The sequence below is a fragment of the Callithrix jacchus genome, chromosome 12, assembly GCF_049354715.1.
Source record: "Callithrix jacchus isolate 240 chromosome 12, calJac240_pri, whole genome shotgun sequence".
NCBI classification, from domain to species: Eukaryota; Metazoa; Chordata; class Mammalia; order Primates; family Cebidae; genus Callithrix; species Callithrix jacchus.
Window position 1 is genome coordinate 45,652,506 of NC_133513.1, and position 242,290 is coordinate 45,894,795.

The window sequence follows — 242,290 nt, forward strand, 5'->3', positions numbered from 1 at the left end:
CTCTGTGCTGTATCCCTAAGATTCCCACTACTTTACTCACTGACAAAGGATAATGTAAGACTAATTTTATTAAAATAATTTGGGAATTGTTCGGGGCCCAGACATCGCTCACTACAAAGTGTGATTGAAGGAATAAGGTAGAAATCAGACACAAAATCTTCAGCAGGGCTCTCAGAACTCGGAGTCCCAAACTAGAGGTTTCAGAGACCTGGGGCCATGCCCCCTGGCCACATGGGCATCTGACAACGAGCACAGGTTTTACATTCCCACCCCACCAATGTTGGAAGGCAGCTGTGCCTCATTGCTGCTGTCCTCCTGGGCCACCAAAGGTCAAAGCACACATCCATAGCCACAGGGAGTCAATCTCTTGGGGATCCCAGCTTCAGCAACATTAGCCTCAAGAGAAAAGTAGGCTGTGCAATCAGCCAAGTACAAGGAAGGGAACAAAGGTGTCCACATTGGGAAGGGAACAGTAATACTGTCTATTGTAGATGACAAGCTCCGTATGCAGAAAATCCTATGGAATCCATAAAAGCACTATCAGAACTAACAAAAAAAAAAAAGATATGTTAGTCTGTGTTTATGCCACTAATAGAGACATAACAAAGACCGGGTAACTTATAAACAAAAGGAGGTTTGGCCAGGCATGGTGGCTCACACCTGTAATCCCCACACTTTGGGAGGCCAAGGCGGGCAGATCATGAGGTCAGGAGACTGAGATCATCCTGGCTAACATGGTGAAACCTCATCTCTACTTAAAAACATATATATATATATAAATTAGCTGCGCATAGTGGCATGTGCCTGTAGTCCCAGATACTCAGGAGGCTGAGGCAAGAGAATCGCTGGAACCCGGGAGGCAGAGGTTGCAGTGAGCCAAGATTACACCACTACAGTCCAGCCTGGATGACAGAGCAAGACTCCATCTCAAAAAAAAATAGAAAGAGAGGAAAGAAAGAGAGAGAGAAACAAAGAAACAAAGAAAGACCCAGAGGTTTAATGGACTCACAGTTGCATGTAGCTGGGGTGACCTCACAATCATGACAGAAGGTGAAAGGCATGTCTTATGTGGTGGCTGGCAAGAGAGAGAATGAGCAGGGGAACTCCCCTTTATGAAACGATCAGATCTCATGAGACTTATTCACTACCTCAAGAACAACATGGGAAAGACCCACCCCCATGATTCAACTACCTTCCACTGAATACCCCCCATAACATGTGGGAATTATGGAAGCTACAGTTCAAACTGAGATTTGGGTGAGGACACAGCCTAACCATATCATTCCACCTCTGACCCCTCCCAAATCTCATGTCCTCACATTTCAAAACCAATCATGCCTTCCTAGCAGTCCCCCAAAGTCTTATTTCAGCATTAACCCAAAAGTTCAGTTCAAAGTCTCATTTGAGACAAGGCAAGTCTCTTCTCCCTATAAGCCTGTAAAATCAGAAGCAAGTTAGTTACTTCCTAGATACAATGGGGTTACAGGTGGGCAAATAAACCCACTCCAAATGGGAGAAACTGGCAAAAACACAGGAGCCACAGGCCCCATGCAAGTCCAAAACCCAATAGAGCAGTCATTAAAGCTTAAAGTTCCAAAATGATCTCCTTTGACTCCATGTCTCACATCCAGGTCATGTTGATGCAAGAGGTAGGTTTCCATGGCCTTGGGCAGCTCTGCCCCTGTGGCTTTGCAGGGTACAGCCCCTCTCCTTGCTGCTTTCACAGGCTGATATTGAGTGTCTGCGACTTCTCCAATTGCATGGTGTAGGTTGTGGGTGGATCTACCATTCTGGGGTCTGGAGGACAATGGCCCTCTTGTCACAGCTCCACTAGGTGGTGCTCCAGTAGGGACTCTGTATGAGGGCTCCACTCCACATTTCCCTTCTGCACTGCCCTCGCAGAGGTTTTCCATGAGGGTCCCATCCCTGCAGCAAACCTTTCTCTGAACATCCAGGTGTTTCCATACATCCTCTAAAATCTAGGCATAAGTTCACAATCCTTAATTCTTAGCTTCTGGGCACCTGCAGGCTCAACACCACGTGGAAGCTGCCAAGGCTTGAGGTTTGCACCATTTGAAGCCATGCCGTGAGCTGTACCTTGGGCTCTTTTAGCCACAGCTGGAGCAGCTGGGACAGAGGGTACCAAGTCTCTGGGCTGCACACAGCACAGGGGCCCTAGACCCAACCCAGGAAACCATTATTCCCTCCTACACCTCTGGCCTGTGAAGGGAAGGATTGCCTTGAAGTTCTCTGGCATGTCCTGGAGACATTTTTCCCATTGTCTTGGTGATTAAAATTGGTCTCCTTGTTATTTATGCAAATTTCTGCTGCTGGCTTGAATTTTTCCCCAGAAAATGAGGTTTTCTTTTCTATCACATTATGAGCCTGCAAATTTTTAAACTTTTATGCTCTGATTTTTCTTGAACACTTTCCTGCTTCTAAATTTCTTCTACCAGATATTCTGGATCATCTCTTTCAAATTCAAAGTTCCACAGATCTTTAGGGCAGGGTAAATGCTGCCAATCTCTTTGCATTCCAGTTCCCAAGAAGTTCCTCATCTCCATCTCTGAGACCACCTCAACTTGGACCTTATTGTCCATATCACTATCAGCATTTTGATCAAAGCCATTCAACAAGTCTCTAGGAAGTTCCAAACTTCCCCACATCTTCCTGTCTTCTGAGCTCTCCAAATCTCTAGGAAGTTCCAAACTTTCCCACATTTTCCTATCTTCTTCTGAACCCTCCAAACTGTTCCAAGCTCTGCCTGTTACTCAGTTCCAAAGTTGCTTCCACATTTTCAGATATCTTTCAGCAGCACCCTATTCTCAGTACCAATTTACTATATTAATCTGATTTCATGCTGCTGATTAAGACATACCCAAAACTGGGTAATTTATATTAATGGACTCACAGCTCCACATGCGTGGTGAAGCCTCACAATTGTGGTGGAAGGCAAAAGGCACATCTTACGTGGTGGCAGACAAGAGAGAGAATGATCAAGGAAATTCCCCTTTATAAAACCATCAAATCTTGTGAGACTTATTCACTACCATGAAAACAGCACAGAAAAAAAACCCCACCCCCATGATTCAATTACCTCCCACTGGGTCTCTCCCACAACACATGGGAATTATGGGAGCTACAATTCAAGATAAGATTTGGATGGGGACACAGCCAAACCATATCATAACCACAGCGAGTCTCAGAATACAGGATCAATATATGAAAATCAATTGCACTTTTATGTATAAACAAGATATTAAGAATATAATTCCTTGTGCAATAGCATCAGAAAATTAAAATACTATTTGGCAAAAGGAGTGTAAGATTTATACAGTGAAAATTACAAAACATTGCTGAGGGAAATCAAAAACATCTAAATAATTGAAAAGACACTTCACATTCATGGATTGAAAAATTCAATGTTGCCAAGATGACTACTCTCTCCAAACTGAATAGATTCCATGCAATTCCTATCAAAATTCCAGCATACATTTTTGCAGAACTTGACAAAATGATCCTAAAATTTATATTGAATTTTTAAGGCCATGAATAGCTAAATAAATTTTGCAAAAGAAGAGCAAATTTGTAGGCCTTTAACTTCCTAACTTCAAAACTTACTGTAAAGCTATAATACAATTATGAAGACAATGTGGTCTGGCATGAGAAAAGATATATGGATCCAGAGAACAGAACTGACCATCCAGAAAATAAATTACTTTATTTACAGTCAATTTACTTTCAACAAAAGTGCTAAGAGGGCTCCTTGGGTAAAGGATAGCCCTTTTAACCAATGGTGGTGAGACAATTTAGTATCCACATGCAAGAAGATGAGCTTTAACCCTCATCGCATGCCATAAACAAAAATTAACTCAGAATGGATCACAGACGTACACATAAGAGCTGAAACAATACAACTTTTTGAAGATGGCAGGAGAAAACCCTCAGGGCCTTGGGCAAGGCAAAAATTTCTTAGATATAACACCAAAGGCAAAACTCAACACCATTTCACATGCAGCACAATGGCTATAATAAAAAGGACAGTAACAAATGTTGTCAAGAATGTGGAAAAATGGGAACACTTATACATTGCTACTAGGGACATAAAATGGTGAGGCCACCTTGAAAAACAGTTTGGCAGTTTCTTAACAAGTTAAACATAAATTTTTCATATAATCCAGCAAGTTGCACTCTTAGGTATCTACCCAAGAGAAATGAAAATAGAGTGAAATGGCCTCGTTTTCTGGGGTGCCACCTGAAGTTCTTTGTCTCACAGCTGAGAAAATCAAGGACACGTACACACCAAGGGTGCGGTTAGAGCAGAAGTTTAATAAGGCGAAGAAAGAGAAAGCTCTCTGCCACAGAGAGGGGTCCTGAAAAAGTGTTGCTATTTATCATCGTTGAATACAGAGGCTTTTAAAAGAAACCAGTGAGGGTTGCATGTCTCATTTGCATAATGCATGAATTTCTGGTAGCCCCACCCCATCCTCCTAGTGCACATGTAGGTCCTTATCTTGAGTTACTCCACATTACTTTGTTCCCCTTACTGTGCACATGTCAGGGGATGGAATTTTCCATTGCAGGCATGTCTAGGCAAGTCTCCTGTGTAGACTTTCTTATCTGCAAGACTGTGGGCATGTCTCAGGCAAGCCCCACTGTGCAAGGTCCCTTATTTCTGTGCCTGCAGGCAGTTCTTCTGTTTGAAAGAACTCAACCCAGGACCCCCCTAAACTGCCTGCCTGACAGGTTTCTTCCTTCTTCCTCTCTCAATATGTCCAAAGACTTATAAATAAATGTTGCTAGCAGTATTCATAATTGCCAAAATTTAGAAACAATGTAAATGTCTATAAACTGGTGAATGAATAGACAATATAAGGTAAGCCCATATAATGGGATATTATTCAACAATAAAAATAAATTATGAGAGTCATACTATGATTTTGGTGAACTTCAAAATCATTATGCTAAATGGAAGAAAGCAGACACAAGAGAATGTATCTGATATGATTTTATTTATATGAAAAGTCCAGAAAAAGCAAATAAATTGAGCGAGAAAGTAGACTAACGATGCTTGGCTTAATCAGGAGGGGGCAGAGGTTAATGAAAATATTCTAATATTCTAAATGGCAAAGGTTGCACACTTGGTAAACTTACTAAAAAAAAAATTTTTTTTTTTTTGAGACAGCCCTAACACTTCATCACCCAGGCTGGAGTGCAGTGGTGTGATCATGGCTCACTGCAGCCCTGTCCTCCTGGGCTCAAGTGATCCTCCCACCTCAGGCTCTCTAATAGCTGAGACCACAGGTGTGTGCTACCATGCTCAACTAATTTTTCTATTATAAGAAATATTTTAATTGTATACTTGGAATAGATAAATTATATATGTAAAACGTGCTTCAATAAAGTAATGACTCTTTAAAAAAAAAAAAAACAGTAAAATGAGACCACACAGCTTTTAAAAACTAAGCTACTTTAAAAAAAGGTTTGCCTAGGCATGGAAGGTCACACCTGTAATCTCAGTACTTTGGGAGGCCAAAGCGGGTGGGTTACCTGTGGTCAGGAGTACGAGACCAGCCTGGCCAACAAGATAAAACCCTGTCTCTACTAAAAATACAAAAAAAAAAAAAAATTAGCAAGGTGTGGTGGCAGGCAGCTGTAATCCCAACTACTCAGAAGGCTGAGGCAGGAGAATTGCTTGAATCTGGGAGGCAGAGGTTGGAGGGAGCCAAGATTGCACTACTGCACTCAAGCCTGGGTGACAGAGTGAGACTCTGTCTCAAAGAAATAAAATAAAAATTTTGAAAATGGTTGATCTTCTCATCAGTGAGCGTTGAGTGGGCATGGGGATGGGGTGGCTTACAGGGCCTGACAACTTATGGGAAGATGTGTCTTCAAAAGTAATTTATGATGCGTAGTGCAAAGGACTGAGGGAAACTGAGCAAAATTCTTTTGACTGTTGGGAATACTCAGAAGAGGGAGTGAGACAGCACAGACAACATGGAATGAAAGAAGCGAAGAAGAGTGTTCCTACATTGCCTGCCCTCAGGCAGAAAGAGGATAAAGAGCAGCTTCCTTGCCAGACCAAATCCCTGTGCATAGAGCCCGACCTGGCCAGCATAAGTCTCTGCTCTGCCCTCCAGCCTGGCAGAGAGCCAGACAGTGAATGTACACGGTGCATAAGCACTTGCTTTTGATGTTCTGAGCTTGCCACAGGGCAAAAGGTGTGGGGGCTCGGGGAGGGCAATATTCAGAAGAAAAGAAAAAAAATCCCATTTTCTCAGGCAGAGAAAAATAATCACTGGTTACATAACATTGTTTGCAGTTAGAAGTTATTAGAAAAGTGATGGTAAAGTGTGGTTACAGAAAATTAAATATTGACAAAAAGAGAAAAATAGTTGTGGGAAAAACTTTACTTCTCTGTACAAAGAAGTCAATACTTGCTTGGATTTAACACAGTTGCTTGCTTTAGGATTCCTTTTCCTGTCCTAAATCTTGCGTGCAGTCTTGTGTGTCTGTTCCTTAAGGAAGGAAGCTCTGACCGGTCCTGCTGCTGAGAGCTGGGCAACTGGACCCTAGTAGGCTTTCCTCATTCACCCCAAACCAGAGTATCACTGGCTTAGAGTTAAGGAAACCATAAATCAGTGTTATAATTAAAGGCTGGGGTCTCCTTCCGTGGCTCAAAACCAGTGAGGAGAATTCGATGGCCTATTCTCTCTCTCTCTGTCCTTTCTTTTTCTTTGAGATGGAGTCTCACCTTTGCCCCGGGATCTATTCTGGTTTCCAACACTATAGAGCCATGCTATAAAAATCTGTCCAATGCAATCTGCATTCTGTCACACCATGCACTAAGGTCCAGTTGATATACTAAGAATTGACATCCCACAGCAAACAGCCTTCACGCAGCAGGATGCTAGAAAGGACTTGTCAGTCCATAAAGATTTCTTTTAGGGCACACCTATTCAGGATGGTATAGATGGAACTGATGACTAATAAGAAAATATTACAACAAGAGCACAGAGAAGGGTTGACATAAGTAAGGATGAATCTCCCCAGGCTTCCATGCTAAGGGAATAAACTATTCAAGTTTGGGAAATATATTTTGTCCCTGACAGTGAATGGATCCTGATGCATAAGGTAATGTGTTCCCAACCCCAATTACCACAACAAAAAAAAGGAGTAAAACAATAATGCAGTAGTACTAGTTCTGAGGTCAGGGAGATAGGCCATTTGCTGTGTCTTTGCATAAATGACTAAAAATTTTTTGAAACATCATCCCATGATGACAAAGACCACTCATTAAGGCTGTGGCAAGGGAGATTAATTATTGGATGCCTATATGCCAGATGCTTTACAAATGTTACCTGGGCAATAGCAATGACCCTATTAGTAAACACACACACAGACATGCACACACACTTTTCTGATTATAAGAGCATAGTTTCACCATTTTAAAAAAAAACAGATGTACAAAAAGATAAAAAATAAAATGACCCCTAATTCAGCCACCATTAAGATGTTATTCTTTTATATAGGTGTTTACAAGCATGTATGTATTGATATTGTACAACATTCATGGCTTTGTAATTTCACTTTTGTTCCCAGTTATGTGAATATTTTAAATAAATATTCTTACAATGTAAATATTTTGAGTAAATATTCCCCAATAGCATAAGCTGTGGCATCATCTTGTCATATAAATAATTTAATCATTCTCATACTGTCAGACATTTTTTTCTCAATGTTCCACTCTTTTAAAGTTATTTGCACATAAAGGTACATGAGCAGCATGTCATTTCTGTTTTGCATCTCTTTGACTAACAGCCAAAATCATTAATTTGTTCTGTGATATTGGCCCTTTGTACTTCGGTGGTTTTGTTCTTTGACTTCAATAATGCTTCTTGTAATATTCATAAACAATTCTAGGTCCATGGTCTCCTTTGGTTTCTCCTTGAATCTGCTTCCCTTCCCTCAGCTGAAATTCTCTTTAGAAGAATAGTAGTCAGAACAATGGCCAGGGTTCTGAGCGCCCAGGTCTGCCCCACGGTCTTTCCCAAACACCTCCTGTGAGCTCTCTCTAGTCCTGAATCTTTGAACATGGTGGAGGCAGCCTCTGGCAGCAGGGAGTTTATAGAGTGTCTGTGTTTGCAGCTCTGTATCACTCTGGAACACAATTTAAGAAACCACTTACATTAACAATCCATCACAGATCCTATTTTGTTTCTCATTGCAATTCACATTTGCATTTGACTTACTATAAATGTAAAACCTCAGCGAAAACTTGTTGTGAAAATTTTCTAAATTCCTGATAATTCAGAAAACGTTGAATTTCTGAAGGTTGATACGTGCTTAAAAAGGTCTCGGGTTAGACCAGCCTGGCCAACATGGTGAAACCCCGTCTCTACTAAAAAAACAAAAATTAGCTGGGCATGGTGGCACGCACCTGTAATCCCACCTACTCAAGAGGCTGAGGCAGGAGAATCACTTCAACCCGGGAGCAGAGGATGCAGTGAGCCAAGATCATACCACTGCACTCCAGCCTGCCTGGGTGACAGAGTGAGACTCTGTTTCAAAATAAAATTTAAAAAAACAAAAAACAAAATAAAATAAAATAAAATAAAATAGGTCTCGGGTTGAACTTATCATTACCTCTACAGATTATGTGATAGTGGCCTATTTTTATTTAGCTGTGATTAAAAAGAAATCTTAACACACATGAACATTTGTCAAGGAAGAATGGTTTTGGAAGCAAGTTCACTTGTGGTCTCAAATGTCTCCTTCCTGCCCACTGGCTCTCTTACAGTGCTTTGTTTGGGATCCCTCTTGTTGTGTTGCAATTTGATCTCTTCAATTGCAGGGCCTCTGTCTTACCCATCTCCTGCCACAAGATCTAAACCAGGGCTGTGGCCAGGAATGGTGGCTCACGCCTATAATCCCAGCACTTTGGGAGGCCGAGCCGGGTGGATGATGAGGTCAGGAGATCGAGACCATCCTGGTCAACAAGGTGAAACTCCGTCCCTACTGAAAATACAAAAATTAGCTGGGCATGGTGGTGCGCGCCTGTAGTCCCAGCTACTCAGGAGGCTGAGGCAGGAGAATTGCTTGAACCCAGAAGGCGGAGGTTGTGGTGAGCTGAGATCGTGCCATTGCACTCCAGTCTGGGTAACAACAGCAAAACTCTGTCTCAAAAAAAAACAGGGCTGTGCACAAAACAGGCATTTCAACCATGTTTCTTGTGGGGAATATTTACCTTTCACTTTAGTAGACTGACATTTGAGATATACTTTTGCTTCAGAAAGGATTTGTTCTGCAATCACTTAAAATATTACCAAAGAGGGATTATTCATACTCAAAATGGATGTCTGAATGAATACGAATATATGTGAGGATTAATGGATTGTTTTGAGATCTGGAAAATAGTATATTTTTAAGGTTGAGCAACCAGAGAAGTGACTATAAGGAACTGTTTCTTCCTCTCTGATTTTTGCAGAAAAGATACTAATTTGAAGGCTGTGTGTATGGGTTGGGGGGGTGAGAGGATTAATCAATGAGGAAAAGGCTCCTCTGGATGACTTAGATTCCTCCTTAGTGACTCCTTGGCAAGAAATGGTGGGAAACCAGCAACAATAGGAATGAAACTGGAGGTCATTATGTGAAATAAGCCGCCACACACAGGAAGAAAAATGTTGCACATTCTCACTCATGTGGAAGATAAAAAAGAAATGATCTTACAGAGGTAGAGAGTATAATAGTGGTTACCAAAGGCTGGAAAGGGTGGTGGGGAGGCAGGGATAAAGAGGAGATAGTTAATGGGTATAAAAATACAGTTAGAAGGAGTAAGACCTAGTGTTCAGCAGCACAGTATGGTGACTATAGTTAATAATCTACTGTATATTTCAAAATAACCAGAAGAGTAGATTTGAAATATTCCTAGCACAAAGAAATGATAAATATTTGAGGTAATGGATATCTCAATTACACAGATTTATTACAATATATGCTTGTATTAAAATAATACAGGTATTTCATTAATATGTATATTATGTATCCACAAAAATTTAAAAGAAAAATTTAAATAGAGAGAAACTGAAAATGTCAAGTAGAACATATTAGATTTGATCTATCCAAGAGAATGGGATGGAAGGAAAAGCCTGGACATGAATGTTAAAGGTAGACTTCAGAAAGGGAGATCTTATGGTTTGAGATTCTAAAAGGGACAGTGGCCTTAGGATAGTTGAGAGCCCTCAAAATTAAATTCTAAGAACCTAAGGTAGAAAGCAGAGTATTTAATATCTTATGTGGCCAACGAGGCAGTTTGTTCTTGAATAAGATAATAAAAAAAAAAACAGGTTTTCAAGGGAAATGAAGGCATGCAACCAAACAAGAATAAACATAATTTAGAATCCAAGATGAGAATAGTGCAAGGGAGCTAAAGCCCAGAATGAAATAAAACTGAAGAGGAAACATCAAAGGAGACTGGTAGGTAGGTTCAAAGGAAGACAATAAATAGGAAATAAAAGGGAAGGGCTCAGCACTGCAGTGGATGGGATGCTTAAAAATCCCTTAGGGTTCCTAAGCTCCATGAGGCAGTACCTGTATCACTGTTACCTTTGTACACCCAGCAGCCAGCACAAAGAGTAACCCAGGTAAGACATCCCACCAAACTTACTTAAACCAAGTTAACACAGGAAGAAGTCAATTCTTTAACTCCTAATTGTCTTGTCTGTAGAGACAAAATATTTTCAGAACAGAAAATGTGCAATCAGCATAAATGAAGAGGCTGAAATTGCTACACTTGATGACAAAATTAAAAGGGACTTTTTTTTTAGTATAAAGAAGTTATTTGCTAATGATAGATGCAGAAGGCAGATATGGGAGACTCTTCAACCGGCCTGTGTACTGGGAGAACTGGGTGAAGCCATGGGAATTTCACACCTTGGGCAGGAGGGAGGAGGCTGGACTCTTTGGCTCCCAAGTTGGGTTGGCCTGGGATCAATCTGTGAGGTGGGAATCTCTTAGCAGAATCCCGCCCCTCGCTTTGCTGAAATTTTATTTTTTCCTTTTTGCCCAATGAATTCCATTCCCCACACAATTCAATGTGTCCATGTGCCTAAATTTTCCTGGTCCTGACACAAGAACCCAGATTTAGCTGACCTCAGAAGCAAAATTCTGCAACACTAACATCTCAGATGGCCTTAAAGTGCATACAGGTGTCTTAACAGGTAACAAATGCCATTATCAAACTTATGATTAAAATTTCCCTCCTTTTCCAGAATTCATGTAAGCCTTTTGGATTAATAACATATCACTACATCAACTTTTTTGTAGCTTATTATATATCATAACTATACATGTGACTCAACTGGAAAACTGAAAAACAATATACTCCTCATTCCTTTTGTTCCTAAAAATTATGTAAAATTTCACTAAACACCTTTCTTGCCTCAAGCTATTTTGTATATATACTGCTTAAAAACAATAAAACAAAATAATTAAAACTATGTTTTCTTCCTTGTACAGCATTCTAAATCCAAGGTGTTAATGTTTCTTTAAATATCCATTCATCATTATCCAAATATTCTAAGATAAAGCAGATATTTTATCACAATGGAAACTGAAGTACTAGTTCACTTAGCAAATCTGTGAAGACACAATAACAAAATACTAATCAACTCCTACTCAATCAGGGCTTGGGGTGTGGGGATGTGTGTGAAGAAGGCAGCACGTAAAATAAAGTATCAGAATTGGGAAAAAAAAAATTAAGCAAATGAACAGTATCTTAGATCTTTGTGGGAAAAAAGATACTAAAGAAAAAGTAAACATGGGAGTCAATGTTGAGAAAGACAAGAGAACTTTTATAATTATGAACTTTATTTACTATGCCAACATTTTCAGGAGAGACTTTACATCTGTTTTATAGAATTCATTTTACAGGCAAATTCTAATATACAGTTTGTACTCTGAACTGACTTTTAAAATCAATGGGAAAAACAATATTGCAGACATTATTTTTGCTCTTTGTTAGTAATGACTTAGAGACCTTAAATTCTTAGGGTCAGTGTTATTTTGTTAAGTAAATGCTTTAGCAAGGAGAAAGTGGGTAAACTTATTCCCAACAAGATTAAAATATATATCTTCAGTTAATGACAAAGCTGTAGACTGGCGCCCACCATCAGAATCATTTATCCAAAAGAATTCTTTCAAATTGCGGCAGCAACAAACTTAAAGGGAGATGTGAAAGATCATTAGAAAATAGAATTCAAGCATCAGAATTTATAAAGTAACAAGGTCATCATCTCCAAGGAAGAACATCAGGATCACATCTATAATTAATTTTCAAATGTGTGCATAAGCATGCAAACATAACCAATGTTTCATAAATATAGGAAATATAGCCAAACTAATTTAAAAACACAAAAACTACTGTGTAAGATGGAAAGTAAACTGAAATGGTGCTGCAGTCTTACTGACCTTAATTGCAAGCCTATTTGGTGATTTCAAAGTACATCCCCAGTGCCCTCGAGGCCAGGAAACCAGTATGACAACCCTGCTCAGAAACCAAGAGTGCACCTCAGTGTCTGTAACACCATTTATGCTACGGGAACATTTGAAAGTGACAGCTGTAGACGGGTCACGCTCTGTGATGCACTGAGAAAAAGTAAGTAAAATACTTATTGGGACAATGGAACATTCAATGAAAACTTAGTGCTTTAATGGGAAAAGTGACATGCTGGGAATATATTTCTGTGAACAGCTGTACTGTTATCTTCAAACAGCAACAATTACAAATTTATTTCAATGAACAAAGCCACACCCAAGAGGAGGCATTTTGATATTTTCGATATTTCAGGCACAACTTCAAGCAATTAAGCTCATTTAAAGTGCAAATCTGATAATTTCTTTCATATTCAGATTTTTACTTGTTAAAGTAAATTCCCTAGTATCTATATAAATACAATGAACAGTAGCCTATATGCCTGAAAATATTGCACAAATGAGACTCCAAAAAAAAAAATGCTAGATGATCTCAGTTATTAGAAACAGTCTAAATGGCATAACTCTAATCCTTTGTTTAATGCCTTAAAATCATCAGCACCTGTACCAATAAACTCCTTAGGCCAAACTTTTCTTTTAAAAATTTGATATGCATCCCATTAATAGCCAAATATCTAATTCTACATATTCTACTAATTTCCTCTTTCACAAATGTGAAACTTAACCGACTCCATACAATTTCTTCCTCAGTACTTATGATGCATACACTCTATCTTCACTGATATCACTATAACTAAGAAACAATAAATGGTTTTGAGTTCCTATGGAGGAGGATTTGGCACAGAGTTGACTTACATTAATAGAAATAAGAAACACAGATCAAGCCAAATCTAAGATGATCTTTGATTATTCATTAAAGTCACATCCTTGCTTCCATTTTGGACTTAACATTTACTAAGGAGCTGATAGATAAGCATGAATATTCTTGCAGTTTTTAAGGAAAACTGCAGGCAAATATTTTATGTCATGCAAGCATCCTAGATTTGTTTTCTCTTACTATATTACGCTTCATAAATATACCGATGAGCCTATCTTCTAAAAGATTAAGACTCAACAAAGGTACAGAGAAGTAGAGCTAATTGGTTAACATTTCTGCAAATCCATCAGGGAAGGAAAAAATAGAGAAAAATGGAGTAAATACATGGAAGAAAAAATGGAGAAAAATTAATTATTGGAGTCAACATTTTTACGTAATGGACAACAAAGACATTTCCCTCAGACTAGGGGGTTTAAAAATTAAGAATTTTCCCTTACGGATAAGGCCAACTCGTAAATAATGTTTCATAAGGGTCTAAACCAAATTCTACAAAAACAAAAACCACTAAGTCTGGTACATTTTACTTTAGGGAAATATAGTATGAGTCACATATTTGCAATATGTGAGAACAGTTTTCTTTCTCCTTCAAAAAGATAGACCATGTATGCCCACTTACAACTGCAGCCCATTATGGGTCATCTCCATGAACAAGTAAGTGCTTTGCTGATTTGCCTGACTCTAACAGTATCTGGACTATGTAAACAATGTTTGGAACTTCACTGCTTCTCCATCAGAAGTGCTGGCATATGAGTGTATAATAACAGATTTGTTTTGCTCACCTGTTACCAAATCCAAGAATTGTTTCCATCCAGTGAATGGCAAATTCATCTAATAGGTAAGGGAATAATGGGTCAAAACAGTAGCAAACACTTCTTTCAAATTTCTACTAAAAGACTTGCTGTTGCTTTTCTATAAAGGGACAATTTCATCAACATACATCTTTTAAAGGAATCTCTAGAAAATTTCAGTGACTTTTTGGCCGTAATCCTGTTTGATACATTTTTGGTCAGCCAGCTGTTCAAAACAAACCTTTTCCTTGTAAGGTTACCTATCTGAAAGATACTAATTCATTTAAAGCAGCTGCAGGTGAACAATCTAAAGATGACATGATTTGGGAGAAGAGGAGGGCAGATTTACTGAACTGACAAGTGGCCAAAGCATGATTAGGTTTGTGCACGTGGTCACGTGGAGGTTCCACACCTACCTTTTACAGAGCATTAAAATAAATAAGAATGCTGTCTTTGAAATACCTTCCAGTGCCTTTTTAATAAAACAAAATTCCCATCTTCAATTCTGTTTTCTTCTCAAATCTACCTTCAAAAAATTGTCTTTCAAAATACACCACAGACGAGGCAAGCGGATCATCTAAGGTCAGGAGTTCGAGATCAGCAACAAGGTGAAATCCCATGTCTACTAAAAAAACAAAAAAATTAGCCAGGCATGGTGGTGCATGCTTTGTAGTCCTAGTTACTCGGGAGGCTGAGGCAGGAGAATCGCTGGAACCTGTGAGGCAGAGGTTGCAGTGAGCTGAGACTGTGCCACTGCACTCCAGTCTAGGCAATGGAGCAAAACTCCATCTCAAAAAACAAACAAAAAACCAAAAACCACAGAAAAGGGAAACCTAGGAAATTCAGAAGGGAAAAAAGTATTATGAACTCAGCTTTCTCAAGATAGTCTTAAATGTGTTATTTTTCTCAAAATACTTTACCTTGTTTTGCTTTAGAAAATAGTTTAAAATCCCTATATATGGGATATTTATATCCCATCAAAGTTTTGTGCAAATATTTCAAGTCCATTATTTCAGTCTTCAGATAGTAGCAGAAAATCAATAAATATAAATATTACAATTAAAGACATAATTTAAAATATATGCTGTGGAAACTTAAAATGGCTATCATGGATCCATAAGCCTATAGGGTTCAAAACTGAATTACCAGCAAAACTCTAGCACCAACATAAGTTACAAATGAATACATCTCTAGGTACAGGTTTCAAGATGTATCTCAAGCTCTCCTAAATTTACCCAGTAACAAATACAAACATAAATGGTATGTGTGTGTATATGTGCATGTGCGTTTGTGCACGTACATGTGCATGTGGTTGTAAAACAAGATGCTAAGCAATATATAACTGGTTTATATGTAATAAGAAGCATTTTCAGCCTGGGGAAATCTGTCTGGGAAATGAATAAATAGTAACATTAGCTTGCTGACCCTGGCAAGGAAAAACAAAACTTATAGACTTTCCATTAAAAGCCTAATCTCCTTTATTCATCACAAAGCTTTTGCACAGACCTTTTAAATATACAAAACACTGGCCAGAACTCTGCTTACAGATTATCATCTTCCATTATCACCATATCTTTAGTTAAAATAGTAGCCATATTCACAGGAGAGACAAGTGAAAAGGGGTCAGGTTCTGACCACCAAAATAAATACAGACCTTAACAGGACTAAACCAGCAAAGCACACTTCTTGCCTGCTCAGTGAAATATGAATTTTCTGACGTGGAAAGGGATGGATAACATGATTTGGGCCTTTGGCAGGCCTCTGAAATGGGTAAGCAAACCTTTGTGTTTACCTGAGATAATTATGCTCAAATAGCATGTACTTCAACCAGGATATAAAATGGAAGAGCCAAACTAGTAGAAGCTTCTACATTTTAATTTAAGATTTGCAGGCTTTAAATGGAACCTCCACCATGGTAGCAAGCTGCACATAAAGCTATTACAGAACAGATTGTTTTTAAGGAACAAATTAGCAGGTGATGGCTATGTACTTAATGTATCTTTGGTTTAGGAAGACGAGAATATCGATTAGAGGCCAAACAATCCCCAGAATGCAAATTACCATTTGGATTCTGCATGATTTCTTTTCGTTGCGTTAGTGGCCTTGGGATGCTTGTCTTGGCCTGGAAACTTTGAGGCTCTAGTTGGGGGTTGCTTGGTTGTTTTTGTTTGAAAGAGCCTGAGGGGGGTCGGAGCTTAGATGCTTTCAGATTCTGATTATTTGAAAGATTTGTTTGACTAGATGTTGGCTGAAGTTTTGCTGAATTACATGTTGTGATTATTGGTGACTTTTTACAAGCGGGAGTCCTACTTGGAGATGATTCAGAAACTGGAGGCGGTACCAAAGAACTCAGTATGGATGGCTTTAAAAGCTGCAAGGACTTGGGCTGAGGCATATAGCCCACTGATGGAGACTGATTTCTTCCAACTCTCTTAGCCTGGTCTACCGTACTTGACTGGGGAGGTGTCTGAAGAGAAGTGGGTATAAACTGCATGTCACTAATTTGATTATTTGCCAAATGATAAGGCTCTTGAGCATTTACAGTCATGTTTAAGTTTGCTTCAGAAGGTGTACTCTTAGCCGCATCCATTAATTGTGGGCTTGATGAAAAAGACTGGTCTTCCGAACCATGGTTGCTTTCTTGTTGCAAGATGTGTGTAAAGCTTTCTTCCAGATGTGCAACGCCCTGATGTGTTTCTTGGATTGAGGATTCACTGTGGGCCTCGATATGCTGTGGCTTTATTAGTTTTCCCTGGGTGTGGTCTGTGGGTCTGGGAAGGCTGCTGGAAGGCTGTAGTACTTGAGGCTGTTAAAATTAAAAACAACATTAGCAACAAGTTATCTTAGAAATTCCACCCAGATTTAATATACATACCAATTAAGCTGTGTTGGTAATTATTATGGCTTTAATATGGAAAACATGTAGAGTTTCTTTTAATTAAAAAATGAACTGCAATATTCAAGCAAATTAGACACAAACGAGAGTGATAATGCAAACAAAAAATGATACAGGCAGTAAACACTGAACAAGATCCAAAATTAAATGAGAAAAAAACATTAAAGTACTAATTTATTATAGAAAAATTCCTGCCATAATAGATTCATTGGGTATTTTAAACATTAGAGCTTGGCAGAATGATTCCACAGTTTTTGGTTTAACCTCCCCAAAGCATTCAGATGTTAACTGTGACCTTCAGAATATTACTCATATTAAAGTTTTAAAAAAAAGTTGTACACCACCTTAACAAGTGTTGTATTTCTGTCAAGAATGAAAAGCACCAGCCGATAGACAATATTTAGAATACTACATTCTCAGTTTATGTAAAATTCTATTTATTTAACAAATATAGGTCAATACATTTAGCTAATGCTAACCTATTTTTAATATTCTTGTTAAAAAGTTTCCAGATAAAATGTTTCAGAGTTCATTTGTTCTGTCTCACTGCTATTATGGCTGACGTGAAAAAATAGATCTACCCTGACTAAAAGTAAACATTCACTTACTTAAATTTAGAATAATCAGCCTTTTAAATGATGGCTCAGAGTAAAACAAATTTGAAGTTGCCTCTAACTGGAACTAAAGCACAGAAGCCTATGACGACAAAATTCTTACGGTCTATATGCCTCACATGTACTTCCCTGAAGCTCACTGTGTAGTGGTTTAAAAAAAAAAAAAAAAATTAGAGGAACAGGGCAATTTCCACGATTTTGGGGTATCCAGTAAAAAACACAAATCTTAAAGTTATCTTTCAATGGCCCAAACAGTTAAAGTATATGGGGCAGGGCCTACTGGGCCTGTCCTGATACAGGAGTATTTGCTACATATGCCTAATCTCTCTCTCTCTCCCCCCTCTCCCCAGCCCTCCCCCTTCTTTCTCCCCCTCCCCATCTCTCCCCCTCTCCACTCTCTCTCTCTTTCTCTAAATAGTGTGGGCTAAAAGTCAGAGTTTGGCAAAAGGCTTTACACCGTGAATGTCAAAAGACTATTTCTTACTAGTAACTTTTTTTTATTTGCTAATCCACAAATAAATCTACATAGTATTGATAATTTCCCCATTATAAGTGGCAGATCTATTTATACTGCATCATTTGTGTTTTTTCACTTCTTTCACCTCCCTGACCAGCACTGGACAATGGCTGCCCAGGATCAGCAGCCAGCAATTAGACTATGGCTGGACTGCGAGTGACTGAGGGCAAGGCTCATCAACTCATGGAGGATGGTTGGCTATGATGGCATATGGCTGACTTGCTATTAAAAAGAAATGAAGACAGTGACTATTCAAAATTTGAAATATGTCACATCAAATCATATTGCAGAATGTTTGAAATAAATAATCCATCTCAACTGCTGTCTCAAGCTAAGTATCTCAGACTTTAAAGTCACTGGATATTTTCACAGTATATCAACACAAAAATGAATAGACTGTCCCGCAAAATGGAAGATAATAAAATCACCATATAATTAACTCAACAGATTCTCCCTGGGGTTCCCTAGATAAAAATGACTATGGCAAAGTGATCAAAAACCTTGAAAGATCAGTGAAAAAATAGAGCAGGACCATATTAAGCAAACCAAAATCTACCAAAGGGAATAAAAAGTAAAAAAGTAATCAGGAAGGAGGCACCATCAATTGGTTGAACAGAGATTTCCCTTTTCACCTTCAAACATGGTAAGATATTCTAGTTCCAAGTTAAAAATCTGAAAGCAATTTGAGACTTTTGAAAATACCAGTGATAATTTAAAAATGGACTTTATTATAATATGTCTAGTGCCAGGAACAACAAAGGTATAAATGTGCTATCAGTGGAAAGCATAAATAGAGATGATTTTTCAGTTAAGACAGGTAGTTAACTGGTTATTCAGATAACCAACTTCCAGAATTGCCCAGGTAAGGGCCATTGTGAACTATAAATTTGTACTATTTTGTACTCACCACTTCTACTGTTTTGATTACTCATAGTACCCAACTGACCACTGCTTAGAGAAACAAATGGAAATACAGCAGAGTCAAAAAGACATGCTACTTGTATTAAAAGCAATAAAACTTCATATCAAATATTAATGAATTAGAAAAGTTTTTAAAGAATAACAAAATGCTGAGTCAACTGAGAGGAATGTAACAGTTATATAAATAAATGTCTAAACTACTAGTTAGACATCTACACTACTAATTAATTACTTTAAATCAGTGGTTTCCATATGCTAAACAATATAAATTTTGTGTTTTTATTAAAAATTAATTTTGGTGGCATGATATAATTTCCCTATTCCAAAATCAATGTCTTATTTATTTGGTAACTATAGTTTGGAAAATTAGTTCCACTACTGTAAAACAAAGTCTACTTCATGAGGAATAAGAAACACCTATATAATGTGAGGAACAAGGAAGCAACTTGCTCCTGATATGTGGAAGACTACATGGAAATGGTTATCCACTAAGGGCTGGATTGACGCTAATTACACTTACCAGCAAGTTGAACAAGCTACCTCTTAATCACTAACAAGAAAAGCAGAGATGTGTTTTGATGGCTTGTTGCCACAGTTTCCCCAAATTCTAAACAATCAACTATTTTAATATAAATGCAAGATGTTAATTCATCTTGTTCACATCCACTACTGCTTCTATGGCCATTAAAAAGACATCCTCACAGACATTTTTAGAATGTAAATATAAAAAGATCTCTCATCCTCTTGAATGATAAGACAAATAGGAATGAATATAAAAGACTATAAACTTTTTTTTTTTTTTTTTGAGACAGAGTCTTATTCTGTTGCCAGGCTGGAGAGCAGTGGCGTGATCTTGGCTCACTGCAAACTCTGCCTCCCGGGTTCCCATATTCCTCTGCCTCAGCCTCCCAAGTAGCCAGGACTACAGGTTCGCACCACCATGCCTGGCTAATTTTTTTTATTTTTAGTTGAGATGGGGTTTTACCATGTTGGCCAGGATGGTCTCAATCTCCTGACCTCGTGATCCACCCGCCTCAGCCTCCCAAAGTGCTGGGATTACAGGTGTGGGCCACCGGACCTGGCCCATTTTTTAAATGTTTATTATGTATCATGTACTGTAATAGAAGGGAGAAAATCTGGAGCTGAAAAAAACTTTGTTCCTGTGTTTGAGGAGCTCAGTGAGGGAGACGATAAGGTAAAGGAGTGATGAGGCCATGTCTCAAGCATAACCACATACAGGAACAAAAAGAAAACATGCCTGCCTGGAGAGGTCACAGAAGGCATTCCTGAACGGCAAAAAATCTGCCCTGAGTTTTAATAGGGTAAATAGGAGTTCAACAAGCAAACAAGAAGAGAAGAATATTCTGTGTAATGAGCTGGTACAAGCCAAACACAGAGGTAAAAAAAGAAAACGGCATGATCCGGTCTCTTCGAATTACAGACTGAATTTGAAAGGACACTGCAAAAGCATAGCTAAGGGCCAGCTCCTAAGGTAAGGGACTTGTGTCAGGCTAAGTAGCTGTGACTTTGTATTGTAGATGATGGGAGATGTGGATGAATTTTAAGCAGAGGAATCCCAATACCCAATGTCTGTGTTTTAGAATGATCACTCCACAGTGGAACAGTGAGGAATGTAACCAGAGGGGATGAAACTGTCAGAAAAGCCATACAGTAAGCTATTTAGCAAAAATCTCTAAGATCTTAAGGTGGGACAGGCAAGATGAGTACTGGCTTGTATCCAAAAAAGGCCTCTGGGGAGCTGTCTACCAATCCATGGATTTCATAGCCTCAGCAGCCCACGAAACCTAGAGGACAAAAGGAATCCCCCCACTACTGGGGGGACTTCAGGAAAGATCCCATATCTTAACTACTCCCTATAGCCACAAATGAGTAAAACTTTAATCCTGAAACTTGTGCAGGGGTTGGTTACTGAAGCATCAAAATGAGGACCTATTCCCAGGCTTACAGAGCTAAGTGCCTCTAACTGAACTCAGCAACTTCAAGTCTTACTTCAGTTAGATACATAAACTTCAGCGCACCATTCTGATAATTCTCAAAGAGTTCCATGTGTCAAGGTCAAGAATGTCAGCAACAGGCACTACTGGGTGGTTGTGCAAAGGCTTCATAGACATCTTTAATGTTAATCATAAATGTCTATTTTAGGCTGCTTTACAAAGATAACCAGAGACTGGGAGCGCCTTACAGGCATGTACCATGTACCATTATTCATTATAGTTGGTATTTCTAATATTGGGCACAAAGTAGGGATGAAATACATATTTGCTAGATAAATGAATAAGTGAATATTAGCAGTTTATTCAAGAATTACTTATTTGGCCAAAAATTATCAAAGTGATACTTTTTTATTAGGCCAATGATGAAGCACTAATAAATAAAAACTAGTTTAAAAAATAAACACTGACGAAAAACAAATCTAACAGAAAAAACCTATTGTTCCCTCTAAATAAGTTTGTGGTTAGCTTAATGATTCATGTTTGGAAGGACAGCAGGAAATACTGACTGCATGTTAAACACAGGTACCTCTCATAATGACCTTTTAAAAGCTTAGCCGCCAAATGTTTTCTATCTGAAGACTAGAAATAGGTTGGGAAAAGTGTCTTAACAAGCATTCAGCTATTTTCTGTTTCAAATTCTAATAATTAAATATGATTATATAAGTAAAACATTTAGCATAGGACTTCTAGCACATACTATGTGCTCAATAAATTTCATCTATGATTATTAAAGGATATAAGAATGATGAGTTCAAGCCATAGCTCTTTTGTAACTGGGTCTTCAAAACAAAAGCAAGTTATTTGGCAATATAATAAACTAGAATATGAGGTTTCTAGGCTTCAAATACATAGTTCAATAATGTCAATATTATCTAAATGTTTTGAATCTGCATAAAGTATATTTGATATGACACAGAAGTCAAGGATTTTTAACTGCCTTCCTGGAGATAATAACCAGAGCAAAGACATGCAAGTTTGGAGAGAACTTTACAATGGCTCTACAAAGGAGGGAGTACAAACAGCATTGAATCATTTAGCTTTTAGAATCAGACTGATCTCAGTTTGAATTCTGGATCTATCACTTATAGATCTATCTGGCTCTACCACTGATAGGTGAGATAGTGGGTAAATATAATCCCACTATCTTAAAATGGAATTTCATAATTCACAAAATGAGGATAGTATCAGTATATATACTTCATAGAATTGTTGCAAATAATAACCAGTGACAGTACAATGCCTGATACATAAATACCTGAGAAATGTTATACTCTGGGCTCTTAGAGAGCAGTGTTCCCTTCTTTCCAATGGTATAGATCCAAACTCTTGAGTCTGCATGCATGATCTCTAGTTATCATGAGACCCCTACATAAAAAATATTGTTCTTGTAAAGTGGGGTTAAAAAAAGTTAACATGTTCAAATTCAAACATTTTGGCAAATGAAAGCCAGAATTTGGACCATCAGATAATTTCTTAAACTGCAGCCCTAAAATTTAACATTCTGTGCTATCTGGTTAATTCTGATGAGTTCACAGGCTTTCAGAATATGCAATATAACCAGATGATTATTTTAATATATTTAAAACACTATAGGCAGATGCAACACCAATATTAAGGAACTAGCTTTACTGGATAATGTCCTATTTCTTTTTCTTTTTTTTTTTCTTTCTTTTTTTTTTTTTTTTTGACACGGAGTTTCGCGCTTGTTACCCAGGCTGGAGTGCAATGGCGCAATCTCGGCTCACCACAACCTCCACCTCCTGGGTTCAGGCAATTCTCCTGCCTCAGCCTCCCGAGTAGCTGGGATTACAGGCATGCGCAACCATGCCCAGCTAATTTTTTGTATTTTTAGTAGAGACGGGGTTTCACCATGTTAACCAGGATGGTCTCGATCTCCTGACCTCGTGATCCACCCGCCTTGGCCTCCCAAAGTGCTGGGATTACAGGCTTGAGCCACCGTGCCCAGCCCCTATTTCCTTCTTAGATGATCTTGCCTACACAGGATAACTTTCAGACACTAAACTCAAGCCACACTGTGGAGCAGTATTTCTGTAAAGAGGTGATTCCACAGTGACCCACTGCAGGAAACATAATGAACATGTAAAAAGGCAAAGTAGCATCCATCAATGAACAAAACAGTTCACCTTTAATGTTTTACAACACTTCAAAGATCTACAGCATTAGCATACATATGGAAAAGCATTCATTCCAGTTTTCATAAGCAGTCTGATTCTAGGGTTATTAGTAAAAGATGGCAGCTAAAACATCAACTCCTGATTGAGTAAAAATATGTCAAAGTGTACAAAGAAAGCAGGAAATGTTCTAAAGTGTAGTAATGCTACTGCATAACAGACAAGATTTACCTAATTTTTTTTCCTTGGTACATACAAATTTATTGTTGTTATTAAATACATTTTAACTATAAAAAAGAAAGTGAAAATAGAGCCATCTGTAACATGCCTGTACATTCATGCAGGCTCTGACATGCATCATGCAAACTGGAAAAAAAAAAAAAAACAACCAAAAAGTGGTTATGAGGAAGGTGGTAGGAAAAAATCTGAAATTGTACTGTACCACGCTTTGTCAGAGAAGTAATGGACTAACTTCTCAACTCCTTGCCAATGGCATAATGGGAGAGCAGAGACAAGAAAAAGACAGGACAATGGCATCAGAGACCACACACAACACCAAGGATTGCCATGACTGGGTGGCAGCCACAAGTATTTGCTTTGCTATTGTTGTGTTTTCCTAGGCATTATTCATTATTTCATTTAATGTATTTGTGCATAATAAAAACACTTAATAGATTCATACTTTCTTATTAAAGTAATTTGCAAGTTAGTACAAATGCTCATAATCACAGAAAGGCATGTGCACAACTTCTCACACTTAAGAGGGATCACTTGAAAACTCTTACCAAATAAAATGTTGAAAATAGTCTGGTAAACTTTAATATTCATACTCCAAAGACCTAAAAAGGTTTAGTCCCACGTAACCCCTTATGAAGAGGTAGAAATTAAATTTTAAATAATTTCAAGCTTCTGTAAATTATAAAATTAAATAAGATTCAGGATGTGTTAGTTTAGCTTTATTATTGTCACTGCATTCAAGACCAGTAAAGGTATAATCTGATCTTAACCTATGATGCAAATTATAAGTGAGGTTCTGCACATCAGTACAGACATGAAAGACTTAACTGTATCCCTAATACTGTATTACAACTAGATTTTAAAGACTTTTGCTTTAGAGATCACAAGAAGCCAATCACAGCTTCCAGTGCTTTTCGGGAATCAGGAATGCTCTTATTCTTCTGTATCTCACTATTACCTCAGAATGGTGCCTCTAGACCTCAGAAAATTTAGAGGATGGCAGATTGATAATATAAATTGTTTATAAATACTTTTGGAAATAAAGAGTTCAATGGCTTTTCTAAGTTGATGACCAGTTAACGTTTTATTTTTTTAAGTATCAAAGTGATTAAGAGGAATTTAATAATAGAGGCACAATCATTGTGAGATGATTATTTTTGTGTGTCTATATCTCAAAGACACAGAATCTATTAGCATCTACCTCTCAGATGATGCACAGTAGTTCAGGGGAAAAAAATCTAAATCGAATCATAATAGTACAATTCCACTGATGTGACCAATAGACACAGTATATTTATCCAGAGTACAAGAATACTGCAAGCATTACAGTACAGAAACAAAGACTGGCTAAAAAAAATAAATCCCACAAGCTGCAAAGCAGATTGTAATAAAAGGCTTTATAGAGAAAACACTAATTGTTGCATTTCTCATAATTGCAAGAAACTAAACCATGCCTGTATTTGTGGAAGGCCTATTGGACCATGAGTTAGATGCATATTTCTAGTCAATTAACCAATGACTATACTAGATAGTCCCTAATTTCAAGGACTAAGTACCACATTCTATGTTAACTATACTTAAATTAAATATGAGCATACACAAAATTGAATTAGTAAAGTGTTTTCACTGAGTTACTCTAGTTTGCATTCCATTCAAAAATATTTTATTTTTATGAAAAGTCATCCCAGAGCTAATTTCTAAGGAGGCTGAAGCTATTCTTATGTATAACATTGATTAAGTCACACATTGGAGTCAATCAGATTGAGCCTTGTTAATTTATACCTTACAAGCATATCTGACAATTCGACAATTGTCAAATACACATTTGACACATCAAGTGCCCTTAGAAAGTGCATACCCTTTGATTAAGTGATATGCTTCTAGGAATCTATCTAAGAAAAGAGAGACACTGACATTGATTTATACACAAAGATAAACTGCTTAGCAATATTCCTCTCTGTAACTAGAAACAACATTAACGCCCAATAGTAGAAAAAAAATTCATTTAGAAATATTTGCCATGTTAAAATGTGTGTATATATATAAAATACTACGTGAAAAAAGCACAACAATTGAAAATATATAATTCAACTTTAAAACATAAAATTTAGAAGACTGAAAGAAAATATACCAAAATGTTTCTTCTAATTCCTCCATAATGAGTTACTACATTACTATTATAAATAGGACAAATGTACATTTTGAAGGTGTATTTACAAAAAATATTTAAAGTTCAGACTCTGGAAATAGAATGGAATTTAATTCTGGTTTGTTCACTTAGCCTGAGCAAATTACTACCTCATTTGCTGATTTATTTATGATTTGCATTTTCCTTATTATAAAATTGGAATAATAGCTCTGACTCTGAGTTATTGTGAGAATCAAATAATTAAAATGAAATACCTAGAAAAGCATTTAAGACATTAAAAATCTTAATAAGTATTCAATTAACATTAGTCTTTTCCCCTTTCTTAAAATGTATGGCTAAATTAAAAAATATATACATAAGAGTTTCCTATAGAAATATTTGTGAAAGTGTAATTTTTAAGTAGCTCTTAGAAAGATTATCCAGATGTATGAATTTCAGGAGAACAGTTCTCCAGCCAAACGGACTAAAAGAATAAGGCTAGTGAATTATTAAAGTGAGACAGTGCAGTTGAGGTAAATGGCAAAAGTGGGCATTCAGTGAAATCATTTTGGCTGAACTGCGGAAAAGCTGATTCTGTTACAAAGAGTTCATCAGCCATTTAAGCCATTCTGTTAATATTCAACAACAAAATTTTTTTCCCGCCATAGACAATTCTTAGGAGGCACCACTTAAAAACAGTATTTCTGCAAAAAAAGCTTTACTATGATTATACACACAAAATCTATGCACATCAAATTATCTAAACTTCTTAGCCTTCATATTTAAAGTCAGTATATTAAAACCTAAATGCTCAGATTTATATGGGCAAAATAGATCAATGCTTTTCTAACTGCAGGTTGCTACGAGCATTTAAAAAAATAGAATAGGGAGAAAAAATGACAGTATCTTATGTTTTAAGAAAAAGTATTGTCTATGAATCTTTTATCTGAATTTTAAATACACATACACATGTGAATCAGGTTGTAAATATATTCTTTCAGTAAATACATACTGGGCTATCATGTAAAATAAATTTATAATCACTGCATATCAAAAATGTTTGTGAAACACCCCCTGAAATTTGTTAGAAGGAAGAGGATGTAAGACAATATAAACTTGTCATTCTTAATGTAATTCTGGTGGACACAACTACTAACTACTATAATATAATCTTAGAATAATCAAGCAACACTACATCAAGAAGCTGTCAGGGTATTACGACAAATATAGATGCATTTAAGTTATTGTTGTTGTTTTAAAAACCACTTTTTCCCTTCCCATTAAGTCACTGCATATGGAAGGTAAAGATAAATAGGACTTCTAAATTTCTCAAACAAGGTACTAAAGAGCAAATTTTAAAAGCTCAGTCAGACACAAAAAGAAATAGATATTATTTCAAAACATACTTTTTGAAAAGTCAAGTATTATTCCTGTAAGTACATGCTCTGGCAAGAAATGTTCTTTGGAATTACCAGTAAGGCTTTCTACTTGTCAAAAGCCATTATTTTTATTAAAATTTCCTACTCTGAGGTAGGTTATTTATCATTCCCAATTTTACACAGTTGAGAAATTAGAGTAGAAAGACTACACCAATGCCAGTTAAGTGAATCTGTACAAAAGCTCAAGTCCCTACTAACAGGGAAAGACCTCTATATGTCTAAATGTAGATATTTTCTGCTAACCTAGAGAAAACTTAATGTGAAATAAAAAAGTAAGTATCATGAAGTAGAGGCTAGTAATATACTTAAGAAATGTAAGTCAAAATTTCCTGAGAAAGAAAAATAATAAAGACCAGAACCTTCCATTTACTTCTATTTTCCTATATTCTTAAACTTGGTATGAACATTGCTGGCCAGTACAGCTTTCTAGAGTGACGAGGGCTAACTATTCCCTGTGAACATTAATTATCTCACTCTGCGTATTTGGAATAAACTATATTTTCACACTAGAAGGTCTACTATACTCCTGTAACTTAAAAACAACCGATTACCCTTACTGAAGACTCACAGCCAAGATTTACCTTGCCTCTCCATTTAGAAGATAAAGGCAGTTGACTCAAGTTGATGTTCAAGAAGTTATCAAAGAACTTTTTAATGAAACATAATGGAGAAATCTCTCAACTATCTTCCATTACTTAAGCACAATTAACCTCTTCAAACATGAGTACTAGGACCCACATAATAACTAAATGTGGAGACAAGTATCACTGACTACAAGTTTATTGCAGGAAAAGATCTATTCCAAAACCCTCTGGAAAACCACTACATTTTTTCTAATAATTTTGTGCCTTTCTCCTCTGTATTTTATCACTAAAAAAAAAAAGCCCTTTATTAGTAAACTGCTTTAGCTATTCTCAGGGTGAATTCAAAATAGAGTAGAAGTTTAGAGCATTATTTCCCCTGTAAAGGAACCTTTCAAGCTCATTGACAGTTATTAAAAGGCTGTGAACAAGCCCACTGGTCATTACTTCCCACCAATAGGGTCCTATAGTCTCAAAGATCAAGTCCTAGGCCCAGTTCTTTTAGATGCATAGGCTGTGAGAACCTACTCAGGAACAGACTCATATATATATATTCCTAGATGACAAATATATCCAAACTGTGGAGAACCAAACCTTTCTTTTCGTTAATCTGAAGACGTAGAGAAAGAAGGTTTGATCTAGAGAAGTTAAAAAAAAAAAAGGCAGATCTTACCAGTAATGTAGAAATTGTAGGATAGTACTGCTTCACAGTTGGAAACAAAAAGGAAAGCTCTGGACCCAAGAAAGGTGAAGAAGCACTTGAAATGCAGTCATTGACTCAAGGAAAAGCCAAGAAAATTCTAAAGCTATATAAATAAACTAATGAAATGGGTGTTTCTGAGAAACATGTTTTTAAAAATAAAGCTAAAATTCTATTTGTAATACAGAATACTTAACCCCAAACTTCAATTCCGTATTATAGCTAGCTAAGGAGAAGGAGAAAGGAAGAGGAAAATGGTGAGACCAAAGGAATCGGGCTACAAGGGGGCTTGAGTAAGTATAAAAGTGGGTGTGCTAATCTGAGGGGAAATCTCAAACCATGCCTAAGAACACATTATAATTTGATATATCTGTCCTTTAAAATTCCAGATGAATTCACTAGCAATTTAGTATAATTCTTTTTGTGCTAGGATTATTTAAATAGAGGAGAAAAGAAAGCAACTTACTTGCGGACCAGAGGAGTAAAAAGGAGGAGTTACTGAGGCGGTGGGAGACAGAAAAGGAAGAGGACAAAAAACTCCTTTTTCCACTGCTTCCACTAAAGAAACGAACTTGCTACTAAATAACATCACATAAAAGCCTATACAAACTATTTTTCTTTAAAACAAAAGTACAAAAGGGAAGGAGAAGTATAGCGGCAAAAAATAAACTTCACGCCTTCTCTGGAATTCATGTTGACACATCATAATTTTGGCTAATTCCAAAATTAAGATTTTCTTTAAACAAATAAAATTGCTAATTACTTTAAATTTCCTCCTTTTATACCAAAATGGATAATAAAAAAATTGACTGAATCACAAATCTGAATAATCCTTGGAGAAGGCATAAAAGTATCTCTGATTGACTATATTTGTATTTCTTTTTAATTAATAATAGCTTTTTATGGGTGACTTTTCAAAAAAGATAAAATATAACCAACTTACCAGGCATACTTAAGTACATAAAACAAAATAACCCCCGTTTTAGAAAGGAGAGTTAACGTAAACAAAAATTTTAAGGTCAAACAATAACTAAATCATTAGAAATGTTAGTAAACCATGCATATTCCAAAGCCATTTCTTCTGTGCTGTAAAGCTGATAAATTACAAAAACATCTTAGTTGTTTTAAATCACTTTTAGATAAAACAATTAGAAATATCTTTATTTTAGATGACAGTGAAATGCAATCCAAACCCTTAATTAGGAAATATTTAAAGAAATGTGCAATGGTCTAGTAAGCCTGCTCCCTACACATTATGCATCTGTCCATCATACTACTGTGTATCGTATGTACATTTTTTAAAGCAATTAGATAACACAATAATTTTTATTCACATATTTCAAATTTTTGAAAATGCATTAAAGACAGATGCATGTCAGTAGGTCTAGGGTCACTGGCAATAGGTTTAAACAGTATTAGAATGAAATTAACTTCAGACAGCTTCCATTAAGGCTCTAAGTGGAGGTCTGTTTACATGCAGTCAAAGGAAGTGTTAAGAGAGGAGACCATAAAGTGCTGCTTTAGCAGATGCCTGCAGAGCACTCAGGATAGGAAAGGAGGTGCTGGGGAGGAACAGGTCATGCATAAGGGAAATACCATGAAGGGGAAGCCAGAGCAGGATAGGAGTGAGAGACACAGACTCACTCTGTCTGCGGTGCGGTGGAACAGTCCGTGGGATCCCCTGGAAGGAGCCCTGCCAAGGAGAGAAGGAGGGAGCAGAATACCCACCCTGTGCAGAGAGAGATGGGGTAGGGAGGTATAATAAAAAAGGGAACCAAAAAATAGAGAAACCAAAGTCACTTTGTTTTACTTTTAAAATAACACAGAGCAATAGTGTTAACAAGAAGACAGTTTTCATTTTTTAAAATACAGGCAGCTCAAATTGCTAAAAATACATCATAATCCAAACAGTTATTTTAATAATTTTTTAAAAATTATTTTCCTCTATATTTGTAGTACAATGTAAAAAGTAATATATTCTTTCTGGTATACATTATATTTACCATTATATGTCTCATTAAAGTAGCAGATTCCAGTCTTTTGCAGAAAAGGAAGGAATTTAAAGGGAGGGATAGACTTCAGGTGTTAAACACATAGAAAATGTATCAATTTATGAATCAGGCAATACCAAAAAAAATTACCATACAAAAAATTTTATTTCAGCCAGGTATGGTGGCTCACACCTGTAATCCCAGCACTTTGAGAGGCTGAGGAGGGTGAATCACAAGGTCAGGAGTTCAAAAACAGCCTGGACAATATGGTGAAACCCTGTCTCTACTAAAAATACAAAAATTAGCCAGGTGGAATGGTGGGCACCTGTAATCCCAGCTACTCAGGAGACTGATGCAGGAGAATCAGTTGAAACTGGGAGGCGGAGGTTGCAGTGAAGCCAAGAACCCCCACTGGACTCCAGTCTGGGCTACAGGGCAAGACTCCATCCCACTAAAAAAATTTTTTTAAAATTTCTTCTTACATCACAGGTTTTCAGAAGATTAAAGAATGTTAGCAAAAGGTAGCAAAACCAACACAACATTTAAAAAGATTTAGGATGTTGTAAGAGTAAGTACTATATAAAGAATGTGACATGCAGGCCACAGGTTACGTGTGCATGCTTTTTAATTTGAAGAACGTGTGGCTTTTTAGCTTTACTTATTTTAATCACAGATTATCATAACTAGGATACTTTTGAAATGTCATTTACTTCAATTTCCTCACTTTACAGATAAAACTTTCTTCAAGAAAGTAACTGTTCAATGTCATACAAAGGGAACCATATTGGGTCTTATGTCCCTAGCCTCCTCACTGACTGAAACATATGCACAAATAAAACTACTGAAACACTCTTAAAATATCGTCGAGGAAAATGAGCCTATAAATCATCATATCCAGTTAAATCTGCAAAAGAAATTACGTATATGTTTTAGACCAATTAATCCAATATAAAAAATGTTGTATTAAAAATAACTGATATAGTTTATCAGTGTTTTCAGATCTTATGAATGGTTTCAAATGAAAAATTTTTTCTCACTTTCGGTATCAACATTCTTTGACTCAGGTATAATTAGATACTTCTTTAAATTTAAGGCTGATCCCACATTGTTCAATATAAAGCAGAAACAAAAAAGATTCATTTTCTATGTTGATGAAGGAAAAAAACACCTACAAAAACTAAATTAACAATCTTCAGAATATTCTAGTAAATACAAATATTATCTTTTGAAATTTTGCTAATTTAGCAAAAACAGCTTAGAAAATATTATTAATTAGGGTGATGAACCCAGATGCTCTCCACAGATACTACGACCTGCTGTTCTGCTGTTTGTAAAATGTTTTGGTTCAAAGGCTTTTTACTAAACAAATTCTCAACCAAATCCTCCCCATGCGTTTTGCAGAACCAAGGTTCTACCCACTGTACTACTAAGTAAAGACACTTTGAGATGTGAACTTCATAGATATGTTTAAGAAAACAGTCATAGATTCCTTCATCAAAGAGGTACGTTTACCTTTGAAGGTATGTGGAAATAGCACTGACCTTGGAGTCAGGGAAAACTGTTTTTTTCCCTTGGCTCTTTCAGAAGCCTTGTAACCTTGAGAAAATTACTGATTTTTGAGCCTCAGTTTCTTCATTTGTCAGAGGCACAGGTGGGAACAAGTTCATCTCAAAGAACCCCCTATTTCTATATTTTACTTAGTCATATCTGTCCCCATCTTCACTCCAGTCATTTTATAACTCTATTTTTAATTTTATAACTCTATTTATATGGCATTTAAAACAATCAACTTTGTATTAAATTGTCTCTCCTGCTATATAATTAATTCGTGAAATAATTTAAGTGAAAGTATCTGTCACAGTAGCTATAATTTGGCAGGAGTTTTAAAAGATATTAAATGTCCCACCTTCCATAGCCTAAAACTCCCCCAGCATAGAGCAGATACTAAGTAATTATTTACTGATTTAAGCAAAATTAAATCAATTTACTGTGTTTATCTAGAGATGCATCTGTAGCATCTGTTAATCCTGGTCACACACTACAGCCACCTAAGAAATTTTAAAAACAAAAACAATGATATCTATCTTCATTTCCTCAAGACAAACAGATCATAATCTCTGGCATAGGCCTGAGCATGAGAAGGGAAAGACAACCTTGACAAGTAAATACATAAAGAGCGCTGCCGGCTACTCCCAAGGGGCACCCATCTATTAGCTGATCAAATAGCTGTATGCCCCATCTGAGCTTATGCCCAGAAAGACAAAGAATGTGACTCATTTTGTTTCTGCCACCCAAAATGCCTCCTCCACTTCTCTACTCATCTGTTAAAATCCTATCCAGCCCCTTTAAGCTTTTTCAAACCCATTTCCTAAAAGCTTTTCCTGATCCTACGTAAATTATTATCATTCCTATTTATAAACACCCATAGCAATTGGTGGAATCTTTCTTCCTCTTTTCATTACTTTGATTTGAGTATCTTAAAAATTCTTCTACTAAATGTAACCACCCTGAGAATAATAGCTCTCTTAATTTCCTTGGTGTCAACTACTTAGCTTCTTGTCAATTTACTTAGAAATAACATACTTTGATCAGCATTTAATAGAGGGAATTCCAGTTTCAGGAAAAGATGGAGTAGAGACACACCTCTTCCTTTTCCTTTTGTCAACTACAGCTAAAAACCCTGGGCACTATATATAAAACACAATACTCTGAAAAAGTGAGACCAGCTAGGGACCTTGGGACCCAAGGAAAAAATACAGTGATTTTCTTTTTGCCTTATGTATCCTACACTGAATGGTAGAAAAGCCAGCACCTGGAAATGCCAAAAACACAACAAAATTTAAGAAAGCCTGCACTCTCTAGCCAAAGGTTCAGGAAAGAGGTAGCCTGGCAATGCAGAAAACTTGTATCCAGTAACCTGCCTAGCACCACAGAAAAACCTGAGGTCGCAGCCCCCATCCCCATCAGAAAGGGAGGACTGGGGAGTGTAGGCCTCCACCCCTGCATGGCTGTGATATTTTCTTATGTACTTCTTAAAATACATACAGAAAATATTTAAGACACTTGTAAATGAGGAAAGAAAAGGGACTTAAAGGAATATACAGTTTCTTTATGTAGTAGACTATATATAATTTAACAGCACAACTAAAAATTAATATAAAGAGATAAACTCAAAATACTATATAAATAAAAATGGAATTATTAAAAAAGTAACTAATATACAGAAAAGAAAAACAGAAATAAATAAAATGGCAGATTTATGCCCTAACATTAGCAATAATGACATTAAATATAAAGGGCTGAAATACACCCATTAAAAGACAAGATTGGTAGAGTAAATCATGACCTAACTATATGCAGACTACAGGAAATTCATTTTATGTATAAAAATATATGTATTTTAAAGTAAAAGATGAAAAAGATACACCACACAAAAAAATCCAAAGGAAATTTGGTATGCTTATATTATCAAATAAACTTCAGAGCAAAAGAATTCCCACATATAGAAAGAGATCTCACAAAACGATAAAAAGGTCAATCTACCAAGAAGGCATAGTGATCCTAACAGTACCCCAAACTGCCAAATGTATAGTACCTGAAGCAAAATCTCATAAAACTGAGAGAATAGTCAAATCTACAATTATAGTTGGGGAGTTCAATACCCCATCCCAACAACTGATAAAATAACTAGACAAGAAAATCAGCAATCATATAAAAAACTCAAAGACACTACTAACAACCAGCACCTAGTCAATATTTACAGAATATTATATCTAACAATAGCAAAAAGCTATCTTTTTAAGCATTCACCAAACATTTACCAAGACAGACCATAGTTTGGGCCATAAGACAAACCACAACAAAGTTAAAATAACTGAAATTATACAGAATGTGTTCTCTGACCACAATGGAATCAAATTAGAAATCAATAACAGAAAGATGACAAAAATATTTCCAAACACTTGGATACTAAAATTAATACCCCTAAGTAATCCATGGGTCAGAGAGGAAGTCTCAAGGAAACAAAAAACCCCACATTGAACTGAATAGAAAAGAAAATATATAATCTATAGGAAACAGTTGCAAAATAATATTTAATATGTAGGAAACAGCTGAAGTAGAGATAGAAAAAAAAATCTCATTAATAAGCTAAACTGGTATCATAAAGAGACTAGACCCACCCCCAACCAAAACAGTCTGAGCAGCACCAATTAGCCAACTTTTTCGGCTAATTCTTCCAGATACTACCTTTTGTCAGGACTCATAGTTATGAATGGCTTTCACCACATAGCTGCTTTCTGACTGAGCCTCATTCTACCTTGAATACAAGAGACCCTACAAGTTAGGAAGGAATATCATTGCCCCTATTAAGCCAAAAGAAGCTACCGAAGATGGATCTTGGTCCCTCTACAACCTTTAGAATTATGGGTCTCCTTGTAAAAGGTAGGGAGAAATAAAGGTATTTAAACCAGAGCAATTCCATCTTGAACAGGAGTTGGGTAAAATGAGGGTAAGACTAGCTGGACTACATTCCTAGGAGGTTAGGCACTCTTAGTCACGGGATGAGACAGGAGGTTGGTATAAGATAACAGTTCACAAAGACCCTGACGATAAAACATGATGTAGTAGAGCAAAAGAAAGTAACATCAGAGTGAACAGGCAACCTACAAAATGGGAGACAATTTTTGCAATCTATCCATCTGACAAAGGTGTAATATCCAGAATCTATAAGTAACTTAAATTTACAAGAAAAAAAAACATAAAAAAGTGGACAAAGGATATGAACAGACACTTCTCAAAAGAACACATTTATGCAGCAGCCAACAGACATAAAAACGTGCTCATCATCACTGGTCATTAGAGAAATGCAAATCAAAACCACATTGAGATACCATCTCATGCCAGTCAGAATGGTGTTCATTAAAAAGTCAGGAGACAACAGATGCTAGAGAGGATGTAGAGAAATAGAAACACTTTTACAGTGTTGGTGGGAGTGTAACTTAGTTCAACCATTGTGGAAGACAGTGTAGCAATTCCTCAAGGATCTAGAACTAGAAATACCATTTGACCCAGCAATCCCATTACTGGGTATATACCCAAAGAATTATAAATCACTCTACTATAAAGACACATACACATGTATTTTATTGCAGCACTGTTCACAATAGCGAAGACTTAGAACCAACCCAAATGCCCATCAATGATAGACTGGATCAAATATATATACCATGGAATACTATGCAGCCATAAAATAGGATGAGTTCATGTCCTTTGCAGGGACATGGATGAAGCTGGAAACCATCATTCTCAGCAAACTAACACAAGAACAGAAAACCAAACACTGCATATTCTCACTCATAGCTGGGAGCTGAACAATGAGAACTCATGGACACAGGGAGGGGGAACAACATACACCAGGGCCTGTTTTGGGGTGGCGGACGGGGGGCATGGGAAGAGATAGCATTAGGAGAAATACCTAACGTAGATGATGGGGTGATGGGTGCAGCAAACCACCACAGCACATTTATACCTGTGTAACAAACCTGCACATTCTGCACATGAACCCCAGAACTTCAAGTATAATTTTAAAAAACTGATCTTGTATCCTGCAACACTGTTGAATTCATTTATTCGTTCTAATTTTGTGTGTGTGTGTGTGCGTGTAAAATTCTCAGGATTTTCTACATATAAGATCATGTCAACAGCAAATAGAGATGCTTTTACTTTTTCTGTTCCAATCTGGATGGCTTTTGTTTCTTTTGCAGTTTTTCTTAATTCTGTCCATTTTTGCATTATGTCCTTTTAGCCTATTTGGTTACATAAAAGTTTAAAATTGTTATAACATTTTGTTATATGAATTTTGCAGTATAACTTTTAAAATATTTCATTTATTATCATACTTGTTAAATTATTAACATCTTTTATCATTCTTTCAGCATGTAATTTACTAATACAGTATCTTGATTTGTCATAAGATTTTTTCTTTCCTTTTCCTTTTTACAAATTCATTAGGTTATCAAATATATACCTTTAGTAACTTCATTATCAAATGATGTACTTGAAAGCAACATTTGCCAACATCTTAACAAATGCAACATCATAAATTATTTTAATAATTTTTAATCTTGAGAAAGATCTTAATGATGATATAAGTGTTGCTGGAGTTGTTACAAGTATTTTATAGGTCATGACAACATTTAGATACATTTATCATATATTATTTTGAAATATAAGTTTTAGTACAACTAGAACTAATGACTTGTAATTTTTCTTAAAATATTTACCTTTTAATACAAATCAGTTTCATGTACATCTGAATTTAATTTTAAATTTAAACTGTAGAACGTTAATGTTTCCTCTGTAATTTCCTGTAACTTATGGCAGTTGTGTAAAATATCAAATGTGTCTTTTTGATTGGTATATAATTCAAAATATTTACATATCATTCTGTCACTGTCACAAATCTTCAATTATAAAAAAAAAAACTAATTAAAAAACAAAACAAAAAAACATGATACAGTAAATAAGCTGGCCAAAACACACCACAATCAAGATGGCAATGAAAATGACTTCTGGTCAACCTTGCTGCTTATTATATGCTATCAGAATTCATTAGCATGCCTAAAGATACTCCAAAAAGCACCGTGACAGTTTACAAATGCCACTGGAATGTCTGGAAGTTACCCTACATCAGGGGTCCCCAACCCCTGGACCAAGGATGAGTACCAATCCATGGCCTATTAGCAACCTGCAACACAGGAGGAGGTGAGCAGTGGGCAAGTGAGTAAAGCTTCATCTGTATTTACAGCCACTCCCCATTGCTCAAATTATTACTTGAGCTTTGCCTCCAGTAAGATCAGCAGCAGCACTAGATTCTCATAGAAGCATGAACCTTATGGTAAACTGCACAGGTGAGAAATCTAAGTTGCTTGCTCCTTATGAGAATTGAATGCCTAATGATCTGTCATTGTCTCCCTTCATTTCCAGATGGGACCATCTAGTTGCATAAAAATAAGCTCAGGGCTCCCACTGATTCTACATTATAGTGAGTTGTACAATTATTTCATTATATATTACAACGTAATCATAATAGAAATAAAGTGCACAATAAATATAATGTAGTGAAATCATCCTGAAACCATCCATCCTCCTCCCATAACCCTCTCCCTGTCTGTGGAAAAGCTGTCTTCCACAAAACCAGTCCCTGATGCCAAAAAGATTGGGGACTGCTGCCCTATATAGTTTAAAAGGAAGAGGAACCCAAAGTTCTAGGAAATTCTCATTCCTTTCAGAAAACTTCTGAATAATCCACCCCTTGCTTAGCATATGATAGAGAAATAAGAATTAAAAATAGCCAACCAGTAGCCCTCAGGGCTCTGTCTATGGAGTAACAATTCTTTTGTTTTTTTACTTCTCTAATAAATTCACTTTCACTTTAAAAAGAGTTAGTAGAATCCTTGAAATTGAACATAGCAAAATAGAGAAAATCAAGGAAACAAAATGTTGGTTCTTTGAAAAGATCTGTAAAATTAGCAAACCGCCAGCAAGACTGACAAAGAAAAAGAGAGAAGGTAAATTACCCAAATCAGAATGAAATAAGGAATATCACTATAGACTCTTTGGCCATTAAGGTAATAAAGGAACATTGTGAACAACTTTACGGTTATAAATTTGACAACTGAGAAAAAGGCCAATTCCTCAAAACCACAAACTATCAAAATTCAACTAAGATGAAAGAAGTCATCTGAATAGGTCAATAACTATTAAAGAAGTTGAATTTATAATTTTAAAGCTCCTAAAAAAAGAAAAAAGAAATCTCCAGACCCAGATAATTTTACTGCTAAATTCTACTGAACGTTTAAAGATGAATTAACCATTAATTCTACACAATCTCTTCCATAAAGTAGAGGAGGAGAAAACACTTTCCAAAGTATTTATAAGACCAGATTTAACTTAATACAAAACCAGACAAAGATGGTACAACAAAAGAAAAATGAAGACTAAAGAGCATTAACCCCCAGAATACAGATGTAAAAATCCTTAATAAAATACTACTAACTAGAGTTCAGGAATATATAAAAAGAACTATACACATGACCAAAGGGAGTTTATTTCAGGTCTATGAGATTGATTTAGTATTAGAAAATCAATCAGTGCAATCAATAGGCTAAAGAAGAAAACTCACAGGTTTGTAGCAATTGCCAGAACAAAAGCTACAAAATCCAACTCACATTCATGATAAAAACTCTTAGCAATCTAAGAACAGATGGAAACTACTTCAACTTGATAAAAACCATCTCCCAAATATCTATAGCTAACATCTACTTAAAGGTGAAAGACTGAATGCTTTTTCCCCTTAGATTAGGAAAAAGGCAAGAATCCCCATTCTCATAATTCTTATTCAACACAGTAATGAAAGTCCAAGCCGGTGACATAATGCAAAGAAAGGAAACAAAAGATGACCAGATCAAAAAGTGAGAAACACTATTACTATTTACAGATGACATAATGGTCATCATAGAAACCCCAAACTACAGAAAAACTCTCAAAACTAGTGAGTTGAGTAAGTTCGCAAAATACAAGGTCAATATACAGAAATCAATTTTATTTCTAAGTATCAGCAATCGGTACAGGGAAAGTGAAATTTAACAAACAGTATCACTTATAACCAACCCCCTAAACATGAAAAACTTAGCAAGAAATCTAAGAAAGCTTGTAGAGAACTGTGTTCTGAAAACTGGAAAATGCTAATTAAAGAAATCAAAAAGATTTAAATTAATGGAGAGATAAACCATTTTCATTAAGTGGGAGAATCAACATGTTTACTATTTATTTAAACAGTTTATTTAAACTGTGGTACATCCATATCATGGAATAATACTCAGCAATAAAAAGTAACGAACAACTGATGCACATAACTACTTGAATGGATCTCCAGAGTGTTACACTAGTTTTAAAAAGCTAAGTTCCAAAGCTAGTTCAACACTGTATGATACCATTTATATAAAATCTGAAAATAACAAAATCATAAAGATGTAAAACAGGTTTAGTGGTTATCAGAGGCTAGGAATGGCGAGAGAAAGTGAAAATGATTATGAATGTAAAGAGGTACCACACAAGGGAATATGCTGTGGTAGTACAATAGTTCTGTACCTTAAATATGACTGTTACTACACAAGTGATAAAATGGCATAGAAGCACATGTGCGTGCATGTACACACACACACACACACACACACACGCCATCACTACTGTCACTTTCCTTGTTTTGATATTATATCACAATTATGTAAAATGTAACTGTTGTGGAAAGCTGGTTAAAAGATAAAAAAGATCTCTCTACAACTTTTGCAGCTTCCTATGAATCTTTTGTAATTACAGTACAGGCAAACTTTGGTTCTTCCAATGGATACTTTAAACGAAGTTTCAAAAACACCTTCTATAGTTCTGGTATATGGTATTGAAAAATATAGATTTAGATAACGGTAAACTTATAAACAATAAACCACTCAATTGCTATAATATCCATATTTAATTTGTTCCTATCCTTAAGAGGCAATTCTATGTTTTTGGTTATTGGTTTAACATGTATCCATGAAACAAGTTCACAGTACTAATGTTTTCTAAAAAAAAAAAAAAAAAACAGAAGAAATGACACATATAAAATAATTCTTGTGTTGTCACAAATTCTGCATGCCACACAATGTCTCAGCAACACAAATTGCTCCTGTCAACATTCAGATCATCGAAACACAGGCTGTATCAATGTCTAATATTGAGTAAACATTGAACAATTTAAAAATAACTGTATGACCAAATCATAAATATTACTTGACCAACGTATGTGTGATTTTCACTAAAAATACTTTTAGTGGCATTTTAAAATATAAGCAATAGTGAATACAAATAAAAGGCCTTGGCAAAGAAACAATTCCCTTTGGATAATACAAACACGCACACACATGGCCTTACCAAATAAATAATTCCCTTTGGAACACGAACACACACACACACACACACACACACACACACGCAAGGTCTCTCCAGAGGAAAAAAATGGACTCATTTAAATTTAAAATCAGGACATTTGATTTGGCCAGGCAAGGTGGCTCACACCTGTAGTCCCAGCACTTTGGGAGGCCGAGGTGGGTGGATCACCTGAGGTCAGGTGTTTGAGACCTGGCCAACATAGTGAAACCCCATCCGTCTCTACTAAAAATACAGAAATTAGCCAGGTGTGGTGGCATGCACCTGTGGTACCAGCTACTTGGGAGGCTTAGGTGGGAGAATCTCTTGAACTGGGAGGTGGAGGTTGCAGTGAGCCAAAATCATGCCACTGCACTCAGCCTGGGCAACAGAGCAAGATTCCATCACCAAAAAAAAACAAAAACAAAAACAAAAACCCATGACCTTTTTCCCACATAAAAATTAACCAGTAATGTTGCCCATTTCCAAATCAGGAGAGAATATGGCCTAAGAAAATGGATTTGGGGAAGATTATTCATAAGATAAATCTTTTGCCTGCATTGTGTCTTTCAGTTAGTCAGTTAGTATTCTATTCCACCTCTCAGGCAAGAAAAAAAAAAAAAAAAAAAAAACAGCGGAGTTCTTTGCTGATAAATTTCCACTGTGGTTAGAAACTAGGTAAAATCTTTCTCCTTTGGAAATTATAAACATTTGATGTGATTTTTGTGATGTAACTGATAGTTTTCTGATTTTACCTTTTCTATTTTATAAATAGATATGATGGGAAAATACCTGACTTGGTAAACCTGAATCCCAAAAACCTAATTCTAAGCACAAAGGATGGTTGATAATGTTGACCACATTCCAATGGCTAAACTTATATAAATTACATATGCATATCTTTTACATATACTGTAACATGGATTAATATTTGATTCAGTACTATAAACTAATTTCATCAGATCATTTTAGTGCATATAAAATCATCTTTTCTTGCCTCTTTGCTACATAAAAGTTAGTTCTTGGAAATATGAGAGAAAATTACCATTAGATCAAATTATGACCAGTCAGAATTTTAACTAGTGGGCACCTTTTCACACTGATACTGATTCAACAATCTGTTTATTTGTACACTCAATTTTCAGAGTAATCCAGGTCAGGTCACTAAATGACAGGCCCGGTATATCTTCTGGGTCTATCCTGTACTCCCTGCTTAGAGATTCAAGGGGATAAGTAATAAGGTAGTTGAAGGTATGAGTCCAGCAATGTTTTTTCTAATATTTTGGCTTCCCTGGTTAACTTGAGGTGTTCAAACAAATGGCCTACAAAAGGTATATATAAGATTTTACAATTTACTTAATGTGCCAAATATTCATATTTTAAATACTGATGTTAATTGCTTTTAGGACAGTATTGGAAATACACAAAAATTAATTCAGTCCAAGATAATGCTAACTTTTTTTTTTTTTGAGACGGAGTTTCACTCTTGTTACCCAGGCTGGAGTGCAATGGCACGACCTCGGCTCACTGCAACCTCTTCCTCCTGGGATCAGGCAATTCTCCTGCCTCAGCCTCCTGAGTAGCTGGGATTACAGGTACGCGCCACCATGCCCAGCTAATTTTTTTGTATTTTTAATAGAGACGGGGTTTCACCATGTTGACCAGGAGGGTCTTGATCTCTTGACCTCGTGATCCACCTGCCTTGGCCTCCCAAAGTGCTGGGATTACAGGCGTGAGCCACCACGCCCGGCCAATAATACTAATCTTTAAGAATATGCTTGTACATGGATCTGTACAATATGTTTAAAAATAGTTTTAAAAGTTTTTATGTTTAAAATGAATCTTGATTTTCTTACATAATCAACATCCTCCAGCAATATTCACAGTAACATCAACTATTTTCATGTGAATGATTAGGCAATTTCCAAATTGTTATTCTTCTTTTCTTGTTACCAATTCCTCCATTGCATCTGGGTATTTTGCCCCTCAGATAAGGAAAAATAATTGGCCCACTTTCCTCTGGAGGTATCGTTTTCTGCTCTTATAGCTCATTCTTATCTCTTTTCCCTCTTCTTTCCCCACCTAAATCTGAATTCCATCTTTTCTATTTTCCTTCATTTCTTCTGAAAATTGCTTTTATTGACTTGCCCTTTACTTATCGTTCTAGGTGGCTTTCCATATCCATGTAAGTAGATATGATTAGTTATAGGTCTGCTTTGTCCAAAATGATTATCAATTAGCTACATGTGACTAATTACATTTAAATTAATTACAACTAAACAAAATTTAAAATTCTCTTCCTTAGTCATACTAGCTACATTTTCAAGTGCTCAACAGTCATGTGCAGTTACAGGCTATCGCAATGGACAACACACAAAGTTGTATAGGAGTGTGCCACTCTACAGTAGAGCGTTCTCAATTCTGGAATATAGTTCTATGGCTGCCTTCTTTTTTTTTTTTTTTTTGAGAATCAGTCTTCCTCTGTTGCCAGGCTGGAGAAGAATGGCGCAATTTCGGCTCACTGCAACCTCTGCCTTCCAGGTTCCAGCAATTCTCCTGCCTCAGCCTCCGGAGTAGCTGGGACTACAGGCGTGTGCCACCATGCCCAGTTAATTTTTTGTTTTTTTAGTAGAGACGAGGTTTCACCATGTTGGCCAGGATGGTCTTGATCTCCTGACCTTGTGATCCACCCACCTCGGCCTCCCAAAGTGCTGAGATTACAGGCATGAGCCACCGCGTCCAGTCTGGCTGCCCTCTTTTTATAATGCAAGGCTTGGGAGAGTTTATAACACTATATTATTGCTTTCCCAAGTAGAAGATAGCTCCCTTACTCCAATAAGAAGTGCTTCACACTGGTCCTCAATGATGAAAACACTGTTCTTAAAAACTTAGACTTAAAAACGTCCTGTATTATGCCTACAGCACAGCTTAGGCAGCTCCCTATAGTAGTAGAAATCTTTGTCTTGTCCTAAATGAATAGATCTACCAGGTGACTAACAACTATTCCCTTGCTGGGTTCAAACAACTATTCCCTTGCTGGGTTCAATCTCACAAATAATACCCAAACCAAACCCAAACAGTTTTGATCTTTATCACTATAGCTCTAACACCAAAAGCATCTGTAGCATGAAAGCCAAATTTTACTACAGGCATAAAAACACTCCTAAAATTCTGAGGATCAATATATACAAAATTAATACACAAAAACAGAGTCTGAATGTATGCAGAAAATAGCATGATAAAACAGTTTCTAGGCCAGGAGGAAGAAAGAATTTGTAAGGTAAGAAAACATCACATAACAGGAATGGCCATAACAGAAATAGTTGGGAGTGGCTTCCTAGTACCACCTGAAATGATGGTGTGGGGCACAAAGAGTAGCCCTCCTGCCCTTGTATTTCCTCTTTTGTGGTGGGAAATAGCAGGGGCTTTTTTTTTTTTTTAAATATATAATCTAATGACATCAAACACTTGAATCATACAACCTAACACCATGGTCACCAAGCCAGTTTCTGATTATATGTAGTTGGTGGTAGTATAAAGCTATATAAATCTTTCAGAAAAAAAAATTGTAGTATTTCAGAAACCTTACAAAGGACCATCCATTAAATAAATTAATTCCTTAACCTGATTAAAGGTAATGCATTTCTTCATTTTGATTTAGCAGAAAACACACCAAATAATAATAGCAACCACCATTACCACTACCTATGTAGGTTAAAATGCCACATATACAACATAATTACATTTAAATAGATATGACAGATGGCACATACATATATACACACATCACCAAAAAAGGCTGGAAGACCACATATGAAATGTTAACAATGACTGTCACTGGCCTGTATGATTTAAGTACTTTAAATTTTTCTTCAGTTGTTTTGCTTCTCTATTTTCTATATTTGCTATAAAATGAATATATCATTATCTCTCAATAAAAATAGACAGGGAAGGAAAAATCCAATTTAGAGTACTTCTCTTTTAAGCATATATTTTTTGGCCTTATGTTATTTATAACATCCTTAGTATTATATTTTTTAATTCTTTTAATGACAGGTATTGAATTTTATTACTCTATTGAGAAAATTACTTACGTAATTTAATATGTCAAAAGATTTTTTCATACTCACTTTAGAGTGAACCTAACTTGGTTATAGAGAATTTTTCCTTTCCAATCTTACTGAAACTATGCCTTTTTAACCAATAATACTTTTTTCCCCAGTAATTTTAAATACAAGTATATGGTTAGGCATGGGGGATCATGTCTGTAATCCCAGCATTTGGGGAGGAGGCAACATGATCACTTGAGCCCGGAAGTGTGAGACAACTGTCTCTACAAAAATTAGCCACTCATGGTGGTATACACCTATGTTCCCAGCTACTTGGGAGGCTGAGGCAGGAGGACCACTTGAGCCCAGGAGATCAACGCTGCAGTGAACCATAATTGCACCATTGCACCCTAGACTGGATGACAGAAAAACCTTGTGTCAAAATAAATAAACAAACAAGTTGATTTTTTAAATACAAGTATGTTTCTATGGATTATCACAGTGGACTGCCAAGTCTTCTAACATGCAGTGCAGACCTGGGCACCTGTGTTTTTTCTCTCAGGGAAGTAAGTCCTTATTATGATCTCTCACTAAGATTAAGCCTCTGTCCTCCCTTCCCAGAGCTATGACCCTTTTCTCTTCTCTATTCCTTCTAGTCCTGTCACCTTCTGCCACCATTCAAAAGAAAAGTAACTAAAGTAAGACTGCTGTACACAAGTTGCGTAAACATTTGCACAAGACACTTCTTAGTCTTAGCTTCTTCACAGGCAGAAAAAGAGTGAGCTTACTATTATTTAAGCATATTGGAGGTTTATAAAGCATCTTGAGGGATGGAACTGTACCTTCTTTATATTTACAGATCCAAATTAATACAGTGCCTGGCATGAAGTAGGCACATAGATATCTGCTGAATGAGTAAGTGAATATCTGCTTTTCATCCTTTCTTCTGTTCTATTATTGTGTTTCTTCCTCTTATTTCCTGTTGATTCTCTACTTCAGAGATATTATTTGCAGCCATTAAGTGATACCAAAGTCCCATTGGACAAATCTATGAATTATATTTCAGCTAGGCTCAGTACATTCAAATTTTTGCTCTGCTGCTTTTGGCAGCAAACCACTCTCCTTCCAAGGCTCTTTAATGTGCTTTTGGGGAAAAGAACCTAGGACTTCTATTAAACAACTGTCTGCAAACAGATGAGTTTCCACAATCTTTTACATTAAAAAATATTACATCATCTCTGTTGGTGTCTTCTGCTTTTTACGATCCCAACACAACCTTCACTTTCTTCACCAAGCTCCTTGATTCTTTCAACCAGACTTTCCCATATCCTTTGAACCTTATAGACTTACACAGTACTTTATCAATGCATTGCCAGTTAAGAAGTACTTATAAACAGAGGAATCCTTATTTGTCTGTGTATTGTCTTCCCTAATTCCCCACCTCTAGTTTGAAAGCCAAATATCTGGGATGAGAAAGGATCACCAAACTTTTGTTGACTAAAAAATTCCTATCATCATATCTTATACAGAGCACACAAAAAACTACTTGCTAGATGAAACGAAACAAAACTCTTCTACCAACTTGAAAGGCTTACAGTTAAACTTTATAAACTAAATTGCTGATTACATTAGCCATTATATTTCCCTTTTCTTTTGTGTTACTACAATTCCACTGCTAAATATAAGGCAAAAAGTGTCAAGGCTGACTTGCTAGGCAATCTCTTAACAAAACAAGAAATGTCTATTACCTGGCCCCAAACAATAGGAGAATGATGACTAATGTCCATATGATAATTCTCTGGTCACACACATCCTGAACTGAGTTCTGAAGAACTCAGGTCAAATGATAAGAGTATTTTTAGCACTAAACATGTTTTGAGATATAACATTTTTGAAAAACAAGCACGGAATATATATTTACTTTCTATTTAAAAGAAACCATTCCCTAATTTTGTCTAAAACATAACTTTTATTTGTCTATATCTTCATGCCTTTATATTTCCTAATACTCTCAACATTTGAGTAATTATAATAAACGTATTTGAAAAGTTTTAACAAAAAAGGAATATGCTATATCATATATTTTCAAAGTGTCATATGCTGCTAAAGTGGAATGACTGCACTCTGGACTGTTGTTTCCTTTAAGGAAGGTAGAACTACTCTCTTATAAATACCTGCAATAAGAAGAGAGTAGACACGCAAATAAAACAAACTACAGTGTGCAGAATGGAAAAGCTATTAAATGCACATTCACTTACATAAGACACACAAGAGAAGCTTTAGGAAAGCACATAAACACCTAAGAGACAAGCAAAAATAAATTATCTACAAAAAAATTAACAGCCATGACAGATGCAAAATTATGAGCGATTACTGTAAAAAGAGGGAAATAAAACATCAAAATAGCAAATGACAGGAGAGGAGGCTAAGAGCACATGTTACTTACAGGAATTCGTCTCCAAGGTGTTTGGGTATATTTATCAGCATAAGTGCATTTTTCCTCTTTACATTTTTGGTGGCAGTTATACTGAGTTGCCTAAACAAAAATACAAATTTTTACATTGGTTTAATTCTGCATATACATACTAATGAGGTAATTGGGGCTCTTTTAGTGGGTATATAATCAAATCAACAAAAAAGTCACATGGCAAAATAGTGCTAGCTATATTTTTGAAGAAAAAAATGTTATCAACAGCAAACATTAAGGTCTATTCAGTAGCTTCTCATTCAGGGATTGGGTTTGAGAGTCAGACTGTAAGGTTGGAATTTTGAATAATCTAAATTACCCTTGGCAATCTCTTACATTGTCCATAAAAAATGCAACATATGATTTTATGAATACAACTGCAAAGTTTCAGTATTTCCCTAAACTGTCATGGTAGTACAGTCACTAAAGCTCAGTTTCTTAAATAAATGCATTTTTTAATGGGACTCTTCATGACAATGAATACCACCAGTCCACTTGTCAGGATGTCTGTTCTTACATGCAGTGTGGTGAAGCCTCTTTCATCATGTGTTGACTTTACTAGACTAAAATATTTTGAAAAGTGTCAGCCCTTTGACAAGATCCATCTGACCATTTCCGTTCACAAATGAATTCTCCACACATGATTCCATTCAAAGCACACTCATTTATATAACACAAAGTAACTTTCTCAAGTAATCATCTATTTCAAAAAAGATTATGAAATATACTGATAAAGAGAATTCCCCTTAGTGCAAAGCTAGAAAATAACCACATTATTTGTTAAACAGCCTCAATGGAGTTTGATATACTTTCTCATACGAAACTAAAAAATTCTTGATTATTACATCAGGTTAAAATGGTAAATTTCTACTTTCATAATATTTATCCATATTTGAAATTTTTAATTGCATCAGATCATTCCAATTTCTTTATACAAAATAAAATCTAAAAACAAAAATGTCTATCATAGAGACATATTTCCCATTCCTAAGAAATTAGACTGTCACTGAAACAAAATTCAATATATGCTGGGTGCAGTGGCTCACACCTGTACTCCCAGTACTTTGGGAGGCTGAGGTTGGCTGGTCAACATGGCAAAACTCTGTCTCTACAAAAAACACAAACAGAAACAGCTTGGCATGGTAGAACATGCCTGTAGTCCCAGCTACCTGGAAGGCTGAATGGGAGGATCACCTGAGCTCAGGAGGTTGAGTCTGCAGTGTGCTAAAATTACACCACTGTACTCTAGCCTGGGTGACAGAGTGAGACTCTTAACTCCAAAAAAAAAAAAAATCCCCAAAATTCAATATATAATCAAGTCAACTTAGAGTCTCTTGGAATTCACTGTAATAGGATAAACTTTTAACATATGAGGGGTATACAAGGAACAGAAAAGATCATTTGAAAACACTATCATAATAAAAGCACTTTACTTATTCCATCCTATTGCAATTCCAGAAATTCAGGTGCTCCTTACGACGGGGTTACATCTGAATAAACTCATTATATTTTTGAAAATGCACTTCTGATTTGCGATTATTTTCCAAGCATATGATAGGTTTATCAGGATATAAGTCCTCTTAAGTTGACAAGCTTACTGAATGAGTATCACTTCTGCACCATCATATAATAAAAAAAGTCCTAAGTAGGAGACTGTAATTTATTTTCTGTGGTCTACATGCTAACATACGAAAAATAATATTTGGCAAATATATGAATTTTCCAAAATTTGGAAAGTCTAGGTTCTAGTGACATGTCAATATATATAAAACAACTACCCAAATCACTTTCTCACCATCTGCCTTCTCTATTACTGACAGACTGTACAGATGCACAGCTTCTATTTGGTCCCATACTTGGGAAAATGTGTCCTAATCTCTTACCCCAAGGAGATAGATCTTAATTAGTCTGAACCAATGTGATTAATACCATTCCTCTATGCTTAGGAAGGGACAAGTAACTCAAATCTAGCCAATAAAACAGGAAAGTCTGAGGTATTTCTGAGAAAGGGTTCATTAATTTTAAAAACAGACAGACAATGGAGATAACAGACCCTTAACCTATCCTTGGGTATTATCATGTGAGAATGTGACACACAGAGCAACAGACAACTTGTGACATGAATGGACAGCCAAGAAGATTTCAAAAAAGCTGATCTGGAACTTAATCAGTAGCCAAATGACCAATAAGCAACCACAGAAATCGATGGCACCTATATAATTTCTTGTTGAGTTTACAACTGTTTTTTTTTTAAAAAAAAACAAAAACAAAAACAAAAAACTTTTAGTTAGAGACTTTTACTTGGAACTTAAAACATTATAAGATATGCACAGATTTACACTGGGTGATTTAATGCCTATGTAAGAATTACTATTCATCATGTATCCATGGACCAGGCATTAGGTAGTTTGCATATGTAGTTCTATCACAACATAATTATCATAACCCTGTATGGTCAGTACTATTTTTTTTTTTTTTTTTTTTTTGAGATAGAGTCTTGCTATGTCGCCTAGGCTGGAGTGCAGCAACATGCAATCTTGGCTCACTACAACCTCAGCCTTCTCCTACGTTCAAGTGATTCTCCTGTCTCAGTTTCCCACGTAGCTGAAATTACAGGTGTGTGTCCTCATACCCAGCTAATTTTTGTATTTTTAGTAGAGTCAGGGTTTCACCCTGTTGGCTGGGCTGGTCTCAAACTCCTGACCTCAGGTGATCTGCCTGCCTTGGCCTCCCAAAGTACTGAAATTATAGGTGGGAGCCACCGTGCCCAGCCCAGTACAACTTTTATTATCCTCAGACGGGGCTTAGTAGAGATTATAAGACTCCCTTAAGAGAGAACATGGCTCTGAAGTTTCAAAGTCAGGATCTGAACCCAGGTCTGTCTTGGTTTTTCAAGTATACTATCCTGCTAGCCCACTTAACCTGAGTTCTACTGTCTATGCGTCTCCATAAAGGAAACTCTACACTAGCAATTTCCCAAGATTATTCTGAAGATTCCATAAGAAACGTATCTTAACTATTATTTAACTATTATATTGTGGTAAAGATAAATGGGAACTCTTAGCCTTTTTGAATAAGATTTGAATAGTTAAACCTCTATGACTTTCAGTTAATTCTCAGAGCACTGTAATCTGATTTTATATCTGCATATTTTGGATTCAAGATTTTATACTGTCAATGTATTTTTATGAAAGTCTGCATCCAAACCTAGGTTGGAGTTGAATGTATATTTTTTTAAAAGGTAAAAAAGGATAGAAAGCTAGAACTGAACGGGAACTTGGAAACCACCTAGAAAAACTCTTGCATTTTGGATAAAGCACTATAGAGAGGTGATGGAAACTGACAGTGCCATTCAGCTAATGAATACTAGAGACAAGTCCTTTAATTTCTAGTCTATAATTCTTCTGATTTTTTCTATTTTAAGAAGTATAGTATAGAGATGTAAAAAAAATAAATTTAAATTAGGTGATTTTAATTCGATAATGTGAAAAACGCTGTTACTTATCTTTGTTTTCAAATGGTTTGTATCTGTTAAAACTCCCTTGGTTTGAACAAGTCACTTTCTTGAGGTCTGTAACTAAACTTTATACTATTAAAATCTTTGAATGATTTCTATTTTCTACTATAAAAAGGATGCTTGGCTACCTCAAACTGAGGCATTCACTTTACAGAGATCACTGCTTGCAATGAGTAGCAGTGAATCTTCTCCAATTCTCTAAATTTATGTTGAGAAAAACCACACTAACGTTACTCTTTACACTAACCGTAAAGAAAATTTCACAAAGATCTCCTGGCACAAAGAAACAGCTCCTCCGCAATCTGTTAACACACTAATGAGATTGTAACGTGTTTACAGAGGAAATGTCTAGCTGAATGAACCACAGCCTCCCAAGCAATCCATAGAAAAACTATGCACAGCACCTAGAAAAACAAGTGACAGGCTCCTTTATGACAAATATGATTTCTAGGTTTAATATACTGAATACAGAGAATTTCAAGGTACATACTGATAAAGATAAATGCTTTCACTTTTCTGTCTTTAGAATGCTCTTTAATATTTCTTAAATCTTTCTAAAAATTATTTTCAAGGTGAGGTAATTGTTTAGGAAAACTGGCGCAGTCTCTTCAACAGATCAATTAAAAAAAACGTTTCTAAATTAAAAAAGACTTAAGGGACATATCCAGGTGTGCATAGTCCTAGATTGGACTATGTTTAGGCAAATCAAAAGTACAGGATGCTTTTGGAACAACTGAGAAAATCTTAGTATTAGAAGACGTTATGAAATTACTATCAATTGCTTAAAGATGATAATATAATTTGAGCTATGAAGATATCTGTTCTTATTTTTTTTAAAGATACATTCTGAAGTTAAAAGAACACTTCATAAAAACTTTGCGGCATAAAAAGATTCATCTTTCATTATTTATCATATGTCCATATAAAGTAAATAAAGTAACCTTTTTTACAAATTTTTTTTTTTATGCTTTAAGTTCTGGAGTACATGTGCAGACCGTGCATGTTTGTTACATAGGTATGCACGTGCCATGGTGGTTTGCGGAATCCATTATCCCATCATCTACACTAGATATTTCTCCTAATACTATCCCTCCCCTAGCCCCTACCCCCACCCATCCCGACAGGGCCCGCTGTGTGATGTTCCCCTCCCTGTGTCCATGTGTTCTCATTTTTCAACACCCACTTATGAGTGAAAACATGTGGTGTTTGGTTTTCTGTTCTTGTGTCAGTTTGCTGAATGATGGTTTCCAGCTTTATCTGTCTCTGCAATGGACATGAACTCATCCTTTTTTATGGCTGCATAGTGTTCCATGGTATATATGTGTCATGTTTTCTTTATCCAGTCATTCACTGATGGGCATTTGGGTTCGTTCTAAGTCTTTGTTATTGTGAACAGTGCTGCAATAAACATACGTGTGTGCACGTGTCTTTATAACAATGATTTATAATCCTTTGGGGTATATACCCAGTAATGGGATTGCTGGGACAGATGGTATTTCTAGTTGTAGATCCTTGAGAAATTGCCACACCATCTTCCACAATGGGTGAACTAATTTACATTCCTACTAACAGTGTAAAAGCATTCCTACTTCTCCACATCCTCTCTAGCATCTTTTGTCTCCTGATTTTTTTAATGATCACCATTCTAACTGGCGTGATATAATATCTCATTGTGGTTTTGGTCTGCATTACTCTAATAACCAGTGATGATGAGCTTTTTTTCATGTTTGTTGGCTATATAAATGTCTTCTTTTGATAAGTGTCTCTTCATATTCTTTGCTCACTTTTTGATGGGGTTATTTCTTGTAAATTTGTTTAAGTTCTTTGTAGATTCTGGATAGCAGCACTTTGTCACATGGGTAGACTGCAAAAAATTTTTTGCCCATTCTGCTGGTTGCCAGTTCACTTTTGCTATGCAGAAGCTCTTTGGTTTAATTAGAGATAGTTTGTATATTTTGGCTTTTGTTACCATTGCTTTTGGTGTTTTAGTCATTACGTCCTTGTCCATGCCTATGTCATGAATGGTACTGCCTAGGCTTTCTTCTAGGGTTTTTATGGTGTTAGGTCTTATGTTTAAATCTTTAATCCATCTGGAGCTAATTTTTGTATAAGGTGTGAGGAAGGGATCTACTTTCCACTTTCTATATCTGGTTAGCCAGTTTTCCCAACACCATTTATTAAATAGGGAATCCTTTCCCCATTGATTGTTTTGTCAAAGATCAGATGGTTGTAGATGTGTGGTATTATTTCCGAGGCCTCTGTTCTGTTCCATTGGTCTATATCTCTGTTTTGGTACCAGAACCATGTTGTTTTGATTACTGTAACCCCATAGTATAGTTTGAAGTAGTGTGATGCCTCCAGCTTTTTTTTTTTTTTTTTTTTTTCCCTTAGGATTGTCTTGGCTACACAGACAGTTTTTTGATTCCATATGGAATTTAAGGTTTTTTTTTTTCCAATTCTGTGAAGAATGTCAATGGTAGCTTGATGGGAACAGGATTGAATCTATAAACTACTTGGGGCAGTATGGCCATTTTCACGATATTGATTCTTCCCAATCATAAGTATGGAATGTTTTTCATCTGTTTGTATCCTTATTTCCTTGAGCAGCGGTTTGTAGTTCTCCCTGAAGAGTTTTTTCACATCCCTTATTAGCTGTATGCCTAGGCATTTTATTCTCTTGGTAGCAATTGTGAATGGGAGTTCACGCATGATTTGGTTCCCTATTTGTCTGTTATTGGTGTATATTAAAATGCTTGTGATTTTTGCACACTGATTTTGTATACTGAGACTTTGCTGATGTTGCTTATCAGCTTAAGGAGATTTTGGGCTGAGATGTGGTTTTCTAAATACACAATCATGTCATCTGCAAATAGAGACAATTTGACCACCTCTTTTCCTAACTGAATACCCTTTTTTCTTTTTCTTGTTTGATGGCCCTGGCCAGAACTTCCAATACTATGCTGAATAGGAGTGATGACAGAGGGCGTCCTTGTCTTGTGCCAGTTTTCAAAGGGAATGCTTCCAGTTTTTGTCCATTCAGTATGATATTGGCTGTGGGTTTGTCATAAACAGCTTTTATTATTTTGAGATACGTTCCATCGATACCTGGTTTATCGAGAGTTTTTAGCATAAAGGGCAGTTGAATTCTGTCAAAGGCCTTCTCTGCATCTACTGAGATAATCTTGATGTTTTTGTGTTTGGTTCTGTTTATGTGTTGGATTACATTTATAGATTTGTGTATGCTGAACCAGCTTTGCATCCCAGGGATGAAGCCAACTTGATTGTGATTGATAAGCTTTTTGATGTGCTGTTGAATTCAGTTTACCAGTATTTTATTGAGGATTTTCCCATCAGTGTTCATGATACATACTGACCTAAAATTGTCTTTTTTTTGTTGTGTTTCTGCCAGGTTTTGGTATCAGGATGATGCTGGTCACACAAAATGAGTTAGGAAGTATTCCCTCTTTTTGTATTGTTTGGAATAGTTTCACAAGAAATGGTACCAACTCCTCTTTGCACCTCTGGTTGAATTTGGCTGAGAACCTGTCTGGTCCTGGAGTTTTTCTGGTTGGTAGGCTATTAATTGCTGCCACAATTTCAAACCTGGTTATTGGTCTGTTCAGGAATTCAACTTCTTCCTGGTTTAGTTATGGAAGGTGTAAGTGTCCAGGAATTTATCCAGTTCTTCTAGATTTACTGGTTTATTTGCATGGAGGTATTTATAGTATTCTCTGATGGTAGTTTGTATTTCTGTGGGATTCGTGATGATATCCCCTTTATCATTTTTTATTGCATCTTTCTGATTCTTCTCTCTTTTCATCTTTATTATTCTGGCTAACAGTCTATATATTTTGTTGATCTTTTCAAAAATCCAGCTCCTGAATTAACTGTTTTTTCACAGGGTTTTTTGTGTCTCTATCTCCTTCAGTTCTGCTCTGATCTTAGTTATTTATTGTCTTCCGCTAGCTTTTGAATTTTTTTGACCTTGCTCCTCTAGCTCTTTTCACTTTTGATGATAGGGTGTTGATATCAGATCTTTCCTTGCTTCTTATGTGGGCATTTAGTGCTATAAATTTCCTTCTAGACACTGCTTTAAAAGTGTCCCAGAGATTCTGGTATGTTGTATCTTTGTTCTCATTGGTTTCAAAGAACAGCTTTATTTCTGCCTTCATTTCGTTTTTTTATCCAGTAGTTACTCAGGAGCAGGTTGTTTAGTTTCCATGCAGTCGTGCAGTTTTGACTGAGTTTTTTAATCCTGAGTTCTAATCTGATTGCACTGTGGTCTGATAGACTGTGTTATGATTTCCACTCTTTTGCATTTGCTGAGGAATGTTACTTCCAATTATGTGGTCAATTTCAGAATAAGTGTGATGTCCTGCTGAGAAGAATGTATATTCTGTGGATTTGGGGTGGAGAGTTCTGTAGATGTCTATTAGGTCTGCTTGGTCCAGATCTGAGTTCAAGTCCTGAATATCCTTGTTCATTTTCTGTCTCATTGATCTAATACTGACAGTGGGGTGTTAAAGTCTCCCACTATTGTTGTGTGGAAGTCTAAGTCTCTTTGTAGGTCATTAAGAACGTGCTTTATGTATCTGTGTGCTCCTGTATTGGGTGCATACATATTTAGGATAGTCAGCTCGTTTCATTGATCCCTTTACCATTATGTGATGCCCTTCGCCTCTTTTGATCTTTGTTGGATTTACTTCTGTTTAAGATTGTAACTTCTGCTTTTTTTCCCTCTCCATCTGCTTGGTAAATTTCCTCCATCCGTTTGAGTCTATGTGTGTCTCTGCATGTGAGATGGGTCTCCTCAATAGAGCACACCGATGGGTCTTGATTCTTTAACCAATTTGCCAGTCTATCTTTTGATTGGGGCATTTAGCCCATTTACATTTAAGGTTAATATTGTTATATGTGAATGTGATCCACCATTTTGATGCTAGCTGGTTGTTTTGCCTGTTAGTTGATGCAGTTTCTTCATAGTGTCAGTGGTCTTTACAATTTGATATGTTTTTGCAGTGGCTGGTACTGGTTGTTCTTTTCCATGTTTAGTGCTTCCTTCAGGAGCTCTTGTAAGGCAGGCCTGGTGGTGACAAAATCTCTCAGCATTTGATTGTCTGTAAATGATTTTATTTCTCCTTTGCTTATGAAGCTTAGTTTGACTGGATATGAAATTCTCGGTTAAAAATTCTTTTAAGGTTGTTGAATACTGGCACCCACTATCTTCTGGCTTGTAGGGTTTCTTCAAGAGATCCTCTGTGTGTCTGATGGGCTTCCCTTTGTGGGTAACCCAACCTTTCTCTCTGGTTGCCCTTAGCATTTTCTCCTTCATTTCAAACCTGGTGAATCCAATGATTATGTGTCTCAGGGTTGGTCTTCTTGAGGAATACCTTTGTGGTGGTCGCTGCATTTCCTGAATTTGAATGTCGGCCTACCTTGTTAGGATGGGGAAGTTCTGAAGAGTGTTTTCCAACGAGGCTTCATTCTCTCTGTCACATTCAGGTACACCTATCAAACATAGATTAGGTCTTTTCACATAATCCCATATTTCTTGGAGGCTTTGTTCTTTTCACTCTTTTTTCTCTAATCTTGCCTTCTCACTTTATTTCATTGAGTTGATATTCAATCTCTGATATCCTTTCTTCTGATGGATTCAGCTATTGAAACTTGTGTATGCTCATGAAGTTCTCGTGCTGTGTTTTTCAGCTCCATCAAATCGTTTATGTTCTTCTCTACACCAGTTATTCTAGTTTGCATTTCATCTAACCTTTTCTCAAGGTTCTTAGCTTCCTTGCATCAAGTTAGAATATGCTCCTTTAGCTCGGAGAAGTTTGTTTTTACCCACCTTCTGAAGCCTGCTTCTATCGATTTGTCAAACTCATTCTCCATTCAGTTTTGTTCCCTTGCTGGTGAGGAGTTGTGATCCCTTGGAGGAGAAGAGGTGTTCTGATTTTTGGAATTTTCAGCCTTGTTGCACTAGTTTCTTCCCATCTTCGTGGATTTACCTACTTTTGGTTTTGAAGTTGGTGACCTTTGGATGGGGTCTCTGAGCAGATGTCCTTTCTGTTGATGTTGAAACTATTTCTGTTTGTTACTTTTCCGGCTAATAGTCAGGTCCCTCTGCTGCAGGTCTGCTGAAGTTTGCTAAAGGTCCACTTCAGATGCTGCCTGCCTGGGTATCACCAGTGAGGGCTGCAGAACAGCAAGGTTTGCTGCTTGTTCCTTCATCTGGTAGCTTTGTCCCAGAAGGGCACCTGCCAGATGCCTGCCAGAGCTCTCCTGTATGAGGTGTCTGTCAGTCCCTGCTGGGGAGGCGTCTCTCAGTCAGGATACACGGGGGTCAGGAAGTCACTTGAGGATGCAGTCTGTCCCTTAACAGAGCCTGAGTGCTGTGCTGGGAGATCCATTACTCCCTTCAGAGCTGCTTGGCAAGGACAGTTAAGTCTGCTGAAGCTGTACCCACAACCACTCCTTTTCCCAGGTGCTCTGTCCCAGGAAGGTGGGACTTTATTTATAAGTCCCTGACATGCTGCTGCCATTTTTCAGAGATGCCTGCCCAGCGAGGAGAAAACCTAGTGACACGGTCTGCCTGCAGTGGCCTTGTTGAGCTGCAGTGGGCTCCGCAAAGTCACTGTGTAAACTTTCCTGCAACTTTGCTTTACACAGGTGTGGCTAAAACCACCTAACTGGGCCTCAGATATGGCAGATGCCCCTCCTTCCACGGAGCTGAACATCCCAGGTCAAGTTCAGACTGCTGTGCTGGCTACGAGAATTTCAGTCAGTGGATCTTAGCTTGCTAGTCTTCGTGGGGTGGGATCCACGGAACCAGATCACTTGGCTCCCTGGCTTCACCCTCCTTTTTCAGGGGAATAAGCAGTACTGTCTTAAGCTGGTGTTCCAGGTGCCACTGGGGTATAAAAAGAAAATAAACTGCTGCAGCTAGCTCCGTGTCTTCCCAAACGACTGCCCAGTTTTGTGTTGGAAACCCGAGGCGTTGGTGTTATAGGCACCGGAGGGAATCTCCTGGTCTGTGGTTTGTGAAGACCATGGGAAAATCGCAGTATCTGAGCCAGAGTGCCAGAGTGCTGGGAAAAATCCCTAATGGCTTCCCTTGGCTAGGAGAGGGAGTTCTCCAGGCCCTTGTGCTTCCCAGGTGAGATGATGTCCCACCCTGCTTCAGCTTGCCCTCTTTGGGCTATGCCCACTGTCTAACCATCCCCAGTGAGATGAACCAGTTACCTTAGTTGGAAATGCAGAGATTACCGGCCTTCTGCATCACTCCCACTGAGAACTGTGCACTGGTGCTGTTCCTATGTGGCTATCTTGCCAGAAATCCCAAATCTTTGTCTTAAATTTCATTTTCTAATTTTAACATGTCAATCCTGGTATTTTTGATGAGAATAATTTTATTCTGTCTCCCCTAATCTTTTATTTTATTTTGTTTTTTGAGATAAAGTTTCGCTCTGTCACCCAGGCTGAAGTGCAGTGGCATGATCTTGGCTCACTGCAACCTCTGCCTCTTGGGTTTAAGTGATTCTCCTGTTTCAGCTTCCCAAGTACAGGGGGACTACAGGCACACACCATCACACTCAGCTAATTTTTTTTTTTTTTTATTTTTAGTAAAAAGGGGGTTTCATGATGTTGGCCAGGCTGGTCTCAAACTCCTGACCTTCAAGCACTCCACCCACCTAGCCCTCCGAAAGTGCTGGTATTACAGGCATGAACTACCACACCCAGCCTCCCCCAACCTTTTATGTTCAGCCTTATTGTGCCATTTTCCTTTAGCTAATTTTTTTATACAAAGGAAGTTACTGGATTTTGCTTTAGATCCTCAAGAAAAGTCTCTCCAAGACATAAGACCATTTGCAATTACTATTATATTTGTTATATCTGGTTTAATTTCTATTACTTTAGTTTTGCTGTTTTTAAGTTTTCCTTATTTTTCTACTTTGTCTTTTCTTTAACTTTATGTTTTGCAAAATACATTATTCCAACCTACTAATAGTTACTTTAAAGCACTTTATAAACATTATAATTTATGTAAGTATATTTTTTAAAATTAGGAATAATGTAGAATATTCATTTGTAGAAGATAAAAATTTCAGTACTTCTAACTTCCTTCAGCATTTCCTTATCATCTTCCTCAAACTTATTTAATCTGAATATTTTCCAAAATAGCAATTTAAAATTTTTAAATTGAAAAGAATCTTAATTTCAGAAAAATTAAAGATTTAAAAATGCAAACAAATCCTAACATTAGAATGATAGTAATTTACACTAGGTAAAATGGGAAGTTTTCTCCAACTAGTGACTCAGAAGTTTATACCACTGTTTCCATGTCCCCTCATTCATTTTAATCTTTATCTTCTTATTCTTGAGTTATTTTTCAATTTACCTCTCAAATATCTGAAATGCATTAACTGGGTAGCATATATGTCAAGACATTAAAGATCTGAATTTACCTTTGAATATAAACAAACACTTGTGTGGATATAAAATATGAAGTTTATAACCTATTGTCTGAATTGTATAAGACATAATATCCTGTGCTCTATATTTTTATAAAAATCGAAGCTTATAAAATTTCTTTTGTCTTTTTTCTTCTCCCTCAAAGTTGGTTGGGTTCTTGTCTTTTGCTCTGAATACAAACGCTAGGTCTTATTATTTTCCTTTTTCATTTTGTATGTGACAGGACCTCAATTTACAGTATCATGTTATTTTTATTCAGATTCATAAATTTTCTTTGTACCCTTAATCATAATATCTGATCTGTCTGCTCTACTTATTCATGAGATGGATCTCTGTGAGCTGATCCCAGAGGCTCAAAGCTCAGTATATTATACCCTTTATATTTTCAGTGAGATTAATATTTCACACTGACAAATTGCTCTGTTAGACCAAAATATGCTTTTAACTCACAACAAAGATTTCCTTTGGACTGTTGTGATTTTTAGGCCATTATTTTCTTTTTATCATGGCCTTTTATATACAAACTAAATTATAATTAAATTCAAGATATCATACAATTGTTTTCATATGATACTAATATTTGAAATTGCACAATTATTAGATTATAAAAATTTAAACAGGACTCTAGGGTATCATTCAGTATCATCCATAGGAAATAAACGTTTTCTTGGAATACCCTTCAATCTGATAGTTATGCAGCTACCTAAATCTGAATACCTAGCTAATTCTGCTCACACAGAGAGAAAATGTCCTGTTCTCAACTCATTAGTATTTGTTTTTTTAAATATATCTGAAGAAAATGTATTTACCCTTCTATCAACAAAATAAATATAAATTGGTGAATTTTAAATCCCCAAAACTGAGAGCACTGAATCATGAGATATTTCCAAACCAAATACCTAATATTTATATATTTATATACTTATATTTATATTTAGATACTTTTATTACAGTGCATATGCAATCTAAAAATAATATACAAGTACAACTTTGAGAGCCAAAAAAAAAAAAAAAAGCTAAACTCTAATTCTGGCTCCTACTTTACACATTATACTATAATACTTACAAGCTGAAGTTCTAATACTTGGATCCTTTCATCTTTTTTCTTTATTTCCTCTTTAAGTTGTTTTATTTCATTTAATAAATCTTCATTCTGAAATATTAAAAATTTTTTAGATGAGTTATTTAAAATACCATAATGAGAAGCACAAAATCAATGATGAAGACCCAGTAATGAATGATTTGGTTATTAAGGGGGAAAATCCTCTATTTAAAAAAAAAAAATCTAAGATTTCATCCAGTAATGAAGTCTGACATGTTGACAATAAGCAATAGTAGCAGCAACAGTTAGCATTCATTGAGCACTTACTAGATGTCAGAAACTAAACAGTTTCAGGTATTTAAGCATTTGATTCCACCCACACTCCTGAGGTAGGTACTGTTATCCCTTTTTTACATATTTGAAAACTGGGACATAGGCCAGAGAGTAAAAAAAAATCCACATACTAAAGAGCAACTTCAGCTGCCTGTGAAAGAAGACAAAGGGCACAAGAAGCAGAGGGAATACAATTTAAGGCACAGAGGCATTTCGTGGCTGGTTTAGAAATCAGCAAAAAAGATAAATGTGCCTGAAAGGTAACAACGAAGATTCTTTGTCCATGAGCCACTTTTTGAGGAATACCTCCTGACTCAATGAGAGAACATCTTGTCAACTGGATCTATAAGACACCTAATACAATTAAATGGAAACCTATTGTCAAGCAGGAATCCAGTTACATTCCAAACTGTTAATCATTCCCCTATAGTCAGTTCATGTTGTTTGTGTATCATTATTCAGTTATCCAAAAGAGAAAGTAGTATAAGCAAGGAAATTCAAATATATATGTGAATAATGTATCTTTCCAGAGAGAAAAATAAGTAAGCAAATAACTAGAATGTGCTGGAACTAAGCAAAGAACCTCATATTCTTTAAATACATTGGGAACAAAAACATGTATTCTCTTTAACAAAGAGATCAGAAATAGACATTTTACAAAGGCTTGAATATATCACATAAGCATCCCAAACAATGAGGAAGATCTTTAAAATATGTATAATTGAAAAAGACTTTATTACATACAAACAAATAATCTCCAGTTACATTTTAAGTTTATGAATTATAAAAATTCACAAATCAAAATGAAAAAAGATGGATTGCAAATCACAAAAGAAACATTTATAAGGATACATTTATAAGAACATATTTTTAAGTTGTGTAGCAAATACAGCTATTCAAAAGAAATGATATATATTTAATAACATATTAAGATGTCTTAATAACATTTTAAGACATCTAAACAATTATCATTAATTAAAAGCTATTGAAAATCCATGCAAATGTGACAGAGATTTATATCTCAAGTATTTTAAACAGCCTGTCCAAACATTTAAAATCATTTTTTAAGGCCTCAACAGACAAGTAGCCAGTTCTCACAAATATACATATAACTGGCAAAATGTTGTATTTAACTTGTTGAAGAAAGTATTGTTTTACAAATACTAAGTTAGTGGTGAAATACCCAATGTGATTAACCAGATTGCAGAAAAACAACAGCACATCATCAGACCTAACAGTTAACCTTTATGGACAAACATACAGCTGTATGTTTAAGAGCCATCAAAATACCTGCGCACTGATTCAGTTATCCTACTCCTAGGAATCTATGTGAAAGAAATGATCTTAAATAAGAGAAAACCTCAACAAGGTGTTATCTGAAAGTTAACAAGTTTACAACTGTCCTATAAGAGGACAACTGAAATAAAATGTAGCAACTTGATGTAACACTACCTAGCCATCATTCATGCAGTCATCAGTAGGTTCTGCAGTGTTACACAGGAAACTGACCAGAAAATGAAATCAACAATGTGCTAAGAACATTAATAGCCAGCATGTATACAGCACTTGCTGTATGGCAGGCACTGCTCTAAGGATTTTTTTCCCAACCAAAACCATTTCATTGTTTTAATTTTATTTTTAATTGACAGATAACATTGTACATATAATAAACAGTGATCAGATAAGGGCAATTAGCATATCCATCATCTCAAACATCTATCATCTCTTTGCATTGGGAACACTGATTTTATACATAAAGGTAGGCAAAGAAGTGACATCACACATCAGGAATGAGTGACTACAGTGGAGTTCCAAAGGATGAGCACAAGATTCAAAAGACAGAGGAGTGTAGTAGGCTTGGAATTTTAGTTAAAGGATTCTAAGTGTCATACAATAATACAAAGGTAAAGGCAAGCATAGTACGTCTGGAGAATTATAAGCAGTGACCCTGTTGCACAAAGATTCTAGTGAATAGTGAGAAGCAATGTGGCTAGTAAACTAGGCAAGGGCCAGATCACAAAGAGCAATGACTATCACACATGGCCGTAGCTAGGGAGTGACAGATTTGTATATGAGATGGGTTTGATAGATGTTTAGAGGATAAATTTTAACAACAGCAACAAAACTAAGCTACGCACTTATAAAGTATTGTAATAATCCAGGTAAGAGTAGGAGCCTGACCCATGAGAATGATAATATAGATGAAAAAAAAAGAGAAGAAATCAAAATTTGGAGATTTTTTTGGCAATTCACTGCATGTGAGAAAAGAACAGAGGAGCATTCAAGGGTGACACTGCATTTCTAGCTTGAGTGACATGGTGAGCTGTGCCAATAAAAGAAACGGCAAATAAAGGAAAAGTAAGTAAGAGGAATATGTGTATGAGTTTTAAATATATTGTTAGATGGGTGGTGGCAGGGTAGGGGGGGTGCATGGTGGAGCCAGAAGAGACCTTGAGGCTTCTTCAGCTCAGAATGTCAGAGCACTGTATGTTGGGGTATTGGTTTCTGAGCTCAACAATTATCAAATTTTTCATTAAATAAAATGTTTAAGACATCACACACAAAAAGACACACACACACACACACACGGGGAGTGAGAGAGAGAGAGTATGTGTTAGAAGGGTATGGGTAGAACATACAGTAGACGTGTGTCCAGTGGGCAACTGGATTACCGAGCATGAGAGTGAGGTTCAAAGAGGACTGGACTAAAGATATAAATCTAACATTTAAAGAAGAGGAGAAACCTACAGAAAAAAATGGTGAAAGGTATGAGGGATTCCAGAGAGAAGTGACACAAAAGCCAGAGGAGAAAGCTTTTTTTTTTTTTTTTTGAGACAAAGTCTTGCTCTGTTGTAATCTTGGCTCACTGCAACCTCTGCCTCCCAGGTTCAAGCGATTCTCCTGCCTCAGCCTACTAAGTAGCTGAGATTACAGGCATGTGCCACCATGCCTGGCTAACTTTTGTATTTTTAGTAGAGACGGGGTTTCACTGTGTTAGCCAGGATGGTCTTGACCTCCTGACCTCATGATCTGCCTGCCTCAGCCTCCCAAAGTGCTCGGATTACAGGCGTAAGCCAACATAACCCTCCGGGAGAAAGCTTTTAAAGCAAAGGTCATGTCAAACATCTATGGCATTGAAATAGTAGCTATTTTCATCATTCCAAGTTTTCACACTAATTGGAAAGGAGTTTAAAAGGAGTCTGAAATTAAGTGATATACAAATTTACAAATGAATAATGACAAAGTAGAGGAAGCACACTCAAGACAGATGAGAGAAGAGGAAGAGATACAGTTAGGTCCTTAGCAGCAGTAGCAGACAAGAGTTAAGAACACAGAAAAAGAACTGATTTTTCACAGCACAGTCGACACTTTTCCCCTATAACTGAAACAAAGAAGGCAGGAAGCAGAAGATATTTAACAGATGAACATAAGGCTACCTGCAGAGGTTGAGAAGCATAGCTGAGCATGGAGCTTGAGAGGGCTGTTTGGAATTGCTCATTAAAGGAAGGGGAGAGGGAGCTGTCCAGAGATAAATCAAAGGATAGATTAGAGGCATGGTAGGTCCAATGGAGACTTTAGATGCAAAAATTTAATGACACAAGACACAGTATTTGTGACATTTGAAACTGCACTGCTAAAGCATTTTGGACGAAAGGTGACATAGTTGGGGATTTGCTGATTAAAATGAAAGAGAAACCAGAATACTGAAGAAAAGAGATAGTATGACCTATTGCATCTCAGCTTAAATAAGAAAGAAACACTAGGAATAATCTTCCTGGAAGGAAATGGAGTAGCAACAAGAAGAAAATATTGTGTAACAATATGTCTATCATATAACATTAAATATTTAGATGAACTAGAAAGAAACACTGAAAAAAAAGTAAAGATACCAGTTGTGTAACAATGTTGAAATTAATATTTTTTCTTTAAAAAATAATTCTTTGGCTGGGCGTGGTGGCTCATGCCTGTAATCCCAGCATTTTGGAAGGCCCAGGTGGGTGGATTACCTGAGGACAGAAGTTAGACACCAGCCTGGACCAACATGATGAAACCCCGTCTCTACCAAAAATACAAAAAATTAGCTGGGCGAGGTGGTACACACCTGCAATCCCAGCTACTTGGGAGGCTGAGGCAGGATAATCGCTTGAACCTGGGAGGCAGAGGTTGCAGTAGGTTGAAATCACGCCACTGCACTCCAGCCTGAGTGACAGAGTAAGACTCCATCTTAGAAAAAAAAATTTTTTTTCACAAAAAGAAATTCAGGAAAAAGGTCAACTTTGCTCTTAAAATGTCACTTTTTTTTTTTTTAAACCAGGAGGTCATCAGAGATCACCTAAGTCAATGGTTCTCAACTGAGTGTTGTGAAAGAGATGGCCTGCTGTGAACTTGCTGATTTAGAGTATTATACTGAGAGCAGAATGAAAGCTCAGGGTTGGGAAATAATTTGGGAAAAGACAGGTAGTCAACAAGTTGAAAAGCCAAGATGAGAGAATAAGATTTACTACTGTACTATACTCTTTTGATTTTGATCTCTTTATATACAATCTTGTTTCAAATAAATCACTCTGCATCCTATGAGAAAATAATGCTTTTCTGACCCACTAATTTCAGGCCTGGCCATGTGAATTGTTTCGAAAGTGATATGTGCCACATCCAAGCAAAATTCACATGTGATCCTATCGAAGTTCTTTTCCCACTGGTACAATAATAACATATGCCACAATTGGGGCTGATCCTATAGTATGGATCACAGAAGGAAGAAGACACATGAAGCAGAGTCCCAGCTGATTTACAGCCAATATGTAAGTGAGACATAAATTTCATTATTATAAGCTACCACTGCTTTAAGGTTGCTACTGCTGATGACTAGCAAACACTAATTAGTGTACCCTTAAAATAGGATGGAAAAGCTAACAATAACTGACTTGGAAATATTAAATAAATCAATATCTGTGTGTGCTTAAGAAATAAATATGTGCTTAAACAGTTGCAAAATAAGAGCTTTCTTCAACTAAAACTAGGCATAATGATGAGAATGATAAAACACTTTCATAAAAATATGTCTGTATTCTGTAACAATATTTTTAAACATGAAAAAAGGTAACAATCTCATTTTCACTATATTTCTTCAATTTTGGGATTTACATATGAGAAGTATCTATAACCATTTGAACTTTTATTGGTACGCATAGTTTTAAAACTCAATTATTTATAATTATAAGCGACATATTTTCTTTTTACATCCTGTAACAGTAGTAATACAGGGAGAAATCATTATCCAACTGATAAATTCAAGTGAAAGCACCACAGAGATATCATTTCAACTTAATAAAGTAGCAAAAGTTAAGAACAAACCTGATGCTCTACGTATTAACACATTTATTATTAAATGTTTTCATTGTCATTGTATCATTATCTTAGTATTAAAAAAGAATTCTGAAAAATCCAGCATGACTGCATAGTCATACCTTATATACTTGATCACCATCTTCTGGTTCCGGACTGGATGACAATGATAGTTGAATATCATGCAATGAACCACTTCCATCATGCTGTCAGAAAGAAGAGAAGAAAAACACTAGATTAATACAATAATTATGAACATTCAGTTCAACCTGCATTTACCAAGACCTAATGCTAGCATGCTGAAGAATAAACAGGAGATAAAATTTTAGAAATCTTCTTTTCACCTACATGCACTGGTAGAAAGAAATGTGGAAGAAGAAAAAAGAGAGCTATGATAAGAATAATCTGTGGAAATAAATAACAGATACTATATAAGCAGTTGATGTTGGAAGGAAATCTTGATGTGTATGTGATGGAGTATATGTTGTTTGCTGAGAGGCGATGGCAAGGAACACCGAGCCACCCCCCAGGCAGGAAACTGCTAGAATAAGCCAGCAGTATATGCACTAATTAAACTAGCTCTCAAAACACAGGGTATTTGACTTTGTCCCCATTGCTGACTTGCAAAGAGTGTTTTTTTAGCTTATTTCTATCTTAGTAGTGAATAGGTACTATCTGCCTGTTTAGTCTATCTTTATTTTATGCAGAAACACTGAACACCTGCTTATTAAAAATAATCCCTGTTCACAAAGAATAAATACATGGGTCAGAATCTGTTCTAGGCTGTCAGCTGGGAAATGCTGCAGACCCCTGACAGTCCCACTTTGATCCCACTTTTGAACTCTATCATTGTTTCTGTTTCTTATTTCCTTGAGCGCCACCTTGGCTGGGGTCTCTATGACAGAGCTGGTCTTGGCAGGTTGAAATAGAGAACCATTAAACATCTGAGAAGTTTCCTAAAGAATTTTAAGACTCTTTCACCTAAGAAAAATGTAAAACGAAAGTCAACTGAATCTGCTTTGGTTTAGACATATTTTGAGTAAAAAAGAGCCATAAACAATAATATTAAATAACTCAATAAGGCTTAGCAAAAAAATAACTGAATTAAAAATACTACTTACATGAGGCTATATATTGCATAAGTCCATTTATATGAAGTCTGAGAAAAGGCAGAATTAATCTACAGTGTTAGAAATCAGAAGAATGATGGTAGCCTAAAGGGAAGGGGGGTTACTGACTAAGAAGGAACACTAGGGAACCTGGTAGGAAGTTGGAGATGTTCTATGTCCTGATTTTATGGCAATTAAACATACATATGAAAAGCTCAAGCTGTACATTTAAGAAGAGTATACCTTAACCACTTTACTGGATGCATATCATGCCTCAAAAAAAAAGTTGAAATATCAAGATTTTTGTTCTAAAACATTATAAAGAAAATATGATGACAATATTAAGTTCTAACCCTTGCTGAATTGGTTTAGTAATAAGAAACATGCTCAATGGTTCAGAAAGACAGCCTAAAGAAAAATGAACCCATGGAGAATATAACTTGATGATGTGCTACCTTGATCAGGACTAAGCCACTGGCCAAGGCAGCACAACTGAGGTTCAATACCTTATTTGTTCAGAGGGTTCCTTGCTGCCTCAATATACCCAGTGACTGAACCAGCAACCTTCAAGGAACACAGCATTGCAATCTTCCTCAGATATATCTTTTCTGGTTCTCCCAGACCATGAATAATGTCTATAACAGGGGAGGTGTGCATGTAGGTTATTTTCTTAATTTATTGTACTGTATACCTACTGACACAGAATCTCTAGGGATGGGGCCCAGAATTTCTAAATGTATATTTACATTTCCTAAATACATTATATTTAGAAAAGTTCAAGAGGTACTGCTGATTGACAGTCACGAGTAAGTGTTTGCCAAATTTCCAGCATAAATAAATTACTTTTCTACTGGTGATGTCAGACATTAAGACTCTGAGCTAAGAACATAGGTAACCTTCTAATGAATAGCAGTATTCTCAGAACACATTTTTAAAAATTAAGAAATGAAAGTAAAGTTAGTTTTACAGGACTCATTTCAGTAAAAAGTTTATCTCTGTTACTAACACCTAGACATGTAAAAGCATGGGCAGTCCTACCTTCAAGTATATTTGAAAAGAGAAAGACTGTAAGATGTAAATTATTTGCAAATATCTAAACATCTTCTTGTCAATTGCAATGCAGGAACCCCAAGGAATGTGAGACAACACAAGCACATACTGCTTTGCATTAGACCGGTGCACTTGTGGGAAATGTACAGCAGAGAAGAAAAAATAAAATAACAGCATTTAGGGTACAGGAAAAAAGAGAAGTCCAGCAAAACAAAAAATACCAGCGACGTCACAAAATACCAGGAACTTAGTAAAGTAACTCCATAAAGCTGTCTGTGAATTCATCAGTTCATCCCTGAGCAGCAGTTGACTGGACTTCATCCTAAACAGCACAGCAAAGACTTTGAAAAATAAACTAAGATCACTTCTCAGATCCCAGACTAGCCTCTGCAAGGTGTATACTCAGAACAGATTTGGAAAGCATGGCAAAAGTTTTGAAAATAGAGCTGGCATTAAAACCACTATCCAAAGACAACTAGCTGCAACTTGTAGCCTACACTCAACCAGACTGTTTGCCTGTTCAAAAATAAGATAAAATAAAGATTTAAAGATCAGGAATCTCATTATAATATGTTCAAATACTGAATACATAATCCAAAATTACTCAACAGCTAAACAAAGGAGAAAATGTCAATTCACAAAGGAAAAGACAATCGGAAAACATCAACACCAAAATGACACAGAAGTTAGAACCAGAAGATATTTTAACAGAGTTGCTGTTAAAATTCTCCAAAAGCAACAGTGAACTCTTGAACTACAAAGAGAAAATTTCAGCAAAAACAAAAAAACAGCCGGGCACGGTGGCTCACACCTGTAATCTCAGTACTTTGGGAGGGCAAGACAGGTGGATCACAAGGTCAGGAGTTCAAGACCAGCCTGGCCAACATGGTGAAACCCAGTTTCTATTAAAAAAAAAAAGAAGAAGAAAAAAGAAAAAAAAAAAAAGAAAACAGAATACAAAAAAAAGTAGAAACAAATGGAAATTTTAGAACTGAAAAAGTCAAAAACCAAAATTTTAAAATGCACTATAGATGTGCTAAATACTAGCATTTCAGATTACACAATAAACTTGAAGCATGATCAACAAAAATCAAATCTGAATGATGAAGAAAAAAAATACTGGTCAAAAAAAAAAAAAAGATTAGTTAAAAAAAAATTGACAGAGCCTGGTCAGGAACCTTTGGGGACAATAACAAAAGAGCTAACATTCCTGTTACTTAAGTCGCAGAAGGATAGGTATGGGCAGAAAAAAATATTTCAAGAAATGGATAAACACATCTGAAATTTGGTGAAAGACACAAACACAGAATTGAGAGGCCCAATTTAAAAGAACTAAAAATATACCAGAACATGCTCTCTGACTATAAGATAATTTAACTAGAAATCAATAACAGAAAGATAATCTTCACATACATGAAAAGGAACAACCTTAGGTCAAAGAAGTCATCTCAAGAAAAACAAAAAAAACATTGTGAATCGAAGGAAAATAACAGACACCAAATAACCAAAATTTGTGGAATGCAACTAAGGCAGAGTAATAAGAAAAAATTGTGGAATGAAATACTTTTATTAAAACAAAGGTGTCAACTCAATAGCTAGAGCAAAATAAATAGAGAGAGCAAGGAGAAACAAGATAATGAAACTGAAAATAAAAAAAACATACACACCAATAAAGCAATACTTTCTTTGAAAATCGCTAGACATCCAGCAAAACTGATAAAATGCAAAAAAGAAAGCAAAAATCAAAACATTATCAAGAATGAAAGGAGAAATATCATTACAGACATCTCAAATGCTAAGAGTAAATAAGGCAATATGAATGACTCTACACATACACATTTGACAACTTATATGAAGCAACAAAATTCCTCAAAAGCAACAAATTCTTAAAACTCACCCAAGATGAAACAGATAGCCTGTGTAAACATATGGCTATTAATGAAAATGAATTCATTGTTTAAAGCCTCCCTCTAAAAAAAAAAAAATCTGAGGCTGGATGTTTTACTGGCAAATTACTCCAAAATTTAAGAGAATAACATCAATTCTATACAATCACTTAGAGAAAAATCAAATTAAATTAAAAAGTAAAATCAATTAATGAGGCCATTAGTTTTACTTCGTTGATACTAAAAGACAGTATAAGAAGACTACAGATCAATATTCTTCATGTATAAGGATGCAAAAGTCCTTTAAAAAAATCTCACAGCTGTAATCCCAGCACGTTGGGAGGCCGAGACAGGTGGATCACTTGAAGTCAGGAGATTGAGACCAGCCTGGCCATCATGGTGAAACCCCATTTCTACTAAAAATATACACACAAAAAAACAAAAAATGAAAACAATTAGCTGGGTGTGGTGGTATATGCCTGTAGTCTCAACTGTTGGGACACCGAGGCAGGAGACCTGCTTGAACCTGAGAGGCGGAGGCTACAGTGAGCCAAGATTGCACCACTGCACTCCAGCATGGGCAACAGAGTGAGACCCCAAATCAAAAAAATAAAAAATCTGAGAATCAAAGTCAACAATATATAAAAAGGAAAATAGATCATGAGCAACTGGGATTGATATCAGGAATGCAAAGCTGGTTTAACAGTCAAAAAGCAATGTAATTCACCAAATCAAGAAATAAAAGATCTGCATAATTATCTCAATATATACAGATAAATTTCCTGGCAAAATTCAATATCCAATCATGATTTTAAAAAACTCAGAACACTAGGAATAAAAGAACTTGCTCAACCTGATAAAGTTCATTTTAAAAAAACCTGCCAGGCATGGTGGCTCATGCCTGTAACCCCAACACTTTGGATGACCAAAAGGGGCAGACTGCTTGAGCCCAAGAGTCAGTCTGGGCAACATGGTGAAACCCTGTCTCTACCAAAAATACAATAAATAAACTAGGCATGGTAGAATGCACTTGTAGCCCCAGCTAGTGAGGAGGCTGGGGTGGGAGAATCAGCTGAGCCTGGGAAGCCAAGGCTGCAGCGAGCCATGATTCTGGCACTGCACTCCAGCCTGGGTGATGGAGGAAGATCCTGTCTCCACCCTCCCCCTCCCCATCAAACAAAACAAAACAAACACCCTACCACTAACATCATATTTATTCGTGAAAGATGGAATATTCTACCCAAGACCAGCAACAAGGCGCCCACATTCAATATAATAGTGGAGTTTCTATCCGGTGCAATAAGTCAAGAAAAAGAAATAAAGGGCAAACAAATAGGAAAGGAAAAAATAAAATAATCTCATTTAGACACAGAACTTTTGGCATAGAAAGTCCCTAAAGTATCAATAATAAAACTACTAGAAATTAGAGAGGCTGACGTGGGTGGATCACATGAGGTCAGGAATTCAAGACCAGCCTGGCCAACATGGCAAAACTCCATCTCTACTAAAAATATAAAAATTAGTCAGGCATGGTGGCATGCCCCTGTAATCCCAGCTACTTGGGGGGCTGAGGTAGAAGAATTGCTTGAACCCAGGAAGGGGAGGTTATGGTGAGCTGAGATCATGTCCAGTATGGGCAACAGGATACAAAGTCAATATACAAAATCAACTATTTTATGGCAAACAACTGAAATCTGTATTTTTAAAAACTACCATTTATGAAAAAGCAAAATCCAAAAGACAAGAAAAAAAAAATCCAAAATAACAAAAGAAAAATAGGTACAAATCCAACAAAACACAGACTAATTCTGTATATTAAATATATAGGTAGATTTCTTTCACATATATGTATATATATGTGTATGTATACATGTATATGTAAAAGATTATATATGTGTATATGTGAAAGAAATCAGAGAGAACTAAATAAATGGATAGCCTCTGTTCATGAAGGAAAGATTAAATATTGTTGAGATATCAATTCAACCATAGATTCAGTATTCTCCTATCAAAATCCCAACAGAATTTATGTTTGTAGAAATAGAAAAGCTGCTTCTAAAATTTACATGGAAAGGCAAAAGAACCAAAATAGTCAAACAATTTTGAAAAGAGATGGAGGAATCACACTACTTCAAGACTTACTATAAAGCTCCAGTAATCAAGAGAAAATGATAACAGCAAAAGACAAACAGACCCACACATTTAAGGTCAAAGTCCTTTTTGACAAAATTACAAAGACAAAACACTATAGAAAGGATATTCTTTCCAACCAATGGTGCCAGGACAACTGAACATACACATATGATAAAAATATTCTTGGTCCGTAACTTACACCATACACGAAAACTCTTAAAACAGATTATAGACTTAAGTTTTAAAATTAAAACTGTAAGGCCGGTTGCCTCACCAGGACTCAAACGAACACATTCATCACTCTCCGTGCGGGATAACTGCGTCATCACCCAAGCTCATTATCTGGCCTCACCACACGGCTTCCCCGCACCCACCTCTGCATACCATACCCAAGCCCACATTCAGCACTAAATTATGCATCCAACCTCCAGGCCGTTGTTGAAAAACCCTGCAGAAAAATTTTTAAAGAAGCCCCCACCAAACCCTGCCCGGTAGCAGTCTGCCCCATACGCCCCCGGAAGGCCCACTTACCCAAGGTCCCGCCTGCCTACTGACAGCTACCTCCAGGCACTTCCTGCCTCTCAACAGCCAATGAAATTGCCCTCACTTTGTTTCCCCTACAGCCAATCAAGGCCCACTTACCCAAGGTCCCGCCTGCCTACCAATGACAGCTAGCTCCAGGCACTTCCTGCCTCTCAACAGCCAATGAAATTGCCTTCCCTTTGTTTCCCCAATAGCCAATTAATTGCCTTTCCTCCCCATAACCCCCGCCCCCAAACAGTCAGGGGCAACTTCTTTGGCCCCATCCTGGACCACAGAACCTCGCCTGGGAGCTGAATAAATTAGCTTCTCATTTACTTATACTTGCCTCAGTTTCCTCATTTTACCTCGGCAATAAACCTTACAAAAACTATAAAGTTTCTCCAAATAAACATACAAAATCTTTGTAATCTTTATTTGAGCAGATTTCTTAGACCAAAAACATGATCTATGGAAAAAATAATGGCAAAAAAAACTATAAATTTTGCTTCAAGAGCAAAACTTTTGCTCTTATACCTGTAATCCCAGCAGTTTGGGAGGTCCAGATAGGTGGATCACCTGAGGTCAGGAGTTTGAGACCATCCTGGCCAACTTCATGAAATACCATCTCTACTAAAAATACAGAAATTAGCCAGGCATGGTGGCAGGTACCTGTAATCCCAGCTGCTCTGGAGGCTGAACCAGGGAGGCGGAGGTTGCAGTGAGGCTAGATCATGCCACTGTACTCCAGCCTGGGCGACAGAGCGAGACACTGTCTCCCCAACCAAAAATAATAAATAATAATAACAAATACACACACATATATATATACACACACACATACACATAATAAAGATAGAAGACTTGGACTGGGAGAAAATATCTGCAATCATTCAAATAAAATACTAAGCATAATGCCTAACTCATAGAAAGCCTTTTTTTTAAAAGTGTTGGCTAATTTTAAAACAATAGTCACAAAAATAATGATAATGTGAAGGGCTAGGGTTATTAACTCACAATTGTACATAGCTTCCCAAAAAGCTAGTACCATTATAAAAAATATCCATTGGTCTCATCACTTACATACCTAATAAAGGAGCTATATCTAAAATATATAAAGAACTCTAAAAAATCAGTAAGAAAACCTACATTAGTGTTAATAGGCCAAAAAAAAAAGACATTTCACCAAAAAAGATATACAAATGGCAAACAGTCATATGAAAGCATGCTCAATATCATTAATCTTCACACAAATGCAAATTGAATCAACAATGAGATACCACTAAACACCTATTGAGTGGCTTTTAAAATATACTGACAATGCCAAGAGCCAGCAAGAATGCAGGACAATAGTTACACTCTTACATTGCTAGTGGAAACAGAAAATGTATAGTCACTAAGGAAAACAGTTTGGTAGTTTCCTCAAAAGTTAACTTTACACTTACCATACAACCCAGCAATCCTACTCCTAGGTATTTATCCAAGAGAAATGAAAACACATGCTCACATGAAAATCTGCAAATAAATGTTAACAGTAGCTTTTTTTGTAACTGCAAAAAAGTAGAAAGCAACATAAATACCCTTCAGCTGGTAAATGAATAAGCAAACTGGTACCATAAAGTAGAACATTAATTCTGCAATCTACAGAAACAAATTACTCATGCATAGTGTAGGATAAATGAATTTCAAGTTGCATTATGCTAAGTGAAAAAAGCCAGACTCAAAGGCTATATTTCATATTCAAAAGGCTATATAATATCCTTTTGAATATATATATGATATTTGAATATATATATGGTATATGGTAACCTTTTCACATTAGTGGTTGCCAGGAGCTAGCAGTGGGTGTAGAAATTGACTATGAAAGAAAAAAAGGAATTCTGGGAGGTGACTGTAATAGCTGCGCAACTGTCTGTTAAAGCTTATAGAACTGTACACGGAATTCATGCAGGTGGAGATCTTTGCTTGATCTGAGGGCTTGACATGGCATTTCCTGTTCTCTCACCTGTGTGGCTGCAGCTCGGGCTTTTGGCTTGACCCAGCTCAATCTAGGCTTTGGAAGAGCTACAGAAATATCTAGAAAAGACAAAAGTATTGCTGGAAAAGGCTTGGGAAGAGAGTACGTGATGCCCTTACAGCTGAAAAATCCAAATGGGAGACAGAAATCAAGAACAAGATGCAACAGAAATCTCAGAAGAAAGCAGCACTCCTAGATAATGAAAAGCCAGCTGCTGTGGTTGCTCCCATTACAACGGGGTATACAGTGAAAACCAGTAATTATGAATGGGATCAGTCAGATAAGTTTGTGAAAATCTACATTACCTTAACTGCAGTTCATCAAGTTCCCACTGAGAATGTGCAGGTGCCTTTCACAGAGAGGTCATTTGATCTTTTGGTAAAGAATCTAAGTGGGAAGAGTTACTCCATGATTGTGAACAATCTCCTGAAATCCATCTCCGTGGGAAGCATTTCAAAAAAAATCAAGACTGATACAGTTCTTATTTTATGCAGAAAGAAGTGAAAAACAGCCAGGCACGGTGGCTCGTGCCTGAAATCCCGGCACTTTGGGAGGCCAAGGCAAGCGTATCACCCAAGGTTAGGGGTTTGAGACCAGCCTGACCAATGTGGCAAAACCTTGTCTCTACTAAAAGTACAAACATTAGCCAGGTGTGGTGGCAGGTACCTGTAATCCCATTTACTGGGGAGGCCAAGGCAGGAAAATTGCTTGAATCCTGGAAGTGGAGGTTGCAGTGAGCTGAGATTGTGCCACTGCACTCCAGCCTGGGCGAGAGTGAGACTCCTTCTCAAGAAAAAAAGAAAGGAAGGAAGGAAGTGGAAAACACAGGTGGGATTACTTGGCTCAGGTTGAAAAAGAGTGCTGTTCTTACACTGCTAGTAAAGTACCTGTGACTGGGCAATTTATAAAGAAAAAGAGGTTTAATGGACTCACAGTTCCACGTGGTTGGGGATGTCTCATAATTGTGGTGGAAGGATAAGATAAGCAAAGGCTTGTCTTAACAAGGTAGCAGGCAAGAGAGCATGCGCAGGAAAATGCCCTTCATAAAACCATCAGATCTCATGAGACTTATGCATTACCATGAGAATAGCATGGGAAAAACCCTCCCCCCCATGATTCAATTACCTCCCATCGGATCCATCCCACAACACATGGGGATTATGGGAGCTACAATTCAAGATGACATTTGGGTGGGGACACAGCCAAACCTTAGCAAGTGCAAAGAAAAAGAGAAGCCCTCCTATGACACTGAAATAGATCCCAGAAAGAGACTGATGAATATTAAAGAAAATTTAGGAAGGAGATAATGATATGAAGCAAACCATTAATAAAGCCTGGGTGTAATCAAGAAAGAACATCAAAGGAGATGCAGAATTTTGAGACTTAAAAGTCCTTTTGGGAACTGTATTGTGGAAATACTGATGTTTCTAATAAGGAAATACTGGTGAGTTGCATATATAAATTTGACAGCTAACTATTTACATAGCCTTCTTCTAAGTAAAGGCAAAGAATTCTTCATTTTCTACCAGAAGATTTATTTAAATAAAATATGTTTATTAAACACTCAAAAAAATTGTGCGCCAAAAGGCTGAATTTTACTGTGTATATCTCAACAGAACTGCACTAGCTTGAACAACGCCCCCGCTCCCTGCCCTAGAAATTCATGCCTATCCAGAACCTGTGAATATGATCTTACTTGAAAATAAGCCTTTGCAATGTAATCAAGTTGAGGTCACGCTGGATTAGGGTGGTTCATACATCCAATATAGCTGATATCCTTATAAGAAGAGAAAAATTTGGATGCAAAGACACACAAGGGAGAAGGTCATATGAAGATGGAAGAAGAGACTGAAGAGATGCATCTACAAACCAAGGAATGCCAGCGATTGCTGGTAATCACTAGAAGGTAGAAAAAATGCAAGTTTCTCATCTAGAGTCTTCAGACAGAGCAAAGCCCTGATGAAAATGCCTTGATTTTGGATTTCTAGCCTCCAGAACTATGATAAAATAAAATTCTATTGCTGTAGGCCTCTAAAGTGTTTGTTATGGTAGCTCTAAAAACCTAAGATTTGATCAAAAACAGTTAAAAGCAAACCAAAAGGAAAAACACCAGATAAATTTCAACAATCACACCCACAAAAAGCTGAAATAGCAGTATTATTGTAACACAAGAAGCAAAGTAGCATTAAACTAGGAAAGTATTAATAAAGATAAACAAAGAATTCTAATTAGTAATCAGAGGACCAATCTGCCAAGAAGATGTACCAATCACAAACAGGTGTCTACCTAATAGCCTGAAAATACTAAAACAAAAATGGAAAGCATTACAAGGAGAAATTGAGACATCTGTAATTATACCAAGAGATTAACACTACTCTCAGAAACTCACAGATCAAAGGCAGAAATTTGGTAAGGATACACGATATAAATATTATAATTAACAAGCTTGATATTATAGACATACTGCTATCCAAGATACAGAAAATATCTATTCTATTCAAACAAACGGAGCCATCATAAAAACTGACCATGCCATTGGCTAGAGATTAACAAACTATGGTTCACAGGACAAATCTGGCCAGCTGCCTATTTTTACTAGAGTTAAGAATGCTTTCAGATTTTTAAATGGTTGAATTGAAATGTTTTATCTACACAATAGCCTCAATTTTATGTCTTGCCCAAAAATGCTAAAATATTTACCATGTGATTTTCTAAAGTTTTCCAAACCCTGTTCTAGCCCACAAAGAAAGTATTAACACATTCCAAAAAATTTTCAGAGAGTATATTGTTCTGATCAATTTAAAAATTAGAAATAAATTAAGTATAAGCCCCATATACCAAGTCATTATTTTTGAAAACTGAAAAAAATTGAAATAAAATAAATGCATAGGATAGCCCAAGACAACTAGGAGTTATTAATGTTTAAGTTATTCATATGCCTCCAAAATATTCTGCTCCTTTTTATTAAATCTAGCAGTCCAGATTTTAAGAGATCGAAAAAAGAAAAAGCTATTATTTCCATCAAAGCACAAGAGTCTTAAAGATTAGTAATATAACTACAACTGAATCAAATAATAACCATTCCCCCTAATAAGTCTGACACTACCAATGATTAGTACTCTCTATTCTTGACTAAAATCAAAGTGCCCAAGCCAAAATTAGGAAACATATTTGGGGGGAGGGAGATCATAAAATTGAAAACATTCTCTTTCTAAAAAATACTGAAGAAATAACTTCATGCATGCAATTTTCATGTTTTACATTATACATACTAAAGAGCTAACATTTATTGACCGGTGATGGGTACTGTTCCAAGTATTTTGCATAAATATATTTAATAAATGCATGGAAGCAAAAATACTACAGAAAATCCATAGCACCGGAACAAAAAATAAGTAATTTATAGTTAACTGACTGTCCAGGAATTCTGGGCTGCTTTACTAAGTGAAGTGTTTTTGCAGGTTCTATGGGTTCTAGTTACAATTTGTGAACTCTAAATGCAATGAGGATGCTAATACATAATCAGCATTTTATTAAAGATGGATATACCTTCTTCTATTCTGAAAGCATTAGAGAACTATTGTCAGCAAACCATCTTCCACTCTTCTTTTTTGACATAGCACAAAGGTAAACTTTTGTTCTAATATTATAATTCTTCCACATATTAACTTGCTAAAAACCCTGTAACAAACTCTACCTTACCCAGGTGCTTCTTCCATGAGTTTGCAAAAACTGATATCTTCCTGTGAGTTCCAGGGCAGCTGCAATGGACATGGACACTTGAAATGACTAATAAAAATGTTTGGCAGCACTGATCAGTCCCTACTAACAAGCATCATCAGTGATGTCAACAAAGCTGCCTTTTGTTTCAGATACACTATAACACAATCACAAGAGGCATCCTAGGAAAGGGAGCAGAGGAAGAGAGAGAGGTTTTCTTTCTTTTTTCAAAAGTTTTTTTTTTTTAAATACAAAGGTATACGCATAAACAATCACAACATATCATACAGTCTAGAATGTAAAACTAAGAACAATTTTTGAGTAATACTGTAACTCAACTGTGAAATTTAAAATCTAATAATTCAAGCTGAAGTTGAGAGGATTTTGAAAACAGACTTACAAAATCTGATTTTTAAAATAAGTGCTTTAAAGGTGAAGTGATCCTCACAGACGGTAAGCACAAAAACACTTTGAAATAAAAATCATATCTATCTGGCATCCAAATTAATTGGAATGTTGTTATACATAAATATAATCTCTATAATATTCCAAGCAAACAGTATTTACAAATTTTTTCTGCTTAAATTTTTAATTTATGGATCTGTTATGTCTGTACATATCTGAATCTGGATATCCCCTTCCTGTAGGTTTGTCACTTAAAGATATTCCTCTTAATTTCTTCTAATTTTTCTACATTTTGATTTTTTAAAAATACCTAACTTCTCAAGCCATCTGTGTTCTGCTACAGTAGAAGAAACTAATTTGTCCTATACCACTAATACATTTTCCTCAGTAACATTTGCATAAAATCTTTCTATATGCAGGTGGGTGCAATGGCACATGCCTGTAGTCCCAGCTACTTGGGAGGCCAAAGCAGAAGAATCATTTGAAGCCAGAAGTTCAGGGCTGTAGTACTTTATGATCACACCTGTCAACAGTACAGTCATTGCACTCTAGCACAGGCAACATAGTGAGACCGCGTTTTTAAAAACAAACTTAAAAACAAACAAACACACACCTCTCTGTATCCAACTGTCTTTTACTAACTACTTCAGCACATATTTCCATGTTTCCTATTCTCTTTCATTGCTCTATGCTTCTCTTTGTGTCAGTATTATATCCTGCTCTAAAGGGTTTTTTCCCCTTTCTCCTTTTCTATGTACACAAATCTTATCCCTTCGTGTTTCCAATTTTGGAGTCATTTGGATGAATTCCAAAAATAAAGCTGCTGTGATTTTGGCTGAAATTGTATTAAATCTATAAATCATAATGGGAAGAACTGTAGATACACACCATACACTCAAATTGAATTTTATACAATCTTTATACAACACACAATTTATCATACACTCAGATTGTATCTTACACAATCTTTTTGTAACAACTTAATTTGTTGCCCTTTTCAACACATCATTCCTGTAATTATTTAATACATGTATATTCTCCTAGATTATTAGCTAGCTATCTTGATTACTACTTTAATATCATGAACTAAACTAGCATTTATAATACTTAGCCTTCCTATAGAACATAAATTGTTTCTACAAAGTTTCTCAGGTTTTTGAAAATAAAGCATCAGAAATGTCTCTCAGTAAATTTATTGATAATTTAATGGTATATTGATACAGTGATAGCTGCTTTATTTACTACTGAAGTCCCAGTTCTATGACTTATTGGCCTTGGAGTCTTGAACACAGTATAGTTTATCTACTAGAACAGAGTTTTTCTTTTTGAGGGGTAGAGGACATGATCCACAATAAAAATACATTTTTGAACTCAACCAAGTACATATATACATGAATAGGTATGCATTTATGTGTGTATGTATATATTCATGTGTGTAATATAGGGAGATACACATATATCTCTCCCTAAAAACAAATTTCACAAAAAAGTATTTGTCCTTATTACATATGATGTCCTCTGATAGTTTTATACTGTTTTACTTCATTACCAAAAATTCTAGTCATGATGAAAATTCATTTTAAGACCCACTAACCAGTTTTAACTTATAGCTTTCAGAACAGTATACTGGGTACAGGTAAAAAACTGTGTAATCTTTATTTTTATCTTCATTACTACCATAATCCTTCGTACTGACGGAATAAAAATAACTAAACAAATTTAAGTATTGAAGTAAATAAAATTAGCTTTCTGGGCAGTTACGTAAAATTGTGAGCAATTAAAAACCCTTGACTTTCATGTTACTGCTGTTGCTATTATTAACTGCTAACATGCATTAACTACATCACATGTATCAGATTATGCTCATACATATATCAGCATACTATGCTTAACATTTTAGGATACTATCAGAATAGTATGCTTAAAATGTTATGATACTATGCATGATACTATCTCAGCATTTTATGGGAATTACCTCAGCATTCTTCACAACAGTCCTGAAATAAGAGATATTACAATCTCTATTATTTTTTCTAGGAAATGGCAGCACATAGAGTTTAAGTAACTTTTCCAAGATTATACAAGTAGAAAACTTTGCCTGAACCCAAAACTTGACCTTGGAACTGTCGATTCTGATTTTTTCTTTTTCCTCTTTCTTTTTTTTGTGTGTGTGTGTTTGGTGGGGGGTGGCGGGAGGACAGACTCTTACTCTGGTGCCCAGGCTGGAGTGCAATGGCATGATCTTGGCTCACTGCAACTTCTGCCTCCTGGGTTCAAGTGATCCTCCTGTCTCTGCTTCCCAAGTAGCTAGGAATACAAGCATGTGCCACCATGCCCAACTAATTTTCATAGTTTTAGTAGAGATGGGGTTTCACCATTTTGGCCAGGATGGTCTTCTGACCCCAGGTGATCCAACTGCCTTGGCCTCCCAAAGTGCTGGGATTACAGGCATGAGCCACCACACCTGGACTGATTTTTCTAAATTACATTTATTCCTATTAACTTTCATCATTGAGATGTAGAGATTCAGCATTATCCCAATTATCCCACAACTAAAAACAACTTGAATGTCTATCAACATATAAATTGATAAAAGTAAAATTGTGGTACATATATGTAGAATGGATTGCTATTCAGCAATAAAAAAGAAATGAACTACTGATACTAACAAAACACAGATGGATATTAAAAACATTAAGGTAAGTAAAAAAATTCAGAAACAAAAAGAATACACATCAATTGGTTCCATTTAGACGAAATTCTAAAAAAAGATAAAACTTTAGAACCAAAAACAGACTACTAGTTGCCTGGGCGGGGTTTGAGAGAGAACTGACTGCAAAGGGAAATGAAGGAACTTTATCAGCTACAGAAATGGTCTATACCTTTAATGTGCTAGTAATTACACAATTGCATATAATCATCAAAACAAACTGTACACTTAAAATCAGTGCAGTTTATCTGAATGTACATTCTGTCTCAATAAAGTTAATTTGTTTTTTAATTCTCCTCTTCACCTTCCTATCCCTTTCTTAACAAGCCATCAGGTGAGACACAGCAAAATAGGTCTCCACCCAAAAAGCCCAGCAGGAAGTTTCAGAGCCTAAACACGTTGAAAGAGCATGTCTATGGGGGAGGCATCTTACCAAGTATGCCACAACCCAAAAGGAGTGAAAACAGCATCCATGAGGAGTGGAGAAACAGCTTGGTATTAGAGTCAAACTTAAGTGGAAAGAATAGAGTGTATGTGCATAATCAACAGCCTGGCATGGGCTATCACAGTTGAAGCAGAGTGAAGTGCATATCCACATATAGGATCGCCTGGTGAAGGCTGCCAGAACTCTCATGTGATAAAGAGTAAAGGGCTCAATGCCAGGTTTCAGACCGAAAAATGGTAAGGAGGGCATCCATGTGTAGACTCAAGTGACGTGCAGTGTCAGAGGCCAAGCAGAGTGAGAAGCATCCACCTGGAGAGGGGGATTGGTGTGGAGTATCAGAGCCCAATGGGCTAACAAGGAGTCAGAGCTGTAGTAGTATGAGGAAAGGGTATGCAGAAGAGTGGGAATAGCCATGCTTGGGGATTCAGAATCTTAGCAGGATAAGGAGGGCACCCCCAAATATGCATAGCCCAGCAAAAGCTATCAAGCCCAAGTGGCTTGAGCAGAGTAACAATACAGGAGAAAAAAATGACAAGCTGTAGTAGGAAACTGTCTACACCCAGGAGAACTGATCAAATAAGTAAACATTTTAAGAAAAGTGGAAACCACTTTTCTCATTGACAAATAAGGGAGTTTATAAATACATAAAAAGAGAAATGCTACACTTAGACTAGAACTGAAATTATGGCTACAAACTCATAGTTTTCAATATCCATAGATATAGAAATAGAGTCACAAATATATATAAAAATACCTACGAACGCTCACACACACACTCACATACCGAGATGGCTTAAGAGCACTGATACCCCAACAGCATTAAGCACACCTAGACCCGAGATCTTAGCTTCTAAATACCATTCCCCTCTAAAAGTAACACAGGGATCTTTGAAAACAATAGCTGTTTCCAGCTCAGGATATGGAAAATACTAAATTAGCCTGGGGCATCTTTTTTTTTTCCCACTTCTAAGTTCAGGTGTACATGCGTAGGTAGGATGTACAAGTTTCTTAATAGGTAAACATGTGCCGTGGTGTTTTGCTGCACAGATCATACCATCACCCAGGTATTAAGCCCTGCACCCTCCCATCAGCCATTCTTCCTGATCCTATCTTTCCTCCCATCATGCCCCACAGGCCTTAGGGTGTGTTGTTATACCCCCATGTGTCCATGTGTACTCATCATTTAGCTCCCACTTATAAGTGAAAATATATGATGTTTGGTTTTCTATTCCTGGGTCAGTTTGCTAAGCATAATGTCTACAGCTCCATCCATGTCCCTACAAAGGACATGAACTTATTCCTTTTTATGGCTGCGTAGTATTCCATGATGTATAAGCAGCACATTTTCTTTATCCAGTCTATCACTGATGAACATTTAGGTGATTCCATGTCTTTGCTACTTTGAATAGTGCTACGATGAACATATGCATGCATGTGTCTTTATAATAGGATGACTTATATTCCTTTGGGTATATACTCAGTAAGGGGAACCCTGGTAATTAAACTAAAGAGCTTTGGGTTTATATAGCTTTGGGTATTTCTGCCTCTAGGTCTTTGAGGAATCCCAAGCCGTCTTCCACAATGGTTCAACTAATTTACACTCCCACCAATAGTGTAAAAGTGTTCCTTTTTGTTCCACAACTGTGCCAGTATCTGTTGCTTTCTGACTTTTTAATCATAGCCATTCTGACTGGTGTGATATGGTATCTCATTTTGCTTTTGATTTCCATCTCTCTAATGATCAGTGATGTTGAGTTTCTTTTCAGACATTTGTTGGCCAGATATGTCTTCTTCTGAGAAGTGTCTGTTCATGTCCTTTGCCCACTTTTTAATGGGGTTATTTTGACATTTTCCTGTAAATTTGTTTCATTTCTTTATAGATGCTACTAGATATTAGATCTTTATCAGATGGAGAGATTGCAAAAATTTTCTCCCATTCTGCAAGTCATATGTTTACTTTGTTGATAGTTTATTTTCTTGTGCAGAAGCTCTTTAATTAGATCCCATTTGTCTATTTTTGCTTTTGTGGCAACTGCTTTTGGAGTCTTCATCATGAAATCTTTGCCCATGCCTATGTCCTAAATGGTATTGCCTAGGTTTCCTTCCAGGGTTTTATATAGCTTTGGATTTTTCTTCTAGGATTTATATAGTTTTAAGTCTTTAATCCATCTTGACTTGATTTTTTGCATATGATAAAGTGTAAGAAAGGAGTCCTGTTTCAATTTTCTGCATATGCCTAGCCAGTTCTCCAAGTACCATTTACTTAAAAGGGAATCCTGGCTGGGCACGGTGGCTCATGCCTGTAATCCCAGCACTTTGGGAGGCCAAGGTGGGCAGATCACCTGAGGTCAGGAGTTCGAGACCAGCCTAGCCAACATGGTGAAACCCCATCTCTACTAAAAATACAAAAGATTAGCTGGGCATGGTGGTGGGCACCTGTAATCCCAGCTACTCAGAAGGCTGAGGAAGGAGAATTGCTTGAACCCAGGAGGCAGAGGTTGCACTGAGCTGAGGTTATGCCATTGCAATCCAGCCTGGGCAACAAGAGCAAAACTCCGTCTCAAAAAGAAAAGGGGGGGGGGATCCTTTCCCCATTGTCTGTTTTGTCAGGTTTGTCAAGATCCAATGGTTGTAGGTATGTGGTCTTATCTCTGGGTTCTCTATCCTGTTCCATTAGTCTATGTGTCTGTTCTTGTTGCAGTACCATGTTGTTTCGGTTACTGTAGCCTTGTAATACATTTTGAAGTCAGGTAATGTGATGCCTCCAGCTTTGTTCTTTTTACTTAGGATTGTCTTGGCTATTTGGGATCTTTGTGGTTTCATGTGAATTTTTAAATAGTTGTTTTCTAATTCTATGAAGAATGTCAGTGGTAGTTTCATGGGCATAGTATTGAATCCATAAATTACTTTGGGCAGTCTGGCCATTTTCACAATACTGATTCTTCCTATCCATGAGCGTGGAATGTTTTTCCATTTGTTTGTGTCCTGTCTGATTTCTTTCAGCAGTGGTTTGTAGTTCTCCTTGAAGAGGTTCTTTACTTCCCTTGGTAGCTATATTAATACCTAGGTATTTTATTCTTTTTGTGGCATTTATGAATGAAAGTTCATTCAAGATTTGGCTCTCAGCTTGCCTGTTGGTATATAGAAATGCCAGCCATTTTGCACATTGATTTTGTATCCTAAGACTTTGCTTAAGTTGCTTATCAGATTAAGAAGCTTTGGGGCTGAGATGATGGGCTTTTCTAGATATAGAATTATGTCATTTGCAAACAAAGATAATTAGACTTCTTCTCTTCCTATTTGAATACCTTTTATTTCCTTCTCTGGACTGATTGCCCTGGCCAGAATTTCCAGTACTATGTTGAAAAGGAGTGGTGGAAGAAGGCAACCTTGTCTTCTGCCGGTTTCCAAGGGGAATGCTTCCAGCTTTTGCCCTTTCAATATGATATTGACTGTAGGTCTGTCATATATGCCTCTTATTATTTTGAGGTATGTTCCTTCAATACCTAGTTTATTCAGTATTTTTAACCTGAAGGGATGTTTAATTTTATCAAGGGTCTTTTCTGCATCTATTGAGATAATCATGTGGTGGTTTTTGTATTTAGTTCTGTTTATGTGATGAATTGCATTTATTAATTTGTGTATGTCAAACCAGCCTTACATCCCAGGTATGAAGTCTACTTGATCATAGTGGATAAGCTTTTTGATGTGTCGCTGCATTAAGTTTGCCAGTATTTTGTTAAGGATTTCTGCATTGATGTTCATCAAGAATACTGTCCTGAAGTTTTCCTTTTTTTTTTTTTTTTTAATCTCTGCAGGTTTTGGTAAAAGGTAACACCTGAACAGGTTCTGAGGATTAAATGGTAGTAATGTATCAATGTTTATTTCCTGATTTTGGTGACATAATATCCTTAATTGTAGGAAATACACACAAATATTTGGGGTAATGTACTTCGGCAGACAACTTACTCTTGGTGCTTCAAGAAAAAGAAACATATTAAAAAGTAAAAAAAAGTACTTGAAAAGTTTTTCCATCAATAAGACTTCTGAAAAAACTTAATATTATAAACAAAATAGAAAACAAATTTCTTTCAACTCATAAAGGGTATACAAAATAAAAATAAAGAAGATATCTCACTTAAGCACTAAAAGCATTCCTGTTAAGATCAGGAGCAAGACAGGAACAATTCAATATTTTATTGAAGTTCCTAGCCCATGCATAAGGCAAGGAAAAGTACAAACCTTGAAAAGGAAAAACATAATTGTCATTATTGCAGCTGACATGTTACCTACATTAAAACTTTTCCCCAAAAATCTGTGGATAAATTATTATAATTAATAATTGCATCAATGTGGAATACAAACTCAATAAACACAAGTCTATGGAATTTCCATATACTAAGAATCCATTAGAAAAATGACAGCACTTAAAATAACAACACAAAACTTTCAATACAAGGAGTAAACAAAACTGTATAAGACTTTTATGGGAAAAAAGTATAAAACCGTATTTGAAAACATTTATTAAAGCTAAAGCAATGAGCCAATATATTATGTTCTTGATTACAAAGTCTAAGGATAGTAAAATGTCAATTTTCCCTGAAACTGATCTATTGGTTCAATGCTATTCCCACCACAATTCCAAAAGAGTTTTTACAGAACCCAACAAATGATTTCAACATTTTATGGAAAAACAAAGGACTATGATACGTTTGTAAAGATACTTTTGAAGAAGATAGGAAACCATGTTGATTTCACACTAAACAACAGTTAAAATGTACAATCTGACACCGGAATAGTATCACATATAATGGACATCTAGTTCATTAAAAGCACAGGCATTGTGTATCAGAGAAAAAGGAATGAACTCTTGACTGGGCACAGTGGCTCACGCCTGTAACCCTAGCACTTTAGGAGGCCGAGTCATGAAGATCGCATAAGCCCAGGAGTTCCGAACCAGTCTAGGCAACAAAGCAAGACACTGTCTCTACAAAAAATAAAAAACAAAAATAGCCCAATGTGGTGGTCTATGCCTATCTATAGTCCTATCTACTTGGGGGGACTGATTGAGCCCAGGAGGTCAGGCTGCAGTAATATGCCACTGCACCACTTGCACAGCCTAGATAACAGCAACACTGTCCCAAAAAAAAAAAAAAAAAAAAAAAAAAATGAACCCTTCATACTTTAACCCCTGAATCCACTAATCACCCAGATAAAAACAAGTGGACCTCTACCATATACCTTAAAGTAAACAAAAATCAATTCCAAGTTGTTTGAGATTTAATTGCGAAGGTCAAAATTCTTAATTTTTTTAGAAAAAAATAGAATATTTTTATGACCTCAACAAGAAAGGATTTTCAAACAAGGATTTCTAAAAGTACAAACCACAAAGAAAAAGTCTGATAAATTCAACTATATTAAAACTAAGATCTTTTGTTCATCAAAGGATATCAGAGAATGAAAAAGCAGTGTATGAAATGGAAGATAATATTTGCAGCACATATAACCAATAAAGTACTTACATCTAGAACACACAAAAATCTCTTTCTCTCATATACACAAAAGACAAAAGCAGGCAACAAACATTCCATAAACATACAAAGAGGTTCAACTTTATTAGCAGTCAGAGAAATGCAAATTAAAACCACAATTAAATGTCACTATATTCTATCCACATGACAAAAATTCAGAAGTTGGATAATATCAAGTTTGCACACATATGAAATAATAAAAAACAATATCTACTACTTAGGGGAGTAAAAAAAACAGTTTGGTTTTTTCAGAGTGAAATATTTCCTTGTTTTAGGACTCAGAAATTCCAATTCTGATTAGATACTCCAGAGGAAATTTCTCACGGTTGTACCAGGAAAATGTTCATGGCAGTACTATTTGTCAGAGTCAAAAAAAAACTGGAAACAAACAAAATGGACATCAAGAGTAAAACAGACAAAGATACTATGGTTTGTTCACAGATTGAAGCACCAATAGAGAAATGAAAATTAATGAAACAGATCTAAACATAAATGAACCTTTTTAAAAAGTTGAATGAAAGAAGTCACAGAAGAATACTCACATTATAATTTCACTTATATAAAGTTCAAAGAGACAAACCTTATATTCACAGAAATACAAACACAGATGGTAAAAATGAGAAGGAAAACTCTAGACTCTGGAAGGAAAGGTACTGTAATCAGGAAGAAGCATACAGGGAGCTTATTAAGGTCCTATTCCTTAACCTAAGTGGTTAGGGGTACAAACTCTTTCACATTCTAAGTTAAACTGAACCTCTATGTTGCATATATTTTTATTATGAATAGTTAATAAACTCTTTTTTTTGGAGTGATAAGAAAAGTGGGGGGATAGGGAAGCATGCATGCTCTGGCTTTTCTTTGGTTCTCGGCTGCCAAGTGGCAAACATTCCGTAGCCTCTTAGCTCAGTGAACCCCACTTAGGATGATGCCACTTCTAATATTCCATTACATACTATTGCCACTACCCCCAGTGCCCCTACACGCAGAGAACAAGATAATTATGTGAGAAAAAGATTACTGGTTTTATTCTCAGTGTTGGAGGGGAGAGGGAATAATGAAACTAAACATTTGCATATCACATTTGACAGTTCATAAAACACTATTATATACTCCTTTATTTTTATCACCAAAACGAGCATCCTGACGTAGACAGAACATAAATCATAGAAATCAAATATTTTGCAATGCAAATAAAATGCCAGAAAGAGGTATCATCATGCCTTTCCATCACTCCATCTTAAATTCTCCATTTCTTATTGCAAGGTCAAAACAGATGCTAAATGTGAAAATATGACAAAACAAAACAAAAAAACAATGAAAAGAAATGAGAAGGGGGAAAAGTGGATGGGTATAACTACTTTAGAAAACCTTCGTACTGTCTACTAAAGCTGAATACTTTATCTAACTTATAACTAAGCCAGTAATCTCACTTATAGGTATAAATACAATAAAAAGGCAAACATATGTTCACCAAAAGACACATACTAGAATACAGCAGCAACACTGTTCACAATAAACAACAACAAAAAGGAAACTTGTCCAAATGTCTATCAATTATAGAACAAATGAAATAAACTGTGGTATATTAACACAATGGAATATTCTACAGCAATGAGAATGATGCAAAAAACAAAGATGACTCATGAATATAATATTAAGCAAAAGAAGGCAGATAAAAAACAAGTATATCCTATAAGATTTCATTTCATTTCAAAGTTCAGATACAGATAAACTCATCTATATTTTCAGAAATCCACTGGCCACCGTGACAATGGGCAAGCAGAGGCCTCTCTGTTCTAGTAATGTTTCATTTTTGCTAGATGCTGGCTACACAGGTATTTTCAGTTTGTGAAAATTCATTATGATACACACTTATTAATCATGCCCTTTTCTGTATGTATAATATGCTTTGATAATAAGTTTTTGAAACAGGGTTTAGAGACTTAAAGAGATAAGGTAACATAAATTACCTTTTTCATCATGTCCCTATGTTCTTCATATCAGAATCAAAATTCTTATTCAAAATTTCTAAATCAAGCAATAAACTGTATAGAGGTGTTAAGCTAAAATAATCAGAAAGCTCTGAGTTTAAAATGCACTCTACATTAATATGCAACTGGCTGACCTTGCAAAACACAATTAAATTTCAGTCTTAGTTTTCTGACCATTAAAATGGAATCACTACTGCTTTCTTATCCCACAATGATGTTGTGAAAAGTAGAATGAGGTATACAAAAGAGCTGTTTAAACCATAAAGTAACCTTGATTTGAGTAAAACCACAAATAAAAAATAGATCAGAGGCCAAATATAATGGGGTTTACAATTTTTAAATTTTTGTGTGCAGTAGGAACTTTGTTCAAGTGAACTCTTAAACAGAGTAGTATTTAATAAAACAAAGATTCCTTTGCTTGGGTTTCTTTAAGGGAACACAGAATGATGGCAGAATGAGTGTTGTAGGTTACCTTCACACTCTCTTTTCCCTGTTGTCTCTCAAGGTATCTTCTAGAACACCACTGTGTATAACAGACCCTGGAGTCATAGAGATTAGAGTTAAAAAAAAAAAATCCTGGTTTTATCACTAATTAGTTTTCTGAGCCTAACCCTTTTCAACTGAGGGTGAAGCCAATATCACCTGGTTTTTGGACTAGAGATAATGTACAATGGAGAACCTAGAAAAATGCCCAAATAAACTTAACAACTTTAACATAAAATTTGGATGTGTGCAACAGCCTCCTAACTATTATGACTTAGCTCACTTCCTCTGCTATTCACTTTCTTTAAATCCCTTACAGTAATTTTTTTTTTTAAATAACAATTTGGCCAAATCACTTGTCTGGCTTACTACTACCAACAGAACAATACCCCAGCTAACTTTGTGGCACACAAGGCCCTTGACAAGCTGCCCTAAATCAATCTATCTCTTCTGCCTCTTCTCTAGCATCCTACATTTTAAAAAATTATTATTATACTTTGAGTTCTGGGATACATGTGCAGAATGTGCAGGTTTGTTACTCAGGTATACATGTGCCACGGTGGTATGCTCACCCATCAACCTGTCATCTACATTAGGTATTTCTCCTAATGCTATCCCTCCCCCAGTCCCCCAACCCCTGATAGGCCCCGGTGTGTGATATTTCCCTCTCTGTGTTCATGTGTTCTCTCACTTATGAGTAAGAATATGCAATGTTTAGTTTTCTGTTCCTGTGTTAGTTTGCTGAGAATGATGGCTTCCAGCTTCATCCATGTAACTGCAAAGGACATGAACTCATTCTATTTTAAGGCTGCATAGTATTCCATGATATATATGTGCCACATTTTCTTATCCAGTCTAGCACTGATAGGCATTTGGGTTGGTTCCAAGTCTTTGCTATTGTGAACAGTGCCTCAATAAACATACATGTGCATATGTCTTTATAGCAGAATGATTCATAATACTTTGGGTATATACCCAGTAATGGGATTGCTGGGTCAAATGGTATTTCTGGTTCTAGATTCTTGAGCAATTGCCACACTGTGTTCCACAATGGTTGAACTAATTTACAGTCCCATCAACAGTGTAAATGCATATTTCTCCACATCCTCTCCAGCATCTGTTGTTTCCTGACCTTTTAATAATCACCATTCTAACTGGTATGAGATAGTATCTCATTGTGGTTATAACTTGCATTTCTCTAATGACCAGGGTGATAGGCTTTTTTCATATGTTTGTTGGCTGCATAAATGTCTTCTTTTGAGAAGTGTCTGTTCATATACTTTGCCCACTTTTGGTGGGGTTGTTTTTTTCTTGTAAATTTGTTTAAATTCCTTGTAGAGTCTGGATATTAGCCTTTTGTCAGATGTACAGATTGCAAAAATCATCTCCCATTCTGTAGGTTGCCTGTTCACTCTGATGATAGGTTATTCTGTTGTGCAGAAGCGTTTTGGTTTAATTAGATCCCATTTGTCAGTTCTGGCTTTTGTTGTGATTGTTTTCAGTGTTTCAGTCATGAAGTCTTTGCCCATGCCTATTGTCCTGAATGGTACTGTCTAGGTTTTCTTCTAGAGTTTTCATGGTTTTAGGTTTTACATTTAAGTATTCAATCCATCTTGAGTTAATTTTTATATAAGGTGTAAGGAAGGGGTCCAGTTTCAGTTTTCTGCATATGGCTAGCCAGTTTTCCCAGCACCATTTATTAAATAAGGAATCTTTCCCCATCGCTTGTTTTTGTCAGGTTTGTTGAAGATCAGGTGATTGTAGATGTATGGTGTTATTTTTTCGGACCCTGTTCTGTTCCATTGGTCTATATATCTGTTTTGGTACCAGTGCCATACTGTTTTGGTTATTGGAACCTTGGAATATAGCTTGAAATCAGGTAGTGTGAGCATCCTACATTAACATATCCAGTTACTTAACTAATCACTGGATAAGACACATACCTTTTAAGAAACTCTTTTTTTTGTCTTCCCAGAAATAATAAGGTGTGGAGAATTAGAAATGAGAAAGACCAGGTGTGGTCGTTCATGCTTATAATCCCAGCACTTTGGGAGGCTGAGGGAGGAGAATTATGAGGTCAGGAGATAGAGACCATCCTGCCCAACATGGTGAAAGCTAGTCTCTACTAAAATACAAAAAATTAGCTGGGCACGGTGGTGCGTGCCTGTTGTCCCAACTACTCGAGAGGCTGAGGCAGGGGAATTGCTTGAAACTGGTAGGCAGAGGTTGCAGTGAACCAAGATTGTGACATTGCATTCCAGTCTAGCAACAGAGCAAGACTCCGTATCAAAAAACAAACAAACAAGAAATAAGAAAGCACAAACTTTTTTAAAAACACACAAAAAAGAAATTACATTCTCACCATCCAGGTAATACCAATACTAACACCTTAGCACATAACCCTCTGGAGAAATATACACCTGTAGATATAGATAGTTATATAATCATAATGTACATACTGCCTTATAACCTGCTTTATTCAGTCAACAATCTCCCCTTTCCATTTTAGTAAATTTCCATCTCCTCTAATATACAAGCCATATTCAAATTTCCCCGACTAATCCAAAGTGTCCTTTATAGCTGATCTGTCCAAATCAATATAAATTCAGTTTCAAATTGTGTCTATTTGTCCTTTACATTTCTTTTAATGTAGCACTGTGACCTTCCCTTACCATCTTTTTAGGACACTAAGAAGCTAAAGAGCTCTCACTAATTTTCCTACTGAATATCCAACCTTCTGAATTTGCCCTCCTCTCATTCTTTCATCACCACATAATGTATGATCCCTTAAGGTTAGCACTCTGGGAATGAATTGAAAGTCTGTGGAGGAAATGAACATTTTCCCAGTCTTACACCTTTATTCTAAGCATAATATCAGCTTTCTACTTAAGATAAATTACAACCAGCTCAGAAGGAAAAACCTTCCACTTAGTAGATGCTGAGGGTTCACTGATACCATCCAACACCATAACATAAAGCCAGCCAGTTCACAAGCCTGGCCCATGTACAGAGTCCTGAGTAAACAACTAAGAATCATTATAAACTTGAAGAAATACTCCAAAAGAAAAAGAAATCAAAATAAGCATAAAGAACAAAATGATCATTTAAAAAAAGAAAGAATGCAGGGAATCAAAGAATTCTCAACAAGAATAAACAGAAATTCTCTATTTAGGGAGCTGCAGTGGCTCCAGCCAGTTGTCCTGGCACTTGAGGAGGTGAGGCTATGAGTTCAAGGCCAACCTGAGCAACCTAAGAAGCTCTCATGATTAACAAAAAGAAATTCTCTATTTAACATAGTTCTTGAGAAAAAAAACAGTTGAATAACTTGAATAAGGAACAGTTCTTGGAAATTGCAAATACGATTGCCAAGATAAAGAGTTAAATAAAAATAGAGAACTGGAATATCAAGTTGAGAAAATATACCAGGAAACATAACCATACCCAAATAAAAAGAAAAACATGTAAGAAAAAATAAAAAGATGAAGAGATTCCATTCAGAAGTTCTAGTTTCTGATTACTAAAGATTTCAGAAAGATAACAGAGAAAACAGGTGAAAGAGAATAATCATAGAAATAACAACAAAATTTCACACTACATTAATCTCCAAAGAGCATACTAACTGCCAAAACATCAGGTGGAAAACAACCGACCAACTAAAACAAAACTGAAATCCAAGGACATCACTGTGAAACTTCAGAATGCTAGAAATAAGAGATTTTAAATATCTCAGAGATAAAAACAGGCAAAACACAATGTACAATGGACCAGAATGTAGTAGACCTTCCTACGGTTAAATGAGATCCTAGAAAAGCAATACCCTCAAATTTCTAAGGGAAAACTCTCTTCTGTGACAACCAAACTATTTCATACCAACCAAACTTATTAATATCAATCAAATGTGAGAACAGAATAGGGATTTTCAGTAATAAAGTAACTTAAAAAGTGTGCCATTCATTAATCCTCTCTTAGAAGTAAAGATATATTCCAGCAAAGTGAGAGAATAAACTAGGAAGAAAGAAGACATGCTATCCAAAGAATGCATTCAATCCCAGATTATGAAAAAAAAAAAAAAATTCCAGACTATGTCCCTCCATGACAGCTCTAGAGAAGCTTTGGACTTTAACCTGTTCCGATGAGAACAGGTGGACTGAGGTGAAGAGGGGGCCAGAAATACTATTTTTTTTTCATTAAGTCTTTAAATAGTATATGAACTTTTTTTTAAAAAACTATGTATATGGATCATATTGATTGTTTTTAATTCAGTAAAATGAGAAACAAATTTAAAGAGGCAAAGACATAAAATTTTGAACTCAGTCACCTTTTAACTTCTATTAGCATTTGGGAAACTTTAAAGATGACCTAAAAAGATGTTGCAATTTTCTTCTCATAATTTTGTTGTCATCACATAAACAAAAAATAAGGTCAATTTTATGAGTGTGTAGTACCTAAGATTTCAGAGGCCGTAATAACAGAAAAGAGCCATTATGAGATTTACAACTTTATATAAAGAACCTCAAAAAAACCAAACTTTTTAACTCTTATGGCACCAATCATTGGCTACCAATTCACCTATTACTGCCTGAATTATGCTACTTCTTTCATTATCAGAGGTGGGTTGGTCTTATTAGTTAATATTTAGTCATGGTTCATGATTCAGGGCAGTACACCCAAACGCAAAAGATGGTACATGGTATAGCTAGTACAATGATTGGTTCACAATGGATATCTGACATATTTTACCTATTTCCCACTATTACCTACCACCTCTTCCCTTTGACACTAAAACTACTAATCAAAAAATCATCTCCCCAGACCAGCCAGCAGAAAATCACTATATACTAATGCCTATTTTCTAGTTACAGTTAAACTAGGCTGTAAGCTCAATGTCTGCATAATTAAACCATAAAATCTATTCCTATCTCAAGAGAAGTCAAACATTCCCAGATGCAAAAAGATCCTCCACTTTTTTGTTCTTCAGCACAGAAAAGTTTTTTTAAAAAAGTAGTCATATATTCCCAAGACTGGAGAGTAGTACAGAAAATCCATAACTGAGTAACAGAAAACAATTTACTTGACCTTTAACAGAATATTTACATTCACCATCATTTCTAACACAGGAGCCAAATTTCACTTCAACTAGCCTTTCGTGTGCATATATCGTATGTTTGGTTTTGATGGCCACCAGGAATTACAAGACAGAAAGCAAACTGAGCAGCAAAGTCAGGCTGTTCTTTCTCAACTGTAGTATTAAGCTAATGTTGGCTACTATAAAAAGTATAAATATAGATTTAAAACCAAACGAAAGGTATCTATAACTTAAAATTAGTGTTTTAGTCCTTGGTTTTCTGCTATACATCTGACCTTGTCTATAAGTGCTAAATGCTTAAACAAAATAAGTGCTACTGAATCAGATGCCAGGTTCCAACATCAGCTTCTTTTGTGACTTTGGACAAGTGACATCATTGCTATGAGTCTAGACTTTCTCACCAAAAAAAAAAAAAAGATCTGGAGAATATTAAACTTGAAGATTCCAAACAAAAACTAAATTATATGATTATATAAGCAAAAATTGTTGTTTCTTATTTGCCACTTAGCTCAAATCAGAATAGCAGGCACTGAATACTGAATGGCTACTATGTTTCGGGAATTAGATTGGCCAATTTACAACTACTATTTCTAATTCTATCAACAACCTTACAATGTAGGTATTATGGAAATGAAGAAACAGAAGCAGAGATTGGCTTACCAAATATTATATAACTCATAAATGCCAGGGACTGTGTAATGAGACCATGATGCAATATCCCACAGGTTTTTTTCCACAAAACTTTCTATTATGTACTATTTACAAGCACTACTGTACAGAACTAAAAAGACATTAGTAACCCAAGTAACTATTTTTAAAAAGTAAATCCATTTTACAATTCAAAATATCAGAGCTGGAAATGTTCATTATGTACTCACCTGATGCAGGAGACGTTTGAGTTTGAGTAACTGAGTTTTTACAGCAGTGCAATCCTGAACCATGTGTCGAAGGGTCATCTCATCCAGTATCACTGTATTTTCTGGTACATCAACAAACATCTTCTGAGCCTGGAAAAAGGGCATCCCTCCATAGCTTTCAAAATGACCCAAAGGAGATTCTCTATAGGGAGAGCCTCTGGAAGGGCAGGGAAGAAGGTAGAGGGAAAACATATACAATATAATTTCAGAAATAAATAAATAATAAAATTATTGCAGTGATTATTACAAATCATTTACCATTATCACCAAGCCTCTGACTTGTACTCACCTCAGTCACTAAATGTGAGTACATAGTTTCCACAAAAGGCATAATCAGCTCTAGTTCATTACAACAAATATCTTCTATATCCCCCATTCTTTTGGTATTTTTCACATTAGATGAATAAACCTTCTTTAGGAACCCGGATAGTAACAAAATACTCTGGAAAGACCTCATCTGAAAAAATTAAACTTATTCTTCCTTTTCTAAGCCCGTCTCTATTAAAAATACAAAAATTAGCCAGGCCTGGTGGTACACACCTGTAATCCCAACTATTCCGGAGGCTGAGGCAGGAGAATCCCTTGAACACATGAGGCAGAGGTTGCAGTGAGCTGAGATCGCGCTGCTGCACTCCAGCCTAGATAACACTGTGAGACTCCGTCTCAACAACAAAAAAAAGACTCCAAAAATTTTTACATTTCCCTTCAGATTCATACAATAACATACATGCTGAATAAGAAAAAAATTAAAAGTAGTATGTTTCATAGGAGTAAAAATAAAATATTTTAGCCAAAAGTCATAGTTATAGCAATTTAAAAATTGATACCTTAATTCCAGTTGGTACTTAAATTGTGATGATAACTTTTTTTTTTTTTTCTTTCTAAGATGGAGTCTGACTCTGTCGCCCAGGCTGGAGTGCAATGGCACAATCTGGCTCACTGCAACCTCTGCCTCCTGGGTTCTCCAGCCTCAGCCTCCTGAATAGCTGGGCTTACAGTCACCAGGTAATTTTTGTATTTTTGTAGAGACAGGGTTTCACCATGTTGGCCAAGCTGGTCTTGAACTGCTGACCTCAGGTGATCCATCCCCCTCAGCCTCCCAAACTGCTGGGATTACGGGGGTTGCCCAGGCTGGTCTTGAACTTCTAGCAAAATGTCAATAAATAAGAGAGTAAAAAAATATTCTCTCCAATATAATGGCTATTGTAACATCAAAATTAAAGTTAAAATCATAATGTATTAAATATGGAAAAATCCCAATGTATTAAATTTCAACCATATTGAAAACATAGAAATATGGTTTCTACCAAATTTTCTAGCTTTTGACAAACATTTCCAAATCTCTGAATTCTCAAATATTCAATATGAAGTCAATTTTCACAAGATTATTTTTCTCTGAAACTACTTCTCATAAATTCTCATAAGTACTTCAGGCCTGACTTTCTTTTAACCCAAGAAAAAAATTTTTTAGAAATTTTTAAACTGTTGCTCTTGAATCCTATTTACTTTTCAACTTCTTCCCTCACCACACGTGCCTCCCTCAGAGTGTCTTCTTAATTTATACCTACTTAACTGAGATTCCAAAAGTATGCTAAACTCTCATCTCCAAACCATAACCTCTGGGGAGTCTTTGCCAGTCTTCTCCATTCTTCCCTCCGCTGCACACTTGGTCTAGATTAATTCCTCTTCATCTTAAATTAGTTAACACTACTTCAGAGAACACTTCCTTAAATCCCTTAAGGCAGTGTTTGACACTTCCAAAGCTGTTTTTATAGAGTCCTGTATACTGTGTCCCATTATAGTATTTATTACAATATATTTTTGTCTGCAATTCAGGCCAAATTATAAACTCCATGAAGGAATTAACTGTGTACTGCATCTGAGTTTTGGTTTTTTAGTTTACTTTATTCAGGGTTTTTTGCTTTTTGTTGGTTTGGTTTTTTTGGGGGGAGAAGGCAGTTTTATTTTGTACTGAATGGGTAAGGAACATGTATTTTAACCACTAGAATTTTTTTTTAAAGCTTGTATCTCCAAGATTCTAAAATTCTGTAGCTGTCACATGACAAGAGCACTGCTTTATAATTATAATCTGAATAGTTAATAATCAAGTTAAAACGTACTTCTTATTTTGCCAAGTGAGAGATAGATAAGAATCAGATATGGAATACGGACATATATTAAGCTGACATAAAGGTGATCCAAATGCATGGAACTAATACATTTAAAATGTTTTAGGAAAAGTCAACAAGTCTTGTTCACCAACTGAAACAAAGAACTGACATCTAGAAAATCCACAACAGCCCGCTCTCACCTCAAATTTAGGTTTAAACCCTATCTGACAGTAACCAGCAACTGAAAATTTTTATTATCTTTGGGCCATAGTTTCTTTAACCCTCAATGTTCTCTACTGCCCCCTGGACACATTTACATGCTTTGGGTTGCATTTCAAACCTCCACCATGAGATTCAAAATTAAACCTGTATTTACTCCTAGTACTGAAATGCTGCTTTCTTCAGAAACCGCTTCCTGATCCCCTCAATTAGATAAAACTATCATTTTTAGGATCTTTAATTTCTTTCACAGCATAAACTAAAGAATCCTATATACTTATCAACTCTAATTGGATTGTAAGTCCTTAGAAAAAAAGAGTCACATCTTATTCATTTTAATGTTACCTGCATAGATCATTTGAGTTCAAATTCAGTTGCCACTTACTAGGCTACACAACACACAGGGCAAAAGTTACTGAATCCCTCCATGCTTCATTTTCTAGTCTATAAATTGGGCATAATAACAATACTTATTTGCTTAAATTAGTATAAGATTTAAATGAGATAATATACATTAAAGTACTTGGAGTAGTACATAATATACAGTAAATATTAAATAAAAATAACTTACTATCATATTATTATCAATAGTTTCCAACCTCTTTATCTTGAAACATTTCTTCAAATAGAAGTATCAAAAGAATACTATAATGAACAATTATATACCCTTTCCTATATTTACCAACTGTTAAAATATTAACACATTTGCTTTGCATCCATGTATATGTTGCTAATCCATGTGACAGTAAGTTAAAAGTGACATAAAATCCCACTGTGAGGAACACATGAAGTTTTCTGGGGGGAAAAAATGAATTTAACTAAGAAATCTAAGAGACAAAAAGAAGCAAAGATAGAACAGAAAGTAAAAATATAACAGGGATTACTTTCAGAAAATTAAAAGGAGATTGTGAAGATAGGAGGGAGAGGGAACACAGGACAGAAAGACAATGAAGATTTTAATCTCGGAATTTGAGATTTCAGATTCTGACGTGATTATGCAGTTCCCACGTAAGAAAATAAATTTTAGAATAGGTGGTAAAATCACTTTCTAAGACTAAAGACACAAATCCAGGGGCAAATGTGTAAGAAGGGTCATAAAAAATAAGAGATGAAGGGAAAATTACTGGCCATAATATCCCACATCAAGTTGACAGGTATAAATTTGTACTTCTGCATATATTTTAACATTCATGAATTTCTAACAGAAAACTCCGGCAGTGAAAGCAACAAGAAGACTGCAAAGCTACTGTGGCATGAACACACTAAAATGCTAGCCATATGTCAGTGAAGTGAGATCTTATGTGGCCAGTCGTAGCCCAGGCAGGCAAGTTAATATGAAAAAATGAACCCTGAGAGATATGAGCAAAGGCAAAAATAATTTCAGTGGTTACAGATGCATGAGAAATGAAAACCCACTGTCTCCAATATTATTTAATATTTTTAAGTGCTGCTAATAAAATAAAAAAGAAAAAAGAACAGGATGCAGAAAAACTACAGAAAAGAATCTTGAAGAGATAACCATTACCCACTTAAACTGAATTCACATATAGTAGAAGAAGCTGATATTAAACCAAAAGGGAAAAAAAATCATTGTTGCATAATTATTTATTGCACTTTTAAAGAAATTTCTCCAAATTCTATGGCTACACATATACCTACAAACAACTTTATTTTCCCTACTTCCAACAGAACTTCTTGATTACTAAGATGTAAGATTTCATGCTATTCTAAAAGTCTGTGATTCATAGGTTAGACTGGCAAGTGCAGCGGGGTGTATGTGTGTGTGTGTGTGTGTGTGTATGTGTGTGTGTGTGTATGTCTGCATGTACACATGTGTGGGGTGAGGAGATTTTTCTTCTTCATGTCTTATGTAACCTGAGTCACAGTCTTGATTTCACAAAATCATTAGTGTTTCTTTTCTCACCATTAATAAAAACTTTATATTAAAAGTTAAATGTATATATTTTTATGTTTGTGGTAATATTTTAACACAATCCTAATCAAAATTTCAGCAAGTTATTCTGAGGATGCTGGCAAGGTGATTCTAAATGTTTTACTAGAACAGGCAAAAGACCCAGAACATCTGAAACAATATTGAAGAAGAAGAAAATTGAATGATTAACACTACTCAACTTAGAGACTTACTAAACAAAGCTACAGTAATCAAAATGACATGTGTGATATTGGCAAAAGAACCGACATATCAACTGAACACAATAAAGAGCTAAGAAATAGACCCACATATATAGAGTCCATTGATCTTTGACCAAAGAGCAAAGGTAATTCAACAGAGCATAAAAGATAGTCTTTTCAACAAATGAGACTAGAACAACTGGACATCCATAAACAAAAGAATGACTTTAAATCTTTCACAAAAATTAAGTCAAAATGGATCACAGGCATAAATGCAAAATGCCAAACTGTAACATTCCTACAAGGGAGAAAATCTAGGTGAACTTGGATTTGGCAATGAGTTTTTTTAATATAATATGAAAAGTGTAACCCATGAAAGAAAAAAATGGATGTTCGAAATGCTAAAAAATTTTAAAAATATGTCCTGCAAAAAGTACTATCAAGAGAATTAGACAAGCCACAGACTGGAAGAAATTATTTGCAAAACATACATGAAAAAGAATTGGTATCTAAAATACACAAAGAATTCTTAAAAATCAATAATAGAATAAATAACCCAATTTTAAAATGAGCAAATAGGTAGAGGCCATTATTCTAAGCGAATTAAAGCTGGAACAGAAAAATAACACATGTTCTCACTCATAAGTAGGAGCTAAACATTGTACTTATAGACAAAAAGATGGTACCGTAGACACTGGGGACTACTAGACAGGACGGAAAGAGGAGTAACAGCTCAAAAACTGTTGGGTACTATGCTCCCTACCTGGGTGATGGGATCACCTATATCCCAAACCTCAGTATCACCCAGTATGTCAATGTATATGCAATACAAACTTGCATATGTACCCACTGAATCTAAAGTAAAAGTTGAAATTATAATAAACAAAATAGGGCTGGGCACGGTGGCTCATGCCTGTAATCCCAGCACTTTGGGAGGCCAAAGTGGGCAGATCACCTGAGGTTGGGAGATCAAGATCAGCCTGACCAACATGGAGAAATCCTGTCTCTATAAAAATACAAAATTAGCTGGGCATGGTGGTGCATGCCTGTAATCCTAGCCACTCGGGAGGCTGAGGCACAAAGATCGCTTGAACCTGGGAGGTAGAGGTTGCAGTGAACCGAGATCATGCCTTTGCACTCCAGCCTAGGCAACAAGAACGAAACTCCATCTCAAAAAATAAATTAATTAAATTAAATTAAAATGAACAAAGATCTGAACAGACACATCACTAAAGAAGATATACAGATGGCAAATAAGCATGTGAGAAAATGTTCAACATCATTTATCATTAGGGAACTGCAAATTAAAACAACAATGAAATACCACTAGATACTTAATGGTTAACTATGTCCAAAGCATAGAACCAAAGGCTGATGAGGAAGAAACAGCAAAAGAAGCTCTCATTCATTGCTGGTGGAAACACAAGATGGTAAAGCAACTTTGGAAGACAGTTTGGCAGTTTCTTACCAAATTAAACATGTGCTTCCTATATGACCCAGCAATATTGCTCCTTGATATTTACCAAAATGAGGTGAAATGGACACCCATGCAAAAATCTGTATATAAATGTTTATAGCAGTTTTATTCATAATTGTTAAAACCTGGAAGCAACCAAGATATTTTTCAGTAAGTAAATGAATAAACAAACTGTAGTATATCCATACAATGGAATATTATTCAGTAATTTATTTTTTGAGACAGGGTCTCTCTCTGTTGAACAGGCTGGAGAGTGGCGTGATCTTGGCTCACTGCAACCTCAACCTCCTGGGCTCAAGTGATCCCTCTACCTCAGCCTCCTGAGTAGCCGGGACTATAGACATGTGGCACCACACTCAGCTAATTTTTTTTTTTTTTTTTTTGTCAAGACAAGGCCTCAAAATATGCCCAGCTGTTCTTGAACTCCTACGCTCAAGCTATCCTCCTGCCTTGGACTCTCAAAGTGCTGAGATTGCAGGCCTGAGCCACTGCACCTGGCCCTTTTTTTTTGTTTGTTTTTGTTTTTAATGAGACACCAACCCACAAAAGGATGTAGAGGAACTTTACACGTATTTTGCTAAGTGAAAGAAGCCAATCTGAAAAGGTTACCTACTATCTGATTACAGCTATCTGGCATTCTGGAAAAGGCCAAATTGTGGAATCAGCAAAAAGATCAGTATTTACCAGGAGTTCGGGAAAAGAAGGGAGGGATAAATAAGTGGAGCACACAGAATTTGAAGGGTAGTGAAACTATTCTGTATGATACTATAATGGTAGAGATATGGCATTATACATTTGTCAAGGCCTATAGGATCTACAAAACAGAGTGAACCCTAATACAAACTATAAGTTTTAATAAATAATATCAATAGTGACTCATCAATTACAATACCAAAATCATGCAAGATGTTAATCACAGGAAAAACTGTATGTAACAGAAGGTGAGAAAGCATATGAAAACTCTATTTTTGCTCAATTTTTCTGTAAACCCAAAGGTGCTCTAAAAAATAAAACCTATTAGTTAAAAAAAGAAAGAAAAATAAAGCATGACAAATGAAGAGAAACACTTCCAGAATGACAGAGATTTCTAAAACTCCATTCTTCCATTAAAGCACTGAGAACACTGGCAAATCTGTCAAAATCAACTTTTTCAAAACTCTAAAAATCAGCCAAATGCTTACAACAACTAAGGAGCATTTAATCAATAAACACTGCTCAATCTCAGAGAGAACAGCAAGCTCAAGGCATTTTAATTTATCCAGTAGTCACGCCCATCTCCTTAACTTTGCAGTAACTTGAGAACCAAAAGCCTTACAGCAAGCAAGGCAGATGTGAAATCCAGCAGTTACCAGGGATTGGGGGACAAAACGGGTTTCGAACTCTCCAAAAAGCACCACTCCCAAAGAACTGCTATGATTTGATCTGTCTGGCAGCTCCCTAGAAATAAGCCATTCTCAGAAGTTAATTTGAGCTGATTCAAAGCTTGTTCAGTAATTCCCTTATCCTTAGTGCACTGCTTAAAATCTCAGCGGCCTGAAATGGCGATTTCAATTGGGATAAACAAGCAGCTGAACAGAAATCATAAAATGAAAGCCTGAGGAAAGTAATGTCCACAAGAGGCTTTGAAATGCTCCAATACAGTCTTGGGAATAGAAAAGAACATCTGCATGTGTAGGCTGTGTACATGCCAAGGAAATACCAGAGAATTCCCTAATCTTCCACCTTTGGCTAACTTTGAAATTCTGAACAAGCAGGAAGTGACAGCTAAGGTAGAGCTGCAAACTACTTAAAGGGACTGCAGGTGTGCCTAGGCTGCAAACTACTATGCAAATACACAGAGCCCCCTGTGAAGGCTGACAGACTTACTAGTTCAAGAAATTCAATGAAATCTCCATCCAACCATTAGCTGACCACTAATCAAACCAAGCAAAGACTTCAAATATTTTTTTAAAGTACAGACTTTTTATAGAATCCATCTAGAAAAGTCAGTAAACAACCACACAAAAAAAATAACAACAAATACTGGCCAGGGAGAAATCTGATTTAAGTAGTTTTCACATTATTTGTATTTATCGTTTTCAATTTTTTGGAGACAAGCAAGGAATGATGGTCATATATTCCCTTAGTTAAGTGGCTAGAGCAAAGTGGGGAGAGGTAGAAAGAACTTAATGACCAAACGTGTCCCAAATTTGATGAAAAACATTAGTCTGCCTATCTAGGAGGCTCAACAAACTACAAACATGATAAACTAAAAGAGAGGTGCATTATAATTTAACTGTTGAAAGCCAAAGAAAAAGTGAAAATCCTTAATGCAGAAAAAATGGGAGGGACTCATATGGAAGACATGCTCAATAACATTAACAGCTGATTTCTCATCAGAAAGCATGGGGGTTAAAAGATTACAAGGAACACTGTCAATCAAGAAGACTACATCTGGCAAAACTATCCTTCAAAATAAAAGAGAAATTAAGACATTCCCAGATAAACAAAAACAGAGAGTTTATTGCTAATACACTTTCCCTACAAGATATAGTGAAGTAGAAGACTTGAACACCTCACTTTCAATATGGACAAAACAACTGGACAGAGATATATGAGAAAGTAGAAGATTTAAACAACATTATAAATCAACAAGTTATAAAAGACATCTATAGAATATCTAAAAAAATTAAATTAGCAATCAAAAAAACTGCCACAAAGAAAAGCCCAGGCCCAAATAACTTCACTGGTGAATTCTAGAAAACATTCACAGAAGAATTCACAAAAATCCTTCACAAACTCTTCTCAAAAGTAGAAGTGAAAGGAATACTTCCTAATTCAATCAGTGTGGTCCTGTTATCAAAACAAGGCAAAGATACCTCAAGAAAGAAAAAAAAAACTGACTACAGACCAATATTTCTTGAGAATTGATATACGCAAAATCCATACACACACACACATCTTCAATAAATATATATGCACAAAAATCTTCAACAAAATACTAACAAACTGAATCACGAAGCATACTAAAGAATTGTATAGCATGACCAACTGGAATTTAGCCAAGAAATGCAAGTTTGGTTCAACATCTGAAAGGCAGTCAATGTATTACTCCACATTAGTAGAATGCAGGGGGAAAAAAGATTACATCCATAGACACAGAAAAAGTGATTGACAAAATCCAACATCCTTTCATGATAAAAACACTCAACTATTCATGAATGAAAGGGAACTTCAAACTGATAAAAAATCTCTTTAAAAATCCACAGCTAATATCACACTTAACAGTAAAGTATTTGAAATATTTATTTTCCCCTATTATCAGAAACAAGACACAGTTATTGGCTATTCGCAGATAACATATCTTGTATATAGAAAAATCTCACAGCAGGGGTCCCCAACCCCCTAGCCAGGAACCAGTACCAGTCCATGGTCTGTTAGAAACCAGGCCGCAGAGCAGGAGGTGAGCAGTGGTCCTGCGTCCAAGCATTACCACCTGAGGACCACCTCCTGTCACATCAGCTGTAGCATTAAGATTCTCAAAGGAGCACAAACCCTATTATGAGCTGTGCATGCAAGGGACCTAGGTTGCACACCCCTTATGAGAATCTAACTAATGCATGATGATTTGAGGTGGAAGAGTTTCATTCCAATCCCCAAACCATCCCCCCGACCTCCTGTGGACAATTTGTCTTCCAGGAGACTGGTCCTTGGTGCCAAAAAGGTTGGAGACTACTGTCCTACAGGACTAAGCAAACAGAGGGTTAAATGACTCAGGTACATGAATGCTGCAGCCACTGCCACTATGCAGCAAAGCTTTTAATAAAGAGGGAAAGTGGGCCAAGGGCCAAGCCTTTTGTAAGCTCCACGTAGGAACCAGTAAACAGGAGTTGATACAGCCAAATGCCCTAAGTCTCAAAACAAAACAAACAAACCAAAAAAAAGACTTAATATTACTTCCTTTAAAAGTGACAAGAAGGAATGAGGACAAAAACCCCATCTCTAAACAGGAAAGTATTGGGTGATTGGAAAATAAGAATCTTTGGTGTAAAAATGTTACTGGGGAAGTAGTACATTTGGGAAAGACCTAGGTTTCAGTTAGGATTAGGAGAATGTAGCTGAAGAGATGAAGAATGTGTTTGCTAGAATATGAGAGAATTCCAGATAGCATATCAACAGGTGTAGAAGAAAAAGGAGGTCTGGGCATAAAAGAGGAGTGGAAGATTAGGCCAGGTAAAAAGACAGAGCAGTATTATGATGAGAACATGAGAGGATGTAGTAGTTCTCAACCACTAGTTTCCCAAACACCCCTGAGTTACGAATAGGACATGATCCTAATTAATGACATTAATAATGGGAATTAAGGGACTGAAGAAAGCGAGGCAACACTCAGGAAGTTTTAGAATGGGAAAAGGACTTTTGCACATACAATACTGAAAAGGCCCTGGGGCTAGTACACCCAAATCTTTTTAATATTAAGGCACAGAGATAAATTAATAGTTTTAAGTTAAGGGGTAAGGCTCATATAGGAGGAGGTTTCGTTTTGTACCACCCATCCCATAACTTGCTCAAGTGGATCTAGGTGTCTGAAACTCAGCACCCCAAAGCTGAGGGTTTCAATAAAATTATTAACCAGTGTACCTCAGCCCAATTGTTGGGAAGTTCTGTGCTAAGTCAAATTAGCAACCCCTAAGAATGCTGTGCATTTTTCTCTCCTCAGTAAGAATCACTCGTGTGGATTATCCATACCATAGTCCCTTAAAATACACTAAGTAGAAGGGATTTGTGATCATACGCTTTGGAAAATGGCTACATATTACACTTTTTACCACCTTTTGCAAAATCACAGTATTATATTTATAATATAAAAGCACAGTGGAGTCCACTGGTTAAAAAATGTTTATAATCTATTCATTCTCATACTCATTTGACTGGGGAACCTCTTTTACTACAACTATTGACATCCAAGGAACACAGTTTTTTTAAAATGTTGCTTAACTTTTCTGACAAATTATTTCAGGAAAAAAATAAATCCTTTATCTTATGCATACTGTTTATGTCACAATAAATTGAATTTTATTGTTTGCTTTTGCTGCAAAGAATCTTAGAATCAATTTTTTTCCCTCATTTTAGGAACTATACGACACCATGTTTTTCTTCCATTATCTTTATACTAGTTGTACTATTTGTATTGTAAATGTGCTCCAAAATGACCTCAAATCCCTGTGGAATGAGGAAAGAAAGTAAAAAGAAAAAATTAATAACTTACATAGAGTGCCTACTGTAAACTAGACACTACTCAGGCAATTTTATCCTTGATTCTCAAACACTGAGAGAAAGATATTATTAACTATGTTTTAAAGATAGTAAAGTGAAGTAGAGATGGCTTAAATAAGTTTTCTAAGATTGCAAAGCTAATCTGTGCCAGGTCAGGTTTTGATCCCAAGGTTTGAATGACTATGGAGCCTCATTACAAATAAGATCTAATCAAATTAAAGACTACCCTCTACTTTGGAGAAGACTAAACAGTACCTTCAGCACTAAACCGTACCTTCTGTTTTTAACAGTACTTGTGGATTTTTTAAATTTTAACTTACTACATGAGCAAAAGAAGACCAATCATTTGGCACTAATTTTAAATATTTAGAAAAATGATAAACTTTAAAAAGTTAACATTTAACCATTTCCAACTGAGAGCTAGAAAATCATACCATAACTTAAAGTCCAAAAAGCAGATATAAATAGAATATTTATATTTATGATAAAACTAATGAAAAAACATTTGGGCCACAAAGAACAAATTAGACCACATAAAATTTGAAGTGCTTTTTGGTGCCTCTAAAAACAAACCAGACAAAAACAGGTTTTTTGAGGGTTGTGGGAAAGGGAGAATTATAACTCAAAATCAGAGGACAGCAAATGAAATCTAAGTTAGAACAGTACTCACCTGCTCAAGTCACTTTTTCCATGGTGATGATAGTGGTCAGGGTGGCTGAGGTGGTAATGCTCCTGTCCACTCCACCTCTGGGGTGGCCTTTTCCAAAATCCTTCCTGAGGCTGCCGAATATTTCTGTCTGGTCGGTCAAAGCGGTTCATATTGTCACACTCCACTAGACAGATTCAAAAACAAAAAGACTATAAACATGTACACACTCCATAAAAGTTAACTACTTATAGCTTGATAATTAAATGCTGCTGAAAATATAAAAATAATATGCTAAAAATACCAGTCATTTATGTGAATCACAATATCAAGATTTCTAAAAGCATAACCAATTCTTCTGGTGAAAACTGAACTTATTATTATTCAAAATAAATTAAAATACTTTTATATTACAGTCATGTAAAAATTAACTGCCACACTGATTTAAAACAGGCAAATTATCCTTGAAATCAACATTATATATTTTAAACACTCATAATCAGTTTTAGGTAGTTTTGATCATACCACCAATTGGCTCTGCTTTCAGAAAGAAAACGACAGGAAACAGCAGGTTTTTAAGAGAACTCATTCCTATAAAGGGCTGCTACAATTAATTTTCACTGATTTCAAGAAGCACAAATTAACTTTTAATCACAAACAAATCATACTTTTAAAATTAAGCTCACATTTTCAGAAACTAAGATGCTTCAATCTGCCTGCACTAAGAGCTTGTTCAAAAAGTCTAAAATGCCACTGAAAACAAAGCCAGTACTTTGCAGTAACAAACAGTACACTCCCTTAAATCCAAATACCACAAAAACATGAAAAGAATTCTTTTGAAACATCCCAAGCTTCTTCACTTACCCAAATACTTTTTCCTCACATATCTGAGCACTCACTAAGAGAGTTACTTTGCACAAGGGAGACATTATGTTACCGCTGCCTACTCAGACATAGTTGCACACAAGGCACTGCTGAACAGGCCTTCCTTCCTGCTCAATTCCCAGCCCTCCCTGTGGGAAGCAAGCCCAGTTTGCCCTGTGACTTCCATCTTCACTCAGTGCTTACATAGCTACTGACTTAAGATGGTTACTAAAAATACTGCTAAACACTAACCCAAGCCACGGAACAGGAAAGATTTCTCTAGTCTGAGAACTACTACATGAGAAAGTTCAAGTACTGCATGTTAAGAATTCCTTGTAACAAAGGAGCTATACAATCAACATAATCCCCACTAAAACAAAACAAAAACTAGTTTATTTAAATTACTGTTTCACTGACCCAAAAACTTGAATTTGAAACATGACGGGTGTTTCATTACAGTATGCTGGATGAAAACAAACTCTGGCATTCCAAAAAAGAATGATGCAGTTTAAAAAGTATAGTTGTTCCATTCTCATATATACTGAATTCATTTTAATGTATTTTCTCTAAATGTATAACAACTCAAATTAATTTTCAAAAGGACAATGAAATTTTGTTTAAATTCATTAGTCACCTTGAGGAAGAAGAAATATATATTTAATTGTGTGAAAAATTTTTTTCATGTTTTAAAAGACTTATGTTTGAACTTATGTTTTTTGTTTTTTTTTTTTAAGTTCACCTACTGAAAACTTGACAAATAAAGGCATGGTGACCATTATGTCAAAAAATGTCAGAAGTAGAAAATGAGACTGCAAAAGAAAATTTAAAATAATCATGTCAAGGTTTTTCTTTTTGTTTGAGACAGGGTCTCAATCTGTCACCCAAGCTAGAGTATAGTGGCACAATCATAGCTCACTGTAACCCCAAACTCCTTCCACCTCAAGCAATTCTTCCACCTCAACCTCCAGAGCAACTAGGACTACAGGCACAAGCCACCATCTCAAGCCTGTTTTTTTAATTTTTATTTTGTTGTTATTATTGTTTTAATAGATAGGGTCTTGCTATGCTGCCCAGGCTGGCTGGTCTCAAACTCCTGGCCCCAAGGGATTCTTCTACCTTAGCCATCACATATAAATTCATAGTTGTATTATATTCATAGATTCAGTTAAGACCCAGTTAAGTATTTCTATATGGTATTAAAATGTTACTTTAGTTTGAGTAACTCTATAGAGCAAGGGGTAATCTACATTTAACTATTCTGAATTCATATATTTTCTCAATTCAGGCAAGAAAAATTCCACTCACTCCAAAGAAAGAAACATCATCAAAAAAAAAAAAAACAAAAAACAAAAAACACTCGATACTTTATTTGAATGGTAACACAGTGCACACAGAGAAAGAAGCAAGCAAACTGGGAGAACAGGCCAGGAGATGTGTTAAATATTGTGAGCAACTACAATGTAGAAACTGGTGTGGTGCTTTTGTATTTGCTAATGTAGCTTCCACATATAGACTCCAAATTGAGGAATCTTTATTGAAACTTGAACTCAAATGTAAACATAATGGCCAGTAAGCATTGGAAGCAAACATTAACCATAACCACAAAAGACTAATGTTCAAACTGAGACAAAGCGGGCTCAAACTCTAGAGAAATGACTGCTCCAAGATTCTGCAGGAAGCACCATGTTTAACTTCTCGAGGGATACATCAATCAAGTGTTTATATATTGTAAAATGGTGCTAAGAAGATAATGTAGAATAACACTGCTGAGGGTTCCTTAGAAAAGATAAAGAGTTCCCTGACAAAATAAAAGAAATAATATAGAGAAGAAAAGAGAAAACAAACAAAATTACAAGACAGAGATAAATCCAGTTGTTAGAGACTTTTTTTTTTTTTTGAGATGAAGTCTAGCTCTGTTGCCCAGACTGAAGTGCAGTGGCATGATCTCAGCTCACTGCAGCCTCTGCCTCCCCAGTTCAAGCTATTCTCCTGCCTCAGCCTCCTCAGTAACTGAGATTACAGGTGCGCATCACCACATCCAGCTAATTTTTTGTTTTTTAGTAGAGAAGGGGTTTCACCATGTTAGCCAGGTTGGTCTTGAACTTCTGACCTCAAGTGATCCACATGCCTTGGTCTCCCAAAGTGCTGTGATTACAAGAGTGAGTCACCATCCCCGACCAAGAGACTGATAAATTTAAAACAGAACAAATACAACTAAAAAAGAAAATAAGTCCCTCTGAATGTGTGTTATACCATAGGGAATGATGTGGTTTGTGGCAAACTAAAGAAAGAACTGGTAAACCTGAAGGCATCCCAATTCAAAAACCCAATGTGCTGATCACAACCATATGCAGATGCGGATGAGACTAGGCCTTAACTGAGTGGAGAACCCCTGCTAGAGAAAAATATAGGCCTTCTGAAGGAAGTCTTTAGCATGAGATAAGAAACAAAGAAGAAAAAAGTGTTACTAGCGAAAGCATTCTGAGAAAGAAGTCAAGCATCAAATTTTCTGTTTCATCCTTAAGGTCAAAAATAAATTTCTGTAAGTATTAAAGGACAACCTTACAAATGTTTAATTGATACAAACACTAAAATATCAACCTTAAACACCGCAAATGTTACCTTACACTCAGGGTCACCAAAACACTCAAGAGTAGATTTCTCTGTTGGGGATCAGAACATGATACAACAAAGCCTGACACTTCGGCAAGATGAGTACTTTGAACTGAGGAAAACTGGAAATGCCTCAAGGGCAAGGTCCTTCTGATCTTTCTATCCTCACTTCTTCCTTCTTCCTTCTCCAAAGTGAGTCACAGAAACCAGAATTCCTCTCCCCAAGGCAGGTCATAGAAACTAAAAATCCTCTCCCTCAGAGGAAGCCCTAAAACCCAGAAAGGTCACTCACTCTCTTTTCCTTTCTTCCTTAAAGACCCTCATTTCAGAGGAGTCCTGCACCATACCCAGGAGGCAGGAGTACTACAGAGAATCCAAGAAGAATCTAAACAGACAGTCCTGTTGGGTTGCCCTCCCTGCCCTCAGTCTATCACTATTAGTTCATAACCCTTTTGTCCAATCATATTTCCTATACAGCTGTCCATTCTTTATCAAGCTTAAGTATAAAGTAGAGTTTTCCCTAAGCCTTTCGGTCTTCATTTCCTAAGAATCTCGTGTCACATAAAACTTTGATTAAATAAATGTATTATACTTTTTTGTTAACCTATCATTTGTTATAGGCATGTCAGCCTATACATGAGAGATGTATCATACTTTTCTGCCCTTACATCTCTGATATGGTTTGGCTTTGTGTGCCAGCCCAAATCTCACCTTGAATTGCAATAATCCCCATGTGTCAAGGGCAGGACCAGGTGGAGATAACTGAATCACAGGGGTGATTTCCCCCATGATGTTCTTGTGACAGTGAATTCTCACGAAATCTGATCATTTTATAAGTGACTTTTCCCCCTTTGCTCAGCACTTCTCTCCTGCCATGTGAGGGACCTGTTTGCTTCCCTTTCCACCATGATTGTAAGTTTCCTGAGGCCTCCGCAGCCATGCAGGAGGTCAGTCAAAGTAAGTCAATTAAACCTCTTTCCTGTATAAATTACCCTGTCTCGGGCATGAGAACAGACTAATACAATCTCAAAAAACTTTCTTCCAATAACAGCCTCCAAATCCTAGCCCACAAATGTCCAGAAAACATTTGACCAACATTCGCTCCTCCTTTGTGCTACTACATATGCCACTTAACAGGGAAAGATTAACTGTACAAATGCATTCACCAGAGAAACACTCTCCTCATGGCTTTTTCCATATGACAAGTTGACAACTGACATTCATGAGGTCACAGCAAACTTGTAACCATATTAAAGATTTCAGTGACGTGCCACTGTTCTGTGGGCAAAATCTCCACTGAGCTCCACTGATACTGGTAAAATTAGTGGCAGTGAACCCATTCATTATGGTTCAAAATGATCAAACTTTTTTTTTTTTTTGAGACAGTGTCTCGCTCTGTCACCCAGGTTGGAGTGCAGTAACATGATCTCGGCTCATGCAACCTCTGCCTCCCAGGTTCAAGCTATTCTCCTGCCTCAGCCTCCTGAATAGCTGAGACTACAGGTGTGTGCCACCATGCCTGGCTAATTTTTTGTATTTTTAGTAGAGATGGGGTTTCACTGTGTTAGTGAGGACAGTCTCGATCTCCTGACCTCGTGATCCATCCACCTCAGCCTCCCTGGGATTACAAGAGTGAGCCACTGGGACTGGCTTTACAAGAGTGAGCCCTGGGATTACAAGAGTGAGCCACTGCGACTGGCCCCAATCTAAACCTTTACCAAACCAGCATAATATCATTAACAACCAGAAGCTATAAAGAACTAAAACCTGTAGTAGAAAGCATATTATAAGACTCCCTAAACCTCTATCAGTCCCTATAACATTCTCAACCTACCAGCCAAAAACAATGAAACGGGTGTGTACTGTCATTTGGGACCTAAGAGCCATAAAAAGAATAATTTCCTCCTTTCCTATAGTACCAAACCTAGATACTATTTTATCTTTGGTGCCTCCAAAGGCTACATATTTTAGATCCATGTTCTTACATGCTTTCTTTAATATTTCTTTACTCAAAATAGCCAATAGTTATTTGCCTTCTCCTAGAAAAATCTAAAGTACTGCTTATGTGGGATGTTCCCAAAAGTTTCCTCCTACTTTTCACAAGTCCCCATTCAAGACCCCAAAGACTAAATTTCCCTGTGATTCTACTTTTATCTAAGTACTTGGGTAACTTTCTGTTGTCTGCTAAAGATAAGGCAGGTTCTAAGATGCTTTCTCTCTACTTCCATTTAGAAAGGGCATAAAGTTTCCAAGAGAAATTGTGATAATTCTGTCAAAGTAAAATGTATTATCTAGGATGTCATTTATTCCAAGGATGTAAATCCCTCACTCCTTACTAACAGCCCTAAAAATTCCCATTAAATTTCCCAGATCATCAAGTCTCATTATTTTTCCCCTATAACTTTCCAATGGTTTATGTTTTTCCTCTGTGTTCTACAATATTTTTCTACTTGATCTTCCAAGTCACTTTCAGATTCTACAGCAGTGATGCTTTCTGTAATTTACTGAATAAACTATTCTGTTGGAAAATCTTGTCTTTTAACTCCAGAAAGAATTGTGCTGCAATTGAATCTAAGTGATTATTTCCTTGGACTACTCTAATCCTCAGGGTTCTGTCACTTTCCTTGTTCTTCCTGAGTGTTGGCTGAGATTTTCTTTTTTCTTTTTCAGCACTAGAACTCAGCTGTTTACTAGAGCATCCTAAGTAACAGCAGAAAAGGTGAAACATTCTTTATCTCTGTGAGAGAGCAGATACTGTCCTCAACTCTTCGTTCTTTCATTACAGAATTATATATGCAATGTCCTCTATCATGTGCAGAGCCTTCATCATGAACAGTATACTTCCCAGTCCCAAAGGTGTTAGGTTTGGCCATGTTACCTGTTTTGACCAACAGAATGTGCTTAGAAATAAGTGTCCTCGATGAATGAAGGTAGCTGTCAGGTTAGCTGTAGGGGTGTGAATGTCTTTCCTTTCTTTTTTTTTTTGAGACGGAGTTTCGCTCTTGTTACCCAGGCTGGAGTGCAATGGCGCCATCTCGGCTCACCGCAACCTCTGCCTCCTGGATTCAGGCCATTCTCCTGCCTCAGCTTCCTGAGTAGCTGGGATTACAGGCACGCGCCACCATGCCCAGCTAATTTTTTGTATTTTTAGTAGAGATGGGGTTTCACCATGTTGACCAGGATGGTCTCGATATCCTGACCTCGTGATCCACCTGCCTCGGCCTCCCAAAGTGCTGGGATTACAGGCGTGAGCCACCGCGCCCAGCCGTCTTTCCTTTCTTTTCTTTCTTTTTTTAAGGAAGGAGGTAGTTTAATTTTATGTGCTCCTTTCTCCCATTTTTTGGTAATCTAATTGCATTGGTTAACAAGAGCTAAGCAGATATTTACAGTATGTTCTCTAGCCAAGCCTAATTTTATTTAAACAATGTAGATGGACAACGTTGATTGAAGTAAAACGGGAACATTAAACAAACATCAGAGCCCTCACTAATAACACTGTGACTTTGCTGTCAAGTGTAGACTCCCCCCTTCAAAAAAGCTTGTGACCATTTTGAATGGCTTGTCTGGAAACTTCTGTAAATCTTATGCTTTGGTAAAATATTTTTTGTTATTCTAAAAAAAAAATGTGCTGGTTCTTAGCTAAGACTTTAAGAGACATAAATATGCATGTTTCTGCTCATCCTATTGTATTTCTGCTGTCATGAGAACAACCTGCCCCAAAATATCTCTGATCTCAAAATGAAGAAATATGTAATAGACCTAAAGCCAGTCACATGGCCTGAGCTTCCCAGCTAATCCTTAGATCCATGAATGAGAAAAATAAATGTTTATTTTGAAAGCCACTGAGATTTTGAGAATGCTATATCACATTCTGGCAGGAAAACTAAAAGCCATACCAATACAACAAATATAAGCTGGTAGTAATGCAGCAAAGCAGGCTACTAATACCCCAGTGAAGCACTAAGACAAACACCTCCCCTCTCTGAAATATTCCTTGCATTTTCCTAGCACCATGGATAAAAGGACCCCACTCACCCTTTTTACTTTATCTCTAGCCCATGGAGGCTTGTGAGACCAGCCAAATGTTGACTGACAGGAAATTCTCATATTTCTTAAGCTATCCCTCTCCCTAGAAGCATCCCTATTTCAACCTTTGCCCCCAGGGCTTTTTCATGCTGGTTTCTGGTTCTCCAACAGTCCTTAAGACAGAAAATCCTACAAGTGCTATGTCATTGGAGGCAAAAGAACCTAAGGTCTTACCCCAGCAGTTACTGGGATCTAGAGAGAAAGAAAGACTAGAATTGGGAGTAAAGTGTACAGAATGATTCATTCAGAAGGTCATCACTTTCCCAGAATTAATTTTTATAAAATATCCAATTAAGATATTATAGTGTTTTACAAGTCAGATGGTATGTTTCTGAAATACATTTCTTCTTACAATCAAAATGAGATAAAGGGAGGAAAAACTGGGTATTTGTATTCAGAAAAAAAGAAGACTCTTAATCTGCAACTGACTTTATGGTATACAATGTTATTGGATCATACATAATTGTATCTAAGACTTACAAAATCAGGTTTTAAATATTTAAGTTAGTTTTCGAAGGAACCTATTTTACATCACTTAAGACTGATTCTCAGTCTGAAAGACTCCATTAAGATTAAGAAGTCTGCAAGTAACAAATATCAAATTGGCTACAGTCAAGTAGCTTAAGTATATACCTCTGAAGGTTCAATAGTCGCAACTTACCATTTTCAAGAGGTGTATCCTCAGGCAAATCTACATCAAGCATAAGGTCATCATCCTCAAGGTCACATGATTCAAGATTATTCAAAATATCCTGTGAACAAAGCAGTAAAAAATATACTAGAATTTAGCTCTAAGAATATATATAACAATTATTTTTTAAAATATCACTATAGGATATCCTGAATTCACTCATTGTCTGCACTGTAAGAATAAAATAGATTAAATTTTTTAAAACAAAACTAGATTCAACTAGTTTAAGTAAGCTATTTATAACATCCTTCTCCCAGTCTTCCTCCTTCCTAGTATTCCTCCCCAACAGATTTTTATTTTCATATCTAAAAACTTTAAGCCCATGTTTTTAACATCTTCCCTGCTAAGATACTGAATAATAAAAAATAGTAAAGAATTGCCCTAAATTTATTCATAATTGGTATAAGAGGTAAGAGGCTGTGTTTTATTATTTCTAGAGACTGGACCACTTGCATAAATAATAAAACAAGTCTTTAACAATGTGGTTAGTCCATTTCCTTTCTTGTGCCAAACCTATCTCCTCCTACCATTAGCACCCTGTCACCTCCTTGGCTTGATTCAATTTATTCTTTTTCTATGACAGAATTAGACTTTTCTGGCCAGGCACGGTGGCTCAAGCCTGTAATCTCAGCACTTTGGGAGGCCGAGGCGAGTGGATCACGAGGTCAGGAGATCAAGACCATCCTGGTCAACATGGTGAAACCCCATCTCTACTAAAAATACAAAAAATTAGCTGGGCATGGTGGCACGTGCCTGTAGTCCCAGCTACTCAGGAGGCTGAGGCAGGAGAATTGGCTGAACCCAGGAGGCGGAGGTTGTGGTGAGCCGAGATTGCGCCATTGCACTCCAGCCTGGGTAATAAGAGCGAAACTCTGTCTCAAAAAAAAAAAGAACTAGACTTTTCTAACTAGCATATGCAGTCACTGTTGGGTTTTATTTGTAACTTTACTAGCTATTATCCCTTCTTAGAAAAGTAGCATTTTATTTTCAAAGACTGTTGTTCTGAAGGCTAAAGAACTGAATAAACAAAAACTAAGGTTAATGTAATAAATAAACTCAGTTTGACCTACAGCCCACTGGTGAGTGCTTACAATCCAAGAATGGATACAAATATAGTAAGACCTTTCCTTAGTATATATAAGTAAAAAGATCAAAAGTCCAACAAATTTTTAAAAGACTAAGACATCATGGTCATGAAAAACTCTTATTGAAGGGAAATATCTACTTCATTACAGGCAATATGAATAAAATTAAAACTGTTTCCTATGTCAGGTGTTCCATTCAAATATGTCCAATTTTTTATTGGGCCCTCCAAAGACTAAAAGTAACTAGAAAAATTATTTGAAAAACAAAATCTCTGGAAATTTTTTTTCATTTTAAAAACTCTATTGCAGAATATCTGACATGAAGTTAAACTGTACATATTTAAAGCAAACAGGAGAGAGTGCCAAGATCCTAATTAAAAGTAGCAATGGTCTGCGGCACCCACAGAGAGAACTGAAAGCAGCGAGTGAATTCAGCAGCTTCAACTGAAATATCCAGTTTCTTGTATTGGAACTGACTAGACAAACAGCTTGACCCACAGAGAATGAAGAAAGGCAGGGTGGGGCAACAGTCCACCAGAAGCAATGTGGAACCAAAGGAACCGCCACCGGCAGCCAAGGGAAGTGGTGAGTGATTGTGCAATCCAATCTGGGGAAACCACATTTTCCCAGTCTTTGCAACCAGCAGATCAGGAGATCCTCTCATAAGCCCATGTCACGAAACAGAGAGCCGTGTGGCGTTCAGGTAGAGCAGCAACTCGGGCACACACAGAGATACAGGAGTTTTGTATATTCCAGCCCCGGGATTCCTGGCAAGGCAGATTTGTCCCTACATACCACTAGGAGCAAAGCTGAATCTAAGGATCCAAGCAGTGTCATTCTTCAGGCCCCACTTCCATGGCACCTCACAAGTAAAGACCCACTGCCTTGAAATTCCAGCCAGCCAGCAGTGACAGGCTGGAGTCTGCCTGAGAAGGGCTGAGTTCCCAGGAGAGGCAGCCACAATCTCTGCCATTTGGTCAACTCAGCAGATCAGTCTGCTGTCTTGGGACAATCCAGACAGTCCGGACAAGGAAGGGTCCCCTACAACACAGCACATCTGTACTACCAAAAGGCAGCCAGACTGCTCTTTTTTTTTTTTTTTCCCAGACGGAGTCTTGCACTGTCACTCCGGCTGGAGTGCAGTGGCACGCTCCACCTTCCGGGTTCAAGCAATTGCCTCAGTGTCCCAAGTAGCTGGGACTATAGACTCATGCCACCACAACCAGCTAATTTTTGTATTTTTAGTAGAAACGGGATTTCACCATGTTGGCCAGGATGGTCTTGATCCCTTGACCTCATGATCCACCTGCCTCAGCCTCCCAAAGTGCTGGGATTACAGGCATGAGCCACCGTGCCTGGCCCAGACTGTTTAAATAAGTCCCTGATCCCATTTCTTCTGAAGGGATGAGACCACCCAATAGGTGTCTCCAGCACCTCCTACAGTGCAGTTTGGGCTGCCAATAGGTCAGTAACCCCTGGGATGGAGTTTCCCGAGGAAGGATCAGGCTGCCATCTTTGATGTTTAACAGACTTTGCTAGTGATATGTCTAGGTGAGAAAAAAAAACTGAGGCAACTAGGGTCTGAAGAGGAACCCCAGCAAACCCAGCAGCTCTTTAGAAGAGTAGCCTGACTGGTAAAAGAAAAACACACAAAAAGCAACAACAAAAACATCAACTAAAAAGATCCCACAAAAACTCCATTCAAAGGTAGGCAACCTCAAAGATCAAAGGCAGATAAGCCCACAAATATAAGAAAGAAACAACACAAAAACACTGAAAACTCAAAAAGCCAGAGTGCCTCCTCTCCTGCAAATGACCGTAACACCTCTCTAGCAAAGGTACAGAACTGGGCTGGGGATGAGAATGGCTGAACTGACAGAGTAGGCTTAGGAAGGTGGGTAAATAACAAACTTCGCTGAGCTAAGGGAGCATGTTGTAGCCCAATGCAAAGAAGCTAAGAATTATCAAATGATACAGGAAGTGACGGTCAAAACAGCCAGTTGAGAGAGGAACATAAATGACCTGATGGAGCTGAAAAGCAACATGAGAACTTCCCAATATAATCACAAGTATCAGCAGCAAAACAGACCAAGCTAAGGAAAGAATCTCAGAGCCTGAAGACTATCTTGCAAAAATAAAATCAGTTTAGAGAAAAAAGAATGAAAATAAATAAACAAAATCTCCAAGAAATATGGAATTATGTAGAGACCAAACCTATAACTAATTCAGATACCTGAAAGAGATAGGGAGAATGGAATCAACTTGGAAAACATACTTCAAGATATCATCGCGAAGAACTTCCCCCATGTAGCAAGACAAGCCAACATTCAAATTCAGAACCTGCAGCTAACCCCAATAAGATATTCCATGAGAAGAACAACTCCAAGACATATAATCATCAGATTCTCAAAGTTAAAATGTAAAAAAAAAAAAAAAAAAAAAAGTTGAGGGTAGCCAGACAGAAAGGCCAGGTCACCTACAAAGGAAAGCCAATCAGATTAATAGCAGACTTCTCAGTGGAAACCCTACAAGCCAGAAGAGACTGGGGGACAAAATTCAACATTCTTCAAGAATTTCCAATCCAGAATTTCATATCTAGCCAAACTAAGCTTCATAAGCAAAATAGAAATAAGATAAGCAAACAAATGCTGATGGAATACATCATCCCCCATTACCAAGAGCTCCTGAAAGAAATACTGAATATGGAAAAGAAAAACCATTACCAGCTACTATAAAAGCACACTGAAGTACACAGACCAGTGACACTATGTAGTTGCTTATGAAGCAACTACAGAAACAAGTCTGCAAAATAACCACCTAGCATCATAACAGGATCAAATTTACATACAACAATACTAACCTTAAATGTAAATAGGCTAAATGCCCAGTTAAAAGACACAGACTGGCAAGCTAAATAATTAGCCAAGACCCATCAATATGCTGTCTTCAAGAGATTGATCTCACATACAAAGACACACATAGGTTCAAAATAAAGGGAGGAATATTTACCAAACAAATGGAAAACAAAAAAGCAGAGGTTACAATCTTGGTTTCTGACAAAACAGACTTTAAACCAACAAAGATCAAAAAAGACAAAGAAGGGCATTACATAATGGTAAAAGATTCAATTCAACAAGAACTATCCTAAATATATATGCAGCCAATACAGGAGGACCCAGATTCAAAAAGCAAGTTTTTAAAGACCTACAAAGAGATGCAGACTTCCACAAATAATAGTGGGAGACTTTAACACCCCATTGATAATATTAGAAAGATCGAGACAGCAAATGAACAAGGATATTCAGGACCTAAACTCAGCTCTGGATCAAGTGGACCTGATAGATATATACAGAACTCTCCACCCAAAAACAACAGAAAATGCAATCTTCTCATGCCACAGGGCAGTTATTCTAAAATTGATCATGTAATCAAAAGTGAAACACTCCTTAGTAAATACAAAAGAAATGAAACCATAACAGTCTCTTGGACCATAGTGCAAACAAATTAGAACTTGAGATTGGGAGATTCACTCAAAACTACAAAACTACATAGAAATTGGACCTATTCCTGAATGATTCTTGAGAAAATAATAAAATTAAGGCAGAAATCAAGAAGTTCTTTAAAAGTAATGAGAACAAAGATAAAACATACCATCATCTCTGGGATGCAGCTAATGCAGTGTTAAGAGGGAAATTTATAGCATTAAAAGTATAGCTTTTCTACATCGAAAAGCTAGAAAGATATCAAGTTAACCTAATATCACAACTAAAAGAACTTGAGAACCAAGAGCAAACCAACCCCAAGGTGAGCAGAAAAAGAGAAACAACCAAGATTAGAGCTGAACTGAAGGAGATAGAGACACACAAATCCCTTCAAAAAAAGAAATCAATGAATCCAGGAATGTTTTTTTAAAAACATTAATAAAATAGACAACTAACTAGATTAATAAAGAAGAAAAGAGAGAAGAATCAAATAAACACAATCAGAAATAAGGGGGATATCACCACGGATCCCATAGAAAATCTAGAAGAAACAAATAAATTCCTGGACGTATACACCCTCCCAAGACTGAATAAGGAAAAACTGATTCCCTGAAGAGACCAATAACAAGTTCTAAAATTGAGCCAGTAATAAATATCCCACCAACCAAAAAAAAGCTCATGACCAGACAGAATCACATCTGAATTCTATCAGAGGTACACAAAGAAGAGCCGGTACCAGTTCTACTTAAACTATTCAAAAAAACTTAAAAAGGAGAGATTCCTCCTTAACTCATTCTTTGAGTTCACCACCATCCTGATACCAAAACCTGGCAGAGATACAACAAAAAAAGAAATCTTCAGTCCAATATCCTTGTTGAACATCAATCCAAAGATCTTCAACGAAATACTGGCAAATAGAATGCAGCAGCACATCAAAAAGCTTATCCACCATGATCAAGCTGATTTCATCCCTGGGATGCAAGGCTGGTTTAACATACACAAATCAATAAATGTAATTCATCACATAAACAGAACTAAAGACAAAAACCACATGACTATCTCAATAGATGCAGAAAAGACCCTCAATAAAATCCAACATCCCTTCATGTTAAAAACACTCAATAAACTACATATTGAAGGAACATACCTCAAAATAATAAGAGCCATATATGACAAACCCGCAGCCAATATCATATTGAAAGGGCAAAAGCTGGAAGCATTCCTCTTGAAAACTAGCAAAAGACAAAGATGCCCTCTCTCAACATTCCTATTCAGTATGGTATTGGAAGTTCTGGCCAGAGCAATCAGTCAAGAGAAAGAAATAAAAAGTATTCAAACAGGAAGAGAAGAAGTCAAATTATCTTTGTTTGCAAATGACATAATTCTATATATCTAAGAAACCCCATCATCTCAGCTCAAAAGCTTCTTAAGCTGATAAGCAACTTCAGCACAGTCTCAGGATACAAAATCACTGTGCAAAAATGGCTAGCATTCCTAAACACCAACAACATGCAAGTTGAAAGCCAAATCATTAATGAACTCCCATTCATAACTGCCACAAAAAGAATAAAATGTCTATGTATCAACACAGCTAACAAGAGAAATGAAAACCTCTTCAAAGAGAGCTACAAACCACTCAAATAAATCAAGACAGGACACAAACAAATGGAAAAACATTCCATGGTCACGGATGGAAAAAATCAATATTGTGAAAATGGCCATACTGCCCAAAGTAATTTATAGATGCAATGCTATTTCCATTAAGCTACCACTGATGTTCTTCACAAAATTAGGGGAAAAAACTATTTAAAAATTCATATGGAACCAAAAAAGACCCCAAATAGCCAAGGCAATCCTAAGGAAAAACAACAAAATATATATGCACTCAATACAGAAGCACCCAGATTCCGGTGGTATTATGCTACTTCACTTTAAACTATACTACAAGGCTACAGTAATCAAAACAGCATGGTACTGGTACAAGAATGGATACACAGACCAATGGAAGAGAATAGAGAACTCAAAAATAAGATTGCACACCTGCTGCCATCTGACCTTCAATAAACCTGACAGAAACAAGCAATGGAAAAAGAATACCCTATTTAATAAATGGTGCAGGGAGAACTGGCTAGTCATATGCAGAAAACTGAAAATGGACTTCTTCCTTACACCATACACAAAAATTAACTCAAGATGGATTAAAGACTTAAATGTAAAACCCAAAAGTATAAAAATCTGCAAGAAAATCTAGGAAATACCATTCAAGAATGGTTTTTATAGTTGTTGTTTTTTTTTTGAAATGGAGTTTCGCTCTTGTTACCCAGGCTGGAGTGCAATGGCACCACAACCTCTGCCTCCTGGGTTCAGACAATTCTCCTGCCTCAGCCTCCTGAGTAGCTGGGATTACAGGCACGTACCACCATGCCCAGCTAATTTTTTGTATTTTTAGTAGAGACGGGGTTTCAACATGTTAACCAGGATGGTCTTGATCTCTTGACCTCGTGATCCACCCGCCTCTGCCTCCCAAAGTGCTGGGATTACAGGCTTGAGCCACCGCGCCCAGCCTGGTTTTTACAGTTTTTATCATTTTGGGTTTTACATTACAAGAGTGCCAAAAGCATTTCAGCAAAAGCAAAAATTGACAATTAGGATCTAATTAAACTAAAGAGCTTCTGCACAGCAAAGGAAACTATCATCAAGGTGAACAAACAACCTACAGAATAGGAGAAACAATTTTGCAATCTATCCATCAGACAAAGGTCTAGTCACTAGACTCTACAAGGAACTTCAGCAAATTTACTAGAAAAAAGCAAAGAACCTCAGTAAAACATGGTCAAAGGACATGAACAGAGGCCAACAAACATGAAGGAAAGTTCAACTTCAATGATCATTAGAGGAATGCAAATCAAAACCAAACTAAGATACCATCTCACACCAGTCAGAATGGCTATCATTAAAAAGCCAAAAAGCAACAGATATTGGAAAGGCTGTGAAGAAAAAGTAATACTTTTTCACTGTTGGTGGAAGTATAAATTAGTTCAACGATTGTGGTAGATGGTGTGGTGATTCCTCAAAGACCTAGAGGAAGAAATGCCATTTGACCCAGCAATCCCATTACTGGGTATATACCTGAAGAAACAGAAATCATTCTATTATATAAAGATACATGCATGCATATGTTCATTGCAGCACTATTCACAGTAGCAAAGACATGGAATCAACCTAAAAGCCCATCAATGATAGAATGAATAAAGCAATCTGGTACATATACATCATGGAATACTGTGCAGCCATAAACGAGATCATGTCCTTTGCAGGGACATGGATAGAGCTGGAAGACATACTCAGCAAACTAAGGAACAGAAAACCAAACACATGTTCTCACTTATATGTGGGAGCTGAATGATGGGAACACACGAACACACTGCGGGGAACAACATGCAGTGGGGCCTAGCAGAGAGCAGGCGGTGGGAGGAGGAATTGGATCAGAAAGAATAGCAAATGGATGCTGGGCTTAATACCTGGATGATGGAATGATCTGTGCAGCAAACCACCATGGCACATGTTTACCTATTTAAGAAACCTGCACATCCTGAACACGTACCCCTAAACTTAAATAAAAGTCAAAGAAAAATAAACATAAATTTCATCATTATAGTCATGCATGGAAACATCATCAAAATCAAGACAACAAACATATACATTAACTCTCAAATGTTCCTCATGCTTCTTCACAAATGTTTTCCCCATTTGAACATAGTTCTTTGTTAAAGAATTAGATGTTAACTGGTTAATAAAAAAAAAGGCAAGCAGTTATCTAAAACAGAATTATCCATTTTATGAAAAGAAAAACACTATAATATATATAGAAAAAAGTCTGAAGGAAACCAAAACACAGATTAACTTTTAGAAAGATGAGATTCCTGATCAGGCAAAATGGCTAATGCCTGTAATCTCAGCACTTTACAATGTTGAGGCAGGAGGATTGCTTGAGACCAGGAGTTTGAGACCAGCCTGGGCAACATAGGGAGATCCCATCTCTACATAGAAAAAATTTCTTTTTAAATAAATAATAGGCTGGGCGCAGTGGCTCACACCTGTAATCCCAGCACTTTGGGAGGCCAAGGTGGGTGGAACACCTGAGGTCAGGAGTTCAAGACCAGACTGGTGAACATGCCAAAACCCTGTCTCTATTAAAAATAAAAAAACTAGCTGGGCGTTGTGGCAGACACCTTTAACCCCAGCTACTCAGGAGGCTGAAACAGGAGAATCACTTGAACCCAGGAGGTGTAAGTTGCAGTGAGCTGAGAACATGCTACTGCATTCCAGCCTGGGCAACAGAGGGAGACTCTGTGTCAAATAAATAAAATAAAATAGATTTTTATTCTTTTTTGGTTTAGAGTATTTATGTTTTCTCATGTACACAATAAGCATTATGATAGAGGTAATTTTAATCCCCCCAAAATCATATCCTCTCAAGAAACATTTGGCTGTTTGTGTATGTATATCTGAGTATGCGTGAAACAAGATAGTGTTGAGTACCCTGAGCCAGATCTGACAATTAAGGCCACAGCAAAGCATACAAGCAAAGTAACATCGTACTCTAAGTCCAGAGCAGGGCCTGCTGAGCAGCACTGAATCAGTGAAAGCAGAACTGCCACCACTGTTAAAAAGATACCAAACTTTTAGTAACCAACTAAATGCTACATTTATTTTATGTGATTCTCTGTATCTTGCATTTCATAATGGATGGTTAAAAAATACAGTCTCAGAGAATGGGAGTGAGCCTACTCTAATCAATGTAAAAGTGATAGAATAATTATATCACCAACTAAAGTTAATAAAAAAGCCCAGTCGAAAAAGATGGTGGAAGAAGAACACAAAAGGAAAGGAGGAAGGAAAGAAGAGAGGCCAAAATGGCAGAGAGAGAGGAAACAAAGAAAACCATCCATATATAAATAAATCCTTATTTATGGTATTTCAAACATTCATGTCAGTACATTAAGAAATGCTCTGTAAGATGAGGGAGAAGAAAAGAAACAGATTACATATGCACAATATGACTACAATTTTAATCCTGAAAAATATATTCAAATATCTGGCAGGTGATAAACTGAAGGACAATTATAATTTTCGACTATGTGAGAATATTAGCACATATTTATGTTTTTGTATTTTTTTACTTTTCTGTAATAATAAATTTTCCTTTATATAAAAAGAACGTAGGGCTTTTATAAGTAAAATTTCATGTTGGATTAAGTCCTGAAACCATTGGGGAATTTGAAACCACACTAACCCAGCAGGCACGTGGGAATCTTCAACCCAGTCCATTCACCAACCACGACAAATATCAGTGCCACCCGCCCTTCCCTCCATGCAAACCATTCTGAACCAGTGTGGGTGACTGCCTTGTTCTCCCCAGAAAGTCTCACTTTGTGAATTGTCTTTTTAAACATTTCTGGTATATGTGTGGTACCATCAGTCTTGGCAGCCAGCCAATTTGAGGCGGGGGGCAGGCTAGGCATTGATTAAGAATATACATTCTCAATAATTTACAAACACAAATATCAGTATATGCAAAGCACTAATCTGGGTACAGGATATGCCCAGGTAAACAAGACTAAAGAGTTTTAAAAAGTGACAAATTGAGATACGCATTAGAAAAGTATTATTCTGGCTGTAGAGTAGGTAATAGATTTAAGGGAGACAGAAAAACCAGTTTTGTTGCTATTGCAGAATCCATGTGGCATATGACAGTGGCCTGATATTAATCAGTGCCAGTGAGAACAAAGAATAAGCAGTTATGAAGCATAATGAGGAGTTTAGAATCTATAGGATGAAAGTTAACTGAGAAGTAAGCAAGGAGCCATGGATGACTCCTTAGTTCCTGGCTTGAGAAACAAATGTATGATGTGTATTAACTGAAATAAAGCATAAAAAAGGAAGGCCAACCTCAGTAAAGCTGGAAGAGATTACGCAAATAAATAAAACAAATGATTGAAGCAAAACAAAAAAGGAAGGTCAACCTCAATAAAGCTGGAAAAGATTAAATAAATAAATAAACAAACAAATGAAGCAAAACCAAAAAGGAAGGCCAGATCTGGCAGAACATAAAAGAATACACATGGACACAGGGAGGGAAGCATTACACACTGGGGTCGGTGGGGGCGGGGGGGCGCGCTAAGGGAAGGACAGAGCAGGGGTTGGAGGCTAGAATGGATAACGAGGGGAGAAATGCCAGTTACAGGTGATGGGGGATGGAGGAAGCAAACCACCTTGCCAAATATGTACCTATGAAACAATCCTGCATGATCAGCACACATACCCCAGAACCTAAAGTACAATTAAAAAAAAAAAAAAAGAATACATAGTTTTAGCCAGGTGTGGTGGCTCATGCCTGGAATCCCAGAGCCTTGGGAGGCGGAGGTGGGAGTACAGGAGTTCAAGACCAGCTTAGCCAACATGGTAAAACCCCATCTCTACTAAAAACACAAAAATTAGCCAGGAGTGGTGGTGCACGCCTGTAATCCCAGCTACTCAGGAGGTTGAGGCAGGAGAATCACTTGAACCTAGGAGGCAGAGGTTGCAGTGAGCAGAGATTGCGCCATTGTACTCCAGCCTGGGCGACAGAGTAAGACTCTGTCCCCCGCCCCCTCCCCCAAAAAAAGAATACATAGTTTTGAAACCCAATTATTTTGATGCGCATGCTGCATCTTTGAGAAGACAAATCCAAAGGACAATTGAATATAGGGGTCTAGAGTTAAGCAAAGAGATTAAAGTGTGGGAGTCATTACCAACAGATGACAACTAAAAGATGCTGAACAGTAAGTCTGACCAAAAAAAAAATCATACAGTAAGATTACTGAATTCTAACATCTGCTTTAGGCAATTCTTCCCTTGCCCATCTTTTGGGAAGATCTATGTTTAACATCAGATTTTAAGAAGAGTTACTTCACAGATAACCTTAGAATTGAAGTAGTGGTTCAGGTAATGGGAGAAAGAAAAATTAACTTATTCTAATTTTTCTTCACCAGCTCAGAAATCACCAGCACAAGGTAGAAACTGCATTTTTATAGGAAGAGAGGAAAACATGTAGCGTGGAAATTGGTTAATGTGGGGAAGAGTTTCTATTCCTTGTTTGTTGTGGCAGCCTCTTTCTCTAACCGGCAGTCCTGCACTTATTGGGAGACAACATCCATATACACCTGTTTTCCTTGGTAGACCATTCAAATGCAATCATTAGTTGAGAGTATGACAATGAAAACCAAAATGTGTGTATTCTCTGGCTTCCAGAGGCTTCCCATAAGACCGAATGGAATTAAAACTCTGAGCACATGAGCAGGTTTACCACAGAACTTCCTTGAACATTGAGAACACATTTCTATTCAAATAGAGTGAACTGTGAGATGGTGTGTCAGTGCTTTCTTCACACATTTCTCCTTCACTAGAAATTGGGAGTGTCAGAAACACTATGTTTCTGACAAATGAATGACACCATTATTAGTTTAATTATCATACTGTAAAATTAATTTTGGGGGGTATGGTTTATAAATTTTAAAGCACAAATAGATGTGTAAACACCTCAATTAGGATGCAGAACAGTTTCTTCACTCTTGAAGAAGTCCCTCACACTATCCAGTTATAGTTACACTCTCCTCCCATCGATAACCTCTGTCAAAACACTGATCTGTTCTCCATCACCATAGTTTTGCCTTTCAAGAAATATATAAACGGAATCATACAGCATGCAACATTTTGAGAATGACTTTATTCACTCAGCATAATGCCTTCAAGATTCACTGGTTTCTTTTTATTGCTTAGCACTCCACTGCAAATGTACAGTTTGTGTATCAATTTACTAACTGAAGGATATTTTGATTCTTTCTAGTTTTTAGCTACTATACATGAAGTTGCATGTAAGTTGTTGTGTGAACATAAGCTCTCATTTCTCTCTGGTAAATACCCAGGAGTAGGACTGCTACATGATATTGACACTGAGTGTCTATTTACTTCCTAAGAAACTGCTAGGTCATTGCCCAGAGTTGCTGTAATGTTTCACATACTAGTAATGAATGAGACTTCTAGTTGCTCCACATCCTCACCAGTCCTTAGCACTGTCAGCAATCTTTATTTTAGCTCTTCTAATATGTGTGCAGTAGTGTCTCAGCATGGCCTAAATTTGCTAATGATGCTGAACATACTTTCACATGTTTATGTGCCACTCATATCCTTTTTGGTAAAATGTCTATTCAGGTCTTTATACATTCTTTTATTTGGGTTGTCTACTTACTTACTGTTGACTTTTTTTTTTTTTCTCAGAGCTAGCTGAGGTTTTATTTTGGACAAAAAAACATTGTTGACTTTTAAGAGTTCTTTATACATTCTAGATAAAAGTCTTTTCACAGATATGTGAGTCACAGATATTTTCTCCCAGTTTGTAATTTAACTTTTTATTGTTTCTTGACAGTATCTTTGGTAGAAGAAAGGTTTTAATTTAATGAAATCCAGTTAATTTTTTGTGGATCATGCTTCTGGCATAATTTCTAATAACTTTCACCTAATCCCCAGGTCACAGTATTTTAAAAATATGTTTTCTTACTGTTTTACACATTACAATTACATCAAAGGTTCATTTTGGAATTATAGTCAAAGTTCATTTTTTGTTTTTTAATATATGAATGTTCAAATGGTTCCAACATTTGTTGAAAGATTTCTCTACTGAATTTCTTTTACAGCTCTGTCAAAGATCAACAAGCCATCTTTACATGGTTCAATTTCTTTTCTGGAGTCTCTATTATGTTCCACTGATTGACCTGACTGTCCCTTTGCCAATGTTACACTATCCTGATTGCTGTAGCTTTAAAATGGGTTAGTACAATTCCTCCAGCTTTGTTCTGCTTTTCCAACAAAACAGATTGCTACCCCTGCTGGGATTTTCACGGGTATTGCATCACTTTGGGGAGGAGTGATATCTTCACTACACGGAGTCTTCCAATCCATGAACACATGACTTTATGTATTTATATAGGTCTTACTTTACCTAGATCTTTTTAAATTTCTTTCATAAGCTCCCTATACTCTTCAGTATAGACTTTGTTAGATTTAGACCTAAGTGTTTTTGCAGATGTTATAAACAACAGCGTTATATTAACTCAAGTTTATAACTAGTCATTGATTATATAAAGAAACAAGAATTGTGTGTGTATTGACTTTGTATCTCGCGACATTGCTAAATTCACTTATTACTTACAGGAATGCAGTTTTTTTAAAGTCAAACTTTAATTGCCCTTTGAGGACAATGATCCAATTGGAACGGAACACACATTCAGTAGTTCACTAGCTAATTGGGCAAATATGCTCAACTCTGGTGGCCCACCAGGTTTGTCCTAAACAAGCACTAATTTCATTTAATGTGAAACAAAATCGAGCAGCTTGAACTCCACATCCAGTTTGTCCCAGTGGTACGTGCTTGCTTCCTGTCCACTCCGTTTTAAGTATTTTCATGAATAATCCTGTCTAATATTAAACCACATTTAAAAATCAAGAAAATGGGAGCAATAAGTCAAAGGACTAAGAAGACAACCTAAACAACCTTGTTAGTAAGCTGAGGATACTCCCCAACCAGCTTCCCCATCAACAAAGGAACTGGAGGGGTAAGTTTGTTCTATGGGGTTGGCATGGTGAAATTATAGTTATTTGATACTGAGGATCAAGGGATGAAGCTCCTTGTGTATGCTGTGGGTTTCAGGGGAGTTTAATAAAATCAGAACAGAGGTGGCTCCTTGTATGCCCAAAGGATGTGACCCTTTGGCATTTGGCTACACAGCAACTTGGATAATGAATGTTAAATTTAAACCTAGTCTTATTCCCTCATGATCTGGACCAGAAAGAAAGTGAAGATGACAACCCTATTTTCAAAGATTATTGGTTTAGAAATGAATTCAAGGTATGTTCTCTCTCTAAATCTGTAACTCTTGAGTTATTTTCCATACTCTGAACAAAGACAAACTCTGTCTCTTATTTGTTATCTTCTAGAGTACAAAGAGGCTTCTTCCAGCCAAATTTATTTAGCTTACACCATTTATATATATATTTTTCCAGCTGAATCATTTTAATTCCCACCAGAAATATAAGAAATGTTGTTTCCTGGCATTTTCACCAGCATTTGCTATTATCACAAGTTTTTATATGGTCATTCCACAGGTGTGTAGAATGTGATTTTAATTTGCAATTTCCTATGGGTTAATTATAACAAATGTCTTTCCATGTCCTTATTTCCCAACCATATCTCATCTTTGGTGAAATGTCGAAGTCTTTTACTCCTTTTCTAACTAAATTGCTTGTGTATTTTTTACTGTTGGACTTGTTTGTTAGATATTTTGGATATTAGAACTTTCTCAGATACATGGTTTGCAAAGTTTTTCTCCCACTCTGTATCTTGTTTTGATCCTAATAGAGTTTTTGCAATGCAAACATTTTTAATTTTAATGAAGTCTAATTTGTCAATTTTTTTCTTATGGATTATGTTTTTAATATCAAAGAACTCTTTGCTTAGCCCTAGTTCCTAATGATTTTATTCTATATTTCTTTTAAAGTTTCCTAGTTTACATTTTATGATCAGTGATCCATTTTGAATTAATTTTAATAGGTGGTAAGAGGTTTAGCTTGAGATTTATTTTGTTTTACCTATGGATATCCAATTATTTCAGTACTATTTATTAAAACTGTGTAGGTCTACTTCAGGGTTCTCTAATTCATTCCACTGATCTCTGTTTCTATGCTTCTGCCAATACTATACTTGATTACTGTAACTATTAAGTCTTCACATTAGGTAGTGTAATTCTTGCCACTTTATTCTTATTTTTCAAAATTGTAAGCTACTCTGTTCGTTTGCTTTTTTATATAAATTTTAGAATAAGCCTACCTATATCTATAAAAAAAAGTATTTTAGGGTTTCGATGAAAAACTTGCATTAAGTCTTTATAAATTTAGGAAGAATTGACATCTTAACTATGTTGAGTCTTCCATGGAGACATGACATTCAATAATGTCATCTGAAAACAAAAATCCCCTTTCTTTCTTTCTCTTGCCTTATAACACCGGCTGAACTTCATGAACTATATTGAATAAGAGTAATGAGAATGGACATACTTTTCTTGTTCTCAAATTTAGGAGAAAAGCATTTTATGTTTCTTCATTAGCACTAACATAATTTTAGCTGTAGGTGTTTTGAAGATACCCTCTGTAAGGTTGAGGAAGTTCTTTTCTATTAGTTTGGCAAAAGTCATTAATTGATGTTATATTTTGCTAAATGAAATGTCTTTTTTCAACCAATTGTTAAGATTTGTTTTCCCATAAAACTGTTAACATGATAGATTATACTGACTGATATTTTAATCTTGCATTCCTAGGATGAGCCCACTTGGCAAATAGTGTTTTGTTTTTGTTTTGTTTCATTGTTTTACATGTTGGTTTCAACTTGCTGACATTATATTTTTGTTTTGCTTTTATATCACAGTTTCAATTTGCTGATATTAAGACTTTTAAGACTATCTTTATTTTGAATAAAACTCTTCAGGTTTCTCTGTCAACACAAGCTCGTAGCTACTGTTACCAGCAGCCACCAGAGGCCCAGACAAATGAGTACTCACAGGGTTCACGTGCCTGGGTCCCTTCAAGGTAGGCATTGCAGTTATGGGTCAGATTGTGGACATGGCTTCAATGATATAACCACAATGTGAAAGTTTAAGAGTATTTAGTACTTATTAGACCCTGAAGCATACAGGGAATACTTGGAAGCCACACATGGAGCACAGGTAGGTAGACAGAAAAAGAGATTTTGGCAACTAGTAGTAGTATTGGGAAACAGGGCATGGTCACTTTAAGTTCCTGGGCAAATATAATGACTGAATGGTTCATTTAATGCAAGCTGAGGGAAAGAGGAGAACCCTGTCTGCTAGGCAGGAGTCATGGCTCTCAATTCTTACCTCTGGCCACCAGCTTGTCATTTGGGTGTGGTAGAGAACTAGAAACTGTGTCAAGGGTGACTATAGCCTGCCTCTGATACTACAAAGCTAAACCTGCACCCTAAATGGCTGCTGAAGCCACATAAAATTACAAGCATGCACTACAATCTTAATGACGGATACAGACCTGTAGTTTCCTTTTCATATAATTCCTTTGTCTGGCTTTAGTGTGAGTTTATTGCTGGATTTGTAAAATAAATTGGGAATATCTCTTCCTTTTTTACTTTCTGTAAGTTATTTCTTAATTAATTATTTATTTGGTAAAATTGGCCAGTGAGACCATATGCACAAGGAGATATTTTTTTGGATTTTTTTCTCCACAAAGCAAAATCTTTAATAATTATAGGGCTATTCAAATTATCTATTTCAACTTGGGTGAAGTTTAGTAGTTTGTGTTTTTAAGGAATTGGTGTACTCAAGTAGTAAAATTTGTGCTTAAGAGTTTCTCATAGTTTTCACTCATTATCTTCTTAATGTCTGTGGAGTCTGTAGCAGTACCTTTATTCTTCAATCCTGTAATCTTTATTTCACAATCCTTTTGTCAGTTTTGCTAAATGTTTATCAATTTTATCCATCTTTTCAAAGACCACTTTTCAATTTCATTGCTTTTTCTCAATCACTTTTGGGCTTTCAATTCCATTAATCTCTATTTTCATTATTTCCTTCCTTCTACTTGATTTGGAATTAATTTTTTACTAGTTTCTTAAGGTACAAGCTTGGATTACTGATTTGAGACCTTTCTTCTTTTCTAATGTAAGAATTCAGCACTATAAATTCTATTCTAAGCACTGCTTTAGTTATATTCTACAAATTTTGATAACATATATTTTCATTCTCCTTCTGGTCAAGCAGTCTGCCCGCCTCAGCCTCCCAAAGTGCTAAGATTGAAGGTGTGAGACATGGCACCCAGCTACAGATGGTATTCTTACTTCTGTCTATTTATTTATTTAGAGACTAAGTTTTGCTATTGTTGCCTACGTTGGAGTGCAGCAGCATGATCTCTACTCATCGCAACCTCCACCTCCTGGATTGAAGCACTTCTCCTGCTTCAGCCTCCCAAGTAGCTGGAATGAAAGGAACCCACCACCATGCCCAACTAAATTTGTATTTTTAGTAGAAATGGGGATTCGTCATGTTGGTCTTAAACTCCTCCTCAGGCGATCTACCCACCTTGGCCTCCTAAAGTGCTGAGATTACAGGCCTGAGTCACTGTGCCTGGTCTCACTTAAATAGCATTTTTAAAGTGGTGAAAGAAAAAACTGTCAACCAATGGCAAAAGAATGAAGTCAGATCAGTACCTCACACCATATACAAAAACACAAAATACATCAATGGCCTAAATGTAAGAACTAAAACCATAAAACTCTCAGAAAGAAAAAACAAAAGAGGCTGGGGGCAGTGGCTCATGTCTGTATTCCTAGCACTTTGGGAGGCTAGGGTGGGCAGACTGCTTGAGTCTAGAAGTTCAAAAACAGCCTGGGCAACATAGCAAAATCCTTTCTTTTTAAAACAAAGCAAAAACATAAGGATAAATCTTTGTGACTTTGACTTTGGATCTGGCAATGAATTCTCTGATAGGACATTAAGAGCATAAGCAATGGCAACAACAAAACTAGATAAATTGGAGTTCATAAAAATTAAAAACTGTTTTATAGCAAAGAACATTATCAAGAAGATGGGAGAAAATATTTGCAAATCACAAATTTCATAGGAGTCTAGTATCAAGAAAATATAAATAACTCTTACAACTCAACAACAAAAACACAAACAGCCCAGTTAAATGGGAAAAGGACTTGAAATGAAAAAAACATTTCTCTAAAGATAAATACAAATAGACAATAAACACACAAAGAAGTTCAACCTCATTTGAGAACAAGGGAATCAAAATCACAATATACTACCACTTAATGACCAGTAAGATGGTTACAAAAATAATAATGCACTATACTAGCATAGTCTGCAGTTTATAATTGTAAAATATTGGAAATAATCTTGATTGCCCACTGTTGGGAGAATAATGGAATAAACAATGTACAACCTACAAAATAAGTAATACATAGTGGTAAAAAAAAGAATAAGAAAGATCTCAATCACGTGCAGTGGCTCAAGCCTGTAATCCCAGCACTATGGAAGGCCAAGATGGGTGAATCGCTTGGGCCCTGGAGTTCAAGGAGACAACCCTTGGCAATATGGTAAAACCCCATCTCTACCAAAAAATACAAAAATTAGCCAGTCTCATAACCTGGTCTCAAAATAAACAAACAAACAAACACATATATAGATTAAAAATAAAATGGAACTTTTAAAAAAGAAGAAAAAATCTCTATGAAGTAATATGAAATAAATGAATACTTTAAATAAACCATGATGTGAGCAGAACCCAAAACAAAATACAAACAGCAACAAATAAACCTAAAAGAATTACAAATGAATAATACAATTACACTGCAAGGATTGAGAACTAAAAGAACATAAGCAAACATAGAAACAGTACTTATTGTATACTGTAAAGTTAAAAAGGAGATATATATATAATATTATATAGTATATGTACGTTAGTATAAAATACTATAATAAAAATTATTAAAATAAAAAATATTTATATTTTAATATAAATATAAATATTTAATATTATTTGTAAATACTAATACTTAAAATATTTTTATTTTAATATTATAAATTATTTATAATAGTCAAACATTTATATATTTTTATTTAGACTATATTATATAGTATATATTTTTTATTTATACTATATTATATATTCATATTATATAATTTCTAATATAAATATATATTTTATATACTTTCTAAATTATTTTATAATTCATAAATACTATATAATTTATAAAGTATATATTACATATTTTAAAAATATATATTTTATCTTTTAATATACTTTATAAATTATATATAATATATATAATTTAATATAATTTATAAAGTATATTAAAAGATAATATATATAATTTATAAATTATAAAATACTATGTATTATAAATACTTTTATTTAGACTGTATTAAATAATTATTTATACTATATTATATAGCATATACTATAATACATATTATATAATTGTACATTATATTATTTATACTATATTATAAATATAGTATATGTATTATAGTATGTACTATATAATAGTATTACTATATAATATTATTGTATAAGATATTTTATTTATATAATATAGTATAAATAAGATTTTCTTATTTACACTATGTTACATACTAGAACCAAACACTATAACCCAAATACGTATCTATAACTATGTATAAATATATGCTATAGTCCTTATATGTACCCATACAAACATAAAGTGTTGAATAAGCAAATATATTGTGGTTAATGAGAAACCAGTTTCTCACTTTCTGAGAAAAGAATTAAAAAGAAGAAGAAAGGCTAGAAAGAATTCTGTGGCATCAAATTGGAGTCAAAGGTATCAGTATGAACTCTTGATCTTTAATATATATGGAAATAGATACAAAAATAAATATAGAAAGTGTGGGTGTATGCATATAATTGTCAGCTCTGTCTGCCACAGTAACTATAAGCAATTACACCTCAGTAGCAAGAAGCACACCTAGCACCAAGATCTTGGTTTCTAAATCTCATTCTCCGGTGAAAATCTTCCTTGGAGACATGATAACTCAAGGGCTAGGAGAGAGAAAATAAAGACAAGCCTGGAATATTTTGTGGTGCCAGAAAATAGAGAAGTTCTCAGAAAATAATGTGGCATTCCAGAAAGACACAAGAACCAACCTGAAGGGACTCATAAAAGCCAAATTTACAAAAATTTGAGCAACAAAGTAAGTATTATAATAATGTATATACATACAATTAAAAAAAAAACCCATGAGCTCATACTAATATAAAGCATTTTAGATAAATGAACAAGAGAGTGAGTGAGAAAAAGTATAGCTCTTCCTTATAGAATTCCAACTAATAAAGAATCAAGAAATGCTATAATTCATGGGCAAAACTATAAGAAATAGGATGTTCAAATAGTCCCAAAGTATCTGCCCACAAGATATTAATTATAAAGGAAAAAAATCCCAATAACTTTGCATAGGAAGATATCACCACTTTGTATTGAAAGACACCATCTTAATCCAGTGAACAAAGTTAACATCATCTGTAGTAACACAAACTGAAATCATGTATTTTCTAATATGAAGCACTGAAAAGAGCACATCATCTCCATGGCATTATGGCATTCTGGCCAGAAACACAAATCACAATGAGAAAACATTCATACAAAACCATGTCAAATATCCTTCAATAAAACACTGGGTCAGTACTCATTAAAAATATATGGATTATAAAGAACAAGAAAGACTAAGAACTACTGTAGATTGGAAAAAATAAGGAGACAGGAAAATCAAATGCAGTGCGGGATCCTGGATAAGATTCTGAACCAGACCAAAAAAGACACTAGTGAGAAAACTGGTAAAACTCAAAGCCTGCAGATTAGTTAGTATTATATCAAGCTTAATTTCCTGGTTTTGATCATCGTAGTATAGACATATAACATATTAATATTAGGAAATGAGTGAAAGGTATATAGAAATTCTCTGTATTTTTTGAAATTAGTTCAAAATAAAAAGCTTTTTTAAAAATCAAGCTGTATCATATATCCCAACTTGGGAGCAGAAAATTTTTCTTATGTGTCATCTTCAGGTTAACTACAAAGTCTATTAAGCAGTAATAAAGGAAATCTAAAAAATGAATAGGTATAATTTACGAAATTTAAAATTTTTCTTATTTTCTTGAGCAGTGGTTTGTAGTTCTCCTTGAAGAGGTCCTTCACTTCCCTTGTTGCAATCAATATTGTGAAAATGGCCATACTGCCCAAAGTAATTTATAGATTCAATGCTATTCCTATCAAGTCATCATTGACTTTCTTCTGAAAATTAGAAAAAAAAATTTTTTATTTCAAATGGAACCAAAAAAGAGCCCCTATAATGAAGACACTCCTAAACAAAATGAACAAAGCTGGAGGCATCATGCTACCTGACTTCAAACTATACTACAAGGCTATAGTAATCAAAACAGCATGGCACTGGTACCAAAACAGATATATAAACCAATGAAACAGAAAAGGGACCTCAAAAATAACACCATACATCTACAACCACTTGATCTTCGATAAACCTCACAAAAACAAGCAACGGGGAAAGGATTCCCTATTTAATAAATGGTGCTAGAAAAACTGGCTAGCCATATGCAGAAAACTGAAACTGGAACCCTTCTTATATCTTATACAAAAATTAACTCAAGAGGGATTAAATACTTAAATGTAAAACCTAAAACCATGAAAACTCTAGAAGAAAACCTGGGCAATACCATTCAGGACCTAGGCATGGGCAAAGACTTCATGACTGAGACACCAAAAGTAATCCCAACAAAAGCCAAAACTGACAAATGAGACCTAATTAAACTAAAGAGCGTCTGCACAGCAAAAGAACTTTTATCATCAGAGTGAACAGGCAACCCACAGAATGAGAGACGATTTTTACAATCTATCTGACAAAATACTAATATCCAGAATCTATAAGAAATTTAAACAAGTTTACAAGAAAAAACCCCACCAAAAGTGGGGATATGAACAGACACTTCTCAAAAGAAGACATTTATATAGCCAACAAACATATGAAAAAAAGCTCATCATCACTGGTCATTAGAGAAATGCAAATCAAAACCACAATGAGATACCATCTCACACCAGTTTGAATGGTGATTACTAAAAGGTCAGGAAACAGCAGATGCTGGAGAGGATGCAGAGAAATAGGAATGTTTCTACACTGTTGGTGGGACTATAAATTAGTTAAACCATTGTGGAAGATGGTGTGACAATTCCTCAAGGATCTAGAACCAGAAATACTATTTGATCCAGCAATCCCATTACTGGGTATATACCCAAAGGATAATAAATAATTCTACTATAAAGGCACATGCACACATGTTTATTGAGGCACTGTTCACAATAGCAATGACAGGAACCAACCCAAATGCCCATCAATGACAGACTGGATAAAGAAAATGTGCCACATATATACCATGGAATGCTATGCAGCCATTAAAAAAAAATGAGTTCATGTCCTTTGCAGGGACATGGATGAGCTAGAAGCCATCATTCTCAGCAAACTAACACAAGAACAGAAAACCAAACACTGCATGTCTCACTCATAAGTGGGAGCACAACAACGAGAACAAATGGACAAAGGGAGTGGAATATCACACACCGGGGCCTATTGAGGGGTGGGCCAAGGGGAGGGAGAGCATTAAGAAAAATATCTAATGCCTTTGAGGCTTAAACCTAGATGACAGGTGGATAGGTGCAGCAAACCACCATGGCAAATGTATACCTCTGTAGCAAACCTGCACATTCTGCACATGTATTCCAGAACTTAAAGTAAAACTAAAAACAAAAATTTCATGTAGAGGGAATGTATTTTCAAAACAACGTCCCCAATTCATCCAGCAAGGAAGAAAAAACAAGGAAAGAATAAATAAAGTCCCAGAGGAAGGGGAAAGAAATTAGAATTTCAGAGCTGGGAAAAGGCTCCAATCAGTTGATGCAACCTGTCATGTGGGAAGAACTCTATATGTTATGTCATATGAGACACTAATTATATAACTACGGTTGAAATCTGGGTTTCCCAATGGTTGGTGTAATGTTCTTACAGTACTTTCTCCTTCACCCACGTACTAAAAGGTAAAAAGAGGTTCAACAGACCAACTTTCCCATCTGTGTCTCCATGCAACTCAACTGAAGCTACCAAGCTGGCAGCTTCTACTAATACAGGTTGCCAGACTCCCAAGACCAGAAAAGGCATCAAAGATTATGGAAGTACCACCTAAATGTCACTAGAAATTGAAGAGCCTGAAGGCAATACTTTCAATCACCACAGGACAATAAAACAGAATAGCCTAAATTGAAAAATATTTAATTATTTATTCAGGCTAGAAGAGCAACTTCAACAACTCCTAAAATTCATTCAATCAGTGAGAGACTCTTAGCTTCAATGTCCTCATTAACGATAACAATTTTATAATAGCTACTTGATCCAAATCACAGAATTCAATATTTTCTCCAAAAATATTGCTCATTATACATCTACTCTATGCCAGGTACTATGCTAGGTAAAAGGAATATATTACACTGTGTTCTTTTGTTTTGTTTTTGTTTTAAGACAGGGTCTTGCTCTGTCACCCAGGCTAGAGGGCAGTGGCGCAATCATGGCTCATTGCAGCCTCAACCTCCTGGACTCAGGTGATGATCCCACCTCAGCCTCCCAAGTAGCTGGAACCACAGGTATATGCCACCATGCTCGGCTAATTTTTTAGCATTTTGTACAGGTGGGGTCTTGCCACATTGCTCAGGCTGGTCTCAAATTCCTGGGCTCAAGCAATCCTAGCACCTCAGCCTCACGAAGTGCTGGAATTACAGGTATGAACCGCTACACTCAGCCTGCTCTCTGTTTATGAATAAATTAATTTTAAGTTCACTGACTTTTTCTCTGCAGCACAGACTTTGATCAAGAAGGAGTTTAGATAATCCAGTAACTTCATTTTTATGAGAAAAAGTGTTCATAAAAAAATACTCTATGGTCTCATACATAGATGGGAAGTGTGTATGAAGAGCTGATATAGAAATATTGATGATATTTAATGTTATATCTTATTTTAAAAATCTGATTTATAAATATCATTTGTCCTTTCAGTTTGAGATACTGAATTTTCCTTCCTTTCCACCATCTTATTTCCCTGGGGTCATTTCTAACTACCCTCTACCCCACACACTATATTCTGAGCAATGTTGATATTTCTCTCTCACACATCATGATTTTGTGATACACTCATGCTGTACATGACGTTCCCTATGCTAAAATGTTCATTCTCTAAATTCCTTGGTCAACTGATAAAACTTGCATTCATTCTTCAACACCCAACTCAGATGTTAACTTCCTCTTCAAAAGCTTCTGAATGACTCCCTGACATAGACACACCTTTCATGTTATTTCAAGACCATATGCATACTAATAATTTATAAATTCATACTATAATCATGTGTTTGTAATTTATCTGCCTATCAAACAAGATTTTGAACTAATTAATGACAAGGACACTCTTATCCACTTCATTGACCTAAGATATTAGAATATATCTGGAAAATAGAAGCTCAAGAATTATTGAACTGAACTTCATACTGTAATATACTTAATCCATAAGAAACATTAATTCTGAATAAAGAAAAATGTCTGTTTAAAGAATCACACCAACTGCATTTCATACATTTAAACTTTTCTTAAAAACATAAAAGTTCTATTAATAAGACAAAAAAGGATCTATACTAATTAAATGGACATGAAAGATTCACTACTGGAGTTGGAATAGCTTCCTTCTATTCTTTCAAATTTTGTCATTCAATGTCAAAGCATACCTGAAAGTATCAATTATCAGTTTGAGATTTCTATTTACCTATATTAGGACCATCTCAACTTTCTGTAAGCTGTCCCTCCACTACCACATTTATGTTTAGTTACTTGTAGCTTGCTATTATGACACATGATGCCTTAGAAACTTATTTTGTAAACAGGGTATGTCATAATGTGTATAGAAAACTAAGTGAAAAATACCAAACAGTACCTTTAACTTTTTTTAAGGGTTAATTTAACAAGGATTTATTCACAGAAATATATGTAAGTAGAGAAAAATAACGGAAAAGCTAAACAAATAAAATGAAGAGGATCCAAACCAACTTTCACTCTGCAGCTTTTAATTTGCACCCTGTGTGCATATATCTAGGGCACAGAGGGCCACACAACATGCACAAAATACAGTGTAGGAATTGCGGCCATTAACTTAAACATATCTTTAAGATCGTGCTTTGAACAACAAAAAAGGAAGCTTAGAAGGCGGTATGCTGAATGGGAATAAACACTGAAATACAGCAATCATTTTTCAACTTCTACAATTGTCTTTATGTGCTAACTAACATTTATGCAGCCTTTTACAGATCTTTTACCTTGTAATTTAAATTTTAGAAGTTTTGATAAAATCACTAGTAGCATATAACCATGTAAAAAGCACATCACATTGACAGTACAGAGGCAAAGATTTTGCACAAGTATATCAACTTTCCACACTGTGCAGGTTAAACACAATACAGTATCAATCTTATTCCTAACAGATCCTAAAGAAGATATTTCAAGGTCTAGCTGTAAACTATAGTTACTTTATATATCTATATTCTTAATAAAAATAAAATCCACAAATCTTAAAAAGGAACTTTAAGGAATTTACAACATAGGTAAATGAATATCAATCTCTCTATGCAATGCAACCATGCTACTTTCCCACTAATTTAAATTACTTTCAACCACTGTGAGCCAGAATGCATGCCTGAACCTTAAACTGTACTTCAAAAAATAACATCTTGGCCTAAAATTAAATCTGATGAAGTACAACCATCAAATTTATACACGCTACATTAATGTTCAAAACAAAATTAAGATGTCATCTTTAGTTTGATATGCCCTAACCCATCTATTCCTCCCTCCTTCCCCACCCCAAAAAAGGTAAAAGGAGTGACTCATTTGGTGCTTCACTGTTTATGCTTGTTTTATTTCCAGCTTTTTGGGGGTACCTTAAATTGCAACTTCCAAGAACCTGCTACTCCCATGGGAAGGCAAGCTGATTTTTAACTATATTAGCTTTGTTTATATAGTTCTTCATCAACACGCAAAACAAGCCCCCATAATATGGAAAAACTTATATAAATATTTTTTTAATTTAAAAAAAAAAAGCTTCCTTACTATTTATAACTCCCATTCTTAGGTCCCATTCTTAGGTTTCCTTTATTGTACGCTATAGAAATGTTCCTCTTTCTTGTCCCTATGCATCACTTAGATGGTCCTTGCTTTGGTACAATTCCCCGTAATATTCCACAATGTACTGCTTTGTGAGTAGACTAAAGAGACTTTTTTTTTTTTTGCTTCTTCAAATCCAGTGTGGAGCTGTAACTGGAGACATATTTCCACCCACAAAAGGTCCAGATGTTAAAACCTATTCCAACAAAGACTTGACAGCAAAACCTCCCTCCCACCCCTCCCAGCAGGGTTGTGATTTTATGTATTGTATTCCCTACCAGTTTACCCTTCTCCCCCACCCCCTTAACATTTTCCCTGGCTACAGAGGCTCCCCCATAGTCTCCAAGACTGAAGGACCCCTAATTAATTTTGGGACTGCAGTTTAAGTCTATTAGATTAAACACCATAAAGAGCTGCAAGATGCTCTTTTAAGGGAAGAGGAAACTGTCAGAACCACCTCCAATTTTCATCACCAACATGATTCTTAAATCCATGAAGGATCTTACAGAACATGTCTCTGAGATCATCTTTTAGGTTAATCCATGATGCAACAGTATCACAAAAAATGTAAAATCTTGGATTACACCACTGAGATTCACACTAATCATGGTACAAATTCCATGGAAGGCTGAATCCTTTTCCTCATTGTCTCTTATGTTTCTCAGAGAGGTGCACCAGGGTCTTATAAACTCCTGTAGCATCGGGGTCACCCCTTGAAGATAAATGTCACCAAGATGACCAGTTGTCAGAGAATATTGCTGTATTCTCTAACAACTTTGGTATGCTGGATCTGTTAATGATTTTTACAAGCTGGTCCAACACCATAGAATATAAGGCTGCATCTCTATACCCGTTTGAATGGAACTTTCTCCAACTGCCCTTGTGGCATTGTTTCAGACCGAAATGAATTCTGGATTTAGGGTGGTTCCCAATATTGGCATGAAATCAGCTATACAAGGCTTAACATGCTGAAAGCAAGCTTTTGTGAGGTCACCTAATAGGCCAAAAGAACTCTGTTGAACTTCTGGCATTTTATCCTGCATGCACTAGTGTTAGGATACATTAGTGTTAGGATGTTACTTCGGGCTACCAGCTGTTCAATGTTGCCTCCAAGTCCTTCAGCCAGGCCACTCAGTAAATCAAGAGCCACTATCATAAAGTATTTATCTGGAGCTTCAGATTGATCTGGTTGAGCACTGTTTAGCATGGCTTGTGCAAGTGTCCTCTGTACTAGGTTAATACAACACTGATACACAGGTTCACAGTACAGAAGGAAGCCAGACTGCAGTGTTGTGGCAACTAAAGATAGGCACTCAAGTAAAGGGAAGAGATCTTTATCTTCATCCTTTAACATGTTCCACATCTTCATCAGTGGAGGCATTAGCATCTGAATATATTCTGATTTGTTTGAATGATATCTTACTGAATCTGCTAATATTCCTATAGCATATGTAATGAATGAGCAGGTTCTTATGCTGGTATTTACTGAATGCAAAGACCAGGGTATCAAGTATATAAGCAAGGTAAGAAACAAGTTCTGTACAAGCTTCCTAGTGAACTGCAGGCAGCTTCTTGTGCTCTCTTGTTGCTATCCAGGATGCACTTTAGCAATTCTGTCATTAATGGCTTCAGGTACGTGTCTGGTGGCTGGCTGACTACCTAGTATGCATAGCGGCTAAGAGTACAGCATGTTATGGAACACACAAGAGCCTTCCTATCAAAGAGGCACTGAATAAGCTCAGGCAAGTATGGAATCACGCCCACACGCAACCTTCAGCAATGGCTCCTAAAACCAAGATGCCTGATTCTTCAACAACTCATTCATGATTAAAAAGTAATTCTTGGGCCGGGTGCGGTGGCTCAAGCCTGTAATCCCAGCACTTTGGGAGGCCGAGGCGGGTGGATCACAAGATCAAGAGATCGAGACCATCCTGGTCAACATGGTGAAACCCTGTCTCTACTAAAAATACAAAAAAAAAAAATTACAGGTGGCACATGCCTGTAATCCCAGCTACTCAGGAGGCTGAGGCAGGAGAATTGCCTGAACCCAGGAGGCGGAGGTTGCGGGTGAGCGGAGATCACGCCATTGCACTCCAGACTGGGTAACAAGCGCGAAACTCTGTCTCAAAAAAAAAAAGGTAATTCTTTCAAAAGGGGCAAAATATGTGGCAGTAGTTCATCATGATACACATTTGCAAGAACACCTAGGGCAGTAGCAAAACATTTTCTTAGATTCCAGTCAGAAATTGCATCATCATCATCATCAACATTGTCTTCATTTTCAATTCCATCTTCATCACGCTGCTCAGCCACTGTCCTTGATCGGTGAAAATGTGGCCGTATATGCTGTTCACTAACAGGAATCATCTTGTCTTCTTCAACTTCATCCTTAAGTAGGACAGTATCTATATCTGAATAATTCATGGCATTCACTAACACAGAAATCAACTTAGGAAGATACCTTACAAGTACATTTTTGCATAATGGCTGTTCAGCTAAAGTCAGCCAAAATTCACAGGCTTCTAAAGCCACATTTTCATCTTGATCTTGAGTCCTCTGTAGGATGTACTCAACTATACTATGCATGTGAGGAAGCAGACAATCCATTTGAACTTGGAGCAACATCACAAGTGCTGGGCACACATTTTTCCATACCTCTGGTTCTTTATCACCAGCCAATGCAAACAGAGTCTCACTAAAAGAATCAGTGTGAAACACAGTAAAAGAATCAACGTGCAACATCCTACTGATGATAGACTGATTTGAGGGACTATGTTAACTTCTGTTCCCAAGTCCACACTGGGCGTGGTCTCAAAGGCAAGAACTTCCCGGTAACACGCCCAACCTGCCTTCATTCCCATCTGGGAACTAGAGTTCTTTGTCTAACTTTGGTCAGCATGGGTTAGGTAGAAAGCCCCGGTAAGCTTCCTTTGTTTACAAAGCCCGCCAAAAGCCTGGGAAGGAGGGGCTCTGCTGGGACCCAGGCAGCCAATCCAGCATCAGACCTGAGGAACAATCACTCCAGAGGAAATCTGGAAAAAACTCCTTTTACTGAACAAGAACTTGAATGGGGCCAGAGTAACTCCGGGTTTAAATTCCCCCTACTCCCTTACCTATGTGGATTTCCCTCTCCGGGATCCCCTCCCACAGCAACGTGGGAGCCCTCTCTCTCTCTTTATCTGTGTGGACTCCATCTCCAGACCCCCTCCCATGACAGCGTGAAAGCTCTCTCTCTCTCTGCCTAATAAATCACTTTTCCGCAAAGCTCTTTGGGTCTGATATTTACTTGAACAGTATCTCCATGGCTGCCGGGGTCTCCTCCCCATTATTGGGTGAGAAAGAGCCCAAATACCTGGAAAAAATACATTCAATTGGGGAACAGTGAGTGTCAATGGAATGTCCCCGCAGCCCTGCTCCTGTCCCCCGGTTACAGACAGACACGTGCAACAGTGTGAGACCTTATTTTCGGACTACTGTGCTTGAACAACTGTAAAAATTTGGGAATCTTGATGTTGAGAGGATGATCTAAAACATCACTATTTGAAATCTCAGCAGAATCTTCACAAATCTTCTGAAGGGTGTCAAATGCTCCCTGACAGGTGTTATAATATTCAGAATCCAAAAGGCTACAGTTTTGGTAAGAGGTCAGGCCAATTCTGCAATTCTCCTTTGGAGGCTATAGTTGTGATCAAAATACCAACAGTGGCTCTAACCAGAGGAGAGGAGTCACCAATATTATCTAAACATTCACTTTTAATAAAGCCTGTTTCACATTATTCTTCAAGATGAGACCACTCAATGATCTTGTGGGTTCATCCTCAGATTTTAATTTTGTAAGAACAAAAATCAAGTAGTTGTTAAAGTCTAGATATTGATTAAGCTGTTCCAGTTTTTGGTGCACAGTTCTCTGGATGGTGGTGTCTGGGGACGGGAACTCCTTCAAAACTTCAGGATTTGCTGAAACCCTTGCTTGTCAAGTTACCACTCATACTCCATCTTGGTTTGCTGGTGTGCCCCGAAGGCCATCTCTGAGGGTGAAACCCAGTGAAACTGCTCCTGGCAGCCCAGATCCCCAATGTCTATTGCTGCTGCCACGGCCACCAAGTGCCAGTACCTTTAATTTAAATGTTTCCATTTATTTTTATGAAAAGGCAATATTTATCACACGTCATCATGATACCCATTTCAACACTTAATTATTGAGTCCTTACTTAGTGCCAGAAACTTACAGGAGAGGTAAGAAAGATAACAAAGTATCAAGTATACATTCAGGAACATGTAGCAGTAACTAGAGATTAAAAGTGACTAGACAGACTGAAAAAAAAAGTGAGAACAGATTATGAAAAGAAGAAAGCCAAAGTTTAGATATGACATAAGAAGGAATGGGAAAACCACAAGAAAAGTAAAAAGTCAAACTGGTGATAAAATAATTTGGCAAAATGAATGAAAGCAAAACCATCAATTATAACTTCTAAAGGTAGGGAGGTGATGTTTTTCACCCCTACAGTCAATCAATAATGTAATTTGGTCAATGTACCCTCTAAACCCATTTTCAAAACTTCTCACCCCACCAGATTCTCCACTTTGCCACCAAAATAGCATAAGCGACTACCACTTCTCACTTGAACATTAGCTTCCAGCATCCTATCTAGCTCCCCTCTAATTCAATCTTCATACAAAGCATTTTAAAAACGTAAACTGAATTAAATTTTTTGGAGCTTAAAATTCTCCAACTGCTTCCCTTCAATTTTTAGGCCAAAGATTCAAATCCTTCAAGCTCTGTGAAAGCTCTGTACTGACAGCCTCCTCTCCTGCCACTTCTTTCCTCTGAGTCAGTGGTTCCTCATACATTCCGCAATCCCTCCTGCCCTTTCTAAAACATTCAACATTCCTCCAGCAGTAGCAAACAGAAAGCAATTTTTAAAAGCCAGCTGAACATAAAAGAATGAACCAAAAAAAACACATAGAGAAAACCTTCCATATACTGCCTTTTCTCCTTTGGTTCTGAGACCCTCATATATAGTTTGGTACAGAGATAAAAAAGTGCAGAAGCAGATAATCTGAATGTCTGGTTTTCAAAAAAGGTTTCTCTGATAAGAGTCTAAGTGAAACATTCTCTAAAAGGCAGTCATTTGGTAACAGACAGAAAACAGAGAACAGTGCTAAACAGGTTCTTCTTTACCTTAAAGGAGAAACCCAACAAAAATCTATGGTGGCAGTAAAAACAATGACTAGAATAACTATGTGACTTTATCTTTCTAGGTCTCAGTTATCTTTATCTACGAAATAAATGGATAAGACTAAATGATCTCTATGACCTTGATCTTATAGCATCTAATTTTTCTGCATATAAAATATACTACAGCTTTGCCAAATAGTAAAAGGCCAAGTGAATGAAAGAAGAGAGGCCTAGATGCTCTCCTAGAGCATTCAAAGGAACACAGCCTTGCCCCAAGACACATTTTGGACTTGAGCTTCAAAATGGTAAGATAAATGCTGTTTTAAACTACTAACTATGGTAATATGTCACAGCAATGAGAGAAAACCAATATACTAATATATTTACACATATGTTTTTTATTCAGTCTGATCCTAATTATAAAAAAAGAAGAAAAAAGTTCTGGATACCCAGCATCCTTAATGAGATTCATTTAAAGGACAGAAAATTCTTTATCTCTACAAATACGCAACAAACATAGTATCATATGTGCTATTTTTTTCTATATAAGCAATATTTTTCCCTTTTGAAATAATTTTGAAAGAGATGTTTCTCAAATCTTTAGGATTGAGCTGATCTCAGGATTCTTACAAGTCCTTCCAACACTAGTTGCTGTACACTTTCATGACTGATTATAATTAAACACTATCAGATAAACTGACCATCAAGATAATCTAATTTGCATTCCCTAAAAATCAGAGAAGTTTACATCAAATTTGGAACTATTGTTTGAAAAAAATGAAGGTTTTAGCTCTCTGTACACTTCTAATTCCAAGCCTCCACATTAATCACACTAAATGATCCAGATCCTATAAAGTTATTATACACAGAAGCATTTTTCATGATTTTTTAATGTCATTCATTTTGATAATGAAACAGGCATATGCCTGGCCAGGCGTGGTGGCTCATGCCTGTAATCCCAACACTTATGGAAGCCAAGACAGATGGATCACTTGAGATCAGAGCTCGAGACTAGCTTGGTTAACATGGTGAAACCCTATCTCTACTAAAAACACAAAAATTAGAAGGGCATGGTAGTGTGTGCCTGTAATCCCAAGTATACAGGAGGCTGAGGCAGGAGAGTCACTTGAACCCAGGAGGCGGAGGTTGAAGTGAGCTGAGGTTGAGATTGTGCCCTGCACTCCAGCATGGGCAACAGAACAAGACTCCATAAGAAAGAAAGAAAAAAAAAAACCAGGTACATGTGAAACTCTTAGAGTATTTATACTGCATCTGTATTATTAAGACTAAGATGTCCAGGCTGGCGTGGTGGCTCACACCTGTAATCCTAACACTTTGGGAGGCCAAGGTGAGCGGATTATCTGAGGTCAGGAGTTCAAGACCAGCCTGGTCAACATAGTGAAACCCAATCTCTACTAAAAATACAAAAATTAGCCGGGTGCAGTGGTGTGTGCCTGTAACCCCCACTGCTGGGGAGGCTGAGGCAAGAGAATCACTTGAACTCAAAAGACAGAGGTTGCGGTGAGCCAAGATCACACCACTGCACTCCAACCTGGACAAAAGAGCAAGACGTCATCTCAAAAAAAGAGAAGTTAAGATGTCCAAGATAATCTCCATAAATCCTTCTTCAAATAACCCAGGCATAATAATGTGGAAGTTTCAGACCCCAAACAGGATGAGACTTCGACGTGGAAGAGGATATGGTGGCAGAAGTTGGTTACAAAGGAGGTTAATCAAGTAAGAACAGTCACGCATCATATAATGACATTTTGGTCAATGACTGACTGCATATAAAACTGGTCCCTTAAGATTATAATGCAGCTGAAAAATTTCTATTGCCTAGTGACATAATGATGTCATAACTGTCATAACATCATAGTGCAGTGCATTACCTTTTCTATATTTAGATATGCTTAGATACACAAATTATTATTGTTATAACTGCCTACAGTATTCAGAAAGGTAATATGCTATACAAGTTTGTATCCTAAGAGCAATAGGCTCATACCATATAGACTAGGTGTATAGTAGGCTACAACATCTAAGTTTGGTTAAGTACATTCTATGATGCTTGCATGACAATGGAATTACCTAACACATTTATCAGAACATATTCCCATTATTAAGTGATGTGTAACTGTAAATATTTTAAGGATAATGGAAGTTAGGTTTCTCAACATCAGAGATAGGGGTTGCAAATACAGAAAAGGAAAAAACTAGAATTGAATCCTGTGGTATTAGGATAGAACTGGAAGGAAGTATTAGTATGAATTCATGGTTTTAAAAATATATAATGTGGACATAAATATTGATACATTTGTGCGCATGTGTGTGGGGGGGATGGCGTGTATTCCCCAGTTCTCACCACTGAAGATGCCTGTGAGCAGCAACTTTTCAATAGCAGTGAGCATACCTAGCCCCCAAAACTTGGCTCTAAAACAACATTTCCCAATAAAAAGAACCAGGACCCTAGAAGAAATCATTCGTTCTAGAAATCATTCAGGCCTAGGCTAGAAAAAAATGCAAAATGAGACTAAAACATCTTGTATAAAAGAGCAAGGGAGTGCTCAAAGAATTATGATAGAAGAAAAAACACAGAAACCTGTTTGAAAGAACATTCACTGGCCAGGAGACTGAAGAGACGGAAGTCCATAATACACCAAACCATCATGTGATTCTAACATAGATCTTTTTACTATAGAAGATATTATTGCCTTCAATTTTTCACTCAGAGGAAGCCAAGGTGCAACTCTCTTTGTTTGTACCGAATCCAGATTAATCCGACACCAGCTGCCTCCACCATACTGCTGAAGTTCCACCCCAACGAGATCAAAGTTGTATACCTGAGGTGTACCAGGGTAAAGTCCATGCCACATCTGCACTGGCCCCCAAGATGGGTGCCCAGGGTCTGTCTCCAAAAAAAGGTGGGTGATGAAATTGCCAAAGCAACCAGCAACTGGAAGAGTCTGAGAATTACAGGAAAACTGACCATTCAGAACAGACAGACCCAGATTGAGGCGGTACCTTCTCCCTCTGCACTGATCATCAAAGCCCTCAAGGAATGGCTAGGAGACAGAAAGAAACAGGAAAATATTAAACAAGGTGAAAATATCACTTTTGATGAAATTGTCAACACTGCTCGAAGATATGGCACTGATCTTTAAGCCAGAGAACTCTCTCTGGAACTGTTAAAGAGATCCTGGGGACTGCCTTATCTATGGGCTGCAATGCTGATGGCCACCACCCTCATGAGATAATACATAACATAAACAGTGGTGCAGCAGAATGCTCAGCTAGTTCAGAAGCACAAAGGAAAATATTTCAATAAAGGATCACTTGTCAACTAAATATATATATACATATGTATGTGTGTGTGTGTGTATATATATATGTATATATATAAAAATTATTGGTCAAATGGAGAAACTTGAATGGGGTCCAAGAATTTGGTGGTAGTAATGTATCCATGTTAATTTCATGATGTGAATGGTTATTCTGTGATTATATAGGAAAATGTTCTTGTTTCCAAGAAATATACATTAAAGCAAGGGTCTCCAACCCCTAGGCCATGGACCAGTATCAGTCTATGGCCAGTTAGGAACACGCTGCACAGCAAGAGGTGAGCAGCAGGCAAGGGAGCATTACCACCTAAGCTCCGCCTCCTGTCATATTACCAGCAGCATTAGATTCTCATGGGAGAGTGAACCCTATTGTGAACTGCACACTTGAGCTCACACTCCTTATGAGAACCTAATGCCTGATGATCTGAGATGGAAAAGTTTCACCCTGAAACCATCATCACCTGCACCCCAGTCCATAGAAAAACTGTCTTCCACAAAACCAGTCCCTGGTGCCAAAAAGCTTGGGGATCACTGCATTAAAGTATCCAAGGGTCATAGGACTTCAGGTAAGAAGCTTATGTTTAAATGGCTCAGGAGGTAGCAGGAGTCATTTGTACTATTTGCTGTCACTTTTTAATAGGTACAAGTACACTGGTTTCTGCATCACTTTGTAGAGATCATCAAAGCCATCTATCTACCCTCCTCACCACTTCATGAGGATAAATGAAAGGGGAAAATAACACTCTACAGTGGCCTCAGTAGAAAAGATTTTTTTAAAAGGCTATTAATTCACAGTGACAGGACAAATGTAAACAAGGAAAAGTCCAGCCACGAAATAACCTTATGAATCATAAACCAAAATTTGAGACTTTATTCTAAACTAAAGCAATATAATCTAAATACACATAAATGAGAAGCAGCTTAATACTGATGCAGGACATACGATAAAACCTGAACTAAGGGGCATAAGCCTCAAAAAATGAGAATTTTACTAAAGAAAAATCCAGGTTGGATGCGGTGGTTCACATCCGTAATTCCAGTACTTTGTTGGGGCCAAGGCAAGCAGATCAAGAGGTCAGAAGTTTGAGAGCAGCCTGGCCAGCATGGTGAAACCCCGTTTCTACTAGAAATACAAAAAATTAGCTGAGTACGGTGATGCACACCTGTAATCCCAGCCACTCAGCAGGTTGAAGCAGGAGAATTGCTTGAATCCGGAAGGCAGAGGTTGCAGTGAGCCAAGATCACACTACTGCACTCCAGCCTGAGTGACAGAGCAATTCTCTATCTCAAAAAAAAAAAAAAAAAGAAAAGTCAAGTCCAGTCCTTGTCTTTGAAATTACTTCAGTGCAGGTATGAAGATCAATACAAAGTAGTATACCACAAATTAAAATAAAGTGCCAAAAGTAGGAGGAAGCAAATGATTAGATGTAGGAAGAATGGAGTAATTGATTCTAACTGGAAAGAACCATTTATCGAGTACCTATACACACTAAGTCAGTATCACAGCACAAAAAGATGAAAAGAGTCTTAGGAGAAAAGCAGAAAATCAGAGGGTGTGATTTAAAGTGCTATGGGGTCTCATCACTGAACAGTTAATCCTTAGGGGGAGGGAAGAAAATAAAAGTCTGAATACAGCCTTAAAGGAGGAACAGATGAGAGCATTAAGAAAAAATATAAGTAACCTCAAATGGTCTTAGCCTGGGAATGTAGGTAAGATAACAGCAGTATGAAAAAGGGCCCTGAACATGGATACATTTTTTTTTGAGACAGAGTCTCACTCTCATAGCCCAAGCTACAGTGCAGTAGTGTGATCTCAGCTCACTATAACCTATGCCTTCCAGGTTCCAGCAATTCTCCTGCTTCTGCCTCCTGAGTAGCTGGGATTACAGGCACATGCTGCCACACCCAGCTAATCTTTTGTATTTTAGTAGAGATTGGGTTTCATCATGTTGCCCAGGCTGGTCTTGAACTCGTAAACTCAGGCACTCCACCCACCTCAGCCTCCCAAAGTGCTGGGAATATAGGCGTGAGCCATGAGTCTGGCCAGATTTTTTTAAATTTTAGATTCATGAGATACATGTGTGAGTTTACTCCATGAACATACTGCATAATGGTGAGGTTTGGGCTCCTAGAAACCCATCACCCAAAGAGTGAACACTGTACCCAATAGGTAATTTTTCAACTCTTAACCCCTATCCATCCTCCCCACTTCTGAAGTCCTCAGTGTCTACTATTTCCATGCTTATGTCCATGTGTACCCACTGTTTAGCTCCCATCTACAAATGAGAACATGTAGTATATGATTTCCTGTTCCTGAGTTATTATAGTTAGAATAATGACCTCTAGCTCTGTCCATGTTGCTACAAAGGATACAGCTTTTTTTTTTTTTTTTTTTTCCTGAGACAGAGTGTTGCTCTGTCACACAGGCTGCAGTGCAGTGGCACTATCTCAACTCACTGCAGTCTCCGCCATTGCAGCCTCTGCCTGGGGTCGAGTGATTCTTGTGCCTCAGCCTCCCAAGTAGCTGGGATTGCAGGTGTGCACCACCATGCCTGGCTAATTTCTGTAGTTTTAGTACAGACAGGCTTTAGCCATATTGGCGACGCTGGTCTCGAACTCCTGGCCTCAAGTGATCTGCCTGCCTCAGCCTCTCAAAGTGCTGGAATTACAAGCATGAACCACCAGGCCCAGTCTCTCATTCTTTTTTATGGTTGCACAGTATTCTATGGTGTATATATATTCCACATTTTCTTTATCTAATCAACTACTAATGAACACTTAGGTTGATTCCATGACTTTGCTATTTTGATAATTTATGTTTATTATAATAAACATACAAGTGCAGATATCATTTTGATATAATAACTTTTTCTCTGTGTAGACGTCCAGGAGTATGACTGCTAGACCAAATGGTAATTCTACTTTTAGTTCTTTGAGAAATCTCTGTACTGTTTTCCACAAAGGTTATACTAATTTTCAATTTTCATTTTCATCAACAGTGTTATAAGCATTCCCTTTTCTGCACATACTCACCAACATGTTATTTAACTTTTTTATAGTCATTCTGACTGGTATGAGACGGACTCTCACTGTGGTTTTGATTTGCATCACTCTAATGATTAGTGACGTTGAGCTTTTTTTTTCATTTGTTGGCTGCTTGTATGTCTTCTTTTGAGAAATGTCTGTTCATATCCTTTGCCCATCTTTTAATGGAGTTATACATTTTTTTCTTGTTCAGTTCCTTGTAAATTCTGAATACTGGTCATTTTTCAGATGCATGGTTTGGAAATATTTTCTCATTTTCTGTAGGCTGTCTGTTTACTCTGTTGTTTCTTCTGCTGTGCAGAAGTTTAATTAAGTCCCATTTGTCTATTTTTGTTTCTGTTACATTTACTTTTGAGGTCTTACTCAATATCTTGCCTAAGCCAATGTCCAGATGAGTTTTTCCTAAGTTTTCTTCATAGATTTTTTATAGTTTCAGGTCTTGCATTTAAGTCTTTAATTCATCTTGAGTTAATTTTGGGATATAGTGAGAGACAGGGGTCCAGTTTCATTCTTCAGCACATGACTAGCCAATTTGCCCAGCACCATTTATTGAATAGGGTGTCCTTTCCCCACAGTTTATTTTTGTTGATTCTGTCGAAGTTCAGTCAGATATATGTATGTGTTTTTACTTCTCGGTTCTCTATTCTGTTCCATTGATCAATGTGTCTATTTCTGTACCAGTACCATGCTGTTTTGGTTACTACAGCTTTGTAGTATAGTTTGAAGTCAAGTAATGTGATGCCTCTAGCTTTGTCCTGTTTGCTTAGAATTGTTTTGGCTATTAGCCTGTTTTTAGTTCCACATGAATTTTAGGTTAGGAACTAATTCTGTAAAAACTGATGTTGGCAATTTAGTGGGAATTGCCTTGAATCTGTAAATTGCTTTGAGCAGTATGGTAATTTAAATAATATTCTTCTAATCCATAAGAATAAAATGTTTATCAGTTTGTATCACTTACGATTTCTTTCATCAGTGTTTTATACTCCTCCTTGTAGAGGTCTTTCACCTCCTTGGTTAAATGTATTCTTAGGGGTGTGTGTGTGTGTGTGTGTGTGTGTGTGTGTGTCTATTGTAAATGGATTTCGGTTCTGTTTGATCACTGATGATGTATGGAAATGCCACTAATTTTTGTATATTAATTTTCTGAAACTTAACTGAAATTGTTTATAAATTCTAAAAGTCTTAAAGAGGAATCTTTAGGGTTTTCTGAGTATGAGATCATGTCAGCAACCAATAGATAATTTTACTTCATCTTTTATATTTTGGATGACTTAGTTTTTTCTCTTGCCTGTTTGCTCTGGCTAGAACTATGTTGATAAGAGTGATGGGAGTGGATATCCTTGTCTTCTTCCAGTTCTTAGGGGAAATGCTTTCAACTTTTGCCTATTCAGTATAATACTGGCTATGGGTTTATCATACAGAGCTCTTACTTTGAGGTATGTTCCTCTGATGCCTAGTTTGCTTAGGGTTCTTATCATGAAGGGATATTGGATTTTATCAAATGCTTTCTCTTCATATATTGAGATAAGCATATAGATTTTGTTTTTAATCTACTTATGTGGTGAAACACATTTATTGATGTATATATGTTGAACCATCTTTGCATTCCTAAAATAAAACCCACTTGATCATGATGGATCTTTTTAATTTGCTCTTTGATTTGGTTTGCCAGTATTTTGTTGCAGTTTTGCATGTGTGGTCATCAGGGATACTGGCCAGCAGTTTTCTTTTTTTGTTGTGTCCTTGCCAGATTTGGGTACCAAGATGATACTGGTTTTATAGAATGAGTTAGGGATTCCTCCTCCTCAATTTTTTGGAACAGTTTCAGTAAGATTGATACCAGCTCTTTTGTATGCCTGGTAAAATTCCACTCTGAATCTGTCTCGTCTTGGGCTTTTTTTGGTTGGTATTTTTTTGGTTATGACCGATTTCACTTCATTATTCATTATTTTCATTTCTTACTGGTTCAATCTTGGGATGTTATATGTTTGTAGAAATTTATCCATTTCCTTTAGGTCTTCTAGTTTGTGCACACAGAGATGTTTACAGCAATCTCTGATGATCTTTTGTATTTCCACGGTATCAATTGTAAAATCACTTTTATCACTTCTGATCATGCCTATCTGAATCCTTTTTCTTTCTTCTTGGCTAATCTAGCTAGCAGCCTGTCAATTTTGTTTATCCTTACAAAGAACTAACTCTTCATTTCACTGATTATTTTTATGATTTTGTCATTTCAATTTCATTTAGTTATGCTCTGATCTTTGTTATTCAGACACAGATTTAAAGAGCAATATGCTCTCACCAGAGTTTAATGAAAACAGTCTGACAGTAGTATAATACTATTAAATAAAGTGAAAAACTAGCAAAATGTAGACAAGGTGCAACCACCTGAGATAGCATATGTGAATATGCATTAGAAAGATTAAAGAATCTCTGGTCTCTTTCTTAGAGTATAACCCAAGCTAAGTAAAATGGCACAGATACAAAATTAGAGAGCAATTAAAAACTTCCTAAATTCATTTTAAAACTCAAAACTAAATAAGGCAAATATAAGCCGGGCTTGATATTTTTATATTCTTCTTCTATATTGTTGGACTAGAGAAATTCCAAAATTCAGTACAAATAATCTAAGAAACTCACATACCCACACAAACACTGCTAAGAATATTATGACATTCAGCAGACATTTAAATCTCAATAAAGTCTAGCTACATCAATCACAAGGTAAAAATCCAAATTTAGCCAGCTCTCCCCTTAGTAAAACACAGATAAAGAAATGTATAACAAAGCATGTTAGCCTCATGAAAATGAAGTCATAATTACTTATTGGTGTGTCGAAAGCATTCAAGTAAGTTTCTGGATCTACTTTTTAAAGTGAACAAGAATCTCATTTAAATAAGGAATTAAACTTGTCCACTAAATGAAGATAAAGCAAGACTGATAAAACAAAAATAAAGCCAGATACTTTCAGTGATCATCTGATTCAAATACTTCTTTGGGCCTCCTATAAAAATCATTCCAAAAATAAAGGCACTCCATGTGATGATTTAAAATTATCACCTCCTAAATATTTTAGTTTTAGAAAATCAATCATCATGACATTGTAGTTCAACTATTCTTCAATGAGAGCTCTCACACTGGTCACAGCATTGCTGCAAAGAAGATTCTGAGAATGGTTCACTGATGCTTACAAGAGAAATAAATGTTTTTTTGCCTAAGACTGTGCACATACAATATGACTGTAATAATATTTACCAGAAAAAAAAATGGTATATTTAAATTTCAAGAAACTTAAATATCAATTAAAAGTTTACTGAGTTCAAAAATTCTGAGTTAGCCTGAGCATATATAAGGCTGAAAATCAAGAATCCCAGACAGACAGTGGTGTAACAAGTAGTAAACTCCTTCCCAACCTATCAGTGCCAATTGCTCAGCTCCTCTAGAATTCATCCTAGTCTGAAACCAAAGGTAATAGGTAGTCCATAGCTATTCCAAAGGATTAATATAAAAGATGACAAACAAAAAAAAAAGGTGCAATCATGCAGTAAACAAAGATAACTTCATATCAGTACCTGTGTCAGGAGTCCCCAAGCCCATGGCCAAGATAGACAATTAACTAAGAGGAGTCAAAGGATTCAGCATACAGTAATAGTAACAACTAAAATTTATTCCAGCAGAAGGATACAAAGCAAAATAAGAAAGGAAAAGGCACATGGGGCAAAATCAGGTATAAGCTTCCAAAAGTCCTCTCCCAATGGAGTTACATAGGATGTACTTAATTCCTCTACCAACCAGTTGTGACAACACATGCAAAGAGTACGCAGTCTTGTCCACTATGGATGTTCCTAAGAAACTCAGCTCCCAAGGTTTTCACTGGGGGATGGTCATGTGGGTACACTCTGCCTCACACATACCAAAATTCCAGACTCCCAGAAGGAAATCAGGTATTCAGCATAAATCACATTATTTGTGCAAACAGTTTAGGCACAGCAAACCTACCACACTCTTAGCATTTATGAAAAGTTCTATATAGGGAACTGTTTACCAGCCAAGGGCCAACCATTCAAGCAGGTTATCTAACAAGAAGCAATCTTAGAACCTGTGACATTAATTCTTTTCTGCATAGTACCCCAAGTATATCACGGAAGAATATTAATGAGTGTAAATTATTGTGCCTAATATCAACTTCAGATGAATTAAAGTCTTAAATGTAAAACAAAACAATTAGAAGATAACATAATAAACATCTGTTGAGCTCTTGTTATATCCCTGGCATTAATAAGTACTTTATATGTATGACCTCGGTTACTGTTCATAGTAATCTCATGAGTTAATCAGAGATGATACTCAAAATACTCAACAACCAGTATCACGAGGGAATCACATGCCTGTCATACTATCCAGGTGGACTTCCTAACATCAACCCTGGAGGTGGGTAAAATTATCATCTATATTTTTTAAAAAGGAACACAGAGAATCCAAGGAGACATGGCAAGTACATGACAGAGGTGGGGTTCTAACTTAGCGTGTTCCAGAGCTCTGGCTCTTAATCATTATGCAATAATACCGCTTATTAAACAAAATACCTGCATGGCCTTAGGATGGGAAAGGGTGTCTTATACACACACACGTATACATGAGCATGTGAAGCAAAAACCATAAAGAAAAACATTACTAAATTTGTCAAAATTTAAAACTATGAATGGTAAAAAGATACAAAAACTAAATAGAAGCCATGGGCTTAGAGAAAATTCTCTGCAACACATTTAACAAAAATTAAATTCCAACCACATAAAAAACTTTTCCCCAGTAAGAAAAATGACAAAACAACCCAACTGAAAAAATCACTGAATTAAAAAATTTACATAAAAGGAAACAAAACAGCCAGTAAAATATGTGAAAAAATGACAAAACCAACAATGGTATAAATGTAAATTAAAATTATGCATTATCTCACACTCACCAGACTGGTTAAAATGTTAAAGTCAGATGACATATGGGGTTAAGATAAGGAGTGACATAAATCCTCATCCTCTACTCAAAGGTATACACTGGTAGGATCATTTTAGGGAGAAGTTTGGTTAATACCTAATAAAGTTGAAAATACACTATTCCTAGTTTTATATGCTAGGAATGCTATTGCTAGGTTTCTATCCTAAAGAAATTGACTTACATGATCAAAAAGAATTTAATCCGAATGTTCACTGCTACACCATGTAGATATTATTATTAGCAATGAAGAATAACTGAAATGTCGATTATCAGGGGAACAGAAAAATACTGTTATATTCAAATATCATAAAGTAATAAAAATAAATTTGAACTACAATATAAATACACATATACAGAAAAATATACAATTGAGATTAAAAAAGGAATCTGTAGAATATTATATATCACTTACTGAAGTTGTAAAACACATGCAAAACCATACTGTATACTGTTCATGGATATATAAATGCATTAAGGAAAACAGCCTATACAACATGCCTGATAATTCATAATTTTAAAACAAAGCACAAAAAAAAGAAACTGCTATGTTTACTACTAGGGTGCTTACTGAATGTTTTCTTTCCCAAATAATAAAGCCTTCTCTTTGTGAGAATTGAATCACGTGCCAGAGAAGGGAAAAAGGGTGAAAAACAATTATCTAGTTTCCATGTCAAAAACTTTGGAAAAAAAAAAAAACAAATTCAACTAAAGAAAAGTAGAAGGAAATAAATAAAGATATAAACCAAAATCAATAAAAACAGAAAATAAGCAAAACAGAAAAATCAGCAAAGCCCAAATTTGATTCTTGGAAAAGAAAAAAAAAACAAAAACAGGGGAAATATCAATTACCAGTATCACGAATGAAAAGCAGACGTCACTATAAAACCCTAAAGATGTTAAAAAAGTTGGATGATCCTAAACAACTTTCACCAACAAATGACAAATTTAGATGAAATAATCTAATTCTCAAAAACCAACATGAATATACATACAAATTTTAATATTCCAGTATCTAAAAATTAAATGTTATTAAAAACCTTCTCATAGGCTGGGCACGGTGGCTCACGCCTACAATTCCAACACTTTAGGAGCGCGAGGCAGGCAGATCATGAGGTCAGGAGATTGAGACCATCCTGGTCAACATGGTGAAACCCCATCACTACTAAAAATACAAAAACTAGCTGGGCGTGGTGCTGCTCGCCTGTGATCCCAGCTTCTCAGGAGGCTGAGGCAGGAGAATCGCTTGAACACGGGAGGCGGATGTGGCAGTGAGCCGGCATCGTGCCACTGCAGCCTGGTGATAAAGCGAGATTCCATCTCCCCCACCACCACACCCCCCCCAAAAAAAAAGCACCTTCTCATAAAGAAAACTCCAGGTCCAGAAGGCTGAATTCTGGTGAATTTTTTTACATACTTAAGGCATAAGTACATCAGTTGTACACAAACTCTTTCAAAGGACAGAAAAATAAGAAACACTTCTTGACTCATTATAAAGCCAGCATGATCTCGATACCAAAACATGGCAACATCAAAAAGAAAATTACAGAGTTGAACAATCTTGCTCATGAACATACACAAAATCATAGAATGTTAGCAGAGCTGGGTATGGTGGCATGCACCTGTAGTCACAACTATTTAAGAGACCATGGGGGAGAATCACTTCAGCCCAGGAGTTCAAAGCCAGCCTGGACAATATACTAAGACCCTATCTCTTTTTAAAAAATTAATTTTTAAAACTAATTTTAAAATTTAAAAACTTAGAAAATCTAGTTTAACATTTGAAAAGATAATACATCACAACCAAGTGAATGTATTCTAAGAATGGAAAGGTATTCTACTATTTGAAAATTAAGACATGCAATCTAACACACTAACAGAAAAATATATTTCACTATATAGAGAAAGCATTTGGTAAAACTTAATATTCATTCACAACAAAAATTCAGCAAACAAAAGAGAATTTCCATACTCTGATAAATCCCCCTCTCAATTGCCCCACAAAAACTTTAATGGTGAACTTTTAAAACTTTTTCTCTGAAATTCTATCACCATTTCAATTCAATATTATATTGGTGGTCCTAACTCGTGTATAGGGGTAGTCCTGGGGTGGTGAGGCAACTTTGCCAATGGTATGATTATATAGTGTATATACAAGTTCCAAAAACATCCATAGGCAAATTATTATAGAAAGTAAGTGAATTCACAAGATTATTAGAAAACGCATCAAACAAAAATCAGGTATATTTGTACATACAGAAAAAACTTATAAAATTATAAAAATAGTACCACTTACAGTGTCAAAATCAAATATGTGTAACATTTCATAGAAAAGTACAATACATTAGCAAGAAGTATTTCTAAAGTCTGAAATAAATGGAGGATTATATCTCCATGATAAGTATGTTAATTCTCTCCAAACTTATCTATAAATTCAATGCAATCCCATTCAAAATCCCTGTAGGTCATTTCTGGAAACTGACAAGCTCATTCTAATATTTAATTGGAAATATAAAAGGCTAAGAAGAGCTAGGGAAATCTTGGAAAAGAACAAAGTTGGAAGACTTACACTACCAGGCAGGCAAAATGTATTTTAAAGCTACAAAAATAAAAACAACATATAACTGACAAAATAAACATAAATATTTGTCTATGCAATAAAATATTTATATATGCAGTCACTGATTTATGACAAACATGATCCTATAGTACAGTGCAGGAAAGATGACTTTAAAATAAATTAATCTTGACCACTATCTCATGCCATACTCAAAAATAATTTCCAGATGGACTACAGACCTAAATGTAAAAGATTAAAAATAAATAACGCTTGCCAGGCTTGGTGGCTCACACCTGTAATCCCAGCACTTTGCGAGGCTAAGGCAGGCTGATCACAAGGTCAAGAGTTTGAGACCAGCCTGATCAAGATGGTGAAACCCCATCTCTACTAAAAATACAAAAATCAGCTGGGCAGGGTAGCAGATGCCTGTAATCCCAGCTACTCAGGAGGCTGAGGGAGAAGAACTGCTTGAACTCAGGAGGTGGAGGTTACAGTGAGCCAATATTGTGCCACTGAATGCCATCCTGGGTGATAGAGCGAGGCTTTCTCAAAAGACAAACAAAAAACAAAAAATCCTTCTATGCTTTTAGAGTAAACCACTGAAACAAATATTCAGGATATTAAGGTGGGAAAAGACTTCACAAACAGTTTAAAAAATTGGTAACAACAAAGAGGAAACCTGCAAAATTGGACAATATCAAAATTGGTAAGTTATATCATCAATAGACACTATAAGGAGATTTCAAAAGCAACTCCCAGTAGAGAATATAATCTACATATATAAAATGTAAATACACACATGCATACAAATGTCTACATATTGACACAAAATAAAAGATTTATATCCAAAAATATCAAGAATTTTTACAAATCATTAAGAAAAACTACAAATAACCCAACAGAAGACACTTGATTCAAGAGTATATAACCTCATTGCCCAATAAACATATGTGAAGGTGCTCTGCGAGAAGTTATCAAAAAATATGACAAGATCTCAATGCAATACTACTATACCCACTCCAGAATATCAAAAATGCAAAAAGCAGAAAGCACCAAGAATAGAGAAGAAGGTGAAATTTCTAGAATGTTCATTTACTGCCAATGAGGAGTGTAAACAGGCAAAATCACGTTGAAAAACCGACAGCATCTTTATACAACAGCATGGCCTATAACCCAGAAATCTCTCTCATACACATTTTCCCACCAAAAATGAATAAATATTCACCAATAAAAACATACATCAAAATCTTCACAATAGTGCATACTCTAATAGCTAGAAACTGGAACCAACCTAAATGCCCATGAACAATAAGATAAGTTGTAGTATTTTCACATAAAGGAATATGATACAACAAGAATAAAGAAACTACAACTCACAAATACATATTAATGAAAGAAGCCAGACATAAACTAGTACATGCTTATGGCTTCATTTATATAAAGTTCTTGCAGAGTAAGAAAATGACTGAAAGGAACAAGAAGGCACTGTTTCTTTTAAAAAGGAAGACTTACTATAAAAACAATGTCAGCAGAAATAAATAGTAGGTGGAACTAAGCTGTGTCAGAAGTGACACCGTTGTTGATGTACATTCTAGTGAAAGCTCCTTATCTTGACCTGGACTAGAAGAAGCAGTGTTGTAGAGACCAAAAAAAGTGAGAATATGCTAAAGGTCTTTAGATTAAGTTAGAGATACTATTTTGAACTACTTTAGGGGGGAAAAAAGAAAAACAGAAAAAAAAGGATAAGTTAAATAAAAATAATAAGATGGCAGAATAAAGTCCAAGTATATCAATAAATGCAAACATAAAAAACTTGAACTTGCTAGTCAAAAGAAAGAAAAATTGAAAATGTTAACAAAATAAACTATTTGCTACATATCAAAAAGGTTGATAGTAAAAGAAGGGAAAAAATATAAATAAAACTGGTAAGTTATATTAATATCTGGGGAAAAGAAGTCTGAAAACAAAAAACATAATTAGAGATAGAGAAGATCCCCAAATAATGATGGAAAGTCAAATTCACAAAAAAAAAAAAAAAAAAAAAATCTGAACAGGTACACACCTAACAAAATAAGCCTAAAATTTACACAAAACAAAAAATTCACAGAACTTCAAAGCAAAAACGGTAACTCCAATATCACTGTAGGAGAACTCAACACACTGTTCTCAACTTTTCCCATCAATTCTCTGTCCTTTCTCAGGCTTTGTCTTCTCTTTAGATCAGAAACACTGTCTTGTTCCAAAGAATGAATGTTTTTGTTGTTTCCCATACCATATACATAAACCTACTGAACAAGGAGGAAACTCATGGATCTTAAGGACTAACGGTCAATCCAGATGCATTCTGAACTCTTTTAGAGAAAGCTATTTTGTGATTAAACAATAAACTCAAGATTGTTAGCTTCTAAAAACAGTCGGGTACTGAGTGGTTTATTCCTGCCATCTGCTGGACATCGTGTTCATTTGCACGTCAATCATGTTTGCCTAAAAGTCCTAGTAAGACAAAGGTCTTAAATTGTTACCTTTTCTGAGCCTCCTTTATCTAATGAGATGAAGATACTCTCTCTAGATTAAATGGTTGTATAAAAGGTGTTGATAGAGGTTAAAAAAAGCTTTATGCAATTTAAGCCTCTGGCAACAATGGCTTTTTTAAATAAAAGATTTATAGGAGTATAGAAAATTATACTGCCTAAAATCCAGTTGGAATTTAATATACCAACAAAGACTACCAATTTTCCCATACAACTATTGGAAAATGATATTTTATATACTGAATAATTCCAATGAGTCACTTTAAACATACCAATTATACTTTACCTATATGGCACATTATCTACATTACTTGTTGTGTTTCTTAAAATACACACATATAAATTCAAGGTAGATCTTCTAACACCCATACGTGGTTCCCTTGCCTTCCAGGCACACAGGAAGATTACACTTCCTGTCTTTAGTACTTAGGTGGGACCACATTAGTTCTGGTCAACAGATCATGAATGGAAGTGCCAGGTGTTGCTTGCAGGCCAATGCAAGTAATTATATATGTGAGACTCTCTGGCACTCTCTTCCTCTGTCATAGTGACAAGAAGGGACCTCAAAAGATGGTCAAGTCCCAAAATCATAGCAGCTTGGATCACTAAAGGCAGCTGCCCTAGAGAGCTGTCCAGACCCACAACAGATTTTCTAAGAGTAAATAACAAACTTTTATTATGTTATCCCACTGAGAGATGGCACTTCAATGTTAACTCAGTAGAGCACAGGCCAATGTTTCTCAACAGCCAGATTACCGCCATCTTAGGCTAGATAAATAATTCATTGTGGTCTCTGTCCTGTGCACTGTGGGATGCTAAACAACATCCCTGCCAACTACCCACTAGATACCAACAAGCCCTCATCAATATGACAACCAAAACCACCTCGTATTGAGCTCCTCCCCACTATCTTTGAGAATCACTGGCATAGATTAACCTACTAATATAGAATGTACATATGTATGTACATATGACAAATATCTATGTAAAATGTTGAGTGTATTTAAGTCAAATGTCATATATTCTCATGCTTTATTTCCTACTAGGGTCAGATATTTAATAGGCTCTGAAGAGACATGAATTTCCATTTCTCAAAGTAGTAAAGTTAACTCATAACTTTTTGAAAAATCAATCATAGCACAAATCTCTCTCTAATAGGGTAAACAAAATGTTCCAAGAGTATATAAATCCATACATACTATGCTGTTCATTTCAGAGGACTCATAGCTCCCAACCGGATGGACATTTCCAATGGGTTCCAAGCCTTCTTCATCCCACATGTATGTTCCATCAGAGCTATCAGATGGAGAGAGTTCAAATGAAGAACCAGCTCTGTAGTCTGTATCCGGTGAAACGAAATTATTCCCAGAACCATGTTTTGTACATTCACTCCTGTCTTCAATTCATTTAAAGAGAGAGAGAGAAAAGATTACTGACTGACAAAAATATAATTGTTTCTCATGTCTGAAAAATGTAAGTACATATAATTTGATATATCATAGCAAAAAAGCTGGCTCAAAAAAAAAGCACTCATAACGGTATTCTATATCCTAAGCAATGAAAACATCAAGAGGCAAAATCTTTAAAATAACCTACTGAAATATTTTCTAATAGACGAAAAGAAAATTTACTTAGTAATCTTTCACTTCTGTAATATTTCCAAAAATGTAAGTAAAGCCTCATATTCCTATGTTTCCCAAGATATTTATTTTTAAACATTGGCCAGGAAGCTCCTTTTCCTCTGTGTACACTATTTAATGTCATAGATTAAATAATGTAGGGTACTCATAATTGCCTCCATATAAGGAAATAAACTTATTCTGGCAGTCACTTTTAGAAGACCTATAGACAATCAAGGGTGGTTTGTACATGCATTTCTATGCACTTATCTGATTATACCAGGGGACAAACTGAACAAACTGAAGGGACTGGACATACCACATGTCTATATCCAATCCCTTCAGTTTGTTCTATTTTCAGGGGAGTACACACACCAAATACATTTTCTGTAGCATTTAGTAACAGGATAACCAAACATAAGAGTAAATGTTTAACAAATATTTCACTTTCTTCAGTTTAAAAAATAAATAAAGCTCCCCCTGGATGTGTATCTACAAAAATTGCTAAACAAGAAAAATTTTTTAGAATAAAAAAAAAAAAATCAATCAGATTAGACATAATCTATATTATCTCATTTTACCCTTTGGCACAGCTTTACTCTTAACAAATAGTGATAATATGCTACCCTAAGAGATGGTTTGATAAATGTCATACCACTGGTTGAGGTAAGTAGGAGAAAAGTAATTTCGAAGTACTGTCTATACTAAGCAGGAATAAGCCTGTGTATAACAGGCAAAGAACAAAGATAAGAGTGGTTTTATTAACGTTGTTTTAGATACAGTGAAAAATGGGGTATGGAGCAAAAGCCACAAGGAAAATAAATGTTACCCTGCTCCAATTTTGTCTAGATCCATCCTTCCATAAAACTGATAGTACCTTGAAATCTATCTGAAGATAATCCTAAATGTAAGTTCAGTTATATTATCTAAAAGAAAGCAATGAAACTTAAGGTTAGTAATATTTACCAGAGACATTTATGTCTATCCATTCATCAGTTTTACTGAGAGCTTTTTCATTTTCCTTGGGGGAATCAAATATATCCTGTGGTGTCACATTTTCATGCTTCTCTTCTTTGAGAGACATTTCCTCTGGAGTTATTCTAGTTCTGTTAGAGTCTTCTATATCTATAAAATCATCACTAAAGTCTTCACTTAAATCATTCTTGTCAGAAGATGACAAAGAAGACAAGGAAATGTCATCCACATCATCACTCAGGTATCTCGTTTTAGCATCGTGTTTCATGCTCTGGTTGTTTTTTGCTCTGTAACTTTCATTTTCAATCAGTTCTTGGTCCTTATTAGTAGCTCGGTCCTCAGCCAAAACTGTAGCATCTTCTTCTACATATGTGTCAGCAGGTGAATTTTGATTTCCATCAACTGTGATAGTCCCAGACAATGGAGATCGGCTAGATTTCAGTAGAGAGGGATGAACCATTCTATAGCCTAAAGTAGAAGTTACACCTGGACCATTTGGTATAGCCAACTTCTTTCCACTAGCAGCATAAGGCCTATTAAACCCATACCCCAAATGTTCACTCCCATTGAGTACTTCCGACTGCCGGGAATTTCTTGTTAGGATACTTGACCGTAGAGGCACTCTAATGGATAGCTGTTGGTTTTGATAAGGCTTTGTAAGATCCACAGCTCTATTAAAGGAATGTGATCTGGTTATAGATGAAGGTGGAAGGAATGAATTCTGAATGGAATGTGAAAAACTTTGTGACCTTACCATTTTTTCACAATTAATAGGTTTACTACTGTCTGGGGACTGAGCTAAGCTTTCACCAGAACTGCTTCCGGTGGCACAGGAGTTTGCTCTAGGCCTTTGCATGCTACTAGCTGACCGGTTTCCATAAAATCCATTCAACTGTGATTTTGGAGTATTGACCGAAGAATATGAAGTCCTTCCTAATAATGTGCCTTTGGTAAATTTACCCAAATTAGATGGTCCAGAAAAAGACTTTTGGTTTAACTCCTCTGTTGATGACACTAACATAGTGGATGGCTTTGCTAACTTTGACGTGAATAATGAAACACTTTTCAAACCTCCCTTTACCCCATTTTTATCAAACATTCCTTGAGTAGGAACAAGTTTTTCAGGATCAATTATTTTATCACGTGAATTTTGAGTATTGTTAGGCTCTTCGGCACCTTGTGCACAAAGTTGGTATTTATTTTTTCTCCAATTAAATGAATGAGATGATGAACAATCAGAGCCATTATTTTTGATGTAACTTTTGATGTTACTATTCTTGGAAGTTCCTAATAAATTAACAGGAGTCCCATTTGACATTGGCTGCAATGTACTTCTTACAGATTTTGATCCATACTTTGGCAACTTGGAACCCAAAAATGTCTTGATTTGTGTTTTTTCTTCCATGAGCTATAAGGTGCATTTGTTCTTAAAATTTGACAGAATCTGTGAAGTGAAAAAAGAAGTACATTAAACATTACTAAATAAGGATAATTACTTGAATTATTACATAATATGATACTTATACTTTTATATGCAGAAAAGCCCAAAAGCTACTCATGATTTCTATAGATCTCCTAGCAAATAATGAATGTACTAATTAATAACTTTATGTTGGAAGAAAATAAAGAACTTTTTTTAACTTTTATGAACGTATGCTATGAATCATGACCACAAAATCCAGAAATAATAAAATCAAACTACCAAATTTGACGATATAAAAAGTAATTCTCTCAGAGTACTTCTTCCAATTTCCAATCCAAGTAATTTTTTCATTTTGGATAATAGTCTCTCCTTTAAAAATAAGAACATATGGAAAGCCATAGCCAGTTCACTCAGGCAAGAGAATGAAATAAAGGGCATTCAGATTGGGAAAGAGGAAGTCGGACTATCTCTGTTTGCCAATGACGTGATTATATATCTAGAAAATCCTACAGACTCCTTCAAAAGATTCCTAGATTTGATAAATATATTCAGTAAAGTCACAGGTTGCCGAAGTACACAAATCAGTAGCACACAAAGAAGGACTAACGATCAAGACTCAATCCCTTTGACCATAGCTGAAAAAAAAAAAAAAAAAAAAAACCAACTAGGAATATACTTAGCCAAGAAAGTAAAAGATCTCTACAAGGAGAAGTGCAAAACACTTCTGAAAGAAATCAGACAATGCAAACAAATGGTAATACATCCCATACTCATTCATTAGCGGAATCAATATCATGAAAATGACCATGCTGCCAAAAGCAGTCTACAGATTCAATGCAATTTATATCAAAATACCAACATCATTTTTCACTGAATTAGACAAAACAATCCTAAAACCACAATGAGATATCACCTTATCCCAGCCAGAACGGCTATTATTAAAAAGTCCAAAAACAATAGATATTGGCATAGATGTGATGAAAAGGGAACATTTATATACTGCTGGTGGAAATATAAATCAGTAACACCTCTATGGGAAATAGTATGAAGATTTCTAAAGAAGTAAATTTACCATTTGATCCAGCAATCTCACTACTGGGAATCTACCCAAACGAAAATTGTATTTAAAAAACAGCTGCATTATGTATGCTTATTGCAGCAAAATTCACAATTGCCAGATGTAGAACCAACTTAATTACCCATCAACTGATGAGTGCATTAAGAAAATGTGGTATACATACACCAAGGAATATTACTCAGCCATAAATAAGAATGAAATAATGTCTTCTGAAGCAACGTGGATGGAGATAGAGGTCATTATTCTAAGTAAAGTAATTCAGGAATGGAAAACCAAATACCATATGCTCTTACTTATAGTTGGGAGCTAAGCTCTGGTTATGCAAAGGCATACAGAGAGGTATAATAGACACTGGAGACTCAGAAGGAGGGATGGTGGGAGGAAGATGAGAGATTTTTTTAAAAACTACACAATGTAGAAGGGTACAATGTACACTGTTTGGGTGGCATGTGCACTGAAATCTAACTTCACCACTATACAATTCATTCATGCAACCAAAAATCACCTGTTCCCTTAAAGTCAGTGAAATAAAAGTTAAAAGAACATATATTTTTTTAATGTATATAATTTTATAAAAACTGGAAGACATCTGAAAAACATTAATTACTTAAGCCACAGAAGTATATAGATGAAGAACATAACAGTACCAAAAAAATTATTTTGGCATCAAGTGTTGAGTAATAAGCTGTCATTTTAGGCAACTATCTCAAAAGAATTTCCATCCAGTAATATAAATACACATTACAGTTAGTGCCAGGGTGAGAAGTACAAAAATTTAATAAAGTTGATTTGTACATTAATCTTAATCTTACACAATTTATTTTATTTTATTTTTTGAGACAAGGTCTCCCTCTGTCACCCAGGCTGGAGTGCAGTGGCATGATCACGGCTCACTGCAGCCCCCACCTACCTGGCTCAAGTGATCTTTACACCTTAGCCTCCCGAGTAGCTGGGACTAAAGGCACACAGTATCACAACCAGCTAATACTTAAAAAAACATTCATAGAGACAGAGTTTCACTATATTGTCTAGGCTTGTCTTGCACTCCTAACCTCAAGCAATAGACCCACCTGGGCCTCCCAAAGTGCTGGGATTAGAGGCATGAGCCACCGTACACAACTTGAATTTATTTTAAATATAACACAAAACTACAAAAACAAAAAGGTTCAATGCACACAAAAGAGCATAAACTAGAAACCATTACTGTCCTCTATTTGAGTAACTTTTTAATAAATTATGACATACCATGTAATAAGATTATAAAGATGAGCTAGAAATATTAATCCCAGCACTTTGGGAGGTCAAGAGATTGAGACCATCCTGGTCAACATGGTGAAACCCCGTCTCTTCTAAAAATACAAAAAATTAGCTGGGCATGGTGGCGCGTGCCTGTAATCCCAGCTACTCATGAGGACGAGGCAGGAGAATTCCCTGAACTCAGGAGGAGGAGGTTGCGGTGAGCCAAGACCGCACCATTGTACTCCAGCCTGGGTAACAAGAGCGAAACTCCGTCTCAAAAAAAAAATTTTTTTGCCCTAATAGTAACAAAAATATATGGTGACTATATGCTCACTGTAATTATATAAGAATTCTGTAAAAACACAAACAAGGGAAAAATGGAAATTTAAAAATGCCTTAGGGTCACTGATGTTTTTAATGTAGTGTATGACATTGTCTTTAATTTTGTTTTTTTAAGAGGCATGGTCTTGCTCTTTCACCCAGGTAGAATGTAGTGGTGCAATCACAGATCACTACAGTCTCAAACTCCTGGGCTCAAGTGGTCTTCCTACCACAGCCTTCTGAGTAGCTAGGATGGACTACAGATGCATGCCACCATTTTTACTTTTTTATAGAGGTGGGGGCCTTGCTACATTGTGTAGGCTGGTCTTGGATTCCTGGGTTCAAGCAATCCTCCCACCTTGGCTTCTCAAAGTGTTGGGATTACAGGCATGAGCCACTGTACTGAGCTAAATTTTTTAAATTTTGTTGTTGTTGCTGTTGTTGAGATGGAGTCTCACTCTGTCACCCAGGCTGGAGTGCTGTGGTATGACCTCAGCTCACTGCAACCTCCATCTAGCGGGTTCAAGTGATTCTCCTGCCTCAGCCCCCTGAGTAGCTAGGATTATAGGTGTCCACCACCACGCCCTGCTAATTTTTTATATTTTTTAGTAAAGACGAGGTTTCACCATGTTGGCCAGGGTGGTCCACTCCTGACCTCAGGTGATCCACCCACCTCAGCTTTTCAGAGTGCTGACATTACAGGTATAAGCCACCACACCCGGCCAATTTTTTAATTTATAAAACAACTGATTCCAAGTCAACCCTAGCCTAAGTAGTAGAGTTCCTATAATACATAAGTGTTATTAGTTATGTCAAAAGTAAATATTCAGAAAAGTACACAAATGTTCAAATAAAGATGGTAGAGTGAAAAATAACTAAAGAACAACCTGTTACCCACTAATATGATATAAACGTATATACATATGTGTGTATGATTTTTTTTTACCAGAAAACCCACCAGCTACACACAATAATACAAAAAGCTACTTAAGCTAAGAACCTACAAACTTTAAAAAGTAGTGGACAGAAAAAGAATCTGTATGATACAGTATGACTAGTAGCCTGATTACTGCCTACAAGCAGCAGTGAGAAAGAAAGGCGAAGTAAAAATTTTGAAAATGTTAAGAAATACCTCCTTGTTTGGATAGAAAAATATCATTTGTCATGCCCTAGAGAAGTTGAGGAAAATATCTTGAGCACAGAGGCTTCAAAACTTAGGCAGAGGCATCACCAGGATCTGCCAACTTCTAAGGCCCTATACTGAGTTTAAGGAAGGATCTGAAGCAAATAGAAATATACTATACCCTCAGCAGTATTAACTGAGACAGGTATAGGACATTTAACACAATCTAACTAGATGGGAAATCATAGGGTCACAGAAGGGCAAAAGAAAAGTCTTGACCTAGGTATCCAAATTAAGCCTGAGCAAGACAAAAAGAAATGACCATAAAACCATATAAACAGTTTGTCATAACACAGAGCAACCTAATAAGAACATGCGTCTAATAAAAGAAAAGCCCCAAAATAAAAAGACAAAAGAAGTAAAGTAAAAAGAAAAACGTTGTCGTTAAGGAAACGCCAAATTAAGAAGAACAATGAATTAAAAAAAAAAAAAAAGCAAGGAAAAGAACTAAAGATTTAAACAAATGGCAAGGAGAAAAATCTCAAGATAACAAGAGTATTGAGGAGGCCAAATGGTGGATCACTTGAGTCCAGGAGTGTGAGACCAGCCTGGACAACGTAGCAAAACCTCATCTCTACAAAAAATACAAGAATTAACCAGGCATGGTGGCACACACCTGTTGTCCCAGCTACTCAGGAGGCTAAAGCGGGAAGACAGATTGAGCCCGGGAGGTCGAGGCTGCAGTGAGCCATGACCACACCACTGCACTCCAGCCTGGATGACAGAGCAAGACACTGTATCATAAAAAACAAAAGAAAGAAAGAAAAGAAAAATAAAGTTAAAAAAAAAAACAAAGATATCAAAAGAAAAAAAATCTAGGACAAAGGCTGAACTGAAAGATGATTAGTATCTTTGAAGTACAATAATTAATTAAACGAAAGAGAAAAGGCAGAAGGATATAATAGAAAATATACCAAAAATAAAGGTGAAAAAAATCTACACAAGGAAAGAAAACATACACCAAATCACAGATGGAAATATATATATATATATATTTATCCTAGTTAATGAAATACCAAGGATAAAAAAAAATTCTCCAGAAATACAAGCAGACAAAAAATAAATCACCTTTAAAAAATTTTTTTAACTTGGAATATACAGACGAAATTACTAAATACCATCCCCAAAAAATGCTGGGGACTCTAGGGATAACTTAACCCTATAGGAATCACATTAATTTTATCTTTAAAATTTATTCTAAATTCACCATTTCCGTTCCAGAATTTTAGTTCTTATGCTCATCATTTTTTCCTATACTACTACCAAGGATTCCTACATTTATGTCAAGATTCCAACCTTACTTCTATTCAAACTCGAGAGTTATCTTCTTAAAGCACAGATCTACATCACATCATTCTACTGATTAAAAACCATGTGTGAGACCAGGAACAACAAAATAAAACCCAAAACCCATTGTACAGGGAGCAAGCTACTCTATTTGCTTCTACCTTATCTTTGTTATGTACTGAAGCCAAGATACATTATTTGTCATTCCCCAAAATCCATCCTACACTTTCTATCTTCTATGCCTTTGCTAAAGACCACTTTGAAGATTCTATACTCAAAATCCAAAATCACCACCTGGGCGACAGAGCAAGACTCCATTGCAAAAAAAAAAAAACTTAAAAAAAATAAATTAACATTAAAAATAAAAGAATTCTGAGGTCAAATCTAGCTTCTGAAGTAGTCACATGATCAAGCAGCAATGTTTGCCAGGAGCAGAGCAAAGGACAGTGGCAATATCCATGCCACACAACTGTCTTCTTCATTTTTGGTAATGAAATAAAACATACTCCTATACTCACAACCACGTTCAGTATAAACATAAGAAAACTAGTAATGATATTACATATTAGGGTAATTTTGCAAATCAATAAATACATGTTAAAGATTAAAGAGCCCGTGAGTCAGAAAGGCTTTAACATTTCCCTGCCTGTCACAAGTAGACCATGGAAAGAAAATTCTATCTTTTCCCTTCTCTAAACCTCTATTTTCCTGCCTAAGATGAGGGTAATACATGTTATCTCCCAAAAGCATTTTAAGTATTAATAACTTAGAGGCACAAGATGAGTCCGAAAAATAGATAAACTGTTACTAGTGTTTGTGACTGTAACACTTTGTGGGGGAAAAGGATAATGTTAGAATCTGAATGTGCTATTCTCTGTGAAGAATAATTGTTAATTTCCAAATGTGCAAATAATTTCAACAAAAATGACATCAATCACCTTGAACTCTGGTCTTAAGATAAATTAGTCTGACAGCTCCAATATAAAGTTTACATTATGAATATTATCACTTCATTTGATGACCTACCTACTGCCTTCAAATGTTCATGAAACTTTCCCTTAAATTTGCTTATACTTTTGAAGTAAAATAGACATTGTGAGTCTGAATCACTTTGGTAGCCATGCTGTCTTTCATGTACTTTACCTAATTTGTAATCTGTTAGGTGTCTAAAAAATGCATTTATTAACAATTTGAAAAAACCATGTTGCCTACATCATCTAATGATATAATCTTCTATTGAGTAAGGAGACCCAGGCATCTGGAATCACCTCCTCCTCGACTTCCACACTATATTTCAATAGAAGAAAAGGCTGGGTAACCGTCCCCTCCTGAATCCCCTTCCTGTAGATAGCAAACTTGGTATTGGGGAAACTCTCCGGAAGACAGTGTTTTTACTTAAAACAAGCTCAAACCTCCATCTGGAGACCAGAACCTTTTCACATGTGATTTATAAAACTGTAAACCCAAAAACTCTTTGATATGTGATTTCTAAAAGTGTAAACCTGAATCCTTTTTACATGTGATTCCTAAAACTGTAAACCCGAAACTCTTTCATATGTGATTTCTAAGGTTATAAAACCTAAGATTCTTCCACATATAATATCTAGAGTATAAGCCTATATAAAGGCAGAACCTTCCTTTGTTGGACGAGCTGAGTTTAGACAAATTATCGCTTGGTTCCCAGCTGGAATGAACCCTTTCCTTCCCCATTTGCTGTTCGAGAGTTCTGTTTCTCGCTGCCGCTCCTGCTACACTATGAGACACTTTAATACCATCTGTGAGCTTTAATTTAATGGTGAACTAAGACTAATATCTGGTATAGTACTTGGAAATATCTGAGTCTTTTTAATTTCTGTAAAAACAATTTTTTTAAAGTATAGCACATTTATAGTATTGGTATTTCATATTTAAAAAATTTTTTTCAGGACAGGCACGGTGGCTCACGCCTGTAATCCCAACACTCTGGGAGGCCAAGGCAGGCAGATCTCCTAAAGTCTGGAGTTTGAGACCAGCATGGCCAATATGCTGAAACCCCATCTCTACTAAAAATACAAAAATTAGCTGAGCATGGTGATGCACACCTATAATCCCAGCTACTCGGGAGGCTGAGGCACAAGAATCGCTTGAACATGAAAGGCAGAGGTTGCAGTGAGCCAAGATCACACCATTGCACTCCAGCCTGGGCAACAGAGAGATTCCGTCTCCAAAAAAAAGAAAAAAAGGTTAAAACTACTTATAAATGCCTCTTTAAAAACTGTAAATCAGGTTTCTTGCTTTTAAAAGGAATCTACAACTGGATAAGGGAGAAGCAGAAGCAAATATTATTAAGCACTTACATGACAGGTACCATGCTTACCACTTCATCCTAATTGTTTAATCTTCATAACATTATAAAGTAGTAGATTTCATCCCATATTAAACAGCTAAAACCAAGATTCAGAGAGGCTAATACACTTGTCTAAAGTTACAAATTCATACACTGTCAAAGAAGATTCAGGTTCAAGTTTACCTGACTCCAGGGCCAATAAAAACCGCCTTCATGACAAATGAAATACAGTCAATGAGCCACATAATGATGTTACAGTCAATGATAGACTACATTTACAACAATGATCCCATGAGATTATAGTGGAGCTGAAAAATTCCTATAACATAGTGACATGGTAGTCATTGTAACACTGTAATGCAATTACTTTATTTTTTACATGTTTAGTGTATCCTGTGTGTACAGTGTTTATAAAGTCTACCCTAGTGTGCGATGGCGTCTTAGGCCTTCACATTCACTCACCACTCACTCACTGACTCACTCAGAGCAACTTTCAGTTCTGCAAACTCCATTCAAGTGCCTTATACAAGTATACCATTTTTTCTTTTATATACTACCTTTACTGTAACTTTTCTACATTTAGATAAACAATTCTGTACCATTGTATCACAAGTGCCTGTAGTATTCAGTACAGTAAAATGCTGTATAGGTTTGCAGTCTATGAGCAAGGGACTATACTATATAGCCTAGGTGTGTAGTAGGCTATACCATCTGGGTCTATGTAAGTATACTCTATGCTGTTCACAGAATGACAATGACCTAAGGAGGCATTTCTCAGAACAGATCCCGTTCATTAAGCAATGCATGCCTGTATTCTGAGAAGCTTACTGACAGCAAGGGACAAGAATGAAAAAAGGGACTGAATAGCTAGTGTCAGAGGAGAAGCATAAAGACTGCAAAAGGCCTAGATATTAATTACAGACATCTTGCAGAACAGTAAGAGCTGTTACTTTTCAAATTCCTTTCATATCCGTTACCTCATCATCTGAAAAACCACCCACTCACTTTTCTTTTTTCAGTTTTTCAAATAATTTTTTACAAGGTATAAATGGTCTGCATTTTAGAGATTTAAACAGACATAAATTTGCTACTAAGTACAAGAGCAATTAACTTAACAACAATACTATTGACTACATGTATAAGCAGTTTCTTCTGAAATCTGCTTTCACATTCAGATAACTAGGTCAGAATTTAAAGTGATTTTTTTTAACCTTATGTTACTCAATTACCTCTTTCCTATCCCCTTTCACATTTCCTGGCTGTCATCTGTGGCATAAGTTGATTCAAAGGCTTGATGATAGCAACTAAATAAGCAAAATTGACAACTTTAGCCAAAGTAAAGGTTTAAAACAGTGCATTTACTTCCAGATTCTTCAAGACTTTAAAGAGGACATGCCATGCTCAACACAAAGCCTCATTATTATATCAATTTGACCTTTCTGTTCTCCAGCTACAACTTCATTTTCGCTCACTTAAATGGAGTTCGAAGTAACTTGTAAAAGTTAGGCTCAAAAGGAATTTGTGGTTTAACAACATTAAATAAGGTTATTATACAGATCCAATGTATATTACTTCCTGAAATTTCAATTTAAAAAACAAAAATACTAAGAAATAAAGAGAAACCAGAAGTTCCCCTGGCCAAACCATAAAAATTTGTCCCTCCAAATTTTACCAGTTGGCACAGAAACACAAACTCAAATACGTGTAGGGCATGCAAATGTCATTAATGTGCAGACGGCTAGGAAAAGATGACACATGCCAAACTACATGAATACTAAGCCATATACTGCCTTTTAAAATAGTAGACAGGTATAACAACTAAGTACAGCATTTCACAAACACTGGGTCAAATCACAGCAAGAAAACATTTAACATTTCAGTCTATATAAGAGCTGTTTGAGCAAAGTTTCCTAAATTAAAGTAAATGGGCAGAAAGGACAGGGCCGTAGGAGCTCCAGCATCAGGGAGAACAGTAACAGGAGTAACATTAACATGGATGGAAGACTACCAGACCATAAATTCACTAATGGCACATACTGGGTTTGATTCACCAGAACACATTACTCAACCCCAACCTTGCTCAGTACATGACAATCAGTAAATACCTAAACATTAAACGTTTTATAAAGAACTACATACATTAGCAGTAGTTTTTACATAATAGAATACAACATGACAATGAAGACCTAATTATTGCTATATGTAACAATGCAGATAAACGTAACAGGATCCTTTAAACAAGACCCAGAGACTTGAGAGTAAACTGCTGTGGTTCCATTTATATGAAGAATCCTATAAACAGACTCCAGAGACTTAAGAGTAAAAATGGTGTGGTTCCATTTATAGGAAGGTCAGATTGCCATTTTCAATGTAAAAAGCTACAATTAATATCACTCTTACCTAAAAGCCTGGAAGAGCCAGAGAATCTTCAAAATCATAACCTTTCATAAGCCCATTCAGAAAGCTGGTATTATAAGGCAACCAAGTTGACCAAATTCCAAAGGGAGACAAGCCCCTCCAAGGAGAGATGGGACATTTACGGTTTCTCTTTTGGCTGAGCATACGAGACAGAAATGACCACCATAAGGAGAAGTAATAAGCTAACATTTTAATGTCGGCTTAAAAGCCAAATGTGGACTAGCACAACAGCAAGCTCTTCCACATGGGCCTCAACCTAGTGTTTAAGTGAAAAATATGGGAAAGCTCCCCCTTAATGGCACATGTAGGCAGGAGGTGATCAAAGGCCGCATTGGGACAAACGTAAAGTCTCTCACTTTCCTGCCTCCTCCTGTCCTCTGAAGAAAAAGCCTTAAACTACTGGGGAAGAAGCAGCAAGACTTCTCACCCAGGAACAAAGGAAAAAGTCCACTGCATCTGGGGGAAACAGAATGGAGTGTGAGAAATGTTCAGTTGATCCATTTATGTGAGTGTAAGGTCATGAACTGAATTATCATGATAATATGTGTTAGAACAGAGAAGTGGTTCCACAGTGCTTGTGTGTATCAGAATCACCTGGAAGACTTCATGAAAACAAGACCTCTGAACTCCACTCCCAGAGTTTCTGAACCAATGTATCTAAGGTAAGGCCTTAGGAATATGAATTTTTAACAAGTGTCCAGGTGATGCTGACTCTGCCAATCTGGAATTCATATGTTGAAAATCCCTGGGATAGAGAATAACTCTGCCTGAGGTGGCTAACTGAAAAGGTGCTGACTGAGAAGTTGGCAACTTGATCTGGATGGTGTAAAATTCACCAAGACTCACATCATTTAAGATGTATGCATTTTATTGTATGTAAGTTATACATCATTTTTTTAAGTTTCCCTTAAAAAATTAAAAGACTTCAAACTGCTTCTAATGCAATAAATAGTAAAAATGAGCCTTACTGCTGACAACTTATTCGACAAATTGATAAAGGAATTAAGCATGTATCCTGCTCTTCTCATACTTCAAAGCAATCAAAAGACTGACAGAAAATCTTTATAGAAGAACCACAACTAGTAAGTACAGAAAAAATGATGGAATCACAAAGTAAGAAAATCTGAAACACTCCATTAGATACCAAAACACGTTACAGTTAAAACTGCAACTATTAAAAACTGAGTGGTAAATAACACTAAGGATTAATTATGCTGCTTTCTCTACTCATTATGTTTGAAAGCATCCATATACTTTCATTTAAAAAAGTAAACTCTGGCTGGGCACAGTGGCTCATACCTGTAATCCCAGCACTTTAAGTAGCTGAGACAGGTGATGACCTGAGATCAGAAGTTCCAGACCAGCCTGGCCAACATGGTGAAACCCCATTTCTACTAAAAATACAGAAAGTAGCTGGGCATGGTAGCAGGTCCCTGCCATTCCAGCTGTCTGTATCTCCGGGATAACACAAATGGTTTCATAGAGGAAACAATGCTTGAGCTGAGCCGCAAAAGATAAACAGTAAATAGAAATAAAGACACTGAATGTGAAAAACAATAAAGCCTAAGAGCATAAAGAAAATTATACAACCCAGATTCCAACAAGATGGCTGAACAGGAACAGCTCCAGAGTGCAGTCCCCGAAAGAGAGAGAGAGAGAGAGAGAGAGAGAGAGAGAGAGAGAGAGAGAGAGAGAGAGACACAAAGAGGGCAAGTGATCTCTGCATTTCCAACTGAGGTACTAGGGTGATTTCAATGGGACTGGTTGGACAGTGGGTATTGCCCAAAGAGGGCAAACCGAGGCAGAGTGGGGCACTGCCTCACTCAGGAAGTGCAACTGACTGGAGGATTAGGGACTTACTCTCTATCCACACCCTGCACTCCATTTCACATACTGCGCTTCTCCCATGATCTCTGCAACCCACAGACCAGGAGATCCGCACCATTCTGAAAAGCAACACAAGTTAACAGCACAGATCTAAGCGGCAGCTCCAGTCAGCGCCGTGGGTTGTCAGCACAGATCTGGGCAGACATTTTGACTAGCACCGAGAGGACCTGCGGGACAGGGCTACCCGCTCCCCAGAAAGAGGGGAGCTAAAAGCAGGGAGACAGTTGATACCACTGGGTGGTTCCCAACCCCACAAAGTCCAAACTGAAGCCCTCTCACTTGAGAGTTTTGCAGCTAGCACACCAGTTCAAGCTCAACCCAGGACAATGGAGCTTGGTGGGGAGAAGGGTGTCCGCCATTGCTGAGGTGGGTCTAAACCTACTGGTATAAACAAAAGCCGAAGGAAGCTTACACAGCAGCTGGACTGAGTCCGTGACAGCCCAACAGTGCCTCCACAAGTAGACAAGAGACAGGCTGCCTCCTCAAGTGGTTCCCTGACCCCTGTATAATCAAAAAGATACCTCATACATGAGACCTCTGGCTGACACCTCGTGGGTACCCTTCTGGGATGAAGCTATCAAAAGATCAGACACCAGTCCTTGCTGTTCTGCAGCCCCCACAGGTGATTCCCAGGCAAGCAAGGTCTGGAGTGGACCTCCAGCAGTCCTACAGCAGAGGGGCCTGACCGTTAGAAGGAAAACTAAAGTACACAAAGAAATACCTTCGACATCATCAGAAAGGATGTCCACTCAGTGACCCCATCTGAAATTACCAACTGCAAAGATCAAAGGTAGATAAATCCACAAAGATGGGAAGAAACCAGCACAAAAAGGATGAAATTATCAAAGACCAGAACACCTCTCCTCCTCAAAGGGATCACAACACCTAACCTGCAAGGGAACAAAACAGGAGGGAGAATGAGTCTGACGAACTGACAGAAGCAGGCTTCAGAAGGTGGGTAATAACAAACTTCTCTGAGCTAAAGGAACATGTTCTAACTCAAAGCAAAGAAACTAACAACCTTGAAAAAAGGTTAGATGAAATGCTAACTAAAATAACCAACTTGGAGAAGAAGATAAAGACCTGATGGAGCTAAAAAACTCAGCATGAGAACTTCGCAAAGCATACACAAGATTGAATAGCTCAGGCAGAATTGAAAGATCAGGCAGAATAAAGTATATCAGAGATTGAAGATCAACTCAAGGAAATAAAACAAGAATGCAAGATTAGCGAAAAAAGAGTGAAAAGAAATGAAAAACGCCTCCAAGAAATATAGGATTACATGAAAAAAAAAACCTAATCTACAGTGTACCTGAATGTGACAGGGAGAATGAATCCAAGCTGGAAAACACTTCAGGATATTATCCAGGAGAACTTCCCCAACCTAGCAAGGCAGGCCAACATTAAAATATAGGAAATACAGAGAACACCACAAAGAGATTCCTCAAGAAGGGCAAACCCAGGCACCTAATCATATCATTCACCAGGGATGAAATGAAGGAAAAAATACTAAAAGCCACCACAGAGAAAGGTCCGGTTACCCACAAAGGGAAGCCCATGAGACTCACAGTGGATCTCCTGGCAGAAACCCTAGAAGCCACAAGAGAGTGGGGGCCAATATTCAACATCCTTAAAGAGAAGAACTTTCAACCCCGAATTTCATACCCAGCCAAACTAACCTTCACAAGTGCAGGAGAAATAAAATCCTTTACGGACAAGCAATTGCTGAGAGATTTCATCACCACCAGACCTGCCTTACAAGAGCTTCTGAAGGAAACACTAAACATGGAAAGGAACAGTCAGCACCAGCCACTGACTGAATGTACCAAATAAAAAGACCAAAGAGGCAATGAAGAAACTGTGTCAACTGATGGGCAAAACAAACAGCCAGTAAGAAAATGGCAGGATCAAATTCACACATAACAATATTAACCTTAAATGTAAATTGCCTAAATGCCCCAATCAAAAGACACAGACTGGCGAACTTGATAAAGAGTCAAGACCCATTGGTGTGCTGTATACAGGAGACCCATCCAAATGTGCAAAGATACACAGAATGAAATTAAAGGGATGGAAGATTTACCAAGCAAATGGATAGCCAAAAAAAAAAAGCAGAAACTGAAATCCTAGTCTCTGATAAAACAGACTTTAAACCAACAATCAAAAGACACAAAGAAGGGCATTATATAATGGTAATAAAAACAATGCAACAAAAAGAGCTAACTATCCTAAACATATAGGCACCCAATACAGGAACACCCAGATACATAAAGCAAATTCTTAATGACCAACAAAGAGACTTAGACTCACACACAGTAACAGTGGGAGACTTTAACACTCCACTGTCAATATTAGACAGATCAACGAGAGAAAATCAACAAGGATATATAGGACTTGAACTCAGATCTGGACCAAGCAGACCTAACAGATATCTACAGAACTCTCCAATCCAAATCTACAGAATATACATTATTCTCAGAACCATATTGCACTAAAATTTACCACATAATTGGAAATAATTCCTCAGCAAATGCAAAAGAACAGAAATCATAACAAATTGTCTCTTGGACTACAGTGCAATCAAATTAGAACTCAGAATTACAAAACTCGCAGAGAACCGCACAACTACATAAAAACTGAGTAACTTGCTCCTGAATGATGACTGAATAAACAATGAAATGAAGGCAGAAATAAAGATGTTCTTTGAAACCAATGAGAAAAAACGAACACTATACCAGAATCTATGGGAAACAGTTAATGCAGTGCTTAGAGGGAAATTGATAGCAATAAATGCCTGCATAAGAAGTGAGGAAAGATCTAAAGTAGACACCCTATCATGAAAATTGAAAGAGCTAGAGGAGCAAGATCAAAAAAAGCCAAAAGCTAGCAGAAGACAAGAAATAACTAAGATCAGAGCAGAACTGAAGGAGATAGAGACACCAAAAACAACTTTTAAAAAAAAAATCAATAAATCTGGGAGCTGGTCTTTTGAAAAATAATTAACAAAGTAGACCGCTAGCCAGACTAATAAAAAAGAAAAACAGAGAAGACTCAAATAGATGCAATAAAAAACCATAAAGAGGATATCACCACTGGTTCCACAGAAATACAAACTACCATCAAAGATTACTACAAACACTCTATGCACAAAACCACTAAACCTGGAAGAAATGGATATACTTCTGGACACTTACACTCTGCCAAGACTAAACCAGGAAGAAGTTGAATACCTGAACAGACCAATAACAAGGTCTAAAGTTGAGGCACTAATTAATAGCGTACCAATCAAAAAAAGGCCAGGTCCAGACGAGTTTATAACCTCTACCAGATGTAAAAAGAGAAGCTGGTACCACTCCTTCTGAAACTATTCCAAATAATACAAAAAGAAGGAATCCTCCCTAACTCATTTTATGAGACCAACATCATCCTGATATCAAAACCTGGCAGAGACACTGCTAAAAAAGAAAACTTCAGACCAATATCCATGATGAACATCAATGCAAAAATCTTCAATAAAACACTGACAAAGCAATTCCAACAGCACATCAAAAAGCTTATCCATCACGATCAACTAGGCTTCATCCAGGTGATGCAAAGCTGGTTCAATATACACAAATCTATAAACGTAATCCATCACATAAAGAGAACCAAAGACAAAACTATATGATCATCTCAATAGATGCAGAGAAGGCCTTCAACAAAATTCAACCCTTTATGCTAAAAACTCTCAATAAACTAGGTATCGATGGAATGTATCTCAAAATCATAAAACCTATTTATGACAAACCCACAGTCAATATCACACTGAATGGTCAAAAAACTGGAAGCATTCCCTTTAAAAACTGACACTAAACAAGAATGCCCTCTCTAACCATTCCTATTCAATATAGTATTGAAGGTTCGAGTCAGAGCAATCAGGCAAGAAAAAGAAATAGAGTATTCAATTAGGAAAAGAGGAAGTCAAATCATCTCTATTTGCAGGTGACATGATTGTATATTTAGAAGACCTTATTATCTCAGCCCAAAATATCCTTAAGCTGACAAGCAACTTCAACAAAGTCTCAGGATACAAAATCAATGTGCAGAAATCAAAAGCATTCCTATACACCAATAACAGACTAACAGCCAAATCATGAGGCGAACTCCCATTCACAATTACTACAAAGAGAATAAAACACCTAGGAATACAACTAACAAAGAATGTGAAGGATCTCTTCATGGAGAACTACAAATCACTGCTCAAGGAAATAAGGGAGGACACAAATAGATGGAAAAACACTCCATGCTCCTGGTTAGGAAGAATCAATATCATGAAAATGGCCATACTACCCAAAGTATAATTACTGCCCAAAGTAATGTATAGATTCAACCCTATCCCCATCAAGCTACCATTGACCTTCTTCACAGACTGGAAAAAACAAATTTAAACTTCATATGGAACCAAAAGAGAGCCCACATAGCCAGACATTCCTAAGCAAAGAGAACAAAGCTGAAGGCATCACACTATCTGACTTCAAACTATACTACAAGGCTACAGTAATCAAAACAGCATGATACTGGTACCAAAACAGAGATATAAACCAACAGAACAGAGGCCTCGGAAGTAATACCACACATCTACAACCATCTGATCTTTGACAACCCTGACAAAAACAAGCAATGGGGAAAGGATTCCCTGTTTAATAAATGATGTTGGGAAAACTGGCTAGCCATTTGCAGAAATCTGAAACTAGACCCCTTCCTAACAACTTACACTAAAATTAACTCCAGATGGATTAAAGATTTAAACATAAGACCTAACATCATAGAAACCCTAGAAGAAAACCTAGGCAAAACCATTCAGGACATAGGCATAGGCAAGGACTTCATCATTAAAACACCAAAACCAATGGCAACAAAAGCCAAAATGGACAACTGGGATCTAATGAATCTTAAGAGTTTCTTCACAGCAAAAGAAACAATCGTCAGAGCAAACTGGCAACCAACAGAATGGGAAAAAATTTTTGCAATTTACCCATCAGACAAAGGACTAATATCCAGAATCTACAAAGAACTAAAGCAGTTACAAGAAAAAAAAAAACATTCAAAAGTGGGCAAAAAATATGCACAGAAACTTTTTAAGAGAGGACACTTACGAGGCCAAAAAACATGAAAAAATGCTCATCATCACTGCTCACTAGAGAAATGCAAATCAAAACCACATTAAGATACCACCTCACACCAGTTAGAATGGCGATCATTAAAATATTAGGAGACAAGAGATGCTGGAGAGGATGTGGAGAAATAGAACACTTTTATGCTGTTGGTGGGAGTGTAAACTAGTTCAGTCATTGTGGAAGACAGTGTGGCAATTCCTCAAGGATCTAGAAATAGAAATTCCATTTGACTCAGCAATCCCATTACCGAGTATATAACCAAAAGAATACAAATCGTTCTATTACAAGGACACATGCAGACCAATGTTCATTGCAGCACTGATTACAACAGCAAAAACCTGTAACCAACCCAAATGCCCATGAGTGATAGACTGGACAAAGAAAATGTGGCACATAAGCACCATGGAATACTATGCAGCCATAAAAAAGGATGAGTTGATGCCCTTTGTAGGGACATGGATGAAGCTGGAAACCATCATCCTCAGCAAACTGACAAAATAACAGAAAATCAAACACCGCATGTTCTCACTCATAGGCGGGTGTTGAATAACAAGAATGCATGGGCACAGAAAGGGGACCGTAACACACTGGTGTCTGTTCAGGGGTGGGGAGCTAGAAGAGGGGCAGTGGGGGATGGGGAGGATAGGGAGGGATAACATTGGGAGAAATGCCTGATGTAGATTATGGGGGGATAGAGACAGCAAACCACCATGGCATGTGTGTGCCTATGCAACAATCCTGCAAGATCTGCACATGTACCCCAGAACTTAAAATATAATAAAATTTAAAAAAATAAAGAAATGTATAGAACCAGCATGACACATTCAGATAATTGTTATTAGCTGAACAATGGTAGTGAACAGGGTTTCAGAAATGCCTAAGAAAAAAGAATACTGAAGACAATACAGCCTACAGAGTGGCTTACCCATCATACTAAGAAGTTTAGGTTTCACTACAGACAACTAGGAAACTAAAGGGTTTTAAACCATTAAAAAAAAAGATCTGACCTGAATTTTGAAAAATCAGTTTGATTTCAGTATGGAAGAGATAGATCTGACCTGAATTTTGAAAAATCACTTTCATTTCAGTATGGAGGAGATGGGTTAAGAAGGGGAGACGGGTTTAAGAGGTTAAAACATGAGAAAGAAAACAAACATTGTAGCAGGAAGGTACAAATATAAAAGATATCAGCAATATTAAATCTAAAGAATTTTGTCACAATAATAGGCACAAAATGATAGCATAGTATTTAGCAAATAAATGGATGAATGGTTGATTAGATGTGGGAGATGAGAGGAAAGAGCTTAAAATTCTAGGCTTGTCTGACTGGACATAATCTTTTTCCCCCCAGCCATAATGTTCGCCTTTCATTGAGGGCAAACATTATGTCTGGAGGAAAAGATCATAAATGTAGCACATCAAGCTAACTTTGAGGTGCATATAGAGAGCACAGGCAGGGGTGTTTACTGTTCAAAGGAGTATGAAATGCAAGGACAAAGTCTGAAATAGAGATGATAATTTGGGAATTGTCAGTACTGAAATGATGGTCTAATTTTCCACCGAAAACAAGTGAGGTCACCTGGAAAAGATGTACAACAGGGAGAGAAAGGCTAGGGGCACTGAACTGGTATCAACAACACTTAAAAAATAGATGGGAGGAAAAGAAGTGGGTTGGCACAGAGAACATAGAATCCAAGAGTAAAGAAGAAAATTTAAAAAGTAATTTGAAAGAAAATTTGAAGGTAACAAGCAGTAGCGTCAAATTCCACATATAAATAAACTAAAAACAATAATTGGGCCTGATACTTTATAAATTTGCTCACCTGTGAAGGGCAGTTTTAGGAGCCAAGATGAGGTACAGAAACCTGACTACAGCAGGTTGAAGAATACAGAGATAAACAGTCAGGAAACATACCCTATTCTTTCAAAGACAAAAAAAAGAAACAAACAAAAAAACCAGAACTTGAGACAATATAGAGGCAATCTTCTTTGTTTTTTGTTTTCTGTTTGAGATAGGGTCTCCCTCTGTCACCCACCCAGGCACGAGTGAAGTGGTGCAATCTGAGATTCTATCGCTGCAATTCAGCCTGGGTGAGAGAGACTCTGTCTCCAAAAAAAAAAAAAAAAATTGCCAAATCTCAACTTCTTACCTTAACAACTAACAACCACTAGAAAGGTATATTTATTCTCATTTCACAGATGAAGAAATAGCTTTAGAAAAATTAAGTAATTGTCCAAGTTCATACAGAGAGTAAGGGATTAGGTTCAGTGGCATTTAATATGGTAGGAAGAGGAGGAGGAGGTGGTGGTAAAGGTGGAGGAGGAGGAGGAGGTGGAGGAGGTGGTGGTGGTGGTGGTGGCAGTAGCAGAAGCGACAGGGTAGCAACAGTAGCTAACACGTTTAGAGCTCTTACTACGTGCTATGCAATATTCTAAGAAATTCAAGTATAGTAATTAATCTAATCCTAACAACTTAATAAAGTAAACATAATCTTTATTTTACAAATGAAAAAACTAAACAGGGTCACACAATTAGAAAGTGTGGGGCCAGGATTCAAATTTAACCATTAACCTATACAGCTGCTCTCCAACTATTTTTTCTTAAGGTAACACTCAACGTATCCGTGATTCCCAAACTGTAGATCATGACATCAATTTCTTGGTTTGTGCAATGCTTGGTAGATACAAAAAACAGAATACAATGAACTATCCCATTCCTTTCCCAATACCTTCATTCGTGCTGAATAAGATGACTGAGATACTGGAGGTGACAAACTACAGGACAACCTTAGGTAATGGTTGCATTTAGTTTTGTAATGGGTAGGGAAAGGAATGATCAAATTTGAGAGTGTAAAATATTTAAGAACGTATTTATGGAGCACAAGTCAGAAAACCTATTTCTTCTGTAAGTGCAAAAGTTACATAGAACAGAGAAAATATTTAAGAATTACTCAAAGCAACAGCAGACTTACTTTCAATGAAAAAAAAACAAAAACAAAAGAAAAATCAATTTTCCTAAGAAATCAATACTTTAGGAAAGCTTTTAGAAAAATATGAGGAAAAACGGTGGAGAAAGGAGAAGCAGAAAGTTAAAGAAAATGCTCAGTTTAACTTTAATAAGCCAAAAAAATTTAGTCACAAAACACATGCATGCAAAAACAGAGGGGGAAAAATGGTGCCACCAGAGCCTCCTGAAGAACTGAAAACAAATATACAAATGGCAGTTTTATCAAGAATATCACAGTTAAAAAAAAATTATTTTTAACAATGAACTATAAGATGGACAGGAACTGTATCTTAACTTTTTGCACAAACACAGCTAATGCCAAGAAAATGCAGCACTGAAGGAAAATCACATAACTACCACAAACAAAGAATTAAAAGACTCTTAAACAACATTAAGCAAAGAAAATACTTCTCACCACCTCAAGAAACTAAAGGTGGCTGAGAAATCTACAGAGAAAAGTGAAAAGCAATGTTCTAAACAAGACAATGACGTAAAACCAATGGAAGTACACCTGGGTGGTACAAGAAGTTTTGAAAAGAAAGTTGAGAAAGAAATCTTAACTAAAGACAGAGACAGTGAACTGAAAACCAGTCAGCTTGATAATTAAAAGGAAGTTAAGAAACAAATAGAAATTCTGTAAACAAGCCAGCCAGTGAAAGATTAGACTATAAAATAGTAAACAGTATTATACTGACTCAGCTTCCTGAAGCCAGCTCTCATAAATGGGATCAGTGCCCTTATAAAAGGCTTATTTTCCCCTTCCACCATGTGACAACACAGCTATTAATATGAGGCACAATGTACAAGGAAGAAGGCCCTCAGCAGACATCAAATCTGCTAATACCTTGGACTTCCCAGCCTCCAGAAATGTGAGCAAAGAATTTCTGTTGTTTGTAAGTTGCCCAGTCTAAGGTATTTTGTTACAGCAGCCCTAATAGACTAACACAAGTACAATAAAATGCATTTATTTTTATACATATTTTTGCTTTAATAAGTATCTCATAAAAGGAAAGCCAACATAGAACCTAAGATGGTTACAGCTTCTGTAACGTTCAGTTGCTTTCTTTAAATTAATTTGGCATATCCTAAAGCAGTCTTTTCCCTCTTAATAATGGGTAAGTTATTGCCACAACAATAAAAATACAATAGACAATATCAGAAAACATCATATACAGTGAGACTGTTTTTTGCACTCAGTTTCAGTTATATCTCTGGATATATGTGTACCATGTAAAATACATTTCTATTGAGTCACCGTCAAAAAAAGCTTCATGAACACTACACTACACTATGAAACATGGGAGTCTTTCCCACAGGAAGTGAGCAAAGAGTCCCTGAGATTCCAGGTTAGGAACTGGCACTAGAGCACTTCATAAAGCATCAGGGGAAGCTTTGACAAGTATGGCAGCTAAGACTTTGTTGGAGTGAACCAGCCTAAGACAGCTCTGCTGCCCTGTTACAGAGACACCACTCTCTATAGAGTCACGTGGTTAACTTCTTTATGACAAAACAGAAGTAGTTGACAATCGACTATTAAAGACTAATCGCTTTTCCACAAAAAGGTCTTTTTCAAATATGCCTCTTTAAATTCCCTTGAACCTTACAAGAGTAAAAACACATATGGGCAAAAATATTTTTATGTAAATGTCTAAGAACTTTTTTTCTGTATAGGCACTCTTTGAAACATAAAGACCCTACCAACGAACCTTTACATAGACAGAAACCTTGCACACTAGCTCCCCCTCACCAAGAGGACTGCTACCTTCATTATTCCTACTCCCAGAGTGCTTCGCCAATAACTAGCAGGCCTGAGGAGATACTGCCACCTAATGGCAAGTGCAAGAAACTATGTCTTGTCGCCCTGTTTCCATACCTCGCGCCTTGGCTCCTCTACCTTCAACATTAGGCCTCAAAAACATTGGATGCACACAAGTCACCATTTTGCCTATCTTGCTCTCATGAGTGATCCATCCCACACAATCTCTTATCCCAGCACGATCCATAGAACATGGTGCCATAAGAAATGTTCCCTATCTGTCCTTACCCAATACATGTATCTGCCCTGTCAATACAGTAGCTACCAGCCAAATGTGGCTATCATTACAGTGTGATAAGGTCACAAAACAAGCTTTCGTAAACTACATTAAAGAAATATACTCTTAATGCAGACCAGTGAACTCTCACTTAATTCTAGTTGTAATGACATTTCCAAGCATGAGATTTTCTCCTTTCTTATTAAACTAATTATAAAATACTCTATATTTTAAAATTTCTGGGCCAGGCATGGTGGCTGATGCCAATAGTTCAAGCTACTTTGGAGGCTGCCGTAGGGGAATCACTTAAGCCCAGGACTTCGAGTCCAGCCTGGGTAATATACTGAGACCCAGTGTCAAAAAAAAAAAAAAGCCAGGCACAGTGGCTCACACCTGTAATCCCAGCACTTTGGGACTTTCGGAGACCCAGGCAGGTGATTCACTTGAGGCCAGGAGTTCGAGAACAGCCTGGCCAATAGGGTGAAACCCCATCTCTACTAAAAATACAAAAATTAGCCAGGCATGGTTGCAGATGCCTGTAATCCCAGCTACTCAGGAGGCTGAGGCACAAGAATCGCTTGAACATGGGGAGCAGTGATCTGAGATCTCACCACTGTACTCCAGCCAGGGACACAGAGTAAGACTGTCTCTAAGAAAAAAAAAAATCTCCCTGTAATTCTACCACCCTAACACAACTATGCAACTCTTCTCTCACATATCATTCCACATTTGGTCACTGGTTACTGTACTGACAGGGCATATATATGTATTGGGTATGCACCTTTAGAAGGTACTCATGTACCCTTCTAAATTTCATCTACACAACAGAGTCAGCTATATTAACTCTCTACATACAATTTAATGTTCTACTTTTAAAATATCATTGTTTTATAACTATTTCCCACAGTTTTACAGCTATATTTCTTTTTCTAAGGGCTACAATATATTACATTGAATTAATGTGCTATAAATCATTTAACCACAGATGACTGGACCAAAGATTATAACTATCTTTATCCTTCAATGTACCACTTTTAAAGCTACCCTGGCAAAATGAATACAGAGGTGGTAAGACTAAAGAAACATGTCACATGATGAAAACCTGAAGCACTTATAAATGGTTTAGCCTAACAAAGCCAAGAGCATACATAACTGCTGCTGTTAAATAGTTTAAGATACTATATAGTGAGTCAAAATAGTTTAAGTTGTGACAAATGGGCAGAACTAGATCAATGAACAGAATTAAGAAAAGGGCAGTTTTTCAGCCCAAAATAAGAAAAACTTTTCAAACTATCAAAATTATACAACAAAGTAAACTACATAAAAAACACTAAGCTGTCCATCTGTGAAAGCATTAAAAAAAATAAGCTAGATAAGCACTTGCCAGAGATAGTGCAGACTCTTACAACAGGTGGGAGGCAGTACTAGATAACCTCTCAGGTCTCCTTTCACTCAAATATTCAAATATTTATTAATTGCCTGCTATAATCCTAGCGATGTGCTAGGTATACAAAAGTTCACAAAACAGACAGGTTCCCTTTGCTTTTCCCACTTACAGCCTAGTGTAGGAAATAGAGGAGAAGAAATACTAATAATTACAAATCACAAGTGCTATATAGGAAAATGATGAAATGCTATAGTAAAAATAACAAACTGAGAATCAAGGAAGGCCTCTCAGAGAAAGAATGTTTAAAGTTGTGGACTAAAGAAGAGTTAAGCTATGCAGAGAGCGCTCTGGAGCAGTGGAAAGCCACTGCTTAATATATAAGCTGGGGAGTGACACAATCTGATTTACATTTCTAAAAGATCATTTTGGCTATTATATAGAGAATGAATAAAAAAGAAGAAAATATAGAAGCAGGAAAATCAGGTAGAAAACTAGGTAGGAGTCCAGATGAGAAATAATGATACTCTAGGCTGGTTGAAGTCGATGGATAAAAGGGTATATCAACTTTCTTTCTTTTTGTTGAAACAAGGTCTCTCTCTGTTATCCAGACTGGAGTACAGTGGGGTGATCACAGTTCACTGCAGCCTCAACCTCCTGGGCTCAAACAAGCCTCTCATCTCAGCCTCCCTAGGAGCTAGGACCACAGGTACATGCCACCACACCTGGCTAATTTTTAATTTTTGTAGGCAGTGGGTCTCACTTTGTTACCCAACCTGGTCTTGAACTCCTGAGTTCAAGTGATCCTCCTAACTCCCCAAGTCATGAACCCCTTCAACCCAGCCAAAAGAAAGGTTTCGAGATATATAGGGAAGACAGACACTACAGGGACTCAGTGATGGGTTAAACACAAAGGATAAAGTTAAAAGAGAACCCAAATAAACTTCAGATTTCTGGCTTGAACAACTAATGGGATTGTGATTTTCTGAGATAAGAAGGTTTAGTGGAGGCATAGATGTGAATCAAAACAGGAATCCAACTTTAAGTCTCCATGATTATCTTTCTACCCTTAATGGAAAGTTTCTACTAAAAATTGCTCATGATTCATTCTTTGCTCTTTAAAAAACAGTCTGTGGAAGGGAAAATACTATAAAGGTGACTAGGACAATTGCAAAAAAAATTGGAATACAAATGGTAGATAAAACTATTGCATCAATGTTAAATTCAGTGAGGTTCATACTGTACAATTTTTTAAAAATCCCTATGCTTGGGAAATATATGTTGAAGTAGTTAGAAAGTAAGTTGCCATGATATGCATGTAAACATACACACACACACACACACACACATATTCATATATACATATATATGAAAGAGAGCAAACAATAAGAAAATGGCACAAAATACCAACAACAAGTAAACCTGGATAAAGAGTATTTAGATATTCTTTGTACTATTCTTGGTCTTGCAACATTTCTCTGAGTATAAATTAACAAAACAAAAAAAAGATACATAAAACGTTTTTTAAGACAGTCCCAGATTTTTCTTATTCACACCAAATAATTCAAATTCCTTTAAACTCATATGTATTTCCCTCCTCAAACAACTCCATCATGTCTTACTCATTATCCAGAGTAGTGTCCCCATCAAGGAGACAAGGAACATAGGCAACATACTCTATAAAGAAATGGCATAAAAACTGAGGACTGCAAGAGGTTTCTTGCAATCTGCCATCTCCCATGAAGCAGCATGTCCTTAACTGTGCTCTCTGAAATGCACTATGTACTTACCTGGAACAGATGGCTGGATGACAGACTCCTTTCAGTTCCAGATTTACTCTTCTCATGTAATATACAGCAATAAATCTATCAAATTAGCATGATCATGTGATATCTGCAGATTAGATGTTCCTCCTACAAATGCCCATGGTTTAGCTGGGCATCCCTGGGTACAGCAATTATTACACTATTTTACTTTTAAAATCATGTTTTCCTGTGTTCTACTTTCTCTAGCAGACTGAAAGCTCCCTGAAGACAAGCAGCATGAAATATCCAGTTTTTTTTAATTCCTAAAGACTATTCTAATACATAAAAAAATACTTTATAAAACCTACTGAGTGAAGAAATGAAGATCACACTGAAAAATCTTTCTTATGATTGCAGCTCTACTAAATGTTACCTTTTTTGCCCTTGGAATATAGCAGTATGTAGAGTTGTACTCTAATTCAGTAGTGAAGGAGACCTAACTTCTAGGATTGCTGATAAACAAATGAAATTGGCTATAACCTGATACATAATCCCAAAATCTTGTTTACTTCAATAATTATCATAATTTTATAAAATATGATTAATAAAAAGTAAAATATCTTAGGCCTGAGTCTCAACCACACCTTAAAATTTTACATTATATTTAACCCACACTACACTTGGTCAATACAAGGAACACTTCAGTGACAAGAAAACACATCATAGTCTAGACAGAACTTTGTTCTGTATTATCAAAGAATCTAAGTAAAACTATGTAAGGTAAGAACATTCAACTGAGTAAGCAAATTAAAGTCTAATCATTTTACTGTGACAGGGCAGTTTTTCAATGCTACAACGGAACTTGCCAAAGAGAATACCATTCAATGAGAATGTACATAATGTACTCTAGAATCAAAACTGTGTAAGTAGAGATGTATCTTTATCCCAAATGATTATATGGTAACACTTCAAAATGTCCCAATACCAAATGTCAAAATACCAAATGCTTTTAAAGTATGTTTATGAGCTGTATTTAGAGGAGGAAAACACGGTATTTCTTACTCAGCTAGGTATTCTGTCCATATTCTTGCTGTCAATTCTCCTATTTCCCTCTAGATCTGCCCAACCCATGAAATACAATGCATGTGACCATTTGCAATAGTTCTCAAACCCATCCTGTCCTCATTTCCTAATCTAGAATCGTACCAGCCAGTATGCTAGCACAGGCCTACTTAATTTTCTGCCTTCCATTTCTTCCTTTTCAATCAATTTTTCACAATTTTCCTGAGGTTAATATTTAAAATTCTGAGTCTGATCATGTCACTCTTCAATTTAAAATTTTTCAGTAATTCTCTAAAGTACAAATACCTAAACACAGCAGCTGATATTTATTAGGTACTTGTGTGCCAGATACCAGTGTTACCTAATTTAAATCTTACACCAATTCCACAGTGTAGATATTTTTATTATTCTCATTTTGCACATTAAGGAAATTGAAACTTGGGAAAATCACATATAGACACACAGCTAGTGAGTATGCACAGCTAAAATTACCCAAGCCTTTAAATTGTGTCTATGGCATTCCTTTACAGCTGCTCCCTCTCACCACTAACCAACAAACCCTGCCTTCCAACCACACCAAACCACCTAAGGATCTGTAACCATAAGATGCTCTTCCAGGAGTCCTTATCGAAGTGCACCCTACTCCCTTGAATCAAAATGCTACTTGTTCACCATGGGAATTCTCTCCAAATAATTTTTTCTTTCTTTCCCACCTTCCCTAGGGAAAATGCCCTGGGCAGAATAACATAAACCAAAATAATACACAAAGCCGACTATTAACTTCAAAATGCTACAATACAGAGTACCCAAATAGATTTTCCAAGGTAATGTCCAGGTGACAATCCACTGCCAGCCTCATAAACCTCTAAATTCATCAGAAAGTAAATAAAGATCAACAATAAAGCAACATGTATTCAAAAGATAACATTAAAAAAGAAAAAATGAATAAAGCAACAGCAAAATTTAAAAAAAAAAACTGCTAATACTGTTGTAAAACATTCACAAAATATAAATTCAGTTATTTTGAAATATGTGCGAAATCATTTAGAATAAGGGAATCTTGGCCGGACGCAGTGGCGCACGCCTGTAATCCTAGCACTCTGGGAGGCTGAGGTGGGTGGATCACCTGAGGTCAGGAGTTCAAGACCAGCCTGGCCATAATAGTGAAACCCCATCTTTAAAAAAGAAAAAATAAAAGGGAATCTTAAGCTTTAAAGTAGAAAATTACTGCAAATTTGAACTTTTCTTTGATGGCACAAATAAGACAAATCCTATCTAAGATCTACTATTAGCAAACCAAAAAAAAATTTCAAGAGACTAAAGAGCTCTTCTGCAACTATGCCTGGGTTCAGAAAATAATTCTTCAACACCAAACGGCACATGCTTGTGAAACATATTAAATGACACAGAGCTACAATGATTATGTTACCACATCTCAAGCATCAGCACATTATGCCAATATCTTCCAGGAACATGAAACAGTGATATCAGGAGTTTCTCCTGGGTATTAACTGACAGTTAAACAGCATCTCTTCACATGCTACTCAAATACATTAGGTTACAATGTCACACACTAATACTCGAATTTTGTCTATTTCAGTCTCAAGATCTTCCTGTAGTTGATTGCTGCTCTTATACTGTCATGTAGATAAATAAGGACCTAACATTATATGTGCAAACTTTTAATCTTTTCTTGCCCTTTCCCTGTAATACTAACATATCATCTACTTAACCTTTAAGCAAATTTTTTGTAAAAAGTAAAAATTACTTCACAACAATGTCATCTAATTGAGATATTTAGGAAATTGCCCTTTAATGGATACAGAATAATTAGTCCGTGGTTTAAGCCCTATTCTAGGGTGGTCAACTCAAAACTATATTTTGTGCTTGGCTTTCTCCTGGCTATAACCAAAATGCATTTCCTGAATACGTGTTACATATAATACCCAGGACCAGGTGAGGACTTAACACTAAACCGGCTTTTTACAGTGGTATACTCTAGATGTTAGATCTAGCCCAAGGAAACAGTAAAGAGAAAGAAGAAAGAAGAGATACCTCACCAAGACTTGACAACATATGGAAAATGAAAGACAAGAGATGTCTGGATTACTCCCAGCTTTATAATTTGGGCAACCGAACGACTGGTAGTATCATTAACTAAAATGAGAAAATGACCTCAATAAATGAACAAAAACCAATAAAGACAGCTGGAAAATAAGAGGTATAAAAGAGAAACAGGGTGGCTTACAGCTATAATCCCACTCTTTGGGAGGCCAAAGTGGGTGGGTCACTTGAGGTCAGGGAGACCAGCCTGGCCAACATGGTGAAACCTCGACTCTACTAAAAATACAAAAAGGAGCTGAGTGTAGTGGCAGGTGCCTGTAATCCCAGCTACTTGGGAAGCTGAGGCAAGAGAATTGCTTGAACACGGGAGGCAGAGTTTGCAGTGAACGGAGATTGCACCACTGCACTGGGCGACAGAGTGAGACTGGGAGGAACAAAAAAAGGGAGCAAGAGAAAGAAAGGGAAGAAAGAGAGAAAGAGAGAGAGAGAAAGAAGAAAGGAGGGAAGGAGAGAGAAACAGGAGAGTGATGCTTTGGAAGACAAGAAAGTGTAAAAAATGGGCATGACAGTCTAAGGTTTACCATGGGTTTAACAATTAGTAACTGTCAACAGATACAGTTTCAGTAAACAGAGGAAGCAAATGTAAAATGTTGGGGGAGAATTAGCACAAAATCAAGACAAATAAAGAACGTGTGTAGTGTGTTTGGAACAGAATACAGAAGAGTTTGGCTGGATGAAAGGTTCATGTAGCAGAAGACAAGAAAAGAAAGTCTGAGTCAAGGGCTTTGAATTCTAGATTTTATTTTTGGAGTTCATTCTGTGGACAGGAAAAGAAAAGGCAGGCATGTAACTATTTTTTCCTTTTTAAGACAATTTTCTGATGACAGGGTGCATGAGGAACTGGAATGACAAGAGTTAAGGCAGGACTAGCTAGTAAAAGGTCTTAAAATTACCTAAACATAGTAATAAGGATCTGAAAGAGATTGGCAGTAGACAAAGTAAAAAATAAGGAATATTTGAAAGAGATGTTCTTGATTCCTAGGCTGCCTTTGATACTGTGATGTGATAATATATTACATATATATTTGGTCCCTGCCCTGGTTCAGGACACACAGCTCCTAAAACCCATGGAATCTCCAAAGTGATGAGTGTCTTTTGTATGCTAATGAGGACTGCTAGCTGGGAACCCCTAGTTAACCTCAGGATGGAAGCTGGTCACCACAAAGACTAGGCCATGAGTACGGGGTTGGGACTTTTCAGCCCCATTCCCCAACCTCCAGGGAGAGGAAGGAGACTGAGGGTTGAGTACCATCACCAATGGCCAATGATGTAATCAATCATACCTATGTAATAAAGCCTCCATAAAAGGCCAAAAGGACAGGGTTCAGAGACCATATGGATTGCTTAATACGTGGAGATACCTGGAGAATGGTACACCCAGAGAAGGCAGAGAATCTCCATGCCCCTTTGCATGTCCTTCCCTATTCATCTCTTCCATCTAGCTGTTCATCTATATTTTTTGGAATATGTGATTTAATAAATAGGCAAACATAAGTCAAGTGTTTCCCTAAGTTCTATGAGCTGCTCTAGCAAATTAACTGAACCCAAGAAGGGGGACATGGGAACCCCAATTTATGGCCAGTCACAGGCACAGGTCATAATCTGGAGCATGCATCTGAAGCAGGTGGGGGCAGTCTTGTGGAACTAAGCCCTTATCCTACAGGATTTAACACTATCTACAGGAAGACAGTGTCAGATTGGGCTTAAATTATAGGACATCCAGTTGACCTCCACTGGAGACTCTGGTGTCAGAATTGCTTAGTGTGTGGCAAAACAATCTCCAAACATTTAGTGTAAGTGGTGCTCTGTGACCAGGTGCTGTGGCTCACTCTGGTAATCCCAGCACTTTCAGAGGTAGAAGTAGGAGGATCACTTGAGGATAGGAGATTGAGACAAGCCCACGCAAGACAGCAAGACTCTGCCTCTTAAAAAAAAAAAAAAAAAGAGTTACAAAGGCCAGGTGCGGCGGTTTATTCCTGTAATTCTAACACTTTGGGAGGCCAAGGTGGGAGGATCCTAGAGGCCACGAGTTTGACACAAGCCTGGGCAACATGGCAAGACCTCATCTCTACATAAAAATGTTGAATAAAAAATTAGCTTGGCATGGTGGCACACACTTGTGGTCCCAGCTATACTTGGGAGGGCATATCACTTAAGTCCAGGAGGTCAAGGCTGTGGTGACCCATAATCAAGCCACTGCACTCCAGCCCTGGTGACAGAACAAGACATTGTTTCAAAAAAAAAAAAAAAAGTGTTGTATTGAGTGGTATGAGAGAGTAGAAAAAACACTGGATTTTTAATTTCCCATCTTCTAATAGTGCCTTAAATATTCAACTATTACTATATTACCATACTCATCACATTGTATCATAATCATTTCCAAACTAGGACCTTCTCTTATGCAGCTTCTTACTAATACTAACAAGACAGAAACACAGGAAGTGGCCAAAACATGTTTGCTCAACTCAGTAACCAATCATATGCAGAAGACAGACCTACACATACCACAGAGGAACCTAAATGACTTGTAAGCTGGTGACAGAGAAAACATTAATGGAGAAGTCAAGAGGCACATCAAATTTAGGGGATGAGTGTTAGGATAGAGAGGATGGTTAAGGTCAACATTCAAAGAAAGAAGTCAAAGAGGAAAAAAAATGAAACCAGAGGAGGAAAAAAATTCAGAAAAAGTAGAGATTTGGGTCAGAAAATAAACAACAAGTCTCAATATTTGCTAATGAGAAGAAATATTTAATAAGTATAAATTTAATAATACACTTTAGGATACAACTGTCTTTAAGAACACTGTTCAAATTGCTCATTGGTATATTCTGTACAAACTGAGTGATGTAAATTCCCAACCACATGGGTCAATCAAAACTGGATCAACATTGAATAATTATTTGCTTTCCTCATTCATTCAACAAAAAATTTATTGAGTGTCTAAGTTGGGGGCAAGAAGAACTTATCATGAAAGCAAACAGTAAAATACATCAATTACAACAACAAAATAACTGCGTAATGTTAACAGGAACACAGGTAACAGAATACAATGAAGGATAAATGGAAGAGGCATAATGAACATATGGCTAGCAGCTCTCTAGGAAGAAGAGGCATCTATATTGGGCTCGTAAAAAAAGATAAAGTGATGGCCAGACTCAGTGGCTCATGCCTGTAATCCCAAAATGTTAGGAGGCTGAGACCGGTGAATCACCTGAGGTCAGGAGTTCAAGACGAGGCTCATCAACATGGTGAAACCCCCATCTCTACTAAAAAAGTAGTACATACTAAAAAATTAGCCAGGCATGGTAGAATGCATTTGTAATCCCAGCTACTCGAGAGGCTAAGGCAAGAGAATCGCTTGAACCTGGAAGGCAGAGGTTGCAGTGAGCCGAGATCGCGCCTTTGTACTCCAGCCTGGACAACAATAGTAGAACTCCATCTCAAAAAAAAAAAAAAGATAAAGTGATTTAACGAGAAGGTTGATGAGATGAATTGTATTCTATTAAGAAAAAAAAAGGCTGGGCGCAGTGGCTCAAGCCTGTAATCCCAGCACTTTTGGAGGCCGAGGCGGGTGGATCATGAGGTCAAGAGATCGAGACCATCCTGGTCAACATGGTGAAACCCCGTCTCTACTAAAAATACAAAAAATTAGCTGGGCATAGTGGCACGTGCCTGTAATCCCAGCTACTCAGGAGGCTGAGGCAGGAGAATTGCCTGAACCCAGGAGGTGGAGGTTGTGGTGAGCCAAGATTGCACCATTGCACTCCAGCCTGGGTAACAAGAGCAAAACTCTGTCTCAAAAAAAAAAAGGAATAGTGACCAGGCATGACTGCTCATACCTATAATTCCAGCACTTTGGGAGGCCAAAGCAGGCGAATCACCTGAGGTCGGGAGTTTGAGACCAGCTTGACCAACATAGAGAAACACCATCTCTACTAAAAATACAAAATTAGCCGGGCATGGTGGCGCATGCCTGTAATCCCAGCTACTCAGTGGGCTGAGGCAGGAGAATCACTTGAACCTGGGAGGCAAAGAGGTCGGTGGTAGGCCGATATCACACCATTGCACTACAGTCTAAGCAATAAGAACGAAACTCCATCTCAAAAAATAAAATAAAATAAAATAAATAATAATAAAGGAATAGTATGTGCAAAAGCAGAGAGATGTCAACATATTTCTCATTATCATAGAAACTCCTCTTGGAGGACCTGTATGCTAACAAAAAATCTGGTCTTTACTCTATAGTCCTATGATAAAAAACATCACATGTGCATTAGAATCCCCTAGGGAGGGAGGCAGGGCAGGGTAGCTCAAACCTGTAATCCCAGCACTTTTCCCAAGGTGGGAAAATTGTTTGGCACTAGGAGCTCAAGACCAGCCTAATCAACATAGCAAGATATCCGAGTGAGCATTCCAGATCCCGTAAAGCACATGCAGGCAAATGGTGGGTAAAGAGGCAAAAAAAGAAAACTAACTTCTGCAACAAATAAGGAGTCACGGACAATATTTTTAGCAAACACAGAATGGGTCAGATCTGAGTTTCAGAAATCCAAAAGTCGGGAGCATGGATCAGGGGCTAAAATAAGAAAATCTGAAGAAAGAGCAATGAAGAGGGTTAAAAAGCAACTGCAATGATTTTCCAGCACTAAATACTGACTACTACTTACTCAAACATAAATGAACCACTAAAACAAGCTTATAAAGTGCTATAACTGTAATATGTGCTTTCGACATAGTTTCTGAACTCATCTCAAACATCAATGCCATAATCATAAACAATTATGGTAAAATGAGCTCAGGTACATTTGAAAAAAAAGAAAGGGGTGGTAGAGAAGAGTAGCCATCAAAACTTCTCTGGAAGGCCAGGCGCAGTGGCTCACACCTGTAATCCCAGCACTTTGGTAGGCTGAGGTGGGTTGATCATGAGGTCAGGAGTTCAAGACCAGTCTGGCCAAGATGCTCAAACCCCATCTCTACTAAAAATACAAAAATTAGCTGGATGAAGCGGCAGGCACCTGTAATCCCAGCTACTCAGGAGGCTCAGGCAGAGAATTGCTTGAACCCAGGAGGAGGAGGTTACAGTAAGTCGAGATCACGCCACTGCACTCCAGCCTGGGTGACAGAGCAAGACTCCGTCTCAAAAGAAAAAATTCCATGGAAAAGTTGCTCATTTGTTCTTCAATTTAATTTTTATTTTTAAAGAGGTAAAACTACCATAATGAACAGGTTGCTAAATCAAAATTTAGAAGCTATAACAAGGCAAGCACTGCACAAAACTTCTAAGAATAATCAACAGAGAAAAATAAGTTAGCACATATATGGCTATTAAACTCATTTTCTATTAATTCATAAAAAAACTTTGCTAATCATATATAAAAACAAGTTTTTATATTGATAAAAATTCACCCACTCCACCTACTAGAAAGTAAGTGGGGGTCAAGTGTTCAACATCTCTCCCCAGGGGCCATGATCTTCATTTGAAAGAGGGAAATTACATGTAAAGACATATATGATGATGATGCACCTTGGATGCACAGATTAAGATACAATTAATTTATGTTTCAAAGAAATAGATCATGTATTTCTTTCTCTGTTGAATCCTTTTGTTAACTACATATACTTGTATTGTGAAAGCAAAAAATTAGAGCGCTAATTTCACTATGCCAAAAGAAAAAAGAAAAGTAAGCTCAAAGCTAAGTCACAGAAGAAGCTGCCTTTCCTTTTGTTCTTGTTTTGTTTGTTTGTTTTTCAGATGGAGTTTCTCTCTTGTTACCCAGGCTGGAGTGCAATGACCTGACCTCAGCTCACTGCAACCTCCGCCTCCAGGGTTCAAGAGATTCTCCTGCCTCAGCTTCCCAAGTAGCTGGGATTAAAGGCATAAACCACCATGCCCAGCTCATTTTGTATTTTTAGTAGAGATGGGGTTTCAGTATGTTGGTCATGCTGGTCTCAAACTCCTGACCTCAGGTGATTCACCTACCTCCGCCTCCCACCAAGCCCAGCCCCTTTCCTTTTGTTGTTAAGCTGATAGCTACAGATAAAAAGTTAAATATATCCACATAGCTACTCGGTGTTCACCTTATCTTATGTAAAGCACCAGTTTACTGAGCACTAGACAAATACACAACTGACTATTCCCCTACCTGCTCCTTTTCTTTTGCAATGTCTGGATTCAGTAATGGGATCATTTCCTCTCTCTTGCCCCTCGAGCCTGCTTTTTCCATTTAAATAATGAAGCTCAAAATCATCTTTGGAGAAAGACACAGACCTGTCTCCTTGGCATACATCCTTAACCTTGGCAAAATAAACTTCTAAATTGACTGAGACCTGTCTCAGATATATTTTTTGTTACAATATATATACATAAGAATGCAAAAAAAAAAAAAAAAAAAAGGAAAAGAGCATCTATCTTTAAAAAAAGAATTCCTTGACAACCCCCAGCTACCACCCTGGCTTTTAGCTTCACTTTATAGCAAACTCCTTGAAAAGAAATGTCTATCCCAGCAGTCTACAATTCATTTCCCTCAATCCTCTCTTAATCCCACTCCAATCAAGTCTTCACTTCCACCACTAAACCAGAAACAACCTGTTAAGGTCGCCAGTGATTTTCATATTGCTGCATCTTTGTCCTCAATCTAATAGCATCTGACACAACTGGTTACTCACTCACTCCTTCTTAGAACATTTCACTTGGCTTCATTGATACCACCCAGTCTTAGTTCTCTTCCTTCTTCATGGGGGTGCTGCTTCTTGGTCTTCTTTGTTAGTTTCTTTCCCTCTGAATATATAACAGGATCCCAAGGCTAACTTGTGGGACTTCTCCAACCATACTCGCCCCCTAAATTATTTTAATCCCTTCTCGTGGCATTAAATGCTGTCTCTCAAATAACTGGAAATTTATATATCTCTAACCCAGACCTCTGCTGTCAACTGCAGACTCATGCATACTCAGCTCTCTACACAATATCTCCACTTGGATTACTAACTTAAAATGTCCAAAATTGAACTCATTATTTCCCCCACAAAACCTGCTTCTTCTGCACTCTTATCCATCTCAGTAAATGTTAACTCCATGTGTCCAGTTGTTCAAGCCAAAACTCACAGTCCACATTCATTAAATTGTTGGCTCTGCCTTCAAAATGTATACAAAATGGGAGCACTTCTCCCAATCCCTGCCTAAAATCATCTCCCACCCAGGATTACTGCTGCAGCCTCCTAAATAATCTCATTATGCACCACCCCTGACATTCTCTACATAGCAGATGAGAGTTCTACTTAGAACAAGTCAAAACTCTAGTGGCTTCCCACCTTTTAAAAGCCAGTCTCACTGGCCTGCAATGCAATATATGATCAGACATCTCCCCCAACTCAACCCACCTCTCTGACCTCATCTTCTACCAATCATTTCCCCTCAATGCCTCCACTGGCCTACTTGCCACTCCTAGAACAAGTTAAACAAGCTTCAGCCACAGAATCTTTGCATTCCATTTCTGTCTTCATCAAGTACTCTCTCTCTTAAATATCTGCATAGACCACATTTTTACTTCTCTAAGATCGCTGCTCAAATACTAGTTTTTTTACAGCCTTCCCTAACCACCTTAGATAAAATAGCAGCATCCCCCTCACATGCTCTTTTCACCTTATCCTGCTTTATTTTTCCCACAGGGATATAACAGCCAACATATTACACATATACTTTTTTATCTTCTGTATCTTGTTATTAGAATGTAAGCTCCACAAAGGCAAAAAACTATCTTGTTCACTGAACTATTCCTAGCAGGTGTTCAGAATACATTTCTTGAACAAATGAATGAGAAAAATCCAGACTGAAGATCTGTTCTCTAAGCCAGGATTGAATAAATTTAAAGTACAGAACATCTCAAGTCCTAGAAAAACAGAACTGCAAGAAAGGCCACAACAAGGCTGGGCGCGGTGGCTCACACCTGTAATCCCAGGACTTTGAGAGGCCGAGGTGGGTGGATCCCAAGGTCAGGAGTTTGAGAAGTGCCTGGCCAACATGGTGAAACCCTGTTCTAAAAAATACAAAAAAAAAAAATTAGTCAGGCATGATGACGGACACCTGTATTCCCAGCTACTTGAGAGAGAGAGGCAGGAGAATCACCTGAAACCAAAAGGTGGGGGTTGCAGTGAGCCAAGATCACATCAATGCACTACAGCCTGGGTGACAGAGTAGACTCTGTCTCAAAAAAAAAAAAAAGAAAGAAAGATAAGAAAAGAAAGGTCCACAACAATGGCCAAGTCTACAACTCTAGCTGGTACCAATAATAAATAAAGGTTGACAAGCCATACTATTCCTAAAATGAGGAAAATACATTTGAGGAAAATAAAAAAAAAAAAAAAAAAAGATGGCTATTCCTGCTTTCCCACCCCCAAAACTAAATATCACCTGGATGTTTCCTATAAAGTGGTCTACCAACTCTGACCAATATATCACCAAGTCCATTCTACAGACTTAAATAGCTGTTAAGAATAGTCCCTGTTTTTCTAAGCTAAGGTCTTCAGAGAAAATTATTATGTAACTTAAAACCCTAACACTGGCTGCCAAGAGATAATGGTGAGAGAAAGCCCTCAAATTGCTCTAAAGCACTCAGACTGCAACAAAATACCATTAATATGATGACAACAACAATTCAAAGTACCTTCTGGTATCTGTCTTGCTTCTTTGTCCCTAGGGTATTCATTAGGGGCTCCATCATCAAAGGTTTTCCTATCTTGATATGGGGGTAGTGTTAGGAGGAGGAGAGGCAATTCAAAAAAACAGGACTGGAATTTAATTTTGCATTTTAAAGAAGAGTAAGGCCAGGTTTGGTGGCTCACACCTGTAATCCCACCACTTTGGGAGGTAAAGGTGGGAGAATAACTTGAGCCCAGGAGTTTGAGCCCAGCCTGGGAAACATGGGGAGACCATGTCTCTATGAAAATTTTAAAAAATTAGCCAGGCATGGTAGTACATGCCTGTAGTCCCAGCTACTCAGGAAGCCAAGGCAGGAATAGCATAGCTAGAGCCTGGGAGGTCAAGACTGCAGTGAACCATGATGGCAGTACTGGTAACAGAGTCAGACTCTGTCTCAAAAAAAAAAAAAAAAAAAAAAAAAGAGAGAGGACGAGAGAAGTAGAATGCCGGGGGAACAAAAAACATTTGCTCAGATACAAGATGTCACGGAGCTGGCTTTTCAATACCAGGCACCAAAACAGAGATCACAAAAGGAACAAAACCCTGAGATGCCCATCATTCCTCAGCTAAAGAGCCATGCCTTGCATTTCTATTCCCACACATAGACCTCAACATACAGGGTAGGAGACCCTGCCAAAGTGAACAGCTGGGAGCAGTGATGGCAGGGAGGAGAGCAGTAAGGACTAAAACAACAAAGGGAAGGGAGGAGCTTCACTCATGCTTTTTCTGTTTTCCCCTTCCTACTGTTCTTACCAAGGCCAGAAACCAGGTAGATGAAAACCAGGGAAGGCAGAGAACAGAGGGTAAGGATGGCCAGAAGCAAATGGATGTAGAAAAAATCAAGAACAAATTCCTTTACCAAGTAACTCATTGAAAAAATAGACACATGAAGTTAGAAACTGACCAAGAAAATGTAAAACAAGCTCCTTTGTCTCATATAATTATAAAGTACAAAGAAAACAGAGATTCTTAATTATTTGGAATAATCTATGGCATTTTTAAGACCAACAATCTTCAAAGATGATCCAACTACATTCGAACTAAGCTACTGATCAACATGGAAAAGGAAACAAGTGAAAAACTTCAGTGCTCATGGATCCAACCTTTAAGAATCCTCTGGCTTCCCAATGGCTCCAAACCGTAATATAACCAATCAGAGTCTTTTAAAGTTAGAGAAGTAACTCTACAACATTCCAATGCAATCAATTTAGCAGAGAAGAGCTAAAAACTCAGAGATTACATCTCACATACTGTGACTGGTCAATTCACTTAAAAAGAAAGGACTGTTCTCATTGGTTAATCTCAATAGGCTGAATCACACCCCAGCATCAGCACCTGTAACAAGCAGAAATCAGAAGCCAGAGAGGAAGAAAGCAATCAGATACTCAGAGAAAGCTTGGTGGGGAGGGGCTTGGGGGCCATGGGGGAGCGGTCTGTAACAAAGGAAAGACAAAGTCACCCCATACAACCACTCATCAGCTTATGACAGCAGGCCACATCAACCACAACTGTTTGTAGCCTGAGGTGGCAGCATTCTACATGCTCACATCTCTGCTAATACTTTCCTCCCCTCTGCTCCCTCCCTGATGGCTCTTTCCCCATCCTCCCTGACAGCTGTCACATTCTAGAGCTCCTCTTCCTCCACTCACTCTTTCATTTTGGTGATTTTTTTGGTGTTTCCCAGTTCAGTCTCTTGATGTCTTTCTCTATTATCTCATCCTATAGTCACTCATTCCTCTACCCAGTCCCTATCCTTGACAAGCACACAATCCAGTGGGGGAGACAGATGTGTCACTAGAATAGGTACAATACATCACAGTCAATGCTGTGAAAGAACTATAACAAAGGGCGTGAGCACATATTCATCTGTCATTACCCCACTCTGTGTCTTCCAAATCAACTATCTGCCTTCCCAGTCTCTTATAGATCAGTTACTAAATCCTGTATCTTTCCAAAACATCACCTGCTCTCCACTTCCACCTCAAAGTTTAGGCTTCATTTCTCACATGACTATTTCAACCACTTCCTATTATAAACATAATTCAATATATAGCCACTTTGTCACATGAGCAATCTCCCCAAAAGAGATAACATACCATATCATCCCCTTGCTTTGCAACACCTAATCTTTCCAATGTCTAAGAAATGAAGTCCAAATCCTTGGCATCAAATAGAATCTTTTTAAAGCAGGCTGAGTTCCACTTCCAATGCTTACTACCTATGTTATCTTTGGCAAGTCACTGTCAGGAGCATCATATTCATTCTCAGATAACACAATCAAAAGGCAAAAATCACTGACTTTTTTCTTCTATCTTTTTCTCTTTTTAACTAGAGATGGGGGTCTCACTAAGTTGCCCAGGCTGGTCTTTAATTCCTAGGCTCAAGTGATTCTCCCGCCTCAGCCTCCCAAAATGCTGGGATTACAGGCATGAGTCACTGCACCCAGCCACACTGACTTTAAAATAAATATATAATAATGTAAATTTAATAATATAAAACCTACAAAGCCTATAATAAGAAAAAATCAGAAATATTTTTCAAAAGATTAACATATTTATGATACCAGTGCTAATGAAAATTGGTGAGAAGATTCCAATAAATTTATGGATGATGGACAAATAAAGGAGAAAATAAAACTGGAATAATACTGCATTTGCTTTTCCATTATGGACTATGATGTTACACTGCAAGTAACCTTATCATCGTTTTTAAAAAACAAGCTTTTAAAAGCAAAACCTATACAGTAAGATAAAACTAGTCAACCAAACTGTATAGGAGTCAGTGTAAATCACTACCTTTTAGAAGTAAATCTGGTAATGTTTTTCAAAATTAACAAAACCTTCATACCCTCTGACTTGTAATCCTGCTCCTAGGCCTTTAGTTTAAAGGAAAGAAGCAAAGTGATGAACTACACTAACTGCATTACCTACAAAACAGTAAGCAATCTAGATGTGCAATGATTAAGAAATAAGTCACTGTAACACTGTATAATCATCTAAAGGTATAAAAACTACAGCAAAAATGAAACATCAAATATAAAAGCAAATATTTGGCATTACATTTATGCTTTATCATTTAAAATCACTTAGAAATGACAAGAGACAAGAAGAAAAATTAAGTTTGTTTTGATTCTTAAAATTTCTTTGACCATTAAGTTGTTTGTAAGATAAAAAGCCTTTTGGAATTGGTCAGGCCCATACCACTAAAGTACATGTTTCAAAACTGATTTTTAGAGGCAGCCACAATCATCAATTTTTTCCCCCTAAAATCCTATCACATAGGAGTAAGACAGGCTCTTCTCACAGACAAGCCACAAAAGTAATTTTAGCCATGCTATTAGCCAGCTGCAACCTTCTTATATTAAAATCTCATTTTACCATCAAAACTTAATTATATGAGAGATCTCCATATGGTGATCAGAAGCCACTTGTTATGGGGCATCTGGAGAGAGGGCCCCAAGCACTGATGTTAAAACTATCTGGCTGAGTGGAATAGTTTCTTATATCCCCAAATGAACTATCATGTTTCCCAGCCACAAGGGTTCTAAGTCCCTAGGAGTGGCAGCTATGGATTCAAAGCCAGATAAAGTGCAAGCAGATTTGCACTCCCTCTGAAAAAACTAGCAACTCCTTGATTTCACCCCAAAGCACCATGGAGTAGTGAAAAATGCACAATCACAGGGTCAGGAGATATGAGATACAGGTGAGCCTAAGCAATCTCAAACAAGTTATTTGTCTTTTCAGGCTGGACCTGTTTAATGCTAAAATTTTTAAGTTAAACAAAATAATCTGTTAATTCTTTCAAGTTCAATACTCTATTAATTTAATAGACCCTTTATTCACTTTATTACCTCCAATTCACTCACAACCCCCATTAGAATTGTAAAACAATTAAAATTTAGAATTAGGAGACTGGGAGCAAGAGTGAAATACAAAGATGGTCAAACCTGGACTGTAATCCTTGCCTTCCCTTCCTACCTACATGACTTTGGGCAAATTACTGCACCTCAAAATAAAGTTGTAGGACCAATGAAGCAGCAATCCTTATTGGTCATGCCCTTAAATTCCTGTGTCATAAAATGAACTTTTTAAAACATAACTGGGGCTTCATTCCTAACCAGCAACAATTTTTGCTTCATTCTTGGATATTTAAAACAACCTTGTGCATTCTTCTTTTCTAAATTATCTGATGCTGAATGCAATGGTCTAACATATTTCACCTATCTTATAGCTATATTCAGGACTCGGATTATTTGTCAAAAACTCATTGGGTAAAAGGTTTTGAGCATTTGCATGACACTGTGTTAGAGTTGCAAACTTCTGTTCCCTTAAGAAGCCCAAAAACCAGGCTGGGCACAGTGGCTCAGGCCTCTAATCCCAGCACTTTGGGAAGCCAAGGCAGGTGAATCACCAGGTCAGGGATTCGAGACTACTCTGACCAACATATCGAAACCCCACCTCTACTAAAAATACAAAAAAATTAGCCGGGTGTAGTGGTGTGCAACTGTAATCCCAGCTACCGGGGAGGCTGAGGCAGGAGAATCTCGTGAATCGCGGAGGTAGAGGTTGCAGTCAGTCAAGATTAAAGCCATTGCACTCTGGCCTGGGCAAGAGTAACAGACACCCTCTCAGAAAAAACAAAAAAAAACGAAAAACGAAGAAGCCCAAAAGCCTGGTGGAGACAGACATACAAACAAATCATTAACTACCAGTCATCAAATACTAACTGCAGAATGTACGAATCAGTTAAGACAAGAGGGATGAGCTGTCTAGACAAGCCTCAGAGATAACACTTTAGTAAGGTCTTCAAGGGCAAGTTGTTTACTAAGTAGAGAATTCTCAACAAAGGAATACTGAAAAACCACAGAGGGAGATGTCATCTTCAGAGAACTGCAAGCAGTCTTACACGGAGAGGGCAGGCATAATGGTAGAAGATGACACTAGAATCTTGACAAATACCACTAACATGAAGGACTTTGAATTTCATCGATATAGACCATGGAGTCACTGAAGGACTTCTAAATATGGATTCAAAGTCCTTTCTTCCACCATACAGTCAAAGGAGTTGAGTCACAGCAACAAAAACGCAGGTCTGAATGCGGAAAGGTAGAATTTTTACAGAATTCTTAATGGAGACTTTGCTTGCTTTCGGGATGGCTTCTAGCGCCTTCTTAACTATGACTTATTAATACGATGCTGAAGTACCACAGTATGAATTATGGCTAAAAGGTTCAACAAAGTGTGCATTTTTAACCTGAAGATTATTTGAACCCAAAGTGTTGAGAACACAAACGAAAACAAAAAATAACAGTAAACAGTTTTCATAAATTAAGAGAAGCAAACAGTAATGAAGTCCAAGAGAAAGAACACTGATTTCAGGCAAACACTCAGGAATATTTACATCGTTATCACATACTGATGACGGATAAGATGTTTTGCACCTATCTTTTGCAGGAGAGCATCTTAAGTTCCTTTTGGTTAAAGAGTAGCTGCCATCTCTAAAGTCTCTAGCCTAAAAGAGGATGCTCTTAAAAACACTGGCCAAATTTATAGGCTCTGCTATATTTTAATGATCGGGAAAAAAGGAATGCCTTTCATGTGGCCATTTTGAAAAGCTTAAAGCTCAATTTCTCATCTATAGGAGTGAGCAACCAACACTCTAATCTGAGACCACAGAGTCCTTGCATCAGTCATTTCCACCCCGCTAAGGCCTAGCCTGGGAGCAGCCAGCCTCATTGGCCGCTGAGCCCACACACATAAATATGCAATTACTGAAATGAAAACTTAAGGTTCGCCACCAAGGGCCACCACGAAAGAGTCCTTTTATTCCTCCTTTTACTTTCGCAAGAAAGTAGGTGCATTAAAAATAAAATATATTAAAATACATGTCTAAAGAGAAGAGAGAAGATCTGAACCTATGCAACGGTGTGCCCCGCAAAAGTTTCACCTCAGGATGTGTTTTAGGGTGTGTCTTTAAGTCCCGAAATTAAAAAAAAAAAAAAACCCACACCTTCGGGGCGCCCCGGTACTTTCCCCACCACCCTCGCTTGCTACCAGGCTCTGAAATCACTCAGTACCTCAGCCTCGCCCTCATTTCCCCTTAAAGGCGGCGGCGCCGGCGGCCCGAGGCCCCACGCTGTTACAGCCGCAGGGAGGGCGCCCTCCAGCCTCCCAGGTCCGCGCCCGCCCCGCGTCCGCGGGGAGCTAGAGAGGCTCACCCTGGAGGCCGGGGGACAGGAGGGCGCCACCACCTCAGCCCGGGAGACCGGGCCTCCGTCCCGCCCCGGACTGCGCGCCCAGTCCTAGGCTGCCCAAAGAGCCCGCGGCGACCCCGGCCCCGACTCGGGCCCGGAACCCCCCTTACCGTGCGGAGGTCGCGCTGCCTCCTCTGCCGCGGCCCAGCAACAGGCCGCCCAGCGACCCGCGGGCCCGAGGACGGAAGGTGAGGCTAGGGCCGCCCGTCACATCCCAGACGTCCCCGCCGCTGGAGCCTCAGCAACCAGCATAGCGTCAGCGGCCTGAGGGAGCGCCGGACTCCAAAGCCGCCGCGCCCCCTCCTTCTGCCGGCGCCCGCCTGGACTCCGCCCTCCAGGGTCAGCAAAACGCGCGCGCGCAGCCCCGCCCCGCCGAAGGACGGTGCGCAGGCGCGAGCCTCACTGGGCTACGGAGCCCGCCCCCACCGCATGATCCGGCCTCAGCCCACCTCTGGCCCTGCCCGGTCCTCACACCAGACTTTCCGAAGCTCCGCCCCCTTCGGGCCCCGCCCCCTCCACTGACCTTGCTTGGCTGCTTCCTGACTCAGGTTTTTGCTCGGCCCACGCAGTGACGCCAGTCTTGCGGTCGACCTCACCTCTAGCCGTCCCTTGGACTACGTTTGCTGCTTGACCGTGGTCAAACCTGACAGCTCCTTCTCTAGGATGTGAAAAGTGAGGACGGTCTGAGCATTGGGCATGACTGAACCACGCACCTGCCTTCCTCTTCAAAACACAGATCTTGCTAAGGCTGAGGGGAAGGGGCACCCCAAATGCTAATCTGGTTTTCTTTTTTCTTTCTTTCTTTTCCTTTTTTTTTTTTTTTTTTTGAGACAGAGTCTAGCTCTATCACCCGGATTGGAGTTCGGTGGCGCTGTCACAGCTTACTGCAGCCTCCTGGGCTCAAGCGATCCTCTCACCTCAGGCGTGCATCTCCACGCCTACGAAATAATTACATCTAAGACCAAACTGGTCAAAGTAAACTATCACATATCGACCTAATTTTTATATTTTCACAGCTAATTTTTATATTTTCTTTTTAGAGACGGGGGCAGTAGTCTCACAGGCTGGGCTCAAACTTCTAGGCTCAAGCAATCCTCCCAGCTTAGCTTCCCAAAGCTCTGGAATTACAAGCGTGAGCCACCGCTCCTGGCCGATGTGGTTTCTTTTGCGAGAAACCAGGTCCTTTGGGGTGTTCATCTCCCAGAGGCCATCTCTTCCCCTCTTTTCTTCCTCGACCACGGCCAGCCCTTCCCGAAAGTCCTCAGCCAGGAAGCCTTCCGGGCCTGGCCGGCTGTTTAAAGCGCTGGAGCTGCCCTTACCTGGTTGTAGACTTGCAGTTCTCTTAAATCCTTGTCCGCCCCAACAGCTCAATTGCAATAAATAACATTTCAGTAGAACCGCTTGAAAAATAACTGTTCTATTATGTCTCCAGATCAGTGATACTCAAATGGGAAAAGCATAGGGATGCCTGATTTGTATCACCACATTTTATTTAATAATGTACTTTTATATTTAGAAAATAATGTCTTTTAAATATCAGTCCCTAAAAGATTTTGTTGGATGAAAATGTGCATGCTTAAAATGTTGAGAAAGAGTAGGTCTAAGCGCTGTGCAATTTCTCTATGGATTAAGTGAGATTAGAACAGCAAACACCAGGCTGCGTGCCGTGGCTCACGCTTGTAATACCAGCACTTCGGGAGGCTGAGTTGGGGCAAATCAGGAAGTCAGGAGTTCCAGTCCAGCCTGACCAATATGGCGGAACCCCGTCTCTACTACAGAAATTAGCCAAGGGTGGTGACACGTGCCTGTAATCCCAACTACTCAGGAGGCTGAGGCAGGAGAATCACTTGACCCTGGGAGGCTGAGGTTGCAGTGAGTCATATGATGATGAGGGAAAGAAACAGCTCTCAATTCCCAAAACCAGGAAGAGCTATGCTCCTCTAAACTGCTAGGTTGTTGTCTTATGATTGATTGCCTGATTACTTGAGGTAATCGTGTGTTCTTTTATCTGTGGCAGTTGTGACATAGTCACCCTTACCTTCCTCCTCCACAAAGTTAGAAGGCTTACTGGGTGCTTGCTGCACACGAGTATTTCCCAGCTTCATCTAATTTTCCCTATTCCTGTTTTGCCTTTATCTCAATGTTCTCATTTCCTTGGTTGTTACCATGTGACATGAATTCTATTTCTATTAGCCATTAGATTCCAAATGTACAGAATTTTAATGTACAGAGATGACTAAAATGACTCAGGGGTGTCAATACATTGAAAGAAGAATTGTATTACCTACATTTCTCAGGGGCTGGGAGTGTGCCTCTCCACACAGGGGAACATGGAGAAGCACCAGGTTTGGTCAGGAGGCAAGAGCAGAAGTGAAAGGAAAGGTCAGAACTTTAATTGAAATTTCTGGTGGAAAGGCAAGACAAGGATGGGGGAAAAGCTTGGGATTAGCTGGTTTGAGAAATGTCAGCGAGCTCTGGGCCATTAGGGTTGTCTCTAGTTGTCTGGTACGTGGCCTTGGATGAGTTAGGAAAGGGGAAATATTGGCTTGGTGTGACAGAGTTACATAAAGAGAGTGGTTCGAACTATGGACTCGGGTTTGATTGGAAGGCTTGCAAAATGATTTTTACACACTGACAGAAGCTAGATTTCAGGGAAGTTGTAAACAACTTTGACCATTAGTTTGGCTTTGTGAAAATGGTCTAGTTTGACCATTGTCAACTAGACAAATACAGAATCTGAAAACAAACAAACAAACAAAAAATGCAGGCCAGGTGTGGTGGCTCATGACTGTAACCTCAACACTTTGAGGGTTGAGGCGGGAGGATCGCTTGAGCTTATGAGTTCAAGATCAACTGGGGCAACATAAAGACCTCGTCTATGAAAAGAAAAGTTACCCAGGCTTAGTGGTATATGCCTGTAGTTCTGGCTATGTAGAAGACTGAGGCAGTAAGTTTACTTGAGCCCAGGAGGCTGAGACTACAGTGAGCTATGATCACGCCACTGCACTCCAGCCTGAGTGACAGAGCAAGATTCTGTCTCACAAAAAAGAAGAAAAATAAAAAGAGGCTAGAAAAAACATTCCCATAATTCTAATACATGTACATACTTAGCAGACTCACAGTAACATTTTGGTGTACTTTCCTAATTTTATAAGCATCCTTGATATATTTTATTTGTTTTGAGTCAATTTTCCTGGGCCCTCTTTTTTTTTTGAGACAAAATGTCGCTCTGTCGCCCACGCTGGAGTTCAGTGGTGCGATTTGGGCTCAATGCAGCCTCCACCTCCCAAATTCATGCAATTCTCCTGCTTCAGCCTTCTGAGTAGCTGAGATTCCAGGCATGTGCCACCAAGCCCAGCTTATTTCTGTATTTTTAGTAGAGACAGGGTTTCACCATGTTGGCCAGGCTGGTCTCAAACTCCTGACCTCAAGTGATCTGCCTGCTTCAGCCTTCCAAAGTGCTGGGATTACAGATGTGAGCCACTGCACCTGGCCTGCCCATCCTCCATCTTCAAAACCAGCAAGAGGAGTTTGAGTCCTACCCACATTGCATCACTCTGACCTCCTCTTCTGTCTCAGTCTTCTACTTTTAAGGACACGTGATTATGTTAGATCCAACTGGATGCTCTAGAATAATAACCTTATTTTAAGGCCAGTTGATTAGCAGCCTTAATTCCATCTGCAACCTAAATTCTTCTTGGCTGGCATCCTCTTGATGTAAGAGAGAGACATTCTTTCAGGGGAAGTTTTAGAGTTCCATGACTAATAGCACAATGAAACATTTGTCAGAGCCCCAGTAGAAGATGATTCTGGAGACCATCCCAAAACAGACAAGCTGGGTGCAATCTCACACACCCGTAATTCCAGCTACTTAGGAGGTTGATGCTGGAGGATTGCTTGAGGCCAGGAGTTCAAGCCCCACCTGGGCAACATAGCAAGACCCTGTCTCTTAAAAAAAATACAAAAATACAACAGATGAGAATCTCTGATGAAATCTTTGGCTAGGCATGGTGGCTCAAGCAAGAGCTTTGGGTGGCTGAAGCAGGAGGATAACTTGAGGCCAGGAGTTGTGACCAGCCTCAGCAACATAGAGAGACCCCCACCCATCTCTACAACAATAAAAATTAACAAAAGTTATCTGGATGTGTGGGTGCACCCTTATAATTCTAGCTACTTGGGAGGCTGACGTGGGAGAATTGCTTGAACACAGAAGTGTTAGGCTGCAGTGAGCTATGATTGTACTACCACACTCCAGCCCAGGAAACAGTGAGACCCCTATCTGTAAATAAATAAGAATAAAACAGAAATCTTCTTTCATCTCACAAGTATTTACTGAGCATCTACAGGCACTGTTCTGGATTAAGTCATGAACAGGACACAAGTCAATAGGATTGATTTTCTAGAAAAATCACCAGTTCTCCACAGAAGGCAGTCTGATGATGGAATCTCTTGGCTCCCACAGTCACAAAAAGTATTCTTTTTTAGCCCTAACTTCTCTTCCTTTGGATGCCCTGATGCCTTCTGGATCTAGAATCTGGCAACAAGGAGCATCTTCAGCAGTAAAGGACAGAGTATCCAAGATCTGGCCTCCTGGATGAAGATGGAGAAATCCTGCTTCTCAACCGTGAAGATGACAAACGGGGGCAAAGTAGAATGAATTCCTTCCTTTAATTCCCAAAATTGCTGGGCCCAAGCACAGAAAAGTAAACAACAACGTATTCGTCAGAGTTCTCTAGAGCGGCAGAACTAACAGGATAGTTGTTTATTAAGGTGTATTGACTCACATGATTGCAAGGTGAAGTCCCACAATAGGCCATCTGCAAGATGAGAAGCAAGGAAGCCAGTCAGAGACCCAAAGCCTCAAAGGCTGGGAAGCCAACGGTGCAGCCTTCGAGCCCCTGGCAAATCACTGGTGTATATTCAAGAGTCCAAAAGCAGAAGAACTTGGAGTCTGATGTTTGAGAGCAGGAAGCATCCAGCACGGAAGAAAGATGAAGACCAGAAGACTCGGCAAGTCTAGTCCTTCCATTTTCTCCTGCCTGCTTTATTCTAGCCGTGCTGGCAGCTGAATAAATAGATGGTGCCCACCCACACTGAGGGTGGGTCTGCCTCTCCCAGTCCACTGACTCCAGTGTTGATCTCCTTTGACCACACCCTCACAGACACACCCAGGAACAATACTTTGCATCCTCTAATCCAATCAATTTGACAATATTGACCATCAAAAGTTTACCCCTTGTCAACCTGAACTCATATACATCTCCTAAAATCATACATAATCTTCCAATAAAGACAACAATAAGGTCATAATTTTGCCTAACAGAATACAGCTATCCTTCATACAACTGGAAGTGCACTAATCCTTAATCTAAATACTATTACGTAAACTCAACAACACTTAAATGCTGATATGAAATCAATAAATCTCATGTCACATGACAAAAAATAAAAGAAATAAAATGAAGATATTTCCTTAGTACAAGTGTATACATGCACAAACATGTTCTTAACAAAACAAGGAGGAAATACGGTAATTACAGTCCTCATTGCTGCAACTGGTCCTGTGGTTGTAGCTGGTGTTGATGACTACATTCTTCTACTACTCACTCTATATTCCCCTTGACCTCAGCAAGCACCTCCGCAGGTCATGGTGTTTTACCTGGTAGAGTGACCCAAACCTTCAATCCTGAAGGGTCTGGGCTATTTGTAGTCCTGTCTGAATTGGGTTGTTGTAGTTTCCCATTAATCTTAATCATAGGTCATGGTAATATGAAGAGACACCCTAAGGGATCTCCTATATTCCACTCATACTCTTCCTTACCTCCATTGTGGAGTAGTAGACAGATTTCATCTTGATAGTACAGCTCAATCACCCCAGCCAACACCGTAACTTCCTTCTTAGCCTGCTGACTTAGAGGTAGGAGGAGCCCAAAGTGGCCAGGTGGCAATCTTGCAGTTTCATGGACTCGTTATTGTGTCTTCTGGTGGCAGCATTCCTCCCTCTGGAACTAAGACCTCCAAGCTAGCAGAACATAAAGTTGCAGGAACTGGAAGCAAAAATTTTGCTAGTGGGTCACTAGGGGTGATGATGAATGGAGATAATGGAGAGTGGTGTCACTTCCACTTCCAACCCTTGATCCCTGTACCCATGAATTCTGGTCATGGGGGAAACAGTATCGTACATTGCACACTGATTCTGGAGAACTTTTTCCCAGCCCTGCAAAGTACTGTCACCTAGGTGGCATTGTAATTGTGACTTTAAAAGGCCATTCCACCATTTTATCAATACAGCTGCCTCAAGATGATAGGTAACATGGTAAGCCCAGTGAATTCTGTGAGCATAAGTCCACTGCCACACTTCTTTAGTTGTAAAGGGAGTGCCTTAGTCAGAGGCAATGCTGTGTAGAGTAATATGATGGCAGATAAGACATTCTGTGTGTCCAAGGATGATAGTCTTAGCAAAAGCATTGCATACAGGATAGGCAAACCCATATCTGGAGCAAATGTCTATTCCAGTGAAGACAAACCACTGCTCCTTCCATGATGGAAGAGGGCCAATATAATCAACCTGCTACCAAGTAGCTGGCTGATCACCCCCAGGAATGGTACCACATCAAGGGCTCAGTGTTGGTCTCTGCTGCTGGGAAATTGGGCACTCAGTGGTAGCAATAACCAGGTCAGCCTTGGTGAGTCCAAGTCCATGTTGCTGAGCCTGTGCATAACCTCCATCTGTGTCACCATGGCCTCTTTGCCTGGTCACAGAAGTCACAATGCCTGTACATTGGCATCCTTCTTTTCATCTCTCATGCAGAGTTTACAAAATAACAGCACTAGATAAAATTCAGCCAACAGGTACATTTCGTTTGGCCACACAATGATTTTTAAAAAATTGAATTCATTGCCCAAGTTTAAAAATTGATGATTTCACATATTTAAAAAATTCACATTTTCAGTTCTCTCCAATTGGCCAGAAGTCTACAAGGCCCTTTTGTCTACACTGACTCCATCCACTCATTTGCTTGCCTGTTTCCTGTAAGCATTGCAGTTTGTGATCCTGCTATAGAGTTTGCAGAGAAAGGATGGATTCTACATGGTTTGGCTTTCAAATTCATGGAGAGTTCACAACGCTTCTATATTTTCCTCTCCTCTGAAGGAAAAATTAACACGATTGTGCACCTCATATGCATTAGATTTTTTTTTTATAATGGTTGTGGTAAAATACATGTGAAGTCTGCCCTTGTAATCATTTTTAATTGTATAGGTAAGTAGTTTAAGTACACACATTTGGTGTGCAACCATCACTGCCATACATCTCCAGAACTGTTCTCATTGTGCAAAACTGAAGCTCTATATCCATGAAAGAACAATTCCCCATTCCCCTCTCCCCCAGCCCCTGGGAATCACTGTTCTACTATCTGTCTCTATAAATTTGATTACTCTGTGTACCTCATATATGTGGAATCATACAGTATTTGTCTTTTCATGACTGGCTTATTTCACTTGGCATAATGTCCTCAAGGTTCATTCATATTGTAGTATGTGTCAGCATTTTTCTTTTTAAGGGTGAATAATTCAATTGGATGTATAAACCACATTTTGCTAATCTGCAAAGTGTCCACTGATGGACACTTAGATTGCTTCTGTCTTTTGGCTATCATGAATAATGCTACTATGAATGTGATTGTGCAAATACCTCTTCGGGACTGTGCTTTCCATTCTTTTGATTATTTACTCAGAGGTGAAATAAGTGGATTGCATCACAATTCTTTTTTAATTTTTTGTGGAAATGTCATACTGATTTCTACAGCAGTGTGTGAGTCCATTCTTACATTGCTATAAAGAAATACCTGAGACTGGGTAAATTACAAAGAGGTTTAAGTTGCTCACAGTTCCTCGGGCTTAATAGGAAGCATGGTGCTAGCATCAACTTGCCTTCTAAGGAGGCCTCAGGAAGCTTACAGTCATGGCAGAAGATGAAGGAGGAGCAGGTATATCACATGGCAAAAGAAAGGGTGAAAGAAAGAGTGGAGGGGGGATGCCACACACTTTTAAATGACCAGATCTCTTATGAACTTGGAGCAAGAGCTCACTTAACACCAAGTGGATGGCCAAACTATTCGTAAGAGATCCACCCTTATTATCCAAACACCTCCCACCAGGCCCCACCTCCAGCATTGGGCATTACAGTTCAACATGAGATTTGTTGGGGACATATATCAATCTATGTCAGTGACATAGGCAGACCTGCAAAAGACAAGAAATATGTTTTTCTTATGAGAAACAAATTAAATATTATATAATAAGAAGCAACTGAAGTTAACCATGAATATTACATGTAGGCTAACAATAGACCCATAAGAGATTTAATTATTTTAAAATTCTGAGTATGACTAGTTTTATAGTCATACATTTGATAATCTCAATGAAAGAAAAATTTCCACTCAAAATTATCAAATTTAATTCAAGGTAGAAGAGATCTGAAATGCCTTTTTAACTCTAAAAGAAACTGTTGGCCAGGCACAGTGGCTCATGCCTGTAATCCCAGCACTTTGGGAGGCCAAGGCAGGTGGATCACCTGAGGTCAGGAGTTCAACAACAGCCTGGCCAATGTGGTGAAACATCATCTCTACTAAAAATAGAAAAATTAGCGGGGCATGGTGGCATTTGCCAATAATCACAGCTACTCGGAAGGCTGAGGCATGAGAACTACTTGAACCTGGGAGGGAGAGGCTGCAGTGAGCTCAGATTGCACCACTGCACTTCAGTCTGGGTTACAGACTATATAAAAAGAAAGAAATTGTTAGAATTACTTAAAAAATTGATACAATAAAAGATACTTAGATACTTGAATATTTTAAGTATATTATTTCATATTTTTAAGGAGAAACTAATTACCACAAGAAAACTGTGAATCGGAAAAATAACTTGTACTAAGAATACTTAAAGAACTCATTAAATTAATAATGAAAAGATAACTGTAATTTTGAAATGGGAAATAGCACTAAATAGACACTTCACAAAAAGCAGATATGTAAATGAGCACATGAAAAGTTGCTTAACATCATTAGTCACCAAGGAAATGAACATTAAAGTTTAATGACACCTCCCATCACATTAACATATAAGTTGGCTACGAATTTTAGAGAACTGACAACACCAAATGTTGGAAAGAATATGAAGCCATTGGAACTCTCTCATATGCTGCTGGTGAGAATTTAAAAGATAAAACTGTTTTGAAGCTCACTCTGTCAGATTTTTATAAAGTTAAACATGTCCTTGCTCTGTGATCCAGCAACTTCAGTTTTAGATATTTACTCAGGAAAAATAAAAACATAGGTTCACAAAATGACTTAAGTGAGGATGTTCAACAAGGCCAAAACTGGAAATAATTACTTGTTTATGAACAGGTAAATGGATAAACAAATTGTGGCATACAAGATAAGAGTAAGTCAGCATTTAAAAGGAATGAACTACTGATATATGCAAGAGAAATCAGACAGTAAAGGGTACATACTGTATTATTTCATTTATGTAAAATTCTACCACAGAAAAAATTAGGCTATGATGATAGAAATCAAAATAGTGCTGCCTCGGGGGCAGATGGGAAAATGGTAAAGGAAAAGTGGCATGATAATTGTTTCTAGGGTCTTGGAAATGCTTTCTGTTTTCATTGGCATGGTAGTTTCATTGGTATATAAATTTGTCAAAATTCATTGAAGTATTCAAACAGTAGTTGTGCATTTTTATATTATAATTATACCTCAATTAAAGAGTTATTTTTGGCCAGGTATGGTGGCTCATGCCTATAATCTCAGCCCTTTGCGAGGCTTAGGTGGGTGGATGGCTTGAACCCATTAGTTGGAGACCAGCCTGTGTGACATGGTGAAATCTTATCTCTACAAAAATTAGCCAGGCGTGGTGGCATGCACCTGTAATCCCAGCTACTGGGAAGGTTGAGGTGGGAGGATCACTTGAGCGTGGGAGGTTGAGGCTGCAGTGAGCCATGATTGCACCACTGTACTTCAACCTGGGCAACAAAGCAAGACCCTATCTCAAAAAAAAAACAAAAAAGAGTATTTTTTAAATTCTATTATTTTCTCACTGGTTTAACATTTGGCTATATCATCTTAATATTTAATATCAATACATTGTCATGTATTATATATATATTTTTTTTTTGAGATGAAGTCTTGTTCTGCCACCCAGGCTGGAGCACAGTGGAATGATCTCAGCTCACTGCAGCGTCTTCCTCCGAGATTCAAGCGATTACTCTTCCAGATAGATGCCATATGACCGTAATTTTTTTTTAAGTTGTATTACCTTTTCAAATTCAATGTAGTCTATTTTTGTATGTTAAGATTTTGTATATATTGAGCCATTGTCAAAATGTTTTAAATATAGAAACCGAATAATATATTTTAATATCTGGTAAAGCTAGCCCCCAGCCTCACCATTTCCTTTTTATTTTTTTTCCAGGAGTTTTCTGATTATTTTTGTTCTCTGTTCTTCCAAATCAATTTTATAATCAACTTATCTAGTTCCAGGTGAAAAGGTAGATGGCATTTTTATGGGAATTGCTTTATATATTTTCAAAAATATTTTTTGTAAAGACATCTCACTATGTTAATTGGGCTGGTCTTGAACTCCTGATCTCAAGCAATCCTCCTGCCTCAGCCTCTCAAAGGGTTAGAATTACAACATGAGCCACTTTACCAAGCTGCTTTGCATTTAAATTGGTTTTATAATACCTCATATAAAACCTCAACTTTCAGGGCACAGTGGCTCACGCCTGCAAACCCAGCACTTTGGGAGACCAAGGCAGGTGGATCACGTGAGTTCAGGAGTTTGAGACCAGCCTGGCCAACCTGGTGAAACCCTGTCTCTACTAAAAATATGTAAATTAGCTGGGCATGGTGACATTTGCCTGTAATCCCAGCTACTCAGGAGGCTGAGGCAGGAGTATCTCTTGAACCTGGGAGGCAGAGGTTGCACGTGAGCCGAGATTGAACCATTGCACTTTAGCCTTGACAACAAGAGGGAAACTTCTCAGGAAAAAAAAAACAAAAAACCCCTCACCTTTATGAGATTGAATCTTCTTATCCAGCACCTTGGCATGTCTTCCTATTTTATCAAATCCATTTTTGTGTTTTCAAAATTATTTCGTGGTTTTTGTCTTATTATCTCTTATTTTTGTGCCTGGTATTTTGTGTGCTGTAACAATGGGGTCTTGTTTTCCATTTTGTCTTCTGTTTCTAGTTTGTCTGTATGAATTTCTTTGGTGTTTCTATGTTAATTTGATTTTAAACATTTGGTACTTTATTACATTATCTTATTTGTATGAGTCTTCTCACCAATTCTTCAAGGTTTTCCAGACATAATCATAACCTCTGAAAACAGCATTTATTAGCTAATGCTGACAACTTTATGTTTCTTGGTATAGGATATAGTGAAATCTTTGTTTTCTTCATTGTTTTAGCAGAAAAGCTAGTAAGATGCTGACTTCTGGGCTATGACACATATTTTTTATCATGTTAAGGATATATCTATCAATTCTTAGCTTACTGAATGTTTTGTATTTTAAAAAATACGCAGATTGAATTTGCCAAATGCCTTTTCTACATCTGCAGAGATTATCACATAGTAATGAAAAACTTTGTATTCTCAAATTTCAATTTCACATTGAAACACTGCATTCTTAAAATCAACCCCACTTGATCACAATGCATCTTTTAATCTGCTGTCAGAGTCTATTTTGAGTTTTCTGCATTGAATTTTTTTTTTAATTGAGAAGGAATCTCACACTGTCAGCCCAGCTGGAGTATAAAGGCATGATCTCTGCTCACTGCAACCTCTGCCTCCTGGTTCAAGTGATTCTCCTGCCTCAGCCTCCAGAGTAGCTGAGATTATAGGCGCCTGCCACCACATCTTGCTAATTTTTGTATTTTCAGTAGAGATGGAGTTTCACTATGTTGGCCAGGCTGGTCTCAAACTCCTGACCTCATGATCCACCCACCTGGGCGTCCTAAAGTGCTGGAATTACAGGCATGAACCACTGCGCCCTGGTCTGCATTGAAATTCTTAAGGGAGAATTGTCTTTGGTTTTCTTTTATTGGAATAAAAATCTTTGAAGTTTATTCCAAACCAATCTGAAATGTATTAGAAGAAAAACAATGCAATCTGTGTCAGGTCAGGGGATTAATATTAAAAGTGCTTCTTAAAATGAAATGTCCAGAAATAACTTAAGTAACAATGGAATTAGCACATCTTTAAAGATTATGCAGAGTCCTCTGTGATATCATTTGGCTTAGTGTTTCTTTGTTTCTGTGAAAGAACTATTCAGCTTTTCACTTCCTCCTCAGAAATTAGTTTGTTTAGACTTTCTGTTTCTACTGGTTTCAATTTTACTAAGTTGTGTTTGTCCTTAGTACTAAGACATAGAAAACATATTTTGTTTTCTAAGAAAACAAAATATCTATTTCTTCTAAATTTTCACACTTATTTGCACAGAGTTTACAAAGTACTATCTTCTTAAATTGCTTTCTGTTTTTATGCTATTATTTCTATATTTATGTATTTATCTTTTCTCTCTGTTTAAAGCTAAAATTAGACAAGAGCCTGTGAATTTTTTGTGCTTTTCAAATATCTAGCTTTTAAATTTACTATATTTACTCTTCTGTTTTTCAAATCATTACTTGTAATTTTATCTTTGTTAATTTTTTTTTTTTTTTTTTTTGCTTCTCGGTTTACTTTGTCATTTTGTCTTCTATTTTGGACATTAAATTTATTTATATTTATGCTTTCATTTTTATTGCACCAGATATTTAAAGCTATACATTTTCCTGTAATAACTGCTCTTTGGGAAAAACTTTCAATCCATGCTTTTCCTCTGCTTTCACTCTACCGCAGCAATCCACACAGAAGATGTCTGTGACCAGATGTGTTTTTCCCCACCAACAAGCAGTGGACATCAGCTGCATGTAATCCAATTCCATTGTGATACTATTTACTTGGAGGTAGTGTAAGATCTCACAGGTTGAGGGCTCTCAGTCCCTTAGACAACTCTCTCTCTCTCTCTTTAGACACCCAGTGGCAAGTTGGAGACTCTGGGACTTCTCAGTGATGGGCTTCAAGTTGGGATTACCAACGGGGCATGGTGGCTCATGTCTGCAATCCCAGTGCTCTGGGAGCAGGAGGATCACTTGACAATAGGAGTTTGCCACCAGCCTGGACAACACATTGAGATCCCCTGTCTATTAAATAAAAAATGCTGGGGTTACCATGACTCCCTCTTTGGGTTTAATTTACTGGAGTGGCTCTTAGAACTCAAAGAAACACTTGTGTTTAATGGTTTATTGTATTTTATATTATTTCTGAGACAAAGTCTTGCTCTGTTGCTGAGACTGGAATGCAGCAGCACGATCTTGGCTCACTGTAGCCTCTGAATCCCAGGTTTAAGAAATTTTCCTGCCTCAGCCTCCAGAGTAGCTGGGATTACAGGTGGTGCCACCACACACAACTAATTTTTGTATTTTTAGTAGAGATGGCATTTCGCCATGTTGGCCAGGCTGGTCTCAAACTCCTGACCTCCTGATGTGCCCACCTTGGCCTCCCAAAGTGCAGGGATTACAGCCGTAAGCCACCATGCCTGGCCAGATTTTTTTTTAAAGGGCGTAACAAAGGATACAGATGAAGAGATTGTGTAGGCAGAGGTATGCCCGATGGGTGTGCCATTCTCCAGGAACCTCCAGGTATTCAGCTACCTGGAACCTCTAAGAACTCAGTCCTCTTGGGTTGTCATGGAAGCCTCATGACCTCAGCATTCTTCCCCAGAGTGTGGAGTGGCATTCTCTCTGGAATAAGGGTCTTATGATCCACAATCAGAAATGAGGAAAGATTAGATTCCTGCCTTGGGGCAGGTGAAAGAAGGACAGAAGGTCAGAGAGATTCTGTTTCCTGAGACCTAACACACCCAACATTGTAACAGAAGACTAACAAATGCTATGGGAGTGATGAGCCAGAAACTGTGGACAAAAACAATATACCTACCATAACAACACAACAGTTTTAGCATTAACGCAGAGATTACATGTCTTGTTTTTATCATTATTTTCAAGAAATTTTATAATTTTATTTTTTTATTTTCCAAAGAACTGCTTAAAAGAGTATTTGTAAATTCCAGGAAAAAGGAAATTTCAGATTAAAAATACCTGTCATTAATTTCTAGTTTTACTTCATTATGATCAGAGAATGCAGTTTTTAATTTCTTTTCTTTGGAATTACTTGAGATTTTCTTGGTGGGCTAATATTTGGTCAGTTTTCATGAATGTTTTATGGTTACTTAAAAGAGAAATTGTTTGTAGGATCTGTAATTTTGCCCTCCCCACCTAAGGACATATAAGAAACCAAAATTGCAAGACACTAGAGGACAACCTCTAACATGAAAGATAGAGACCTATGGAAATAAACACGAAAGGACCTTCCTTCCTAAAAACTATAAATGGTATGTCCAGAGAAATAAGAAAAAATATGGTATCCACGAAGCAAGAATAAATGTCATAAAAAACACAAAAGAGTCCTTGGAAATGAAAAAGATACAGCAGTGATGACAACTCAATAGAAGGGCTAGAAAATAAAGTTGAGGATATCTGCAAATGGAAGCAAACAGAAAAGGAGATTGAGAATATTGAGAATAGGAGAAAAAGATGATCTTGAAAGTTTGCCAAATTCCTGGGGCACTAAGGGGAAGCCCCTCCCTGGCAGCTAAGCTGTGAGGAGAATTCATGGTGGGACATGGGTTTAAGGAGCTTCCCCACCGGGCAGGGCAGGCAGGGTATGAGACCAACACTGCAGACTCCTTTCTCACCACTGGGCCTGTGCTGGTGAGTTGCCTCTGGGTGCAGGACGCCACTTCTCTGGTTTAGTATCCCTCCTGGGCAATTGTTGAAAACCCCCTAATGCCCCTTTCTTCATTTAGATCTATTCCAGGCTGTATACCACAGATGGGACCGTTGACCAATGTCCAGGTTCCCAGACTCAGGACCCAGAGACCTCAGCCCTGTTCCCTACTCCCAGTCTTGTCTTAGGATGCCAGCTCCAAATCTCTCTAGTACCACTCCTGCAAACACTCGTTTTGCTTCATTTCTCTCATAATAAGGCTTAAAGTCCTTTCAGGTAAAGCTTCTCAAAAAGGAGCTCTAACTGTTAACAAAGAAAAAGTGTGTCTTCCCTTTAAGTTAAGGAGAACTCATCAGTTAGAAACACAATTACCAATCTCTACTTCTACTTACAAGAGAGGAAATGAATTCATTTTTTCCAGATGAGTCACTATTCCTGAAGGTGGACAGAAGGCTACTTGTTAAAGCAGCAATATGCAGGCTTCATTCTTATACCCTAGAATAAAACATGGAATTCCATGTGGCTCTTAAATGCAGTAAGTGTATGTGTACTGACCTGCCAAACTACCAGGAAGTATCTCCCCTGACCAAGAGGGCGTCTTGCTCTGTTGCCCAGGCTGGAGTACAGTGTCTTGAGGTTGGCTCACTGAAACCTCCACTTCCTCAGGTTCAAGCAATTCTCTGGCCTCAACCTCCTGAGTAGCTGGGATTTCAGGTGCCTGCCACCACACCAAGCTAATTTTTGTGTTTTTTGTAGAGACAGGGTTTATCATGTTGGCCAGGCTGGTCTCAAACCCCTCACTTCAAATGATCCACTCAGCATGGCCTCTGAAAGTGTTGGGATTACAGGTGTGACCCATCACCCCTGGAAACTAGCAGAAAGTATCTTTAAGTAAAAAAAAAAAAAAAGTTTTCCTGTGCTGGGAAGAGCACAGCCCGACCATGTTGCTCTAAAACCTGGCTCTGCCTTTTCTCACTTCCATGTTGTGAGGCTTTGGGTAGGCTACTTTATTTCTCTGTCCCCCAGTTTTCATATCTGTAAATGGGGATTAAATTAGATTACTATGAGAATTAAGTGAGTTTACTTATGTAAGCCTGACACATAGGAGGTGCTAAAAAACTAGATATTACAACATACTCCTATTATGTGAAAAATTTAAGATGTTACCAAGAGTCTCACTGTCTGATGCACATATAAGACAATACTAGGGCACCAGCTTTTGAAAAATTGAAAGGCTTTATTGCAACGTTAACCAGCGAGGAGATAGAAGGCTAGACTCAGATTTGTTCCACCCATCTGGGAGTTAGGTCAAATTATTATTTGTTGTTGTTGAGACAGGATCTCACTCGGTTGCCCTGGCTGGAGTATAATGGTGCAAACACTGCTCACTGCAGCCTTCACCTCCAAGGCTCAAGCCATCCTCCCACCTAAACCTCCTGAGTAGCTGGGACTACAGGCACATGCCACAACACCTGGCTAATTTTTAATCTTTTTTTGGGGGGGAGTTTTGCTCTTATTGCCCAGGCTGGAGTACAATGGTGCAATCTCAGCTCACTGCAAGCTCCGCCTCCTGGGTTCAAGCAATTCTCCTGCCTCAGCCTCCCAAGTAGCTGGGATTACAGGCACCTGCCACCGCGCCAGGCTAATTTTTGTATTTTTGGTAGAGACGGGGCTTCACCATTTTGGCCAGACTGGTCTCGAACTTCTGATCTCAGGTGATCTGCCCACCTTGGTTCCCCAAAGTGCTGGGATTATGGGCATGAGCCACAGTGCCTAGCCATCTTTAAATTTTTCATAGAGCCAAGATCTCACTATATTGTCCAGACTACTCTAGAACCCTGGGCCTCAAGTGATCCTCCTTTCTCAGCCTTCCAAAATGCTGAGATTATAGGTGTGAGGTGACTGTGACTGGTCCAATATATATATGTGTGTATACACACACACGCACACACACACACACACACACACATATATATATATATATATAAAGTTATTTTTCTTTTTTAAGATGAAGTTTTGTTCTTGCTGCCAGGCAATGGTGTAATCTCAGCTCACCATACCTCCGTCTCCCAGGATAAAGTACTTCTCCTGCCTCAGCCTCCTGAGTAGCTGGGATTACAGGCATGTGCCATCATGACCAGGTAATTTTGTACTTTTAGTAGAGATGGGGTTTCTCCATGTTGGTCAGGCTGGTCTCGATCTCCCGACTTCAGGGATCTAATCTCCCTGTTCTACCAAAATTCTGGGATTACAGGCGTGAATTACTGTGCTTGTAAATTTTCTTTTTAAATAGTTATATATTTTTATTTTATTATTATTTTTAGTCTTCTTCCTCTTCTTCTTCTTCTTCTTCTTTTTGAAGAAACTCAGTCTATCAACATGAATTTTAAGAGAATACAATTCAGCCCATAATGGCAGGGAAAGAGAAATTCCTTTATTAGACTATAACTAATCTGGATTTTTTTCCTGAGTCTCTATTTGCTATTTTTGATAAAAAATAATTATAAGATACGAATCTACTGAAAACTTGGATATAGGTGATCTTTGGAGCAATACCGTTTAAAAAATCTTCAATCAATTTGGGATTAAAAGGTCCAATATCTCAATGGCTGCCTCTGATTTTGCTTTTCTTTCTAAGATGGTATCTAAATATATGGAGAGAAGTTGTAGCTTTCAAATCTTATGGCAGCATTTGGGAGAAGTTGTGCTCCTGTGCTAGGAAAAAGTAGAGTTGACCAGCTGTTTTGGGACAAATGGGCATGCCAAAAGCCCATGGGACCAGGTACTCTTTAAAAACAGAACAAAACAAAACACAAACTATGGCAGCAGGGAGAAATGGGGTCATCAAGTGGGATGCTTCCTGCTTCCTCTGGTTGTTGAAGCAGTATCCCCTGCCTACTCTTCCAGGCAGAAGACTCCAGCGACAGTGACAAGAAACATTGCTCAGTAGCTCTTCCTGGACACTCAGCCTCATTCTCAGCTCTTGCAAACACAGTGGACCCCTTTTAGGTCTGTCTGCCATCCCACTCCATCCCATCCTGGGAAGCTGGCCCAGTAATGGTCAGGTAAGAAAGGGGTGATGGATGATCCTCAGTCTAGGAGAACTCAGGACATTGTGGAGAGGACTCGAAGTAGAGGAGGTAGAGATTCCCAGTTGCCATGCCGAGGATATAGCAAATATGGCTTATGTGAGCTGGCATCTGCCTCAGCCTGACACTGTGGATACGGCTCAGAAGCAGCTTCTCTAAGCAGTATGGACACCCTAAGTCAGTTGGCAGCCCCTGAGAACTTCCTGACCCATCGGGCTTAGAGCTGGGCTGGGGACCAGGCACCAGCAACCCAGAAAGTCTTCTCTAAAAAACTACGAAAATTGCCCTGGATCTTGAAGCTGGGTAAACAAGCCCATGCCCTGCCACCCAGTGGTGGTGCCAGTGATGAGGAACTATCAGCGTAGTGACCCAGTGCCACCTCCCTCACTTCTTCCCAGCTGGCTCCTATGCCAATTCTGCCTCCAATTTCCCTGATACCTGGGACCAGCTGTGGAGAGGAATCTCATCATAGGCCTCTGGCCAGTAGCCAGTTCTTCCAACAGAGATCAGAAGAGGATGAGTGCCTCTGAGGAGTAAGCAGCCTGCTCATGGAAGAGAGCCTGGAAGTCTGTTCCTGCCACTGTGGGTCAGCAGTTGTTAGGCTGAGGTTCTATGCACATGTAGGTTCCCATGGGGTCAGCTGGATAACCTGGGCATAATAGAATCCAACCTCCTGAAAGAACAATTCCAAAATCCTCTGTAACCCTCTGCTGCATTCTACATGCACACTCCACACCACTCTCTCTGGCTCACGCACTAAGTAAGGTGAAAGTTTCAAGCTGAAGTGTTTCCTACAGGTTGGAAAGGCAGGAAATCAGAATAGCAGACACCTTTAAAATCAGCATCTATAAATTAACCATTGCCATTCTTGGCAGCAGCAGTTCAAAAAATATACATTAAAATCTATTTATTTTCTTTCTTTCTTTTTCCTTTTTTTTAAAAAAGATGAGGGCTCTGTCACCTAGGCTAGAGTGCACTGGCATGAATATAGCTCATTGCAGTCTTGAACTCCTGAGCTCAAGTGATTCTCTCACCTCAGCTTCTGGAGCAGTTGAGATTGCAGGTATGCACCACCATGCCTGGCTAGTTTTTTAAATTTTTTGGAAAGACAGGGTCTCAATATGTTTACCAGGCTGATTTCAACCTCCTGATCTCAAATTATTTTCCTGCCTCAGCCTCCATAAGTGCTGCAATTACGGGCATGAACCATGGTGTCAGGCCTTAAAATCTATTTCTGAGTGGATGGTAGTTCATTACTCAGGATAAATAGAGATTGAAATTAAAAAAAAAAGTCAACATGACAGAGCTGTGACGAGATCAGAATCTATTTCTCCCCCATGGAAAAGTCATGATGTATGTGGTCCAAGGTTGGTATGAGGGCTAGATTCCTTCAAGTTTTTTTTTTTGCAGTCCCTTTTTCCTAGACTCTGGCCCTTGACCAACATTCTTTTCATAGCAGAATTTTACTCAAATACTTCTGAATTCTTTTTCTTTTTCTCTTGAGACAGGGTCTTGCTCTGTCCCCCAAACTCAAGCAATCCTCCCACCTCGACTTCCCAAGTAGCTGAGACTACAGGCATTCACCATGTCCAGGTCATTTAAAATATATATATATTATTGTAGAGACAGGGTCTTGCTATGTTTCCTAAGCTGGTCTCAAACTTCTGACTCAAACAATCCTCCCACTTTGACCTCCTGTAGTTCTGGAATTGCAGGGGTTAGCCACCGGGCCCAGTTCCTAAATTTTTTTAACCGGGTCTGACTTTTGGAGTTTTACGTTTGTCTCTGCATTGAATGGGGCGGGGAGGGGAGGAGCCTAAATTTTTAGGCAGTGATAATTACATAACCGACTAAGAGGTCCCATGCTTCAGACTTACATGTATGAAGACTGAGTAACAAAATTGAGATACCATGCAGCACTGGGCCCTGAGAAGGATGCTGACTCTTTGTTGTGCAAAGTGACCCCTTGTTTATCTTAAAAGAGAAGCATGCATATTAAGCACGAGGGATTGCTGATTTGATATTGCTGATACTGGTCCTAGTGGTATAAATGCCATTTATTCGATATGGCTGGGAAGGTTTTGTGAATCTGGGCTCCTTGCCAGACACCGGCACATCATTGTTGAAAGTTCTCAGACTCCCTTACAGGAAAAGCCAGTTCCCTTTTCAGCTCAGCTGTTCTGTAGCAGAAATGAAAAGTTCTGTGGTTAGAATGGCTTCATTCCCCCCCATCACTGGCAGGAAGGTCAGGGAGAGGGGTGGGGATGGTGCAAGTCCCTGAGGGTGGGCTGGTGAGCAGAGGGTGCCTCTTGCTAGAAGCTGCAGTACAGGGAGCAGAGGGAAGGTTTGGAGGCACTCCCAGAATGGCCCAAGACATTTTTTCCCAAGAGTCAAAGCCAAAGAGAAGTGATAGCAATAACAAGAATGAGCCGCTCTCTGTGCACTGAAATGGAGCACTCTCCAATCTACCCTGTCAGTGGGGAAATGCCAGATACAGAGCAATTTGTACAGTATGCACAATCTGTATAGAAGAAAAGAAATATGTGTATATACATAAATATTTATAAGTTCACAGGTCATCTCTGGGAAGATACTCAAGAAAGTGGTAACAGTAGTAAATACAGAGGAAGATTCCATTACTATGAGATGTGGGTGAAAGGGGACTTAATTTCCACTGTACCTATACCCTTGTGTAGCCTTGCAGTGCTGTACCATGTACATAAAATACCTATTCATAATAGGATACTAATACAGATTGGAAAATAAATAATAAGAAAACATGACTGAAAAGTACCAGAATCAGTGGTTGAGGCAAACAGGCTTGAGGGAGGAAAGAGCAGGCAGCTTTGGGAACCAACAACTTGAGGTGCAAAAAAGCCAGGAGTGGGGACCACAGTGTGCTGTGAATAAGCTAGGAGAGCAGTTGGGTGAGTGAGCATCAGAGAGAGGGAGCTGTTCTCTGGGGCTGAGCACTCATGGGATAGGGGGATGGGAGCAGACAGCTAAGCCCCACCATAACTCACTTAAAATTGTCCAGAAAAATTGAATCTTGTAAAATGTATGTGATCATGTTACTGAGAGGCTAATGAGATGAATAGATACAGGACATGTCCTGTAATTGTCTTTTTTTTTTTTTTTCATCATCTAGAATCATTAAGAAGTGAGATGGCTTTAGAGAGCCAAATTTTAGTTAGTTATTTAGTTTTGCTGTGTCACCTAGGTTGGAGTACAGTGGCATAATCATAGCTCACTGTAAACTCAGCTTACTGGGCTCAAGTGATCCTCCCACCTCAGACTTCTTAAAAATGGGGACTACAGGTGCATGCTACCATGTGTGGTTAATCTTTTAAAAAACTCTTCACAGGCTATGCGAGGTGGCTCACACCTGTACTCTCAGCACTTTGGGAGGCAGAGGTGGGAGGATCACTTGAGCTCAGGAGTTCAAAATCAGTCTGGGCAACATAGTAAGATTCCATCTCTATAAAAATTATTAAAATTAGTCAGGCATGATGGCACACCCCTAGTCAAGAAGACTACCAGCTACCAGGAGGATGAGGTGGAATGATCTCTTGAACCCTGTGAGTTCAAGAGGCTACAGTGAGTCATAATTTTTTTTTTTTTTGGTAGAGACAAGTTGTTGCTCTGTCTGCCAGGCTGCTCTCAACCTCGTGGCCTCAAGTGGTGATCCTCCTGCTTCAGCTTCCCAGTGTGTTGAGATTGCAGCCATGAGCCACTGTGCCTGGCCAGGACAAGTGTTTGTAGTTGGGAGTTCCCCAAATCCATCCAGGTCCTGGTTGCATTTGGTGCTATCTGTAACAAAGATTCTGTCCTCGACCAAACCTGAGTCAGGCTCCTCTGACTCCTCTTGACTAGGTCCCCACCTTGGCTTCTGTCTTTGGACCACTTAGTCCAGCACAATCCTCGAGGTTAGTTTAGTGGAAATGTTCCACCTTGGTATTTGATTACTCTCAATATCTGATCAAATTCCTCACCTCCAACCCCCAATTCACATTATTTGTCATGCTGGCTGGCTTCGGCAAACAAGAATCCTGTTGAGTCAAAAAACCAAAAGATAAAAAGTGCTGGGGAGGACATGAAGAAAAGAAAACTCATGTACACTGCTGGTAGGAATGTAAATTGGTATTGCCATTATGGTAAATAGTATGGTAGTTTCTCAGAAAATTAAAAAGAGAGCTACCATACGACTCAGCAACCCCACTTCTGGGCATTTATCTAAAGAAATTGAAATCAGGATCTCAAAGGGATACCTACACTCCCATGTTCACTGCAGCATTATTCACAATAGCCAAGGTGTGAAAACAACTTCCACATTTCCATATGAATGAACAAGGAAAACGTGGCATAGATGCATCATGGGATATTTTTCACCTTTAAAAAAAACAAGAAAGAAAATACTGCCATTGGAACAGCATGGATGAATCTGGAGGATATTATGCTAAATGAAATAAGCCAGACACAGAAAGCTAAACACTATCTGATCTCACATGCAGAATCTAAAAATGTCAAACAAAAAAATGGAAAGTGGAATGGTGACTTCTAGGTGCTGGAGGAAGTGGGAAGTGGGAACGTGATGGTCAAAGGGTACAAAATTTCAGTTAATAAAAATAAGTTCTGGAAATCCACTGTACAGCTGATGCCTGTAGTTAACAATACTGCATTGTATACTTAAAATTTTCTAAGAGGGTAGCTCTTATATTAAGTGTTCATACTACACATATACAAACGTGCACACACACACACAAATAGCAATAATAATAATAAAGGCAGTTGGAGGAAACTTTGGGAGATGATGGATGTATTTATGGTCTTGATGACAGTGATAGTGTCATGACTGTATATTCATCCCCAAACTCATTGAGTTATATACATTATATATGTACAGCTTTTTTCATGTCAGTCATATCTCAATAAAGTGGTTTTTCAAAAAAATATTTTTTGAGCTGGCCTAGCAAGAGTCACCCTAGTTTTGATGTTTCCTCTGAGGAATTTTCCATCCACTGACTCCCATTTCACTCAGCTAAACATCCCATTTCTCCTTCTTGTATTTAGAGTGAAGCTTGATCTCTCTCCTCCCCACTGCAAAACTTTCATTGCAGTAACTCCTCTTGAGAGAAGCCTTCCTACCATCTTTAACAAGTGTCTTAAGTAATTTTTCTTTACTACCTGCTAGTACATGACTGCCTCAACTGAAATATGTGGCAATGCTAGGTTCTGAGGCTGATTCAGACATCCAGGACAGAAGCAATAATCTCAGATGAATTAGTCCATTTTTATGCTGCTATAAAAAACTGCCCAAGACTGGGTAATTTATAAAGGAAAGAGGGTTAATTGACTCACATTTTAGCATTTTCTGGGGAAGCCTCAGGAAACTTACACTCATGGTGGAAGGAAAGGGAAGCAAGGCAGCTTCTTCACAAGACGGCAGGTAGGAGAAGTGCCAAGGGAAGAGGGAAGAGTCCCTCCCACACCATGCGATGTTGTGAGAACTCACTACCTGTAGGGTCCAGCCCTTCAGAGTCCCGTGAGTCCCTCTCTGCTGGTGTGGAGATGAGAAACTGTGGAAATAAAAGACACAAGACACCAAGAAAGAGAAAACAGAGTTTGGGCCCACGGGTCCACTACCCGCCAAAGCACAGGGTCTCGAAGTGGAACCGAGTACCTGGATGCTCCGACTTTTATTGAGTACAAAGCAGGGGGCAGGGAAGGTAGGGTGAGGTAACGTTGGCCAGTGATAGGGTCAGGTAAATCACATGTCTTGGAGATAGGGGGCACAGGACTTTGAAGTAGCTGAGACAAGGAGAAAACCTAATGCATCAGCACTCTTTGAATATTTGTCAGAAATATCAAGGACATTAAGATTATGTTACTATTATTAATTCTTATCTTCTGAGAAAAAGAGAAACTAGGTGAAGAAGCAGAACTTAAAAGTAGACATGGAACGTGCCTGCTGAAGCACAGCACCACACAGAGACAATTAAGTCCCAGGATATCTGTGGGCCTCGCTGACAGAGTCAGGCCTGTCACAAGAGCTTGGAAGAGTGGAGTTTTCTCCTTATTCTCTTGAGGAAGGAAACGTCTTGGCCATCTTGGACATCTCCTTTTCTAGCTGGCTAAACAGTGGGGGTTTTACAGCACTAACTGTCTCACAGCCAAGGCATCCTCCAGCAGCCCTTATGCAGGCATGACAGAGGACCTAGAGCATCTTGTCTTAGGGTAACCTCTTTTCCAATGCCACTTCAGTCCCATACTTCATGATCTGAGACTTATTAGTAAGATTAAATATTATATGATTATATAGATGTATATATTTATGATTACATCTGAAAAGCTATGTAATTATTCATAATTTATATATATATACACAAACATATAGGAATAATTATACAGCTATATTTCTAATTCCTTTCTAATTATATGTTTATATGAGAACATCCTGAGGCTTTGGACCCTTTCCTTGGCTCCTGCGGAAATTCCCCCCAAAACTACCAGGAGTAGAGCATGAGAGAAACTGACCCCACGATTCGGTTACCTCCACCTGATCTCTCCCTTGACATATGGTGATTATGTGGACTACAATTCAAGATGAGATTTGGGTGGGGACACAAAGCCTAACCATATCATCAGGAATCTAGAGGCTGGTTGGGATCCAGTTGATGGGGGAGAATGGGTCAGGAAAACCCCAGGAAGTTGGTAGTCAGGAAAACCCCAGGAAGTTGGTAGTCATTTCACTGCCTCTTCATTTCACTGCCTAGTCTCTCCTCCTCTTAAAGTCCTCCTTCCTCTGTGGAAGAAAAGAATTTTAGCTTGCCCTATTTCAAAAGGAAGAGAGACTAAAGAGGAGGAAAGAAACAAAACACAATCTCAATGGATCTAAATGTGTACTGTCTCCAAATTCACATTGTTTACAGCTCAAACTATAGCAGGGTTTTCATGTCTTTAGAAATTAAAAGACAGTGATAATGCTACCTGTTGAAGTAGTGGAATACAGTCAAACCATATAAAAAGGTAAGCTTCTAGTCTGAGAGCAGTGGCTCATGCCTGTAATCCTAGTATTTTGGGAGGCCAAGGCAGGTGGATCAGTTGAGGTCAAGAGTTTGAGACCAGTCTGACCAACATGGTGAAATCCTGTCTCTACTAAAAAATTTTAAAACTATCTGGGTGTTGTGGTGGGCACCTGTAATCCCAGCTACTCGGGAGGCTGAAGCAGGAGAATCACTTGAACCCAGGAGGGAGAGGTTGCAGTGAGCCTAGACTGAGCTATTGCATTATTGCACTCTAACCTGGGAAACAGAGCAAACGCACCAACTAAAAAAAAAAAAAAAAAAGAGATACTCTTCTAGCTTGAGATGTTTCATTATATAAGAGGAACAATGTGAGGTATGGTGCTCATGTGAAGAAAATGGTGGAGGTGGGAGTGGCAGAGAGGGCCTCTATGGTAAAAATGGCACCTATGGCATGGTCCCATGTGTGTACAATTACATACTTCTATGTGAGTGGGAAATATATATTTTTAAAGTTCAAAATGTTAAAAACAAAAGAAACTTTCCATTCATGATTTTAAGAAAATATCTACAAATGAAGAACATAACTGTAGGAGATCAGAATATGCTACCCCAAAATATGAGTGTAGGAAACCAGAAGGTAGAGCACCAAATATGCTTCTCTGGCATAAGGATTATTTTGAGCTGATTATTTTCAGAAACAGTGGCCACAGGAGAAGCTCCGAAAAAGAGTATAAGTTACTTTTTGGTAAAGGAAATTTAAAAGTATAGAGAAAATCTCCATTCATAAGAGTGTCTTCTTCTCTGTACCAGGAAAAGAAGGATGGCTCTGAATCACGAGATAGGCAGCCACAGAAAAGAATGAAATCATGTCCTTTGTAGCAACGTGGATGCAGATGGAGGTCACTACCTTAAGCAAATTAATGCAGGAACAGAAAACCAAATGCTGCATGTTTTCACTTATAAGTGGGAGCTAAACATTGGGAACTCGTGGACATTAGGATGGCAGCAACAGACACTGAGGACGACTAGAGTGGGAAGGGGGTGAGGGTTGAAATAATATTAGGCACTATGCTCAGTACCTGGGTGATGTGATCAATTGTATCCCAATCCTCAGCATCATGCAACACACCCATCAAACAAACCTGCGCATATGCCCCAAATCTAAAATAGAAGTTGAAAAGCTGAAGAAAAAAAAAAAAACAACTCTACTAAAAATTAAAAAAATCACAAAAATACAGAAATTAGCTGGGCATGGTGATGCATGCTTCTAGTTCCAGCTACCTGGGAGGATGAGGCAGCAGAATCTTAAGAATCCAGGAGGTGGAAATTGCAGTGAGCCGAGATTACACCACTCCACTGCAGCCCAGGAGACGGAGCAAGACTTGGTCTCAAAAAACAAAACAAAAAAAAAAAAAACCCTCTAATACTCTAGTCCATGGAGAAGGCTCCAACTTCAATCTGCGTAACCTCACCTGGTCACCTGGTTTTCTGATCACCTTCCCATAGCTTGCCTCCCTCACACCTTTCCTTCTTTCTTTGTTTTAGCTTAAAGCCATGTCTTTGGCATCTCCCCCTCTGTGTATTAGATATATGTGTTAATAAACTTCTGTTTGTTAATCTTCCTTTTGATACAGAATCCCAGAGAAAACCTAGAAGGGTAGAAGAAAAAAATAATTTTCTTCCCTTATATAATAAAGGTAACATAATTATTGAGTCTGAAAATAGGAAAAAAGTAAAATTAATAAGTAAAAGCAAATAAAGCAGCATGAACGAATAGACAAACATCTGGCAAATGTAATGAAGGAAAATAAAACACAATTACTATGTGTGCCAGAGACATTTTGAAACACTAAACTCTATATTTTTAACATTCTATAGATTATATTCCCCAGAAGCCACTGTGCCATCATGGCCCCAGGAATGTAGTCAAATGTCTAACACACACACACACACACACACACACACACACACACACACAGACACACACAACTAAATGAAGTATTAGCAATAGAGGAGTGACTTCCGGACAAGAGGGGAACAGAAGACAGGCTTTCCAGTTCTGGGAGGATTGTGAGGAGTAAGAAAGAGATGCATAGGATGTCAGATTACAGCGTCCTTGTCTACCTCTCTCCACATTCAGGTTTAATGTTAAAATGGAGGAAGATGGCAGATAAAAATTACTTTGGAGCAAAAGCCTGAAGTAAGGGGCTTCTGTTTCTCCTCCCAGTTGGTGCTTTGGAAGGACCTCTGAAAAGGAGCCTCCACATCAAAATGTGGGAGAGGAGGCAGCATGGAATGTCCCCAGAGAGAGGGCTGCAGGAAGCACTCCCCATTTCCCCATTGGGGTTTCCCTTGTGGAAATGCAGGAATCTAGAATATCTCTTAAGCTCTAGTAATGTGTAGGGAGGGAGCTCAGTTGAGAGCCAGTGAACAACCAAGGTACTATCTTGGAGAGAGCAAAGTGATTCCACAGCAAGGCTGTGGTGGAGATGTAGACGAGGGTATTCAAAGCATGCCTGTGGGACTTGCCTCACTTGGGAGCTTGTTAGAAGTGCAAACACCCCATCCCACCCCAGACCTTCTGATCAGAATCTCTGGGTGTGGTGCCTAGGAGTCTGTTTTCACAAACTTTCCAGGTGATTTGCATGCATGCTGAAATCTGAAAGCACTAGTCTAGACAGGCCAGGAGGCTGATGGTGAAATGGTCTAGCTTCGGAGGGCTTGCAGGAGTGTGCACAGGGAGGCTCCCATGAGGCCAAGGTGCCTGCTCTACTCCATGGCCAGATGTGACGGGGACACAGCTGGGAGGCCTGCTGAAAACAATCTGTGCTCCCCATCAACCCAGAGGCTGATTTCAGATGTAGGAGACTGAATATTGACAGAATAATAAGAGACATAAACCAGACAAGATAGCTAAAGTTTTAAATGGCACATCGAAGTGTTTCTCATTATTACACACAGTAGATACTGTCTTATGATCATTATCGAGAGATTTAAAAGCTATGCTCTTTGGACCTGAGTAGACTGAGAACATTTTCTCTCAGCACACACACAGAACTTGGAATAATAAAATGCTGCTTGTGATGGACAATGGGTACTAATAAGGAGTAATGCAAAAGTGAAAAGGAATACTAGGCAGCCATTAAAAATATTGTTGACTTTTTTCTTAAATGGAATAAGAAAACTGTAAATGATCTATTCTTAACTGGTAAAAAGAAAACTACAAAACAGTATCAAAAAACAAATTTTTGTAAGGAGTTACATGTGTATGTAGTGTACAAATATACTGTGTGTATATTTGTACATATGTGTGTATGTGTATTATTCATATGTATATACACACATGCAAAGGAAAGAGATTTGAAATATATACACCAACTATATTGTGGTTATCTTTGTGGGAGAAGGTAATATTCCAAGTAGCTTTTGTTTTCTTTTTTTGCCCATATGCATTGTCTATTTTTTTCTTTAATAAATATGAATGTTTGTGTGTAATTAAGTTTCATGAAAATCGTATAAAAAGATTTATTAAAGTAAACTTTAGGAAGAAGAAACCCTGTATTTAAAATGAAGATGGCGGAAAGGAATGGTGGCTCACACCTGTAAGCCCAGCACTTTGGGAGGCTGAGGCAGGCAGATCACTTCAGGTCGGGAATTTGAGACAAGCCTAGCCAACACGGTGAAACCCTGTTTCTACTAAAAAACCAAAATTGGCCAGGATTAGCTTCGTGCACCTGTAGTCTCAGCTAGCTACTTAGGAGGCTAGGGCAGGAAAATTGCTTGAACCCGGGAGGCAGAGGTGGAAATGAGCCAAAAATCACACCACTGCACACCAACCTGGGCAACAGAGTGAGACTCTGACTGAAAATAAATGAAAAAGTATATAAAGTAAAATGAGGATAGCTTATTATTATTATTATTATTATTATTATTAGAGACCGGGTCTTACTCTGTCATCCAAGCTGGAGTGCAGTGGCACAGTCATAGCTTACTGCAGACTCTAATGGTTGAGCTCAAGGGATCCTCCTACCTCAGCCTCTGAGTAGCTGGGATTTCAGGCACCAGGCACCTAATCTGGCTGGGATTGCTAAAAAACAGTAATAGCTAGAATCCATTATGTGCATACTAAGCAGCAGGTCCTGCTTTGAGCACTTTGCAGGTGTTTATTTAAATCTCACAGGTGCCCTGTGAATTAGGTGCTCTTATTACCTCATTTTACAGAGATAGAAGCTGAAGCTGTGTCCCCCCCCCAGTGTAACACAGTTGGAAAGTGGCAGAACCCAGCTTCTAGCCCGGAAAATAGAATTGACGCACTTGCACTCTTAGCCAGCACAGTGTTGTGTTTTAGATATGCTGTTAACATGGTTTAGCCACATGATGACACCAGATATCATTTACACAAAATTCCAAAAGATGCATATTGCACAAAAACCCCCACAAGATAATGTTAAATGGAAAAAGCCATATACAGAGCTGTGTGAAACTGGAGAGTTGACCTGGCCTTCCCCAGTGAGGGCCACCTGCCTCTCACATGTGGAGGTAGAGAGAAGGTTCTGACCCATGGTTCGGGAGGGATCCTCTCTGGGGGTCCTCAGTATCAGGAGCTCTTCCCTGCTGGATGGCTGGAAGAGCATGAGCTGCTGGGTGGCTAGTCTCTGGGCCCTGGCTGCTGCTCATCCTCCAAGGCAGCACAGGGATGGTGAGGCAGTGCAGGAGGCCCCTCTCCTCCAAGCCCCTTGCAAGCCCCAAGATACCTGCTTCCTACAGCAGCTATTCCAGAAGGCACATTTTCATTTTACAGATGGTTGGGGCACTTTTTCTTTATAGGTGTGTAAATTTTTAGTAACCGCTGTATACAAACATGGCTAAGAGGATACATGATGGTGAGATGGTGGTGAGGTGATGATGAAGATGATGCTGAAGCACTGCTTTGTGCCACCTCTGACCACACCCCATCGCTCCCCGGGCAGACACTCACACTTGCAGTTTATTTTTTATTTTATTTTTTTAACTGACATAATTTCTTTTTAATTGTACTTTAGGTTCTGGGGTACATGTGCAGATCTTGCAGGATTGTTGCATGGGTACATACATGGCAAGGTGGTTTACCACCTCCATCCCCCCATCACCTAAATCTGGTATTTCTATCCACGTTATCCCTCCCCACCCTCCCTACTCCCCACTGTCCCTCCTCTAGCCCCCCAACTGACCTCAGTGTGATGCTCCCCTCCCTGTGTCCATGTGTTCTCATTGTTCAACATCTGCCTATGAGAGAGAACATGTGGTGTTTGGTTTTCTGTTTTTGTGTCCATTTGCTGAGAATGGTTTCCAGATTCATCCATGTCCCTATGAAGGACATGAACTCATCATTTTTTATGGCTGTGTAATATTCCATGGCGTATATGTGTCATATTTTCTTTATCCAGTCTATCACTGATGGACTGGGTTGGGTCCAAGTCTTTGTTATTGTAAACAGTGCCACAATGAACATATGTGTGCATGTGTCTTTATAACAGAACAATTTATAATTTTTGGGGTATATACCCAGTAATGGGATTGCTGGGTCAAATGAAATTTCTATTTCTAGGTCCTTGAGGAATTGTCACACTGTCTTCCACAATGGTTGCACTAATTTACACTCCCACCAGCAGTGTAAAAGTGTTCCTATTTCTCCACATCCTCTCCAGCATCTGTTGTTTCCAGATTTTTTAATGATCACCATTCTAAGTGGCATGAGATGGTATCTCAATGTGGTTTTGATTTGCATTTCTCTAGTGACCAGTGATGAGGAGTGTTTTTTCATATGTTTGTTGGCCTCATATATGTTTTCTTAGAATTTCTTGCTTTTCAAAGGCTGAATAGTATTCCATTGTGTATACACTCTAGATTTTTATAAAATCCATCCTTTGACAATCATTTCTGTTGTTTCCATATCTTGGTTATTGTGAATAACATTACAATGAAACATTGTAGGACAAACATCTCTTTGACATACTGATTTCAATTCCTTTGGATATATACCCAGATGTGGGATCATATGATAATTCTACCTTTAGTTTTTTGAGGAACCTCCATACTGTTTTTTCCAAAGTTGCAGTACTAATTTATAGTATCACCAATAGTATGTTCCCTTTTCTAAACAGAAAGAAAATTTTAGTCTCCCATTGAGTGATCTATAATCAGGAATGTTACAGATATTTACTTTTGCATTCAAAATGGGAATCAGGTTCAGGTTTTACTAAGACAGTTATGCAGATAATTGTGAGAATATAAGGATCCGCTTAATCCTTTCCCTGAATTATCAATAATGCTATAGACACATGGAAGAAACCTC

The 242,290-nt window shown here is 37.4% G+C and overlaps 1 protein-coding gene and 1 pseudogene across 14 annotated transcripts; both read right to left on the minus strand.

Moving 5' to 3' along the window:
* Window positions 1-7,301: 7,301 nt before the first annotated feature.
* CCSER2 (coiled-coil serine rich protein 2) lies at window positions 7,302-211,867 on the minus strand. 13 transcript variants are annotated; one of them, XR_013524859.1, is made up of 12 exons: window positions 211,058-211,269; window positions 166,318-167,770; window positions 164,932-165,128; window positions 115,586-115,676; window positions 107,386-107,548; window positions 95,481-95,676; window positions 65,640-65,723; window positions 59,863-59,949; window positions 46,790-46,879; window positions 29,982-30,066; window positions 22,376-22,485; window positions 11,851-16,963 (listed from the first exon to the last, which is right to left on the minus strand). XR_013524859.1 is itself a non-coding variant. In XM_035267812.2 (12 exons), exons 2-12 carry the CDS (start codon window positions 167,729-167,731, stop codon window positions 16,900-16,902), a joined length of 2,511 nt encoding a protein of 836 aa, XP_035123703.1. In that variant the 5' UTR covers window positions 167,732-167,770; window positions 211,058-211,269; the 3' UTR covers window positions 11,851-16,899. The 13 variants fall into 13 exon arrangements, 11 of the variants coding, with proteins under 11 accessions (XP_054098866.1, XP_035123703.1, XP_035123701.1 ...); XM_035267812.2 differs by lacking the exon at window positions 22,376-22,485 and adding an exon at window positions 23,695-23,734; XM_035267810.2 differs by lacking the exon at window positions 22,376-22,485 and adding an exon at window positions 23,695-23,734 and having other exon boundaries at window positions 29,934-30,066.
* LOC103796661 (transportin-1-like) lies at window positions 140,971-158,457 on the minus strand (annotated as a pseudogene). Its single transcript, XR_008475467.2, has 3 exons — window positions 145,516-158,457; window positions 144,232-144,854; window positions 140,971-143,927 (listed from the first exon to the last, which is right to left on the minus strand). The product of XR_008475467.2 is annotated as a transportin-1-like (transcript).
* Window positions 211,868-242,290: the final 30,423 nt, after the last annotated feature.

Excerpts from the sequence above, each read along its gene's own strand:
- CCSER2 (XM_035267809.3), bottom strand. The coding sequence starts at position 167,731 with ATGGAAGAAAAAACACAAATCAAGACATTTTTGGGTTCCAAGTTGCCA. Across the intron at positions 115,677-164,931 it reads CCTCTGAAATGAACAGCATA|GATATTTTGAATAATCTTGA; the intron begins GTATGTATGGAT and ends CTTTGTTCACAG. Across the intron at positions 65,724-95,480 it reads TCAAACGTCTCCTGCATCAG|CATGATGGAAGTGGTTCATT; the intron begins GTGAGTACATAA and ends TCTTTCTGACAG.